This window comes from Strigops habroptila, chromosome 7 (genome assembly GCF_004027225.2).
Source record: "Strigops habroptila isolate Jane chromosome 7, bStrHab1.2.pri, whole genome shotgun sequence".
NCBI classification, from domain to species: domain Eukaryota; kingdom Metazoa; phylum Chordata; class Aves; order Psittaciformes; family Psittacidae; genus Strigops; species Strigops habroptila.
The window spans coordinates 15,674,160-15,934,001 of NC_044283.2; the positions used below are offsets into that span (position 1 = coordinate 15,674,160).

The 259,842-nt window shown below is 40.7% G+C and overlaps 6 protein-coding genes across 15 annotated transcripts; 4 read left to right on the forward strand and 2 right to left on the reverse strand.

Annotated features, from left to right (window-relative positions):
- Positions 1-6,571: 6,571 nt before the first annotated feature.
- On the forward strand, positions 6,572-57,311 carry C1QTNF7 (C1q and TNF related 7). Its single transcript, XM_030491944.1, has 4 exons — positions 6,572-6,801; positions 54,322-54,520; positions 55,461-55,706; positions 56,304-57,311. The coding sequence occupies exons 3-4, from the start codon at positions 55,469-55,471 to the stop codon at positions 56,933-56,935; spliced, it is 870 nt and encodes a 289-aa protein (XP_030347804.1). The 5' UTR covers positions 6,572-6,801; positions 54,322-54,520; positions 55,461-55,468; the 3' UTR covers positions 56,936-57,311.
- A 7,940-nt stretch (positions 57,312-65,251) lies between these two features.
- On the forward strand, positions 65,252-121,961 carry CC2D2A (coiled-coil and C2 domain containing 2A). 5 transcript variants are annotated; one of them, XM_030492074.1, is made up of 37 exons: positions 65,252-65,295; positions 66,925-66,985; positions 67,855-67,935; positions 68,186-68,270; positions 73,654-73,742; positions 74,151-74,252; positions 75,744-75,845; positions 76,667-76,843; positions 77,019-77,169; positions 78,540-78,676; positions 80,320-80,451; positions 82,244-82,453; positions 84,483-84,589; positions 87,513-87,653; positions 88,056-88,212; positions 89,104-89,339; positions 90,249-90,426; positions 91,661-91,817; positions 92,947-93,094; positions 95,394-95,532; positions 96,321-96,524; positions 99,750-99,842; positions 101,759-101,850; positions 103,570-103,737; positions 105,218-105,323; positions 106,694-106,803; positions 106,923-107,019; positions 108,259-108,357; positions 110,471-110,647; positions 114,191-114,394; positions 114,876-114,965; positions 115,755-115,868; positions 116,446-116,580; positions 118,744-118,866; positions 119,465-119,523; positions 119,965-120,142; positions 121,146-121,961. In XM_030492074.1, the coding sequence occupies exons 2-37, from the start codon at positions 66,947-66,949 to the stop codon at positions 121,332-121,334; spliced, it is 4,806 nt and encodes a 1,601-aa protein (XP_030347934.1). In that variant the 5' UTR covers positions 65,252-65,295; positions 66,925-66,946; the 3' UTR covers positions 121,335-121,961. The 5 variants fall into 5 exon arrangements, with proteins under 5 accessions (XP_030347934.1, XP_030347933.1, XP_030347935.1 ...); XM_030492073.1 differs by lacking the exon at positions 65,252-65,295 and having other exon boundaries at positions 66,844-66,985; XM_030492075.1 differs by lacking the exons at positions 65,252-65,295; positions 66,925-66,985; positions 67,855-67,935 and having other exon boundaries at positions 68,063-68,270; positions 74,134-74,252.
- A 1,509-nt stretch (positions 121,962-123,470) lies between these two features.
- Positions 123,471-156,388, reverse strand: FBXL5 (F-box and leucine rich repeat protein 5). 2 transcript variants are annotated; one of them, XM_030491776.1, is made up of 11 exons: positions 156,233-156,388; positions 143,314-143,529; positions 141,398-141,493; positions 140,476-140,659; positions 137,994-138,176; positions 136,990-137,115; positions 135,901-136,049; positions 135,619-135,701; positions 133,974-134,696; positions 131,800-131,948; positions 123,471-124,131 (listed from the first exon to the last, which is right to left on the reverse strand). In XM_030491776.1, exons 1-11 carry the CDS (start codon positions 156,356-156,358, stop codon positions 124,055-124,057), a joined length of 2,112 nt encoding a protein of 703 aa, XP_030347636.1. In that variant the 5' UTR covers positions 156,359-156,388; the 3' UTR covers positions 123,471-124,054. The 2 variants fall into 2 exon arrangements, with proteins under 2 accessions (XP_030347636.1, XP_030347635.1); XM_030491775.1 differs by having other exon boundaries at positions 136,990-137,118.
- Positions 156,389-160,844: 4,456 nt separating this feature from the next.
- BST1 (bone marrow stromal cell antigen 1) lies at positions 160,845-191,225 on the forward strand. 5 transcript variants are annotated; one of them, XM_030492514.1, is made up of 11 exons: positions 160,845-161,205; positions 164,959-165,088; positions 166,211-166,346; positions 166,819-166,901; positions 167,430-167,506; positions 171,733-171,825; positions 172,882-172,968; positions 173,602-173,661; positions 176,768-176,833; positions 189,760-189,887; positions 190,661-191,225. In XM_030492514.1, the coding sequence occupies exons 1-11, from the start codon at positions 161,036-161,038 to the stop codon at positions 190,687-190,689; spliced, it is 1,059 nt and encodes a 352-aa protein (XP_030348374.1). In that variant the 5' UTR covers positions 160,845-161,035; the 3' UTR covers positions 190,690-191,225. The 5 variants fall into 5 exon arrangements, with proteins under 5 accessions (XP_030348374.1, XP_030348375.1, XP_030348376.1 ...); XM_030492515.1 differs by having other exon boundaries at positions 190,944-191,223; XM_030492516.1 differs by lacking the exon at positions 176,768-176,833 and having other exon boundaries at positions 160,846-161,205.
- Positions 191,226-192,605: 1,380 nt separating this feature from the next.
- Positions 192,606-217,536, forward strand: CD38 (CD38 molecule). Its single transcript, XM_030492519.1, has 8 exons — positions 192,606-192,904; positions 207,958-208,087; positions 208,757-208,892; positions 209,699-209,781; positions 211,513-211,589; positions 212,768-212,860; positions 213,914-214,000; positions 215,885-217,536. The coding sequence occupies exons 1-8, from the start codon at positions 192,666-192,668 to the stop codon at positions 215,964-215,966; spliced, it is 927 nt and encodes a 308-aa protein (XP_030348379.1). The 5' UTR covers positions 192,606-192,665; the 3' UTR covers positions 215,967-217,536.
- Positions 217,537-237,278: 19,742 nt separating this feature from the next.
- FGFBP1 (fibroblast growth factor binding protein 1) lies at positions 237,279-242,433 on the reverse strand. Its single transcript, XM_030492463.1, has 3 exons — positions 242,346-242,433; positions 239,697-239,884; positions 237,279-238,379 (listed from the first exon to the last, which is right to left on the reverse strand). The coding sequence occupies exon 3, from the start codon at positions 238,352-238,354 to the stop codon at positions 237,638-237,640; it is 717 nt and encodes a 238-aa protein (XP_030348323.1). The 5' UTR covers positions 238,355-238,379; positions 239,697-239,884; positions 242,346-242,433; the 3' UTR covers positions 237,279-237,637.
- Between the last annotated feature and the right edge of the window lie 17,409 nt (positions 242,434-259,842).

Below are 259,842 nucleotides of genomic sequence, written 5' to 3' on the forward strand. Positions count from 1 at the left end.
CTTTGGTACATATTGCTAGCACTAGAATGTTAAAATGAAGCACTCACCCCTGTATTTGTTCAGGGGTTTGGGGCTCGGAATGAGGCATGCCATGAACATTCATGGGAATGAGCCTTTCATAAGAGGTAAGCAGAAGGACAATTGCTTGACATAACTAGTAAGAAGACAAATCTGAACATGTAAATGGGCACAGCAGAGTAGGAATACTCTGGAGAACCTTGCCTGAAAGCTGTGGTTAAACTTGTAACTCCGTATCAGCTCTGTCTTTTTTTTTCTCCTCTTCACATTCCTGGGCAAAAGTGAGGATAGAATAGTCAAGAGTGATAGGTTACAGGGGATTAGGCAAGGAAAATATGGAGTTTGTTTTTAGCTATCTTAAATTAAAGGAGTTGGCAAGGTAGTCAGAAACTGAATAGAACTACAGTAGAAGTTAGAATGCTACAAGATACAGGAATATTAACTTCTTTATACTGGGGTGATGGGATCACATAAGGGTATTATTTTTCCCAAAAAGATTTATCAAAATACTGTTATAGAGTCATAATTTGTCAGCAGTTGTGAAGTCAGGCACCTCAGGCAACTTTTCAAATTCTTCATAATCTTCAATGTCTATGGGAAATACAATGAAATATACCCTGTTCTTAATTGATTCCTTTTGCGCCACATTTTTCATGCAGGTTTGGCTGTTGGCCTTTCTTTGCTAAGTGAGGGTTTCAACAAGTGGAGAAGATGGATGGCCAAACCAGTCAACTACAGAATATGCAAAAGGTCAAAGCACTAAGCTAGCACATTGCGGTCTGCTTCCAGATAAACCAAGCATAATGAATCAGGTAACTTTCTCTTTGAGCAAACAAAATAAGGAAACTAGAAAGTAGTTCAAGCTGATAATGGGGTTTTATGACTTGAAGTGCTACATGCATAGCCCTGTGCAGTGCGAAACAGAATAAAGGTCCTTTCTTGCCCTATCCTGTTAAAATAGAAGAGAACAAAACCAAGCAGTTTGCATCTGTGATGCTGAACAGATTTGTGGCAAACTGTAATGTGAATTAAGACTTCTGTGTGCAAACAGAGAAATGTTGTTAACCTTTGTGTATGGCTACAGCTTTCTTCTTCATAAGGGTTTTGAATGAGGGGCTTATAAAAACATGACTTCTCTAACGTACCATTTAGTTCTGGGCAATGGACACAGCAAAGCTGAAGGAGTGCAAGAGTGCTTGTTGCTGCTGCTGCCGTGGTCTTTCTTCATGGTCTTCAGTGCCAACAGGTCTACATTGTAATAACTGAATTAAAGCCTAGGATTTAATGTTTTGGTGGATAGTGCTGGGGGATTCCTGCCCACAGCATGGCAGTAGCAGCAGGGCTGTGGGCACACCACAGTGTCAGCAGAGCACTGACAAGGGCATTATGTGCTGTGAGGCATCAATGCAGAGGTGCCCAACCGCAGGCACCCAGGGGCCAGCAGAGCTTGGCTTCTCACCAGTACAAACTCGGTGCACTGTTCAGAATGCTCAGAGGAAGTATATGTTTTCCCAATCATCCCCAATCAGCGTGTATGCTAATTTCAAATCACTCTCCATTACTTTCAGACTTATCTTTAGTTGCTGCTTGACTGCTCTTGGCAGAAGAGAAATAAATATAAGCTGTTATTATTACACTATCTTGAATACCAAGCATGTTTTCATTCCATCTAATACGAGTCAAAGATAAACTGGCAGCTTACTTCCTCTTTCTTTTCCAAAATAAAGGAGAATGATAAGCTGAGACCTCATGCAGAGGAAGCTGTGGTGCCTCTGGAAGGTACATCTGTATAGTCACCTATGAGATGAAGACAACCTTGCTCTGAAAGGGATGTGAACTGGCAGATGTGGATTTTATTTCCATTTCCTTCGCAGACCATTTGTGTGGATTTGGAAGAAATAAAATTCTGAGTATTTAGTGAAATGTCCCTAGAACCTATGAAGGGGCTTCACCCATCCCACTCAAGGTAATGCGGAGGTAGACCTTGTTTTGTTAACTTCTATTAACAGTGATATTAACCTGACACTTTCTGATAAATGTAAATGTCCAGCTTTTGGAGAAGAGATACTTTGGTTTGCATTTGATAAAACAGTCACTCTCTGCTTTGTTAAAATAGGCTAACCGAGTGAAAACAAGATAGATTTAGACAAAACATTGCTTTTTGCAGATATTGTCAGCTTACAACAGCCCCCACTCATTTCAGGAGCCCTATAATTCTCACTGGGTTCCCAGTGGTGGTCTGAAGCATCAAAACATCTTTGCAAGTCTGGGCTCTGGTGCCTAAGACTCCTGCTGAAAAAGTGCGCTGTTGCAGGAAAAGGAAGGAGGAAAAAATAACAGGAAAAAGTGCCCTCACAGTATGGAGGCATAGGCAGTGAAGTGAAACTCCAACTAAAATATTAACTGCAGGTGTATAGTAGAGCCAATGGAGCTGCAATATTCTGCCTGTTTAAAACTCCAAACCCTAACACATTGGTGTCTAAGACTGAATATAGGTGCAGAGCAGAGGTGGTTTTAGTTAGATAATCTCATTGGGTAAATGAGATTTGGTCTGTGTTTTCTAGTGAATTTGGTCTTAGAATAAATCATAGTAATTTGAAAAGTCACAGGCCCTGTTGAAATTGCACTTTGCATCTTATATAGATAAAAAGTGTATGTGAAGTTAATCCATTGGTACCCAGATGCCTCCCTGAGGTGTGTGCCCCAAGCACCTTCAGAGTCATCTGGACATGAGCTGTTCATCATCAATGTGTCCCCATCCTCAGCAGTTCACTTGCTGGGCATCTCCAGATGGGTGTACCATCTGGGAGTCATGAAAGCGGCACCCCTTAAAAGCAGACTGCCCATCATTCCCTCTTCTGTTTCCTTAATAGTGATACTTGAATTTACTGACATTTTCACACTGATCTGTTTTTTAGCTATTTCTGTGTTATTGCCCTGGGAATACCTTATGAGCTCTTCTACTGACCAAGCTGTAAATGCCAAGAGCTGGCAATTAAAAAAATACACACACAAAAAAACCAACCCACCAAAACAAAACAAAAAAACCCCGTAACACCCTAAGCAAAAACTTCCATGTGTTTTGACATCATATTTCCATGTAACAACTGATTTTTCTTCTAATTTAGGGCCACTGGACAATGACATAATTGTTCCTACCTGGATGAAGCCAGTCTTCATTCACACCACTTTGATGAGGGGAGAATTAGGCTTCTGGCTTAACCAGCTTTGTGACCTCCTAGTGCGATACAAACCTGCTCGTTCTCTCGGTATCGAAGCAAGATGAATTCTGAGCGGTTATGTTCACATCTTGGCAATTGAACTGCATAATACTTGGATGTAAATGCATTCAGCCATAACACAGGATCAAAGGATACTTTTCTTTATAATGCCACAGAGTCATAATTCCTTCCTGCCAGCAAATCGACTTCTGACTGGTTCACTGCAGATGAAGGATTTTGTTTGATTCCTGGTTCAGACACTTGTGTTGGAAATATCCTTGATATTTATTAGAACCTGCTGAATCTTAAAGTACTTTGGTCAGAGAAAGGACATAAAGATGTCACCCACCAGGAAAAAGCCTCAGCTGCTTACCACATGAGAGTATTAACAGTCACAGTTTGTCAAGAGTGTGACAACTGTATTCCTTAGAGCACATTGACTCTCATGCATCTATTACTTGGATTCATGTTTTTTGTCTTCAAGCTGCAACAATCAGTTATGCAACACATACAGGACCATATGAAGACTTGCACTTACAGGTGAAGCCTTGCTTTTCTCCTCCTTCGAAATTTCTCTGAGATGAATGTTTCCTGTTTTCCTAACCCCTGTGCTAGTTGCCGTCTTGTACCTGTGACAAAATGAATGCCAAATATCAGTTCCCAGTTCAGCTGCTGCAGCTCTATCCTACAGCAGCTGTGTCCAGACAAAACCAAAAGTAAGAAAATCAATGTTCTCGTGAAGTGCTAAAATGTGAAATAGTTGCCTAGAATTGTGACTTCAGAGGGATTAAGACTGAGCCTATCAGAGGCACCAGTGAGCAAGCCTATAAAAATATAATCTTTCTTCCAAAAAAAATTGAATCTGTGTTTTCTGCTGAGCACTTAAGCCTTCGAGGCTTGCAGAGCACATTGCAGTTTCTCCTCCAATTTTACTCTTGCCTCCTACCTCTCATCTGGAAAGCCCAGTAACCAAATGAAATGGGTTCAATTCTTTCCTTTTAAGACTCTTGTTAGGTTGAGCTCACATCCCTTTCCCTCTGACAAAACTTTAATGGCGTCTTCCTCCTTATGCCTCCTTCCCTCTAACATAAGAGCCAAACTGCCAAGATATTTTAACTTTGTGTTGTGGACCTCAGAAAACTATTCAGGTTGTTTCAGAGAGCATAAAACATTAGCAGATCAGAAAAAATACTTTAATTCTTAATGCTATAAAATCTTTGTGATGAATATTATTTGCTACTTCACCAATGGCAATTTAGTCCTTAGCCACATTCATGTGAGGCAGGTAAGTAAATGGAAGTGAAGAAGACTCAGTCCAGAGCTAGGTATGAATCAGTGGCAGACCTCAGGTTTGTAATTCCTGCCAGTCTTCTCCACAGACCATCAGAAAGTATGTTTTTTTCCCATGTGATGGGGCAATTCCCTTGCTTCCCCAAGAAAGAATCATCAAGAAGAGGAAGCACTCTTTCGTGCTTCCCTAAAAAGGAGCAGAAAGAGGTCAACTGAGAGAATTAGGGCAGCACTCACTGGATGATCTTTAAAAGTTCTACTTATTTCCACAAGCATGCAGATACAAGTTTTCAGGGGTGCCAGTACCTTAAAGAATATGCCTGATACCTGATCACAAAGTGAAAATTAAGATACAGAAATAATTTAGGTGCATTTAAGTGACATGATAGGATGGTGTTTGTACTTTGATTCTCACATGCAACTAACTTCACCTGCAGATCCATAGAGCAAAACAAAAATACTATGATAGCTGTACTTTGGGAAAAAAGTGGGACTTCTAAAATCATACAGTGAAGCTTCCACAGCACCATATGAATTTGTAACAGAGTGTTCTCTGTCCCATTTATTACCATTTAGTACTGGAATGAAACTTCATTAGTGAAAAAAAAAGATTTGGTTTTCCATAAAGCCTTTCTCCCACCATTGCAGCAGTATTTTATCTATACTTATTGAATGCACAGGACTCTTGTTTCATTCTCAATTTAAATAGTTAATATTTCAGCGTCATGTAAATTCAAACATTCCAATGAACAATATTTTTATAGCCACTTCTCAAGTGGCATTTTGACATTGACTTGTTCTGTCACAGAAGATTCATTTCCTATTTTAGGGGCATCAAACACCTTTGAAAATTTCAGTCTATTGATTCCATCTTCATTTATATTCTGCAAGAAAATACAGCTGACAAAACCAAAGTCTCTTAATAACAACTACAATAAACCTTACATTACCTTAGCATCAGCAAGTCAGTTGGATGCATTCCCAAAAGTGTGGAGTTATTTGGGACATAGTCTCAGATAGGCTTTTCAGGGCCCTCATTTTTAAACTAAAGTTTGTTGTGGTTCTCATGTGGAAGCTCAGAGACTGAAATTTCCCAAACCGCTATAATATTTTACAATTTGGCTTTTTGTTTTCTTGCTTTTAGCTACTCTGCAGAGAACACTCCTATTTGCAAAAGGGGATCTTTTCTGTCAATTCATAAATGCACATCACATGTGTCAAGCATAACCAGTTGAAATAAATTCCTTGCAAAAGAGGAGGAATTCAACTTGGGCATAGGCAACTCTCCAGTATGAGCAACATTTTGCATGCTCCGCTATCTTAATTTGAGCAAAGCAGAACACAGCCATCCCCAGTAAGCAGATGCCTTTGAAAACCATGCCTCTGTTATTTAAAGCTTGATGGTGTGCCAGAAGATAGGATCATTGTCATGGGTGACTTTTGAAACTATCCAAAATCACAAGTTTGAAACTCCAAAATTGAGAAGTTTGGGTTTTGTGCTCAGCCATCAGACAGCTTAGGTATCCCAAAAACCCCGTGAGAGGAGCACCCCACATTGCAGTAGCAGAGGAAGCCCAAGAGAAAGTCCCTGGACCTGTCCCCAAAGCTTCTAACCAAGGACTAGTGCCTCTAAAATCACTGTGAGTCTTTTGACTCTTTTGGCCAATTTGGGGACGAGGTTCCTTTGGGAGCTCTGTTTCATGTATTTGAGGCTGTTGCTTCTTCCTCCCCTTTGAGGCAGATGCTGCTCCTCCCAAATCCCACACTGAGTGGACTACATGCCAGAAGCAGCATGATTTTTTCCTCTTCTCTGTGTCTTTACTGAGAAGGAGACAACTTAGCCTATCGTGCTTTCCAAAGATGATATAACATTACCTCAGGGAGACTATGCCCCATGTCCTGTTAAGACTGTCATACCGCTTCAGTCTGGAGCACACACTTGCTCCTTGCTCCATAGTGTACGTTGAGCTCCCTCCAGCAGGAGTTTTACAGCAAGCTCACAGTTGCTTTAAATTAGAAAGGTTGGCAAGTGGCCGAGGAAAGGAGTGGGAGCTTATTTAGCTGAGACAGACAGTTACAAAACGCAACACAAGAGCATCAAGCTTCAAATAAGTTTTCAAAAAGTACATTATTTGTCATCACAGTGCTTAAATTTGTTTTAAGGGATTTTAAATCACCAACAATTACCTGTTGGCTTGAATTTACAACTCCTACCCAAACGGAGCATGTTGCTTTCCCTGAAAAATCCGATGTCATCTACTTGAGTGTGAAGGTAAGTAGTAACTGATCCTACTTTTCTATTCTGTCTTCTCTGAAATTCATTTGAAGAAGGGAATGCAATACAGAGACCTTTCAGAAAAATGCAGATTTTTGCTGATTCTAGTAGAAATTCACTTTAACAGGGCTTCAGTGAAATCTGTTCATGTATCTTGTCTTGTAAGAAAAGAGTAATGAACTTGGACATTTACGCACATAACATTCCTATCAAAAAGTTACCAGACAGATTTTTTTTCTAAATCAATTTCTGGCAAAAAAACTAGTTTTCAATGTCTACATTTTACAGGGTTCAGGGTGATTAAATTGATTAAAATATTTTGAAATATTTCTCTCTATTTAGCTTTAATCTTACATTCCATCAATCCAAAATACAGATTATTGTTGTATTTTTTTTTCCCTTGTGAATAATTCCAGTATCATTCCAAATCTTCACTTCAACCTTTGTTGCTATGGTTTCACAGAAACTTGTTTTGAAAAAAAAAACCCTAAAACCTGTAAATATAAAATAAATCATTTTGCTTCAGGGTTGTGCAAAGTTAAGGTCCTGCGTTTAACTTACTAAACTCTCACAAATATTTCAATTTTTTATTTTGTTGGGGTGTTTCTTCCTTTTGGTTGGGTGCTTTTCAAGGTGATTTAGCTTTTTGTGCTTCTACTGCTACCAGCAGTATGTGTCACGTCTATGTGCAGACTGTGAGAATGCGTGTTGTTAAATATAAATGAAATGCTGAGTGTAAATAAATGATTAAGCACAACCTTGGTCTGGGTAGGTGAGAGTGTAAATGGATTGGCAGTTTCTGGCTCCCTTTTTCCCCCTGGGTCTCTGGTTACCATCACCCAGGCGAGGCTGAGGCACGGCTTGCCTGCATGCCAGCTGCCCAAAACCTGATACTCACAATGGTGGCTCATTTCTCTAACCCACTCACTTTCAAGGACATGATGAAACTTTTCAGGCTGAAGTTTTAGGAAAATATGGGTGTGAACACAGCATTAACAGCCCTTGGAGCTGTGCAAGCTATGGAAATTCACCAACAGCAACCTGCTTCGGAAATCACACAACTATCGTGTTATATAGCATGCTGCATTAAAGAGGCAGAAAATCCCTTCTTCCTACAGTGCCTGCTCCCTGTTTTCTCTGGCTTGGGACAACTTCAGCTGTGCTACTGGAGCCGATTTTCCCTAGTGGGAATGCATTACTGTTGGTGCCCCTGATACTGTGTCCCCATGGGCCATGCTCTGCCTAAGAAATGCATTTAAAAGTAGAGAAGCGTTGAATAGAGAGAGCAGGGAAAGAGTATGTTAAAGCAAAACTGAAAGTGGAGGAGCTAATATGCCTGCCCATTGTCATGAAGGAAATCCTGGAAGCCTGGTTCCCTTTGAAGCTGCTCGTGGATTAAGTTTTGTGCCGGTGGGAAGCCCACCATCACCATCCACACTGAGCTATGGAGAGGCAGAGCTAGGAACAGTTCTACCAGGTGTCACCTGGGTGAGCACTATGTGGCGTGGGGATTGGGAAGCGTATTCTCCTTAGTCATTGCTTATTCCTTGTCCTTCCTCTACAATGACCCACCGATCTGACAGGCAGGTGAGAATGGTGGTGGTGACAGTTGGTCCCACACCATATTCCTTAATGACACAGGAGACAGGATGGTTTCTGATATGGAGTATCAGCCACAGGGACTGCTTCTGGTTCAGCAGCAATAACAGGGAATGATGCAAATAAAGAATACAGTGTTCAATTATTTCATCCCCTCTGTCATCTCCACACTTCACTGTTGCACTTATTTACAGTTCAGTCACAGTGGGAAGCTGAGAAGGTAAATGGAAGGTGCCATATGAGCAGTGTCCTGAGGGCTAGGTTTGTGTTTGTGCAGGATAAGATCCTCTGTCCCATTCACTATGATAAAGCTGACTTATATCCTTAATCCTCTGTGATGTGTCCATTCACAGGTCTGTCCCATGCATTGGTGAGCCTGATTTCCAGAGTCCTTAAACAGATGCTACAGCAACATTATGCATACCATCACTGCATGATCAAATAACATCCACGTTACCAAAAAGAGACACATTGCAGATGATAAAATGAAAGTTTAGATTGACCAGAAAAACTTAGCCTTACAGGAGAGTAAAAATCCTAAGACTGCAACCTTTTATACAAATAAGAGGCATAAAAAATACAGTGTTTCTGATTCCTGAAAATTGCTTGTCACAGACACAAACTCCATTTTATCTGCAGAAGTGGAATCTTTGTTAGTCAAAAGAACAGCAAAGCAATTATGTGATTGCCTTGGCAGAGAAATATAGAGGCTTTGCAGGCTCATTTTTATGATCGTACCTGGAAAATAAAGGCCACAAGTGAGATAATTACAGGCCAGATTTACATTTTAGTTACAGGCATTGGGCTGCAGCTGTCAGCAAAAGGTATTTTTTTCTGCTCACAGTCTCTCTGATGTAAGAGGTGCAGATCAGTAAGGTAGTTTCTCTGCTGGATTGTAAAAGAAATACAGATTACTCTGATTTCCCAATGCTGAAATAAATTGTTCAAGTTCTTCATAAATTAGGATCTATTCTTCATTTTGGAAAAGCAATGTGAGTCTGTTCCTGGTTGTCTAGTCTCAAGCCTCACCTAATATCAGATGCAGATGGGAAAGCTCAAAGCAATGAAGGCAGAACTGGAGAGGATCTGACTCAAGCCTCCAAAGATACTTTATGGTTTCACTAAACCTTGGGGTGTGGGGAGATAAACCTATGTGATCAAACAGTCTACACATTTCTGTGAGGCGTATACATTGGGAAGGGCAGAACTGTTTAGTACAAAACCAATCTTATCACAGAGTATAATGAGGACCATTTGAAAGGGGAAGAATAGGCTGTGCATAATAGACGAAAGATCCTGGCAGTGAGAGATAAACAGTTATAAAATAATCAGAGGGAAAGAGGGGAAAAGTCTCACTGGCTGGGATGTCTCACTTAGTCTGGGCCAACCTAGACCAATTCTGTGGGGAGCAATCTTCCCCAGGCTGAGAGATGTGAAAGTCCATATGCTGTTCTGGCTTAAATGTATTGGCTCATCTTCAGTCTATCTACCGGCTTTGTCTTCTTCATCTGTGTTAGTATTGTGTGTCTCAGACCCGAATGGGGTGCAGCCTACAGAAGTGGAGGCCAAATCTCAAACAAGACTTAATGGTGATAGTTGACTGTGTTTGGACACCATCAGGCCACCCATCCTATTTTCAATTTATGCTCTCCCCTTCTGCTTTGGAGAGACCCCAAACCCAAAATCAGACACCCTGCAACAAACAGAAACATCTGGCAAAAATCTGAGGTTAAAGCTGGGAAACGAAAGGATGTACTGTAATTCATGTGCTCTGTTTTATTTCTCTCCATTTTTGCCGCATTCTTTCGAGAAAGACATTTTTCCACGAGTGGAGAGCTTATTAATAACAGAGGTAGGACCTGAAGTGTATTTTAAAAAAGCGGAATAAAACCAGGGAGTGGCATGCTATGAAAACAAGCAGGGATCAAAGGGCAGATATAAAAAGGTGTGTGTCCAGCCTGCTCACCCCACCTCTTTCTGTTGGTCCAACGGGCCTCGTGGCTGAGTCCAGGCCAGCATAGGAGTCCCACCACTGTAGCACAGGGGTATCTGATCCATGAGCTGTGGAGAGGGACCTCCTTTTTTCTTTTTACTCTTTGGAAAGAAGAAGGCTGCCAAACTTTTTCTGGATTTGTGCAGGAAAAGTCTCCGCTTTCTTGGAGGGAGATGCTCCCCATGCTGGAACATGTGCCTGCTATCCTCACTAGCAGTTATGACCCAGGACCAAAAGTCTTTTCCCTTTTCAGCAGTCTATAAAAACTTGATGTTACGCCAGCCTTGCTAGCCCCACACTGATATTCCTGCACAGCACTTGTCTGCTGCTCTTCAATGCACCTGGGGATTGAGCCCACCTCCCCAGCACATCCAGACTGCTGCTTCCAGTTCTTTTTTACTAAACAGTGGAAATGGCTCCTTTGAGACTTAGCAGAGAAACACCTAGGTTACTCTTGCATCCATTGCTTATTCTAGACACGATGTTGTTGGGGTTTTTTATAGAGCAGTTGGCTTCTTTGATTCTTTACAAGCTCCAGCTTTGCACATATGTGCTCTGAAAGTTACCTTCCAGAGCCTGTACATTTTTGGTCCCCAAACCAGAGAACAGCCTTTGATCACAGCCCTTCTTTAGCAACCTTCCCAGTCCCACACATGTTTGTCTCCAACTTCTCTTCAGTCCCTGTACCATTTTCGTCCCGTAAATTACCAGTCTGGTATTCTCCCATAGGAATAGCCCTTCCATTTTCCATTTTCCTGCTGGCAGCTGTTCCTCCCCAAAGTGATGGTGGTCAATGGGTCACCCTGTAAATCCTGCTCAAATGATGTGGGAATGCGCTTTCCAGCTTCCTGAGAGCTGTCTTCCCAGTCAGCTGGAGGAAGACTAAGGCTGGTTTGGCCTCTCTTGAGTTCCTGTTTGTGTTATTCAGTGCAGGCATTCCTGCTAGAAAGTGGTGATACATGTCTGCAGATGACCTCTGAGCACCAGCTTTGAGGTGGGGCAGCAAGAAATTATTCAAGGGAGTGGTAGTGATTTTGTGGGTGGTAAGAGGATGGACGATGGTCCAGCAAAGCAGTTTGCATAAAGGTCTGGTGTCCAGGTCACAGCTCCCTCCTGCACCCTTGGAGCTGGCCTCCAAGTGTCAGAGGAGGTCTGCTGCACACCTGGGTCCATGGGTATGCAGTGGATATTTTCCGTTTTCTCTGGAGAAAGGGTTGCATCTCATTGCATCTTAAGCTTTACAGCTGGATTATGCTGCTTTACACTGGAACGGGAGCACTGGAGATTGCCCTCAGCTTGCAGCAATACCTAGGATGGCTCCCTGCATGCTGATGGACCATGCACCTCAGTCCTGATTTTGTAGCCTGCTTTGGGCAGAACTGTGATTCAGAATAGCTGTGCGTTGAATTTCTCAGACAGAAATACATGTATTTTGCACTGCATCACACCTGAACAGTGCCTCCTGCGCTACCAGGAGGTGTCCAGCTTGTAGGTCCTGTACTGTACAGACAGCCTGAGAGCATGGACTGAACCTGCCTGAGGTTTCTTGCTCTGACAGGTCTGACCAATTATTGGAAAATTGTGGTTAAATGCACATAATCCTCAAACTCACTGTGAGAAAATATCCAGGCAGAGAAAGAGGGCATCTTGGTAACAGGAGCTGTTAGAAACCACCCAGCATCTTGGCTTCTCCCTTTCTGCAGACATGCTCTGTCCATGAGGATCAGGGCTGCTGTCTGAGGGATTTGCTTGCCAAAGGCTGAAAAAACCCTATCTGACTGGTGTGTGCAAAACATGTTTCTGCTGCCCAGTAGGGCATGTATTAGAATCCTGCAGTGAGATCCAGGCCACGCTGAGGTCAAAACAATCCGCACAGTTCTCTTTGTGTTGTAAGAGAATGCACAGACGAGGTCTGTCATGGGTACAGATCCATTGATGCCCAGGGTGTATTTGGATTGCTGCATCTGGCAGGATTTAATCCCAGCTTTCCACTCCTCCAGATCATGGCTTGTAGCCAGGAGGGTTGTTTTCATACCTCCTCCATGAGGTGGAAGGCCGTGTGAAGTTCTTTGATGTGGTGTGTCTCTTGGCCATTTCCAACCTTCCTTGGCAATTGGGAAGTTGTATCACCTCTGTGGGGATACGCCAGGGCTGTAAAACATCTCTGTTCCCTCAGTTAGCACCATTTTCTTCATCAAAAGGGATGGCCGGGCTGCTTACTGCCACCGTTGCTCATGCTTCAGCAACCTCTGCACAAGGTTTGGATTCCTTGACATTCAGACTTGATGATCCCATAGCAGAAACACTTTTTCTTGCACGGAAGAACTGCCAAGACACCCTTAAAAGGAAGGCTGTGCTGAGGGCACACTGCTGGAGATCATCACCACTGCTCCCATGTTCCCAGAAGCCACCCTGAGCAAGCCCAGGAGCAGCCGAGCACCGCCCCTGCCCTCATGAGCCTATGTGTCCAGAAGAGGCGGCCTGATCCTTTTGGATCCCATAGGCAGAGGCTGGCAGGACTGTGCCTGGTACCGAATCCCCCCCAGCATAGGAGCAGTCCAGCTGGACACTTTGCTGTACGTGCCTCCCTTCCAGCGTGTCAGCGGAAGCAGATGTTTCTAATTTATCACTAAAAACAAACAACTTAATCCCCCAAATATGCAGCAGTGGGGGGTGAGAAGGGGCCCTGCCATTTAAAGCTGATTTATAAAATGGATAATTCAGGTTAATTTGTTCATGAATGAAGCAAATATGTGTCAGATGTCATAAACAGTACTTCCTCCCTCTCAGTTTTGCAAGCCTTAAACATCCAAACCTAAGGCAACAGGACATGTTCCTGTTCCACTGGCCAAAAGCAGCTGGCACTGCTTGCTTTCATCAATGACTCTAATACTTATCTATTTAGGCCTTCAGAGTATCATTTATATGTAATAGGCGTTGCAGCCCTCTGTTGCACGGGTGCCAAAGGCAGGCCTCGGCGGCAGCTCCAGCTCACCCCTTCTCACTTTTGAAGGCATTATTACACCCTGGCTGCCTGAGGGTGAAGGCTGGAGTGCAGGACAGCATGGTGCATGGAGAAGGCTGGGCTCAAACCCCAGGCAGGACTGCGCCAAGAGCTTTCATAGGAACCACATTCACTTTGCTCAATGAAATGGCTGAAGGTGTCCATGGGAAGGGACCTGAGTCCACACCCATTTCAGATAAGACTGAGAAAATTATTGGTTTTACCTGTGCTGTGTCAGTGCTGGAGGCCACAGCTAACCTCAGAGCATCTGTATTTCAGCACATGCACGTATAATGAGCCGTCCAAGCACTATACATACCCTACTTCTGCTGACACCTACTTCAGACCACCAGTTCCTACTGCTTACAGCTTGTGTTATTGTACATTAAGAAAGCTTTTCTCCAGGCAGCTTGGCACCCAGCCATCGCACGTCTGCCATGCACAAGCAGCACTGAAGTAACAGCAACACAGCAGCCTTAAAAAGATCTTAATAGCTCCTGCAGACACGGCATCAATGCCAGCCCTGTTCTGCAGAAGGGGAGAATGTGGGGGCTGCCACCAGAAGTCCCTGGGCCTTGGGTGTCTGTGAAAGGTGATGGCAAATGGCAGCCCCTGCCTGCAGTAGGATGGTTGAAATGCCTGGGCATCCACAAAACAGGAAGTATCTGGTGTAGGAATGGGTGAGGGTCCTTGTGCCCATGGGCCCCCACCTCAGGGTGCCAGGAGATGCCAGTGCTCACTGGGGCTGGTCCCAGATGCTGTGGGTCACTGCAGCCAGCAACAGGGTGCTCAGGAAGGCAGGGAAAGGGAGTCAGGGTTTGCCAATGTGGTGTTGCCTGAATCCCAGGGGTTTACAGGTTTATTTCCTAAGAGGTAAAACACAAAGAATACTGAGCTTGATCTGCAAATTGCTGTGCTAAACAGCAATGCCCTGTTACATAGGAAATAGACAGCTGTAGCAACTTCTTCAACTATGCCTTTAAAAATTGGATTTGATTAGTTGTCCTCTCCTGGTAGACACTGGAGTGCTCCTCATTCCTCATATGCCTGTGCCCCTGCTGCAGAAAGGGACCCAATGACACAGGTTGTCCCACCTGGGTCTCTCACAAACAAGAATAAGCCCCTGCAACTCCAGGCACATGGGTGCTCGTACTGCAGCCATGGCACAGCATGCTGCTTCTGGAAGTTTGGAATTTGGGGTTTAATTGCAGCAGCTGAGTGAGTTGTAAGAAAATGCAAAATAGCCTCTTACAGAGCTTTCTGCTGGGGTCACTGAAAAGGTGATAAGGCTGTGAGATGCTGTTGTGGTGACCAGGGCTCCTCTTCTCAGCAGTCTCTTCTGCTGAGAGCAACATCTCCTGGGGTTGGAGCAGCCAGGAAATCCTTCTCCTCTATCCTTTCTATGAAATGGTAGAATTAGACAGTGTACCAGGATTACAAGGAACTTCCCATCAAGCCCAAATGTCAGGTAGGCTAAAGGAAAGAGTGAAAAGGAGAACAGAAGAGCAGAAGAAAACCAAAAGAAAAGCAGGATTAAAGTCAACATGAACACTAAGAGCAGGAATCAGAGCTCTCAGTGCTCTGCTCCAGCTACTACACTCCCATCCCTCCCATCACGATATCCATAAAGCAATATCTGGGAAAACAGTGTGTTTGAGAAGAAAACTGAAGACAACTGGAACAACACTAAGCTTGAACAGAGCAGAAGCAATTCTATTTTGGGGCTAAACAAAAAAACCCACATTTTTTCACTCAGACAAGCCTGTATACCTTAAGCAGTTTTCAACTACGTGCAATGAGAGCACCAGCACCAGTTTATTCTGCAAAGCTGCAATCTGCTTTTCAGTTTTGAAGTCTTTTCCCAAATGAAGAAACCATATGCCATTAAATTAGTTTGTACCTGTGATGCAGCCCTTTACTTCTTGCAAACTGTGCTGTGCTTCAAGTGGTGATACACACTGCAAGTAGCTTCTTCTCTACCTTGTTAAAGAGGTGTCTTCCCTCATTCCATAACTGTGAGCAATGGTCAGAGATATCCTTTTGTCAGAAAGCCTCATACTTGAAGGAAGGAGACTGGTTGCAGCTCACTGCAAGAAAAGTACATTTTTCTTTGATGTTTCCAATAGCTTGGTCTGAAACAGCCTCAACCTAATTCCAGACCTGATGAAAAGACTGATGAATTTGAAGGAGGAAAGCTACCTCAAATTTCCAGGTATTCCATAATATTTTGGGGCACTGTATTTTGTTTCTGACTGATTTTTTCCAAAGTTGTAGAGAAGAAAGGACCACCGATTTGTCTCATGAGGGATTTTATCTGTTGCAAAAAGGACCATTTTCTTAAACTGTCAAAGGATTAAGCATAATGTTTTACCATCATGTTGAAGGCATAAGAGCAGCAGATATTTTATGGGAAAATGACACAAGCTATTGATAGCGTGCTTTCTAACTCCCAGGGAGTTTATTTTGCCTTTCTACCTCTGATGAAGTAGCAGTAGTTGAAATAAGATTTGCTTTTGCCTGAAGATTCACTCCACAATGGAAGAGAGAGAATGTCCTTGCCTTAAAGCACATCCAGGCTTCACTCATGTTGTTTGACCTCTACAAGGCAAGGCAGTTTATTAAAAACTCCTTTCTGACCCTCAAATGGAAAATCACACAGCTCCTCAAGAGCAGGTTCAGGACATTTCTACCTGAGCGTGAGATTTGCTTTTGAGGGGTTTTAATGGCATATGTTGTTGATGTTCCTAAATTATATAGTTCACTGAAGCATTCAAAAACAAATGTTCAGTCCCCATGGGGTATGGTAAAAGGCGTAAGGATAAGCTTTGATGTGGATGTAAAGCCATGGTAACTGTCAGGGCTTGAGTCATCTTCCAGTGGCACCCACATGACCAGAAAGGGAATATATATGTTTCTGCATATTTTTGAGCTGGAACTTCATCTGGTGTAAATGAATTATACTGCCTTTGCAATCAATGCAGCAGTACTGATTTATACCAGTGCAAAATACGGCTATTCAGATTTCAAGACTGAGAAGTTATACAGGCAAGATATTACACACTACAGGTTTAAAAGGGAGATTTGCTTTTTACATATTAATGAGACATTAAAATTAAAATAAATTGCACATTAAAAAGTCAGAATTCTTCATTTTTAATGTGCAATTTGAAGCATCCACAGGAAATTGCAGCTCCCAACTTCTTGCCCATTATTCACTAGTCCCTATACCAGCTGAGACCACGTGAGCAAGTGCTGTTAGCATCTCATCTTAAATGAGCTATTGTTGCAGTCCTAATTTGGCTGGCTTGGCAAGTCTGAGCAGTGCCCAGGATGATGGCTGGCAGTGTGGGACATCCACATATGGGTTGCAAAGAAGCTTAAGTGGATCACTCCAGGAAGCAGAACAAGTCTAGCATAGATCTGTGACCCATGCTATATTCTTTTTGTTTTTTCTCAGAAGTAATGTATCATCTCCTAGCCATGTGCCATTTACATATATATTGTTGGGAACATGCATAAAGCGGTATTACTCACCAAAAGCTAAATGTGAGATCATAGTGTGACGGCCATGCATACAAGACACTTGTTTAAATAGTTTCATTTTCATTCTTGTCTTTTGTGACAAGACAATCTTGTCTTTCATTCTTCCCAATCCTTCCTTAGTATGAATTGAATTTCAGACCAAAAATTGATTCCCGATGTCATAAGTATATTTTTCCAGGCCTGCAATTTAAACAAGTTAGAGCAACACTCACCTTCATATAGTTTTTGATCATTACAATATGAATTCTAATTGACACCAGTGGAGATCAAGGTTTCCAAACCCACCTTTTACCAATTTGGATTCCATTCTAGATTGTCAGAAGGGTTGTGTTTTAAGGACAATCATTCATTCGATGATCCCTAACACAGCTGCCTACCACATGTACAGCAGCAGTGTTAGCACTTCTCAATTTTCCCCTTCTTTCAACTTCAGCACTGAATTCATTACATAGCTGGCATCTGACAAGAGCTTTGTTACTTTGCCCCTTGCCTGAAAAAGTGATTTGTAATAGCAGGGTGGCTCTCAATAACTGATAGCTAACTAATAGCAGGAACGCACAGAAAGCTGACAGCAGGTAGGATGCCAGCCCTGAGAGATGACCACTCAGTTTCTTACTCTGCACAGACTGTGTTGTCTCTGGCAAATAATGTCATCCTTGTGCCCAATGAGATATTATTTTTTGGCTTCCACGCCAGAGAAGTATAATCAAATGATTGGGTGATCATTTGTGCAATAACCAAGATTTGTAATTACCTAGGATAAGGGATGCAAATTCCCTCTGCATCATAGTCATTAAGTCAGCTCCTTGTTCTTGGGGGTAATGAAGGTCAGGTGTGCTGTGGAATGGAAAACCATGAATAACAGAGTCATCATGGCATGTACTACAGAGACAGCTGCCAGCTGGTTGGACCAGCTGATTGGACCATTGAGCAGATGCTGGATGAGATGAACTCCAAAGGTCCCTCCCAAGCCAAATTGCTCCTGCAATTCTATTCTAATGCTATTCTCTGCAAATACATTCTCTTGGAGCACTGGAGACCATGGTGCACATAGCCAAAGTAGTGCTGCAGGAGGCAGCCTGCCTCCATCAGGGACAGACCAGCTAAGTCATGAGGGACTGAACTGGTTCAGGGCAGCTCAATGCCTCCACCAAAAGTACTTAAGGACTTGTGGCTCCAGGCTGATCTTAGAAAGAGTCTAATTGCCTTTAGGTAGCACTGTGACTCCATGGAGCTGGTCAATGGCATGGTTTACATCCAGGTGAATCTTCTAAAGGTAATGAAAGTTTACCGTTCTGGGAAATGTGGTCTCCAGTTCACATTTACCTGCCCTGTCATCTTACACTGCCCCTGAATCAGTGTTTCAGTCCTTCTGGCCCATCCTCTACATGAAATAGCAAAACTGAGCCTTGTGGGTCCTATTCACTCTGTGTATGTTGGATCTCTCATGAAGTAACTAAGTGTGGGCTTTGTAAAAGCCTCGTAAGCAGACATGGGAACTAATAGCTACTGGGAAGTATATCCCTGTGATGCCCAAATTTTTTAAAGCTGTGCATAACATCACACAATTTCAAAACAAAGTCAGATCAAGGTAGTTCAATGGACTGTCACATCAGACAGAGGGACCTGCTTTCTCAAGGTCTCAGAGATACCCTTGGTGTCATGCTAGCAGAGCAGCACTCCCAGCCTGCGGGCAGCAGAGCCCAGCCGATTTTCTTCGTGGTGTTTGAAAGATAAATGAGAAGCATAAGACTTAAATTTACATATAAGGGTCTATACTTCTACCAGGGGAATTAAAAACAAAAAGAAGAAAAAAGATTTTAAATTTTTTATGTGGTAGATCATGACACAGACTTCACCCAACAAGTCTCATACATTTCTATTTGTGTTACAGCTCCTGGGGTTAGAATCATAGAATCATAGAATCGTAAGGGTTGGAAAGGACCTTAAGATCATCTAGTTCCAACCCCCCTGCCATGGGCAGGGACACCTTGCCCTAAACCACGTGGCTCAAGGCCCTGTCCAACCTGGCCTTGAACACCGCCAGGGATGGAGCATCCACAACCTCCCTGGGCAACCCATTCCAGTGCTTCACCACCCTCACTGCAAAGAACTTCTTCCTTATATCTAATCTAAACTTCCTCTGTTTAAGTTTGAACCCATTACCCCTTGTCCTACCACTACAGTCCCTAATGAAGAGTCCCTCCCCAGCATCCTTGTAGACCCCCTTCAGATACTGGAAGGATGCTATGAGGTCACCACGCAGCCTTCTCTTCTGCAGGCTGAACAGCCCCAACTTTCTCAGCCTGTCTTCATATGGGAGGTGCTCCAACCCTCTTATCATGCTCGTGGCCCTCCTCTGGACTCGCTCCAACAGCTCCATGTCCTTCTTATGTTGAGGACACCAGAACTGTACACAGTACTCCAAGTAGGGTCTCACAAGAGCAGAGTAGAGGGGCAGGATCACCTTCTTCAACCTGCTGGTCATGCTTCTTTTGATGCAGCCCAGGATGCAGTTCTGGCGAAGCTTCCACTTTCACATTCACAACTGCAATTGTAAGTGTGACCCTTAGCTTGGGAACTGTTTTCTTAGCTCCTTCATAAACATCTGTGAACGCATATTCAATATTCAGTAAAGCAGATGACATTTTCAGAGACCAGCTGCCTCCAGTTGTGAGACACGACTGCACGTGGCCACTGTAAAACACAGACCCTCAAGGCTTGCAGGGCTTACACAGCTGTGTTGTGGCTGAAACGGGCTGGGGAACAAACAGTCCGCACATAGGGGCTGCAAGTGCACTGCCTGATGTGTTCTTGCTTTTTCAGGCAAAAGCCAGACCCCTGGGGCAGAAAGTCCTGGGGGATGATTAGCTGGTGCTCAAATTAGTGGTGTATTTAAGATGTCCATACTGAAAGCAAAGTTTGATTCTCAGAAGTCAGGTATTCTGTTTGCCTCAAAACACTTCACAAAGAACCAAGTAATAGCGCCCAAGCAGTTGCTGAAGTTTATCCTCCTGCAGTTATGGACAGAACGCTGGAAGGGACCTCAATACACTCCACTCATGGGGCTGCTGTCTGAAAACTGGGCACAAGAGAGCAGCCCTGTGTGCCAAGCCTTCCTCCTGCAAACCAGGTCACAAGGCCTCCTCATCTCTAAACAGTTGTAAAAGTAAAAAATCACAGCTACGCTATAAAAATAGAAAAGTTGAACTGGGAGAGAGGGAGAAAACATGTGCTTGCTGATGGCTTAGCAAAGAGGGAAGTGCATCTGAGCAGGAGCCAGCACGGGTAAGTTCTGCATGTAAATAAGCCTTAAGTACAAGACTGGAGCCCACTGCAGAGAAAAGGTGTTTTGGTATCTGAGAAACAATACTTGCACCCACACAAGTTTTAAGGCAACACCTTTCAAACATGAATTTTAATTAAAAGAAAATATATATAAATCAGTGCCAATACTTTGAAATTTAAGATGTACGTATATGGTTTGATAGTGCCTTGTATTTTGAAAACATTAGTGGACAAAGGGAAGGGGAAAAGAGTGGGAAGAGCTGAAAGAATTAAAATTAATTCATCGTAGACCTAGAGTTTTAGTAGTTGATGAAGGAAGCGGATATAAATGGAAATTAAATTGAAACCGAGACTTCTCTCATTCAACACAATATATCACTGCTACTCGTCAGCTACAACTGGGAGAGACGATTTAATTACCAATAAACAACTTTGAAGTTGTACATGTGTTTTAGTGTCTTAATAAAGTTGAAAAAAAGAAAAAAGAAACAATAACGAAAGCTGAACTCAAGTCTGAGGTTCAAGAAAAACCTTGATAACACACATATAAAATGTGTAGGGGATTTTTCAAGTCCATTGCAACACAAGGGGAATAGCACACTAGACAAAAAGAGATTATTTGATCATTCTTCATTAAAAACTATTATTTCCTTTAGCTAGAAATGCTTATTAAATGTTTTGAGGGTTTGGTTTTTTATCTTTATGTTTCATAAGGGTAGGAATATTGGATTTAGTTATTTTAAAGTTTGGTTTCAGACTCTAAATTTGTTTCCCTTTTTCCTTCTTTTGTAAATGAGTACAATGGAACAAATGAGGACTTTGATTTTCTTTCTTTCTTATCTCTTTGCTACTCCTTTTATTATGCTTAAAATATGTTGGGGTTTTTTCATCTTCTCCATGAAACTTCTGTCCTCATTGTCTGGGAATCGAATGACTATATTTAAAGTAATGACTTTATTCTTGTAAATACAATTTTACAATGGAGCAGGGAACTTCTTTTGCTGAAACCTATTTTAAGCTACATCATTATTTTGCTTTTCATATTGGTCTCTCTATTTGTTCTACTGAGGACTTGTTCCAAAAGCTATGCTTGGTTTTATGAAGTTTAAGTAGTTTAAGTAGACCAAAGGAAAAAGAGAGAAAGAAGAAGTAAACAGATCTTTTGTAGGAGAAAAAATTATAAATCTGAAAACCACTTATTTTGCTTGCAGGCGATTCATTGCATTTATGATGTCTGAAATGCTAAACTTTAGTCTGGGCTACATTTCCTGGCTGAGATACAGAGATTCTCAGAAAATCGAGGTTTGAAATAGAAAGTCAGCAGTCTTCATGTGGAACACAAGGAACCTCAGCAGAGGGGACAGAGCTGAGAGCGCTGCCACTTGGGAGCTGTGAACTGAAATAGAGAAGCCCATCATCTTTTTTTATTTTTAAAATACATGAACAAAATAAAAGCTGAAAACACGCATTGTGTTTTCATTTTGCTGTGCCTGTGCTAGGCGCATTGCTCGCATACCCTACTGGTACGGAGCATGGCGTGCCATAGTTTCTGCGCTCCGATCGCTCACTCTTATGTTACTGCTCAAGTATGCATTCAGAAAAGAGCCAGCAGATATCGTAGATTTATTCTAGTTGTCGAGGTCAAGGACTCCTTTTCTTTTTTTTTATTCAGCTGAGAGGGAACTCTTTCTGTCTCTCTTCCTTTCCTTCTAACACAGGCAGGCTTCCTGCTTCGCAGTGTGCACCACTGATAAAAAAGCATGTGGAGTACTTTTAACGGAAATTATTTACCAGTCTAAAGCACCGGTGAGTTATGTGCTGTCTCCAGTGCTTAAGTTACGGGGCTTTCAGCAAAGCACAATATCTGCATGCACTGCAATTCAGAGACTCCAGCTGCTGGAAGCTCTTGCAAGCCATGTAAGTAAAGGGCTTTTTTTTGCTGAAGCGAACTTCATATATTCTCTTGCCTCATAAAATCTCTGAGATAATCGAAACTTGAGATGAATTTCCTAATACTAGTAATGTTGTTATCTTGCTGTTGTTTTCAATAATGTGTGTATGTCGGCACGATAAATAACTAACCTTTCTAGAAGTGTTTTGCCTGTGAGTAGTGTAAGGAGCAGAATCTGTGCGTGGCTCGGGCAGGCTCTGCTTGCTTTTCCGATTGCTGACCATTTCTGTTCTCTGTGACTGGCACAGAGAACTCTCTGATTTCTTTGATACCTTGTTACTCTGATTGTAATGGGAAGGTGGCAGGAAAATGCAGAATCTGTGCAAAAGAAAAGAGCATAACAGTAGCTTAAAAAACATGGTCAGTGAACCAAAAGATGGTGTGTAACCCCCACATTGAACTTGTGGCATTTTATAGCTTTAAAGTGAGGTTTAAGAGGTCACAGATTATGTGACTAAGAGGAACATTAAATGACAAAAGAAATATTTTGATTCTTTATAAAATGTATCTTGATGTTCATGCTCATATTTAAGTTAATCAAGTTTCTGTATGGTTATTTGGAGTTTATTGCAGGGCATGGATCAACTTTCTCTGAGCTTCGTGATGTAATTTACAGTCATGAAATATTTCCTTGTTCTCTGTGCAGTTCATGTATGTATTGGCATCAATAGGCCTGGCAGACAGGTGTTGAAATCCCAGATTTCTCTCCTTGTCTGTGAGGTCCTCTCTGCCCTTTTGATGGTCGCCCATATGCAGATAGGGTTATAAACGAATGGAAACTGGCTGTTGTGCCAGGAAGCTCCCCTGACCATCTACAGGTGGTATTAACCCGAGACAGAAGTTTCATGCACTCAGTGTTCCCGGTATCTTCCTGTGTCAAGAGTCTCTGGCCCCTTGCATTCCTTGCAGCCTTTCCAAAAGCACCTAATCCCTCTGACTTCGCACCTTACATGTGGCTCACACTTTTTACCAGTTCCAAGTAACTTCCAGCAGGTCCTTCCCTCCAGACCCACATGTCTGAAAGGTGCAGACTCTGCCCTCCAACCCTCCCAGTGGAAATCTGGCACATACCCACAGGGCAATATCAACCTTACTTATTGCAGACACACCACCACAATCACCTCTTGCATCAGGTGCTCAGAGGAACACAGGCTCTGACCCCTCCCAGCCCTCCTGTTGACCTTCATTTCCATGGCAATGCAAGATCCACATGGGAAAGAGGCACTGTCCATTAAGGGAGATGCCCATGATTCATGAAAGATGATGGGAAGGTCTCCTTGCCAGACCTTGGTGCCAAACAGCAAAGAAATTAATAGACATGCAGGGCTGTGGAGCTGCAGAATGCTGCTGCCAGCGAAGCTGCCACATTTCCTGAATGAGAATGGGGAAAGGCTCTGTAGAAAGAAGCTTACAAGGTGACAACAATCACATTTTGTAGGTGCATTGGCAGGAGCAAGTCAGAGATGTAGGGGATCGGTGTGAAAGTCAGATTCCTCTGCTGATGGAGGAAGAAGATGCTGCTTTTTCAAGAGTGTTTGAAGAATGACAGAAAGTTTAATTTTCAGCACAGAGATGGGTAAGAGCTGAGGTATCTCTCGTACCTAGCTGGTGTTACTGCACTCCAGGGAGAAAACACAGTTTGTTACATTTTTTGAAGTTATGTATATTCATGTGTTCCATTAGTCTCTTGGCAAATGCATCTTTTGAGCTCTAAAGCTTTCTGAACCTCTCATATAGTCCTTTGCTTTGAAACAACAGATGTCTGCGATAAGCAGATGGTTATGGCTTTGAATTTGAACATCTTTAAATACTTTGTTGTGTATATTTTATGGGGAGGAATGCACTCTTTTACTATGCAGAACTGATGCATTAAACGAAAAGTATCCATGTCTGGATGCTTGATGTCACTTCCTAGCTTGCAAACTAATAAACCATATGTTTTTCAGGATTACTTGTTGTGAGATATTTTCACCCCACTACTCAACTTGTGTTTTCAAGGTACAAACCATTTCACCAACTGTGAAATGCACTAGTCTGATGTGAGCTGAGCTCAGTCAAAGCGAACAAGCAACAAAAAGAGTCAAAGGAGCTGCCCCACTTGTGAATTGCATTCTCACTCTAATGAACACTGTGAGCAGGCTGAAATCTTCCTCTTGCAGAAATTCCCAGAGGAAATAATGTGGTGCCTATGGAAATAACTGAGAAAAAAATCTTTTGATCTTTCTTATTCTAAAATTTCATTTTTCAGGAGGTACAGCTATGAAATTCGATGAGCACAGAATCTAAGAACATAAGATCTTAGACCAGGAATAAATTTGGGAACACAAATGGAAAGAATAAATATCAAATAAGAAGATAACTCTGATTTTCTTTCAAGGAAAATAAGCTAGATAAACATATTTCATCCAAATGTTTTGCTATTAGATATTCATTTACTGCTCTAAAAAATTTATTTTTTCCCTCTTCACCTGGCTTTCAGACATGAAGAGTTTGTTTTTTAAAGAAATCTCTTGAGACAGCCTGTGACATGTGTGAACTGTTTAAACTGAATTAGTTGATCTTAAGAATGGATTATGGCACAGATCGTCAAAGGCTTTGTTAATTATAATGACATAAGATATGTTATTGCATGGACTCAGTGCTTACACAAGGCACCAGCCTGACTTGACAGAAGAGAAATGTCTCATTTCAACCGAGCTTTCGAGTTTTTGCCTCCACCTTTGATACGGAACAGAGCTGTTGAAGGGTTTGTGGTGCTGGAGTGGTGTTAGAAGAGCTCAGTGGTGATGCAGGATATGATCTTTCCCTCCCTTTTTTCCTCTCTGTTCATTCCCTCTGGGAATCTTTCCTTTCTCAATTCTTCAGGATACAGTAATCCCTAATGCCAGGCTGTGCCAGCATACAGGTTTTCCTCTTCTTGCACCTCAAGTCAGCCTCTCTTCACTCCACAGCACTGTGGCTGGTGTTCAGCCTTGCTGGAGAAGAGAAGGCTTGGGATGGAGAAGGGCCTGTTGGGGATGGCATACTCAGCACAGACTTCAGTGGCTAATCCTCATCTCTGCAGGTAGAAGCAAAGTAGCCCACATGCAAGCAAAGAATGCAGGCTGCTGACCTTTGTAGTCTGTTGCCCAAGGATAGCAGCTTCTTTAATTACTGCCTTGACTAGCTAAGCATTTAGTTGAGGTTTCCTCACTCAGATGTCTTCTGGGACAGGTCACTACCCAAGACAAAAGTGGACTAACAGAACCATTAGTTTGATCAGAGGGCAGTTCCTTCAGTTCCACTTTAAAAGTTTTAATATCTGTACACAATATTGTAGTGTTTAAATGGAGTGTTTAAAGGAAGGAAAAAAAAAAGGAGGAAAAAAAGGAAATAAAAAAAAGGAAATTGTTGAAGGGTTCCACTTTATTGTCTGTTATTTGACAATATAAGGTTTAGAAATCTACATACAAATGAGAAGGAGTTATGAAAACTTCTGATTGATGGGCTGTCTTTCTTTCTGACAATTCTAATTGTTTAAAGGCTGAAAGTGTTCAAATACTTTGAAAACTACAGGCAGCACTCTGCTACCTGAGAGCAACAAAGCTCAGAGACAGGCTCTCCTAAATAAATCCTTGCAATGATAGGAAAGGATTACATGCTGATGCATGTGACAGACTTCCGCATCTGTCCCAAAATCTCTCTCTGTGGAGCCCTACTATCCATTACTGGTCTGTTACGGGCAACACCTCAGCACATATGGATTTATTTCTCTGAATACCACCTCTTGGGCTTACAGACATGAGGATTGAGGCAAGACTCAGTGACTGTTGAATTGAGATCGTACTAGAATTCTGAGAAGACACAGAAAACTAAAGGTAGTTTTCCTGAATTCTGGAAATATGTCTCCATCCATGGCAACCATAAACAAACAGGTTCTTCATAAAGAGGGAAAGAAAACAGCTTTTAATCCTTGCCACGCTGGTGTGTGCCTAAAGTCTTCCCATAGGGTCAGAAGCAGAAACAAACCCTCCAAACCTACCAGAAAGCTCTCAACCTAAATGTTGTACAAGACAATCAGCAAAACTGACTGCAAAGAACCATAAGTAGCAAAATATCCACAGGTGACCAGTATAGAGAGCCAAGACCAGTTACCATTAGTGTGGTACCTGTAATGGAAAAGCTCTTGGCTCGCAAGGATGCAATGCAGTGGCATACCCACTTGCAGATGGAAAGCTAGTCTGGAAGCTGCTCTAAGCAAGCTGCCGCAATGGAGGATTGCAACGAAATGGCCTTTCTGTCTGTAGTAAAATGAACCTGCTGAACAGGTATTGTCATCCTTAGTTGTCAATAGCTGCTGCTAATGCAGCCTATCTTTGAGCGATGGCCCATTTCTGAAGTTCAGTGAAGTAATATAATTGATATCTTACATGTAGTTGTATGGGAGAAATCTGCTTGTGTTTATATTCCAGAGGGAATTATTTCTATCATATTTTCAAGGTTTCCTCTGCAGCTTTTAAGACGCTTCCTGAAATCTGCAATCACATTCATGCAACATCTGCGTCCAGCTATTTCTAAGATAATGGTGAGGCAGAGTAGGTGGTAATTAAAATAATTTTTTCTCTGAACTTCATCTTCCTTTTGGTTTATCAGCTGATGCTTTACCAAGCAGTTTCTGCCTTGAGGAGTTGTTGGTACTCTGTCAGTATCTCAACTACATTGTTCCTGCAAGGTCCTTGATAACATTGAGAAAAAAATCAGCATTCACCGCAAATTGACTTTAGCAGTTATCAGTTATTAAGACCCTTGACACCACTGAAAGCCTTTGGTGGAGCATGTGGGAAAATGTGGCAGTGCAGGGAGCCAAAAGAAAGCATTGAGGCTGTTGTGGTTATTTTGTGGCAATGGGGAACCAGATTCAGCATAGCATGGATGCAACTGCAATGGCAGTTGCCAGCACACTCTGATCACTGCCTCAGTGCATTAACAACCTCCCACCTACCCGCACGGTGTCACTAGCATGTCCCCTGAATCTCCTCCCTCAAAGGAAAAAAATCCAGACTAGGGAATCCTGGAGGATTACAAAAATCTTCAAGGTTCAAGAGAGCAACAAGTGTCTGAGTTATCCCAAACGGGCAGAATAATTCACAGTAACAAAGCTGAAGATTTGGACACTATGACCATGTTGGGTTGACCATACCATGGCTGCTATATTCTGCTTCTAAAAGAAAATACTCTGTATTCATGGCCATTTCTTGTTCAGGAAAATGTTCAGATTCCCTAGCCAAACTGAGCACCAATGGTCACAGAACAAGAGAGCAAGAACCTATATAAACAGAAAATTAAAGTATTTTATCATTATCATTATTGACAGACACCAGATACTTCTAGATTTTCATAATCTACAAAAGGGGAGTCATCCTTCTTTTATCTATACCTGCTTTTGAACATTATTTAAATTCCTATAGCTCAGGTTAGAATCACAAAAACAACTTTTGGAGGTTCCTGCTCAAATGAAAGTAGTTAAGGCTTAGAAGAGAGACATAAATGAAGACAATATGTGGGATTTGACAGGTAGCTTAAATACACTGGGCTTTAAGAATAGGCACGGACTCAGCAGCTGAGGGAACGAGTCATCCTCATGTTCATGTTCCTGGTTGAAGTGAATGATACCTTCAGGCAGACAGTGCGTAGAAATGCTTGGATGAAAGTGTTGCCAAAGCCCATCCCAATAGTGCATCTATGCTGTGAATATCACACCTGAAATTAGCCAGCAATAGCTATGCCATCTTGATTTGCATGCTAATACAGATGATGCAATAAGGGTCTGGAGAGATGGATCCACAGCTGTCAATAAATTCTTTGGCTTGCATGAATCACTAAAACGTCAAAATTGTCAGGGGCGTATTTCTTTAACGTTGCACCTTGCTTCTTCAATGAAGAAACATCCCACATATATGTGGCCACATATATGACATTACCTCTTCAAGGAGAAAGGGATGTCACACTTATTATTTCTTTCTGAGAACAGCTGGTGCGGAAACAGAGTTTTGGACATTTTTCATACACAAGCTATGACAAAAGCTTGTTCATTATCAGCCTTCTTGTTGAGAATAAGCCTACGTTATGGTTGAGGACAAGCTATGTTTCAGGGGCCAAAGGACCCTGAAACAGAGCACTAGACCTTGTTCCGTGAAAAAACAGTTCAGGGAGAAATATGAAATGCCTCTTCGTGACATGAGTGCTGTTTCCAAGACAAGAAGGTCTTTGAGCTACATGGCCATTTCCAAAGTGTGAAAGGACCCTGGCTCTTTGCAGGCAAGGAAGAAACCTGAAGGTCCAGAGAGACACTTCTGCACATGGCATGGTGGTGATTGGTGATGTCCCTCCTTATGGCAGATAAAGTGGCACGTGGATCTTTCGTTGTCTTTGTCCCCCTCCATGTAGTCCTTTCTCTCTCTGATTTTGCTTGGTTTGGTTTTTTCCCCACAGAAGGAGTTAAAAACCCTCCTCACTGACAGGGAATTTTTCAGGGTAAGATTACATAAATCATATTTTGGTAACATTTGTGGAAGCTATGACCACACTTCTGTGGTCAGGGCTGTGGGTTTATTTGTTCATATTGATTTCACTGTAATGCTAGCTTGTTGCCCCTTCTTGTAATGATGTCTTAAGTTTTCCCTTGAGGTGGTATTTTCCAAATTGTGTGTATATTTCCCTAAACTGACAGAGTGTTACATGTTACAGTACCATATCTCTTTGCTATGTCTTTGAGGGCTCAGCTTTCATGCAGGTGCCTGATGCCGTTCTTGAAGTTCATGCTCTAATGCAGACAGGACGGTTGGCTAATTTCTGTTTCAGATGGCTTCTACCATCTTTTCTTCATTGCTGCCAGTGTTTTCTCTTGCTTCCCTGGGGACAACAGATGCATCTAATGAGTCAGTTCCAGCTTCCAAGCTGAAAGAGATCATGGACAGCAGCCATGTGTTGTTCAGATGCTTGCATGGGAGGGAGAGATCTTTTTCCTATTTCTCTGGCTGAACCAATTCACTCAACAAGAACTCAGTTTAGATCAAACTGGCATTGCTTTTAGCTAACTCCAGCTTTTTCTAACTTTCTCCTGAATTCCCAGCTTTTACTGTATGCTAAAAGAGGACAGTTGCCTTCAGAAAAAATTGGTGCCTGGAACAGTGTACCTTTCTCCCAGTTTAAATGATAGGACAAGAAAAGTGTTTAAAGTTGAAAGTCACAGGTTGTAGCTGGTAAAAAACAAGACAGCAGCCAGACGCATGCTTCTCCCCAATGTTGCATAGGTAGATATAATGTATAATGTACTGCAACATCACAGCAGGTCTCCCAAATTGAAAACAAGGAGGAATGAAAGAATGAAATGAAAAGAATGAGGAATGAAACTGTACCTTGGCTCTTAAATCCCTGAATGTGTTGCCTATGCTGATTAGTTACTTTGATTTGTGCTCCCCCGCACAGCTCATTTTTCCCTTTTATAAGAGCTCAGCTTGTAAATTGTCACTTGTATCTGCACCAAACAGTGTAATTACGCTGGAGTGATGGAATATATTATATTGTTTATTTTCCATTATGTTTATTCCAGATGTTTTTTGTCACTGACTCTTTTTCTGAGATGGGCTGTTAATAAACATAGGATACATCTAATGAATAAATTTGCTGTGCTCGGTATAGATCTGTGGTGGTGGCTGAGATGGGGTTGTGCCACTAAGTAATGGGCTGTCATTAGAACAACAGAAATGTTAATTCTCACTCAGAAGTGAGAGGGAAATGGAGCCCAGGAGTAGTGAAAGGTGGAAGATACTTATGTCAGTTTTTTCCCTTAAAAAGACATCAGTTTAAAATTTAAGCTGAGGTTATGATGATTTCACAGTTGTGGTGCTTTATTGCTTCTCTGGACAAGGAAAGAGTTTTGCAGTAAAGCTAAAGAGCAGGTACCCGAGTTCAAGCCTTTCATTGCTGGAAAGCTCCTCTATGCAAGCTGTTGCAGTATTTGTCCCAGTTCCTGAACATACACTTCTGCATTTTAACTGTCTTGTCTCTTCAAATAGAAGTTGTTCAAAGTCCCTGCCTAGGCTGGAGATGCAAAAATGATTTTAGAAAGAGAACTGGAATGTTTTGGAGGAAAGAATCCCACAGGGGATGAGATGCAATGTGGAAGTCTACACGGCACCAGGACTTGGCTTAATCTGCTCATTTGCCAAGGCAGCATTGACTGGAAAAAAATTAAAGTTGTGACAGCAGACCTTGGAAAAGTCGTATTATTTGAGGAGTTTTCCGATATTGGCCTCTTAGTTTTTCCATCAGAAAGGAACATAAGAAAACCCAGAATTAAAGACAACATGGTCTATCCTACTATCTTTCAAAAGTTTTAAATGCTGCATTGGAAGATGTGATTGTGGCTGCTCAGTAGTAGGACCTTAGAGCCTCAGTTAAACAGCACATTTTTCAGAAGATCAGCTAAAAGCAGATTCTAGCAAACAAATGTTGTTTCTACTAACGTTGCCCACTTTCTCTGAACTCTTCCAGGAAGCACAGAAGCCTGCAGCTGCCTGCAGTGCTGCCCCTTTGTCAGCATGAATAGCTTCTCGTGTTTCTGTTAACTGCTTAGCTCTGCTCTGAGCAACTAAAGCAGTGTCTCTGTCTCATTAAAATGATGCTTCCCCAAGTGAAAAACCAAGCTATGAACACAAGGGTGTTGATTTGCCAAGGCTCGGAAGAAGAAATTGCCCATCTGGGCTCACATGGACCCTCTAGCAGGAGGCTGGAGAGCCCAGTCAGTGCTGTGAGCTGGGTGGCAGCACGTCCCAGCACAGCGGATTTGAGCAGCTTGCCCTCTGCCAGCCTGGCTGCAATCCCCTCCTGCCCTCGCCTGTTGCAGTTGTGTCGCTGGTTTGGAGGGGAAAAGGGGACAGCATTTTCCCTTATGAAATGGCAGAGCATCTTCCTCTATGTGGTGTTTCCATACACACAGACACATCCTAGAACTGATAGTGAAGGATCTTCCTCTTCAGCCTGGTATTACTTTTAAACCAGGCAGCTGGGCTGACAAAGACAGCACAACAGCTGGTATTAGCCACACACTATATATTACCAGCTATACCATGCATCTCTGATGTGCCCCTTAGAGATATGCCAGCTAAGCTGCAGCTGGAGAAATTAGACTAAAGTTGGCTGGCATTTGTGAAGGTTTCTTAGAACAGGAGTGGACAAGGAAGACGGGGAAGAAGTAAGATGTGTGGGAGCAATAATTCGAGAATCCCCCAAACCAATGGTAAGCTGAGAAAGGCAGGGAGGGCATGGCTGTGTTGGTCACTCAGGTATAAGGAAAATGAGGATACAGCCTATACCCACAGCACCCGCTGCAAGATATGAAAGTGTTAACCCTTCTGGAATTGGTACAGGACATTCCACTTCTTGAATTCACACAGTAAAAATAAACCTTGTGCAAGGCGTGTTGCCTGTGGGGTTTATGCTCTGCTTTTTGATTCCATCATTTTGGAATGCAAAGCCCTTCTACCAGGTCTGGGCTTTAACAGCGCCTTCACTTTGCCATTGATGGATTGTCAGTCAAGGTGGAGTAGATCCTTGTGCTGAAGTTAGAAAGGTCCATGTCTGGCTGCAGCTGCTTAGGCATGCTATTTCTGTAGGGCCTGATTCACCACGGGACATTGCTGTAGCGTGGTTTTTTGAAGACTGAGGACAAAATGCTTTTCTTCCTGTGTGTCTTACCCACCATACTCTTTCTAGGCACCACGGCATGACTATTTAGATGGCAGGGCAATGGTGAGTCTGTCCCACAGCGGCTGAGTGTTTGCTGGGAAATAAGATAAATGAACAGCCTGTACACCAAATTCCTGCATGTCTAGTTGGTGGGGTAAAAGGAGAGTTTAGCCTTCCTCAGCCAGTTCACTCTGTGAGCACAGCAAGGTGCAAGCTGGACAACAGCATTCCCAGGCAGCCAGCCACTCTGAATTACCCCCTATTGGCCAGGATAGGACTTGATCTTTGTATTTTTAAACAATAGTTCCTGCTTCTACTACTGATACCTTTGTTTACCCCTGTTCTTCTGCCACTGAAATTTTTATTTACCCCTGTTCCTGGTACTCTGATGCCTTTGGTGGGAGTTTCCATTCATTTCATATCTTTTTGCATCACCCTTTTAACTTCCCAGCTGACCATGACCAGATAGTCTCATGTCACTTCCCTTGTCCCCAGATGTTCCTTTGGGTGGCAGGTGGCTCCTGATTCCACAGTTATGCTTCCTCTGCTGCCCAGACCCTCTAGCTTGATTTTTCTTAGAACACAGGATCCTTGAGGCTGGCAATAATTTGACATTCTTGTAATGAGATGTGGTCTACTAAGAAGGCACATGGGAAAAACACTCTGGCGTGATTTTTGCTCCTATTAACAAGTGGAGAACATGCAGTCAGATGATATCTCATTGATTCATTTATGAGTAGTTCCTATACAAGGGAATGGAAGAGACAGTCAAGGAACATTGGACCAATTTCCATTTGGTTACTCATCGGAAAACTGGAAATAACCACAATGCAGTCCAATGACTTGCACTGGATTTACATCAGTGCCAAAGAGAACATAATTTGGTCCACTGATTTTACATCACATCCCACTGGACATGGACAGTACATGCAGTGGGTTAAAACCTATCTGAATGTTTCTTAAGAGTCCAGTAATAATGGTATTTACTGAAGATTATTTAAAAATACATTTCTTTCTTCACTACTTCCACCACTCCTTTGGTCTGCTATTGTTGAAATAGTCACTGAGCACCTTGGCCATAAAAATGAACAGCAATTCAAAGTCTTTAGTGAACTCTGTAAAGTATTTGGGACTTCTCATTTAATTTTGTTGTCAGCTTAGATTTTCTTAGTCTTGTCTTTTTAACTCCAGAATGCACTACTATGTTTGGAGATATTTCATGTAGACTTTTGAAAGAAAAAGAATACATAACATCCAACAATTACATCATGAACCAAAATTTATTTTATCTCCTTTATAAAATGGTTATCTGCACATTTTTAGTCCGTTATAAGATGTGTTGATAACAATTATTGGATCTCTGCATTGACCTTGTTAATACTATTCAGGGTGGTATTTAACAACTGTCAGTGAAAACTGCTTTACTTAAAGACCAGTTGCATAGCAACTTTTGTAGCAAACTCAAATAGAAAAATGTTCTAGCTCTATTATTACGCTCTATCCAATTCTACTCATGCCATTAAAGATGCTTCAGAAAGTACTGCACACCTGATTCAGGTCAGCTTCTGTGCTTATAGCTTGCATAATCCTATAAAGCCACTGCACATGCCTGGCTTGACTCACATCACTACTCCCACAGAGTGATGCACTGCAACACATGCAACGTACTTGAAAGTTGACAACCCTTTCACCCAGCAATAAAAACAAAATGACGAGGGGAGGAAAACTGCCGGTGCACTCAGTCAGAGTACAAAGCAGAAGAATCACTTTAGAGCAAGAATCCCCCACGGAGCTGGAGGTCCTTGCACTGAAAATTTCTTGAGCCTTCTCCCTTTATTTTCACGGCATGCTAACAATGTGTTCGCTTTACAGCATGGCATGCTGCCAGAGCATCGCAACAATTACACTCAATGCCAGATGCTAAAAAAGCTTCTTGAAATATTACTAAATAAGGTATTGTGCATGTTCTACATGGGGAAAAATAAGTAAATTCCCTGAGCAGTAAGAATAAGGGAATCTCTTCAGTCTATTAGCTATTTGTCAAATGCTTATACTTCTTTATGGTGTTTTCCTTCCTTTTCATTTAATTCTCCAACTTTCAGTCTCAGCTTGATGATTTTTTTTTTTAACTAAAATAATCTCTAATTTGCCATCACTTTATTATGGTTTGAGATTTATGTTGGTCCATTTAGAGGAGTAACAACACACCAAGTTTCACTATTTAGAAAAAAACCAATATCAGAAGGCTAATTATTCGGAACAAAATGATGCTGAAGGCTAAAAGTTAGTACTGTTACTGGGCATGTTACTATATTTCCTACGAGAAGGGTTTGTTTTCAGGATCACAAAACACTTTATGCAGACTGACATGACGGATAACTGTCTCACTCACTCTCTGAGCACTGTACTTGCTTAGTGAAAGTGAGCAAGCCCTGGGTATGAGGGAGGACAAGTCCTGGGTCCCAAAGGATTATGATCGTAACACTAGCATCCAAAGCTGGAACCCAAGAGGCTTTTTTTCCATAGCAGCATATTCAGCACTAGCAATAAATAAACGGCAGCACACCCACATCAGTCTGGCTCGCAGCCTGCTCTTGAAAGGACCATGCAATAGCCCTGGAGACAACACCGGCCTTTTCTTGCTCATGGTCTTCCTCCCCTCCCATCTCCTCTATCACAGTATGCTCCTACAGAAGAACCATGGGCCTTCTCACCACTCACCCCACCTGAACGCAGCAGGGCTTGCCTTGCTTGGGTTTGAAGGCTTTACAGCACAGGCTGGGTCTGATCACTCTGCGTGTACACAGCAGGCACATCGCTATAGGGGCCTCTCCTCTACAGAGGGCAATGAACCGCATCCAGTGAGGCACAGGCACTGGGGTACCACAGCCATAGCAGAACAAGGAAACAAGCTAATAAAATACCGTCTGGTCCATGAGAAGGACTCCTGGATGCTCTTGAGGCTGTGTAGTGCTTGCTGTCACCTGGCCACAGTGTGGTTTGAGAGACAGGAGTTGAACCTGAACTCAACATTTGTATAAACTATTTTCTACACATCTATCTATCTACCGCATTAGCTCTCCCACAGGCTGCCACGATCACTTTATTTGCTGTTTAAAATCTTAAAAGGAAATTGAAAAGTCTCCAGCTTAATCACTAAATGTGCAGTGGGGACAAGCGGAAAAGCTAAATTTATCACTGGAAAAACAAAGCCAATATTCTTGTGAGTGGTTGGGAATCAGTTTGGCACTGCAGTTACAGCACTTCAGTGTCTTATTTTTGTTACAAAAATTGTTTTTCTCAGTTTTCTTCAAGACCAACCAGTAATAATTTGTTTTGTTGTGTGTGTTTTGGTCTGACAGTCTGCATGTCTCTCTCATTCAGTCTGATTCCTCAGTTTGCTAAGGGACAGCTGATAAAACTCAGTTTTAGATAAACCAAAAAATTATGTTTATGCCATAAATACCCTCTGTGATTATGAGAAGACATACAGTCAGTCCCTTTTCATTGGCAGTGAAATCAGTGTATAAAGCATGCTTGCCTATCATTGTTCATTGTTGCAGTATTGTTTTCTCAGGGACATGATGCCAAAGTCTCCTTTTCCAGTACTGTCCTTGTCTGAACCTTTAAACCCTTTCTTTCCAAATGATGAAAAGTAGTTCCCAGTACACCCTGTAAAATCCTCTGTCTCTCCTTAGGGTATTCATATCCACTACTCTCAATAAAAAGTAAAAAGAAATATGTGATCTCGTGACCACAGCAATCATACCAATTGCTGTGGCGAGATTTTCCAAGTCACTAATAATTTACAAAGGATTCCCTACCCTTTTCCCTTATCTCCTATCAGCATTCAGAAATGTCTTAGTTTATGGTTCGGCAATATCAGAAACCATTATAGTCAGGTCGCATATTTCATTGTCAAAATCAGCAAAGACCTTGATACTGAGGATGTACAAGAGACATTACCTCTCACAGCAGCTGCAAAGCACTCTAAGTAATCAGCACTTTTAATTACGAATAAGCAACCGAACCAGAGACTGCACCAATGCTTCAGATGTGAACTGAGAGTTGCCCTCAGCTGGAGGGAAACTGGACTGTGGTTGAAGGCCAGGCACACAAGCCACCACCCATCAGGCTGCTTCTTTAACTCAGAGGGGTTTTGGAGAGCAGCAGGCAGGCTGTTGTCGCTCACCATGAAATTTCAATAGCGAATTATACCGCAAATGGAACAGAAAAAATGTTAGTCCATTTCTTTCAACGGTTTTACTTTCTTTCAGTAGCATTCAGCAACATTCCTTTCAGTATGTTTTAAATTTATCCATACTCCATCATCTTATTATAACCATCACAGTGGCACAGCAAGAGCTGGATGGGGCAGGATGGACAGAGTAGGAGAGCTCTTCCTTAGAAGTAGCTTTTGGGAGTCATTAGTGTCTTTCTTCTCTCCATTTGTGCTTTTGAGTATTAACTAACTCCTCAGCACCAGTGCAAGGCAGGAAATGATTGCCCTTCATACAGAAATAGGGAAGGATCCAGTGATTTGCCCAAAGCTACAAAGAGAATTATTATTAGGATGAGAACTGACGATTTTTCTGAGCACCTGGTCCTGTAGTGCAACCTCCCTTCCCTCATCTTCTGCTATGTTATCCTCCACCCGAGAATGGCACTGATTGCAGCAGTGCTTGCTATTTGAAGTTGAATTTTGCTGCTAAGGTTAATTTCCATTCAATAAGATGACTCCTACCAATACATTTTGCAGCTAAGAGAAACATTCAAATATGCCTTTGATTAACAGTGATGTAAGACTCTCCTAAAGGGAGATGTTGCAGCATGACCTCAATACTTTGTCAGGAACAACCTGATCCCTACAACAGCATTTTTTATGCCATCTAGTGGCCATAGAAAATCGAATATCAAGCTCACACCCAGTGTGCCACCCAGCAAAGATGCCACAGCAAATCTTGCTGACGATCTGATGATCCTTGCCCCAATTAGGGCTGCTTCTGCCTCTTTTTCCTTTGCTGTTTCTGTTGCCAGCTTTTCCTTGGCTGCGAGCTGTGCTGCTAACACTCTGGAAAGCTGCAGTAAGAAGTAGCCTGAAAAATTCAAGTAAATGGATATTCTCAGTATTTTAAGTATTCTAAAGTAAAGCAGATGGATATTCTCAGGAGCATTCTCAACTTACATAAATGTCATGTTTCTGTGGAATAGAGAACATGGTTTCTTGGAGAGTGTGAAGGAAACTGTGGTCATTGATGAAACAACTGACAAATAATAGTAGCTTATAGACACAGAAGATGAGTCATTTGTTTCTTGAGGAAATCGACACAACCAGGCTGACCACTTGGTCCCTATGGGGAGGACAAGCAATGCATGGGCAGGACCTCGGGAATGGGTTTGGACTTGGGGTTATTTTCAGACACCTTTTTGATTAACTTCTCAAAGACACAGATAGGGACTGATTTATGCATGTAACCATGATCTTTAAAACTGCAATAAAAAGCAATACTGCTCTAGCAAGAGCAGTAAGGAAAGACTGCATTATGTATGCTTAATTAAAAACTGGCTTGGAGAGCTAAGGAAAGCCAGGCAGCACCATTAGCAATAGTGACATTTTTCCTGCTTTTCAGTGTAGCAGCACTACCTGCCTTCTTGAATAAAAAGCAACTGTTGAACAATAGGAAAAAAACATAAATTTAGCATGCTTGAAAATAGGTCAGCTCAATAACTAAGGTCATGACCTCATAGATGTTTTTGTAAGGCATTTAAGGTGCTTTTAAGTGAATACATTTTAACTAAGAACTGTCACGAGAACCAATATGATAGTTCTTAATGCAGGCATTATTTAAGACACAAAGAACATGTTAATTTGTCACAGTTGACTTTAGTGTTACATAGAAAGTTTAATACCATCTCCTAAGATAGTTTTGGCCAAGTGAAGCTAGTAGCTCACCAGACTTGGTCAACATTGTGTCATACTTTGTCTGTATACACATTAACACATACACATTAACACATTTCTAAAAACATAACAGCTTCAACAGAAAAGCTCCCTTGTTTGGCTTGGACTGCCTTTGACAATCCTTCATCAGCCCCTGTGGCCCTAGCTCAAGCCAGTGCCAAGACCTCGGCACGTGAGCAGCCCAAAGCAGTTGAGTGGCCTGCCACTCTTCTAAACTGCTCACCCACAGGCTTCGGCAGCAGGACAGGTTTCTGCTCCCACCCCAGTGCAGAAGGGCTGCAAACAGATGGCCTCCTCTAGATCCAGCTGTGCCAACACAAGCTTGTTCCCATTGTTCCCTGGTCAGTTAGGGCTCGTCGCTCCTTGCCAGACACAACGAGCCAGGGCAAACAGAGTTCTCTTATTCCCACTGTACAGGCCAACCTGGTTCATTTTGACTGAAAGAGGCCAGCTGGTGCACTTTGGAGCACTCAGCAGAGCTCATGCTCTGCCAAGGTGGCCAGCATGGGCGGGCAGGCAGTGACCTTTCCAGCCATCACCACCTGAGTCGCACGTCTGCACCCTCTTGAAGCTGAAGAGGATGTGGGACCACTATGCCAGCAGAGCTGCAAGGGCAATAACCTCCAGCGGTGTGGCTTGTAATCTTCATCTGGCACAGCTCTCTACAAAATGAACATCTGTCCACAGCCTAAAGATATGTTTCAGAACTGATTTAATTAGACCAGCGCAAGCACCCATCTGGACACTTTTTGTGCTTTGGCTCCTATTCACCTAGCAAACAACGGCAACGAATAGAAATTGTTTTCATCTGCCCCAGTTGCAAAGTGGCCAGGAGGAACACAGGATGCATCAGCCATGCTAGTACCTTAACTTTGACAAGTATGTCTGGTGAATCCCGATGAGTGCCTTATGAAGTTACCACTCGCTAAGACCTCCTGCCCAAGGTGGCCACAGCTGCAGAAAGGGCATGGGGAGGAACGCATGCCTGCTCCATTCCTCTCAGCTCTGCAAAGCCCAGTGTCTCAGCTGAAATGGCTGATTTCAGTGGGTACAACGAGTGCAAGAAAGGTTTACACTGCAGTATGCCCTGGTCAGCTATTTACTGCATGGAAACGCTTCCCTTACCCATCTGGCTCCTATGTTCTCTTACACAATGGTACAAAGCATGCAAATGCTGCCCGTATGATTTGATGCAGTGTCGAATGGGTTAAATGAGCTATGGAAGTGGCTAATCTACAAAGAAAGGGAGCCCCAGCAGACGCATTACATGTTAAATTGGTACACACATTTCCGCAGCAAGAGCATGACCGTATCCCTAGTTTATATAACTCCTTATTCCAGCTTAGGCCAAATAAAAATAAATTGCTTGATTAGAGATCAATGAAAGTGTCCACTGAGGATCTGGCATTTATTTAACTAAAGTATTTGAAGATAAACTAATGCAAGTTTGTGCATAAATGTTAGAAAAACATGTCATATATCTTAAAAGGAAAAATATCACCTACGACAACCATCATTTTTTCAGCACCATTTGGAGGTTGCAGATAACCCAGGTCTCTAATAGATTTTTTCTAAACTCTTAATAAACACCTACAATTTAGGTTGCTTTTAATATCCCTCATGCTTACCATCCATTGTTAATTTCCTTTTTAAGAAAAACAATTGGAATTTTACTAGTTACAGATGGCAGAGATAAAATTGGTCTTTACAAATATGTGTTTAAAATGGGCTTTTCAGGGAGAGTACTGTTTATGTTTGCTAATGTTATTCAGGCTGTCTATTTGTAAACAGGAGCCAAAGGTTTACAAGTTTTAGCCTGTGGTAAATCAGAAGAATGAGGGAAGACCATGAGCATTGAAAACCCCTGATAGACTAGAGCTGCTATCCTACATAGACAGACCACAGAAAAGAGCAAGCAATGAGCAGAAGGGAACAGACACTCATCACAAAATTCCTGTTGTTTTTATGCAGAGAATAGTATCAGTAACTCATCAAACAATCAGATTGGACTTTATGTTCCCTTGGCCTTTTCCTGGACTAGACCAGGATGGTAAACAGGAATGTACGCAGGCAGACAGGGAGATCCCAGGGTTCCTGAGCTGGCTGCCGTTCCTGGGAAGTGGTTCAACTTCATGGGCAAGAGGGACACTGAAGAAAGCCTCCATTTGGCCTCTCTCCACTGCGGGTTTTAGCTGCTGTTGCAGGTGAGAAGGCTGAGGAGCCTCAGCCACGTCCTGCTGCTCCTTGGACAGGCCTGTCCCCTGCCTGCTGTTGGAAAGCAGACGTTCCTCCAGGCAAGAGCACAAACTCCCCTTTTGCTTATCGCAAAGAGACTTGTGCAACCTCTTCCTTTGTTCTCTGGCTACATTCATTCTTCCCTGAGAGGTATCAAAGCAAAGCTGTACAAAACCCACAGTTACAGACCATTTCTCGCTTAGGAACGGAAGCAGCATCGTTTCCAGGGACTCGCTACATGCAGCAGGTCTCAAATGCCCATTTGCCCCCAGGTCTGTGTGCTTTTGGGCACCCAAAGAGTTACAGACAGCCTAGCTCTCCTCAGGCCTCACTGAAAGGTTTAAAAAATTATAGAGAAAAGAAAGCTCAGAGCTTACAGATGAAAATCCAAACCAGAACAACCTCCTCACTTAATGGGATCCTTGTTTTTTTCCAGAACCACTACGTTTGCTGACAGGCAGTGAGTCATTATTGCCCTTTTTCCACAGTGGAGGGCCTCTGGAGGGGAGGCTGGTTTCACTGTGATTACTTCTGCACAAGTGGTACCACCTGCACAGCATCTCTGGTTCCAGGGCTCGAAAGAGAGGACTAGCCTTCAAAAGCCCACAAACGATGGGAGGGCAACAGCAGCGCACGTGGGCTTGGGGTTATACCCTACACCCTGTGACCTTCCAACACATCCCTCTTCTGTACCTGCTGGCATACTGCATCTCTGTCATGGTTTGAAGGTAGACCTCAAGCAGGGAGAATTGACTATGACACCTGGGCTCATTACAGCTTGAGCATTCCCTGCAACAGTCTACTTTGGCCAGATTTCTGGCAGGAAAAACAAGTTCCACATCAGAGTTTTCCATTTAAGGACTTTTCCAGTCATCTTTCAACTTGGCCAGCTGTAGAATCATGCAGGGGGACAAGCCTTTGCACTGCCACCTCTCTGCCACCACGCTGCTCTCCAGACAGACGCCCCTTTCTCTCTGTCCTGTGTGGACATAGTGGCAATCTAAAGAGACGTACAGAGATGGCCCTGGATGCTCCTGGGCTTCTCATGCTGCTGCATCTCTCCTTCCCCTTCATCTCCAGCCTCAGTGTCTGACACTTAAAGAGAAAACCCAGAGGAAGCCACATCCCAATAGACAGGAAACAAAGGGAATTAGGGTCTTGTCCCCATATACCTGTTTGGAGCAGGACGGATTTTGACTTTTGGGCTCCTGATGCTGGAGGAGAGCTCAGTATTTTCAGGAGCCCAGCAAGGAGAGTGCTGGCAGTCACTGGATGAGGAGAAGGAGGCAGAGAAAATGGAGAAAGAGGAGGAAAGCCATCCTGACAGGGAATGGCAAATGTCTCATAATGTCCCTAGCCAGCATTGTGGCTGTGAGGACATGCAGTCATGAGTGATGCCGCTGCGTTCAGCTGGCTACTCGTGGAGAGCAAAGCAAGAGTCTGTAGGATCTGACATTCTGTGCTTAAAACAGATAAATAAACAGGCTTGATTTTGAATAATAATGAGACATATCTGTATGAAGAAACCATGATTGTTTTGTTAGAAGTGCAGCAACGAAAACAGTATTTTATGGCTTAGTTCTCTTAGTTTCTCTAAGACTGTCCTTTCAGCTGTCTGTAGCAAACAGAAGAGAGTTTGTGCAGCTTCGATGAGTTCAGAGGGGGTTTTCTTTCTGTAAGAGCCACCGATGTCTCCTGGAAAACATTATATTTACTTTTTACTACTTTTTTTTGAATTTTAAGTCTAGCAGAATGACAGTGGGGAGATCCTGCCCCATGCTGTATGCCTTTGGCAGAGGCCAGATAGCACAATCTCAGGCAGCTGCATTTTTTGCAGTTGTACTTCTGCATTTTTGTTAGAGATGATAGGTTTGTGCTGATCTGAGGACATAACATGAAAGCTGCTCTTGTGTGTCATTCAGAATTTTGCTTACTAATGTTAATACACTAGAGGAAAAGAGCAGATGGCTCTTATAATACAGTGGACCGTATAACCACTAGAATATTTGTTTGTAAATTAAGAATATCTAACAAAGAAATATTTGTGGCAGTCGTAAGGAGTCCAAAGATACTGCTTTTCTGAGAAAAATAACATACTAAGGAGCAGATCAATCACTGTCTCTTATAATGCAAGAAATAGATGGAATAAAATGAAATTACCAGTTAAAAATATTTTAAAGGGAGACAAAAAGGTTTAAGGGAGACAAATGCATTATGTGCATAACAAATCCAACAGATTTACCAGTGGGGAGTGCAGTGAAAAGCCAGAGTTTAAACTCTTTCCAAGTCTACGGATGAAGAGTCCAGCAAGGCTGGCAGAAAGCAAAGACTCAGAAAATATCTCCAGTTGAGACGACCTCAGCCCCAGAGCACTGGAAGCAGGAAGATAACCTCCTGGTGAGGATGCTTCCCACATCCTCGGGAGGAGTGCAAGAGCCTGCTACAGGACGCTACCAGAAGAGGGTACAGGGCTAGAAGGGCTTTTGATCATATTTACCAGTCATTCATATGTAACATTAATCCCAAAACAGAGACATGAAATGATTGTTATGGATGACTTCATAATTTTCCCCAGAGAACAAACCGGGACACCAATTAATGTTATGGAGAAGGAACAGCAGTGGCTTATGAACTTCTCCAGAGACCTAGTTTCATGCATTAATAAAATAAGCAGAATAGATAAAAACTATAAGAGAGTAGCTGTGCCAATAAAATTGTCTCCAAGTGAAGTGTTTTGATATTCTCTCCCATGAACTGATAAATTTATAAAACTTATTTTTAACTTTACAATGTGTGTACATATATATATACACATAAACACATTTAAACTTTCCCAAAGACAGGGGAAAAACAGAAGCCTCATAAGAAATCACAGCATCGCACAGAAAGAAAAGGAGAATTCTAAGCAGGAAAGAAATTACGCTTGAGCATAGGAGGGTTTTCAATTGCAATTATCGTGTTCAAGACATAATGTGCATTTTAAGCAATAAAGAAAAACACAAATATCAAAATAAAACTTTCTGCAGTGCCCAGTGAAGATACCTATCAGAAACATAAAACCAACAAAACAGCTTATTCCATGCCAGCTTACTGTTTATCAGCTAGAAACAAATCTAAGTGCATCGTTAATTCAGGTCATCAGAGAATAGACCTGTATTAAAGAAAATTAACTCCATTGGTCAAAGTCAAATAGAAAAAACCTCTTTAATAATATATTTGACATAAAATGCATCCACCATGCTCCAGGGCATTGAAAAAAAGCTAAGTGAGAACAAGACCCCTTTGGCTGGTAAGAGTACAGATGTATATGTTTATGCACACACACACACTTGCCTGTGATAAAATTATGCCCTGACTGAGGGATAAGGAACTGATCCGAGAGACTTTGAATTATAGGAATTTTTTATATCTTGATTTCATGCCATAAAACTTAAATAGTTTTATCACTGAAAGGAAAGGTCATTTTAACCAAGGCAAGAGAAAGCTTCTCCATGTTTTATGTATTTTCAACTTTATTTGCAAGTCAATACGTTCTGAATCTCCTTAGGTTTCCATTAAAGTGGAAATTGCAAAACCCTTTACCCTGGTGGAAACTTTAAGTTAATATGCTCTAAGCCTTGCACGACTCCTCTTTTTTTATATATTTTATTTGTATTCACAAGTATGTAAGGAAATTTCTGGGAAACAGATGATTAGAGGTGATTCTGGCATACTGTTTGTCTTAGACGAGCCAGAATTTCTTAAGAAATAAATTCAAATCAAGGTTGCTGTTTAAAATGCAAAAAGGCTCAGGGCAGGCAGCTGCCATGGAGCTGCAACTGTAAAATAACACTGAGTTTATTGTCATTATTGTAAATTTTGTCAGTAGATACTTGAATCTGGAGCAAAACTCCAGATACTTCAATAAGGCAAAGACATATTCGCTAATTATGGAATTGCAAAGAGGGCTATTTATAACCCATTTTATTTTTAAAAAATGTGTGTACTTGGGCATAACATACCACAAACCACTACCCTGGGCTGCATCTGCAATGCAGGCACACCCCAAGACTGTGTCATCTGTGGATATGACTGTGCTACCTATGTGTTCAAAGGAACCCCTCTTGTGCTGTGTCTGGGCAATGCATCTGGCACCCTTTGGACACAGTGCACCACACAACTCAGGGTCCACCCAAATGTACATTTACTGGCCATGTGGACTAACCTTAGCATGCTGCATTCAGGTCAGATGTCTCCATCTATGCTATTTGCTACACAGTGGCATCTTTATCAGTGTGGGGAGGACCAGCTGGGTTGGGGACCTCCTAGGGTGACTCTAACACCTCGTGATTCAAGCTTAGGTGGGACTTGTTGTCAGGCTGAGATCAAGGCAAATTCAAATGAAATTAAATTGGTTGCTAAGCACTCTGTGATCTTCAGATCATCCAGGAATGCACACCTATGTCCCATGAAGACCCTGCTGAGATCACCCTGAAGCATGACACACATGCAGAACAAACTCAAGTTAAAGCCTGTTCATTACCAGCCAAAAGTCAGACTTTCCTAATGAAGAATAGCAAGCTGACTGACAGCTTCTTCGTGCTATTTTCTAGAGGAACCCAAGGAAATAATCACTTCCCAGATAGGACAGGTTTAAAAAACCAGTCAAATTATTGTTGCAAGAACCTAAATGAGAAAACACCTTCAAGGCCAGATATAAATACAAGACACATGGTTTCAATAGAGCTATGCCAAACTACATGAGGCCCAAATTTTGTTCTTAATGATAAGCAGGATTATGGCTGATGATCTGTACAAAGACAGAAACGACCAGTTATCAGACACTAGACCTCATCTGCACCGTACTGAAAAAACTGAAGGAATTATGCTGACTTCATCTATTTTAATGTCCCATGAGAGAACTGATTTGAAATACGAAATGGCAATTCACAATTACTTAAGAAAAGCAGAATCTGAAAAGTGTTTTTGAAATAACATTCTTTTACATCAGCAGAACGATATTATCCCTGATATTATTGACGTTGTTGGTTTACTGATGAAAAAATAAAAGCATGTAAGATTAAACAATTGCCATGAAATAGACATTTCTAATCAAGAAATCAGATGTACTGAAAGAAAACTCTGTGCTCTGTTTTCTTTCTTCCTCTCTGTGAATCTGATCAAACACCATTAATAAGAGAGACATTTGCATTTCATTTCAGTACATACAGAATCAGGCCGACAAATTATTTTGTTTTAAATCGAAGTTATATCACAGGAAAAACTGTCATTCTTCTAAGTGAATTTGTGTCAGATAAATTTGTGTTAGACAAGTTTATGTCAAACAAAAGACAAAGCTCTCCTCTCTTTTCTCTCTTCTCTTTTTATCTCCTTTCCTTCCTCTCCTTTCCTCTATATCTTATGCTTGTTAGACTCTTTTTAAAGACTTGTTAGGATATATTGCAACTAGGATATATAGTAAGCTATACTAGTTAGCAAAACAGATTGATAGACTCTCCAGAGCTCTCTACAACAGCATGAGCTTTTCACTCTCAAGGACTGTAAAAATTAGAAAACAAGTAAATGAGACAATAATTCTTTCTTCATAAGCTTTTTTCTTGGAGATTTAAAGCTGCCTGCCTGAAATGTCCAATTCAGAAGTACAGAAGAAAAAAGATTAGTGTGTGTTACTTCAGTGAGAAAAAGCTCTTATCATGGATTTTAGATTTTTCAATGTGTTGTAAGAGCAATTTCTTCAAATAGGCAAACTTGACACTTACATCTTTACAATACATAACAGTTTATGTATTAAAATAACCCAAATAACTCAGACTGAGACCTTGCAAATCCAAACAGTCCACCATAGAAATGGTTCTCATCAGGAAACTGATGAAAGCAAGAGCAAACCCTGAACAACACAAGTTGGCTATGTGGCTCAGTGAATGCTGCAGTGGGGAGAGGGGTAAGGATCCATACAGAATTAAACAGACCTTTGAATGCCTTGTGCTGAAAATTGTTATTTCCATATGCTTAGAGTGGACTCATGCTGCCAGATTGGGATCGCAGTGCTTTTTTCCTCTTTGAGTAAGTACACACCGTCAGAGCCACGAGGGCACTGACATCCCTGACTGTTCCTGCAAGCATCTCCTGGGGCATCCCACCAAGCTGCCCATGGTCCAGGACCCCATTTCAGCCTGGCTGACCCCCACCCACAGTCCTGGTCTGGCCTTGGATGCTGAGGGCACCCCTGAGTGCCTCCAGGCTGCGCTGCTCCCTGCTGGTGTGATGGGCTGGCTCTGGCTGGTGAGACCCTGCCTTGCCACCCCTGTGGGGAGCTCCACTCCGATCAATCACTCCCAGCCCCAGGGAGCAGCCAGCCCTTGCCCGACACAAACACCTCCACAAGATGTGAAGCTGTAGAACATCAGGCCCATCAACTAGAAACACAGGTTCTATGTGAGTGCTTGCTGCGCACCAATGTGGTTGCCAGCGGGTGGGCTTGGGTGGAGCTGGTGTTCCTGTGAAGCCTGATGGGAGGCAGCATGTATTGTCTCTTCTGCTCTTCTATGGAAACATGTCTTTGTTTCAATAAGAAAATACCATACCATATAGAATTTAAATGAAATTTTATTTTACAACCTCAAACTGTTTAGAGCTGTCTTTCTAATGTGCATATCCTTCAGTCTTGCAAAGAGGTCAACCTCACTGAAAATCAAGTTGTTATTTAAAGGCTTGATTTAATCAGGAAGAAGCATACTTAAAAAGCGTGCTATTACCCAAAATCAGACATTACATAAATTTCATTCTATTTTTACATCTTCCTGGCTCCGATCTCCTGAATCTGACATTAACCATAACAATCACACATGTGACTAGGCCAGGCCAAATTCTCCTTTCTCTATTCCAGTATAAATATAGAAGTAATACTGTTGAAGTAATAGCTTTGAGGTAGACCCACTGCACGAGAACAGGATTTTTCTCAGAACAGCCACAGTCAGGAAAGCATGCTGATTTTGAGGCCAGATTTTTATCTCCTGTACTGACAAGTTAGAGCACCAGCATGAAAGAAAGAGACCACCAGGGTTGACATGAAAGCCTGGCAGTCCCAGAGGCTGTGGACATGCATTAATGTGGGTGGCATTTGAAAAGCACGTGAGGCTTCAAAGCTCTCGAGCCATTTTCAAAGTGCCTTAAGCTTTCAGAAGTTCAAGCCCCACTGATTTACAGTATGACTTAAACTTTTAAATGCATTTATCGTTTGTGCTAATGACACATGGCTTCCTAAGACCCACATCTCTGTGAGATTCAGCTTCACAGCCACAAACTCTCCCTTAAGTTTGACTCTTTGGTTTCATGCTGAGGCTCTCTCTTCAGTGCTCCTGAACATGCCAAAGGTGCACCACGGGTCAGAAGATGAAGACGTTGCAGCTAACTTTGTGAAGTGGATAGTGCAGTGCCCTGTGGATGTAGCCCTGTAAGAAAGCTATCAGTATTTGCATGGTTGCCTGGTCATTGTGCCATGTCAGGTGTGCATAGCCTGGGTCTCACATTGCTGTCCTGAATATCTGTGTATCTCAAGCAGGAACCTGGGAGCTAGTGAGATTTTTTCAGGACTGGTATTATCCGAGCTCTGTTGTGCAGTTCTGCCACTCCTGGGAACACTACTTGGCTAGCATGGAGCACTTCAGAAATTCCTGCTTTTATGCTGCAACACATAAACTCTCAATAATAAATTTCAGAATGGTTTAAGATAATTAAATTCATATTATAAGGCTTTTACAAGGCCTTCTATCTTCTAATTGTCACATAAATAAAAACTAATTAGTCCTCCACAGTGTTGTTAGACATGAATAGTTCCCTGAACTTTAAAGTTAGAAAATTTATACTTCATCCTACTTTTGCACTCCCCAGTATGTTAGGGGCTGTTTACAACATCACCTGGACCGAAGGGACCACACTGTTTAGCAAGCCATTTCTAGCTGGAGATTTACCCATGTAAATGTCCAGTTCCCTTTTCAGAAAAGCTAATGGCTTGCTGTGTTGCAACAGCAGTTGGAGAGACCTTTCGTACACTTAAAAACATTGCTAATTTAACTATGACTGCAGCTTGAAAAAATCTACTCGTGTCAAGCCCCAGACAGATGTCCTTTTCATGTGCAGCACAACAGGGACAAGAGGTTGCTACTCAGCTGACCATGGCTGCTCCCTGCCTCAGGTCACAGCCGCCACTGCTCCTCTTGCCGAGAAGTGTATGGGAGCATTCCCCAGCTTGATTCAGGGGAAATCAACCAGCTTAGTCCTGCCCAGGCATTTAAACTGCTCCTTTGGTCTTTGCCTAGTTTCAAGTAGAATGTAGTCCCTGGCTGGATGACTGCTTTTACACAGGGGTCCCAGAAAATCACAATGCCTGGATGATATCATTTGATGAACTTCCAGAAAAAAACAATGTGCTGGTGTACGAGTGTCCTTTTCATGGTCTGGAAGCTTTCTTCTCTGCATGATTATCTTTTTAGATGCTGAGCACTGTTCTTTGGTACAAATGCTGTCGCCAAAGGACCAACTGCATGAAAGAAAATCCATCTTCCAAGGTGTCTGTGATCTAATAAATGACATTTACTTTGAGAGGTGAGAATTAAGCCATGCACAAGGACTAGAACACACTCAGCAAAAATCCAGTGAATTTCCCAGGGCTGTTCTTGCTGTGTGTGTCCTGAGCAAGCTTTTCTGTCTGGTTCCTCATCATTCACCCTTGTGCAAAGTGATTGCTCTCATGATGGGAGCACTTTATGGTCTTTTGCTCACAAAGCCCAGGTCTGAACACAAGCGAGCACAAGGCACAAAGAAGTGGAAGTCTGTCGCCTATGAATCATGGTGAAATCTATGACTTCTGTTAGTTTGTCCTCATGTGCCTTGCAGTCTGACATTTTCTTTTTGCTCCCTCTCTTTTTCCCTCTTTCCTTGCCATCTGAAATGGTTTTCCCAGCCTGTTTTCCATTTCTCTTCTATCATTGCAAGGTTGATAAAGCAGAATGATCTAAGACAGGAGATGGAAATTCTCCTGGCAAGACCTGGGAAGGGACCAACAAGAGGAAGCCTGCCTGAACTCCATCGGAGATGGGCACACTGCTCTAGGCATCTATCCACACTTTTAGATGCCTACATACTTCCACATGCTTGCCTCCAGTTCAGATTCATAACTAACCCTGCAAATTGCAAGTCATCTATGATGACAGCTAGTGATTTATGGCTCCTGACTCTTTTTCTTTTTAATTTATTTATTTTAAGAAAATAGAGAATGCCTTTTAAGCGACCCTCTACCCGAGGTATAGGGACACCTGTGTCCTGAGTCTTCCAGTGTTAAACCCTGACCATTTTTACTATGTTTGCAAGCAAACATATTTTATCCATGTTAATTTCCAACTGTAAGCAACTGGCCCAGCTTCTCGGCTCTCTGTCAAGACAAATTCTGTCAGGTTTCATTTATTTGTGTGTTCTAGTACAGGTGGCAGTGAAACTGCTTTGTCTGCCAGCCCTCATGTTGAAATTCCCTGCAGCTGAATCAGACTATCTCAGTGATACATGCCTTGACCAGCTTCTAGGGCATCTTTCATAAAAACAACCTTCCAAATAATGGGAATAGATGGAACCAGGGAGACTATGTTTCATGTCAGGCACTAAGAAATAAAATCAAACACATTGAACTTCTGGTCTTGGTTATATGCACTCTATTTTTCATGAAGGCTTGAGATGTGGTTGAAGAATCCGAGTGCATTCAATGTAGTTATGAAGGAGGCTGTTCAAACAGTACCAGCTTATGTGAGTGAGACTGTTAAATGTCAGCATTGCTAATAAGGCCTTTAAGGACCATCTTATCAGAAATATTTAGCTGATGTTCCTTCCCACTGGCTGATTGATCCCTTTGGGCACCATCAACCATTCTGGGACTGGGAATCAAAAGTTCAGACTGCTCAAAAACTGTCAGGTCACTGTCCCCTTCTTACACAAGAGAAGTAAAGTCAATGTAAAGCCATGCGAAGACTGCTGGATTGTGTAGATAACCCAAGGACTGTGGTGGTGGCCAGCTGTGGTCTTGATTCCTTTGGGTAAGGCATGGTCTTACGAGTGGAGCTCTGGAAGCTCACTATAGTCCCCGTAACACAAAACAATCTGGGAGATGCATAAACCTGTGCCCAGCCGAAGGTGAATGATTTATGTAAAATACCTGTGATAAAAACCCATATAAGACTTGTGTTTTAAATAGCATAAAAATCGTACAGTCCAAAGAAACTGCAGAGTGTGGCATGCTAAACTGCAAGACTCTCTTTCTGAGGCTTTGTAGAAAGGTCAGTGATGGTGGCAAATTGACTGGCAGATTTAGACCGTTCAGGCATGCAGACACAACTGATTTTTGTGGATCATGTTTTGAGAGGGAAAACACAGGCATAGCTAGTGAGATTTCAGCCTAATTGTTGAGGGTGTCTCTCTCTGCTTCTCAACCTAACTTTATCTCCTTCTCCACCTTGTTTCTTGTGGATGGGAGAGCTGGGGAAGGTCTGCACATTCCACAGTGGGCATACGAGGTAGCGGATGTGAGGCAGTATGGGCCTTTGCTATTGGAGAGCCAGAGGATGTATAGGCTATGTTGTTCCACACCACTAAGCCATTACTAGCGCTGCAGACAGAAAAGTCCTAGGAGCATCACTACTTCTCGTCTACATTTTTTTGCACAAGGAAGTTAAAACACATCTTTTCCTCAAATAGTTGTATATATATATTGGAAATTAATTCAAAGCTAGCAAGGAAAGACAAATGTAAGAACATAGCCAGGATAACTTGCGACTAATAATTATTGGCTTTTGACCCAGCTTTTATTTATAACAGATTCATGGGAAATCTTGTATGATTGTTTCAAAACAATGCCAATTAGTAAATTTTAGAATTAAGACCTGCATAGCTGGACAAGGGAGGAAGATTAGATTGTGTACCAGGAAGTCTCAAAACTGGGACTTTGCTACAATTGGTTAATTCTTAAACTTAAACAAAATGTTAATGATAAAGTCTATTAGTAATTAAGTGAGATTTCCTAAAGGCTTGATGTTAAAGACCCTCTGCCCAGCACCTAGCTTCAATGGGAATGTAATGCACAGAGTATCTTCTCAAGATCATAGAATCATAGAATAGTTTGGGTTGGAAGGGACCTTTAAAAGTCATCCAAACCCCCCTGCAATGAGCAAGGACATCTTCAACTAGATCAGGTTTTTCAGAGTCCTGTCCAACCTGATCTTGGATGTTTCCAAGGATGGGGCATCTACCACCTCTCTGAGCAACCTGTTCCAGCATTTCACCACCCTCATTGTAAAAAATTTCTTCCTTATATCTAGTCTGAATCCACCCTCTTTTAGTTTAAAACAATTACCCCTTGTCCTATCACAACAGGCCTTGCTGAAAAGTGTGTTCCCATCTTTCTTATAAGCCCACTTTAAGTATCGAAAGGCTGCAATTAGGTCTCTTCAGAGCCTTCTCTTCTTCAGGCTGAACAATGCCAACTCTCCCAGCCTTTTTTCACAGGAGAGGTGTTCTATCCCCCTGATCACTTTTGTGGCCCTCCCCTGGACCTGCTATAACAGGTCCATGTCTTCCCTGCACTAAGGACTCCAGAGCTTCCAGGTAGGGTCTCACTAGAGCAAAGTAAAATGGCAAAATCACCTCTCTCGATCTCCTGGCTACGCTTCTCTTGATATTCCTTCTGATTCTTTAGGTCTGTCACCTTAACAGAGTGTGGCATGTATTACGTCCAGAATACGGTTTTAAATGTTTTTCCAGGGTTGAATTAATCAGACGATCATGTGGGTTTATGCACAAGGGCAGTGATTATGCTGCTCATGCAATTTGGTCAACGACGGAACAAATGAACCTACCACCCTCACTTGGAAAAGCTGTTCCAGAAATCACTGCACATTAGAACTTATCAGCACATTCATCATCTTCCAGTGAATGCTTTGGCGTGCACTCTTGCTCTACCTAGTGGAACCTGTTGAAATGCTATTTTCCAAACATGGAATAACATTCTTCTAATCCTGTATTTATATAATTCTCATTATTATTTTTGGTGATGGTTTTGTTGAAGACAATCATTATTGTTCTGAACAAGAATACCATGTGCTTGTTTTGGATTTCAATATTTGGGGAAAAGAATGAACTCCTCAAATGTTGGTTTTCCCTGAATGAAACTATTTGGCGTATACAAATGACATTGTTGCCTACCCCAGTTTATCGACAAAAGTTTGTATCTATCTTCGAAAAATATACAAACTATACAGAGTTTGTACCCTGAAACAACAGGACCAAGGTGTAATTTATGACTCACTTTCTGCCTACTAGTTAACTCTCTGCGATCAAGTATTTCACTGCAACATAGGTGGCTCCTGAGAAAGTGATCTCTAACTTTGTAAGCACAGGTGAACTGAAATCTCTGATTTTGGCCTCCTAATTCAGCCTGAAATTTCAAAAGCATGGACATACATTATCATTCACCTTTAACATTAAATTTACCTTTTAAAGCACTCACCAGGAAACAGGGGGATGGGCTCAACACTACATCCTTCCTTGGCCTGAGGAGATTCACACTTTCCAAACGATTTTTGCAATGACAAAGACAGGTACCTTCCACTCCTCCTTTTAAAATTGGACCATTACACAGGAAGAAATGCAAGAACCTGAAGTCAAAGGGCAAGCGAAGTCCTGATTCTGTGGTCTAATGCATGGTTTCCCAAATGTCATTTGTTGGCTGCCACCGTTGGAAGCCACCTCCCGTATTCACCTCAAGCCCAAATTCAGGACTGTAAACATTATCACTGAACATTATCACTATTTCCTCTAAATCCTTCTCTGTTCTCCTTCCTGCAGTCTCACCATTCTGCTTCACAGCCCCATCACCTCTTAAGATCCCCCAACCCATAGCTGAAAGCTCCACATATTCTCCATTATTCCTCCTCCTTCCCAAATTGATTCTCCAACCACAATGCCTCAACCATCTATGGCACATCGTTACTTCAACAACCCCTTTCCTCTCACTTTCCCCAAATGTCTTTTTTCCCATGGCCTTAGCAGAAGCACATGTCCCAGAGTAATTGATTTCCTGTAGGCACATGAGAAGAACAGCAGGGGAAGTCTGGGAGCTGGAGGCCACTTCACACATCAATAAGCTACTGGCCAGCCAGTGACAGCAGCAGCTGTCTGAAGGCTCCTACTCTGATTTGTAGAAGGTCCTGGACATAGGAAAAAACAGCAGTTGCTGAGATTGTTTTTGCTTGGCTTACATGCAACACAGTGTGGGAACATCTCGCCTACTGGTTCTGACTTTCATCTGGCAAAGGGCAGTTTTTGTTCCAGTCCTTGATCCTTAGGTCATGTCTGCTTTTTATCCATCAGCTTTGTGTAAAATGCATATGCAGTCTTAGACACGAACTCCCTCCAAGCTGCTCCCTCCTGGCTAAGTGCTTGAAGTTGTTCTCCTCTGCAGACAGCTTTGTTGTCCCTGATTTAAGTCCTATGAAAATCCATGAGCTTTGAGTACAGTACTGTGTACTACTGTACGTCAGAGCATCACTGTGAAATTTGTGCTTATAGCTGCCTTGGAATTATAATTTGCTGCTCTGCTGTAATGTTAAGCATTCATATGTTAATCCACTCTTGAAGGCTGTTGTGTCTGACTGTACTGTAAGGCTTTATTAAAAGACAGCAAAATTAATAGTTTGGTTTCTGCCTATTTGATACAAGATGTTTAATATGAAAAGCGGAGTATGCATCACTGAAGAGAATTCTGGAGCATTGCTTATTTCTCTCCAAGTGCAATATTTTCATCCTTTTTTCTGCATTGCCATTGATACCAAGACAGCTTCTAATTTCCTATTCTTTCAAACAGAAAAGATTTTTCATAAAGAAAAAAATCTGTATATGCTGGTCTTTTTCTATGCTGAATAGATTTGACCATGACATATACCAGTTGAAATATCATTAACTGCAAATAAATGTAATGGTTTGGAGTTTTAAATCAGTATCACAGAGAAGCGAATTAGAACAACGATTTCTAGATTAATTCACTTTGCAGCTTCTTTAACTCTGAGTTTGACAATGAATCTTGAGTTTCACTGTAAAAGAAAAAAAAAAGGTAGATGGCATTTCACAGATATTTTTCTGAATCCCCCACTCCATATCTTCTTTTTCTCTCACAGAAACCAGTAGACTCTGATTTCCTTGAATACTGTAAATTAACTCTGAAGGAATGGACTACTCCAACAAAAAACTCTGCACAAGTCTTCTGAGAAGCCAGCAAGGGAACTAGAAAAAACAACTTGACTCGCAAAATCTCACCTGACACATGACCGAATCTCTGCTAATGCAACACTAATTGAAGACACCTTTGTACATCAGGTATTGCAACTCCTTAGCATGTTACTGTTTGTACAGTGATTTTCTTTACTCTTCCAGTGTACAGTGGAATAGAGAAATCCAATTCACATTCAATGTTTATGAAAACACTCAAATGCTATATACAAAGCTTTAAAAAATTTTCTTGCAATATATTGCAACACGGTTCATGTCATATGACAGTCCAAACCAGGCTTAAAGCCCCTAACCTTTTAGCAGCCCCCTTCTTACTCCATCTATTCCTCACCAGGCAGCTACCTAACTCAACCTGACCGATTAGGGTGAAGCAGTTATTTGTGCTGTGGTCACCAGGGTTCCCAACCAGGCACTGAAACTGTAGCTCCTATTCATATTCTTCTGCAGGCTCAGCAAGTTTCTGCTGTGGTTATTCAGGTTGGAGACCCATTTGCAACCATAAAGGCAAATTTCAAAATGAAATTAAATGAAAGGAAATGAAATGAAAGGAAATGAAATTAAATGCTTCTGTAAGCTTTGTGCTCACTAGAAGAGACTGCTCTTATGGGCACATCTTCCTAACACAGATATAACTCCCTCCAGCAAGGCGGCTTTTCCCTGTAAAGCTTATACAGGTCTCAAAGACACACACACACAAAAAAAAACCCCAAAATTATGCAAGCAAAGGACTTTTCATTGAAAAACCCAGATTCTTTTTTTAATGTGTCAAACTTTGGTCCAAAAAAGCTGGTACTGTGCCAATTATACTATGTCAGTCACATACGGTAGCATATACGGCAACCAGAAAGAGGTCCTGACAGACTTTCCTCCTGGCCTCCTACATGGATTCTGGTAATGCAGAAATCCCAGGTTGATCTCTGCATGCGCACTTCTGTATAATGTCACACTTATTGGTATATTCAGAGCCATCTGCATGTGACTAGAGTGCCATAACATGCATAGTCTTCTTCGTATGTATTTTTTCCAGATCCAAGGATGATTGTGTTGCTTTACATTACAAGTTTTGTCATCTACACAAGCGAACAACCTCTTCAAAACCAGTTCAAAGGAGAAAATTACTACACCAGATACATCTGTAGCATCCCTGGTTTGCCAGGCCCTGTGGGTCCCCCCGGAGCTGGAGGATCCCCAGGGCCACATGGACGCATTGGTCTTCCAGGAAGAGATGGTAGAGATGGCAGGAAGGGAGAAAAAGGTGAAAAAGGGAGTGCAGGTATTGAATATTTGTGCAACCTAACACAGTAGTACAATGAAATAAGACCTTTCATCATCACTGTTATACGTATATTTTGTATGATGAATGTGTGTATGTGGCTGTGTGGGTTTAAGTGTGATGCATGTGTATGTAGTGAAAGAAAATGTGCAGATATATTTTAGATATGTCTAAATCTGTGCAAATAAATACAAATGCATAGCCTTCCTGCACACCAATGCTGAGAAAAAGTTTGAGAAAAATGAAACATGTGGTGTCAAATAAACAAGTCTCATTTTTGCCATTAGCCAGGAATAAAAGATTAGCAGGTACTTAGATACATACTAAAAATGCTTAAATAATAGAAGATATTTAGCACACAAGTATTGTTATAGCATCCATAGTTCAGTCAGTAATGGACTGATCAGGTATAAAATTCTCCAATGTGTAATCAACGTGTATGAAGAAAAGTAGGAATATAGAAACAAAGGACCCCGGGCTGTGGAGCCCAGTCCTCTGTTCCAACTTGCCAATACTTTGCTAATTTACTAGTAGCCCACACAATCATTTACTGAGACGATATGTGCAATGATTAACTAACTTAAAATGTTTTTGAAGGTTTAAGAGGAAAGACTGGGCCATCAGGACCAGCTGGAGAGAAAGGAGATCCAGGTCAGGCTGGTAAAAAAGGACCTGGAGGATTGACTGGTGCCAAAGGTGAAGTAGGTCCAGCTGGACCACCAGGACCTAAGGGAGATAAAGGAGATCGAGGAAAGCCAGGTGCGCCAGGGGTCTGTAAGTGTGGAAAGATAGTGCTGAAATCTGCCTTTTCTGTTGGCATCACCACAAGCTACCCAGAAGAAAGATTACCGATTGTGTTCAATAAAGTGCTCTTCAATGAGGGGGAGCATTATAATCCTTCCACAGGGAAGTTTATTTGTGCCATCCCAGGGATTTATTATTTTTCCTATGATATCACCTTAGCAAACAAGCATCTTGCAATTGGGCTGGTTCACAATGGAAAGTACCGGATAAAGACATTTGATGCAAACACAGGCAACCATGACGTAGCTTCTGGATCCACAGTGATCTACCTTCAGCCAGAAGATGAAGTATGGCTTGAGATCTTCTACGCTGACCAAAATGGTCTCTTTTCCGATCCAACGTGGGCAGACAGTTTGTTTTCTGGATTTCTCTTATACGTTGATACAGATTACCTTGATGCTTTATCGGATGAAGATGAGCTCTGAAACAGATCATGTCAAATGACATTCAAACTGGACACCCCAGCACAGGATTTTATCTAGCTGTGTAGGGGACACAAAGTTGAAAAAAAAAATGAACTGGGAGTTTATTTTTGTTCTGATAGGAACCAAATCTGAGTTTATAAGGACCTTTCTAGAATATGTAATATAAGCCGGATTTTTTACTGAACAGCAGGGATATCAAAAGGAACTGTAATTAACAAAAGACTGCATCACTCCAGAACTGACTTCTCCTGAAAGTTATGTTTATAATACTATTTAAACAAATTTAAGATACTGTACATTGGATTTTATATAAAATATATAAAGTTGCAATGTAGAATGGATATTTTGTACATGTCATTAAAGTAAAATTGAACAATTGACAGTAATATCATCTTTGGTTGTGTTAAGACAGGAAATAAACACATTAAAAACAGAGAAAACATTGATTTTTAAAAAGGAGAGGAATACAGTAGGAATGCCTGCTTCAGGATGCAGCTGAACTGGTCACAAGGACAGTCCCATCTGGTATTTACACCAAGTGTTATGCATAACTAACTAACCTCCTAATAAATACATACAGTACTAGCTGAGGACTGCCCAATGACAGCCATAAAAGACCAGAACAAAGGTATTAAACATATAAAATAATAAAAAACTGGGAGAGCTGAAAACCTGAAGATAGAAAATCAGTATTCAACATGGGTATTTTCAGTGTAACTCCAAGTGGGTTTGCTATTCTTCCAATGCTACTCAGTATCTTCATGAGAAATGTGGAAGAAAATATAAATTTTGTGCTGAAGAAAATTATGGATGCCAAAAATCTGATAGAACAGTAACCAGTAATGAGAATAAAGCATATGGAACAAACTGAGTCACACACAAGATGAAAAACTGCATTCAGGAAATCAGTGAACTTGGAAAAGGTACATGGGACCTCAAGGATAATCAGCTAAATATGAGCCATCAGAGCAGGCTATTGGTACATCCTTTTTAATGTATGACAAATGGAATTATAAGTAGGAGTAAAGAGTAGTTACTTATAAAGATGCTACTTCCGTTAATGTTTCAAGAACTTACTCAAGAATTGAATAAAAAAATGGTTGTAATTCTACCCATGTGGATTACACAAGAGATGTAACAAGGTCAACTTATTTTTCTTGCCAATGAGGACCAGAGGTGATTTGATCACAGTCTGCAGGTACCTGCCTGGAGACAAAATTTCTGGTAGTAGCTGACACTTCCTTCTATCAGATAGGAACACAGCAATATCCACAGATGAGAAACTGTACCAATTCCCTCTGGGAATAAGGAACCCATTTTAACCGTGGCAGCAGTCACTGTAAAAATACCTAGTAATATTATGAGTTCTCCAGCATTCAACACCTCTAAGTCAACACTGGCTATCTTTAATTGGGTGCTCTTGCTTGCCAAGAATTTACAATCTTATTTTATTCATTCCAGATTTACATAAACCTGCTATTTCTAACAGTTACTCAGTTTCAAACCCTAGTAGTCTGTGTTGCAGACTCTCGATCCCACTTTATTCATGACCAAGGTGCAGGGAAATTTCTGTTTTTTATTGTGTACTTGACTTAATTAAGAAAATCACATCCAAATAAAATTACACAAAAATACTGCTGAGATGAGCACTACAGTTATCTATGGAACATTAATTTATGCACCCTGTATCTGTGCCCTCATTTCTCCACGTTAACACATGTCTTTGAGTAAATGATTGCTGCTTTATGCAGTGAAGAGGTGCAAAGTCCTATCCACAAATCAAACTGGCAATGCCTGTACAACCCTTATTTTATTTGACAGTGAGAGATGGGTGGTAGAAGACAAAAGTGGATTATTTTTCTAACTAGACATCTAATTTATTAGTGTTGTTCAAGGGCTGCTTCCTGTGAAAAATATGGAAGAGAACACTTACAGATTCAGTTTGTCACTGAGCTGTACAATCATTTATACATCTGCAAATTAAGCACAATATGAGAGCAAAATGCACCCCAATTATCATTTATAACAATGACTGATGCCAATGCTTCACAGTCATCAGTGTCTATACAAGGCACAAAGACTATCAGCATTGCTCAGTGCTGTCTGCACTGGAATTCCATAGGACAGAACAGCCATCATACCAGGACCATGACTTCCAGAAAACATAATTCAGCAGATGCAGGATTGAATCTATAATATGTATTATGCAGCAAAAGCAACTGATGCAAGTATTTAAATATATGTTTATTTCAAAAAAATATGGAGATAGGTTTATGCCATTTTAATCAATAGAAAGTTTATGTTTGGAGTAATGAATTGATTTTTATTAGAATTAGAAAATGTCCTATAAAGCTAAACTTAAGAAAAGAGTATGACTGATTTACTTCAGACTCCAGAGAAACATATGTGGTAGTTACAATAAATCTGGAAAAATTTTAGACAAAACTAATTTTTCACAATTGAATAGAGAAAAATAGCGCTTTACAGTGAAATGTTGCTGGTTGCAATCCTAAGTAAGAGCAAACTGCTTCCATGTAATAATCTTATAAAAATGAATGAAATATAAAAGGGATATTTTAACCACACCTATATTGAAAATGACATCATGGGAATAAGTAAACCAAGAGTTATTGCTTCCCTTTACTTAATAATTTTAGATTTATGTTTGTGCAATCATACAATAGTCATTTTAGCTTCCCTAAGTTTTCCCATTTGGATTCTGTAGTTATTTGAACAGTTTAATATTTTGGCATGAACTGTTAAAAATAAGTAATTCCATTGAATTATGTCAATAGGCTTTGGCAAGAAGAATCTTTTTACTACATGTATGGATAGCATATGTGTACAAGTAGTATGTGTCCCTGCCCTCATTCAGGATCTCAAGACTTTATCTTAAAGTAAATCACTGCTATTGCTATTATTTTACTTGAAAATAGATCAACTTTGATGACATGAATTTTCATTAGGGGTATTCCTCTGTCTAAATTTGAATTTGTATAGAAAATTTCTTGGGATGAAGTCTTTCTACTATTTACACCAGCAGATGGGGAGGTCTGATTTGGTTTCGAGATGTTGTAGGATAACAAAGAACAGAATCTCTTTGGGATTAAATTTGAAATTCATCAGAGATTTCTACACAATATATATGTCATTATACACATGCCATAATGCCATATAAAATTAGGCATCTAGACCAAGGTAGACATTTAGATTTTGCCTATAGTCAGCAGAGAGAAAGTGTCACCATGAGAAACTCCCAGGAGGAAGCACGTCTTTGCTGCAGCACCAACTCTTGGGATATAGGTATGTAAATATACATAAGTAAAAACACAGTTATTTGAAACAACATAGCTGCCCACGATCTTTTACCCTTTCCAACTTCTTTTACACTTGGTAGAGTGACATCAAGGAAGAAGCCTGTCACATGTTCCACTGCTGAACATTTTTAACCTAGATAATTACTTAAACATTAAACTCCATCTTGATATGAGTATGTTACTTTGAATAAATACATTTACGTTTTTCACTACTGGTATTCATGTCCATATGGTTTAGGCCATTAAACAATTTTATCAGGAGCAACAAGTCCTAAGAATTTTTTTACAATGCTCAGGCAATATAGAGGAAATAGTGGATATCAGTACTGACAACATCATCTACATTCTTCAAATATTTTTAAATCTACCTAACACCATTTATGTACTTGTGGAATAGGCAAAACTATACAAAACTGACAAGCATCTTATTTCGTTCCCTACCAAGTATGTTTCATTAGTTGGTGCAGTTCCTATACTATTTTATTTACCTTCCACTAGGTTCAGTTCATATTCATTCACTATGACATTTACTAAATAATTTACTTTTCACTGATTGGTTTAATTTATCCATTGGCAGGTATTCATATACTGATGCTGTACTAGGCAATTTGGTCAGTAGGAACTTCAGTTTTCTGTGAAATGTATTACAGTTTATATGGAAATGTGGCTTACTTTATATATGTATTTCAGTAGGTGATGAATCCCATCCAGGAAATAATATATGAGAGTAAACAGGAGAAAAATAGAGTTGACAAAGCAATATACCACAATCTTTCTCAATGAGCAGTACACTGCTTTCAAGAAGCAATTTATTCCTTTCAGTATAAACCATTTAGACCTCAGCTCAGAGAGCATTTAGAATTTATATTCACTTTCCTGTAACTCCTTAAGTCACCACTCCCACCTGAGGTTATGTCAGTACTTCTGAATTTCAGAGGCATGATCCTTCCTCACGTCGGCAGGAAGAAATTTCTGAGTAGTCTCACAAAATTCTCAGTCTCTGATACTTGGTTTTGTCCTACCTGCATATTATCAGATCAGATCATGAAAGTTACTACCTAAAGCAAAAGAAAAATGAATTAGACATATTAAACATCTATTTTTAATAATAAATATAACCAAAGAAAAAGGTTCCTTGGATTATTTGGCATTTGGCTTATACCCCTCAATTCTGAGTATAGTTACTTTGGTACAACCAGGCAGCTACCTGCTGGAAGAGTTGTGAAGAGATATTTCCCCTATGCAGATTGTTCCTGCAGCAACTACTAATATAAAATTTATCTTACCTGACTTTAATCTCTAAAAGCTCAAAGATCATTGCTTAGGCTAAATTAGTTATCTCTCCTGTCATCTGTGCAAAGAAAGAGGTGGGGTAAATCTCTGGATGACACTGTATTAGACACCTACTTTAAGAAAGGAGGAATCAGGAGGTACCTGTCTCTTCCCATTACCTGTACCTATGAGTAACTTAGGTTACCCTTTAACTTTGAGATGGCAAAAGTTAAGTAAGATGTCTGCTCTTAAAGGACAATCCGCTAAGTGGAAAAATTGGTGTCATTTAACTGGGCAATTTATATGTCTCACAATTAGAGCGAAGATGTGGATTGATGAGAACATTGAAGTACCCTTATAATGATGGAAGTGACCTCTTGTCAGACCTTTCATAAAGTATTGCTCAAGTTCCCCCTGGGATAACTTCAACTGCAGTAACTTGGCTGAGAAAATTTTACAGCATATTAAGGTGGGCTAGACAATCCTCTCACACCTCCAAATTCAACACACTTAGGTATATATAAAATATTCAAGCTTTTAAGGATATTTAATTTTAGGTGTAGCAAACCTAAATGTATCCTTGAGTGTTTCTACTTATACCAAAAAAATATGAATTTGTTTCTTTTTGACTTTAAAGCACTTGTCAAAATCCTAAGCACGATACAAAACATAACTCAATATTTGCAAAATCATCTCTGTGGAAGAATAGCCTTGCTTATGTCATGTTAACAAAGGGACAAAAAATACTGAATTCTCGATAAACATAAATGAACTATGATTCTCAGCAGGCTCTAAAGCAAATTTTTAGCAAGAAGCAGATGGAATTTCTAGAAATGAATGGACTTGTATAAAGGAAATGTACCAGCAGTATCTTTTCTTTCTCTACTTTCAACCAAGTGTTATCTCTACTCTTGGAAGACAGTGGACAGGATTTAAAACCTTTGAGTTGAAGAACAATCTCTTTACTCATCTGAAACTTGGCTACCCACTGATGCCAATGTCCCTTCCATGCACCACCTGTGTTCACCCACACTGTCAGACGTTTTGGTACATGAACATGGACTTCTAAACTTTCTGTGACAAATTTCAGGAAATTTTGTGATTTCTGTCCTGTTGGAGTAAGGTGTGTTCAGTTTAAAATAATCAAGATGAGCAGAGCTTGTTATTTCTAGTTTGTAACCTCCCTGAGACTGGGATCACTGTAGAGTTGCACATGGCACTTGAAATTCCTATTCTAAGAACACAGAAGCACGTACTCTTATTCTGTAAATGTTGCACATGGCTTGTAGGATTTGCAGTTATGCTTCTGTTTTAATTTGCTTTTACAAGTTTTGGCTTTGGCAGTCATAGAGAGGTGTATATGGCAATCCAAACTTTGATTTATCCTCAAAGCCTCAGAATAAACACTATCATTCATTGTCCACTGTTCATTTAAAAACTGTTTTAATGCTGAACATGGGGTCTGTGATCCCTTAGCCTGCCTGTCCCTGGGGCAACCTGCAGCCTGGTCACTACAAGCTGCCTGTGCTAAAAAGCCATCCTTGACCATCATCGACAAAACAACAGTCTATGCCTAAGCGTGACAGTGGCACCTCTAGGAGCAGCTCACATCATCTTATTTGGAGCACTAAATCTGCTCTCCAGTGTAATCAATGACATTGGGCTTGCCTTTGTTTTTATAATGCTGACCAAGAGAAATGAGTTGTTCTCTGCTCCAGAAAACATATGTGGTTTGAATTCCATGTGTCTCCTGTGAGTAGAGTCATTGTACTGACATGTGTTTTTAAGCAGCTTTCCATTCTGCTAAGCAAAGGTCCTCCACTGCTCCTTTAGGATATTATAGTAATGTTCCTTACATAATGCTGTTCATATTTGCCCATTATTTAAACTGTTTGTACAACTGTTCCTGAAAGTGGAATAGATTGTTGGGACATAGACATATTAGCAAAACAAGATGCTGAACCTGAGTCCTTGCCAAAACTTTGTGCAAAGATTCACCCACTGGATCATTTCCACAGTCCGACATACGGTCAGACTTAGCAGTTAACGGAGATTGTATATGTGTATGTTACCCTAAGAAACCTGCTTTCTGATGACATTTCTTTCCCATTCTTGAAAGATGTTGTCATGTCAGGTGTCTTCTAGCTGTGATAGTTCCTCTTTTAGCAATTAAAAATGCATACTCTCAATCTTTTTATCTGCTATGACCGTTTGCTTCTTCCCATGATCTCCTTCTTGCAACAGTATTCAGAAATGGGAAACAATTTAGTCATCTGTTTTCATGTGATTCTAGCTACTAAAACTTTGCAGTAACAGACCTTCAGATGTTCCAGGTACTGTTCATATAAAAACAATTATAAATAGTTCTAATAACTCCATTTAGTATCAGCAATATTGTTTATTCTGGTCATACTAAAGATACTAATACACTAAAGATACTAATATGTTAACATAAGAATTTACTTTATTAACAATTCAGTGAAAAAGAAAAGACTCCTCTCTAGAATAGATAGGAAAACTATAAATTGCTTTGTACCTATAAAAAGTAGGAAAATTATATAACACAATCCACATTTCCACAAACTATGTGATAGCACTGACATTTCTAGTACCTACATAAGCTTGTTGTGAGCATTTAACAAGCAGATAACCCATCCCTCCTCTCCTTCTCTAACCAGGGCTTAAGGATTGTATTTCCCTTTGAGCAGGCTCTACAACCCTAATGAAGCCTTCATATCCTCTTTTTTCTGCTATGTAAGTATTAAGGTATATTGATAACTTTATAAAGTTATCATGATTTATCTTACTTCTTACTTTGGTTTTAGGATCCAGCTTTCCCAGACTCAGAACATTTACTGACACATTTTTTAACCCTGGTGTGGCGAAAAGCCCATGTTTGCAAATTACAGCTCCTGAGAGATTATACCTTTTCAAACTCTGGTATGTTTCCCATTTTTTTTCCCCAAAATGACATGCTAAGAAGTTTGGTGAGGCTTATGATGATTTGTAAAAGTCAACTGTGAAGAATAATGCATTATTGTCCCCTTGATACAGCTTCAGTTAATACTCCAAGTACTTTAATGCATTTGAAAACAGAGACAGCACTTGGAAAACAACTGGCTACTAACCATCCACTTCAAGGCTTTATCCCTACATGACTCATGTCGGAGATTTTTTTCAGAGCAAAATTAATCTAAAAAAAAATTTACTTGCTGGAATGTTGGCATACAGTCTGAATTAGCATCTCCCTTTAGCCAACAAAGAGAAACAGGCTCTTCCACAACTGATCAATATTCAGAATCACTGCCCTGAATTGTACGTGTCCTAAGGGGAGTCTGTGCCTCTCCTCTACTTACCAAAAAAAAAAAAAAAAGTACACAGAAATTAAGTCAGATAATTTAACAAAATTAGGTACCTCAAGTTAGGAGGAGTGACTATCTTTATTGCCTTTCAGTCTGAAATAACCATCCTGGATCCTGCAAAAATATACTATGAATATTTGTTTTTTCACATCACTGCAGTAACTGAAATGCGTTGCTGTCTCCAGGAGCTGCAATCACTTCATCCTCCCCATACGTTATTCATGACTTTCCCATCTACTGTAAAAGAAGTTGTTTACAAAAAAAGAAGTCTTCCAGAACTGTTTTAGTGGCTTAAGGAGGAGAAAGTTGCTCTTTCTCTTTAAAAAGCAAAGCTGAGGCTTTGTTGCTAGGGGGAGCGTTGTGCTTGGCTTGTGTTTTACTCGGAAAGCTGCTGTACAAGAAAAGCCAGGTAGGAAACAAAACATTTGCCTTTATATCCATTTCAGTGTCACTGTATTCTGCGTGTTTTCACAACTGAGACAGGTTTAAGAATCCAAAATCCTCAAAATTATTTACTAGGTACTTTTGATGTAGTTATTTTTTTAGAGAGCAGTGAGAGAATCTTCACTGCGTTTCTGTTCTTACTTTTAAGTGCTTTGGAAACTGCCTCTGAGCTAATGGAGAGCTTTATAGTTCCTGCATCCAGTTGTTTATTACATTTTAAAGTGCCTGCTATAGTACTTAAATTCAAGAAATGCTAGAAAATTGTTAAAGAAAGTGGCCATAAGGCCCTTCCGCTATGTTGCCAAGCATTCTCCATTTACATGTGCCTTTAGGAAAGACTGTTTAAACTTGATATATAAAGCTCAATACGAAAAAGAGGTTTATGTGCCAAGTAATAAAGTGCTGCCACTTCTTGCAGTGCTGTATTTTTTGTGCTATGAAGAGGGTACTTGATGAACCTTGCCTGCAGCAAGGAAATGTTGCCACTTTGGGGTACATCACCCTTAGCCCTCGTGCGGGATACTTACTGAGGGAATTGGTGCTGAGGCGAATGCACGAGTGGTTTGGGAGATAGTCACATTTGCCAAAGAAAACTACGTGTTTAGGGCAATTTCAGCTCCTTGTGCTAGTTGAGACATTTAGAAACCTGAAAATCCTTGGGGCTAGTAGCTGGTACGGGCTGAGCCTCAGGCAGGGGATAACCACATTGCTCCTCTGCTGCTTCTGTTTTTTTATTAGGCATCTCGTAAGAGATAAAGAGGGATATAAAGATTGCTCTTCATATTCTAGCCTGGGCTGGAAGCACTTTTTGAAGTGAGTATGCATGAGCCTGTGCATACCCAGTACAAAGAACCAAATGGGGAAAAGACAGGTGACCTGTGCAGCCCTCAGTTAGCCCTCTCACAAGAGGAGATTTAGCCTGGTGTGGAAAAAGGACCCACATTTCACTCCTGCAAGTTGTTTCATGGGGATTTTGAAATCCAGAATAAACCATTCTGTTGTGAGTTACTTCCTCCATTACCTCAGTACATTGCCACTCGGTTTTTGCACTGGTTGGTGCAAGCAGTAAAGGTAAAGCAGGACAGGAACCTGCAGTAACTACCAATAAGCTGAGTTTTACAGATATAAATTTTAAATTTTCCTAAATTATTGTAATCAAATACAGCAACTTTGCAGTGTAAACAAAGCTGAAGTGATGGGTATGTTCGAGGTTTGGTAAAGTTGAAGAGCCAACCAAGCCCAGTGCTGAAAGTGAGGGGGAAAAGGGGACTGAACATGTCTCTCTGATCTGAATCTTGCATCTGGCTTTACGGCCTCTAGGTGCATTGTTTATTAACAAGAGTGTTCAAACAGCATGTACAGGCCGACATTATTCACTGTTATATGGAATAATTATATTAATGGATACACATTTTTAAATCATTCCATTCTGAAAAAAAATCCAAAACATGTTTTTTAAGTACTAAGGCAGTATGTTTAATGGTAAGTCATTTGAGTGTTGAGGGTGCAAAAGTTATATGGAATGTATCTCATCATCGTTATGGACATATCAAAGCGTGTCTCTCACGAGGAATTCCTGTATTGCTTGTGACAGCCAGGTGTCAGCCACTGACCAGATGAGCCGCAGCGAAGAATCCCAGATGATCATCATGGAGGTGCGTGTCCAGTTAGTTGAGACAAAAATGGTGTACGATTGTTTTCACTAGTAGGAATCTTTTATGTATGTAACTGTGAAAAGTAAATAGTGTCGTGTAAGCTCTTCTTAACCTTCAGTCAGCCAGTACCATTCTAGCTAATGCTGGTTTGCGTAATTATTTGTTTCTGTGCAAAAACATTGAAACCATACACATGATATTCTGTGAAATAGGCACCATTAATGTGCATTTTTTTATTCTATTTTATACTGAGCCAGCACTTGGTTGATTAAATTATCTTCAAATTATTGGATAAATATATTTAGTCTTGAGTATGTTGCAAAAACAGAAAGTTATCACGTTTTCTCATCTGTAGAAATGCTTTTGAAGTGATCATGCTCAGACTGTGCCTGGTGCTATGCCAATAAAATGTCAGAAAGAGAAAAAACACACTAAACCCCCGCCAAAAAAAAAACCCCAAAACCCAAACCAAACACAAACCCACCAAAAAAAAAAAACCCCACAAAAACCCGAAAAAAGAAAACAACACACAGAAAAAACCCCACAAAACAAACAAACAAACAAAAACCAAAAACTCCCACCTCAGCATCGAAACCCCAAAACAAATCAACAACTTAGTGGTATGAGGTAAAGGCAGGATGCTTTAGAGCTGTCAGTATGCTTTAATCCTGTAACAGCAGTGTGTTCTACACCATGTCAGGCCTGCAACCTACCAATGGCATCAGTGGAACGTATATACATGCATATATGTATCTGTACATATATGGAAAATTTCTTAAATCGGGTGTTTTGACAGAGCACAGGTTATCTCCGTGGGTGAGGGGCCAAGGCCAGCCTGTGCCCACAGCAGAGCTCGGTCTCTCTGACAGGAGCTGCAGGACGAGGACGCTGCCCAGACGGAGAGGCTGCGGCGGGCGCTCACAGCCCGCAGGCACAGCAGAAGGCACACGGTGACCGCGCTCGCTCCCGCACCGGGACCCGCCGCCCGCGGGTCTCCCCTCCCCGTCCTGCCGGCGGCTGCCGGGGCTTTCCCGCATGCGCGCACGGCACCGGGCTTGGCAGCGTGCATGCGCGCTCGCTCCTTCTCCCTCGGCCCCGAGGGTTGGGGTCCCAGCGGCCGCAGGTCGCGGGCTTGTTTCTTGCCCTGTCCCGGCTCCCCTCACTCATGTGCCGTCCCTCGGCCTTTCTGCCCCGCTGCAGCTGCCGGAGGCTGTCGGTGCCCCCGAGCCGCGGGAGGAAGAAAGGAGCCGCGCCGGCATGGCGGCTGCCCCTGCGGCGCCGCGCGGTGAGTGACTCCAGCGGGAGGGGCGGGGCCGGGGCGGGGCGCGGGGCCGCCATGTTCCGTGGGGTCCGGGGCTGCCCGCCCGGCGGTGTTCCGGGGCGAGGGGCAGCTTTGCCCGCTGCAGGCGGTGTTAGCTGGGCCCAGGGCTCCCGCTTCGAGATCGCCTGCGGCTCTTGGGCGGGGAAGCTGCTGTGGGGTCCATGTGAGGGGGGAGCGTGGTTACTCTTGCCCCTGGAGAGCCTCCTTAAGGTCGCTTTTTCGCAGCATAGAGCAGGGCTGGAGATGTCTGTGTGTGTGTCTGTTATGTGCCAAGTTGGCTCCGAGCATCAGGTGTGCAGTCAGAGCGCTGCACTCGAAACATGCTCCTGTGGTATTTAAATATGAGATGATTATGGTATGTTCTTCAATAAAATACGCCTTTTTCAAAGGTTTTGGGGTAGGCATGTAATATTCACGTATTTCAATGTCATAGAATCAGCTAGGTTGGAAAAGACCTTTAAGATCATTAAGTCCAACCATTACCCCGGTATGCCAAGACTACCACTAAACAGGATCACTGAGGGCCTCATCTACATGGTTTTTGAACACTTCTAGGGATGGTGACTCCACCACTGCCCTAGTCAGCCTGTTCCAATGCCTGACCACCCTCTTGGTGAAGAAATTTTTCCTAATATCCAATCTAAACGTCCCCTGGCACAGCTTGAGGCTGTTACCTCTTGTCCTATCACTTGTTACTTCAGAGAAGAGACCAACCCCCACTTCGCTACAACCTCCCTCAAGTAGTTGTAGAAAGTGATAAAGTCCTCCCTGCACCTTCTCTTCTCCAGAGTAAACAACCCCAGTTCCCTCAGCCCTTCCTCAACCTCATATCTTGTGCCTGGAGTGTTAATCATGCTTATGATAGTGCACAGATTTATTGATGGCTATTTTAACTGTCACGTATGAAATACAGTATTTGCTCAGAAAGTAGGAGAGTGCAAGAGAGTGGTGATGTAAGGGGAAGCTGTTGGAAGTGAATGTCTAATTGCAGGCTTGGAAAGAATGAAGGTCGTTGGTACTTGAAAACTAATCTTCAATTTCTTTGGCAGAATCCCTGCAATATTCCTGTTAAATACTTCGGACTTTTAATGTTGTCGGTCTTACTGCATGGTTTTAGGGGTTTACCTAAATAGGATGCATGAAAGAGCTAGTTAAGAACAGAGTATTTAAAAGTCAATAACATGAAAATCCAGTGAAATATAAATATGTTTAGTTTTTTGTCAGTATCAAGGTTTACCAAAGTAAAATGTATTTATTGTCCTTAAAATCATTTTAGTCATTAGCAAAATATGGTATTTGATACAGACATCTACAATTTTGGGATGTTTCCAGTGCTTTCAAGGACTGTGTACTTTTCTTTAGAATGGTTTTGAGTCTTACTGTGCCAACTTGTGCTAGAAAGTGATGTGCTGTTGACAGATGGAATCCAAACAGTTTCCACAATGGAGTGCGTGAGGAAATCAAGAGACACCCTCTAGTGATGGTTATTTTCTTTTATAGAAGCTCATTTTCCAAGAATAAACAGAACAGCACAGCAGTACTCTTGAGAAGAAAAACAGCCATTATTTCCCTTATGTGATGTTTTATTTTCTTAAGAATTTTGTTTTGTTACTTGTTCTTGTTGCTGCTTCTGAAATCCCTGTAATTCTGCTGTTTGTATGACCGAGTGAAAAGTACTGCATGTGGTATTCTGAATAGACTATCATTGCTTTACGTAATTGTAGTATAATTTATCCGATTTTTTTTAATTACATCTTAAATTTTGGGAGAGACTGCACCTTGAGCGGATATATTTATGCATCTGTCCAAAACTTAAGTCTTTCTGATGAATATTTATCTAAATCTTGTTCTCTGTTTTGTCATTAATTCTTGACCTGTTCTTACCCTACTGCATTCCTTGTTAGAAAAGACAAAATAGGCTTTTTTATGTTTCATCTCTTAGTGTACTTGCTTATTCCTGTCTCTAGTATTCCTCTTGGTAAGGAATTGGCTGTAGGATGCTTGCTTTTCGGTTTGTCTCTCATGCTAGTGATAACCCCTTTGTGCCTTTTTTTTTTTCTTTTGAAAGTTTCCAAATACAGTGAATGCTTTTTTTTACAAATACAGGTAGTAAATTGTGTAATTTGAAAAGATTAGGATTCTCCCAAATCTTTTGATGATTCTAAGTGGAATTGGTGTTAGTGGGGTTTATCTTAATATATTTTACTTTTTCAAATGAGAGTAGACTAAGGTCATGCCAGAAATTAGATTGCACTCGGACTTTGGTATAGTAGGTAGCCTTTAAATGTTTAAGTTGTGTGTTCAACATACAGTATTTTCTGCTGCCAGTAAAGCTCTTGGAGTAATAGTGGATGAGCCATAATGTGATATATGTTGTGTGACATTACCACTCCTAAGCCCTTACCCTTTGCTGGTTTATCTCCTTTCATGAATTTAATGCCTTATATAAACCTGAAATCACCTTTTACTTAGACCTTGGCAAACAATGTTCTTTCGTATGGGCAAAAAACAAATCAGTGTTTGGCTCAAAGAACTGACAAGTAATACAATTCTGTAAGTGGAGATAACTGGAAAAACCTATTTCCCTACAGTCTTATGTGTAATTTATTATTATATATAATGAATATATATATTTATGGGTTGTTTTTTTTTTATTTAATGTGCCATGCACCACAAAGCATGTGTACAAAAAGAGCTACAGTTTTCTCCTGATAAAAGGACCAGTGTGTTTTGTGTAGAATGATGAAGCTTCTTCTGGAAATAAAAGCTAGTTATAAGATTTAAGAAGGAAAAAATAAGATCTGAGGATTTCATGTTGAAGAAGGCATGTAAAGCATTTCTCTTTAAAATGTTAATATTGCATGTATCAGTCAAAGTTAAAATTTCAGTAAGATCCTGAGAATTTCCAGGTGAACTCCAGGGCACCAGGTGAGACTGAAGAGGTCTGTGCAGATGGGAATGCAGTTATGTAGCTAGAATCAATTTTGTTAATGGAGAAACGAATTAGGCCTTTCAAAAAGAAAAACACTTAAGTGATGAGTTTCTAAGCTACTAGGTATATAAAACTGTTTTCAGCTAAAACCAGACTTTTATAAAGAGGATAACCTTGAGTCTTGTACAGTAGTAGTGCAGTCCAAGAGAGGGAGATGGGTACCTTGTCAAAATACCATGTATGACGACCATAATTGTGTTTAATACGTAAAACTGCTAGAAGCATTGCCATTTGCTTGACATACAATCATGTTTATATTGTACATTTAACATGTTTTTCATTTGAGTTCATATGAGAGGATGGGTTGTAGGTATCCACTTCTTTGTGTTTCTGACTCCAGAGCATAGTCCTCTGTAAACAACTGGATAATTCTTTTTATAGAAAAGTCTAATACTTACTGAGTCTACCTGAAGATATCATAGTCTAACAGGATATGATATGTGGAGGATAAGGGGGAAGAATGCCATCAGTCCTTCAAAGGAAAAGGAGGTCCTGATAAGTTTGGTTATCAGTGATGTGTTTGCATTCAGTTTTAGTTATGGAGGAAAAGCCTGGGCTTTTTGGGAGCAGCAATTCAAAGGGTGCAAGAAACAGTAATTCTCCTTTTCTGTAATCTCATGATTACCCAAGTCTGTGTCCAAATCTGGTATCTACTATCAAAAAAATGTAAATATGTGCCACTAATTTAAAGCTGGGAATTGTATGTTTCACAGGATCAGCAGAGAATACTCGATCCTAAAGCACGTAGAGTTGTGATGAGTTGTCGGGGTTGGAGCGTGGGTTGTGGGATTTTTTGTTAGTTTGTTTGAAATCAGCAGGGGTACAGCTCCAGTGATGGCCTCCAGACTCAACACTACTGATCGCAACCCTTTGAGCCCGAGAGTTCAGCCAGTTTTCACTCCATCTACTTACGTAGCCTGTATCTCATCAGTTTCTCTGTAAGGGTGTTATAGGAAACAGTGCTAAACAACATGCACTGCTTTCCCTTCATCCACTTACCCAATTATCAGAGAAAGTTGTCTCATTGGTCAGGTAAAGTTTTTCCCCTTCATAAATCAATGCTGATAACTCCCAGTTTTTGTCTTGTATTTAACATACTTGTCAGTGGTTTCTGGGATTATTTGCTCCATCGCCTTCTTGGGCTCATCAAGATGAGGCTGACCAGCCTATAGTTCCCCATATTCCCCTCCTTGAAGACAGGACTGATGTTTGCGCAGTTTCGGTACTCAGGAACCTCCCCTGATCATCACCAAAGATAATGGAGAGTGGTCTTGAGGTGACATTGATCAGCTGCCTCAGCTCTCATGGGAGCATCCCATTAAGACCCATAGATTTGCATATGCCCGGTTGGTTTAAACGTGTCTTTATTTGATCTTCTTTTATTGAGGGTAACTTTGCTGCCTCAGGCTTTGCCACTGGTCTCTGGGGCATGGTGTTCCTGATGGCAGTAAAAAAAAGATTTGGGTCTTTCCTGTGTCCCTTTCTCGGCCCCATTCAGCAGCCACTAACCATTTTCCTTACTCTTCCTTTTGGATCTAGTACACCTGTAATACCCTACCTTGTTGGCCATCACATCCATTGATAGATTCAAGCGCAGGTGGGCTCTGTCTTTCCTCAGCCCATCCCTGCATAGTCAGACAGTGAGATAGTATTCCTCCCAGGTCAGCTGTCCCTGTTTACATCTCTTACAAGTTTTGGTTTATGTGTGAGTTGAGTTAGTTCATCCATGTAGCCTCCTATGGGTCTTGCTTGACTTCCTGAGTTTGGGGACAAACTACTGTTGATCTTGGAGGAGGCGATCTGTTGATTCCAGAGCAGTGGCACAAGTAGAGTCGAGAGTAGCTTGTGTGTGAAATGGGAAGTTACATGATGATGCTGTCAGTCATACATGATACAGAGTAAAATGCATCTTACTCCCTTGATTGTACTAGAGCTATAGCACAAAAACACTGTATCTTTATCTGTGTCACATCTTTATCAGGATTTATGGCAAATCATCTTTCAAAATTAGATCTAGACAGCTCTGACAAACAGCTTATAAAATGCCAGGTAATTCTTTATGCAATTTTAATAGGAAAAAAAAAGTGTGTATATGCTTTACTTAAGGTGGTTCATGGTATATAATGAAAGGTAATCTTTACCATTGCAGTTAAAGGCATCTAAAGGGTAGTCTTTAAGGTCTGAATTCCAAAAAAGTGTTGCACTCCTTCACATTTTTTCATGTAAGCTCTTTTTGTTGGAACATGGGACTCTGTAAGATGTATATGGTTTTATTTTACATAGTTTTTTACATAGTTTGAAACTTCTTTCAGAAAATACCTGGTTTAAACATGTTACTGTGTTTCTCTGTTTCAGAATTGCCACCAGTTCCTTCTACATCGAGGGCAGGCTCTGCGGAATCTTCTGTTAGGGAGCGAATGAGAGAGAAACTAAAAGCAGCAAAGGTGAGAATCCTCCAGAAGCGCTGTTTGGTTGATTTTAGTCTTATAAATACCACCCACTTGATTTTGCTTGCTTAGGGCTATGTATTTTGTTTCCTAAAGTTTATACTGAATTGTTTGTAATCATATAAAAGTTATCACTGATATGTAATTCAAATGATAAAATCGTTAACGAGATGTTTTCATGTTTCTTACACTATTTTGAAAGTAACGGGTTTCCCTGTAAGTTTACTGCACAGCTTAATAGGGAGTATTAACAGCTAGGTGTGTAAAATCACTTAAGCTGATTATATAGTTAATAGAGTCTGTCCCTAACACAAACTTACATAAGTCTTTGAGTTCCTGGTAGTTACAGTAGCTTTGGTCTTGCTATATTTCTGTTATAACTAAACAGGTTTCCTGTTTGCTTAGTCAAAAGCAGAAATTACTTTATTGCAAGAAGATCCCACTCCACGACCAAGGCGTTTAAAAAGCATCAAGGAAAGAAAAACAGAAGTCAGATTGCATAAAGCGGTAAGAAGGTGCATTGTATCTTGCTGTTCTGGTAATAAGAAGGTGAATTTGAACATGAAATAAAGACCACAAATAGTCTCAAAGAGATGTTTAATCTATTTTAATGGGATCAAAATTATATTATTGTTCTAACTAGGTGACCAGGAAGGAACCTTTCTGATTATTGTCTTTAATGTTTAATTTTACCATTATTATTGCCTTTAACAATAATAATTTGCTTTTATTATATTATAGACATCATGTGAAACCTCTGTCATTTACAGATTTATGACTTCTGTTGCTTAAGATGCCTCAGAGTATTTAAGTTACTGTAACAGAAAGGACCACTGTATTATAGCTTTATATAAGTTTGCACAGTGAAATTGCTAAAGTCTGGATATTAACTGTCTGTCATTGTACTCTATTGTATTTCCTTGTTACTATTTTATATTCCTTTTTTTTAATTATTTTTTTAGTATAAGCATGTTCTTTATTACAACCCAGATATTCTTCAGAATTCACAGAGGGATTACTTGCCTATAGCATATGCATTCCAAAGAATGTGTATGCCCAAGAAATAACAGCATGTAGCAGTAACATTTTTATCTGGATTTCCAAACAATATGAATTAACCTGGCTAAATTGCTTGTCTAGGGGAGAATTACCTATTCATGTAGGTTGTGGGGAGGTTTTTGGCAGTGTTTTCTTATAAAAAGTAATTGTTACAGCTTTCAGCTAAGTAGTATTATTTTATTATGTTTGTATTAGGAAAATGTGGAAGTGATATGCTTATTAAAAGTTGTTTACTAATTTTATACAAAGTATATCTGAAAACTCCCCTGTGTTGCTTTTGTTTCCTGCACACACTTTCTTGAAAAGAGAGTATCACCCATGGAGTTTTAGAGTAGGCTGGCAATAATTGAGAGAGAACAAAACAAATAATGAAGTCTGTATTAAAGCACCCAAGCAATGGACACCACCTTTTTTGAATACCAAATAGGTTTTTCCTGATTACAGCAGGGACTAAATGAGGAGCTGGACTTAGCTCCTTGATTCCCTTCCCCGGTCAGCAGTGTGTGTCAGCAGCACCCGTGGCACTTGTGCTGTCAGCCTCTCTTCTGTAGATGGGAAAATGGTGCATTTCTCCCCCTTGCGGAGATTAGCATGTAGTTGCTTGTGTTTGCGAGTGCAGAAAAAATTATCTCAGCAGCAGCGAAAAAAGCTAACGTTTATGCAGTGAGCCATTTCTTGACACTTTACAGTCTGTTTCTTGACCCAGAGGAGAAAGGAGTTAAGTAATAATTAGAGGTACCCTTTTAAAATAAACCCTAAATGAGTATGATTGTTACCACAGGGATTGTGTTTCTTTTTTGCTTGGTTGGTTGTTTTGGTTTGTTTGGTTTTTTTTTTTTCCCCTGTGTAAATGCAATATCTAATCTCTGCATTCAGCTGTTTGTCTTTTTTATGGATTAGTAAATGTATGCTATAACTTACATATATATTTTTATGCAGTCTGATAATGATAAATTTAGGGAGATGCAAGAGGATGAATCCCACTTACCGTCAAAAATAAAGTTTCGTGATACTGTAAAAAAACTTAAGGAGAAGTCAACAGTAAGTACCAATTCCTTTATTTCAATAACTGATACTGATTTAATTTAAATTTTATATGGCTTCATGATGCTGTTTGAAGCAGGAAGCAGAATTCAGTCTTAAGCAGCGGAGAAGGATTTATTTAGTTTAAAAATTCACAAACAGTGTATGCCAGCAATTGAAGTATAAAAAGGGACCCTTCATAAAAGGTGAGAATGGCTTTGGGTCATTTGATTTAAAAAGAAAAAATCAAGTGAATCCATCTGGGCACAATTACTGGAGGTTGGAGGAAAAAATGTTTCTTCTGTTTAAATCCTTCTTATTGAATGCCACCAATTGACAGAGCAATTTACAGGTTAGTATATTCATATTTATTAGCCACAAAATGCTGTTATTAATTCTAATATTAGAGGATTCATCCTAACACTAAAGGGGCCTGGCTCCTTCAGAGGCAAAATACCATTAGAAATTTCTCTTCATATCATTCACCTGGATATCTGCAGTATGGCCAAAATTTAAACTTTGGCATTTTTGATTTGCGAATCATGTATGTTTAAAACAATAGACTGGTTAAAATTAAACCAGGTGACTTTCTGTAATAAAACATTGGAAGAAATATTTAATAAAACTCTAGTATAGCGCTAGAGAAAGTTTCATGTATCATTTAAAAATTTCAGTCAGCTTCAGCATTTGTGTGAGTTCTCTTTGAGATAAAACAATTATTATCCTGTGATAAGTGTTCAGACATGTTGTTGTTGCTATTATTAATTGAAGGATATCTTTACTTGCCCTAAATCTCTTACAAATGTCATATTAAAATATCTTTGTCTTTTTTTTCTTAGTACCAGAATGATCTTCCTTCTGCTGAAGAAGCATATAATTTCTTTACCTTCAATTTTGATGCTGAACCACAGAATATGAAAGCTGAAGCCAGGAAAAGGAATGAATTAAATGAAGAAGAGGAGGCAGAAGAAGAATGTGTAGAAACCCAAGAGGGCGAACAAGAAGAGGATGAAACGGTGTGAGTTACAGAATAAATGTTCATCTTTTTATTTAGACTTCTCGAATTAATTTTAGTAATCTAATACAAAATGGCAACTTTTGTTTCCTTAAAACTTCTGAAGGTACACTTTCTAAAGCTCTGCATTTTAAGAAATAGACAAGCTAACAGAGATGTTTGCACTTAAACTATAGGATGAAGACGCACGCCTAGCTAAAGATGATTTATTCATTATAGGGCAGACAGCTGAAGATTTTCTAGTAATGGAACCTGCTGATTGCGAAAACTACTCTGAGCAGCTGAAAAAGGAAAAAGAATTTCTCTTCATTCCCAGCATGCTAGCAGGTATGAAGATTGTGCTTATCTATTTTGCTCCTGGATTTTACATATCGTGGCACCTTTTGATCTGCTGAACAGTCTTATATCAGTCTGGCTCTGACAGTAGAGAGTGCAGTTCTCTTGACACTGGTCACCCAGTCAAGTCTGAAAAGGTATGACAAAATGGATTAACAAGGGACATGCACACCTCAGTGGGTCACGAGCTGGTACGCTAGCAAGTGAACTCGGTGCTTATCAGTTGATCTGGAGTAATTACCTTAGTGCTCTCTATAGTAATGGATGGCCCCTCATTCACTGGGCTTTAGCTGTTACATTATTTAACATGCAACAGGTTAGTGGGTACACTCATTTAGGCACGAAGGGTGGCTCTGTACATTATAACTATTCCCTTCGCCACATCTGCAGGTTTTTTCCATGTGACAAGTATGTCAAGAGTCATGTAAGTAACATGCGGATTTTTGTGATTCACGGGGCCCTTTTCCCAAAGTCTGATTTTGTAAATTGGAAATAGTTAACATTGGTCATGTCTCTGACCTTTTCACCTTATTCCCATAGAACTGTAAAGTCCTAAAAAATTACTTGAGAATGTCATTTGATATTTAACATTTGAACTAGAACAGTAATTAGTCTCGTGGTGGTCTGTACCAGAATGGAATCATCACAACTTGCAATGTGATGTCAGAATATTTACTGGGTGCCTTGTTTTTTTGTGTCTTGTAAGTTAGTTCTGACTGCTTCCAGTGTCGTCCACTGTGTTCTGATTTAGGGGATAGCTTTTATTGTAACCCTCAGTGTAATCCCTCCCTGTTTTGAGATTGCTTCTTGAAAAATACTGAGCCCATACACACCAGTGCAATAATGCTGCAGCTGATCTTTAAAGAGTTCCATCTGCTGTTCTTGGGCTAACATGACTTTTCATGCAAGTTCTGTAGTTTGTGTGATACTAGCTTAAGCAAACTCTTAATAGTATTTGAGATTGATCTTGGTTAAAGTTTCACTTTGTATGGGAAAGGCTTGGAAATACTTGTCGAGTCAGTTGTTGCTGCTATAAGGTTTTTACACTGTTACACAAGCAACCATTAAAACTAAACTCCACTATGTCATTTGAAGTTGGTTTTTTTTGTGAGGAAGTGTTTAATTATCTGCTTAGAAGACTTGTGATGGTTTTATGATAGATTTAAATTGAGACTCTGTCCTGATTAAGAAAAGGACTTGTTTTGGTTATATACTTCTTTTTTGCTAGTTAGGAAAATATTTCTGACAGCGTGCTTTATATGCAGTGCCATTCATTTCCAGAATGGCATAGGCTCTTAGAGAATTAATGAACTAGAACTACAGTTATATTTTACATGCTTTTCTTTCTAATTTCTCATTAGTGCCTGCTTCTGAGAAGATGCCTAGAGACATTCAGCCTAGGTACCTTGAGGATGAAGGTCTTTATGTAGGTGAAAGGCCCTTTGTATCACAGTCTAATCAAAATATTATAGAAAACAGAATACTCAGACAGGAGCAAGTAAGTCACATCTACCTTCTTAGTTGTCTTTTAAAAACTCTTTATTTATCAGTGTTTTATTTTGTTATAGTTAAATAGGTCATGGTAATGCAGGGCTTTCATCTTGATAATGTTTAGCAGTATCAAGACATCAGGAATTTTTGTTTTTAGAAGTTTTGGATTTTTGTAGGAGTGTGTTTTTAGTGTATCCCAATAGTCAGGGCATCAGACTGGTGTCTTCCTGTCTCTGCTCATAGCCTGCTGGGAAACAAGTCACTTCACTTGTCTGTGCCAGACTTTACTTGCCACTGCAATAGGGGTAATTGTAATTTAGTGTTTTTTATAAAATGCTGTAAGGGTTAGGGGTATATAGAAGGACTTACACAAGAGCTGGGTGCTGTTGTACTATTTACTAACAAAAGGAAGCAATATGGAATGGCTGGTTTTTGTGTCTACTGAAGATAATATAAAGGAATAGACTTGTAGGGTTTACTGATCAGACCTTAAGGGTAATTAAATATTAATCTGGAGAGGTTTTAGAATCCCTTTAGATTTTGAAGAATGGCTTATGGAAACATGAGGGAAGGTGGCTTGGATATATTTTATCCTGCCATATTATCCTCCTATACACAGTCAGGTTTGTGTAGATTTAAGCTACTCCTCAGGAGCTGTCCTTTATATTTTAGTATGATTTTATGAATTCTTCATGGCTTAGCAGAGGTACTTTTGCAAATCAGTTTGGGAATATTTGGATCTAAAATTTATAACTGGATGGCTTCAACCCTGTTAGTTTTCTAGTTTGCTTCACTGTGTCACCACAGAAGTGTTTGGTTTTAGGATCAGCTTAAACCAGGTGTGTGATTAAGAGGGCAGGCCAGCATCTTTCAGCAGCTGCACTGGTTTAGTCAGTTCTTGAATTCAGGTCATGAGAGCAGAGCGGTGAACTAGGACGATGTTTAATATGTGACCCAATGGATAACAATTGGTGTGCAAAATGCTTACCTCATCTGCTTTCATAGATGCTGTTTAATTAGTTCAGGTTGTGGACTAGAAGAGTTCAGAGATGCTTAGATATAAAGAAGTTCTTTACTGTGAGGGTGGTGAGGCACTGGAACAGGTTGCCCAGAGAAGTGGTAAATGCTCCATCCCTGGCAGTGTTCAAGGCCAGATTGGGCAGAGCCTTGGGCAACGTGTTCTAATATGAGGTGTCCCTGCCCATGACAGGGAGGTTGGAACTAGATGATCTTAAGGTCCTTTCCAACCCAAGCCATTCTATGATTCTATGATTTGAGCTGCCATTTAGCTCTTGTGTAAAACATGAAAATTCAATTTTTGTTATTTAAAAAAACAACATTTAAATAATTGATGCAAGTGTTGATTTTTTATTTTTTCCTTTTTCTCCCCTTTCAAATCTGTAACACTGTTGAAGGAGAAAAATCAGTATATTTGAAGTTTGAGCAAGCTCTTCATCTTCTGATTTCAAAACTTACCTATAGTACATTTGAAGATTTCATTTTGATGTCTTGGAAGGGTTTTGGTTAATTCAGTCACAAACAATTCATAGTCACCTTTTATTCTGTAATTGTTTTTCATAAGAATTATAATTTTGCAAGTTATGCCTGTATAAAGTAAGTAACAATATAAAATTGTGGTTTTATTTGTAGGGGAAAGAGTGGTTTGGTGATGATGGTAAAATCTTAGCGTTGCCTAATCCAATTAAACAGTCTTCTACAAGGCCTCCAATATTCTCATTGGAAGAAGGCATTGCACCAGAACTTGAAACAGTGTATGTAAAGGTAGGCATGTTTTGTATGTGTGGAGGCCCAATATCCCAGTTCTTCTGCACCAGCAACCCTGATGAACTGTAGGGTTTTGTGCCAAGAACCATGAATACTGACTGCTTTTTAGGGTTCCACAACTGGGCTTTAAGTGTTACCTACTTCTTCAGGTATATTCCCCCTGTATTTTTCTGTTAAAATGGAGGAAGAGTTTAGCTGGTAGAACTGGTTAAAACAGTAAAGTGACAGTCCATGACAAACTCCTTCAAGTCTATGAGTCATTAAGATCTCTGTGAGGCACCCTTGGATATTCTCGTGCCAAAGCAGGGTAGTTCCTATAGTAGTGTATCTATAAAGCTTCTGTTGGTAGGAGCTGGTAGATGGATCAGGACAGAGGTGCTCTCTGCAGCTTAAGAGAGAAATAATTGAAGTGCATGCACGTGGTAGTTATTTTAAAGTGATGAAGCTCCTCCATATAAGTCTTCATGTGCAGTTTGCGCATGTAGAAAGCAACCAATTTTGAGTTATGTTGCATCAATTCAGATTTTGTTTTGCTTTGCTTTCTTTGTTTTTCCCTCAATCACAGCATGCCTATCCTGGCAGACAGCAGATGCAGTGTGCAGTCAGTACAAATCAAAATAAGTTTCAATTAAAACCATTCACCAAGCTTTAAGCAAGCTTTAATTGTTCTGCTTGTTAGCACTCTTATTACCCCCTTGGAAAAACTGACTTTTTTAGACTTTAAATTAGATTACTGTTTTGGGATACACAAGTGTTTCTATCTGCTCTTGTTGATACAGATTTAATGTTGCCCTTTAATTGTTGCTGCTTACAAACACACGAGTCTCAGGATGCATCCATATCACAGATCTATGCATGGTGTTTCTCTATGCAGGAGGAGGGTGCTGCTTAGATCTTAGTAAAGATAGGCCAAGAGAGCTTATGTTTCAACCAGAACACAAGAACACCATGTTTACTTGAATAGTGACATGTAAATACCCAAATCACTGTTGCAAGTAAATGATTAAGCTTCTAAGTAAGTTAAGATTAAACCTGGGGGCCCCTTTATGGGCAGAAATATAGTTAAAGAGTAAGAATTTCAAAGCTGTCACTTTTATGACAGACTATGTCGTATTAAACATTTTGATCAGAAACTGAATGTGGAAGGATCTGGTAGACTTAGGCGTGTTTCGTGGACATTTATACCAGCCCTATAAAAGAGCTATGCAACAGCTGAATTCCCCTTTCAATAGCCCTTTTACCAGTTCTGATGAAGGGGCTGCAATGAACACTACAGAACTAACAACTTCATCTTTTACAGTAGCAGAATATCTCTGATGAATCTCTTCTGAAGAATTCTAAGAGCAGCAGCAGACAGACAGGAAGCACTGCTAATGCTTTCTGATTTCACTAACCTGAGTTCACTAACTGGGCTGTTTATTGTAGAGCTCAGTTGTAAGAGGAAATAAAGTGATACTAAACAAACAGGTAAAAAGAGAATTAGCAGGCTTTTCTTTTTACAGCTCAGTGTCATTGTCTTTAATTGTTCAGCAAAACCTGTAATACAGGTGGGTAACTTCTTATTTCAGCCTCATATGGGTTATCACAGTTCTGCTGTGTAGAACACCCGTGGTGGTTTTATACCACCCAGTTGTCAATACAGCAAAGAGGTTACCACAGAAGCATTTACAGTTAAAGACTCAGTAGTTAGATGCAGGAAGTGCTAAATGGGTCATTTTCTGTCATAGAATCTCTTTGTAAAATTGTTTTGTTGGGGCTTGTAAATACAATTTTTCTTTTTTTCTTTCAGGCAGTAAAAATGACAGCTGCCAATCAGTATCTTCTTGGACCTGGAGATTTGCAGGGCCCGTTTCAATTGGATATTGATATTTCTGGACTGATATTCACCCATCATCCCTGTTTTAGCCGTGAGCATGTGTTGGCAGCTAAATTGGCTCAGTTATACGATCAGTATTTAGCAAGAAAACAGAAGAATCTTACCAAACTTCTCACAGATAAGGTATTTCTGTTCCATTGTCATAACTGATTAAGATAATGATGGGACAGTTTAAGCTAAAAGCTGGATTTTTTTCTTTGGAGTGATGAAATCGTATGTAATGAATGGTGTTCTGTCAGAAGGTAAAAACCAAAGTATTTCGCCTAGGTTGCTGTGTGTTTAGTGCAGAACTGCTTTTTTTTAAGGTTATGGATTTCTTTGATCTTCTAGTTAAAATGAGCTCTATGCAGGTTCTGAGCTAAAGGGAATATAATCGTTAGAATACAATAACATGTAGTGTTCCTTAGAGTATCCAAAATGTTTTCCAGTGAATGACAGATAAGACTTTACATAATTCTTTAGAAATGTGAGGTAAATACTGTGATACAACATAGGTCTATGTAGTAGGGCTGATGTGTTAAAAATCACTTTGATTATGAAGTACATATAAATTCAGATTTCTGTAAACTCAAGGTGGTGATGATTTTCTACCTTAAAGGGCTGTTATAAGGGAGAAATAATCATTGTATGCAAGTTAGTTTTATATTAGTACAATGAGGGTCAGTAGGTGCTGTACAGATACTTCTGAATTTTGGTATAAGGCATTAGATTATAGTTCTAATACTGGACAAATATTTCATACAGTGTCTCAAAATAATTCTTTGGTATACTTTAGCCTGTCATTATTTCTGAAGGATTGGCTTTGGTTTAACATGAAGCAGTGAAATAGGACATTTGGCTTCTTCATGCCTGCATCACAGGAGCCTGTGTGTCGAAGGGACTTCCTGAGTGTTTCCACAATACATTGTCAGTATTGTGGGCAACTGCATAATATATTTTTCATAAAAGGATTTTAACAATAAGGTATTTTAGCTTCCATTCTGCTACTGACAGGCAGTTTTAAAACTTATCTGCTCTAACAGTCATTTTTTTAATGGCCAGACTGTTGCAGCCAAATAGTTCTTGAGCCCTTCTTCCCTTTTCCCTTTCTTCCCTACCATGTCCCAGTGGACTTCTCTTTATCCACTTCTGATTCTTGCTCTTTCTTTGTATCTTAAAATACATCACCTTTCAGTACTCATTTTGGCAGGCTAAAGAAACTTCACTTCCTGTCTCCTTTTATAAAACATGCTCTCTGTGCCCCAGATGGCACTAGCAGCTTTCCATGTACTCAGTTACTCTTTCTTTCAACATTTCTTGCAATCTTTTTCATACCAGTGAGTTTCATTTTGTAGTTGCCCATATATATTTTCAACTGTATGCTTCCTGCTCTCCAGTTACATTATCTCTCCAGTTTGATAGATTTGTTTCAAAAATCTTTGCTCCTTAATTTCCCACTGCTGTTCCTATTTTCTCTCTTCTCCCAGCCAGTCTTCTACATTCTCATTCTCCAGTCTCCACAGCCGTGTATATTTTTACATTCTCCTAAACTAGGTGTCCATCCTCCATGTAATCATCTGATGCCTATTTGCAAACCTTAGTTGAAGGGCTGGCCTCTTGTCTCAACAGTATGGCTTCAAAAGTCCATTTGAACTGTACCATTGTTCTCAGTTCTGTCTCATCCTTAGACCTTCTCTCCTTCCAGTTGTTACATGCAATATGTTATGCTTAAGTGCTTTGTTGCAAGGTACCCAGCTTCTTTGATGCAGTCATCAAATCCCAATCCACTCATTTTTGTTCATTGATTTTTCTAGGGTTACCTCTAGTGGCTCTTCTTTGTCCCCAGAAAATCTGTTATAGAAGGTGGATTTTTATGTTGGGTTTTTTTTTTTACCCCTTAGATTCCTAAGCTTTCAGAATAATCCCTGGATAGTCTTCTCCCATTGTTCAGATCTGTCACAGTGATGAAGTCAGTATCTCCCTCGTACATCCAGGGATCCTAATTATAATTTCATCTTGAAGAATCAGCACCTCACAGACATGGCAAAACCCTGTGAATACTGAATCAAGACAAGTTTTCTGTTACGTAATAACTAGCTCTTTCAAGTCAAGATCCATTACACTGAATGCCTCATAAATGTCAAACTATCTGTTAATTGTGTGTTTGTTTAAGCTGCATGTTTTGAGGAATGCCGTGCAATCTGGCATAGACAGTGGTGATGCTGGTGGTCCTAGACCTGTGGCACAACAGAGCATACCTGAATACAAAATTGAGATCAGGTAGGTATGGATTCATTAAATCACTGGGTTTTAAAACTGCATTCCTTTTTTCCTTTTCACTCTGGTACAGAATATGATTCATGTCAGACTTTCAAATTCTGCTGTAAATTGCTCTAGAAGAATTGTGAGGGCTTAAGAGTTCTTACTGCTAGGTTGAGTAAGAAAAATTATGAAGAAAATACAGTTGAGGCTGAAATCTTGATTCAAAAGGGGTCTAATCTGATTAACTTTTGTTAATTACTTAGTAACTATTTACTGGTGTGTTTTGCAGAATTAAAATTTAATTAAAGTAAGTTTTTAATAGACAATCAGCAGGGTGCATGAAGCTCTCACAACAATGCAAGTGATGTAATCTTCTGAACAGAGAAAAGCCTTAGGCTCTTTCTGTTGTCTTCCTCATTACAAAAGTGTTCTTGATTCACCTCCCATTCTTAGGTATTTTGGCTATATTTTTGCCAATGGGTTAATATACATAAAATGGTAGAATTTTGTTTTACAAGATTACAGTTATTTTTCTTGGACAGTGAATGTGTAGTAAGAATATATAGTTCTTGGATTGGAAGTGAAAGTATTATTTTTGGCAGATGGACAGTGGTGAACTGTAAGTATAAGCAGTGTGCTAAAAATTAAATTATTTTGGAGATCTGTGCTGAACAGCCTTTAAACTAGTAGATACTTAATAAAAATTTATCAGTTTTTCACAATCTGAAAGTAGGCAATAATATATTAAAGAAACAGAAGTTTAGATAATGTCATGGGTTACATGATAATACAATCTTTTAAAAAAATCTTTTTTTTAATAACAGTTCTACTTTCAGCCTTGAAATTTACATTTGCTTACACTTACTCATCCACTCATTACTCTTAGTTTGGGAATTGCTTCTTCAGATTTTCCTCCTTCAAGCACGCTGTCTTGTAATACATTGGTATCTGTATAGGACAGAGAATTTGTAACGTATGATTTTATACTGAAGGACAAAGTCTTCCTGCCATTGAAAAAGGAGTAGCTTTTACTGATATTTTCTTGACACATCTGCTAGAGGACTAGGAGCAGGAGGTGTGCAGTTACCACACGATACCTTGGAGACAGGATCTCTCACCAGAAAAAACATGAGAATAGTAATGAGAAGGTTCACTGTGGGAATGAGATTCTTGGATTTTGGCACCAGCTCTGGGGCTTGCTTGATGGTTGATCTTAATTAGATAAAATATTCCTTCTGAGTTTGTTAAGTGTTTTTCTAGGTCTGGAGTGATTTAGTTTAGTGTCACATTGTAATGAATCGGGAGAACCTCAGCTGAAATCAGTGAGATCAGAGTTGTGTAAGTAATGTGAGATGAGTTTGGCTGAGATTATTCTAGCGCTTTTCATATCTGTAATTCTTTCTGGCTCCAGCTCTGTTGCTGGAAGCTGTTACGCACATGAGGCTCAGATGAATTCAGGAATTTTTACTGTCATGGTGCTTAATACTAATTCGGACTGCATATGTTGGTAAAAACATCTGACCTGCCTTGTCTCTCTTTTAACACTGCATTTCCCTGATGGTCAGTGTAGTACACTCATGAGAAATTACAGATGTAAGAGAGTGTAGCATGGAAAATAATCTAATTGCTTCCCACCCTCCAGCAACATAACTGATATGTACTCTTTGCTGTCTGACAATCTGAGCGGTAGTTTTCCATTGGTTTGAGGAAGAAATGTCATCTGAATACAGAAGATTTTTGCAAATCAGCAGTTTCAGCCCTCCTGACCTTGTTTGTGGAGGAGGAAGCCAGCGTACACTGTGGATTGCAGGTTTCAGGCTCTTCTGGCTGATGTGTTTTAGCAGAGGTGATTCTCTACTGGAAGGTCCTGCTTCCAAACTGAATACATTAGATAAGTGTAATTACTGATCTGTATGTTCCTTGTGTCTTTAAGTTTCATCTTCTAGCTTCATCTGGCAGACAAAGAAGAAAAGGTTGTTAAGCTGCGTGGATAAGTAATACTCAAATTGCTAGCTGATGAAGTGGAGAAGTTACTCATATTCCTTTCTGAAAAGTCTATCTTTCTTCTTTATTTATTGTTTTTGCTAGATTTGTTTATGCTTTTAAATAATGTATGATGTATTTCTTCTTTCAGCTCTAACTCACCCTCCCTGTCTTCCACATTCTGTGAATATTACAAGTAACAATGTGTTAGCTTACATCTTCTATTGTTGTTTTGGGGGTTTTTTTAATCATATTCTTTTTACTAGACATGTTTAACTACCAAGATGGTACTGGAAACTGGTGCTGGAAAAAGTGTGTGCTTGTACTGCACGGGCATTTACATGGGAAGTGTGTTAGCATCGTTTAAAGTGCTAATGAATAGCTCTTCTACAAACAGATGAGAGGCTGAAAATGTGGAACACCAATTCTGAGGCAAAAAAAGCACCCTGTTAATTTTGTTTGTGTTAAGAATCTTGTAGGGCTGTCAGAAGACTTAAATTACTTCATAGTTTACTACATTACTTCATCTCTGCAAGCCCCTTCTACTGGAGCTAGAAGCATGTTAAGTTTAAAACATATTTTGTAATGTACAGTGTAATAAGAATTACTTCATAGCAGCAGTGCCGGTTTCCTGGGCTGTTGTTTACATGAATCGGCTTTAAAATGTTTTTAATGATGTACAGCTGCAATAAGCATTTCAGAAAACTTTGGGATCCCTAGAGAATGAGCTGTAATTGAAGTCAGATTGTCCAAAATGCAAAAGACTCGAGTACAGAAGGAAATCAAATCCTGCCATCTTCAAGTCTGGGTTTTATGCTCCTTGGATTTAAACCACTGCAGCCATCAGTCAAATTGAAACCCACATCACTTGGCTGTTGGTATTGCGCATTTTCACTCTGTTGTTCCACTGAGTTATAAAATTCTGATTGATTTTGTGCATATGTATGTATGTTTCTAGGCAAACCAGAAGACTTCGTGATGCTGAACAAGAAAAAGACAGAACGTTGCTTAAGACCATTGTAAAAGTTTGGAAACAAATGAAATCCCTCCGTGACTTTCAGAAGTTTACTAACACACCCATGAAACTGTACTTGAGGAAGTATGTTTTGATAACGCTTTTTATACTTCATTTGCCATCAGCAGAGTTTTAATAAGATTAGTTGATTTGGGAACTTAAAATTCTGATATGAAGGGTGCAGAAGTAAGAATTTGAGTAGTGTCTAGCACTGGTTGAGCCTGCCGCTATTCTTGAGTTTGGGGAGGAAGGAAGGTTAGAATAACAAGTAATTACTGTAGCAGAAAGGAATTTCTACAAGCTAATGATATGATATCCATTCTGGATAGTAACTATCAGCTTTTAGACTATCTATGCTGGTATTTTTAAATAGAACACACTTTTGATATAATGAAATTAATTCATGGAGAAGTAGACTTATGTATTACAGACTTGATTGTAGCCCTTATGTTAATTTATGCAACATGTTGATGACTTGTTTTGAAGGGAAGAGGTTGATCAGAGATTAGATGAAGAAGCATATGAAGCAGAAATTCAGGCTGAGATAAATGAATTACTAGAAGAATGCATGGAAGAATATGAAAAGAAAATGGAGGAGTATAAAACTGAGCTAAAAGAGTGGAAATTGTGGAAGAAAACACAGGTTTGTTTCAATCATTCAGTTTCATAAAAAAATTAAAACTTAATGCGTAGAAAATTTGTTCTTGTGTTGAAAATTTGTCCTTCTAATATAGAAAAATCAGTTTCAGGGTAGTTACGCATAATTTTTGTGATGTATTTGGACACATTCTGTCTACTTAGAATTTGTTAGTAAATTAATTGTGAATTCAAAAATTAAAACTAGTGGGTTTTTTGAGCATTGTCTTCCTGCTATTGATTTTCAGCACTTCAGCAGTTCTTTCTTTAAATTTGATAGTTTTGCAGCATTCATGTCCTTCTTGCAGACAAAAAACCTGGATGAATTTTGTGTGAGTGGTGAAGCAAAGTAATTATGGGGTGCTTCTAGTGAACAAGCAGTTGATGTCATCTCATGTAAATTTCAGTTTTGGAATGTCCCCAAACTGAAATACTTAATGCTAAGCTACAAAGCTTGCGCACCGGAGTTTGTGGCACATGTGCATTCACTTCATCAGGGTATATGCAGACAATGTATCTCGAAGAACTGTGTCTGCTGGTTGAATAACCCTCCTCCAATCCTGACAGAACTCATGTGGTAACTCAGGCTAAATGAGAAGTCTGCTGCTAGCCAGAATGTTCAAGAAACATGCTTATTTTGTAAGTTGGTTGAGAAGGTTAAATAAATGTTTTGTTTAAAGCACATTATGCGTTGAAACATATGAATGGAATGCAGTGCTGAATTCTGAATCTGAAGTAGTACTGTAGGGTAAGAGAAACGTCATTTTTGTGTGTGTGATTTTAACCTTACACAGTAATTTCTCATACATATTTATCACTTGTAAATCAAGAGAACAAGAGAAAAAAACTGTAGTGATTGAAACAAGTTCAGGAAGAACATTATTATTTTTATATGCAGAAGTCCAAAAAGAAAAAGAAGAAAAAAGACATTCATGAAGATGAAGAGTCAGTAGAAGATTGTGATCTTGGTGAGGAACGTGTAAAACCCATCCCACCTAAAATGGCCAATAGTCGGGACATCGAGCAGCAGGTTAGAGAAAAAGCTGACAACTGCAGAAGGAAACCTGGAGAGCCTGCTCTAATTCCTGAACTGGTCCTGTCAGGAAACATAACTCCAACCGAGTTGTGTCCTCGGTAAGATCAGTGGTGGTCTGCAGATTGCTTTCTTTGTGATTTTTCTGCTGTTATTTATGAATTGATGGATTGGACAGCTTCACAAGCATGTGCTCACTGCTCTGTTTAGCTTAGTGATAAAACTGCTTTCTGAAGCTGATACAACTTAACTCGTTTTCAAGTCACATGAAACCTTGTATATAGTGGGCTTGGAGAATGCATGTCTACACATTCCCTTTGAACCTTCTGATGTTTCTTGAGCATCTGCATGGAACAGTAGTGTGTATATAAGGAAGTTCTTTTCACTGTGAAGTCTGGGTCACTTTTGGCAGTACCACACTCACTAGCTAGTCCTTTACACCAGGTCTCTGCTGTAGTCAACAAAGGGAAAGTAGGGAAATAGTGTAGTAAACCAGAGATTTCACTGTAGATAAAATAGGTAAATTTATTTGTTTGTGTTACTTTCCACATTTATACACACAATTTAACATACACCTAGCATATTTTACTCTTTCCAAAAACTCTTTTGTTTTGGATTTATTCAGCAGATAGCCTAATCAGGGAATACTGCTTGGCTGTTCCATTCCCAACAACTGAAAACTTAAATCTTAATTTGGTATCATTGTTGTGTTTTGGAGGAAAGGAGTAGAAGGGAATTTTGTTTCCCTAAATAACTCCTTTTATATGGAGGTGGCTTTAGTGGATCTAAAATATGACATGTTAATTTTTAAATCATTTTATACTCATGAGAAGATGAAGCAACTATTAAATAATAATTTTAAAGTCTTTCCTGTGTAGTGACATTTTTAGAAGAGTACCATTTTAATGTAGGTGACTTCTGTTTACTCTTTGAGGAATCAGATTCTCGTTAACCAAAGAATAAAAATGTTATTAAAAATGATATGACAGCTTGTTTTGATATATTTACAGAGCAGAAGTTCTGCGACGGGAAGATGTGAAAAAACGCTCAGCTTTTATAAAAGTCCTTTTCAACTCCAAAGAAGTATCAAGGACCGTTACCCGACCAATAAGTTCAGATTTCAGAGTTCACTTTGGACAGATTTTCAATTTACAAATATTCAGTTGGCCAGAGAGTTTGAAACTACAGGTAGGTAATGATTTAGCCTAGAAAATTTTAAGAAGATAATATGAAATGTAGTTACTCTTGTAATGCTTGTATTTTGCTCTATGGTAGTGTTGTAAAGACTGAAAAACCTGTGAAAGACCCGTTGTAAATCATCAGTCTTATATCCCTTCCTTGCTTCTCCAGTCACAAACGTTTAACTTTCCTGCTACATTTTTGATGCTTGTGCTTTATATATACATATTTTTATATATGTGTGTGTGTGTGTTTATGTGTTTAATATATATATGTGTGTGTGTATGTTATATATAAAGTGACCACGGCAGCATGGGGAAAATGAAGTAAGTGGGACATGTGGTTAAATATGTTACTGGAGCAGCCTCTTAATTTTAGAAAAACTGATATATGTTGCAGATGAACTTGCCAAAATGGACTTCTTAAAACATTATTGTCCACACAGCAAAATCATCATAATGTTTGCTGGAGGGGTATAATAAAAAAAAATTCATTGTTACTAATGTCCATAACTGCACTTAACTTGATCAACAGTGCAGTTAAGTCAAACCACCACCCCCTCTATTCCAAGTAAGAACTAGTGAATGAGTCACATGAATAATTTTCAGAGCCAATACAGTGTATTCTTAGGAGAACTATGGTCAGGATTCTACTTCTGTTAAATGACTTCCTCTGTCATTAATGACTTACTGCTGGTAGTTTAGGAGAGTGTATACCCCTTGCCTGCTCAATTTATGTAACGCACAGATTGAAAGGGAAAAGAAATACCAGCTTCTTGGATTAAAAACATCTGAATGGAGAAATCATTCACATCACTCTGAGCCTCCAACTGGCCAGAGAAGAGGGAAGCATCCTGCAGTACTGCCAAAATAGGGACTGTGTACCTGCCTTTCATGGTAGGGGAGAATTAGTGAGGCAGAATCCCTTTGGCATCTTCACCTGATGCCAGTGACTGTCACAAGTTACGTATTGTACGGCACTCTTTAAAGCCTAGAGTTTGTTGTATTATTCTCTGCTGCATTAGAAAGGTGAGGAGAATATATTTCTAGGAAGAATTCAGATCAACAGCTGCTGGTAGCTGAAATGTCTGCTAATTGGGTAATTCAGAAAGTAAATTAATACAGTTGTCTTAATTATTTCATGCTTAAGTCATAGTAAAATCTTTTGTTCAGATACTCTGTGTTTTCAGCTTCTCATGAGTACATCTGTTTTTATTATGTCTGTCACCATGGTTTTTTTCTAGATATATGAAACAATGGGTATGAGCAGTACCACCTTGTTGGCTGAAGTGTTCATACCTGTTCCTGAGACTACAGTTCTGACAGGCAGTGCTCCTATGGAAGAGGTTGAGTTCAGCAGCAGTCAGCGTGTGATGTTGGACCATGAAGGAGTTGGGAGTGGTAGGGTCTCTCAGTCTTTCTCAGTTCAGTGTGTCTTATTTCACTGAAACCATGTAGCAGTAACAGGCTGGTATAAGTTTCAGAGTAAATTCTGCTAAGAGTGGGGGGTTTTTTTCGTTATTTAAATCATCAGGCCTCTGATACTGCAGAGCAAGCACATGATATGAATCAGTATAGCTCCGGTGACGTTAATGTTTTATACCACTGAAGAATTGGCTTTAGAAGTGTATATGCAGAGTAATTTTTTGTCTTCCTATTTGCTTTGTTGACATCCTGCAACACATTTTATCCCTGGGATGTTGGAAAGATAAAACAAGGGAGAGAAAGGAAAAAGGGAATCAGGAATAATAAATAGTAGCATGTGGAACTTTCTATGCAAGTTTGAACAGCAGTATGAGATGACTGACTCGCATAAATTTGCCATGTATGAAATGCAGATCAAGCTAGAGCAGAATAAATAAAGAACTGTGGAGGAAAGAAATGTGGTAAAAAAATCATTAAAAAAAATACGTGTGTAAGTGTCATTGACCGTGATGATTGTCCATGCAATCACAAAGCTTTAGGACTGACTTTTTAGTCATGCATTATTTTCTTGACTCTGAATTTCTGTTTCATTAATAACAGTATGCTGAATTGGAAAACTACCAGAAATATTAGTGTGTATCTGTGAAGGAAAAAAAAGCTCTTGGCATAGCTTTCAAGGAATAGCCTTTCCTTCCAACCCAAATGGAAAGCCTTTCTGGGGAAGACTTTGTGGAACAGAGTCTTTCACTCTTTTTGTAGAGCAGAGTCCTTCCTCACAGCATGCAGCAGAATCAAGTTGTTTGACATTTCCCCATTTGTATAAAGACAAAGGTTATTTCATAGAAGTGTTGAATACCAGGTTGGAAGGGACCTCAAATGTGATCTGGTCCAACCTTTCGTGGCCATGACCTAGAGTAGCTGGCTCCGTGCCCTGTCCAGCTAAATCTTAAAAGTGTCCAACACTGGGGAGTCCACCAGTTCTCTGGGGAGATTATTCCAGTTGTTCTCATTGACTACTTATTTTCAGGATGTGTTTTTGAAAATGTTCAGACATTGTGTTTGAATGCATAAATATACTACTTTGGGGTTTTTTCTCCCTTGATAGGTGTGTCCTTTTCATTTGAAGCTGATGGTAGCAACAGAATGACTTTGATGACCTCTGGGAAAGTATCCAATAGTGTCTCTTGGGCAGTTGGAGAAAAAGGAATCCCTTTAATTCCTCCAGTGTCTCAGCAAAACACAGGCATTTCAAGGTAATATGGTAGGAATTTTCAGTGATTCAGGGGAAGCTGATTATATTAGTATTTAAAAAAAACCCTGGGCTTTCATAATCAAGGATTTATCATCATCTTTTTTCCTTAAGTTTAGATATTTCACTTTGAGCTGTAACTCCCTGCAGATGTCTTAGGGTACGCAGTTTTGGTAAACCAGTTTTAGTTAGAAATTTAATCTTCTAGTATATTATTTATTGACAATATTAAAGTTAAACTCAAGCTGATTAACATACTTTTATGATTTTCTCATAGAAGATGTCTATACTGGGAAGAAACTTTCCTGTAATTTTGCTCAGAGCAGAAGCTCCAGCTCTTAAGCTGAAGTGTATTTGGGAGGCTATTGGGACACATGCTTTAAATGCCTTCTCTATAATTAATGATAAAGATTACGCTATGAAAGCAGTAGAAGTTAGTGTGGGGGCTTGACACTGTTAGTGAATTAATCAGTGCAAAATTCTCGTCTGTCGAATCATTCCAAGATAATACTTTTATGATTTTTCTCCATCAGAAGCCTGTTGACCTGCAGAAATGAGTATATTATTCTAGTCAAAACAATCTAATTTGCCCTGTGGCTGCAAATTGGATATTGTACATTATTTGTCCATCTTGTTGCTTTTATATAATTACAATAAAATCAAGGAGATGATACATAAAGTCTGCTTTTGTGATGTCCTCGGGTAACTTCACTGTAAAGCCTTAAGAGTTTTCCCGAACTTATTAACACTGAGCAAGTACCTCTTCCAGCTGATTAGATTCTGACAGGTTTTTATTTATTTAGAGGTTAGACGTTGGCATCCAAATCAATATGTTACTACTTTTGACCCAAGCTGCAGCTGTGCGAGTAATTTGCTCATCAGCATATGAGTAACCTGCTGACTTCAGTAAGATTAAAACATAAGGATGTATTCCCAAAGGCTAACTTTAAACTCAGGAAACTAATCACTGTAGTAAATGGAAAAATAGGGAATTTCAGAAGGAACTTAGCTGAAAAAGATGCTGCTTTGTTCCTCTCTAAAGAGTGATTCAGTCTTCTATGACTTTCCATTGTTTGCTGTGAAAGTCAGAGGCAAGATTTTCATGCCTAAAGTTAGTTTTTTCTGCCCATCAGCTTTTCGACACAATTGTGATTGAATGGCATTTGTTTAGGACTGATGCCTAAAGATAAAACCTTGATGTTACCACTTTATGTGCTGCTCCAGTAACTACTGGATATTTGACTGATTCTAACCAAGCCTGAGAAAGATCCATAAGCTCTTAAGACTTTCTTAAAAGCATTCAGATAAGCAGAGATCAAAGATTCAAATTACCACTCCTAGCGAGAAAGGGCAGCATCCACCTTCTGTGGTATTTGATTAGTAACATGTATGTTCTAGTGTATTGGGTTTTTGTGGCTTTGGTAGTGTTTTAAGGTTTTGGTAGTGGAGGGGCTTCAGGGGTGGCTTTTGTGAGAAGATGCCAGCAGCCTGGCCAGCAAGTCAATGTACAAATGGCCTTCATACTGCCTGCCATAATTCCTTGCCTACTGTGAATGTAAGAAAGTGAGCAGGAGCATCCAAAGGATAAGGAGTGGAACTAGGACTCGTAGTGTCAGGAAGGACCAAAAGCAGGGCTGCACCACAAGGGAGAAGGCTGGAGAAGGGTGCCCCAGCACAGTTGGTGTCCTTGCCAGCCAGCACGCAGTTTTGCAGGAGCTGAAGGTGACAGGCAGGGCAGGGTACTGGCAGCAGTCCCAGACATGGCAAGAGGAGAAATCAGGCCCCAGGATCTATCCAGAAACAGCAGGGAAGGGCCAAGACCACAATGCAGGTCTGAGCAAGCCATCCAGGGAACAGGTCAAAGACAGGATTTAAGACATAGGGCAAGCAAGGACTGTATCTGAGAAGTACATTTCAGTATGGATTGCCAAATATTTTATGTTAACTTTCATGCTTTCATTGCTTTTGTGAGGCAATTTATCATGTTGTTGATTACAAGGAAGCAACATGGAATACCGTAGGTATATTATAAATGTATCAGTAAGTACCTTACTAGCTTATATAGATGTTCTTTTCCACCAATTCCTTCATATTTCCCCTTTGCTTTCCTTTGCGATTCATAATTCCCTCAGTTGCAAAGCTGCAACTAAGAATTGTGTAGTGGAATTTACTAATCAGGTTGTGGGGAACTTTTGGTTTGGGTTTTTTTTTCCTGAGATTGTATTAAATACTTCTTTTTTTTTTTTAATATTGCTAAATCATATGCATTTTAGGTATAAGTCTGGTCAATTCTGTCTTTCTAGTGCTTTAAAAAACATTGATGCTATTGCATCCATTGGCACATCAGGCTTAACTGACATGAAGAAACTAGCTAAGTGGGCAGCAGAAGCAAAACTTGATCCAAATGACCCAAGCAATGCAGCTCTGATGCAGCTGATCATGGTAAGTGGCTTTTGCAGAGCAGTAGGGCTAATGGAGCTGTGAAACACCTAGTCACCAGTACCTTCCCAGGCCATCTGCGTGCATGCCAGGGGGGTAGTAGCATTTGAATTTGTGTTAGTGTAAGTGGTAAGAAGCAAAGAACACTCACTTATGTGATTCTTAAGCAAAATGTCTACTAAAATATGATTTATTAATCCATTTAGTAGTGGGTTAATTATTAATGAGTATGATTTATTAATCTATTCAGTAATGTTTTAATAGTGAAAAATAGCTATAAGGGAATACGTAAGCTGATTAATTTATAAATTTAAAAAAATACAGGTTTTGAGTTTGTTTCCTTAAGGGGCCGGGATATTCCCAGTGCATTTGTATGGTATTAAATAAGAAGTTGCTCACAGTGACAACTGCACAAAGAGATCTAGTGTGTTGTAGAAATTGCAGCTTTTCTAAGCATCAAATTGAGGAGCTATTTACATAGCTGAAATAGTGTAAATGAATCATCTTTATAGTACAGCTGCCTCGGTTACTCTACTGTGTTACACTTTTCCTACTCTTTATTGTTTTATGTTACAAGGAAATAGAATTTTATTGTATTCTTAAATGTGTCTACTTTGCTCAACAAAACCCCACTTTAAAACACTTGGTATTTCAGTCTCCGTTTGATCTGTCTCAATCGCGTTTGCTTAAAATGACCATCCTTGCCATATGCAAGTAAGACTTACAGGAGTTATTTTATAGACTTTTGTCACTTTGTATGGAAAGGTTAATATTTTTTTTTACTAATTTAGGCTGCTACGAGTGGAGAGGCCCAGGTTCCTGAGTTCTTCAGGTTGGAACAGTTGCAGCAAGAATTTAACTTTGTTTCTGATGAGGAATTTAATAGATCAAAGAGATTCCGGCTCTTGCAGCTCAGAAGTGAGGAGGTGTCAGAGTTCCGAAACTATAAGCAAGTCCCTTTACATGAACGAGAAATCAGTGAGAAAATCTTCCAGGTAGAATGTTACCTGAAATACTTCTTTTCTAGTTTCAATGCTAATAATATTTGACTTGCAATGAACTTGGTTGGCCCCTTAAAGAATGTACAGCTATGCCAATATGTAAGAAATTAGAATTTTATTCCTTCAGTCTTTTCTAGTCTTACTTTACTCTAAGGCAGCTTCCTTCCAAGGCAGTATTTCCACAACTATACTGTGGAAGGAGAAAAATAAATCACAGCAACTGCTGTAGACAAATTCTGAGATAGTTTTTGTTAAAGGTAAGAGGCCTTTCATTTTTTTTTAATTTCTTTTTAAGTGATTTCAAATATAGAAAGATAATATAAAGATAATTCAGGCTTAGGCTTACTAACTCTTGAGCCCTTTCTGTGGAGGCTGCTGGAAGCAATGACTAACAAAAATTAAAACCTTTTTATGTTTTGCTACAGCTTGTGTTGCAGTTATTCTGCAATGTTTTAGTACATTGTTCCAATTAGCCTACCCTGTCCTTGCCTGTCTGTTAATTACCTTACTGAAATGCAGTGTGTGCATTTTTTATTTGGGTCATACTTCAAGTATTTTTAATCTCAACTCCATTATTAGTGTTAAGTCACGCATGCTTTTGTGCTTTAGCAATTAATGTAGCTAAGGAGCGTTGTAGTGTGTTCATTTCCTTAGCAGATCAGAATCGTAGAATAGTTTGGGTTGGAAGGGAATTTCAAAGATCATCTAGTTCCAACCTCCCTGCAGTGAGCAGGGCATCTTCAACTAGATCAGGTTGTTCAGAACCACATGCAGCCTTCATCTCTGATTCTGGCAACTGCTGTTTCATCCCTACTTCTTCTTACATAAATTTCTTTGAAAAATTTCTTTCTTCCATTTCTTTTGGATTATCTCTTTTTTTTTTCAAAAAAAAAAAAAGGTATTTATTAATTCAGTCATGTCTGGCTCTTTGCAATAAATATTTTTCCTTTTTAAATTTTAGATTAGTTTTGTATCTTTTATTAAAGGAAGTGCCACATCTTCGATACACGTTTCTGATCCAGTTGATTTTACAGGCTTTGTTCATTTCATGGTGTCGTTCAAAATTGAAAACTATCATTTAAGAATTGGTTTATTTCATTATATTTCACCAGTGAGTCTCACCTCTGTGCCTGGCAAAATCTTGGAGCAGATTCTCCCCCATGGCAGAGGGATTGGAACTAGATGATCTTAAGGTCCTTTCCAACCCAAACCATTCTATGGTTCTATGATTCTATGATTTTTATTTTTTTTTTCATTAAACAGGATAAACCCATGATCACCCATTCTGAGTTAATTTTATATGACATGATCTTCAAAACTAAGTTTAAAGTGGAATAGTTCCTAGGTGGTTTACTAGCTATTTGGCAAAGAAGTCTGAAAATTCATAGAACTGTGGCAATATTGTTTGGAAAATACTATCTGGAGGTCAGCTAGCCCCACTTTACGCTGAAGTGGTGGGGCTGTTGCCAGCACTAAATGAGGTCAGCTGTGTATTTGTCTAGCCAAGTTTTGAAAACCTCGCAATGGGAGATTCCATAGCCTTTCTGGATAACCTGTCCCAGTGTTTTCCAGTGATTATAAAAAAAGAAATAAATCCTGTCCAACCTGAGCCATCCAAGATGCATTTAATGGTTGTTTTCTCTTGTTATATTGTCTGGAACTAGAGAGAGGAGTTTGGCAAGCTCTACCAATTTAAATAGTTGTGGGCAGGTACAGGATTGGTCTTTAATCTCTTCCTGACCAGACTGAGTTGAACACCTTGTCCAGTGCAAGAAAGATACTGAAATACCAAAGCAAGTCCAGCACAGAGCTACCAGAATATCTGCAGGGCTGGAGCACCTGATGTACAAGGAAAGGTTGAAAGGACTAAGATTTGCTTTGGCCTAAGCAGGCAAGGCTAAGTGGGGAATCTTACAGCTTCCTTCAGGTACCTAGTGAGACAGTGCAGAGTAAACAGTGAGACTCATCTTAGAGGCGAGATGAGGCAACCCATTCCAGTGAGGGTGGTGAAGCACTGGAATGGGTTGCCCAGGGAGGTTGTGGATGCTCCATCCCTGGCGGTGTTCAAGGCCAGGTTGGACAGAGCCTTGAGCCACGTGGTTTAGGGCAAGGTGTCCCTGCCCATGGCAGGGGGGTTGGAACTAGATGATCTTAAGGTCCTTTCCAACCCTTACGATTCTATGATTCTATGATTCTATGATTCTATGATGACAGGCACAGGTTACTCCAAGAGAAATTCCGGTTAGATATAATGAAAACACTTTTCACAAAGAATGTATTCAAATTCTAGAACATGTCCAGCAAGTTTGTAGAATTACCATCTCTAGAGATACTGAAAATTCAACTGGCAAAGGCCTTTGAGCATCCTGATTGGAGTTGTTCCTGCTGTGAGTGGGGTTTGGATCAGGTGACCACCAGAGGTCTCTTCCAACCTACGTTATCCTAAGATTCTCACCTGTTCTTGTAGGTCATGTTCTCTAGGCCTCTGACTTCTTACTAGTCCTTTAGTGAACCCCATCCAGTTTCTCCACATGCTTCTTGACCTGGCAGCCCCAAAATAATTTTACTGAGTAGCTTTTAAGTGATAAATAGCTGTGGTTCTAAAGCCAACCTGATTTGCAGGCTTCCATTAAGCTGCAGATCTGCAGAGACCCCCTGGACTTGTAGGCTCTGTGTTTTTCTTGGAAGCTGAATGTCAGCTCTATCCTTCTCTTAATTTATGAGACACCTTCCGAAACTTGTGAATAAAAGTTGCATCTGTCAGTACAGTTATGTCATTAGTTATATGTATTAAAACACAGTTCAGATTTTGGGTCATCTTCCATAAATACTGCATCACTTCTGTTATAAAAGGATTCTCCTTTATATTTGCAGCTATTGCAGCTGCAGTAAGAGAAGCCATTTCCAGTTCAAATGGAATTTCAGTTTACAGCAGCAGGTCAAAGTTCAGCTTTAAAAAGAGGGAAATCTTCAAGTTATTCATAATAATGTAAACCACATGAAGCTTGTAACTTAGTGGAATTCTTGTCTATATTCATGGTAGTTTAGCAGTGCTATTGCTGTATACATTAGCATTAAAAATCGCTTTATAAACCTCTGACATCTGTTTTGGTTTATAGTGATCCACACATTAATATTAATGAAACATTTGCCATTTTTCGTGTATGTGATAAAGCACTGAATATATATTGAATCACAAACTCTTGTAAATATCTTTAGGACTATGAGAAGAGACTACAAGAGAGGGATGTGGTTGACAGCAAGAATTACCTAGATGCCCACAGAGCAGTTGTTGCCAACTATCTACAGAAGGTAAGCTGCAAAAAATATGGTTCCACCATATTTCTCTAGGCCATATGTTGCTTCTATACTTGGAAGCTTCATTTCCATGAATACTAAAAACTGGTTCATCTCTAAACATGACTTAAAGAGATATTTAAAGTCTCAAGTTGGGCCTGAAACTGGTCTAGTCAAACAAGTGGAGGTTTATAAATGGCTCATTTAATGTTGCTGAAAAAGATGCAATATACAAGATGACCAGCCATGCTGTATTTTTCTAGCAGTTCTGTAAATTCTTTTTTGCTCCAGTGTCCTGGAGATTTGTACTGTTGTGTCCCAGGTATTCATCGTTTTCCCTTTATTCCCTATTTTCCTTCTTCTAAGCTGTGATGCTAAGAACTTAATTATCTCCATGAAAGTGGCCCTAACCGCTGCAAAAAATGTGATACACAGAGTGTCTTGTGCAGCCTGAGGCAGAGGGCATATCTTCCATCACATCACCTTCATTGTGGTATTAGAGTAACATCATCTCCCCCTTATCTTAATTTATTTTTCTGGCATGTTCATTCTGTTGGGATGACATTCTTTTAATCCTAGGGGTAAAAATTATAGGAAAACATTGGTCATATAACCAAGAAAAGTTTGCTATTTCAGAGTATTTTGGCAAAATAGCAAGTGCAAAACATGGCTACCAGTTTCTTACCAGTACTGGAGATCACCAAGAAGTGTATTAAAGCATAGCCAGCAAAACATACAGTATGATGATAACATTGATATGATGTAGGACAAAACGATTTGTCTGTTAGAAAGAATGGTTTGTAAAAGAATCCTAGACAGTGAAGAGTGTTTAAATCTTCCAGGCAAGTGCCAGAGCCCAGATTCAGTATGATAATATAAAAAACATTATTTTTAACAAAGCTGTCATGTCCGTGTCAGCCCCATGTGTTTTGTCTGATACTTGAGTGTGCACTCAAACATACGGTTTATGCAGCACACCAAATAATGCTATAGTAGTACAGGGTAATAAACATTATGGTACCTTTATTTGTCACTCTTGTAGATCAAATACAAGTAGCCTTTTTTAGAATAATATTTGGGTATTTTGCACTTTTATAAATTGTCAGGTGTGCTTGAAAATTAAACTTTTCACATCAGAACTGAAATTCAGTTCACCCTGAAATGTGATCTTTATGTGCCTGTGACTTCAAAACAAAGATATAATAGGAATAACTTGAATAAAATCTTTTATAAATAACAAAGGGGGAGATGTATTTCAGAAAGGCCTTTGGTATTGCTGTTCTGCAATAGCACAGTATATAAAGGCATTACTAGCATTCGTAGTAGGAAAAAAAGACAAAGGCACTATGTCAATCTGCTTCAATATTGTTGGTGGGAGAAAAGGGAAGACTTTTCTCTCTCTGCTTCAGTCTGTGACCTCAGCATAGAAATTAAAGGAATGGAGGATTTTAAACATTTATTTGAGATCATGGTGTTTGTAATACAGGCTTCATTGATTGTTCTGCAGTCCAAAGTGTTACTTTTATTCCCCATAACTAATACCATATAGATTTCTGTATAGCCTTTTCTTCAACTTCATTTAGACATGGAAGAGAGATGTGTGTTAGTGTCATTTATTGTTGTGAGTGCTTCTGATGATTAGCTGTAAGCAGGTAAGACTTAATTTTCTGATTGTGTGCTTTCATATGTTCTTGTATCAGGCTAGCCAGTATGTTTCTAGGAAATCGTGATATCTGTAAAATGAACTTACATTATGTTTTAAAGAAGGATCTGGTGGAAAGCAGATTTTCCTTGGACTGTGAGTCTTTTAAAAGTGGGGAAAAATAATTAATATTTGGAGATTTGTTTGTATTTAATAGACAGAATGCAAATATTTGCAGTTGGTTTGGATTAGAAATGTATTTTTGTCTCTTCTCTCTCTGCATTCACAGGTTCGAGAATCAGTAATAAACCGTTTCCTCATAGCAAAACACCATTTCATTCTCTCTGACCTTGTTAATGAAGAGGAGATTCCCAGCCTGGGGTAAGGGAGCTGTCTTCATTTGTTCTAAATAAAAAAAAAAATCTTGTAAAACTAACTGATCTTTTCTTGCAAAGCATTGATGTGCCTAAAAACTGATGCGATTTTGCATCAGTTATATATATATAAACTTCCAGTCACTATGTGCACCTCTGCCAGTACAGACAGGGTATCGATACACAGAGTGTGTAAAAACTTTTTTAAGAAAAAGTCTGGTTTTGGCAGAAGTTGTGTGGCAGCATGGAAATGAGATTTAGCAGGATATAATGCATCAGGCTGTGATCTGATTAGCTGACCATAGCCCTAGCTGGTGCCAGACTGAATGATTTCCAAATACCAGACAAGCACTGGAGCCAGTAACACTACTGCTGCTTCTATAGGTGATGCTCACTTAGAGGCAGAGCACGTGCCCTGCAAATAATGTGCAACAGATATTTTTTAACAGTCATTTTCTTTATTTTACTTCTCATGTATTTGTTTGCTGTTGCTGAATATTGTCATATGCTGTTCACTTTCAGGGTTTAGAAATTACTTCTTTTTTTCTGTTAAGATTTTTTTTTAATTACTTAAGCCTTTCTTTGAATGGTTGTTCCAGTTGCCATACTTGTTGATTTTGACATTTATAAGTCATCACAGCATAGATGACTCTTAAAGTTGCTCACTTAAAAGCTGTGTAAGCAAACAAGTTGTGGAATTTATTTTTTCTTCCATGTAGAAGTTGCTTGTGTTCACTATAAACATGACACCCTTTAAGTGCAGCCAGAGGTTTTTCAGTCAGCAATATAAATCTAAACAGTCCCATCTGCTGGAGATAGAGAGACTTGCTTTCTTACAAAAGAGTTCATCTTTTTAGCTCATGTTTTCACATCACAGAATAGAAGAAACCAAATGAGTCTATAACCAGCTTTTGGAGTTGTTTAAAATCAGATGCTTCACTGGTAGTTTCTTGTCATGAATATTAATTCATATTTGCTGATTTATATGGTTAGCTAACTTAAAATACACCATGATTTGTTTAAAACCTCTACTTGGTGAGATGTTTCAGTAACTCATGGTTTTGTGTTATTTTAACAGTAATTACTCTGAGGGGTTTAATTATGTATAAGGAAATAATGACATTGGCTATCAGTTTTCAAAGTAGATTTTGGAATGCCTGCAGTTAATATCAGTGACGTGTTAAAACATACATCTGCTTTTTATTCTTTTCCTGTTTTTGTTTTTTCTTTGGTTCTGCTTTGCCTTGGGTTGTAAGTTCTGAGGGTCCAGGGTATGTTGTGGCATATTCATTATGATTCCTTTCTATAGCCTATTGTTTGTTGTTCATAGCTGTGTAATTAGATTTTTTTTTTTTGCTTATTCCATACAGTGGTTGTTATCTGCTAGATACCTTGTTTATAGCACTGTAGTTTAGCTCTATCTTGAAGTTGTGTAATTGTCATACTTGTATCTTACCTAGTTTAGGGGAAAAAAAGAAACAAAACAAAACCCAAACATATACACTCCCCTCCCCCAAAAAAAGTTTTTTTGCTCATTTAAGTTAGAATTTCTGAACTAGAAGACAAAACTGGATCGTGTAGTACTAAACAATTAAAACATTTTGACATTTCCTAGTTTTGTGTGGCACTAACAGGAGCGTATATCTAATGTGCATGTGTGTCATGGGAACACTAGAATATTGGATTCTATGCAGAAATGACTAACTATCTGTTTCATGGTTACTAGTATTTTGGGACTCAGCCTCTTTAAACTGGCAGAGCCAAAACGACCATTAAGGCCAAGAAGAAAAGAAAGGAAGAAGGTCACGGCACAGAATTTATCAGATGGAGACGTCAAACTGTTAGTGAACATCGTTAGAGCTTATGATATTCCAGTGAGAAAGCCAGTGATGGGGTATGTTTAAACGCCTGTTTCCCGTACACATTCGTTTTCTGGTTTCTGCTGTTTTGAGGACAGCTGAAGCAACTAATGTTGAAATTCAGCCATCTGGGTTGTTTTGATCCTCATGATAAAAACAGACATACATTTATCTTTCTACTAATAGTGATAAAGAACCGCTGTTCAGTGAGTTTGTAGAATAATATGATCATTCATCGGTAACTACTAAATTCCAGAAATGTTTTACCAAAAACTCTCTTAATTTGGTTCAGGGGAAAAAACTGTCTGAAAGATAACTTACATCTTTAACAACCTTATGACTCTGGTAATATCAGGCGAATTATACCTTAAGCAAGTCTCCTAGTTTTACTAAGGTAATTAATTTTAATTCATAATATCTTAATATCAGACATAAGTGTTAAAAAAATCCAGTTCTTCATTGAGGGATATTATATTTGCCTCCTCAGTGAGCACGTTGTTCTTCTCCTTCATGAACTGTTTGTTTAAGTTAATGGGCTGAGCCTAATTTGGCTTTGACTAATTTCAAAGGTGACCATTACCTTCAGGCAAATTAAGGCAATGCCTGCACTGCGTGATGCTGTGTCATGCAGAGATGCTGGAGTTGTGAACAGTTATCTGGTTCAGTTCCAGAACTGATATATTAGTGCAGTGTTCTCTCTCTCCCCCAAAATGAATACACCTTGCATTTAACTCAGAGGTATTTTCAAGCTGACTGATTACTGTACATGCAGAATTTAGCATTTTCTGTTGTTTTATCTCTTTGCTATAATAAAGGTTCTCTTGGATTTCTGTAAATAGTTCATACTGGGAAAAGCAATTCATATTAGAAACATGTTGATAAGAAGGAACAGATGAAAATTTCAATTCATTATCAGTCTTACAAAAATAACTAAAGCCCCTCCCAGTCTTGCATTATATGATACCTTGTTTTGAGCTGCTTTCTCCATGAATAGTCTTTCTTTTACAATCTCTAGTGTGGCGTTATTACAAAAAAAGTTACATGGAAACACTATAAAAATAAGCCTATTAACATATACTTTATTTCACTCATGGGTTGCTGATTGTGTAATACTCATATGGGTTTAATTTTGTTGAAGAGGCCTTGACTGAATACCATGATGTGTACACTGTTTATGAATTCTGTGGGGATTCGTCTCCTTGAACTGAAAAACCTGTAGCTCAAAAAGATTATATGGAGAGGGAAAAAAAACAAAATCTGGCCTGATAAGCTCTTCAGAAAAGAAGGCCTCCAGGCACAAAGCACTCTTGCAATGAGGCATACAAGAGCTGTACACTCACTACCCCTTTCTGGCATTCTTTTTGTGTTACTTGATTGAATAAATATCTTTCCAAGGTTAAAGTCATGACATTAAAGTATCAGAAGTGTTTCCAGAATTCAGAATGGTTAATACAGAATGTGAAGGGTTTATATTTTGTAATGTGTTCTCTGCCTTATTGTTGTTTCCTCTCATAGCAAATTTCAGCAACCATCCAAATCTTCAAGGTCCTTTAATGAGATGTTTGCAGCCTCTGCGTCAGCTCAGAGCCCACCTGATAGCCCAGATTGGGCGTTCAGCCAGGTACGTTACCAAACAATGTGAGCATTCCTCTTTTCCACAGACAGTAACATTCACCATCAGAAAGATATCTTACTAGTGAGGCTGGTTTGCTTGCTCAATTACTCCAAAAAGATCGGAAAGCTGTAAAAGATTCAGAGAAGGATGGTAAGGATGTTAGAAGTACAGAATGACTAATGTGCAGTGAAAAATGGTAGGGCTTTTCAGCCAGCACAGCAGTAACTGCGAGTAGGGGAGGAGGAATATGGTAGAGAAGCACAAAATCATGACTAATATAGAGACTGTGGATAGGGATTGACTGTTTACTGGCTCTTTCAGTAGAGGAGTGAGGGATCATCAGATGAAACTGGTAGGAGTTAGGTTCAAAACAAACAGAAACTTGTGATTCTTCAGGCAGCACTTAATAGGTGCCCAGAGAAGTTGCTCATGTGTATTGTGGACTAAAGCGGTTTGCTTGCATTGGACAAGTATTTGGAAGAGTTATTAAGTATTGGGAGTTATTGAAAAGAAAAATTGTTACAGGCTTAGGATAGTCCTTCATCTGAAAACAGTTGAAGCCTGGAAAAGTAATAGGAGAAAATATCATATATTCCTGCTCTGTTCTTACTCTTCTGTGTCTGCTGATGGCCATTTTCACAGCCTGAATTTTGGGCCTGGTGTACTCTTAGTCTAAACCAGCACAGCCATTCTTATGGCTGATACTGAAACTACATTTGCTTTCTATTGAGAACTAAATTGAGCATCCTTCCAAATGAAGATGAAAGCTCTTTGGAGTGTTTTTTCCCTGTTTTTCTTATAATTTCCCTTCAAAATGACATCTTTTTGAAATGCAGAAAAGGTTATGCCATATGCGTTTGAATATTAATTAAATGGCCCATTAAGCCATTTTAAATCACATTAGGCTTTTGTTGTGTCTGGTAGAAGTTGCTTATCTGTAATAGGAGCCAGTTTCAGAGACATCCAGGCTTGTAGCAGTAGGCTGCTTGGATTACAGGTAAGAGGACACAAGTGCACTTTTTTCCACTGGTGTCTGGATCATGTGTTCTGTTTCAGTTACCTTCTTTGATTAGATAGCTTTCCCATTGTCCAGAGAAAATGTGGTTTTGCCAGTATATATGAATATGTCAAGTTTTCTGAATATACATAATCTTTTGGAAATGCTAACATGTCAAATATTCTTTTAAAGCTTCATAAATGCTTAGAAGTCTGAGAAGTGCAGTATTTAAAGTGTATTGAAGTTTTATCTGGTCTAGATCAGCCTGATCTCCACAAAGTGTATGTTTATTTTTCTAAATGCATGAAAATGTGTAATTCAGTGTGTTCTCATGAATTTTTATGAGGTCTGTTTTCTTTGTTTTGATGTCTGTTTGTAGGTTTTAGTCCGTCCTTTTGTAGAAGTTTCTTTCCAGCGAACAGTGTGCCGGACAACAACAGCAGAGGGTCCAAACCCCAACTGGAATGAGGAGCTTGAGCTTCCATTTAGGTACAGCAAAATGAAGCCAAGTTGTTTCCGAGTGATGATAATTTAATTTGAGCGTGCAAGTGTATTAAAATTTTCCAGTTCTGTTCAGATCACTTTTTTGGTGTATTTAACCTTTTCAGAGCTCCTAATGGTGACTACAGCACCCATAGTTTGCAGTCAGTGAAGGATGAAGTCTTCATTAACGTTTTTGATGAAGTACTTCATGATGCTGTAGAGGTGAGTTCATAATTGCAGGACAGTGTACATTAGAGAATATTATAAGCTTTTGAAGTTGACAGAAAAAATCTTTTCAGTGTAATAGATTTCATCCTCTTGTGCCTCTTTTATCTATTTTGTCATTCCTTATGATTTTATTTCTAGTCAATACTGCAAGATTGTTAGAGGGAGCAATCTGTATAGTGTTAACCTTTGTCTGTACAAATTAAGCTTGTACTACATAATCTGCTGCTAGAGTTGAACATACGTATGTAATGTGTGTTACTGATATTTAATGAAATTGGAGCTACTAAAATTGAGAGGCAACATGTGAACTGTGATCTGCATTCTGTTCTAAAGCTTAATCAGAATTTTTCACTAAATTCCAGATGAATGATCCCAGTTCCTGTATTTTTATTAACTGTTGTTTTATGCTCTGTCTCATCCTGGTTTACAAGCTGTTTGGGGGGGGAAGGGGAAGAACCAAAGCATCTTTTGGTTGTATATATTAATTTTTTGGAATGAGATAAAGTAAGCTCTCAGCGTTGGCATAACTCAGTCCCCTATTAAAACCAGTGCAAGCCTTCCCTGTCAGTTCAGTAAAATAGCAGTACTCAACACTCTTGGAAATACAGCCCCAAAATAAAAAATGCATGCGTTTCGCTGAGAACACAATTCTGTCCTCAGAACTGAAATGGTATTTGGTGAAGCAGAGGGAAGAACGATAGTCTTGACACTCAGATGACACTCTGGCCTTTAGAGATTTTTATTAATTTTTAATAATTTATAGGCTGATTATACTAGTTTCAGAAATCCCTGATAGGCAATACCCATGAAAACAGTGCTTCTGTTCCAGAGGGTTTAGTTAGATTTTCATACAGTTTTACCTTCAAAAAGCTTTCTTAAATGCTAGTAAAATACTTCATTAGAAGACCATTGCTTAATTTATTTTGTCTGAGAAGGCTCTTTTAGATGACTTCTCAGATTTTTGAGTTCTTCGTCACAGGTTATACAGGACTTGAACCCTGAAGCGCGAGCACATTGTATCATGGACCATGATGTCCTTGTAATTGTTCAATATCTGGCATGCTTGAAAGGCATGCAGAATAATCATTGCCATTCTAGTAATTGAACTTATATCTGCAGTAAATTATTAAAACAATACGGATTTTTTTATTAATGACTGGATTAAATTGTTGATTGGATTAAAGGAAATTAAGATTGTCTCACAAAGTGCTATGTTGGGCACCTTTTTAATAGGATGATCGTGAAAGAGGCAGTGGAATCCACACTCATGTTGAGAGACGCTGGCTGGGATGTGTTAAAATTCCATTTACTACCATATATTTTCAAGCAAGGGTAAGTAACTCAGAGTAAATCTCTTAAAATACAAAACTGGAGAATGAAACAGGGCTGGTAATGGAATGTCAGATTTAATCATGTTCTCTGTACTTGTTAGCTTATTCTTATGGAATTGTTTGAAAATGCCTTTGAAACCACGTTTTTTTTTGTCAAATTTGATGAGTATTTGTCAGTAAGTTTTAACATTTTGAAGAGAGAAGACGTAAGCAAACATATTTCTACACTGACAGTGATGTGGCCTGGCGTCCTTCAGTAATGAGATTAAAATTGCAAATCCTTTAGATGGTTTTGTCAGTGGCTGTTTGAGATCTCTGGTATCGCACAGCCTTGATACGTGAACTAGGAATAGGAATATCACCTAGACAGGTGATGGGAAACTTCACCTAACTTCTTCTTTCACATTTTTCATGAATCACCAGATTTTCACCTTTGCCTCTTCCAGTCCCTTCTTTCCTCTATTCATAGAACTTTTCAAGAGAAGCTTTCTTCAAAGAGATATCAACAGGTAGGCATGGGAATAATAGTAAAACATGCAGTTCTTCATAGGGGAAAGGCAGTTTTTTTGTCCTTCCACCCATCCTGGACTTAGGTTAAGGAAACTTAATTTTTCACATCAATAGTGCTATCATATTGTAACCTTGCTGTAGGACTTTTTTATGCAGGAGGGTTGCTTTCGTGCGTAGCTCAAGTCATCATACCGCAGAAGTCTCAGTTTCTTCATGAAGATTCTGGCATCAGCTGCATCCCTAATGACATATTAATTTGCTTTTCTCTGGCTATATGGGACACTTCTCAGAACCTTAAGGTCTATCTTCAACTTGGGAGTTTAATCGATGAATTTAAGTGTTTGGGGGTTGTGGTGCCCTATAGAATGAAGCTTTCATTGACTTCACAGAAGATGTAGGTAATAAAAAGGTCTAACCTTCTTTTCATGAGTCTGTGTCCATCCTGTGCAGACAAGTGTCACATATTGTAACCACTGTTGTTATAGTCAACAAAAATAAAGGAAAAAGAACCTCTTTTTAAGGAAATGTTCCATGTTGGGTTTAGGGAAATATTCTAATGCATGAAATTCACCTGAGAAGTGTGTCTGCTCACAGTCCTGAGAGACTTCATGGACAGACTGCTTACCAATATGTAGTGAAGGGCACAGCCTATAATCCATCTTTGAGGATTACCAGTGCTGATGTCAGCCTCTGTCCTTCATGCTGCTTCTTGGTGTATCAGTCAGTCTGTTGTAGAACCAGAGTAGCTCCAGGATTCCTGTCAGGTGCACTCCTGTCTCTCGTTGAGGAAGTGTTGCAGTTTGTGATTCCCTAAGCATAGTGTGCATGCCTGCATAGATCTTCCCAGCATTAAGAGATTCTTTTCATTGAACAGGATTTCTTACTGAATTTGAAAAAGCCTGATTAGTCCAACAGTTATATCAAGGTTCATCTAGCAATTAAATTTCAGTAGCAAATGAAGCATTTCTTCATCCTGTTCTACTACACTGCAGCAGAAATTCTGAGTGATTTGTATAGAGTATTCCTCTCATCAAACTTAATTTTGTTCTTAAATGTTTGATAAACCAGCCCAGTGAGTCATCTGTTCATCTTCCACATCCACTGAAGATATTCTTCCTGGTGGCAGTTATCTGAATTCTGCCCAAAACAGGAGGTTAATCTTCTTGCTTTGCTCTTAATGCTACGTACATCCACTGTTGAGACTTGCCCAAGCAAGTGTGGGGCATGCCGTCCCTTGTCTGACGCAGCCTTTTCTGAAAGACCTAATCTTCTGTTTGGGTGGCAAAGGGAGGTGCAAAGGGCTGGCTGGTGAATCTGTGAGAGCACTTCCATGGGGAAGCTGGCTGAACGGGCCCAGTTCCAGCTGCACCCAGGAACTCCGTATAACGTGCAAGACGGGCTGAAATCCAGTTGAAATGAATACATTTAATTAAATGTAATACATTTAAGAATGATATGCCTCATGTTTTCCCCGCAGTTAATCAGTATATATGTCATATTCTCTCATTTCATTGTTTTGTAATTCAGAGAAATCAAAGGAATAAAATACTTGAAGTTTGGCTTTTTTGCTTCTAACTGGAAGTATTTATCTGTATACGTTGTAGATTGATGGTACGTTTAAGGTGGATATTCCTCCAGTCCTCCTTGGCTACAGCAAAGACAAGACCCTGGGCATCGAGAGAGGTTATGATTCTGTGCAAAATCTGAGTGAGGGCTCATATATAACACTGTTCATTACCATTGAACCACAGCTCATTCCTGGAGAGTCAGTCAGAGAGAAGGTAACTAATCAGCAGTTCATCATATTCTTGCTTTTTGTTTCCAGGGGTGCAGTTCCTGAGATGGATATAAATAGGTATGCTTGGTGTACTGAAGGACACAAATACAAGTACAGAAAGACATTAATGCAAATTCTGAGTGTTCTAATTCAAATTCTTTTCAGTCAGTTCAATTTAATTGGATGCACCAGTAAGTTAGATGGACGCTTAATGCATAAGTTAATTCTCACTTTCACCAGGTATCTAGTTCTAGCGTTAATAGAAAGCAGATTTGTGTTCATTATCTGTGAGCATATAATTTTCCCATTTATTGCTGTAGACAATAAAGTATTCATGTGAGTATTTGTGACCAGTGGACAGAGAGGAGGTGGCAGGTGCAAATATAGTCTTTTCTTGTTTCTGTGTTTATACTATTCAGATAAAACATTTATTATTTATGGCTCCATGATGCCAGATCTCGAAGACAATTATTTCTAAACAGCAGCTGTTACATTTTCTAGTTATTTTACTAAACCAGAAGTGCCTTGCACCAACAGCAACAATATGTAGTTACAGTGCATACACCACTTGCTATTTTATGTAACATTATGCGATGATTTTGAGATCCATTCAGCAAGGATATATGTTCTTCATGCACAAACAGCAGCAGTTCATTCTTTTCCAGTGCTGCACTGGTCATTTATTAGAGACAAACAAATCTGGAGAGAAAGGTCTATCGTTAGGTAATTTCTTTTTCAGAATAAATATATAAAATTGTATGATGCATTTTTAAAAACCCTTCTTCCTGTTAAATTATAGTCTTGAAAACTATCCAGTCCTGTGTTTTCTTGCTCTGATGCAATACTGTGGGAATTGTTACCATTTAGTCCTGTTGGAAATAAAGAAAATTAGTAAAGTGCATTCATGGGTGACTTTTGAGGTGAATTAGTTTGAATGCTGAGATTATTACTATGACTTTGAACCATAAATATAATCTTAACAGCCTTGAAGCACGTTTAATAGATGAGACCTTATTTAAGAGTTCTGTAGTCAGAATCTTTGCACGCAGTAATTACTTGCTGGGAAGGAAATGCACTGAATTTGTACAGACACAGATCTCCAGTTGTAGAAAGACCTGTCTCCAGCACTGTTTCAAAACAAAACTCATAGAAATTCAAGTAAGGGACGAGATTATTGTAAAGTACTTTGGACTGTGTGTTACGAATCTTGACCTCTTCAAATAATGAGCAGATGTTCAGAACTTCTTGTGTAGATGCAATTTGATGCCTAGTTACCAAAAGGCTATGTATTGTACTAATGCTCAGTGAAATGCAGTTTGGTAGCTATATTTAAAATTGATTTGAACACTTCAGAGGGAAAAAACAGTGTATTTTATTCAAGTCAAAGGTCTTTCTGACAGAAGTTCTCTTTCATTTCAAATATGCCAGTAGGACCTAACTGCCCCTTGCCAAAACTCAGACACATAAAGAACTGGAAAGAGACTGAAGTATATTCCATTCTGAAGACTCAGCAAAGAATTGTAGCACAGTAAATCATAACACAGGAGTTGAGTGCTGTTCTGAGTAACAAGAAATACATGTGAAAGCTTCTCCTCACAAGGAGCCACACTGAGAAGACAAGGGGCAGTGGGTACAAGCTGCACCAGGAAAAGTTGTATCTCCATATAAGAAAAGAGTTTTTTACAGTGAGAACAGTTGTTCACTCGAACAGTCTCCCCAGGGATGTGTTAGAGTCCCCATCACTGGAGGATTTCCAGATATGATTGGGCAGGGTGCTGGATAATCTCATCTAGGCTCTTTTTCCCACAAAAGGTTTGACCAGATGGTCTTTTGAGGTCCCTTCCAACCTGGGCTCTTCCATCATTCCATGAAAGCTAAACTATCAAAAAGCATGCACTGTCACTGAAGTGCAATGAAAGTAAAACCAGGAATAAGGAAAGTGTTGCTGAGGTGAGAAAACTGTTGATACAGAAGATCTGTTCTCTAAAATTTGAAGAACAGTGGAAAAACCAGTTGTAATTAGTAAATCTGCAGTTTTGCCAGATTTTTGTTCACTCTTTGCATTAGAGATTTTTCTAAATCTTGTAAAAACCTTACAAGATTTACTTTACAGCGGATGATTTGTTGATGTAAGCCAAACCAGATGAGTTCTTTAGCAGACATTGTACAGGATTTTCAAGTAACCCTTTTTTTTTCAAAGCAATATAAATAGAAAACAGTAAAATATAATTTTATGTTGGAGGAAACTAGGTAAAGCTAGACTGAATTCATTAAGAGACTGTTCTGGTTTAGGTGGCATGTATCTAATGAAATCTGTACATTTCTACAGAAACACTACTAAAGTGGCATGTGTGTGTATTCTAACCATGACTGAAGAAGTTGCAATTCTGTGCTGCAACCCCGCTAATGTAACAGATATACTTACTATTGAAAGTGTTTGGCATAAAGTGACAAAAATTAACTAGATACTTTGCCATCCTTTGGTCCTATTGCTAGCCATTCCTGCTGAAGTTAAATCATTTGAAACACTTGTGTGCTGCTTTAGGATGCTAAGCTCAATTTTAGTTTGATTTTAAAGTACCTTTTTTCATTTCTTTACTTATTTTTCCTTCTTCTCCTGCTGTCCTTCCTGAATATATAGATGAATGAAATGCTTAAGAAGGTACAATATTAATTAGATCAGCTGCGAGATTCCTGTTGTTCCCTGTGTAACATTTAGCTTAGTTTTGTGCCATTCAGTAATCTTTTTGTGCTTTGAGTTACTTGGCTCTGACATAGTAGTTGTTTATTTGTCAGTGATATTTGCAGTGAATGACTACATTTGAGTTTACAAAGTGCCAGAGGCTATACGTTTTGGCTGTTAATATACAAGGGATTCTAAGTGGGTGAAAAAAACTATTTTGACTGATCCTGATACCTTTAAAGGATGACATCTTAGGTGACATATGAGTAAATAATTGTCACTGTTATATAGTTAATATGTGCTAGATTTGTTTCTGGAAAATCTCATCTAAAAGCATTGAAATTCTAGACAAGTCTGAATTACAAGGGTTGATCTAAAAATTACTTGGACCTTCTCTGCAAATATTTTGGCATTGCACAGGGTTGTCACAGTGTTATTTATACAAAAATTACTGGGATTTTGTGCATAACCTCAGTTGTGGTTTTAATGGATTGCTGTGTGAATAGCAGGTAGGATAGTACCTAATTGTTTAACTTCGAATTAATACATGGTGTTACGTATTCTTTCCTGCAGGTTTACTTGGCCATAACTTTTCAGTGCTTTAATAGAGCCTGCTTATAGGTACAGGTCATTATGTGCATTCATAAGTAAATGCAAATTGCCTGACTTTCCATTACTTTGACCTTTCTTATATGGCTGAGAGCCAAAGTATATACTGCAGGGAAAGTTCAAAATGCTGTTAGGAAAGAATTTTTCAGTGCATTTATGTTCCTGTAAGTGGTGAAATAAGGCCAAATATAGTAAAGGCTTAAGCCCAAACCAGAAATAAAACAATTTTTGTATAAATTCTACTGTCTTTTCAAGTTTGATACTCAAGAAGATGAGAAATTGCTCCAGGCAGCAGAGAAGTATGAAGCTGAATGTACATCAGCGTTTCCAAGCCGCCAGTGCCTAACAACTGTGATTGACCTCAGTGGGAAGACAGTTTTTATTACCAAATATATCAAACCTCTGAATCCACCAGAGGAGCTTCTTGATGCCGTCCCAGACAGTTCTCAATCAGCAGCAGTAAGTACTCGGGAAAGGCAGCGTAAGTTTCTGGGATACGGATTTCCAAGTGTGTGCATTCACATGTGCGCGCACACGTGCACATAGGCACGTACCAGTTCTATACATCAGTTGTACAGCTACACTTTTTGTAAAGGAAGGACCAGAGATAGGAAATAAAGTAGTAATGACTATGTGTGATACACAGGTTGTCTATCCATAATGATGCTGGAAAAGGATATCTGCCTTCTCTGGAAAAAAAATAGATATATTAATCAGTATTGTGCTTTTAAAGACAAAGAATTATGCCATATCTCAATGGGAGGAAATCCTGTCAGTCTTTGGTATGAGTTCTGAAATGAGCTATTTGCTGCTGCAGTGGGGTTAGTCAGTGTTTTGTCACTGATGTCTGTGGCAATAGCACTGTGCTTCACACCTGGTGTAATACTGCTGTAGTGGTGTGAACTGAAGGAGTGACTTGCTTTGTTATGTTTTCTTGCAGGAGTTGGTGGCTCGATATGTTTCTTTGATTCCTTTTTTGCCGGATAGTGTGTCATTTGCTGGGATTTGTGATTTATGGAGTACCTCAGATGTAAGAAATGCATTAAACAGTTCTTTATCCTCTTGAATGTGGTGTAATGTCCTAGCAGCCCCTGTTTCAGGGGGAGATTGTACTAGATGAGCTCTCGAAGTCCCTTCAGACTGAAATCATTCTTTGATTCTATTATTGTGAGCACTGTTTATTTCAAAGAATAAGGACCAAACCTTGAAAAAAGTTGTTCATCCTGATATAAGCCAGAATTCTTCTCTTCAATAGGTTGCAATTGATTGACCCTACAAAGGGTTAGGGCTTTAAGCTTTTCCTTAAAAAAGGGTGTTTTTCAGTTATAAACCAATCCAAAATAGCTAGTCACGTGCAAGTGAAGGGATACTGACTGATCAAGACTTTAAAACTAGGCTTAAAATTGATCACTGTAGTTCCAAGGAACTACAGAAAAAAAACATTGCATGTAACACCAGCAGAAAGGGGGTATTTAGCCTTCTCTGTCACATACAAACACATCCTGTCATCTACAGACGAACAGCAGACATTGTTAATCATAGATGATGGTTTCACCATCTCAAACTCATCTGCAAAATTCAGAATAACTCAAAGACAAAGACCCTGTGTCTTGTGGCACAATCTCCGTTCTGCATCATGGATTTTCACAGCATTCACATTTCATCCTGCGTGTTGATGCAGTGCCCAGTAAACAGTACAGGTCAGATCTGAGGGGAGTCTTCTCCTTCAGAACTGTTAAGAAACACTATTAAGAAGTGTTGAAAACACAGTTGATAACTTCATAAAAAGACTTTATTTTTTTCCTTGTACCTTAATTAGCAATTTCTGTACCTTCTGGCGGGAGATGAGGAAGAACACGCAGTGCTCTTGTGTAATTATTTCCTTGGTATGGGGAAAAAAGCCTGGCTTATCATTGGAAATGCTATTCCTGAGGTAAGAGGAGTTTTTCACTTGGTCTCAATATTAACTTGTGTTCTGGGCCATCTTTGGTTCCCACCAATGGATAGAATTGTTTTTCAGGGATTCCTGATAGATAATATAAAAAGGGAGCTGGGAAATTCCTTATGTGCCTGTATGAGGGAAGGCTGATGGGTGAGACACAGAATGTGCTGCCCCAGCGACAGTCCTTTCCCTTGGAAGTGGCCATGGATGAGGGTTGTGACAGCAGTCAAGCAGGACATGCTGGTACTGCAGTGGCATCCATTAAACATTCCTGGATGTGGAATTTCGCATCAGTTCATAGCTGAACCAAGATGACTTTCAGAATCTGTACTTTAAGAGTGGCTTGGGGCTCTGTCTGTCTAACGTTTCTCTGCCACATAAGAGACAAGAGACCACATTATGTGTTAGTTGGTTGAACTGTAATGAACCTGTACATTCTTCCAACCAGTGTGCCCCCAAAAGTGCTGTTAATCTCAACAATAAAAGCTAATATTCCAAACAACACAGAACATGCTGTCTTTGTAGCCAGTTTTCAAACACCTTTCTCACACTTTTTCTTTCTTCCTAGGGATCAACTGCATATGTATTAACTTTGGAACGAAGTCAGTATGTGATTTGGAACCCCAGTACTGGATGTTTTTATGGGCAGTATGATACTTTCTGCCCCTTACAAAACGTGTACTGTCTGATCAGCTGTGATAATGTAAGTAAGTGTTTTGTCACGTTTCTGTACACGTAAGAGTTGATGCCTTGGTATTTTCCTCGACCTTATTCATCATTTGTTCATCAATGTAACTGTATTTAGGCTGTCACTTTATTAGTGATTTTACTGAATATTAAGCAGGTTTTTCAGCGACTTTAAATAGAAAAGATGTTTTTAATCAGCAGTTACATGGATCACGACATCTGTTCATATAATTTTATAAATGAAGTGTACTGGAAGGAGTCACTTCAGTTGCGTATGCAATGGCTGGCGCAGACCTGTAGGGTTCAGTGTGCAAAACACAGAGCTGGCAGTACAAGGCACAGAAACTGTATTGATTTTCCACCTGGTGTCAAGTCCTCCTGTTTATTTGCTATAAAATACAAGGAATACTCATGTGTGGTCATAGTGACATTACTCACTGTGCGGCTGGAAACCCTCTGGGAGAGAGCAGTGAGGGAGAGTAGACATGGTAAGAGCTTTGCAGCTCAGGGCAGGTGAGCCAGAGGAGAGGGAATGGGGCTGAGCTGGGCCTGTGCCAGCAGGGGCAGAATCCCTGGGCAGGTTCCTGCCAGCAGCATTCCTGGGCATGGCTGGAAGCTCCTGGGGACACAAACCAGGACATGATGGCAAGGTAGAGAGGTGTGTGAGAGCCTGACACTGAGGAGACAGAAGGTCAGTTTAAAAACAGGAACCCTAGGTTTTCTTTGAAACCTGAAGTTCAGTTTGAAAAGTTTGCTCCTCCGTTTTTTAGGAACACTGTAAGGAAACAGTGAGTCAGGCTTCCATTGTGCACCAAATAACAGCAAACAGCTTTTATCTTCTGTATTGAAAACATACCTGGAGAAATCATCTGAAGTGTCATGCATTGTCAGTTTTGTTTTGCAATCATCTGGGGTTCTATTCTAAACACAAATCATGCCTTTGGCTGAGAATTTAATATTCTAAAGCATATTTATTTTAAAAGTGTCAGTTCTGTGTCATTGAAAGTGTTGTGGGGAGGGACTGAGTTGGTTTGGGGTTTTTTGAAGTAGTACTAAACCTGCAGTTAGCAGAATTGTAACTTAATTGGTGGAAGCAGCAGCTCAGGAGTTCAGCACTGACAACCTCATCAGCTAACCTTGAACTACAGAGCTCAACAACATCTTTCAGGGCATCCCATTCCAGTGTACCTGTGGCTGAGCAGGGGTGTGCCAGCAGGGCCAACCCGCTCCATAGCCAGCAGGGAGAAAGCACCTATGTTGTATCATACAGGCTGCACACAGAACCCTCACTTACAAAAGGTTAGGTGTTAACTAGTACATTTACATACTAATTGTTGGTACTTTTTGCAGCCTTGGCAGTTGTTTGTTATTTAAAGGTGGTTTTGAACAAGCAGCCTACAATGCTGGCATGCTTCAGACTAGGCTCAAACACAGACCAAATTGAATGTCTATAAAAAAGTGGGGTGCAAGACATGGTTTCCCCTTGATGACAGAATATACATAGGAGCTGTGTGCATCTGCACTATCTACTTCGATTCTGCATCACAAGCTCGAAATACCCGTGGTGCTGGGGTGCTGCAGGATACCAGGTGCCACAGCCACAGCTGCACTGTGCTGGGCCACTGAGAGAACAGCATCAGAATTCAGACAAGACATCTAGCAATTCAGAGGGGTGGAAATGCAGCTCAGCACAGCAGAGGAGGCTCTGAAGTATAGCGAAACCCAGCACCACGTGATGCTGAAGCGATGGTAAAGGCAGAAAGTTTCTGACAGCATAAAAACTGCCCCGGTGCACAGTAGGTGAGGTGTAGGAAACAACTACTGGAGGAAACAGAGACTCAGCAGGAAGAGGCTTACTGTTGGACTCTATCTTAAAGGTCCTTTCCAGCCTAAATGATGCTGTGATTCTCAGAGCTGCAGACAGTAGTTCTGTTCATACACTACTGTCAGTCCACATTCAGAAGCATGAGACATAACAGAGCAGCACCATCCCTTTTGATGCAAAATGCCAAAGCTGCACATGAGCCGTGACTACACCAGGGTGCCTTGTTCATATGAACTCATACAGGCAATTGCTCTGGCAGGTCAAGATGTGTGGTATGTTATTGGCACGTAGGTGGAATGTGTTCCTTAACTGTGGTTATATACCAAAAGTTAACACAAACTTGCTTTCTTGTAGATTTGGTTTAATGTGCAAGAACATGATGCTCCAGCAAGGATAAGTTTTGATGTCACCAAACCAAAACGCTGGAAGTCTTTCTTTTCCAGAAGCTTCCCTTACCCTGGCCTCAACAGCGTTCAGGTATCAATGGATTTAATAACAAACAGCTCGGTTTGAGGGGTTGAGAGGCCACAGACTGAATTCTTTGGACTTCTGTGGAGAAGTGTATTTATGTAGTAGGATTGGGTTTTAAACAGATTTTCCCAGACACTGCTTAAACAAAAAGGCAAGCAAAATATTGCAAAGTATTTGGGTTCATAGAGAATGGAGGCAGAGCTGTTATCCTCTAACTATCCATGTAAGAACACGGGACAACAGCGAAGTAAAAAGGAACAAATCTTTAACACAGACATATCTAAAGTAGTAGCTTGGTATTATAATGTCCACTCTTACCTTATGGCTAGGACATCCTTAGTAAACAACCAGGGATTTCTCCACAGTTTATCAAAGGTAGTTGAAGTTTACGGGGGGAGGGGGGGGGGACCAAACAAAAAACCAAACACTGTTACACACAGCATCTAGTTAATGTTTTTATCGTGTCTCTACTAAGTAATAGATTATTTTAGCATAACTGTGAACTCATGCAAGTACCAGCAGGGCAGTAACTCCTGATGTTACACTGTTGTATAGCCAGAAGAGATTGTGCATTTTCATATTTTACTGTCTTATTTCTCACTAGCCTGAAGAATTGGTTTACCAGTGCTCGGACAAGGCTGCTGCGGTGGAACTACAGGGCAGGTAATTGTACCTCCAGAACAACTGCCCTCAGTGCTGATCACCAGTGCTGAAAACCTGCTCTGAATGCTGGGAGCTGAGACTGGCCTAAAAAAGCCAGCAGCTGCAGTTCACAGGGCTGCTTTTCATGCTCCCTTGTTAATAGAGATTGCCAGATAGAAAAGAGCTGATCAGTCATGGCTGCACAGCTTCCTAATAATAAACAAGATGCTGTAGAGAGATGAGAGGCTGTAAACTAGAAAGGGCTGCAAGCTCCTGGCTTCCCCTTCTGTCAGGGAATATGCAGGAACAACATAGCTATGTTGGCATTGCTATTCTGTGCTTTTAAGTAGGAGTAAAATGAACTGAGGTCATTTGTGTTCCCCATAATCCATACTAAGCATGTCAAGGAGGACCAGTCCCGTGTCCACTCAGGATAAGAACTACCAGTCTGTTTTACTGCAGGATTGAAAAAATACTAAAAGAGAAGATTATGGAGTGGAGACCAAGGCACCTCACTCGCTGGAACAGATACTGTACCTCTACCCTACGGAGCTTTTTGCCACTGCTGGAACAAAACCAAGGCAAAGATGTAGAAGATGATCATCAGGCCGAGCTGCAGAAACAGCTAGGGGATTACAGGGTACTGCTGTGAACATGTTTGGCTTGTGCATAGGAGGAAGAATCTAAATCCCTAGGGTTTTGTATTGCTACTCTGTGATATGAAAGGGTGCTAGGATATTTATTTCCTTTGCTACCAAGTCATGAGGGCTTTTATACTCAAGATAAGATAAACAGATGCAGTATTTACAGAGTGAAGGAGTGATTTTCTATTTCACTTGTAGATGATGAAGATAAAACTTTCCTGTTGAATGTAAAGATCAGAATGTACACATAAACTAGCTGCACTCTTCTTGTATTATTGCTCTGCCACAGCATGGGTTGACTGGTGCATTAGCTCTCACATCTGGTCAGTAAGAACCTGGCACTGGTGCTGAGTAGTGTTACACACAGTCTACTTAGAGCTGCAGGAGCCCACATAACAACATGTTGAGAACAAGTATTTCTCTACTCCTTGCTCCAAAGATGGAAAAAAATTGTACTTCATTCACTGCAGCCACCAGTGTGCCTGGGCCTTCTTCCTCCGGGCTGTTGTAAAGGTTAGGTCCTCCTGCTCTTCATGTTCACACATGTGGTGACACCACCAGACACAAGGTGGCCATTTTCAAAGTGAGCTGTGGTTTCAGTTCCTGTTGGACCTGAAATGTATGATGGGCAGGAGACGGCTGCCACATCAAGTCCCCAGGCAGTGCAGGCAGGAGGACACAGTGAATTAACACCAGTTAGAAGGCAGAAAAGCTGCAGTTACACTGGATGTGTTCATTAATGTAACTTTATTTAACTGCATTTATAAACATCTTCACTTCAAACTTAACCCAAAGAGGAGAAATGTCAGCAGCTCGCCTGGAGTATAGGAAACAGAGAGGTGGTATTAAAATAGAAAATAGGCCTTTTGTTATTGCATCTCCTCAGGCCAGTATAAATTTGCATGTACAGTAGAACAGGTTTTTAAACCTATGTATTTATTCAGGTGCCTTTACCTTTCCTCATTACCTGATGTGTTTCTTCCTCGTTCTCTCTGCCAGGTCTCTGGATTTCCTATTCACAGGCCGTTCTCTGAAGTCAGACCTTTAATAGAAGCTGTACACAGCACCGGCGTTCACACCATTGACATTTCCAACGTTGAATTTGCTCTAGCTGTGTATGTTCACGCCTATCCCCAAAATGTTCTCTCTCTATGGATTTATGTGGCTTCACTTGTTCGAAATAAGTAGTACAGACCAGTGGGATTACCTCAAGAAACTTCCTTATGTAGGGGACAAATATAACAGATTTCTCACACTGCTGATTTGAGCTATCTCAAGTACTTTAAAAATCAAATGAGGTTTTTAGTAGCTGCAAAGACGAGTGTTACTCACTCTACAGCCACTGATGAGACTACTTACCACCGCCAAGGAAGAGACTGATAGCTTGGAACTCCAGTACTAATAGGTGATTCTTATGCCATGTTTATTGCTCCCAATGGGACACCACTCAAGAGCATTACAGATGCCCACATACGTTGACACTGCAGAGTAACACAGCAGTTCAGCCACCTCATTTCTAGGTATCAGAGGGTTTATTTTATCTACAGCCTTTCTTCCTCTTCAAAGTGGCAGATACAGTTACAGTTTACCAGTACTCCAGTTCCTGAATGAAGATCAGGAGTATTTACCCACAAGTACATTTCATGCACCGAAGAGCCATCACTGAAGACCATACTTCAGTTTTTAAGAGGCGGTTTCATCTGCTGCTCCACAGTTAGTGGCTGTATAATGGCAGCACCATTTAGAGGTGTAAGATGACATTTTCTTTAGAAGTTAAATGCTTCATCTTTAATAAATATTTATGACAAAACCTAAGTGGAAGCTCATTCATTTTATACAAGAATTTGATTAAATTACTTTGGAGTATGAAGTCCTCATCTGCAAGTTACCCTAATAAAAGACTATCAAAAGAATAGTTTACTAAAAACAAAATTTGCATATTAATATCATAGAATGGTTTAGGTTGGAAAGGACCTTAGAGATCACCTAGTTCCAACCCCTCTGCCACGGGCAGGGACACCTTCCACTAGACCAGGTTGCTCAAGGCCCTGTCCAGCCTGGCCTTGGACACTGCCAGCATATGCAAGTAGTGGTGGCAATAGTGCCAATACTGATACAAATATATATACTTTTCCTGCAGTTCCATTGCTAATCACCCTCTTCCAAGTGAAAATGACAGCCTTCAAAAACAGGCAGGATGGGCAGGGGACACCTGTCTGCCTTATACAAAGGTGGTGACTGATGTGGTTTAACCCACACAGCCGATCCCTCGCTTCCCCCCACCCAGTAGGGTGGGGAGGAGAATCAGAAGGTAAACCTCGTAGGTTGAGATAAGAACAGTTTAATAATTAAAGTACAATACTAATAGTACTAGCAATAATAATAATGAAAAGAGAAATAAAAAGATATTAAACACCACACACACCCCCCCCCAAAAAAAACCAAAACCCAACCCAACCAAACAAAAAAACACCCAACAAACACAAGTGATGCACAATACAATTGCTCACCACCCACTGACCGATACCAGCCCGACCCCAAGCAGCAACTGACTTCCCCCGGCCAACTCCCCCCAGTTTCTACACCGAGCATGTCGTGCTGTGGTATGGAATACCCCTTTGGCTAGTTTGGGTCAGGTGTCCTGTCTCTGCTTCCTCCTGGCTTCTTCTGCCCCTCGTCACTGGCAGAGCATGAGACTGAAAGTCCTTGATCAGGGTAAGCATTACTTAGCAACAGCCAAAACATCGGTGTGTTATCAGCACTGTTCTCAGGCTGAAGCCAAAACACAGCACGGCACCAGCTACTAGGAAGAAAATGAACTCTATGCCAGCCTAAACCAGGACACCACCCACCCCTCCTCTGCCTGAGGAAACCACCTTGCCAGTCATGAGCTGGTGGCCACTGAAGTTTGCACCTGAGCATGGGCTACAACACTCCCTCTTGCCATGGGCTCTTCCCCGCACCACCACGCACACACTCATGCACTACTCAAACATCACTCATCTCTTCCTAGCTCAGGTTTCACTCGGCCCGACAGTGGATTCTCTGCCTCCCTGCTAATCTCTGCTGTTCTCTGCAAATCAAATGGGGAAAAACATAACGTTGTCTTCCATGGATTTCATGTTAATAAAAACAGGCTTCCTTGGAAGCTGTATCAAAAATACATCTTAGCACTGTTAGGGGAATAAAAAACCCAAACCAAAGCACAACCCCACACACACTGCAGGTTCACAGCTCTTCAACACCCACCCCATCTCTGCAGCCCACTGGCATGGTACGCCTGCATACCACACCTCGAAAGCAAGTATAACTCAAGTGCTATGCCAGGGTTTTACTGGTGGGAATGTTTTATTTGAGTATGTCTTTCAAGCCCAAATACAAAACCAAATGCAAAAGGAAGGTGGGAATTTCCCTAATTTTGCAATATAAAGAACGACTTCAGGATGAGGGGAAAGGGGAAGAAACAAGGCTCCTAAAGAGATAGAACTGTTACCCAAATGCAAACAATACATTTCAAATTCTCTGCAGAGCTTTATATTGTACTTACGGATTCAAAACAGAAAAAAAAAGCCCATTCACTTAACACAAAATAATCCAGTAAAGTCTATTTAAGTGCCAAACTTGGAAGAAAGTGGCATAAAACAAAAAAGAAATCTGAATGTTTTCCCATCTTCCCCAAATTAAGTAAAACAAAACCCAACACCCTTCAAACCAACTGAGACTGTGAGATTGTTACAACACTGTACAGTACACTCATAATTAAGATTCTGAAGTTGTGGGCAGGGTCAGGCTAGTAGAACAAATCTCACTCCAAGGATTGTTAACACAAGATGCGAACTGTAAGTAAAGTGCATGAAAGGAAGCCTGCTCAGCTAAATGAAGTAGACTGAAAGGTCAGGAGTCAGCGGTCATTCGCCAGAGCGGCAGCAGGCCCGAAAACCACACTGCAAATTCTGGCATCCACTGGCGGTTTCAGCATGAGGACCTGCACAAAAACAGAACACATGTGAAAAGAAGAAAAGGCCATTTGTTCAGATCCAGAATCCTCAGAACCTGGTAATTCAGAAAGTATCTCCTTTTTATTCTTGCGTTCAACTTCATTCAGCACTGTGAGGTCTGAAACACTGCCAGCACTAGCACAGTGTAAGTGTGCTCAATTTGTGCTCTGGTAGCTTAGTCCCAGGAAGATAACACATTCAAAGTGACACAGATGTACGATGAGCACTACATAAGCAAGTTTCAGCAAGCTCTCACAGCACGCTTTCAGAATTGAGGTGTATTTTCACAATGCATATTTAACGCCCAGTTTTCCAACTCAGATGACAACCTCATGGCATTACCGAAGCAACCATAATCTCCAAAAGGATTTCTACCATAATGGAAACAGGTTTTTAGTCTGGAAGGTTTTTTCCACCATGAACACTTCCTGGTTGGCCAGACCTCACATAGTCTGACTGGAGAGTCAAAAACAAAAGAGAAAAATCACCTTTAGCATCACGGCAGTTACCAGAAGCCATAAGGCTAAAAACCAGCCATTCCGAAAGAGTTGTCAGCACAGACAGTACAAACCAACATGGTAATTCTACCCACCTCCACTTACCTTCGCTTACTGTTAGCCCTTTAACTTGACATGTTAAAGTGATCACGAGATAAGAAGCTATTACATTTATTAGTGCAGGATTTTATTTCCTGCAGCCTGCTTTAGAGACACAAACGTTTACATTCAGGTTGTCTGAGCTCTGGCACCTGACATAAATTGGAAGTGGGTTGCAGAGTTATTAAAGCTGGGAAAGACCTGACCAAAACAACCCAATTTTCTCCCCCTTTGTATTTGAGACAAATCAAAGAATATTTAAGGTGGGTTTAATGCATTTAGAAAAGACTAGCAAAATCATGTAATGAACTAAGGCACCACGCTCTGTCTGGCTTGTTTTTTTTCTCTTGAGCAGTAATTCAAAGTCACAATTCAATTAATTTCCAAGAACCTGGTGTCTGGAAACCAGCTTTCTGCTTCATGCCACACACTGCTGAGCACCATTCTACAAGGTAATTAAGTTAACACGCATGAGACTGAATAAAACAAACCTGAAGCTATAAGGAGGGACAATGGTTACAGGATGCAAAATAGTAAACTTCCATTTGTCAGTAAACTCATTTTCCTTTTCAAATCTTTATTCACCTGGACTAGACTTTGAGCCTCCAAGTCACTTACGAGCTAGAGTTTGAAAGCCTCTTCGTAAGTCCTTTAAAAAGCAGACTCGGTGCTTCTGAATAGCTGGTTTAGCAGAGCATGTTCTGGGCAGCAGCATTTTCCAAGTCGTAGCTGACCTTCCTCATCATTGCCACAGCTAAGCAGCACATGAGTAAATCTGAAGCAACTGTCACATTTCTAGTAAAATGCTTGTTAGAGAACCACAGTTCTACAGGTCACAGTTATGTACAGAACCACAACATCCCAAGGAAGGGAATACTCAGTATGTTTCAGTATCGGTTGCCATCCTTGTCTTGCTCATTTTAAGAATGTTCTTCCTCATGCTCATAACTGGAACATAAAACCTGTCCTTCCAGGTCTGACCAATGTCCATCTAACACTAACTTCATCACTGGCAACAGCAAGTGTTATCTAGGGAGACAATATACACTTATCGTGCACACCTTTTCCGTCTCCCCAGCATACCTAGCTGTTGTAGTAGAGACATTAAAGTCCAGCCCCTGTAGTATTTGTTTATGGCTCAGTCCTGCATGCACTTGTTTAACCTCTTCCTAACTGCTTCCACAACTCTGACAGGACCGAGTTCCAGAAGTCCACTACATTGTACATCTGCTTTAAATCACTTGCCTGCCCGCTTCGTCTACTGTCACTGGGCTCTGATACTGCAGAATTTGGAGAGTTACTGCTGCACATTCACCTCATCTACTGCTTTCCAGTTCTACAAGCAGCCATCCCCCTTTCAGCCTTCTCATTCCCAGACTGAAACATTCCAGCCTTTTAAGCGTCTCCTTGCAAGACAGCTGCTCAGTTCCCTTTTTTCAGCAGACCTGTATCTTCTGTAACTCCATTACATACACTCCTCAAGATGGGAAGACCAAAACCACATGCAGTACTCCAAACGTGAGTGCCCCAAGGCTTCCAGGACCATGCAGCAACACTCTCTATCTCGTTCTCAACACCCTGATGATGCACAACATTGGTGGCTTTTCTGGCTGCTGCTGCAAACAGGAAAGATCTCAGAATTAGCACCGACAGCTCTCCGAAATCATTGTCTGCATGCTGCAACTGCCAGCTCTGAATTCAGCTTCATGCAATCACAGTTTGATTATTCCCAACCACACACATATAACATACACACAGCTGTACTGAAGCTCCTAAGAGGTCCTTCTGGATATCTGCAGCAGCCCAGTACCACTCAAAAACTTGGAAATTACTGTGTGCATTTCTTACACCACAACAGCAATGGAAATGCTGAGTGAGATCGATCACAGCACAGAACTGCAGGGGAGCACGAGAGGAACAGGACACGACACAGGGGAAGACAGGGAGAGATGTCACCTTCCAGATCCCTATCCATCCTGAACAGTGACCATTAAGCCCTGCCCTTTCTTCCTATCATTTAATTAGCTTTCAGTTTTTAAACAGGCCTATAGCAACTTAAAATCTCAAAAACTTAGACATTTCAAAATAAACTGCACCATCTGAAAAGTTTATAGCTTCATTTTCTAATTTATTAGGCACTGAACGACAACTGACATTAACCATACCACAGTGAAAACTCACCCTTCTGCATTTCTTGTCCCATGTCTAATCCTCATACCGACACTAACTTTCCTTTATAGCTTCTGATAAAGAACTCTGATAAAATCAAATACTCAGGGTTCAAACCACATCTCCTGAGATCTGCCACCCTGTATTTTTTCTTAGCATACACAGCCAATTCCCATAATTTGCAGGGTATTTTACACTCTTACTACAATGTAGTAAGTGTCATTACTGGCAAATTTAAAAGTAAGGCTATTTGGTTATGACTCATTTCATTTATGTTTTGACATGTCAATTACCTCCTCCATCACAAGTCATTTATTTCCTCTATAAATGACCTAGCCCTCCTTAGCTTATTCTTTTTACATTTGATACAGATAACAAAATTCAAATGCCTTTGCTTTTGCTAGCCAGAGAGAATGTGGTTTTGTTTCCCTGGCTCTGATTACTCCAACTGACTCTGGCTACATCTCCTTGGCTTCCTAATCTCAGATTTCCCCAGTCTTTACTACTGACCTCATCTGGACTGGACTTTGTTTTCAAACTATCTGAGCTCAAACAAAGTCTTTAATCTTGCCAAAAAACATTCTTTCACGTTTCCTTTGGACTCTATAAACAAGGTCTCCATCTCGCTTCACTGATGCACTAGGTTAAGCAATATGGTAACTGTATACAGTTCCTCTCCTATTGCCCAGTGAATGAGATGGTAATTTCAGATCTTAGAATGGGGCTGAATCACTTTCAGAAGGGTCCCTTCTCTTTCTACGGACTGTGATGACTTAACAAGTGCTAGCAGTGCAGTGTGCTTTGGGCTGGTTCACCTGGGAAAGCAAAGTTAATTGGATCTCATCTAACCTGCTACAGTCTATGTTACTGGTTTAGTCACCTCTAAACTGGATTACTGTAATGCTCTTTATGTGCACATCTGATTACTCAGATGCTTCGGATGACCCAGAATAAAGGCCTGTTTACTCGTGATGAACAGCTGTGTTTTCAAATAAAGTACATATAAGCATGTCTTGCAATAGAAGAGGAGCACAGCTATTTCATTGCTCCATTTTGTTACACATACTAGTGAAACAAAAACTAGCTGAAGTTTTCTAGAAAGAAGTTAGGCATTTCACCAAGAATACATGAGAATCCAGACCACGACCGTGGTGAAAGGACCCCTCCAGCCAGGACAACCGCCTGCCACCACCACATCCCTTCAGCCACTTGTTCTAGCTCTCGCCTGTGGTGGCAGAAACATTCATGTGGTCTATAGCAAGATAGATCCCTGACCTGCCTAGAAAGAGAGAAGAGGACTTGGGGGGGGGAAGTTCTTGATTGAGTTTATCAAGTAACTGCACAAAGACTAATGCTGGCCACAGGAAAGCAGGAAGAATGAGCTGGGAAGAACACAAAGGAGGGAAGGAAAGACAATTCTTTTTCACAGCCACCACCAGCGAGAGGCTCCATCATCAATACTGCACACTGTATGTGATGGTAATGTAGCAAAAGTCATGCATTACAAGGGAATTGCTAAAAAAAAAAAAAAAAGCCAAATTAAGCTTTACCTTTGAAAAAATACATGACCGCAATACTAAATTGAAATGTGAGTTTACTAAGTGTTACTCTCTATCAGCCTTTGGCAAAGTTACACTTACAGACCTTTATGAGAGCACCTTGGTTATCTGTAGAACTTCAAGAGTTTGGTCTCTCTAACAACAATGCATTCCCATATGAATCTGCACACAGGAGTCCATATATCTTAAGAGAAATTGCAAAGTCCTGGCTCCATTGCGGGAAGACAGATCAAACTGTGACAAGAGAATTTCAAAATGCCAGAAGACTGAATCATCAGAATTACCACAGCTTTACTTCATTAATGCCCTATTTCTTTAATTACAGCACCTGAGGACTACACCATTAAAAAACTCTAGAAACTGAATCATATGTGAAAGCTTCAAAGAGTGACTGGTGCAGAAATTAGGGAGCCCCATTCTTCTAATCCTGAAGCTGAGAGCACTCCTTCAAAAGTGAGTATACAATAAGGAGATTGAACACAGCTGGATACAACAGCCCACGGGGAAATACAAACTTGATGTGGCAAGAGACAACTCAAACACTGGATTCTTCTTACTGACCAAATGTGTTTGAGACATGAAACAAAATCAGCAGTTAGAAAGGGTATATACTGACAGATTTGTTTTCAGCTGCAGCTGAGGATTATCTAACTCCAAGTCTCCAGTGTTGAGCAAAACAGAAGTAGAGATCCTAAACATTAGTATGCACACCAAGAACTGAAGTCATACTAACAGCAAACAAACAAAGCAGATTTGGAAGTGTGTGCAAATTCATGGCTTCTGCTCATAAAACCTGCATCAAATTACTGCTGTGCAGCAGCCGGCTGTGACTCAGATCCAACTGAGTCGATCTAACCACAGCTGCCCTACCTTTTTAGTTTTAGTCTATTAAAAATGTAGAGCAGCTATGGTTAGACCAGCACTTGAAATGCTGCAAACTGCAAGCAAACATGCCAACCAAGCAAGTCCAGCAAGCCCTTCACAAAGAAAATCCAGGGAAGCTCAAGGGCCCCCAGGCTCAGTGTTTATAGACAAAAACATCTGAAAACAGGCTGTAGGTGAAAGTAATGCCCTGATTTGTCACCAGATGACAAAGTGGTATCTTTATTATTCAGAGATGGCTGAATTCCATGCTGTTGGCTCCATTTTTTGCTCTGCAAGACTGATGGGTTTTCCCAAATGAACCCAGAACACATCTCCTTCCCCAAAAATAATCCCCGATAAACTGGTAGGTGAAGAAAATTATGAAATTATTCTCCACAAGCTTACAGCGCAGGAGTCTTTGTGCAGCAGTTAATATAATACAACCCATACATGTGCAAAGAAACAAAACAGATAGGGATTGATTTAAATGACACAGCTATCGCTTTCCCTACAGTTACTTCAGAAATACCAAGTGATACAGAAATAGCTCAAGCTGTTGCAGAAATCCTGCTGCCCACAGAGCAGAATAAGGAATTAGTTTTGCACTTAATAGTCCCATCACAATGAATTTGAGTGAAAATACAAAGAACAGTACCCAGATAAAGCTGCAGGGGATTCAGCTATAACAGGTTATTTCCCACTTTAAAATTTTGCTTAGGATACCACTCTAAGTTTTCATCGGCTTCCTTCTTATAGAAAACAGCCACAAACTTCAGAGATGCTACCATTTCTCAATAGATGTGAGAAGTCAGAGCATTACAGCCTCACTCTCCTCTTGATTCCTCTCTACAGCAGTAACTGTTCACCCAAAGGCATGCATTTATGGAACCAAATAGAGCTTATAAGGCTCACAGCTTCCAGCAGGCAGTGAATAAAAGGAAGGAAATAAACAGGAAGAGGATCAGGACAACTTTAAAGGGTAATTCCAAACAGTATTCTGTTCAAATATAAATAATTCCTTGAGGATACTAGGGAACAGCCAAGCTTTAAAGTGGTGGGCTCACACAAGGGATTCTGGCTTTGTAAACTAAATACTAACGCGACATAGTGTACTTTAGGGATGAGGAAAGAAACAGAAACATCTGAAGACAAACCAGAACATCAACTCTGGTATTACTGACAGAAATGAAAACGGGGGAAATATCAAGGAACTGGGTGTAAAAGGAAAAGGCTTTTAACTGGTCTTTGAAGACACCTTTAAACTCAGCACAATGCAGAAAGGAGAGTCAGTGAAGGATTTTAAAAAAGGAACCTTCAAGTTTTCAGGTTGAAATGCCAGAAGATTTTTAAAAGCTGCATTCTAGATGGAAGGGAAGGAAGGAACAAAAAGCAAGAGTCTCAAAAGAAGTGTCAAAGAAGTGCATAAAGTGCAAAAAAATTATGGAAGGAGAGTATTATTTAATACTTTCACCTCTAATAGTAGGATCCAATCCAAGTGCATCACCTTAAGTCAATTTCAATGAATTGAATACTCAAACGTCAGTACAGATTTACTTGTAGTACCAAAGCTCTGGCATCCTGCTGTGGCTGCAGCTCAATATAGATGCAAATTATTAAGCTGAACATCTTGAACTACCAGGGAATATAATTTTGTTTTACACACAATTAGCTCTTACAATGCTGTGAACTCAGTTGTTATCCTCCTTTTCCCTTCCCTTCTGTTGCACTTACCTGTTTTAAATTCACACATGGAATACAAGTCACACCATGGTTCCCATCTCTCATACTATGAATGCTTACTGGACCTAACATAACAGACTGAATCCCAGTGTGGTAAAGTGGTGAAAATACTTGCACCATAAACATATTTTATGCATTTATCCAGATCCTTCTCCAGCTTAGATCCATCTCTAAGTTGCTGAATCAAGCAAAACCAGAAAAACTAAATTACATTTTCCATAAGGACATGTGATGGTAGGATCAGAAGTATCCTATACCAAAACTACTGCAATATGGCAGGTTTGCACAGCAAAATATGAGTAATTCCTTCCCTAAAAATCACCACTTTGGAACAAATCTAGTGAAGCCTCTGTCTGAAGCTATGACCATAAAGAAAACATGCAACTACACAGTTTACAGGGAAGATATGGAAGGGGCTAGTGTGTGTCAGCTATATGGAGACTTACTTTCTAGCCCCTATTACTTATGCTAAAGTATGTAGACTAAAAATGCCTTTCTAGGTAATACAGAACTGTACCAGTGTCAAGGAAAACAAAACAAAAGAACAAATGAGGCAAATCTGATTTAACAGTTGTCATTTCATAATTAATGTGTGAAACTCAGTGCTACACAGCCAAGCAAAAAAAAAGTGGTGTTTTGGTTGTTCTTTTTGGGCTTTTTAAGTGTCCTTAAATCAAGCAAACACTGCTCCCCAGAAAAGCATCACACCTTCATAAAAAGACATTACCGTTAATGTTGTCACAGTAGTAAAAGTGTTCATCTTTTAGAGAAGGGCATGCAGAAACTAAATCCTGCAGGCCCGCACCAGTTACAGAGAGACAACCCGAGAGGTTAAGGTGTTCCAAATGCGGCAGTCCTCCTCCCAGCATCAACGCCCTGTTAACAGACACAAGAGAGGTGTTAGGAGCCCACACAGCCTAGAATGACAAGTACTCCACTAGTCACAAGGTCACCCACTTGATGGTTTCTCCTAACAAAAAACAAACCAACCAAACCAAAACAGACCTCTAATAAACAATGTAGTTTTAAGCCTCATGGGGGTATAACACCTGAGCAGTCACTCCCTGTCAGGCTGCTTCCTTGCCTGTGAACTCAGACTGCAGCCAGCCCAAATTCAATCACGAACAAGCTCACACACTTGAAAAAGACACCAGGCTTGAATCACCAACCTACAGATCCAAGCCATTCTCTTTCCTCAGGGATGCAAAACTATTCTGGTGAGTGCAAGAAGCATTTGTTGCAGCACACTCTCAGGTCTTAAATACTGTCTTTTATCTAAAAAGCACCAAAGGGAAACTGGTACCACAACTAAACACTTCCCATGACTCAATGAACAAATCTCCCTTTGGTCCTGGATTACTGAGTCATGAAACTGAGCAGTAACATGCAAACTACACACAGCATGACCTCATCAGCACCTCATGAAACTCAGCAGTACAACACTGGAAGAGCACCAGCTCTAACAGAAAGCACAGCTATCCGAAGCTTACTCTGAGCAAGACTAACATTAGTGAGTGAAGCGTCTCAGAACCACCACCATGGGGACACATGAGAACAGCTGGTACTTCTGAACTTCAAATGGGGATGAAGCTTCCCATAATGCTGCCTCACACTGTTTCTCAGTTGACTACAGCATACAGTACAGGCAGGCATACAGAAGTCTTCCCACTCCAAGAAGCTTTACTTAGTCCTAAGTGCTGCAGCACACCTGCAAATGTCTGCAAGTACTTCAGCCTCATCCCATTTTCACTATAAAGCAGTACTCCATTTTCCTGACACAATACAAAATATCAAGTATCACACATAGGAAATTTTTTAACTCCTGAAGCCATCTAAATGTTCAACTTTTGTTTTCCTCCTTTGTTACATGAAGTCATATTTAACACGCCACACATAAAAAATTATCATAGAATCATTTAAGTTTGAAAAGACCTTTAAGATCAAGTCCAACCATTAACCCAGCACTGCCAAGTCCACCACTAAACCAGGTATGCCACATGTACACATCCACCTCGCTACAACCTCCTTTCAGGTAGTTGTAGAGAGCGATAAGGTCCCCCCTGAGCCTTCTTTCCTCCAGACTAAATAACCCCAAGTCCCTCAGCCATTTCCCATCAGATTTGTGCTCCAGACCCTTCACCAGCTCCATTGCCCTTCTCTGGACCCGCTCCAGCACCTCAATGTCTCTCTTGCGGTGAGGGCCCCAGAACTGAACACAGGATTCCAGATGCAGCCTCACCAGTGCCCAGTACAGGGGGATGATCGCTGCCCTGGCCTTGCTGCCACACTACTGCTGATACAGGCCAGGATCCAGCTGCCTGGGCACAAGCTGCTCATGTTCAGCTCTGTCAATCAGCACCCCCAAGTCCTTTTCCATGAGCAGCTTTCCAGCCACTCTGCCCCAAGCCTGTAGTGTTGCATGGGGTTGTTGTGGCCCAAGTGCAGGACGCGGCACTTGGCCTTGTTGTCAAGTGTCCCATGCAACCGGCCTCAGCCCATTGATCCAGCCTGTTCACAAATTATGCCATTATCCAGACAGGTTAACTGAGATGCTTCTCCAGTTTTATGCATTTTCAAGTGTATTAACAGCCACAATGAAAAAAAAATAGTGACTCAACACAATTTCCTAACAAGAAATCACTAAAGTTCAGATCTAAAAGCATTAATACAGCCTACAACAACAAATTCACAAAAATACTTGACTTCAGAGGATATGTCTGAAATATTTTTATTTCTTTTTATTCCACAAAGGAAAAGTTTTCAAGTCTGGTACTATAAATCTTTTAAGATGTAAAGACTGCTTAAAACTTAGCAGATGTTCTTCAGTATAACTGTTTCTGCTGAAACTAGGCAGATTCACCCCAGAATGACTCAACAAACTAAATTACAATGTCTCCTCACCTGAGAGCACGGTCTGTGATCTGGTAACATCCAGACAGACTGAGAAACTGAAGAACTCGTGCAGTCTCTTCATCTGCTGTGTCACTCCCAGAGTATGCCAAGTCTTTTTGCTCTGACTGCTTAGTCCTTGTTGGTTTTTTACACAGTGCAGAGGACTCTGGAAGTGCTCGAATAGTTCTTAGTGCTGTGCCAGCACAACAAAATGAGTGACCGCAGTAAATCAAGTCAGTAGAAGCACAGTGCTGCTGCCACCCTCTAGTCCTTAATCCATAAATGTCTCTACTGTAGCATGATGCAGAACAAGTAAAATGGGATGTTGGTTCCATAAGACAAAATCCTTCAACGTTTCTGTGTCTCCACTCTGCAGCATCTTCAATGTCAGCTAAATCATCTGCATCTAGCATCCACACATAAGCAGAACCGAAGCTTTCTGAGTCGTCGGGTTTAGTCCAAGGCTGCTCACTGTCTCCTCCCTCAATGAGGTTTTCATTGCTGATTTCATGCAAACAATTATACTTCTTGTTGGACTGCAAAGCAATCTCTCTGTTCTTCCACAAAGTCTTAGCATTCCTGTTTCTGCAGCTTTTCAGAATACCTCTGGTGTGGTGAGTTGATATGATACCCAGGGCTCTGGAAATCCTCTCTATAGCCACATCTGTGATTTTTTCACATCCAGACAGATCAAGGTGGTGTAGATTTTGACAATAACCAACTGAAGACCAACTGAAATTAGGGGAAAAAAGTGGTTTGTTTAGTTGGTTTTTAGTTTTTGTTCAGAAATGGGTGTAAGGCTAAATATACAGAAGAACATTTCCTCAAGTAAAATACCTATATTAATTCACAGAATATTTAAAGACCCCAGACAAGGTAGATTTGATACTCCAAGCATTGTATATATGCCTGTATATACAAGTTTCACTAGAAATTGTCAAAAGCTGGATTTCTGAGCCATAGAAATTCCACAAAGCTTTTATTACAACTAAAACTCCTTGCATAAACTGCAGTGTTGTTACCAGCATCCATTCTGGTAAAATTATCTGTGTTGTTAACGCATATATTTGAGAGCTCTATATAATGCAAGTGTTGAACACTGAAATAGCCACTGAGTTTCGTACCACAGTAAGACCCATTAGTGCAGGCTCTGCACCCATGCACCATCCCACTGATATCAATGACATTTCTGCAGCCTTCAGTAAAACTCAGGAATCCACAGTTACTATACCTAAGCCTTAAAGTTTTGCCTACCATTTGTTCGGCATCTTGAACCCAGTATTCCAAACCCTACCAATATCAGATCAAGGGAACTACCATAACTGCATGACTCCACAAAATCTATGGACAATTTCAAGTTGTTAGTACTAGAACAAAACACAGTTATTGTTATGGATAGCTATACATTGATAGATAACACATATCCAACAGTGAAGACAGAGCATTCTGAATGGCCGTTACAAAGTTACATGCTTCACTTGCTGGTTTATTGATTTGCAGCTGTGGTCTAGTTCTTAGTTATGTGTGAATCCTGAATGTGATTTCTCTTAATTCTCTCTTTACTGGCAAAGGACTAAGTTTGAATGTTCCCTTGCCCCCCTCAGAAAGCTGATTTTTTTATATTATTATTTTAAGGAAACAACAATTATCTAACCTTTCAAATGCAGAGTCTGAAATATCAGTTTGAGTGAGATCCAAATACTCCAAGTTGGGGCAAAGCTCCAAGATCTGTCTAACCTGGAAAAGGAAAGGAAAATAATCAGTAAAGACACAAGCCAGTTAAGGCTCACATAGTGTTAGGAGCCAACATACAAATTAACATTCTCTTGAATTGCAACTGATTTTCACTACCCGAGTGTTTTAAACTGAAGCACATCAGTTATTAAATAGAGGCTGCATAGCCATGAGGATTAAATGCCAGTTTCAAATGACATACCATTTTGCTAGACGCTGCAGAGCTGTAGGCCAGTACAAATGTCTTCACTGAGGAGCCCACATGAGGGAGGACATTATGAATTAAACCATGAAGTAAACGTTTTTCCATTTGTGCTATATTAATGGCAAGTGAACCTTCAGCTGCTTCTTCTGCAAAATAAAACCAAATAGAGACTTTAAATGTTGGCTGAGTCGTTTGGAATTCACACTGTCATCTTACATCAAACAAGTTAGCAGAAAACAAAAAGAAAGCTTAACAAAGCATAAGTTTCAGCAAAAGGTTGTCGGAAGGTACTTTCTGAATTTGATGTACTGCTTAAGCCTCATCTTTAAAAAAAGATCTGCTTGTCTTTCTGACAGTCCTGAAGAGTTTAGCTCCAACAGCAAGTAAAAACACTATGAGTCTTAAAAGAAATTATGATTAAAGGACTTGGAGAAATAGGAGAAATATTTACTACAGATTACGTACTGCTCAGGGCTGTCTGGGGCAGCTGTTTCCACCGACTTGCTTTATACACTGAAATACAGGGCATTCACATCCTGCAATATAACAGCTTACAAATTTTAAATTAAGCCTACAATGCATTAGGATGCAAGATGATTCATCCAAACTTCCTGAAAAGATGAAGCCTAGCTTTTATCTCCTTCCTAACTCCAGACACATCCCCCTAACTCTTCTACCTGCGCTCATGTTTGCTCTCTCTTAGGTGAATTCATTCAGCTCATTAAAACCAGCTGCTTGCTTGTCCCTGCCCTCACCCCCAATCCCTTTGTTTCTTCACCCAGCCATGAGTCAGGATGAGATGAAGAAAAAAAGTTCTCCTTTCAGGAACCTTAAGTAGTTGCTAGACAAAGCTTCACAAGTTTGCTCTTACTGTATAAGTCTACTTTGCTTAGCAAGCATTTAATCTAGACAGAAAGTAAGTTTGCATTTGTCATTATTTTAATGTACTGGTACCAGCTATGACAGAATCTGTATTTTACACTGATTTTACAGAAAAGACTCCATTTTACACATTTATTTTTTATAGCTATATTATCTTCAAGGGAAAAAAAAAAAAAAAAAAAACCAAAATCAGAATTTACCTACCGGATTCATCTATGTCAGCATCTTCATCCCATTCCTGGAAAGCACGACATTCATCTTTTCTATTTTTCACCCATTCCTCATCAGGTTCCGTCTCAAGCTCTGCTGCAGGACCACTATACCAATCACCTGCTCACCCCCAAGTCCCCCAGAAAAGAAGGGGGGGAGAAAAAAAGTTAAGACAAACTTCTCACCAGTGCAGAAAACAGCAATATTCCATTGTTTAATACATAAATATGGGCTAATAGAAATATTTAAAGCTACAAATATACTCTGATAACTTGTAACTGGCCTCACTGGCATACAGATTATTTTGTCTGTTTGAACAGGTACTTTTGCAAAGGTTACACTTCTCAACAGGATATTTTAATTAACAGGAGAGTTTGAGGAACCAAAGCTATAAAACACCACTTAGTCCTTACTGCAGCAGAAGTTATTGAAGTAATGTATCTGAAGAAACAATATTAAAACTAATGTTCATGCAGTTTTCTTTGAAGTTTGAATATGCAAATTAAGAATTGATGGTAGGGAAGTGTTAGCTCCATTTGTTTTAAACTTCTATTCTGCAGCTATGTATTTTACTTCTACCTACTAGCTTAACGAAATAAAAATTTTACTGATATAGATGTAACAGCAGCATTTATAATTTAAAACCCCTCAGATTCTGAAATCATAATTAAGATGTTGAATTAGTGAATATATTTAGTATTCATACAAGCAAACAAACCTCAGTAAAACTAATCAATGGTTTGTATACAAAAGTTACTCATGAGTTATAACCAGCATAACTTTCAGTTTCTTAATTCTACAAGACGGAAGTATGTTTTGTGTATTTTTAACATTTAACCACGTTTCTGGGCACTATCATGCTTGACAGAAGGGTACACAGCCTTCCAGCATGCTCGGTTGTCATGTTCACTGTACACAACAGCCTATACTAAAACACTCTCTCATACACTCGGAAATTTGATAACTGACATGCTTTCAAACAATTAAATTTAACTTACCTCTGGCCCAGCGAACAGGGTAAAGATGTTTCCAGAGAGATCCAGTTTTAGCCAACTGTGACCATTCAGTGCTTACTTGACTACACTGACATAACTCTTGGGGGTTAAGGTAACTGAAAATGGTCAGCATTACTTCAGGAGGAAGATTAGTAATATTTGTGGTATGCCCTGTTACTTCGGTTTCTGAAATACAGAAAGCATGTGTTAAGTGAAGCACAGTCTCACAGCTTTAAACAATAGTAGTGGAACTCACATTTTGACAAGAGCAATGAAAAAAATAGTGTCTGAAAAAACGTCAAACTATTGTTTGGCGAAAGAGTTGAGAAAAAATAGGTATGGCTTTGGCTTTAAAAAGCTTTCACTGTAATAACACCTTAAACAAACAAAAAGATCAGCTCAGTTTTCTGTGCGCCATTTTCTCAACTGATTAGTTTCTTCCAACCCTGACCCCTCAAGGGTCCAAAAATACCCCTGGGCAAACGTCAACTGCTGCTACCCAATCACTGCAAGATGAAAGCAGGATCTGCTAAAAACAAAATGCTTAAAAAAACCCATGCCTTCTGTCACGGATGAAATCTATACCTGCTTTGCCACATTCCCAGGAAACAGCGCTAACACGCAGAATCTACCAGCTGGGACCACTCTCACCAAAAGCACGCAACCTCTTGACTGGGACACAGCAGGAAGTCTGTGCTTCACTCTTTGCAGCTGTCTCACACTTTATTTCTAACTAACTACTGGCATAGACAACTAATTTTAACTTCTGAATGGTGATGAGCCATTCAGGTTGTAAAGTAATACTAAATACTAGGTTAGAGACTAAAATGTGACCACTGTAATTAATACTTCAATGGACAGCAGTAGGAACTATCCCTAATAGCTCTCCCTTATGCAACAGTAGAGAGAGAGCTGCAAACTATATAAAATTACAAATTCAGTGCTTTGGTTAATGTGGGTTTTGCTGTTTGAAGAGGATTTTTAATGCTTTAAGGACAGCTTACTTGAGGAAAAAAAAATATTCCTAAAATAGTTTTCAGGAGTTCTTAGAGCAGGTTTCACAAATTAGTAGGGATTTGCTTTTCAATTTAGGACACAAAGTACACAGACTTCACAGTGAGACAAGCATCAGGTTTCTTTTTGCACAGAAGCTTCAAAAGTGAGCATAAGGTAAACTTTACCCTGTGATGGTCTTGCTACTTCAAAAAAATATAATGAAGACTTTCACCTGATGAATCAATATATTTATTCGTACACCTGGCAAGTTGCTGCAGGTAAACTACAGAGAAGTTCACACTAGAATGCAGTTAAAACTGCACTGGACTGTAAGCCATGGTATTTTTCTTCTATTTTTAAAAATGAATGCAGGACACATACTTCCCTCTCCCTAAAGACTAGAACACAACCATTGCAGAATTACTACTGTCCCAAACTGCTATTCCAGCTCGACTTAACAGCAAGTTATGCCATAAGGCTATTTCTGTCACTTCATCTGCTCAGACTCAATAGTGTTTCACACCATGGACCATGATCTTTTCTGAAGGCTTCACCTGGAGGGCAGAAAATGACCAGTTCAGTAGTTCAGAGAAGTCAAGTTTCATCAAAGAGAAAAAAAATCTCATTACAGAGTAGTTTTTCAAGTTTTTCTAATGAGAGCACCACATGTTACGACACCACAGTTTATGAGGGCTTGCTCTACTTATCAGTCTCACACCCCAGTATTACACTTTCAGTACATTAATTCCCCTTCTTTGAGGCATCAACTGTTCCTTGTTAGTTAAGTAAAAAAACTTAAACTGTAAACATAGACAACTTTGGCTGCTTCAACAGTCATAAAACAAGCCTGACAGTGCACTTCAGAAGTTATCTATTTATTCTAAGTTTCATCAGGAAAGGTAGTTACAGATGAACGCAAATTAAATATCCACTCTAAGAGCTCACGTTTCATCTGACCTACTAACACGCTGCACAGATTTATTTCTTTGCATTACTCCCCACACACAGTTTCTTCCCTTCCAGTTCCTGAGAGGCCCAGAGAAGTTAGGTAGTGGAGTTGGGGAAGGTGAGTCGCTTTTCATTTGAAATACTGTCAGTTGGTTAACTATTCTGTTATTAAGCCATCAACAGAAAAGCTTACAAAGCAGTCCTGAAAACCAAGAATGCAGAGTCTGCAAACAGAAAATACCATTTCAATGGAAATATGAAATTAGAATTATCATTTTTGCCTGTTTGTTATATCAAATATTACCATGGAAGGGAAGGAAGAATGTTGAAAACAGGTAAACAGTGAAGTACTATCTACATTACAACCTGCAAAGAAGCCTGTATTAAACAGGAAAGTTCCTGAAGTTTCAAAACTGGTTTGAAGAAACTCCCATTTTATAAAAACTATTTCATCTGCCTGTACGTAACTTTAGGTAGGTCACTGGTGTGGCTTTTGAGATAAAAACTGCAGTTTGAAAACTACTTTAATCAGATGCTTCACCTTGATCTGCCTTCTCGTCCACAGAATACTTAAAGACCTTCTGAAGCTCTTCTGCTTGATTCCACTTATTAAGACCTCTGAATTCTGCAGCCTCTTTCTGGGAGCAGTGCTGCGCAATTACTTTCTTCTTAATATCTTTCAATTCTTCGTAAGTAAAGTATTCCATCAACATTGGCTGAAAAACCTAAAGCAAAGGAAAAAAAGTCTGATGCTTACAGAGAAAGTCAATAATGCTACACAGACCTACCAACACAGAATTTCCTGTTTCAGATACTCTCCAAGTAAAACATGTCATACACTAAGTGAACCTAAGGACAAGATCAGCCCTCTGCTTGCCAGTGGATCACTGCATAGTCTCAGCCAAGTTGCTTAACTGTTCTCCCTAAGAGAAAAGGGAAGTGATTAAAATTGCTTAAACAATATACAAGGTACTCACATGGAAGGCAAAGTGGCAAGGAAGAAAAACATGAGAAAAGATTTCTCTTGGACAGACTTCGGAAGATGCTTCCCAGTTTTTGGATACCCATAAATCATCAGACTGGCAGTACTAGTCTATGTTTCAAATATAGGTCAGAGGCTGTTTGGGAGTGCCAGTTTGAGTCACGAAGCACTGGTTTACAGGACTTCTTCCTTTACGTTTTGCTAGACAGCCCCTTAAATAATTATCTGCTCAAACAAATCCCAGCCCCAGTGGACATCAATTTCTTAAAGGACTAGAATTTCATCATAAATTTTCAATATATTCATTGTTTGAGAACATGTCACTTTGCAGTCAGAGAACAGAACAGTGACACCACAGTCCTGAATGTTATGAACTGGCATAAATAAAAACACCACTGAACCTCTAAGCCCTTTGTCTCTATTCAGTCATTGCAGACCCTGAAGGAGATAAACATAATATTTGAGGAAAATTTACACCTACCTCTTCTTCCTCTTTCATATGAGGAAGGAAATCCCTGGTAAAGGCTTCCAACCTCTCCTTCAGCTGTTTCGCATAGTTCAGCTGTTCATACTCATTCTGAGAAGAAAGCAAAGATTTAACTGTTACCTGATCTTGTCCATTCATTCAAAGACTGAACTCTTAAATCAACCAGCATTTCAAAGTAAGGCCCATTATGTCTTCCCCATGCATGCAGCATGTTTGCTTTATTTCACAGTAAGAATGTGTACACTTACAAAGTTTCACCACAAGCTGACAGTCTGTACTGGCCTCTTACTACACAAAGTACTCCCTTCCTCCCTGGTTCCAATTTATTTTGTTAGCAGATATGAATTCACTTGTCTAATCGCACTTCTACTTTGGAGCAAAGACTGAAGTCTGCCGATCTAACAGTCTCACCCTAAGTTCAAAGTAATAACAGACTAATCTAAGTATCTGCATGTTTTGCAGAAGAATTACTCCATGATGCAGCAATTCCACTTCATCTTTTAGCTGCATACATTTACACTAGTTATTCTACACTTCTAGCTTCCAAATTATAATCAGAATTTGGAGTCAGACGTGCTCTATAGACATGTACTTTGGAAACTGAAAGAACTCTTAAATAAAGATGTAACTGACTTTTAAATGGTGAGGTTAGACCAACCTCTCTACCAATCTGTTAGCTTGTTCTGTGTGCCAGCAATAAGAAGCTGGTTCTTAAATCTGCCCAGTAATTGCAACACACAATTCCTCACAGCTCTTACAGTAAATGTTGTAAGTTTTTCTTGTCAAGCTTCTACGACATCAAGAAACCCTGACTATTACAGATTAAAAAAAAAAAGCTTAAGCCATCAGATTAAATTAAATGAACCACACTGTCAAAAAAAGTTAAACAGCATATCTAAAGAGAGCCAGAGAAATCTGGTTTTCCACACTTAAGTAACAGATTAATACTAGCATCCTATCAGAGAAGGTGTAACACAAAGCCAAGTGTTAGACTTCCCCTCTCCTTTACGTCCCTTCATTTTCCAACTCATTAATGAAAACAACTTTAGACAAATTTTAAGGTTTGATAATGCACAGGGGGGAAAAAAAAAAAAATATTTGCAGGATGCCCAGGTCAAAAGCAACCTGAGACAGTAAAATGGAGTCAATCAACTGCACACTTCATATTTTTCTTACTGAAATATGGACCACGTGTACCAGAAATATAATACGGGATGTCAAATTATTGTTGGAGACCATAGTTCTTAGAGTGCAGGAGTTGAGTTGGGTTGGGTTCCCCAGAGGAAAGACATAGCAGAATTCAAGTAGGACTCTACTGGAGAAGAATTTAACAACTTCAAGTTGTTAAAAAGCCAGCTGGAGAAATAACATTTAGAGTTTCTTGAGGACTGGAACATTAACAACATTACTGAGCAACAGATTACTGGAAGGAGTACATGACTCACTAACAGAATAAAACAATGCACTTTTTTTGCCCTTTTCATGTTTTTAACTGCGGTAATCATCTCCATTTGTGACATTACGATGCTTCGTGCCACAAAAATAGATTCTTAGGGTTTCCTAACAAATTAATTACAAACATTATAGTCAGAAACTGTTTTGATCAATTAGCAGTCTTTGTATTTGAGACTTCCATGTTGTCTCTCCAAAACACCTCCAACTACGCAGTGCCGGACTGCTGTCACAAAATACACCTCTGGAAAGAACTTTTACTAGAAATTTAGCAACTGAGTTGAAAGGCAAAAGAATTCGTGTTTCTGAGTGGAAAGTTTTCACTACTGTACCAAGAAACCACAAATGCTTCTTCTTCCTCTTTACCTTCAGAGACTATTAAGAAAAGTTGAGGAGAACTAAGAAATAATCACAGCATGTTCTCCTTAGGACACAAGTCCTTCTTATAGTCTACTTACCTTTACATTCTTTAACCCTTTCTCAAAGAGGCTAAGCATCTCTGAGAGTTTGTTGTCCGAGTGTACATTGTACACTGTCCGGCTACGTTGCTGAAGTAAACCAATGATACACTCATTTTCAATCTGCTCATGCATTTTAAATTCCTTGAATGTGGCATAAAGAGATTGCAGAAGAGCCCGAAAATCATTGTTGTTGGAGAAGTTGGTCTTGGAAAGCTAGAAGAAAGAAAAGCTCATAAAAAAATCAATGCAAATCACATCAAGTTAAATCCTTAGAACAGGTATTAGCTCCAGTTATCCACTTCTTCCAGAAGTAGGCTCAATTAATACCAGCATTTGAATGCTACAGATTAACATTTATAAAATATCTCTAGTAATATGACTTTTGAAACTATTCACAGAATATGTAATTATTTTAACCTTTATGACTGCCATTGATTTTTTATTTATTAACAGGAACTCACAAATTCTATATAAACCCCTCAAACTTGCTTTAAAACTTTTTGAAAGTCATTATGCCTGGTCATTTCATAGATACATTTCCTCTTACAGGTCAGTAAAACAGTAAGCCAGTCACGCTCCTATTCTGTTAACTCCCCAAAATAAGTTAACACAGCAGTTCTTCTACAACGTTGTGCTTTATGAATGAGGTTTAAGTAAATCAAGGGATTTAATTTCACAGTTCTCTCATTTCAAAGGCCAACTATGTAACTGCATTTCCAATCACAGGCTCTGAAGAAAAATATGAAGCTATAATTTTAGAAATATTACAAAGAACTAATGTGACTACAGAAGTTTAACAAAGCACAATATACACAATAACGCACATTGCAATGAAAAGTGTGTAACATTTAATCAGACAAATTCTAAAGGCAACTGTCTCATTCCACATGAGTGAACAGAGCTTAAGAAAACAGGAAAACAGTATGACAACTTCTTAAAGGAAGATCATCCTTGAGAGAACAATGCAGTCATAGCATTAGCTTTAAGAAGCCATTAAAATCAAGGTCGTATTTAATCAACACAGACCCATCTTGAAATAAACAAATGGAGAAAGATTTCCTGGCAGAAATCAATGCAATCTCCCCAGGCCAGTGGGTAACTGAAAGGCGTAGCTTAGCCACTCTCCCAGAGCTACGCTGCAGCCTGCACTAGGAACCTGTTACGATGGGCCCCTGTGCCTGTCTTTAGGGACCTATTATTCACAAAGAATGCCAAGTCCTACCAAGTGAATATAAACTATACTAACTGTTGGAACAGGTTTCCAATGGACTGAGAACCAACAAATCAAGACAGCACAAAGTTCTAGGTAACACAGTAGTGCCATTTTGACATACATACAGTCACCATTAGCAACAATACGTTTTAAAACTGCATTTTCCTCTGATGAATGTAGAAAGCCAGTATTTTTTCCATTCCTATATTTTATTCCACATGCAGCTTCAAAAATCGTAGCCTATGGCAGGATACAAGAGCAAGCATTCTAAAAATACAAATAACTTCATTCAGAAGACAAGCCACTGGAATATTCAGAAGTGGTTTAGTTTACAAAGACTCTGGAATCTAAAGGGATTTATTAGAAAGGGGAATCTGAGACATATATGTTCACGCATATTACTTGCATACATCAAAAACAACCGTAAATCGAGATATCTAAAACTTCTGTAATTTAAAAACAAACAACCCAACAAATGTACTTATTCATTCTTGCATTGCATTGCCACTTCCTGGCAGCCACTAGCAATGCAGCCAAAACACTCTGGACATCCGCCAAGCCCTTATGCAACCCCACGTCAGCTGTGCAGACTGTACATTACATGCTGTACATAGGAGCAAAATGACTGTCATCATGGGAAAACAAATTTACTTAGCCTCAGCGGAGGTAGAAAACAGGACAATGTTAAGCGTTGGGTTCTTTGGGTTTTCCCCCTTTAGACCAACCACTGACAGGTCAGGAAAAATTCCTACATTTGTGATGAACTGTGTTAGGATTTGAGGCATGCATTCTTAATGTACTGATCACAAATGGGAAAAGACCTTGGCCCTAAAGACCATTTCTATTCTATGCTAATCTCCAACCGCAATACACAGAGCAGTACTAGATGAAACTAAAGGCTAGACTTCCCACACTGAAAAGCAGAAGCCTGAACAAGCACAGGAGATGACTGTAGAATTGTCTCTTCAGTATAGCTCCTCACTTCCAGCTGCTTGCGGTTCAGGCCTCAAGTAATGATGAAGTTTGGTTTCTAATGTAGCATTTCTCTTGATCAAGGACCATCTCAAAATTGCTCATTCTACCCATAAGGATCCACAATACCTAGAGTCAGTCCTCAAAGGCCCTTTTCCCCAGGAATCCCACTTGGTCTCAAATGCTTGGCATTGATTGCCATAAAAACATAAACAAGGCTGCTGAAGTCTGTAGCAGGAAGATTACACATAACTATTTTATTTTGCTGTTGGGCTTAAAAAATACAAAAAATAAATAGACTGGTTCTTATACAATATAGCACCTTCTCACTCTCCCAACCTGAAGTCTTTTCAAGACTCAGAAACTTCTGTTGAACCTACCTATTATCATCCACAAATCTAGAACAAATATTCGTTTGTGCATGCAATTTAAGAATTCCTATTATAAATGTATTGTTATAGAAGCCACTCTGACATGCAACCCTTGCATATTCACCTCTGCTTCTGGGGCTTCCAGCCCCAGATATGCAGGAGATTAGAACTATGGAGAGGATATTGAAGTTTAATGACTGTACTTGAATCAGAAATAGGTGCATTAAAATGTCAGCCAAAGCTGAGAAAAAGTGGTTTTTCAGAGGACAAGTAGCCTAGCAACAAAGCCACTCAGTCACATCTGTAATTTCATTACCAGGACTGATGAAGCCTTATGATGGGGGACTAAGACTATTAACAGACAGCAGCTGCTCCACTCTGAGGTCTACTTTCACCAGCTCTTCACAAGGAAAACTAGTGCAGGAGTTTAGTAGTGCAAAAAGAAAACCACCATCCCTCAAACTCAGGCAGAGAATCCCAGGAGAGCAGCAAGGCAGAGGAAATGGATTGTATCAAGGATATTGGCTGACTGGTCAAGAATATAAAGCACAGTGGACGTGTGCTCCCTGAGCAGGCTTAAAACAAATTGCATTAAACCGATTATCTAATGGGTGCTAGAGATACCTGGAAGCTTTCTGGACTTTTGAAGGCTTCATATTTAAACAATTGTAAGCTATAGTGCAAATGGTTTTGTGTTTGGAATGCAAAGTCTACTTGAGGAGCAGTCCCACAAGTGGAACAGGCCTGGTGGCTCCAAAAGCCTCATGAAATTTAAGAATTATACATAATCCAAACTACCCGAGCAACAGGCCAAACAACAGTGAAATTCTATCAGAAACACTTCAGAGACCTTTGGCTGATGCAGGCATACTCCAGAAGTAGCTAGGAGCTGTTAAATTCAGTTTTATTTATTAAATCCTTATTATCAAAAAAAAAAACCAAACAAACCAAAAACCCCACAAAACCAAACAAGACCCCCACACATCAACTTTATTTCAAGTAAACCGGGGGGGGCACATCAATAATCCTGGGGCCACTGTGGTGCCAGCAGTGAAGTAAAGCACAACGTCACAGAGTGTACCAAATCTATTCCAATTAACAGCATGAGCAGATGATAGTCAGGCTAACTCCTCTCCTAAAGTTTTTCGTACTTAACTGGTCAATGCAGGGGGTTTGCAATATACAATACTTAAAACTCAAGACTGAAATAAAAATCAGAAATATTGATTCTTTTTCACTAGGGCTGAAAGCAATGTGTAAACTAGGATTAGGATTATTAAGAAGTAAATCTTAGAAGTTTTCTACTACGGATTCAATATCAGGTAATTTCATTCTTTCTTTGCAGGAAAAAACAGTAACTCTGAATGAAGAAATCACTTGATGTACATCTTTTTTTTTTAAATTTCAAATTATGCAATTAAAGAATAGCTATGCTTGAAAAATCTGTGTGGCTCTGGCAATTATAAACCAGCTCGAGGTGAGTGCCCAGCTCCACTGGACTACAATGGAGCCATTAACATGGTCAAGATGAAAGTACAGAGACGTGGCAAACAAACATCCTGCTTTACTGTAAGCTATTATTTCAGTTTTGTGCTTCAAGAGCAAAATGACAAGACTGGAAAGATTCACAAACAATGCTGTTCATACATTTGCCAACATAGAAAAATGTCTTCTAAGAAGAAAACAATTTTCCGGAAGTGTTAGTTTACAGTGAGTAAATTGAAACAGTTATTTCCTAATATCTATGCCAAAAATACATTTAATAAGTGGAAAAGGTTTGCTTCTTCCTTAAAAATATCCAAACATACCATTAGCTGGCAAGAAGAAAGTAGCAGACAGGGATAAAGAAAAAGTTCACTGCTCTTATCAGACTAGCCCAGCAGTAAGCAAACTCTATGCTGTGTACTAACTTTCCCAGCTACAAGTTATCTCTGCATTCCCAACTGCAAGCTGAAAAAAACCAAAAATGTAAGGAAAAAGAACAGGAAAGTGAAAATTTATTTTTCCACTCTGCCCAAAGATTTCACAAATGTAAACTGGAATACTTACAGAAGTTTAAAGTGGCTACAGATCCCCAAACTGCTTTATTTCAGCTGAAGGTTTTCCCCATAAGCACCTGTAACTTCTGAACAACCACTAACCCTAAAAATTAAGTCTGGAATCTAAAAAAACTTGAAGGCAACTTTTCTTTTTCATATATCACAAGTACAGGTCATACCCAGATCTTCTGCTTTCCATGGGTAACCACTGAGCTCATTAAGACCTATACAGACAGCCAACTGCCACTGGAGGTGCAATACAGTATTCCTAATGACCAATGCAGACCAGACTTCTACCACTAGTTAAAACAGCAGATTTTAAACTCATTAAAAAAATAGTAAAATCTTTTTCATTATGGAGCTGGCAGACCACTTTGATTAAAAAAAGAACAAACCCAAACCTAACATTTTTAGACTAGAATAGCACCAGGAAGAACTAAGAAAAAAGGCAGCATGGCATTACTAGTCAGCTACAACTTCTTCCTCTTACATTTTTAGGTATTATCACTTCACATATGCAATAGCACTGTAATTCAAAGGACAGGAACTTGGACTCTGCAGAGTTATTATGGCAGTTTTATGAGCAAGAAAACTGAGGGACAAAGACCGTACGGTGTGCCTGTGTCAACACCAAGAGCATGCAGTTTCACATTAATCTGCTGTAAATTAAGGGGTGGAGGAGGAAACAGCCAGAAGCAGCCGTCCTGCCGCTGCTTCCAGCTGTACATTCCTACCGCTTCCCTGCAATACCCTCTCACAATCATGCAGCTACATGATGAACCTGTTTAGTGAACTGATCGTGTAAGAAGTTGTGCCTTTTCAGTGGGTTCATTCCTCACCTGGTCAGCGCACCAGTCTGACAGCCAGCCCACAGTGACACCCACTTACATGCAGTGTCCTATTTAGTAATGCACAAGAATTTCAATGTATATGGTCCCCAAGAATAACCATAGTGCTGACACAGCCTGGCAAAAGGATGACTGTTCTCAGGATCACCTGTTCCTTCACTTACTCTTTATGTAGAGGTACATGAAGTGAACAGTAAGAGAATTAGCTAAATTACTTCACACTCCAGCTGTTTGGATGTATGAAGCCTTAAATCAGAGGAGTAATACAGGTTTTCTGCCCTGGGCGCTTTTCTTGGCTGTGGGTCAATCCAAAATAATAGTAATCGGTAAGGCAGGCAGGACAAGATCTGGCAGAACTCAACAAGAAATCCAAAACTTTCAAATGCCCATCTGTCTGTCCTCTCCTCTATATAATCCTGTCCTCTATGTAATCTCGTCGGCTGGTTGCAGCTTAACTAAAATCTTCACGTAGCCTTAAAAAGCACACACAAAAAACCCAAATAAACAACACTATTAGCTCAAAGATTAAGGCAAACAAAACTATTTTGTTTTTCAAAGAGCAACAGGGCAGGTAAAATCTTGTATTCTATATATTGAAAGGCTAAAGTCAAGCTGATAAATGCCAAGCATAAGAGCACAGTGGAGGTGGAAACAAACTTGTATTTTTATCGGACTCTTTCATATCACTCTCTTGCACTATATACACAGTCAATTTGTCTAATGAACACCTGTAGAACAGGTTTTGAATCATGAAAGGCTTTTCACAAAGAGATAAAAATACAGGACTGACTGCACCAAGATTTTCAGTGATGCAACTGTTACAGTGTTGGACCTTCCTGGGGACCGCAGCAGAAAGCGCAGTTCGGAAAGCACTGCTAAAATCAGCTAAGCCTCCTCCACCGTGAGGTTTCCACAAGCAGAAGTCTACCAGGGATGAAGGGACATAGGCTGCCACCAGGCCTGCAGAGATGAACCCAAAAATCATTAAAGAAAAATCTGGTAAGGATATGAAATACAAGGGCCTCAAATGAAAGCATAATGAACACTTGCAATGATGCTGTTACTTAGTTATCTGTATCACAGCATTTCTCATATGCATTCTAGATGCAGTAGAAGACTTCCTTCCTGTCTTGTATCCTCAAAGAGATAGATTCCTGCTAAGACCTCGCCTTTTGGCCTTCCATCAGGACATATCTAAAGTCCCAGTAGCAAAATAATAGCAGCCTCAAGGCTCCTCTCCATTTTCCCAGTGCAGTACCTCAAACTACAAACATAGCAAAATTCTTTGCCCTTCTGCACCAGCCACTGCAATTTTCTAACACAATAAAAGGTGGACACTTGAAAAAAATCATCATTCCACCTTAATCCATCTTGAGCACTAACTGCAAAAACAAATAAAAAGCTAAGTATCTCAAGAATTACAACTTACACTCTGTTTAATCAGCTACAGCACATGCTAGGATAGCTGCACAAAACCTGTACAAACTGATACACACCAACTACAGTCTCTGGCTTTTTTAGACGGCATCAGTTTCTCTGTTTTCTTTTGTGCCACAGAGTAGGAGAGAATACATTGCTGTTGCTCAAAGCAGAGAAGGGCAAAGGCACATTATTACTGCTTTCCAGAGCAGGCTGGAAGAGAGGACAAAAGATCAGAGCAACATGCAAAGAGTGAACAGAAAACCTTTTCTTCCTACAATCTGATGGCAAAAATAGGTGCTAAGGAATTACTTGGAAAAAAACTTCAGGCAGAAGAAAATATTCTCAGATTTTTCTTATGAAGGTAAAAAAACAGACACAAAAGGGCAAAGCATCTGAGAGGTAAGAAAAAAAATAGGTGTTTATTAGACAAAAAATAAATGCTTAGAAGGTTTGAGGTGACAAGAAGAACTAGATGTGTCTTTAAAATAAGGATTCAAACTGCTATGCAGGTCTGAAGAGCTTCACAGGAGCTTCACTTAAACTCCAAACATGTTTTATCACTGTTGGCCCACACTTCAGACCTCCTTTGGTACTTTACTTAAAATGCATTTGCTTTAAAAAGTAGATATTTAAAACACATTGTCACTTCCAGATTCACCTTCAACATATTCTTCTTCATGCAAAATGAACTCATAGCTGTCATTTCCCAATAGGTATAGCAAGAAGTTACTGAACTATTCAGCATTCAGAAGCTAAAATGGAAAGTTGACTGGTAGAGTCTCTGATGAAAGAGTCAGAGGAACAGACAGCAAATTGCTCACCTATCTCTGGATGTTAATGAGGAGGAAGGAATTCCCTTCCGTCTTCTGCCTGCAGTGATAGTGTAGCCCATCGTTTGCAGGCTTACTAACAGTTAAGTAGTGTTTATTCAGTCTAAACATAGGTGAAGGCAAGTGCTCAATGCTACGAAATGCTAATTGGTAATAACCAAATACTATGAATTTCTAACTCAACACACACATATTTGAAGCAGCAGTGGAATATGAATGGCAGTGTACCAGAATACTGAGAAGGGATTTCAGAAGTAAAACGAAAGCTTTACTAACATTTGTTGATTAGAAACAGACAGAGACCTATCTTCATGGAACAGTCTCTGTTCTCAACGACACCAAGTGAAAAATACTTGACTGGGAAATACAAAGTCAGAATGTTGATAATTTGTCTAGTTTTTCAGATTTCACTCCCCCTTGCTGCCAAAAAAAAAAAAAAAGTATAATCATAACGTCACCGTATAATTTTCTGCTCAGCTCAACTTAATTCAGGAGTATCTCTCAATCCTAAAATTTTTCATCTGCAATATCCTTATTCTAAGATCATCACAAATTTAACACATGAAAACAATTCACTCTCTTCAGCAGAGGCCAAAGCTTGCAAGGAAGAGAAACAACTGAAGGACAATACTGAAATAAACACAAAGGTTAAAGAGAAGTGCAAGTAATCAAAAGAAACCTCTGAGAGGCACTTTTTAGCTTTATAGAAGTTTTGAAAAGAATCCTACAAAAATAACCAAGAACTTCTCACTGCAGGCAAGTAGAACACAACAGCATTTAGATTTCAAAGGAGGACACAGAAAAACAGCAAAAAAGCCTATATATACTTAGGTAAGAGAAGAAAAGGGATACTTTGAGTCAACTATTTAACAGGAAAGGCAGAGATGACAACAGCAAAATTAAATGTCTTTGCTCAAATCTTCATGAGGAAATTAATTGGAAAAATATTTATGGCAATTTTTAACAAGGAGTCAGAAGTGTAGGCTAGAAAAGAAAAATACTCGTTAAATATTTATACAAGTTCAATGCATTTGAGTCAGCAGAACATGACAAAATTGATCTGAATTTCCTGGAATAACTAGCCAAAATGATTACTGAACCATGAAAAATAACTGCAGAGATCTTTTGTAGAAAGGCAAGATCATAGAAGACCAAAGTCAGGCAAATAGGAGGAGAATCTTAGTTGGTTTTGGTCAAACACCTGAAGGTTTCACAATAAAGGTGAGCTATTCAAGCTGCTGTTTATTTGGGCAACGGTTAGTCCTGTTCCCTCCTCCAATACTGTCAACCTGGTTCTGGAGCTTGTTTGACCTCTTACTGAGCCGGTTTTACTGAATCTCCTTTCGGTTCAGTGCACCCAATGAAGTAGCAGCTCATCAAGGGGCCAGACAAGCACAGAGGATATCATCAACAATTAACCCTTCCAGCAGCTGCCAGTCGATAGATCCACCCAGTCACAGTATGAAGTCTCTCACTAGTTTTGAGAAGCAGACAAAAAGACATGAGAACAAGCTATCAATCACCAATAACTGCATTACAGCATTTAAAGCACAATTATTTCTCCTATTCATTTTCTAACGCAGCCTAAATTTGCTGGGCAATCCCAGATTTGAAAATATATTCTTCAGGTGCAGTAACTCCACAAGACAGCAGGAAGTTTGAAATCCCATAGAGCAATACCAACTGTCTTGCCTCTGTGGCAGGCCCAGCCAAAATTTAATCACAGTGCAACGTCTACTACTTTAGCCCTGATCTCAAAGCTAATGAAGCAACAATCAGCCAGTACAGATTTGTTTAGAAGAAAGAATCTGATTTCCTTTTGATAACTGAACTACTTAAGAGGAAGATGATTTATGTTACAGATCATGCTTTCTCCAAGGTTTTTGATACTGTTTTGCCTTAGAGCAAACTAACACAGTCCACAGGAAATCACAAGGTGGCTCAAGCACTTGCAAATGGTGCTCTCAAGCCTTAGCTACCACTGTTTCCAGCCAAACCACAATGGCATTTTCCACACATGATCAGTCGAAATCTGTGCTGCCTCATGACAGATATGATACTTTTCAGCCACAGCTGGGAAAGCAGGAAAGTTGGTTATATACAAGCGGTACACGAGATCGTAATGCGACAACAGAAACAGTCTCTATTGGACATCGACATGCTGACTTGGAGAATTGCATGCTTCTACATACAGGATAGAAGTCTAGTGACAAATATGAAAGGAAATTTGCGTATCAGTCCTCAGAGAAGCATGGGATTATAAAGAAGCACAAGGAGAGCATTCTGCTGTTAAAAAAGATTGCAGAATAACACAAATAACGCATCCAAAACACATCTGCTCTACTCAACACCAGCAGTTTCCCATTTTGCACAACAGATTTCAGGAAAACATTGACATAATTAGACTAAGGTTTCACAGTAGCTTAAGCCAATCTATTTGCTGGCTGTCACGGTCCCACCCTCTGCCTCACATTGGCTTCAGTGCTCAACTGACCAGCGCTTTCTGGCAACACTACATCAGCAGAAAAACCACCATGCCTCGGGGAGGGGGGTGGGGGGGGGTGAGGGGGTGGAAATGGGTTTTGCCTGCTTAGAGCCTTTGTGAGTCACTTCAAGTGCTGATGGGAGCAAGAAAGGCACGCAGTCATAACAGCAGCGGTCAGATAGCTTAAACTGTTACAGAACGGCAGCTCTGTCCTGACAAAAGCAACAAGTACACTGAGGTACAGCAAGCATGACCTACGTGATGAAGCAGAATGAATCAGTTTGCTCAGGCCAGAAGACAGGTAACTAAGACTGAGGACACAGCTACAATCTGCCAATCGGCACAAGATCTGCCTGAAAACGAAGAGCAGTTCGCTAGAGATAGGAAAACAGAACCTGCTCTATTTGTAGCAAAGATGACATCAGGCATTAGGAAAAGCATTTCAACTATAAAGACTGCTGTAGCACCCCACTACCTACAGGGGGTATAATCTCTGAGGACTTAAAGAATCTACTTAAGAGTAGGTGACAGATTTGATAACATTGTGGGTTTCTTTCCTTACTAAACAGAATTTTAGTTACTATCCAAGTCCAGGGAACCATGTACAACACGGGCAAAAACACCATTTACGAATACAGCAAACATACAGTGAGATCTCTGCTAGCAACAGTTAAAAAAGTAGGGTAACTTTCCTAATGCACCAAACATCTTAAACGTCTGATTCACTGTTCTATCTCACAGCAAGTCCTGGAAGAACAAAATAAACAGTGTCTCTCTCTGTCCTAAAGGATTATTTAAGTACCCACACACTTAACCCATCAGTAACATTATAGCTGTTCCCCTGAAAAGCAAAGCATGGATGCACTCGTGCCACCCTCACTAATATTTGGTGAAATATACTAAATTCAGCCACTAACAGACAGCTATTTCAGTGTACAGGGATCATGAGGAACAGCAGATAACGCGTAATTCACAAAATTAAAGACCTCTCAAGGACGAGCTAAATTTATATAGAGAATGGCTTTAGAGATTATAATTGCTGTGTAAGCAGAACTACAGTCTTATCTAATTACAACATCTCAATCACACAAGAAGGAAAGTCAAACACAGTTCAGAGGTTTTTCTGATGCAAAGCTAGCATTACTCTAATACAAAGGTCACAGCACAAGCACAGTCTCCAAGTTCTGAAAGAGGGTTACAGGATGGAAGACTGGCACTTTTTCTAAAGTATTCATTCATTCCTGCTTGCACTTCTTCAAAAGAAGAAGGAAACAAGCAAACCCCTGTATAAAAATTCTGAGAAAATGAAGTATTATACTTATTGCAAACCACGTAGTTTTAATCAAACTTGCCAATATTTAGGAAAAACAATCATTCCTGCCCAAGCAGTTTTACTTTTATCAAGTCATGGTAAATTTGGTCAGAACTTCATGGGAGGCTCAAAAGCGACAGAAATGCCTCCCTAGGAACAAAATCAAAATGATTACGGTATCTGGAGGTTCAAACAAAACCTGTTCAGCTGCTGTCAGCAACATGCTAATACTGCTGCTGGGGGTCAGGAGGTAGAGAGTCCCAGGTGTTTGTTTCCCTTCACATAGAATCCACTCTGTTAAGATATCACAAGTTTTCATGCTACCATAGATTAAAAATAAACTGCGAAAGCACTCAGATAGAAGGTAAATAGAAATTACACAAGTTCTAACCTTCTCCCCTTCCAGCCCCTCTGCCCAGCCTGTTCAGTTACCTAACCCAGCAAAAAAACAACCCACATTTTCTTTACCCGATTAGCAAATTGAACAGGCTTATACGAAGGGAGCTGGTGAGCCCCAGAGCAGTACAAGGTGGCATGTAGAAAACAGGGGAAGGAAGCGTGAACTCCCCATCCTGCTGGCAGCAGTAAGCTATTATACTGTCTCTCATGTAACTTCACCCTCCTTTTAAATGTCTGTTAGCCAATCTGGATCTCCAAACAGCCATTTATGCCCAGAGATGGGAGGCACTACCGCTTTCAGTACGAGTACTGGCTCTGAAGTATTTGCCTGAAACCCTTCCATTACACTCAAAGCTGCTGCAGCAAAGTTTGCCTTTCAGGTGACACATCAGCCTTTATTACTACATACCCTGATGCAAGAATAAAAATTAACTTTTGTCCACGAGTAAAGTTACATGTATTTAAAATTAAAAAACCCTACCTAAGGTATCTTTAAGCTACTCGCCAATTAATCGCTGCGCAGATAAACGCGAGCACAGCGGCTTGCAGCCCGCTAGCGAGCACTACGCGCAGCACTGGTGGCTGGCACCGGTTAACCAACGAGAACCGGCGGGGCTCACCGCCTGCTCCCCCCCCCGCCCCCTTCACCACAGGGACGGCCGCTGCGCCGCGGCCGGCGCCTGGGCTGCAAGTCCCGGGGGGTGATGCCGGCCCCCCTGCCCCGCGGCCCGGCCAGAAGGCGTGGTCCCCGCCGAGCAGAACGGGACACCCCGCCGTGGCCGGCGCGCAGCCGCTGGGGCACGGGGGGCGACGGGAGCCGGGCTGCGAAGGGGCCGAGCGGGGCGCGGCGGGGAAAGCGGCACCGACAGCCCCGCTGCCCGCGGCGGGAAGGGCCAGGGCGCCCGGAGCCCCGCCGCAGCGCTGAGGAGAAGTTGCCGGCGGGGCCGGGGCGCTGACAGCTGCGCACTACCGAAATCCTCCCTCCCGACTCAGGGCCGCGGGGCGGAGGCCGCCCCCATCGCTACCTTGTCGCAGTAGAGCCCCACGAGCTGCTTCATCCGCCAGTGCGGAGCCGAGAAAACATCCACCTCCTCCGGGAAAGGAGCCATGTTCTCCCCATAGAGCCGCGGCGCTAACGGCGGCGCTAACATCCGCACCGCGCATGCGCCGCCCGGAGCGCCCCGCCGCACCGCGCATGCGCGGCTGGCACCGCCCCTTCCCGCGGCGGGCGGGCGGACAGGCGGTGGCGGGCGGGGGGCGGCCGCTGGGCGGCCGCTGGGCGGCCGCTGGGTGGCCGCTGGGTGGCGGAGCCGGGGCCGGGGCCGGGGCTGGGGCGGGGGCCGGGGCCGGGGCTGGGCTGGTTCGGGGCTCCGCGGGTGCTCCGCGGGCAGCATCGACCAGCCCCGGCCCTGTGAAGTGCGTGCGGTGGGGAGAGGGTGACCAGAGCCGCGGGAAGGGCTCCCGGGCTGCTGCCGCTTGGGGCCCACCGGGTAACCCGGCACCTCCGAAGCGCAGCAGGTTTTGTGCCTTGGGAAGAGATTAAACATTGTATTAGGCGTCACAGGAAGTAAAGACAGCTCGTTTCGTGTAAACTAGGGAGGTGAGAGCGCATGGGGAGTAACGAGGGGGTGTGTGTAGGAAGTGGGGAGAGAAATGCCTAAAGGGGGCTTAACAGACATCTGGAGAGGGACTTTTTACAGCGGCCTGTAGTGACAGGATGAAGGGTAATGGCTTTGGGATGAAATAGGGAAGTTCTTCACGGCGAGGGTGGTGAGGCACTGGAACAGGTCCCACAGTAAAGTTGTGGATCATAGAATCAGCTAGGTTGGAAAAGGCCTTTAAGATCATCAAGTCCAACCATTACCCCAGCACTGCCAAGACCACCACTAAACCATGTCACTGATGGTCTTGCCTACACCTTTTTTGAACGCTTCCAGGGACGGTGATTCCACCACTTCCCTAGGAAGCCAATACCTGATCACCCTGTTGGTGAAGAAATTTTTCCTAATCTAAACTTCCCCTGGTTCAGTTTGAGGCTCCATCCCTGGCAGTGTTCAAGGCCAGGTTGGACGAGACTTTGAGCAACCTGGTCTAGTGGAAGGTGTCCCTGCTTATGGAACTAGATGATCTTTATGGTCCTTTCCAACCCAAACCATCCTATGCAGACGTACATGGCCCAAACTGGCTGCAGCAGGGAATCTGTACCCAACTTTTTCTTCATTGGTGCCGAATAAGCAGAGTTTAATGCGTTTGTTTTAACGTCTTAAGATGAGCAGGAACACCAGCCTTTGATACTCATCTGCCCATGCAACATTTCTAAAAAAGCAGGAATACTTAGCAGAATTGAGATTACACCCAGTTTGAAAAAAAAGTGTAACTGTCAGCCAACAAGGCAAAGTGTAGTAAAGCTGTTGACCAGCATGGCAGTGTGTAGTAAGTGTCCCCAAAACATACAGTCAAGCATGTAATAAATGCAGCAGACTTTCTGACTGAAAGCTATTACTGTACAAAATCAACATTGCAGATACTAAATGCACTAAAAGCTCACCAATTTATAGATGTAAGCAATTAATTGTAAACAGATTGAAATATTTCGAGCAAAGGCACACATATGTTGCTAGTCAAGTATTCCTTGATGAACTAATGCTTGGGAATAAAATGTGAAATTGTTGCTGATAAAAGCAGTAGATAGTGAATTGAGAAAGAGAGACCGCACCATGAGGGTTATCTAGATCACACTGTGCACAATAATCTTTTTAGCTCTTTATCTAAGGAAATGAAGCTTAAGCAATTACAGTACTGGGTGTTTCCTTTTCCATTCATCCTTTCCACCTCAAAGGACTTTTGAACATGCTGGCCTACTTAGTCATATTTGCAAATATGTATGAATCTTGGAAGGTTAAATTTGTACAACTTTGGGGAAAAAAAGCGGTTACACATGAGAGAAGAAAAAGGCAAAGCAGAGGTGTTGCACAGCTGGCCAGCCAGTTCAGGGTTGTATTTACTGCCTGGCTAATAAGCGCAGCTCCAGCTTTGGGCTTGTGCGTTTCTTGCACAGAGTGTGTATCATAGCACACTAGGGAGCGACTGGGGCCTTGGGTTACTGCTGTAGGTAGAATTACACACCAAAGACACAAACCTGACAGAAATAATGTTTGATGAGGTTCGTTGCTTACAGAGGAGCTTGTCAATATGAGCAGTTCCAAGGTCTTATTTCTAGGCCAAAAGCATGAAGTCATGCAGAATTGGGGTTATTCTGCCAGCAATTCATGCCTGAGTAGTAATAGAGGATTAACATTCACACCTGTTGCACCTTCCTCTGCTGGAAGTTACCACTCCCATCTAGTAGAAATAACAAGAGAGAACATGTCTGTTCCTCAACTTCCAGGGGTGCAGAAGATAAACATATGCTGAATTTCATGGTTGTTTGAGTTAATATTCAGTTTGTGAACTAGAATATTTCCAGAGCAGATATGCTGCCAATTTTGCTGACTCTCCTTCATGGGCAATAACCTTTTCTAGGAGAGAGGGGTAGGGAGTGAGGGACAGTGATCTGCATCCAGCATGAATTGCCAGAGCTTGGGAGGCAAGATGGGACAGCCAGTCTGTATCAGTAAAGTACAATACTATAAGACAAATTGCCTGATAATGGGATTAAAATACTGACATTTTCATGGACAAGTTTAAGGGGAGACTTGGTCATTTTCTGCAAGAATTTACATGGTCAGAATATTTCTGAGGGTAGATGATTAATGTAACAGACAAAGATACCACAAGATCCAATGACTACAAGCTAAAGGTAGACAAGTTCAGGTCAGACCAAAGGTTTGATGCTCAAGGCTATCAAACCATTACACAATTTCCCTGGAGGTGTGTTAGTTTAGCCATCACATGAAGAATTTAAATCAAAACTAAGAACACATTAAAAATGGCTGTACTGAATCAAATCAGAGGCTCTTCTAGACTGATGCGGTGTTTCTAGAAGTGGCCACTGAGGAAAGGGAGCTCGATGGGGTGAGATGGAGATCCCAGCAGTTGTTGGACTCCTTTCCATTCCCCCTAGGATGTTATGTCAGGTCATCTCTTTTTTGGAGAACACCGCTGAGCAGCACCCACATCTTTCTGAAGCTGAAGAGTCCTCACCTGGTGTGTCCGTGGAGAAAAGCTAATACAAAACTTGGTATCCATCTTTATGTCTTTTCAATTTATACCATATAATTTAAGCATAAGTTTTAGTCTTGATGACAACTTGGTGACAATTTCTGCCCTGTTCTATACAGAAGATCCCATCAGTGATGCCTCTGGTTTCTTTTAGCCCAGAAATTACTGAACAAAATTTGGTTGCAGCAAAGTTGATAATAAAAACATTGACTTCTGTCGATTATTGCACTCTCTAATCCTGAATCCGAAGCAGTAACTTGAAACTGTTTGACTAACATGCTGGTGCCCTGCCAGCATGGCCATGTTTTAGAGAGGTTAGGAAAAGAAGTGGGGAGAAAAAGCATCAGAGAAGTAACCAAAGTACAGCATTTACCATGTCTCTCCACCATATCAAGCACAACATAGCACACCCTTTTCCGGGTAAATCTATCTTTCCTGAAGACTCCGCTGCAGTTAATAAACCTACTGGTTATCTTTGTATTACATTTATGGGAGAAACCCATCATCAGCAATTTACTCAGTGATGAGCAAGATTTTGCCTTCAGCAGAATCCATCAGCTGAGTACCAGTGCATCAATGTAAGCATGACACTGTATAAATAAGTACATGAATAATAAAGATGTATATATTCACAGAGGCACGGAGGCCGTTTAATAGAAAGACAAAAGGAACCAGCATGTTCCTCAGAAATGTGAGTCCATGGACAAATTAAGGTTGAAAAAATACATTTTATTTTTTTTTTTTTTAAAAAGGGAGAAAAGTAGTGTGGCTGTATTTGCAGCAGTGTATACCACAGGGTATTTACACTGAAAATTAGATTAACTGATGCCATTTGATGATTTAACAAGGCAGTTAGGAAAAAGAAGCTGGAGGGAGAATAACAGTAACCAGAAGTTGAAGAGATTTCTTCAGCGTACAGGAAGCATGGCAACCCTTTTAGTTCTCGTTATGGTTGATTCTGCCTGCAAGGTGGTTTTGTTCATGAAGAAGACCTTAAAACACATCACACCAAAATGTTGCTGTCAGTATACAGAGGAGAGGTGGAAAATGAGCTGACAAATGTTACCCCTATTGTATGATAGAAGATCACCTGAGAATTTGGGTATTTATGCAATCGTTGCTTTATCTGTGTCTTTTTTGTTGTTGTTCTTGATACATATTTCGGCATTTTTTCAACCATTAGAGAAATATATGCAAAATGTATAGCCCCTCTGAAATGAAAATAAACTGTTTTAAATCATGTTGCTCTCAAGCACTTATGATGTTTGAGAAAGGCGTAGCATGGCAATGAGTATTGAGCAAACCTAAGGTGTCGTAAGTACTGAAGTGGCAAGAGGATTTTTCTTCCTTTACTGAAATAAATGTAATTCTTCTCAGTTATCAGCAGGTGGCAATATCATGACCTTAAAAGTCTCGTTTTTCTAAGTGGGGAACAGTTAGACTTGAGGAAGTGATGTATCCCTGTGCTGCAATCGTTCCAGGAAACAGTTATATGACAGTCCCAGCAAGGTTCAGATTTCCATCTAGCTTCGTCTTTTGTGTAAAGAGCTATAGCCAGTATTGAAAATATTAAACGTTAAGCCTGCAGGTTTCCATGTAAATTGTATTATTTAACTCTCCTTTTTTTTTCTTTTTTTAAAAAAAAGAACTTCATTTCTCAAGAACTCATGATGAAGAGCCTTTTTTGGTCTCTCTTACTTGTCTCTGTTCTGTTTATGAACAGCTTCTCAGAAGTACAGAGAAGCAAATGGAAAGGTGAAGGTACAACACAAAACCTGGAAAGTATTGTCATTGGAAGATGCTATGACTATATTAGAATTGTGAATCCTGCTGTTGGGTAAGTTTTCCTTGTTTCTGTATTATTTTTTATGTTCTGGTTGTTAATCAGAAGCCTCATGTTTCACTCCTAGCCATGAACGTGATCCTCTTGAAGCCAACATGAATGTAACTATCTGGAAACAAAAAATGAACTTTGACAGATGCCATATTAATAGAAGTAGTGTAATTAAAGTAAGATTTTTAATCTTTCAATTTTTTATTTCACATTTCTTACCCCTCTACTGTCACAGTGTTCTGTAAGGAGAACACACAGAAACAATGAGGATCGTATTTCTTAAGTACCAAATCTGGCAGCACTCCTGGGAAGACCAGCTTTACTTTGCATGCCTTGTATGTCAGTCAGGTCATGTAAGAAGGAAGCACCACGCTTTATAGCTATCCTGCAGTACTGAAAGAGACTACTTAGCTCATCCACCTCAAAAATCATGCAGTAATCAACTGCTGAAATATGATTACACATGAGCTTTCATTGTCTGTGTTAATTACACAGAACTGGAGATAAGTGACACACTTTGCTAAAATGACCACTTTTTCTGTCTTTCCTTAACATTGTTTGGCCTTTGATAAAAAGGAGAATATTAATAAGGACAGTCTTCTGGAGTTCAGTTCTTTTTTCTGCTGCTTAATTTTATCCTGATAGTTTGAAGAGGTATTTGCAGAGGTGGCCTGGGTGGGTTCCTCCAGCATTCAAGCATGGTCTTAAACTGGATTAGATTATGTTGCTTAATATCAGCAAATATCACCTCCTTCCCCCAGTCTCCCATTTTCAGTTCCTGCTGCAAAAGAGGAAGATAAAGGACTGAAGGCAGGTTAATGGCTTTTAAAAAAGGCAAACCAGCATGTTTCTTCCTAATAACACTGTTATCAGAAGCATTTTGGTTCAGTTCCCCATGAAAGAATAAGTCATCCTAATGCAAATAACACGGTACTAAAATTTCAGTTGAAGAATTAGAGTTTGGCAATTTTATAAACACATTACAGTGAAAGGTGCCAGTAAACTTCAACTATAGAGTTCCACACACCTACAATATAATATATGATATAACCTATGAAAACGTAGATCAGTTAACAGTTGCATAAGTATATGAAGTCTGGTCTGCAGCAGGCTTTAGATAGGTGGAGTTCCTGTTGGAGTTAACAGATGTCACTTCATTTATATGTGAAGCAGGACATGACTAATAATACAAATACATTAAAGAAGCAACATAGGGATTGTTATTCTGGAAATGTTAAGTTTATCATTAACTGATTTTGGCTTTTAGAAATGTAAATACACTGTTCTTAAAAAGTATTTCTATATGTCTTATGTTTATGACTGTTTTATGGTCTAATTAATTCCTGTGACATTTTCACGGTATAACTTTAAAATTGAGAAGTCTGAACACATTCATCAAAATATTCTTTCTCAGAATAGCCTGAAGCCAGGCTGCACATTAGGACTGTTTTCCTGAAGTAAGACCCAAAATAGCATTATAAAAAGAAGAGCTGCACAATTAGTTTCATATGATGTGTTCTTTTCTCTTTCCCTTAGGTCTATAAGCAAATAGTGTGATCTAAACAAAATGGTAATTTCTTATTGCACAGGTGCAAAACAGATATTCTAATTATTTATAATCGTTTTTATTCATTGTTTGTTTCTTAATTACCCCCAGGCTAGCTGTTACAGAGGCATAGCCACCTGGGTAGGTTTTGCTTCTGAATTTATGGGCAAATAGAATAATTTTTTAAAAATCCTTTGCTAACAGAAGAGAAGCTAGCCTAGCATGCCTTTATGCTGCAGCATAATTAAAACATAAAGTTGTCTATAGAAGCTTAAGAAAAACTTTCCCTTATCTTAAAGCAGAACATGAAAAATGGCAATTAAGAGAGGCATTTTACAAAATGTTACAGTCATGTAGAAGTGAGGGATTTGAATGAAAATCTAATTTCTTATAGGAGTATGTTAAGTGACACAACTGTTCCTGTAGTGCACTTCCCCCATATTTCTTTATTTGCAGTAAATAATGGGAGTTCTGAAAACATTTTTTTTTTTGACTGACTAGTATGAAATAAATCTAATATGACTTATTAGTGTCTATTAAGATTGGAAGGTATTGTCCTGAACTACAGTCCTTCCCCACCCTGTAGTTTCAAAAAGTATTTTTGCCAGCTAAGAAATTTTGAGCAACAGAGCAGAATAATCCTTTTGGTGTACAAGCTGTTCAAACCTGGATGAGAAGACATGAAGAAAAAAAAATGCAATATGTGAATTAACCAGAAAATTACTGACAGATTCAATTGTCAGGAAAGATGTTAACAGTTCAGTTGATCATAATTGACAAGTACTGGCACGAATAGGGAGTGCTTACAGTAGACAGCTCTTTAGCAGAATGAGACATATACAATTATCAGAAGCTAAAGTTTAACAGCTTGAAATCAGAAATAGGGTGCAAATCCTTTTATCAAGCAAAGCTATTTAAACATTGGAACTACTGATCAAGGATCGTATTGCATCACTGAAGGTTTTCAGATCAAGAGCCCATATTTGCTTATGATGTTTTGGAGTTTTTTATATAGTTGTTGGAAGCATGACTAGGGATTACTGTAAGAGAATCTGTGGTCTGTTTCCTGCATGGGAGCTGCTTAGTTCATCACAAGGGGTCCTTTGAAGTATCTGTGACATTCAGCATCACAAAGCAGCTCCCTAAAGAATGTCACCAGGAGAAGCGCCAGCAGAAACCCTGCTGTCTATGGATGACATTAAATGAGCAAAACACTTAATGGCAAGGTTTGGTTTACTTACCAGGACTACTGTTCAAGCTAGAGCTTTGCAATTACGGCTGTTCATGTTAGGAATGCTGTATGCACTTAATATACATTATTCTGTTCTGCAGAGTGTTCCCAGCGTAGACATTGTCACAGCATATGTGGGGAAGCTACTATGGTAAAGTGGTGAAAGTAGCAATTCTCTTTAATTACTCCAGGCAGGCTCAGAGCTGTGTCACATGAGATCCAGCAAATCCAGAGAGATACGCTTCCTAGATGGCCTGGCCTGGCCTTCCGCAGATTATTGTCCCCAGGGCAGAGCTGGCAGAAGGGAATTGTCGAAGTGCACAGCCTAGCGTCTTATTTCAGGCCTCCCTTCACAATGTTGAATCCTAACAATATTCTTGTAGGTACTGCACAGTGACAGTACATGTCCCACAAGGTCACTGTACTCCTTCCAGCAAGGTAAAGCTGCATAATCTTAGGGCCTATATGCACAGAAAGCATCTCTCTGTCAAAAACATTATTCTACTATAAAAACTTTTCAGTAACTCCTCCTGCATTTGAATCTGACATTTTAAGAGTAATTTTACATTCCCATAGATTTGCACATTTAGCTACGCTTTAATTGAAATGGCATTTTCAATCTGGAAAATTTCAAAGAAAGCTGTTTTCTTTAGTATTTCTACAATGGTGGATAACAAGCTATTGTGCAGAGTGTACCTGCTAAGATTTTTGTTGAATTTCTATGTATATCTAATTCCACACTGTCAGTCCTAGTATTTTCATTGCTATTTCTTCATCATCTGCTGCTGTTAGGAGTCAGAATAAGATAAAATGTATATGCTCTTCCTGGATTGCAAGTTTTCTGCCACCCTGACTTCAATTTTCTGTCTTAAGCTTGTAGCGGTTTTAATTTGGGAATTTGAAGAATTTGGAAACAAATAACTTTCTTGCTCTGCTTTGAGAGAACAACTCTCCTATTTGTTTGTTTCGATGATTACAGGGAGAAAAATTGTTCAGAGATATGGGAAGCATTTAAAAATGCATTTGTTAACAAGGATCCTTGCAGCATTCTACCTGAGGACTATGAATTATTTATCAACCTGTCATTGCACACAATTCCACCTAACAAGGTAATGATTATTAATGTTATGTTAACAGTCCTGTGACATCCAGCAAATTTTCCACGACATGGTTCAAAATTGACCAAGAGTCGTTATGTGGCTGACTCATGATTCATTATTTTTGGCCTGTCTGTAGTTTACAAACAAGGCTCTGGCTTGATGGCATTTTTCAATGTGTTTGGCTACATTTATTTTATGCGGTAACTTCTCAGAAACTTCTCTATCTTTTTACAAAGATCCCCTATTTTTCCTGCTGTACTGGGAGCTCTGTCGTAGTTCCTGAACCTCCACTTCTACTTTTCCTCAAGTTAGGTGCTCTGCCTGCACCTGCTCTGCCTGCTGTTGGCCTTTGCTTCCACTCCCCACAGCCAAGTATCAGGGTAATGACATGTTAAACATTGACATGTTAAACAAACATAAGCAGAAACAGGATGAGACGCCGTTATATGCTAAGAAACAATAAGGGTTTGATGTGCTGGCAATTGCAGAGAACTGTGAAAGTGCAAAAACCACAGCTCTTCACACCGTCAGAATGTGTGCTTTGGCCTTCTCTAAAGTTGTGCTTTAAAGCAGTTTTTCCTCTGGCACAGTTATTCCTTATGTCTAAATGATACAAGCGAAACCAACAAATACTGCTGTCAACATAGCTTAATTCATGAAAGAGTTCTACAAACACAGAAATAACAGCTAGATGCATGATTTTGTTCACACCATAAGCCAACATAGCAGTGTGAGAGTGTTCTGGTAAAATATATCTGGCTTATAAATATCCAACTTCCCTTTTTTCTCCCTTTTCCTAAATCTGTCTGCAGAGGAAGGCAAAGCTAGGCCTAGCTATACATAATATAAGTCTATATCCATTCGTATCATGGTGTAAATGCTCCTCAAGCCTCTAGTGATCAGAATTTACATCACTGTAAAAAAAACCAAACTAAACCAAAAAAGAACCAAACAACTTTGTTCCACTGAAGATATAGCTAACATTTTCAGGTTATTAGCTTGATTTTGAACGAAGTATCAAAACATGTTTAAAACTGTTTTTAGCACCCCGTCATCTCAGTGTGTCCATGCCCAAGTGATGTTCATTTGTTCATTTCTTCTTTTTTTTTCTCCCCCCATTTTTTTATACAGTCTCTCTTCTGGGAAAATAATCATCTGCTAGTCAACAGCTTTGCTGGCAGGGGCCGTCGCTACATGTCTCTGGCTGATACTCTGTTTGGCTTCTGTGGAGATTTTCTAAACTGGTGTGGGCAGGCAAACAGCATTGGTAAGACAATGTGTACTATATTAAACATCTGTGTTTAAAACCATATTGGAGAACAACTGCTGTGTTCTGGAGGACCTAGTTTTGCTCTTACCCCGTGAAAAATCAGAGGTAGCTTCACTGTCTCATTCTCTTCTGTTTTGTGTGAATATGCAAGTGGTCAGTGAAATCTAAACAGTGCGGCACAGGAGATAAACCTCCTCCTCAATCCTATGAATGCAGAGCTCTCTGCATCCCAGTTACAGAGTTATAGCTGTTTCAGCCAAATTATTGAATCCACAGAATGTCACTGTTTATGTAAAGTGCACAGGTTGGAAAATGATAGAAAAAAGTACAACTGTCAGCTTTCAGTGTTGTGTCAGACCATCTTGTATGTTCAGTAAGTAATGCACAAATATATTTCATTGCTTTCTAATGTCACTTTTTACAGTCCTAATCATCTCTCTAATAGCACAAATCACATGCCTTCTTACAGAACTGGACTATGAATCCTGCCCTACCACGGAGGAATGTGAAAACAACGCAGTGGAATCTTTCTGGAGGATGGCCTCAATCACTGTAAATAATTCATTCGTGCTGACTTCATACATTACTGAGTGTGTCCTGGGTGGTTCAGGGAAACATCACTGGATCAAACCAGGTTTAAGTTTGTAACTGTGTTAGATTAGTTCCTCTGACACAAATACACTGGTTTACACAGGGTGCAGTGTTTTACCAAGAGGAACCTAACTTTCACCTTAGCTAGATAATGTGTTAAAATTCTGTTAGCTTCGTTAGTATATATTAAGCATAATTCACAGATCAAACCCAACACAGAGTGCCAAAAAGCTTTCTTCCTATGCTGAAGAAACTATTTATAGGTGTGAGAAAACAGTTTTAGAAGATGTATTGATTTAATGCACTGGCTATTTAGTTCTTATCCTCTCTACTGCAATGACCTGCTAGGGTGCTAGTTTAGTATTATTTTCACAATTCTGATATGTCTTCCTGGTAAAACTCTTTCTTTGGTCATTGTTGCTTGCAATACAATACCAAGTCATGTAACAAATCTGTAAGTTCTAAAAAAAACCCTGTTATCTATTGCAGTATGCACAGCACAGTTCTGGGGTGATACATGTCTTGTTGAATGGTTCTGCAGTTGGAGGAGCTTATCCAGAACCAGGGTAAGAAAACTGACTGATTTATGTGTAAATGGTCTGATGCCTGCAAAAGAAGGGTCAATCAGTTGTTTGGATTTTCTGCTGCATGGGAAGGTAGCTAAAAGAACCTGTTGCATCAAAGTCTGCTGAGTTGTGGGGACAACTGTTAATTGTCTCCATATGTAGGAATTAATGTGAAATGGATAGAAACAATCCTTTGGACTCCTGCATTTTACAAACTGCTGTGACAAGCAGGATAAATGCTCTTTGAAAGCAGCCTTTAAGTAAGCCCACATACTGTGGCAAAATGTGTATGTTTTCAAAAAGATGAGCATTACAAAATTTCTATTCAGGGACATCTCCAAGGAGAGGACATCATTACAAGGAGTGTAGCCTCTGACAGGCCTAAGAACAAACTTGGTAAGTTCTATAAGGAAAATGCTTTTTCCTGCTATTTCTTCAAGACCAAAAGAGGAGGTAGAAGAAAGATTTGGTTTAAGAAAGCAAAAAAGCTTATTGAGAAGAATAATAGCAAGGATTAGTTTCCTATTCTCCTTATTCCCTATATATTAAGGACAGATGTTTTTCCCTGATTTACAAGTGTAGCACTATGCGCGAGTTCATCTAAGCTTATATTTAAAACTTACTGTAAAAGTACACCCTTGAGAACTTTTACTGAATATGTGGCTATAATGACTTCCCAGCTTTGATGAAAAATACATCTTTCCTTACCTTGAGTCCTGTCCAAGGCAGACCAAAAAAACATATTTTAAAGACCCATAGAACAGATCCTCCTCCTGTGTGTCACCGTGGACTAAAAGTGATCATTGAAAAGTTAATTTTATCTCCATATAGGAGAGAAGCAAGAACCATCTGTTCCAAGACACCTACTACCTACTTACCTCCATCCCCCAAAGGTCCATCTCTGTACACAGCTTTCAACTAATCAGGAAGACATATGATCCTCTTGGGTTGGTCAGGTTGTCAGCTGGGATCGAGTCTTCTGCAGATGATAATAGCTGGCAGCAAATCAGGGCCAAGAGTCCGGTATAGCTTCCTTATTTCAGAAACAGACTCACTTTTTTCTGTTAATTTACAGATTCTTTATTTAAGAACATACATAAATTAATTCCACCAGTTCCCTGAGTTGCCTGTCTGGAGGTACTGTGACCAGTGAAATCACCACTGGAACACAGCCTGCCAAGAAAAAGACAAGCCAGTTACTCCATCTGTTTTCTTTGCTGTGTATCTTCTGGTCTATTCATGATTGAACTTCTTTGAGAGATCTTATTTGAAAGAGGCTTGGAGTTGAATAATTAATATCAGAAGGTAATCTGAAAGATTTGTCTTCCTAAACATCTCTTGGATGTTTTCAAGCATTTCAAAGCCACTCCCGAAGTTTAGCCTGTATTAGTTTGTGCACTTAAATCATCATTAAGTCACCTCTTACCATTTCAGTTAAGATTTATTTCTCGCTTCACTGCAAAATAACTTTGCTCATGTAGTTGGCAGACTTCTTTAATTTTATTAGCCATTTCAAAAATAGGTGTTCTGAAGTCAGTTGTACATTGTTCCTCCACAGTTTCTGACTCTAGATAAAGATTCATTTATACTTTGGAGGAAGCTGCATTTTTGCTGGCAATATCATACGCGTGAATGAGCAAGTGAGTTAAAATAATTGAAATCTTTATCTCTGGTTATATTTTCACTATGTGTTTAAGACAGGCTTGGGCACCCTGAACAGACAGGCAAATCTGCTGTTGCTGCTACTGGTCTCTAGTTAGCCATACTTGTCCAGAGAGGGCAACTATTGGTATCTGCCTCCTCACGTTCCGCTTCTCCAGAAGGTTAAACTTTCTAACTCTATGAACAGGTCTCAGCTAGCTGTCATCAGATACTGACAACCACCACATGTCTTGTGCTTCCATGCCAGAGCACCAGTAGTTTGCCTGCAGGCACCAGGAGGGTAAAGCTGTGATCACATTGCCACTGCTGGTCTAATCCAGGAGGTGAAAACTAACAGTCCCTTCTAGTCTGGGGGGTATTAGGGCATGAAAGTGGCTAAGAGACACTGCAGCCCAGATGTAGACATTTAAGAAGACCCATAATGGGCAAATGAGAGCACACACCTAGGCTCAGACTTGGACCAAGCATTCAGTGCAGACACAGACCTTATAAGCTTTCTGATGAATAATAAACAATAAAAAAAAAAAAAGAGCAATTAAAAGGTTGGAAATCATTACAGTACATCTTGCTGGAAGGGCTAGAAATCTGTGGCTTTGAAATGCCTGCATCTCACAAAAAGTTCAGTTTACAGATACTAAAATAATCCTTTAGATTTGGCATCTTTAGTTACCAGGAAGAAGTTCTTTACTGTGGGAGCGCTGAGACACTGGCACAGGTTGCCCAGAGAAGCTGCGGCTGCCCCATCCACGGAAGTGTTCAAGGTCAGGTTGGATGGGGCTTGGAGCAGCCTGGTCTAGTGGAAGGTGTCCCTGCCTGTGGCAGGGGTTTGGAACTAGATGAGCTTTAAGGTCCCTTCCAACCCAAACCATTCTATGATTCTATGATTTAGTTGCCACTTTATTATCTTGTTTTAATTGTTACTTAAATACCTACACAAAGCAATAAAGTGGAAGATTCCCTAAGCTAGGGATAGACATGTCTAGAAGTTTCTCCTTTATGGTCTTATGTATCCTAGACAAATATACTTCATGTTAGTGTTGCTGTGATTTTGTATCTTGAAATTTATTTCTCTTGTAGCAAAAATTGTGTCTTCTACTGGGTTCAGCAGTAGCACTCATTTTTCTTCTTCTTAGTAGCTGGTGCAGTGCTACGTTTTCGGCTTTAGTCTGAGAACAACGCTGATAACACACCAATGTTCTTAGTTGTTGCTAAGTAATGCTTACTCTGATCAAGGACTTTTCAGTCTCTTGCTGTGCCAGTGAGGAGGGGCACGGGAAGCTGGAAGGAAGCAGAGACAGGACACCTGACCCAAACTAGCCAAAGGGGTATTCCATACCACAGCACGTCATGCCCAGTATATAAACCGGGGGGAGTTACCCGAAAGGCCCAGATCACTGCTCAGGTCAGGCTGGGTATTGGTTGGCTGGTGGTAAGCAATTGTATTGTGCATCACTTGTGTTTATTGTTTTGTTTTCCTTTTCCCCTTTTAGTTTTATTTTCTCTTCGCTTGTTATTTCCCTTATTATTACTATTATTGGTGGTAGCAGTAGTGGTTTGTATTATACCTTAGTTACTGGACTGTTTTTATCTCAACCCATGGGATTCCCACTGTCGTGGTTTAAGCCCAGCTGGTGACTCAGAACCACACAGCCACTCAATCACTGCCCTCCGTCTTCTCCCCTCTCCCGGAGGGATGTGGAGGAGAATCAAAAGAATGTAACTCCCACGGGCTGAGATAAGAGCAGTCCAGTGACTAAGGTATAATACAAAACCACTACTGCTACCACCAATCATAGTAAAAATAAGGGAAATAACAAGGGGAGAGGATACAATTGCTCACCACCCGCCGGTCGATATCCAGCCTGACCCGAGCAGTGATCTGGGCCTTCTGGGTAACTCCCCCCAGTTTATATACTGGGCATGTTGTGCTGTGGCACGGAATACCCCTTTGGCTAGTTTGGGTCAGGTGTCCTGTCCTGCTTCCTCCCAGCTTTCCATGCCCCTCCTCACTGGCAGAGCATGAGACTGAAAAGTCCTTGATCAGGGTAAACATTACTTAGCAACAACTAAAACATCAGTGTGTTATCAGCGTTGTGCCCAGACTAAAGTCGAAAACGTAGCACTGCAGCAGCTACTAAGAAGGAGAAAAATGACTGCTACAGCTGAACCCAGGACATGTCTAAAAGCAATAACTACAAGAGTGACCTTTGTATTTTTTTACTAATTATCAAATGTTCTTTGTTTTGTTTTGTTTTTGCATTTTTAAAAGTTCCCTTCATTCTGGTTCACCTCTTAAATTGTAACTTTTTTTCAGCTGAGCCCTTCTAAGATGAAGAATGTGAAAACAAATCTTCTGATTAAATGCCTTTGACCTTTGAGGGCATTGAGAATGTGAATCAGATTTTTTCTACTCTGTGTTGAGTCTGATTGTAATCATAAGATGTAAATGTAATTGAGCAAGCCCATGTCCTACAGCAGGATCAAAGGCTTCATTAATGCAAAGGGGAAAAGGTTATTTATTTTTCTTGTTCTTTATAGTTCTAAAAATTTGTTTCTTGAATTAGTTTTTTTGCAGATTATGAAATACCTAATCTACAGAAAGACAAAATCTCACAAATTGCCATCTGGGTTGTGGATGATATTGAAGGACCAGATACGTAAGTTACATCACGTGTAAAAATTAATTTCTCCTTTTTGGACCTGTATTTAAAAATTCACCTTAGCTTTCTGTTTAGTTATATTTGCATAGCAGTTGCAAAAGGATGGGGGGTAATGGTTTTAACCTAAAAGAGGAGAGATTCAGGCTGGATGTGAGGAAAAAATTCTTTACAATAAAGGTGGTAAAATAATGGAACAGGTTGCCCAGAGAGGCGGTGGATGCGCCATCCCTGGAGACATTCAAGGCCAGGCTGGATGTGGTTCTGGGCAACCTGATCTGGTTGAAGATATCCCTACTCATTGCCTGGGTTGGACTGGATGAATTTTGAAGGTCCCTTGTAGCCCAAACTGTTCTACAATTCTGTGATTCTATTGTTATTTTGTTGGTCCCTATATGATTTCCTTAGTCATGAGTATTTACAGACCATTGGGTAAGTAGCCTTAATACTTCATGTTGGTGCAAATTTTAGAAATCTCAGTAGGTTCTGTATTATGCTAAACTTTCTTTCGGTAATGGACCACAAATTAAAAAAATCATTGCTAGACACAGAAGCTGCATTTAGGATTGTTTCTGGGTTGTTTTTTTTTTCTTTCTCCTTGTTTTTTTCTGTTCTGTATGCAAGAAAGAGAGCAATCACCTAACAACAAGAATAATTCTAATTTATTATAAGCAGCTTATTCTGTAAAGACAGCTGGCATCGACTTCAGCATCACCTAAATAGCTGCCAAAGAATATTACAAATGAAACACTCATTATTATTTTACAAAAGTAACTAGCTCTTTTTCTGTTTGTCTAGTGAAATATTAGATGTGGGAATATTGATTAATAGAATCTGCAAGTGCTACACTGGCTGAAGCCAATCTTCCAGTATCTGCAAACTGAGTATTAAATATTAAATGACTGTAAGCAAATGAAGCGTTATAAATAGCATTGTACACCAGTTTTCTGTAGGTGTTAAGGAATACAGAAGAGCCAAAATAATGGGGATTTACTTTACTAATTGCATCAGGTTCAGTGAAAGGAAATACAATAATATTAAAATCCTTTCTCACAGAGATTCCTGTGGAACTCATACTGTAGAGAAACTAGAAAACAGATTGAGAACCCTTGGTTATGATGTCACCTGCACTGACAATTACAAGTAAGTGAAATTCCTTCATTACTATGGTGTATTTGCAGAAGCATCTCATCTATTCTAAATGGTTTCTTACCTTTTTAAATGCAATTAATCTTGTGTCTTCAGTAAGAGACTGATACATTGGAGGGGTGATGTCACATTTTTCAGACTTGGCATTTTTCAGCCGTGAATTGAGCAAAACACTACACCATATTGTATAATAGTATAATTACTTACCCAATGTCAGACACAGAAGATGGCCTCATGTATTCCACTTCATTATAAAGTCTGTATTTGGATTGAAAATCTAAACAGTTAAAAACACTATTGAATGTCTGCAGGAGCCTTGGGCGACATGGTTTAGTGCGAGGTGTCCCTGCCCATGGCAGGGCGGTTGGAACTAGATGATCTTAAGGTCCTTTCCAACCCTTACTATTCTATGATTCTGTGATTCTATGGTTACTAGTTATTCACAGTAGTATTCACAGTAGTATTCACAGCTCTAGTTATTCACAGTAGATTGTAAAATAAATATAATGGAAGGGAAGCTTTATACATGATAATACTGTTGATTTTGTTTCAGGGTGGGTTTTTTTTTTCATTTGTTTTCCTCTGTTTTCTGCCTGAAAGATGCTAAATAAAATCATATATTCACAGGTCTGTAATGTTCTTACTCTGTGTGGATTATCCTGATGATTCTAAGTGTACCCTTTCATCGTAAGTAAAAGAAGTTCAATACATCCTCAGTGTCATTACAACCAAATAATGCAGAAGCCAACAGTTCAACAGATTCCACCTCTACCATCTATTATATATCACCTATATGCAATGTGCAGTATTCTTGAATTTATTACTTACTGTGTGTTGAGTGAGCAGTTTCTATCTACAAATCGTGCACAATTGTGAGCACCTGCTATTCAAAACTGGGTGTAAATCAGTTCTCATCGATTGCACAGTCACACTGTGTATCACTGGTGGTATGAATGAAGTTTGTACATACCAGTGTTTAGATGCAAAATCTATTACAAATTTGAAATTGCTTTCATTGATATTCTTCCATGAATAATGAAATTGTAGGTCAAATGGCAACAGATCTAAAGGACATTTCTCCGGCTACTAGAACTTGCAATTCTAAATTTTGAGGAAGTTTTTTTAATCTTCCATTTTTTGTGCAAACCCAGTTTTTGTATTTTAAGGTCTTTACCTTGGGCCAGTAGGTTATCTGCAAAGAATGCAGATTACATCCAAGATATACCTTTCTCAGTTAGCAAGCATCACTCCCAAACTAAGTTTTATAGTTTCCCTTTCTATCTGTATTTTGCTTTATTATAAAAAGAGGATTAAATTGATTTATTATGTATTTCAGTAAATTCACCGTAGATGACTGTTTTCAGTTGTAACTAAGTTTCTTAATCTATATGCTGCTGCATGTGTAGGTATACGTAAGGTACTTGAACACCTGAATATGAAAACTTCCTCACAGTTTGGAAAGTAGCAGGATATGTGGATGCATAAAAGTTGTTCTTGAGTTGCATTATTTTTATGCATAATCCACACATTTCGCCATATCCTATCTCCTACTGTCCTTTCTGCCCTAATTCAAGCACCTGCAAATCTTTTGTATATTAATACCTATGTAACACTGCAGTGATAACTTCTGCTATGAAAAACCTAGTTTGCTGTCCCTGGTTATGGCAGCAGAGAGGTGCAACTCCTGTTTGCCTGGCTGTGGGTGTGTGGCAGTAGTGCTTCATGCAGTACAGAAATGGAGTTGCACATCACTTTCTGTAGCATATGTTCCATTTTGAATACACCCTTACAAAGCGTACACCTTACACCCCCTGTTCCTGCTGGTCACTGAAAGGTTTTACTCACCTTGTCATGCAACATTTATTCTTACATCCAGATTATATCCCAGCCCCAACCTATAAATGTGTGATGAAAATGGTGGCATTTTACATATCAGATAGCTCTGGACTCCTAGGTAGTAGATCATAGAACAGGCTTCCAGTCCTGTTTGGCATTTGTTTGCTACTAGATAACTGCTTGCATGCTAGATTAAAATAGGGTTTCCTTGTTCTGCCACTGAATGGTAAGGCTTTTGTTCATGTGTCAAAGGAAAATACAGTTGTCCCATGCAAAATTGCAGCTCTGAACGTGGTGACAATATTAACAAATTGAAGGAAAAAGCACTTTACAGGACTTTAAAAAATATAAACTTGTGAACTCTTTAACAGAATTTTTTCTCTTCTCCCAGGTTTTAAACCATTTCCCGCAAAGTTTTGTGAGGAAACCTGGATGAGAAGGCTTTTGGAAACCATTAATGTCTTTTTCCTTTCACCTAAGGGATGAGAATACCAGTTCTCCAGTATTACCACATAGCACTTGCAGTATGTAAGCTGGGGAGCAGCCACCCCTTCCTTTCCATTCACATCGGTCCTTAAATTAACATAATCACTAGCGTATTCTAAGCACCAGTTTCATACTCTCCTGGGGTACCTACTAAGCAGCTCAGCTGTTATCATCCTCCTTAGGAAGTTTCTTTGCTTCTTTCCTTCCTGAGCCTTCTATTCCCTCCTGTATAGATGGCAATGTAAGAGGCTTGATTCTCTTCATATCTATGCTGTCCCTAATCAGAGCTTCCCAGTCCTAATGCTATCATTGCCTTTCCCTGAAATTTACATAGCTAAAATACTTCAAGCCAGTGAATACTTACACTCTTCCCCACATCACTTACTTCTCTTTAATAAATAACATCTCCATTGAAATTAGTTGCCCTTAAGCAGATGTATATATGTTATTTGATTATTATCTTCTAGATGTGTTTTCTCTGTGGATGGATCTCTGCTCTCTGATGGTCCATTAACTGACATGCGAACAGTTTGGTCAATAGGGATGTCACTATTAAGAACATGTTATCTGTCAGGAAAGGTTTACCTTGCAGTGTGTGTGTGCTCAGTGTATACTCAGTGTTCACACTTCTACAATAAATAGTGAGACTAGGTATGCAGGTTCTGTTGCATCCCTTTTCACAAAGGCTGTTTGCTGTTACAGTACTAATAGCTGCCTTCTCAGCCTTTGGAGAATAATGTCCCAAGCCACAAAACAAAGTTGTCCAAGTGACTTTTTTTTTTCGTTCCTGTTACATTGGGATATCAAAGGAGAAGGCTGTGTCAGGGCAGCAGAGGGATGCTTTAATATCTTTGGGTGCTATAAGATATTTGGGGCTTTTTGGGTAGCAATAGTGGCCTTTAACTCCTCTACAAACTTGAACTGTGTTCCTGTTGAGTCAAAATTTGGATTTGGGCTTGTTAAATTGACACCCTGATGTTTGAAGAAAACATGTAAGTAAAATCTACCCACTAGATGGCATAGATGGCTTACAAACATAAGTAGAAAGGAAGCCAGATGCAACCTATTAGTAGAGGTATTTATTACTTGCATTATTGCAATGTCAGGGGGACTTAGAAATGGATCTGGATACTGTTGAATCGACTGCCATAAAAATAGACCTCTAGGACACTGCTGTCTAGAATTGCCCTATACAATCTCAAGCATAAGGCCAGAGACAGTAAATGGATGTGGAAAAACAAGGAGGCTCTAGTATTAAGGTAGAAAGGAGTGTTCCCAGTGTTTTTTGCACAGATATCCTGTTTATAAAATCATGACAGCCAAAGGGAATCTGGTGACGAGCTCTTACAAAGAAACTTCTACCTTAGCACTTGGACTACAAACTTCATCCTTGGCAACAACCGCCTGATATTTAAAAGAATCCTAACTCAGCTCTGTGCTGTGAACATCCTGTTTGTTTTCTTTTCTTCAGATCTGCACCAGCAGCACAAAGAGGACCTATATCTTCAGACAGAGGAGGCAGCTGGAACAAGCTCATGTTTGTTTCTTTTGTAGGCTTTTTGTTCAGATTTGGTTTAGTGTACTAAGTTAATCGACTGAATCCATATCTTCTGTTTGCCTTAGCTGGCTATACATTTGGCTTCCACTAATTTCTAAATGCAATTTCACCCTACTTCTTGGACTAGCAAACCCGCATATTTAAACCATGCATACTTCTATCTAGATACCAACTACATTTAGTATCAAAAATTATTATTCTGCTTCTAGAAAGCCTCACCCTTGATTTCCTCTTCTTGAATCTATTGCTCTTTCCTTTTATTCTTATTCTCCAGAATTAAACTGAGAATAATACTTCCCATTACCATATTTCAGAAAGAAAAGTGAAACTATGCCTGTCATACATCTCCCACACAGCTAACTTGTTCATAAAAACAATCCTAGCATTTGGCCTTGGAAACTAAGTGTCTGATTATTGTGTTTAGGGAAGGGGAAATATGAATTCAAATGGAAGAGAGCTTAGATCGTTCAGTAAGTAGTCCAGAACTTGGGCCAAAGTTACCTGAAACTGTTGTACAGCAAGATTCTGGCTTGCATATTTGCATACAGTATTTTCCCTCTTAATATCCATTGTTTCATCATTCACACAGCTGTTCCACATCTGGCTGTTTTCTGGTCACGGGATAGCCTATAGTCAGGAATACCAGCTCTAGAAAGTTCCACGGTTTTTCCATGATGACGCGATGGTTAATCACCGTGAATGTGATTTATGGCATATCAAATTCAGACAAGAACCTGCCAAGTCAGGCATCTGCCTGTTTGCAGTGAACTCGGTTAGCATGCTTCAGAATACATTGAGGAGACAGCAGATGCCACCTTGAAGGTCCCTTGAATTACTTTTGTGAATTATCTAAGTGTTCCAACTAGTTATTCCTCTAAACCACCGAGAAATGCGGCTGCCAAGATGACACATACATCTTTGGAAAAAATTATTGTTCTTCTAGAAAATAACTTTAAGTAGAATTTTGTTAGGTTCTGTATTATTTATTTATGTTGTCAGAAAATGGGATAAGGTGTTCCTGTTATCTCAGCGCATCTGATTTAGGGCTCCATAGTAGATTTGCATCCTTTCAGTCCCTGGTGCAACAATATGATGTTGTGTATTTGAAAGATAAACTACCTACAATATGTTGTTGTTGCTTATTTGTCTGGCTTCCATTCCTGTAATAACCTTTAATTTGGTTTTAATGCAAATCCCTTTATATTACACACATAGTTGCATTTGCTTGTGTCACAGCTGGGTTTAGGCTCCGGCTTGAAGGATTTTTGTGTCTGCTTCAGACATTTGCAGAAGTACTGAAATCAGAAGTTCAGACTTTTCAAAATCTGGGCTGTATTACACCTTTAAATTGTTCCCTACGTATGCTGAAACATTAGTCTTTTGATTGGTCCCTTCGATATCCTCCTCATTTTTATTGCTTGTGTGATGCTGTCCTTAGCAGCAGCTGCCACAATAATGAGAGGTATCTGTTTGTAACACAGGCACCTCTCAGATAACTGAACCCAAGCAATTTTGATTAGTCTTTGATTTGTCCACAGCAGATCACATCATGGCAAATCTAGGACTACAGGCTGTAGAGATAGTACATAGAGATAGTGCTCAGAGATAGGTGTCCAAGCCATCATTTGGTCTAGTGTTGTCCTACCCACTGACCTGTATATTGTAGTGTGTGCGGGATTCAGAGAATAGCTTAATACCACTAACAAGCCATGTGCCTCTTAGGCAACTTCCACCCACAAGCCAAGCATCCCAGCTGGCCAACTTTTGCCTTCCAGCCTTGAGATGTAATCCACTCCAGCAGCACAGTTGGTGCTGGCCAATACATATGATACCAAGCGCATTGTACGAAGTGCTAAATAATTCTGTTTGGAAAAAAAAGTAAAATACGAAATAGGATAGACACAATTCAAATTTGAGGATATTTATTGCATAACCTTATATCAAGAGCAACACAATCAGAAACCTCTTGCAGTGTTTTCTTATTTATAATGTTCTTGCCTCTTTTCCTGTTACTTCAACTCGGTAGCAAAGACAGCAATTTTTTTTTTCCAATATCTTTTGAATAAAATGTCTCAAACTTACTGGAAAAGCTTGGGAATATCTGTAAAGATTTTTAGCTAACCAACTAATATAGCTGGGGAAAAAAATGCAGCAAAGTTTTAGATACATAGGCTTCCTGAGATCTAAAAGACAGCAAATTTCAAGCTGAGTATGGATCGTTTGTTCTAAGTTTAATATAACGGTTTTAATCTGTACTAAAGAACAGTGTGACTGGCATCTCAGAAGCAGAGGGGCAGATGTGTCAGCAAAGTGAGAAACAATAAGATCAGTTGTTACTCCCAGAGGAAGCAAGAGACATGAACAAAAAGTTGTGAGCAAGAGAATCCCTTATCTCTATTTCTATGTTTACAAAGTATATGAATGGTGCTATTTACATATATTACATATATTTACATATATTTATAAATACATATTTATTTACATTTATTTTACACTTATGTGGTGAGAATCGAGTAGGTATGCCTGTGCTCTGTCTTGAGCTCAGTAAGTGCTCTGATTAGCAATGTCTCATGTAACAGCCATGCCAAATTTGGAGAAATCATAATGTCCAAAAGGCATCTGCCCTTCTGCAGAATGCTCAGCAGGGTGCTTCAAATATATATTCAAAATGTTTCAATCATTCCTACTTGTACTAGCAATACTGCAAAAACAGCCATCTCCAGGCCTGAATTCAAGGGGGGAAGTGTTTCATTGAAAACATTAAGTACATCATTTTGAATCCAGTTGGATGCCACAATCCTATATAGGTCTGTTAATATCCAACTGCTTAAGGCAAATGAAAGCAGCATGTACAGGAGCATTACAAGGTGTTCTGCATTTCTGTGGACAGACCTGTGGAAGCTCCTGCTACTAAGGTAGTATTTCCTATCTTTTAGCATTTTGTGGGCCACTTAAGAACTTGGTTATGTCATGCTTTTCATTCCTATATAGAAATAAATATAATCTCCCCTTCTGCTAGCCTACTTTTTTTTTCCCTGCTGCATGTGTTCCAGTCGTTGTATCTGACAAAAGCCAAACTCTAATTCAGAGTAATAACTTGTGTGTGCATGCACACATATTCATCTGCTCATAGCTGCTCTGTCTACTGTTAAATGCAAACTTTCAAGTGCTCTGGAGTAAGAAGTTATGAGAATAAAGAAAGGACAACTTCTTCACCTCTCTGCCCTTTTTATACTGCTGGTGTTTATTTTTGTCATATTGGCCCTGATGTGATACTCAGCTGCTGTGACTGTTTCCAACCAGCAATCTTAAATGTAGTGAAACTTGACCTGAAACCTCAAGAAGCTGCATAACACTGGTTGTTCAAAGAAAGCTAACTCTTTTGATAGTTTTCTTTTCAATTGGATTAGCTAGAAATAATTCTGATATATTCTACTTCAGCAATAGAGTGTAAGGTGGAAATAGGGTGCTTTAAGCAGAGCCAAGGAGTTTGGTTTAAAATAGCTCAGTATGGGGAGGCACAGTATCTTAATTTAGCCAAATGTTAGGGTGGCTCAAGCACTTTACAAGTGTTTTTCAGATTTTCAGGTTTTTCCTAATTCCAGCTTCTGCCAAGTCTAAATTTACTTGTCATTTTACTTAAAAGGTGGAGAATATAATCTGCCAGATTTTGTTTATAGTCTGCAAGCATCTGATTTCCTAGTTTCCTGCAAATTATTAAGGCAAGGTTGGAGGAGACCCCTGTTCCCTTACTGCAGCAGTGCAGTTCAAGTGCAGGCTGGCAGAGAGAGGGGCACAGGAAACTGGAGCCTGGGAGCATGGCACATATGTACCCTCACACCATGCCAGAGTATCCACCCTGCCAAGGCAGCTCCTCTTTGCCTACCTTCTCCTCTCTTTCCTGCAGCCACAGCAGAGGTGAACCTGATCCCAGTTCAGATGAGTTACTTCGTATTTTTAGCAGAATATACGAGCAGAAAATTGTGATGTTCTAAGTTGTATAGAAGGAAAATGAAGGAGGAATTTATAATACACATTTCCTTTCAGTAGCAGGGAGCAAAGCAAAGTAATTAGTGTTTTACTTGTGACTATCTGACTAGCAATACATCTGTGCTATGTAAGCAATGAGTGTGGTAAGTTCCTGAAGTGCAGAGGGGATCCTCCAGAACTGTGTGTCTGCAGTAACTTGAGTTATACCATTAGTTACAATAATTAACAAAAAAAATGTTATTTTTTAATCCAGTAAATGTGTTTGCCTGGGTATCTCTTAGTGATTATACCTGAGATGGTCTGGTATCAGGTGCTAATGAGTGCTTCGATAAATAATTAACAAGGAATGTGAAGTATTGTAGGCAGAAGCCAGAATTATAGGTCAAGAATTTGGCAATTGCTGGACCGCCAAACTGCAGGAAGACTTTTTTTTTCCATTTATAACAGGTAAAGTCAAGAGAGCAGTGCTAAGAAAATGATAGGTATTCGATATGCTACACTGAATCAGGGTTCAAGTGTGGAAAAGCTCCTAGGCTGCAGTGTGCCATTTCAAAGAGCAGCAAGCAAAGAAGCAAGTGAGCAGAAATAATTATCCCATGTAAATTTTAGTCTTGCAGTATCAAATCCCAACTGTAGGACATGCTGGCCTGTGTCATGCTTCATTCTTACTTTTCCCTCTGTTTTAATGAGAGGTGCCAAAAAATCCAGAGCTGGTATTCCCACAAAGCAGAATGAATACTCTGGGCTTCCATCCTGAACTTCCTATCGCCACTGCCCATTAGCATGGGGTTAAATAAAAAAAAAAACAGCTGCTGAAATAGTGTGAAAAAGGAGTGATGACAAGCGATGTATATGGCATATATAATGTGAAGAGAAGTTAAGGACAGTAAGCATAACCAACAAACTTGCAAGTCACAGCATCAAATCCTAGACAAATATTTATACACATGTATACAAAAGCATATTTTACATAGTTGGCAACCACGAAATATCTTGGTTTTCAAGTTTCTGGGTTTTTGATCTTTGAACCATCACATGGATCCTTTCCAAGTGGCATATTTACCCCATGTAGTTCTTTTAGGAGAAATTTTGCTGTTTATGCACTCCTGAACTGGCAGAGAATACTTCTGTATCAACTTTGTTTCCTGGGCTGCCTCAGTGGGGTGGGAGCCTGCTGGTAATTTCTCTTCAGAATGTGTGAGCAGCATAGTAATGAGCACTGGCCAGAAAACAAGCACACAGTTTCATGGAAGTCAGTGAGGTTACTGCGTGTGCTTTTCCTCTGCACTGAAACTAAACCTTGAAAAAATGTTTTGCACAACAAAAGTACAGAAATCAAGGTAAGAGCCCTCACTGCTAGGTTATAGCTTTGGTATAGCTCTTACTTGCAAACTGTTCTATTGCAGCTATTCCATTTTGTGTAAGTGAAACATGAAACAAGTAAAAATATTTTCTTCATAGCCTGGTTCATGTTGAATGTATGATTCATTAAACATGGGTCTCCCATGCTGCAAATAAGTGGTTTAATCACTATAACCTTGAATGTGTTCTTTTTAAATTTGCCTAGGACATCATTGTCTAACATGTTTAAATAGAAAGGCATAACAAAAAGTAGTGGTGATACAGAAGAATGAAGCAACATGTTTCCTCAACCTGTTTTGGAGCTATTCCACACCTTGTGTCCCCACTCCACCTCCTTCCGCACCAGCAGTGTGTTTGTATGTAGGGGATCTCTTGGCATGATGCCTTGTTCCATGAGAAATTCAACACACGAACCCCAGCTATGACTTTGTTATGTTACAAACCCACCACTTTGGCTGAGGAAAAAAAGTTAGGAACTGCAAAATGCAAAGAGCAGCACTGGTGACATCAGGAAGTTAATTTCAGGCAGCAGCAAGGCTTAGGAAGCACCTGTATGAGTGCCAGGCTCTCCAAATGAGAGGGAAGGAGCAGATGGCCTGAGACACAAGAGAGACAGCAAGGGAAACAAGCACAGAAATGGGAGGAGGAAAGTTGGTCCAAAGCAGGAGGACATTTGGGACCCTTGGGATCTCTGTTTGCAATAAACAAAGAAGAAAATCAGTCATGGGTGTCTGTTACCCTGTCTCACACTGAACAGCACAGGCAGTGCTGTCACGGGTCCAGCTGTCTACAAGCGAGCTCGCACAGCAGCAAGTAGAGAAGCAAGTGCTGATCAGACAGACAAGGAAGGGGAAGGGAACTAGATTGTGCATGCCTGGATGGAGAATGATGAACAAATCCCAGTTACCCCTTCCCTGGACATGAGCTTTAAGTGCACGTCCTATCATAATGTTATTAATTTGTAAGGCAGTCAAAACTGCAGTACAATTTGAAACATTTGAGCTGAAGGACAGATGTCACGACTTCTGAAGTCACGACTTCAGGGTACATCTATATTCTTGTCAGTATATCTCACTGGATACTTGATCCTACTGAAATAATCTGACAGTTCATAAATCATGTTTTAGAAATGAGCAGATTAAAATATAATTGTTCCAGTGCCATTTCAGCAGAGCACAACACCAATGGAAAAAGCAGGCTTCTAATTTAGGGACCTTAACTCCTTTGTGGATCCTGAAAAGCTCTCATCCCTTATGCTGTCTCCATGGCCTGCTTTAAGCAATAACATGTAAAAGATTAGAGCTAATTTCTTATGCAGTGTTTGATAGGAATTCCCTGATCAGAAGGGCATTTAGAAAAATTAACTAAATAAAGCTTTTCAATATACCACTGAATCATTACTTAGGCAAACAAGAATTATCCATACAAAGACAAACAAGCCTTACATATCCAGGCAATCAGAAAGGTTTGGAAAACTGATTTAGTTCTCAGAAAATTTACCACTTACTGATAAGATTTCTCCTCCATACTGAAGCACAATATTTCATGAGAGGAAAAGACACTTTGTTTCCTTTATTTCTCTAGTTGTGATTCCCATTTGAAAGTAAGGTTATTTGCAAGGACAGAATAGGGTGAGACAGATTGTATTGTAGGATTCAAGGGAACTGAAGAGTCCACAACTGTTTCTGCTTTACCAAATCCGTAATGGAAACCATGGTGGGTGGTGGTGGTGGTGGTGGTGATAGAAATCCTGGCACAGCCATGCTGTAACTCTTTACCACAGCTTCCCTTAGTCTCATCTATTTCTCAAAAAAATATTAATCTAAGAGGAAGCATTTCTTAAAATCTTTTCGAAATAACTGGTGGAAGGTATCAGAAACTTGTTGTAAAAGCCTGAACATCACAACCCTCCATGAAACACTTCAGTATGCTGTAACATCAAATCTTCCAAAAGAAGATCCAGAAAGTTAGCCAGAAAGGATAGTTTCTTCTGCTATCTAGAGGGCATTGTAGAGAAGGTGGAGCCATGCTCTTTTTCTGGGATGCACAGTGGAAAGACATGGGGCAATGGTCAAAAAGTGCAGTAAGTGAAATTCTGATTACGCATTAAAAAACAACACTGTGAGAGTGGCTGCCCAGAGAGGTTCTGGATTCTCCATCTGTGAAGATTTTCAAAACTACACTGGAGAACACCCTGAGCAACTTAATGCAACCTCGAGGTTAGCCATGATTTGAGCAAGTGGTGGGACCAGATAACCTGCAGAGGTCCCTTGCAACCTACATTGTTCAGTGATACTGTGTGTTTTCAAGAATGGCAATTACTGAATGTTTTCTTTCTGGAAAGGCCTGTCATACATAGTACTGTCCCCTTTCTTATTTCATAATGCTAATGCATAACTGGAAAGACAGCTCTATTTTTATAACATCTTTAGCTGTCCATAGAATTCTAGCAGTCAGTCATACTGGGTGTGTTTATTTTAAAACCTGATGGCTAACATGTTTTATCAAGGACATTTAAAATTCTAATTTAGGCATCAGAAATTATATTCCACAGCATGTTGCATACACAGTCAATCTTAGGCTACCTGGAGATTTGCTCTTATACGCAATTGATTTCAGCTATTGTCTTCAAGGAAAGATTACCTAAATTTCCATTTGTCTTCAATTCCCTAAATCCCAATATCTTTGGAGACCTGTCTGATAAAGTTCCTTAGTTCCACTAGTTATTCATTAAAAAGCATGTCTGCATTCTGCAAATCTTTATCACAAAATTGTAGCTTCAGAGAATCATACAGGTTGGAGGGGACCTCTCAAAGACAAGAGTAGCTTTGCAGTGATGTAAGCCAGCTTGTCCTTGCTACCCTCAGATGCATTTCATCTGGACACAGGAACTTGTATTCAACAAAAGTGCTTAAATGGTCCATAAGTCAATCTTTACTATGGGTAGTAATTTTCACCCCAAAACTTGTACCTGTGCACTGTAGGCACAAAGACCCTAGGAGGCCTGAGAACAGAACTTGCCAGTGAAAAGTAAGTCAAGGCTTTGAGCCACCTCTGCTTTTTCAGTATCCTTTCAGACTAGGTCACCTACCCCATTGAGATGCAGCTCCATCTTTTCCTTGGTGCTCATCCTGCTGCAGATGTGCCAGTAGAAGCCATTCTTGGTGCCCTTCCACACCTCGCCAGTTTGAACTTTAGTTCAGGTTTGGCTTTCTTAATTCCTTCCCTGTATGTCTGTCAAACAGAGAGCTGGCCAGGACTGCCCTAGTCCCATAGCTGATCCCCAGCCCATGCTCTTGACTTTAGAGACATCCAGGTGCTCTCAAGCCAGAGCTGGCCCTTAAAGACCAAGTCATGTCACCTGCTCACCAGCTCATCCAGCTTGATCTCCACTGGTGAGATCAGTCACTCACACACCTTCACACTCCAGCCGCTGACACCAGGGACACATGAGCCCTCCAACCCATGGTCTGACCTGTTGCTGCACTCGCACACGTGTGGAGTGCACACAGTGTACTGTGCACTGAATGGAGAGCCATTACCCAGGGAAGAACTGGAAAGCTGTTGCAGAAGACAAGAGGGCAGACTGCTCTGGTCAGGAACAGGGCATATCCAGCCGAGCAAACTGACCACCAAGTATTGATGTGCAGTTGCCCTTTTTATTCCCTTACCCCTCTATTTAATCACTCTTTTCTCTCCCTAATTACCTAAACCCCTCTCTTTTCCCACTTTTGTTTTCCCTCCTAAACATCCTATAATAAATTCTGTGTGATCATGAACTGTTTTTCCCTTACATCCCACAATACACCCCACCCCTAGGCAGCAAGCCTCTTAGTGCAGAAGATGATCCAGAATGCTGCTCCCAGTGCTCATGGTGATGGGTGTCCGTCTGGATGTTGGGGCTAAGGCACTGCTGGGACAGCCCTGGAGGGACATGGACAAGGTGGTTATTCCTCAGGAGTCCTTAATTTGGGTTTTTGCCTGCCTTTGTGCCCCCGAGCGCCTCTGGGCTTGTGCAGATGAGTCTTTGATGGGCAGATGGCCCCTGTGATAGGCCTGGGAGGAGCCAGGCTGGATATCATTTGGTTTCCCCATCCTGCTATTGTCTCTCTGAGCCCCTCCTCTGTGGATGCACAGTTGAGCTTTATCACATAAATTGACAGCCTGGGCAATGCTTCTACATTCCTCCCAGATAGCCCATCCCTGCTTCTGCTCTCCCCCTACACTTTCTTCCAACATTTAAGTTCAGTCAGTAATCCCTGATTTGGCCAAGCTGGCCTCCTGCCACAGCTTTGACTTCCTGACAATCGGGGTAAGCCACTCTTCTGCTTTGAGATTGTCCTTGAATCAACTTGATTTCTTCTTGGGCTCCGTTGAAGTTCAGTGTCCCCTGGGGTCACACCTACCAGGTCTCTGGAAAGGCCACAGTCATTCAGTCACAAGTGTTTCTGTCACACTGAACTGAGTGCATCTGTTCTGAGTTCTGTATCTGTTTTCCTTCAGAAGGCCATTCTTCAACATTTCCTAAGCAGTAATTTCTGACTAATTTTCTGTTCTGATGGTAAAATTCCCCATCCTTCTGATTAACATCTAGAAATGGGTCGCCGACTCCATGGGTTTTGAGAAAACTATTCCTAGATCAATTCACCCCCAGCAAAACACAGTGAAGCAGCACACCTCTACTGCACCAGGTCACTGAAAGACAACCCAGCGAGTGCAGGTGCCCAGCACCAGAGCACTGGACTGATCTGCCTGGGATGTCGATTTTGCATGGACAAAGACAAACTGTACAGCAGCTGGGCATGTGGAGAGGGAATCTCCCTGTGCAACCCCAGCAGGTCTACTGTGCATTGTCCCATGCCTGTCTAAGCTTATTCCCCATTGCAGATCTGACAGGTGATAGATGGACCAGAGAATCTAGTGACTCACACAGGAATGAAATAGCTTTGTGCTGGTGGTCCTAAGGCATACTCCGCCCTGCCCTTCAGCAGTGCACAAGTATTGTATTTGAGAAACAGGAGGCAAAAAGGAAGAAGGAGAGAGAATGGCATAAGCCTGTGCAAATACAGGAAGGTTTTGTTTTGAATGAAGACTTCTCATTTTAGATGTCGCTTTGTCATGTGCTGCTGTGCTGGCTCTTTCTCCCTCCACAGTTAAAAACTGGTGTGTCAGCCTCGGGATGCAGTCCAGCATTAAGCCCTTCATACACATGCTTCTCCACATTATTCACACAGAAAGCAGAAACACTATCATATTTGTTAGATTTTATCCATATTGTTTTTTCCTTCTTTCCTTATACCCTCAAATTCCTGCACAAATCTTGAGACGAGATGCAGCCACACAACATCTAACCAGGAGTGTGTGCAGGCTAATAAAAAGGTCACCAGCAAAGCTACAAGGCACAGTGGTGACATTTGGTCCTCCCACACTCCCTTCTTATGTGAGAATGCATAGGAAAAAAATAGTACATTCTGGTTGAGAGAGCAGACTGCATTATTGAGAGGAAACAGGCATCATGCTTGTCAGCATGGGCTGATCCAGCACTCTTGTTTCTCCACCAAAACTCTTCAGCAGTACGTGAAACAAAATGAGTAATTTCCACATGGAAAAACAGGCTGCTTACAAGTGATAGAGATGAGAGAGATGGAAATCCCCAGCACCCTGTAATGGGCAAACTGCAAATAGTGACTCTTGGGTGCCATTTTCTAGGATAATTTCCTGCGCGCCAGGTCCGGCAGTTTAAGCCTGTTGCCCTGTGTTTGGGTGGGCCTGCCCTGGCCTGCAGCATGCAGATGAGGACCTGTGCTTGAAGCCCAGGTGATTGCAGTTTCAAACCTATATGTTGTGAGGGGGGGTAACCCTGAAACATGCCATCAGCATCAGCAGCTAGATGCAGTGATAATAGTGATGAGATATGGTGCGTCTCCTACCCACTGATGTTCTTGCTATCTCTGTGAATGAAAGCCATGCTTTCCTGTTCTGAGAAGATTAACCTCCCCTAACATCTGATACTCAGACTTGAACATATAATGAAGCGTTTTGTCATTAGAAGTAATCTTAAAGATGTTACAGGAGAAGAACAAGAAATCAGAATAGGAATCTTTGTCAAGTAACAACAAAGCGATCAAGACAATACCACCATGCTGAAGATGAAAACTGGGTAACAGCACCCAGCTGAGAGGAACAGATTCGGGCTTGGGAAGGGAATGCTGGTGCTCAGACATTCTCCAGGCAGCTCACCTGGTAAATAGTCTGTGTTCCTAGCAGTAGATATGGCTTTGCAAAAGACACAAATGGGACATTTCTCATGTTCCTTAGATGGCCACCAGTGCAGGCTCAGAGTTGAGGCACCATTGTCTGTTGGTCTCTTTGCCTGCTACCCTAGGGTAGGTGCAGTGGGGACTGCCACCAGGAAAACACAGAACGACTTACAGGTTAAATAACTATCCTATACCCTGCAAGTGCTCATGCACTTGGCCAGAGCACAGCCCTCCAGGAAGGCTCCTGTTGCTGCAGGCAGAGGAGTTGAAAGAAAGGAGAGCTGCACAGGATGCCCAGACACAGAGTTACAAATGCATTTTCACAGAAGCTGATGTGTGCGGCTGGATGATACACAGCTCTCCATAGCTGTCACTTTGTACTAGCTGATTTCCTTATCCCAGCCCCTTTATCATTATATTTTCAGTGTTCATCTCAAACCTCTAAATGTTATGACAGCATTTACCATGAGAAACTGGAAAGCAGTAAGAAGATGAGAGTCACTGCTCTTCCAACAGTGCAGGAAGGACACAATTTATTTAATTATTACAAGAGCTTCTGCTCTTTTCAGTTCAAATTTTCTCATTCATGAGTTCTGCTCAGAAGTGACAGCCAATAATTACAGGTGTCCACAGGACTGGGAGTGATTAGTGGCACTGTAAATACTGTGGTATCGTTGAAACCTAGACATGACCTTAAATGAGTCTTCATGACTCCTAAACTGTGTAGTGTTTGGAGCAGCCTTCTTATCTATCATACGGGCAAATTCACTGCTAATATAACTGACCAACAAGATCTTGTGCTTGGCCTTGTTGAACTTGATGAGGTTTGTGCTGGCCCAGCTCTCCAGGTCCCTTTGGATGGCATCCCTTCCCTCCAGCGTGTTGACCACACCTCACATCTTGATGTCATCAGCTGAGGGCACGCTCAATCCCACTGTCCATGCCACCGGCACCTGTTAAACAGGATCAGTCCTGATACTGACCCCTGAGGGACACCACTCATCACTGGTCTCTGCTTGGACATTGAGCCATTGGCTGAAGCTCTGAGTGTGACCATCCATCCAATTCCTTATCCACTGAGTGGTCCATCCATCAAATCCATGCCTCTACAGTTTAGACAAGGATGCTGTGCAGGGCAGTGTCAAATGTTTTGCACAAGTCCAGGCAGATTTGTGCAAAGGTCAGTTGCTCTTCCCTTATCCACCAAAGCTGTAACCCTGTCGTAGAAGGTCACGAAATTCCTAGAAGCACTGAAAAGATTCATAACGTGTATTTTCTTACCTATGTTTGCAGGTCACTGCTGTTTTGGACAGGTTCAATCCTACCTGCTGCATACCATTTTTTACCCGGAATTTCTGATATGAAGGATTCTTTGTGTCATCAGCCATGTTTTGGGTGCCAGAACTGTCTACGTTTGACGGGTAATAAAAAAGGAAAAGATAAATCAAACTCTTGAGTGATCAGGCCTTGGGAATGGCTTGGGGGAGGTCTCTTATCCTTTGCTGCCTCAAAACTACCATCTGTAGAATTTGCAGGCAGCAGTGGGAGCTGGCTGCTTGTCTCTTACAATAATCCCGGCAGTAGTCTGTAGGCTGATAAATTATACATAATAGAGGTCCTTTCTTATAGAAGTCCCCTGCTGCAATACATGGTATCATCAAAGCAGAGGCTGGCAGTTATGTGCTTGAAGTATTTCTATCTTCCAATCTTTTACACCCACTTTCTAATCACCCCGCCCAGTGAGTTAGTGTGACGGCTGGCAGAAGAGTGAACACACCTTGATAAGACCAGGATTAGTTAGGTTTACTGTCTTAGAAATGCACGTAGCTCAGAGGGCTCCAAAAATTGGCTATCAGGTTACGAGACACAGTGCTTTTAAAACTGTAATTTTCCTTATGGAAGGCAAACATAACCACTAGCAAACCAGCTCAAGAAGGATACAGATCCTTGGGCACTTCACTGCAATCTCAGGGGAAATCTTAAGTTTGTATTTCCTGTTGAGGGTACTGAATTCTTGTGGAATAGTCAGTCAGCTTAATTAAGGTCGTCTGCTTGGAAAAACTGCTTAGGAAAGAAATGAAATCCAGGTCACTCCATAGACTTAAGGGGATGCAAAACCCTTGTGAAACACACTGGTTTTCACCTCCCTTCGTCCTTCCTCATTTCACTCTCTTCTGTGCTCCCTTCTGTTCAGGGCATGCTGTTTCATCCCTTCCTTGCTAAGGCACCATTATCATCTTACTTACACCTCTTGTGGAAATACTCTTGGGCCAGAACATTTGCAAGGCGTGAGTTCATGCTCACATTTGTACTGAGAAAGAAACTACCAGATTCTGAACCACTGGGAGTATGTGTTTTTACTGGCATTTCTGCTGCCCCCTCAACTCTACTTGTCCTATTTATTCATCCTGATTAGGCTGCCAAGGCTTGCTGAAAGGAGGCTTGACATTTGCTTGTCTTTGATGTTCCTTATGTAGTTTGAGGTGTTACAAAATTGGCAGCAAGGCCACCTTCCAGAGCTGCTGAATCTGCGTTCATTTATTTGTTCTTGATGAATCAGTGTCATATCTGAACAGAAGAAAATTTTTTTCACACATCAGGTTCCTGGAAAATAATGGGTTTTAAAAGTTTTGAACATGTAAACAAACATTAAGGGGAAAATAAACCAAATTCAATAATCTGTTGTGTCTAATGAAAGATCAGAAAGTTCAGCTGCAAATACCTCACATTCATGATGAAAACAAGGAACAAATAAAGAACAATCATTCGAGCAGGCCAAGGCAAAACCCTGATGCTTACTTAAAGGATTATGGGGAAAGACTTCCTTTATGAGCGAATTCTTATGAATTGTCTCCTACAGAGCTTCCTGAGCTTTCTGCAGAACCTGCAGTGGGGACCACTGGGGGAACAGAAGCAGTGTCATGAAGAGAAAACAGAGCTCTCTCTCTTATGAAGACATGGCACGGTTAGGGAGAGATATAGAATAGAATAGTTCAGTTGGAAGGGACCTACAACGATCATCCAGTCTGACTGCTTGACCACTTCAGGGCTGAGAGCCAGATATGCCACTGCAAAACTGAGGCTTCAGTTCTGAGTGAAACCCTCCCAACATTTGCATCATTTCTCAGAAAACAGGATCAGAAAAATTCAGATTATGTGCTTAACACGGTGCTCACCAGTGCAGGCTTTGGTCGGAGCACAGCATTTCAGAACTGCCTGGCCTAACTGAGATGTGCCGCAGGTGCCCTTTCTCACAGTCAGCCTGTTAAAGACAGAGGATCGGTAAGCAATTATTAATAATTTATTAATAATTTATAGTTAACATTATTCTGACACTGCATAGCTTCTTCTGTTTAGCTTGTGAGATTTGAGTCTTATTTTGTGTTGGCTTTTGACTAAGGAAGAAAATCGCCCTATTTAGAGAGGAGGGGAAGGGTCTAACTTCCCTCTTGCAGAGAACACTGAATCTTTCGTGAAAGGATTTCACACGGCCTCAAAAACCCACAAGTCACACACTAGTCTTAGAAATTCATGTGACAACTAACCAAGACTGCAAGGGACAGAGAAATACCTCTTTGTGTGTCAATGAACTATATTTTTGTGACCACTGCGAAGTTGATAATTGCCTTTGGTAAAGATGAATTCAACACCTATCATTTAAAACCAGATTAATTTAGAGGAAACAGGCTGGGTTGTTTGATTTCAGCTTTTACTCACACATTAGCTCGAGCATGTCTCTGCGATGGGGTCTTTGTTTGAGCAAAGGCTTCGGGAGTTTTAGGGGTAATTTCCTGAGATTCACTTTTGTGAGTTGCCGCTAATAACTTTGCAAAGTTTAACTCGGGGAGGTCACAGCAAGATGAGGAGCAGAAGGAAAACAACAGCGAGGCTCTCGCCCTCCAGTGTCGAGCCCCGAAAAGCCATTGTTCGGTTTTAAAAAGTGTCCTGAGCCCGCTGAGAACAGGGCGGTGGCAAGTGGGCTCCTGCTCGGGGCTAGCGGCACCCTCCGCCTCGCCCTCCCGGCTCTGCCGGCCGCGGCTCGGAGTGGCCGGTGGAGGCGGGGGTCAGCCCGGCCTCCTGCCAGCGCCGGCACTGAGCCCGCTCCGGGGCGGGGGGGACGCGCGGTGACACGCTAGAAAGCTGTGTTCCCTTTGCGCTGGGGGAGCAGTTGCTGCTGCTCCTCAGGCAGCCCTCGCAGGATGCCGTTCCGGCAGGGCTCTGCCCGCACCCGGCAGCGCACCGTCCTGCTGGTGGGGATCGTGGTGCTGCTGGCCGCCCTCGTCCTCGCCGTCGTGCTGGCCTCCATCCTGACTCACGGGAAGCCAGAGGGCAGTCCTGAAATGCTGAAGTGGAAGGACAGAGGGACCACTAAGAATCTGCAAGAAGTCATCCTGGGAAGATGCTACAACTACGTCATGGCGCGGCACTCTGAGCTGGGGTGAGTAGTGGTCTCAGTTGTGCATCGGGTGTGTACAGTGAACAGAAGAGAGCTGTCTCCCACCTCCACCTGTCCGCGTCCACTAGGTTTGCCGTGGCGGAGGAAAATCAGGGGAGTAAGACCCCCGTTTGCAGCAAAATGGACAAACTCAGATAGCAACTGTCAGTGCCCGAGTGGTGGCTTTTTAAGGAAACTACCTGCAGAGCCAATGTAATACTAACCCTAGGTCAAAACGTAATCAGAAATGCATTTTGCAAATTCCTTAGAGTCATAAAATCAAATAAATAAAAATAGAAATAAATAAAATAAAATAAAAGCTGCATCCTAACAGGTTTGAGTACATGGAAGTGAATCAATTTGCTGTAAAGTTAATCTGCCAAAAATCCTACAATGTGTGACCCCACATTCACATAACCAAAACTACAAGGGAGAGAGGAAAAGGAGAAGATTCAGCACAGATTTATAGGATAGACAGAGATATTAGAAGGGCATTGGGAAATATCTTGGGGTTATCCAAACCAGATGTTTTTAGTATGTGGGCAGGACCTCACAATGAGCACAGACAGCATGCGCAGGGAATGCAGACTGATCACAGTGCCAGCGCTGCAGTCCCAGGCGAAACCTTCACCCAGGGGTCGTCCCTCCTCAGCCCATCACAGCAGGCAGAGTAACAACCCAAGCAGCCCACCGCTCCTCTGCTGCAGAAGGGGATTGCCTGGGCCCAGGTCTGCAGTAGAGTGTGAAGGCTAAGAACTGATTTATTGATCCTCTTCACTGTAGGGAAAGGCGGAGTATGAAATATGGCGTGCTCCGGGCCCCCTGCAGGTACTGGGGACACCCAGACTCTCCAGACGGGATCCAGAGCAGCCAGGCTCTCTCAACAGAGACCCATCCATCTCTTCTGTGACACCAGCCACCCTATTTGTGCCCACAGTAAGCCTCCAGCAGACATTTCCACCAGTTTGGGCTGAGCACCATGGGGCTGCCCCACACCTTGCTCAGGTGACAGAACCCCCCGGTCCTTGTCTTAATAAAGGCAATTGTCCCTCTATTGTCTTCATGACTTTGAACTGATGGGAACAAAGCTGTACGTAGTTTGCTTTCTGGTGCTGTACGGAAAAGCAGCATTTGAAGGGAAATGGACACATGGAAAATCATGGCCCGAGCATGCAGAGACTTAGGTTCACACTTTACATTAGACACCTAAGTGGGTTTAGTGAAGTAAAGGAGGATTCTTTTACAAGTAAAGTAAAAAAGTTCCTGAAGCTTTTGCAAAATCATGTACATGCTCCTAAAATCAAGCATTAATTTATTAGAGAAGTGTACACTCGATATCTAAATCTGAAATTATTTTGAAGCCTAATAGCCTTTATTACTTATGCTTGTTTCATTCAAATTGGGGTGCCTAGGATGTAAAAACCACTTTTGTGTGAATATGTTTTCAGCCAATGTCGCATACGTTTTCATTCATAACGCAGTCTGAATCTGAACCACAAATATCGCTGGGAGTAATTTGTTTAGGCCATTATTTCAAGGACGCTATTTAAAAAAATCACAAACCCATGATCATGAGTTTTCTAAAAAGGTTGTTTTTACAAGGCATGACCTTTTGTGCTATTCATAATCCAACGGTGTTTAGTAGCTTCGTGGCTGTGAGCTCACTTTCTTAAATGACTTCTGTATAGTAGCACCCTTTTATCTTCTTTCAGAGAAAAATGTGCTTGTTTACATGCACTTCAAATGTTCAGGAGGTTCCTGAACAGAGAACTAAGCGTAGGTGCTTTTCTGGGAATCCAACTTGAGATTCCTCCTTTCTGCTCCTGCTGAGCTCTGTGCAGTTTGTCATGTAACCCACTGCTTCTGTCACTGGCGCTTTCTGATAATGAAGTGGGTGCCTTTAGGACACATCAGAGAGCCACGTATCTTTTATCCTATGCTCTTTCATCATTAATGTAGGCCTTGGATCTTGCTTCGTGTGAGATCTTTGATACACTTAATCAAAGATAAGGAGTAGGAACAGGGAACTGCAGAAACTCAGGCAGGCTTATGAGCTGAGGAAGGTGTGTCCTGTGCTCGGTTAGGATTTTCCTTGCCATTACTCCAGCCATGGGAACCTCACTGCCTTGTTTAGAAATCTTCTGATCTCCTCATAAGTTTGTCCAGCCTCTTCTTGCCCTTTTAATCTTAAACAAACGTGCAGTTGTTTAAAAAGCCCTGGGGTTAGTGAACTCATGGACATTTCCTCATATTTTTACATTTTATATCAGAGCCACTTTTATATCAGAGCCACTATCTTTGACAATACTGTCTTTTTTTAATAGCAATTTAATCACAGCAGTAGTTAGTGAGTGTGACTATTTACTACATTTTGGAGTGCCATATTTCAAATTGGAATAGATAGCAGTTTTTGGAAAAAATGGGGACTGTTGACATATGAATATGGACTTTCTAGATATCACAGCTGGAGATAACAGAGGCTGTGAGTCTACAGCCCCCATTTAGCTCTACTTTTGCAACTGTGTACTGTAACTCATGTGAGAAAGCCATGGACATGCTAATGTACACCTTCACCATCACGGCTGCTTCAGTCCTAGCAGATACCTCCTTGTGCTTTCCCTCATCTTACTGGAGCCCCAGACACTATACACAGTGGGCATGCTCTGGTCATGCTCTTCTCTTTTCCAGTATGATCTGTGGGCTGAACCCAAGCCCAGTGAGGCCACTGAAACGATTGCTGCTGTCTGCAGTTGAGTTTTGTGGGCACCTCATGCAATCAGATTTTATCCTGTTGATTTGCTTATTCTCCATAGTCATCAAAACATTCTGGTTCTGTATTGAACTCCCTCACTAAAGAGCAGTTCTCAGGTGCTGTTTACAGCCTCCGCTGATGATAATTCTGTTTAACTGCCTGTGTGCAATACAATCCTTGGTTTTGTTTCTGCTGCTGGCTGGATGACTCTTATCATTTGTACACATACAGTTTCCTCAGTTAGCCTTCCTGCTTAGATCTGTCATTGCGCCAAAGTTCAGGAGGAAGAGGCAGGGAATACCAAATGTTTATGTAATGCGTTTTCAGTATTAGTCCCATTTTCTAGGAAAAAATGTGGATGGTATAGCGGCAGGCTTGGGTGATTTGTTACCTGCACACATTGTTGCACATCGAGATACTGACATTAAAAAGCAGTTTTTCTTTTTGCCTTCCCTGGAAAACACTGGCTGCTGCCAGAAGACAGAGCTAAAGCAATAGTTTCTCACAGCTGTGTAGTCTTATCTTTTTTCAACATTAACAAAATCTGCAAGTTCTGCTTTCACGAGTCTTGCCAAAACCCCTACTCATCAGCCATGGCCATTGGTATGTATTGTAGTTTTGTCCGGATAAAAACGAAAGGCAGTCTGGTCTAAACGAAGGATTTGACCTCACTGTACTTTGTGTCCTCTATCTCAGTAGTACGGACTCCCTCTTGTGGCTGTCGCAATTCTCATACTCTGGGTCTCATGCAATGCAAATCCGAGTTTATAAGAATTTATCCCCGGTATAGTCAGAGGAGGGAAGGGCGATGAGGTGCGCAGAGCTGCACGATCACCAGCACCGGGCTTGTGCAGGGCCAGCTCAGCACCAGTCATTCAGCACATCAGTGCTGGTCCAGACCAGTTATGGCCGCCTGAAAACTTACCCATCGCTCCAAGGATGCTGTTTAAGATGGTTTTGCACCTTGATGCCTGTTGAGGGAGAAGAGGTAGTAACAGACATAGTGTGAAACCTGTTGATACGAAGTTAACTGGTTTAGTTTTCCTCTTCAGCAAGTTTTAATTGGCAGGATGAGGTCAAATATGGTCAGCACTTTGTGACCTGGGGAAGGAAGGGAGAAGACATGTTAGCTAAAAGGTCATAGTCACTGATCTCCAAAACACAAACAATGCTCTGATCCACCCAAGCTAGGCCAAGCTTGCAAGGATCTATTTAAAACTGGCTGAACCTCTAGCAGTGAGAGAGCATCAAGGATGCAGACAGGGAGCCACTTCAGTAACGTGTGTGACTCTCCAGGCCCAGCAATCCTACTGTGCCTGACTAAGCAGTGCAAACACCCAGTGATAAAGATGCAAAGTGTAGAACTTCAGTACATTTTCCATGCAGTGCTGTGTGGACACACAAGATGTATTTCCCCCTTAAATACAATTGGATCAACAAATGTTGTTTTTATAGTTAGTGGCAAATTCTTGTTATAACAAATTATAACAATGTGTAATTCCATTAAATTTAGTAAAAGTTGGTGCATGTCCAGGAGAGATTTGCCTTCTGACTGCATGTTCATGAATGAATTTTGCATTTCCATTCCTTTGCAGCCTGTGGAGATGGAGGTACATTTTGTCAAAAAGAACATACGGAACATAATTTTGCGTGAGATACTATTGCACTTGCAGAATAATTTCTTCCAGAAAGAAATCTGGGTTTTGTTGTATGCTTACTTTTGCATTTTGCCTTCATGCTTTGCTAGGCATTTTTATTCTGATTTCCTTGTACTTGTTCACTGCTTGTTAGCACTTTCACATTAAGCATGGCTCTAAACAACAGCCATGATTCCATTCAGTATCACAAAAAACTTTGCTTTATTTTATATAACCAGACATTGTACTGAAACTTGCCTGAGATTTGTCTTTTCATTGAGAAAATATGCCTCACATAAGAGAAACCTTTACTGAATCTTCTGAAAAGATGTACTGAGAAGTACAGTGTTACAACCTAATAGTAACACATTAGCACCCTAGTAGAGTGCACTGCAGACTTCTAAAGCTTCTCAATTTAATATACATCAAAGTGCAAAGGATTTAGCTTTTCTTCACTTAAACAAACACACTTTCTTAAAAAAAATTGAATTGTTACTGTTATGCCATCTCTTTTGATTCCAGAGCAAAAAAATGGCTTCATTTACACTATCTGTGGAAAAGGATGTGGGTTTCTGGTGGCCAAGCTGAACATGAGCCACCAATGTGCCCTTGTGGCAAAGGTGAATGGTGTCTTGGGCTGCAGAAGGAGGAGTGCTGGCAGTGGGAGGAGAGAGCCGATCCTTTACCTCTGCTCACAATACACACCTGCAGTGTTGGGTCCAGTTCTGGGCTCCCTGGTACAAGGGAGTCAAGGGCATACTTGGAGCATGTCCAGTGAAGGACCATGAAGATGATTGAAGTGTCTGACATACAGGGAGAGGCTGAGATAGCTGAGACTGTTCAGCCTGGAGACGAGAAGGCTCAGGGGGATCTTATCAGTGTGTATAAATACCTGACGGGGGGAGTAAAGAAGAGAGAGAAAGGCTTTTCTCAGTGGTATCCAGTTGCGGGACAAGAGGCAATGGAAATAAAATTTGGAGTGCAATTAAAATACAGGAAATTCCATTTAAACATAAGATAAAAAAACTTCGTTGTTTTTTTTTTTTTTTTCTCCTTACTGTGGGGGTGATCCAAGTGTGGAACAGGATGCCTGGAGAGTTTGTGGAGGCTCCATCCTTGGAGATACTCAAAACCAGACTGGACATGGCCCTGGCCAACCTTCTCTGAACCAGGGGTTGGACTCTGTGGTCTCCGGAGGTGCCTTCCTATTATTCTATTTCTTAGAAAATGCTTTCAGACTTGCAAGAGGTCCACTGGATAACTTGGACAACCAGTGGTGCAAAAGCGTTTTGGCTCATCTGTAGTGGCAATGGTGTGGATATCTGTTGCTGCTTTTGGTTTGACTCTCAGTATTAATATGGACACTGCATCATCATAAGAACACACTGCTCATTAAATGCCCAAGTCAGAACATATGTTACAATGCTTCAGTGTGCTCTCTTAATAGTCCCTTCCCTACTTAATGTGCCAATGTGTTGACTTTAGAACCTTTTCTGTGTTAATCTTGTTATACGAAATGTGCGTAGCTCTATTCTTCATTTCCTTTGTCCTTCAGTATTTATAACAAGGTCTTCATTTACAATTGTTTTCCCCTGATTTGTGTATGAGTGACTTTGACTGCTCTTGTGATTTCTTGGTAATTACGATATAATCATTATCCTGCCCATGGCAGGTGGGCTGGAACTAGATGATCTTTAAGGTCCCTTCCAACCCAAGCCATTCTATGATTCTATGATTGTAAATATTAACAAATGTTTGAATCTTACTTAAAGGTACATTCCCATACTGTGAAAAGTCATCCAATTCTGTGCAAAGCTCATACTCAGTTTTGCACAGAACACCCTCCCAGCCTGTAACTCCACTGACAACAGCAACCCAAAGTCAGAAAGTCCTGCAAATTTAACAGGGAGATGCCAAAAGATGTATTGTCTTTTCTCCATTTCCTGCATCAATGCACTTCTGAAGAACAGAAATGCTGCTGAGATCAGAATTTATCTCTTGCTTTGGCAGCCATATGTCAACTCATATGTCTGTTGTCTATATTAAGTTATAATAATATGTAAATTGTTATTAAACGACTATGTATTTCTCATATACTCAAACTTCTTACATTTAGTTAACAGTGGTTAGATATTTAATGGTTCTTGTTGCAAGATTGTGTAGGATTTCAAATATTTTTTCACATTTGGGTTAGCCTACACATACTGCATCATGATTACCCCATCATCATACATTAAAATCTCCTAGCAGCGAATATCTTCTTTGGTTTTAATCCCAGATACCAGAGAGAATATCATTCTGTCTGTATTGGCCTTTTACACATTAATCAGAAGTATTTGTTGATGCAATACTGTTCAACTTAGTTTTCTACTGCAACTCTATGCAGCTATTCAGCCATGCACTGTCAGTTAGCTACTTGGTCTTTGCCTTCCCTCTCGTTTATTGATTTTACAGGATTGGCTGTACAGAGCAATGGCTGGTGGCTGTCTATATTATGGAAATTCTTAAATGTTTGGATGAGCCAATCTAAGAGCTTGTTGCTGAAAGAGGGAATCCTATTCCCTCTCACCTCTCCTTGCTTCAGTTGTCCTGTAACATCTGTAGAGATATCAGTGAAAACAGCCGTGTTCAGAGGTGATACTGTTCAGCTGTCATTGCTAAGGTATAGTCAAAACTCAGGAACTGTTTAATGTCTCAGAGCACCGTGGGGAAATATAACTTTGCTTATGCATAGGGATAGGAGGAATAGATCCATTTTGCCTCTAAGATCAAATGAAAATCTACCTCAAGTGTCCAAGGGTAGAAACAGATGCTAAAGATGCAGTTTATCTTCCCAGGAGATGACACCAAAATAAGGGATTAGCAAGGAGCTCACTCACACTTGTACTAAATCTCTGATCTGCTCCCTTGTCCTTGTCTCACTGACACATGCCACCCTTGAAGCAGGGACTTCTGACTTACTGCGCTTATGGCACATCCCAGCAGTTTTAGTTCTATAAAAACCCCCAATGTACTGCAAATTCATGTTAGGGGGAAAAAAACTAAAAAAGCATCTGCAGCTGCATTAAGCCATTGAGTGTTTCCTAACTGTAACATTCTTTTATTTAGATCATTCTTATAGATGTGGTTTTCCGAGTTCAATATTAAAGATAAAACAATACTAATAATACATGTTCCAATCAAGGGATAAGATGCCAGCTTAAATTTGTTCCCTTTATTATCTGTTGATGACATGGCCCTCACTTGGAAGCTTAAACTGTAGAGCAGTTATGGCTCTCTGTCAAAATGCAGTCCAGGTGAGACTTCTGCCCTTCTAGAGGCTATGTCCCACTTACAGAGCATTGCTGAAAACACCATCTGCTCAAGCAGCTTGGTTTTTCACCCAGGAAAGCTGAAATCAAGCCAGAAAAATAATCTGCATATGTAGATGAACTCTTCACTAGTTTATAGCTGCCACCTCTTGGCTCAACCCTTCCCGGAAGGGTGGTAAGGCTTAGTGTTGCCCTGGAACACTGATTCCCAACTCACATAAAATACTCTAGCAGCTATAAATCAAAGCCACCAGTACACCTGCCCTTAAAACCTTCTCATTCCTGCCAAAGGTTAAGGACTGGTGTGACGAGGAGCTATAGATTTTTTCCAGGTCATTCCTTTGACACAAACATACACAGTCCTGAGGTGCACCCAGTGGAAATCTCACCTTGTACTTCTTTTGCCAGACTTCCAGACACCCCCTGTCTGCCATGGGGATTTTAATTGCTCTGCCTTTAGGTAGCCTTCCCAGAAGTCATCTTCCTCTGAGGCAGAGTTTTGGATCTCTGTCTCTATCCCCAGTCAGTTCCTCCGATACTTTCTTTACTGGCTTATGAACTATTTAATTAGCAGAGAGCAATACTTACAAAATCAAGCTGCCAAAAAAATCAACTATGTCATTCTCATATTGGAAAAAAGTCAGTTACCATAAATGTTATGGTGGCAGACACTTTGCAATAATTAAACTAAGTGGGTAGTGAGAGGCTAGTACTCATTGACGACACTGGAATTGACAGCTCTTCCATACTTTTTTTCCTTCATCCTTTCCCTTGGTAGTTTTTGCCCTCTCCATTATACTAATGCTAAAACCAGCAGACAGTAGTCTGTCTCCTCAAATCCTCAGTGATGGCAGCATATTGGCTGACCTCTCTTCATGCACATCTGCCTGATTTTTAGCACAAAGGTACCCGATGGGAGATTTTAGGTGCTAGAATAGGAAGGAAGCTTATCTGTTGCATGCAGGTACCCATTTTCTGACTCAGTGGTCTGGAGGTGGGTCACCCGGCATAAAGAGCTGCAAACCTTTGGTGCTGACCTCAGCTGCTTCTCCTGAGAAGTCCCTTCTCCCGCATGATGGCAGTGTTCGCCTTGCGTTTAGCTCCTCGCACAGGATGCTCCTGTTGACTGCAGAGTCCAACCACAGCTGCCGCGGCTGGGCTTGGCAGCAGCTCCACAACAGCTACTCCAGAGCAGCAGTGAGGCATGGCGAGGCTGGAAGAGGGAAGGGACAGCAGAAGGGAAAACAGAAATGTTTAGTGCATAAAAGGCAGCAAAAGGATTTTAGATTAGAGAGGGCTTCTCAACATAGTCATAAGGGCTATTGTTCATTGCGTGATTTTTGACAACATAGAGGCATAGCTACTTGTAAGCTCACATGAAAGAAACAAACTGAATATGGATGTATAAATTGCACTGCTGTCTATAGCCATCACAGTTTACCTAAAAAAGGCAGATAAAGTGGCACACAGCAAAGATGTACTGTTAGATGCAGAAATATTGCTACACCATTTAGATGCTTTGACATGCATCCTCCTTCTGAAACGTCTGGGCTTTCACAAGTGAAGACGATGGCTTGGACTCCCAGCAGACTGTGAATTGGTCTTATGCCTTTGAGGAGCTTGCTTATAACCACAAACTTCTCACTGGCTTTTTAAAGAGCCATATTTCTGAGTGCTTAGGTGCATATCTGCATTACTGTTTTGGCTCACAGTGGTAGCAAATGAGAAGGATTTTCTTACACAAATTGCAGCTGCTGGTGAGGTTTGATCTCTGAGAAGCTACTTGAACGGCTCAGGGCACTGTGGCCAGCTTGAACTTCAGAGCCACAATTAAAATCTCAGTGTGGCCTGAAGACATTGCCATGTTTTAGAAGGAAAACACAGGACCTTGGGAAAGCTCCTATTGATGGCAGGGGAAACCATGTCTCATGGGGAAAGTGTCTCTGCCTGGTAAAGTAATTTGAACAATATGGGCAGGACTGATTGAGTTCTCCAGAACAAAGCCTGGAAGTAATTTTTCACTTGTAAATTTAAAATGCTTTCCATGCTTAAGTCTCTCTCCCAATTTCTGAGTAAAAAACTGGAGGCAACATAGCCCAAGGAAACACTGCCCTTCTTAAGATGTTTTTAGCATCCAATATCAGTCCAGTGCTGAACTGAAAGCAAGACATTGCTCATGGTGTAACTGAAATCAGCAGGATGAAACTTATCCTTGGTATTATACCAATTAGGTCGATTTCAATTGGGGATGAATTTGCTCCATCATGTCCAGTGAGAGGAAAAAAAAATAATTACAAAGTAAATAAAAAAAAAATACATATTAATAGTGATTTCCAACATAGCTCAATACCATCCCATTCCTTTAAGTGAAAGGATACTCTTCCAAGGTTAGCCAGACCAGTATACTGATATGCAAGAAATAATGATGCAGAAGATGTCTATTTTTCTAATATGCACATTAAAGTTTGGCTCTGAGGGTAGCTGCTAATGGAAATATTCTTGGCCCCAGCTTCCACTGAATAGATTAATGTGATATTCCTATAAAAGGTCAATGTATAGAAATACTCAAATTCACTGGAAAAAGCAACTTCTACTGAAATGTAAAGACAAATAGAGGATATGCTTTGCAGCATATATAACATTTGGATTTAATAAGGAAATGTAATTTTAATGGTTATTTGCATCCCAGACCTTATTTGATGCTATACTGAGTGCAGGATATAATCTCTGTCTCTAAAAGGTCATAAAGCAAGTTCTGCACACCCCACTAGTTGCAGGTTCAATTCTTGAGTTTACAACAGGTTTCAGTGTTCCTTCTAGTCAGTTAGTTATTATTTCACATTTACCAGCATTTCCCAAACTCTATTCATTAAAAAAAAATTTGGAAAAAATTAAACATAAAATTAGAATATATTTATTTTGCATATTATTGAATTTGGATTAAATATTTCAGATTCTGTAGTAGAATAAAAGACCTTAAATATTTCAGCGTAAACAAAGTTAGCCTCAAAGGAAGAAATCCATTATGCATAAAGATATGATATTTGCAGATACAATGCAGAATTAATATGCAACCCAGAACACAAAAAAATCAGGGAAGGAGAGCACATGGGCCCTGCAGCAGAGTGGTAAGTAAGTGTATTCATCATGGACTCCCGTATCCAAATTAGATTAATTTAATTAACTGGTAGACTGGTGATCTCTTTTGGATCCTTCCTTTCTTTTGTAAACCAAGAAAGAAAACTTCTGTGGCTGAGAACTTCCCAATAAGGAGTTGGGAGCAGCCTTAAGAAGACAATTTGTTTCTCAGGCATTTTTTAGGCAAGGCAGATATGCCTGTTTCAACCTGAAACTGCTCTTGCTGGAATTCTTAGCATTCCATGTGCCAGCAAACTTCTCATATTGTGTTTAGGAGGCCCAGAGCTACAGCAGATCTCTGCCCTTAGTTCTGCTCAGTGTCAGTTAAATGCTGCACTTCGGACAAATATTTTCTTGCTGTGCTGGAAAAAGGCACAGGTGAAACCTAATTAATAGTGTCTGCCTCGAGAGTGAGGTTGGACAGAGTGGCATATTTTCCTGGAGCTGAGATTAAGAAGTCCTAAAGTGTTCTCACTGCTTATTTTTTTCATAGATCTATCAAAATTACAGTTCTATGTGGCTGGTAATCTCTTTGAAATATGAGGCAAAACCTGTATTTCATATCAGACAAATAGCTTTCCAATGGGAAATCAATGAATTACTATATCAATTGTAAAATTATACACTTTGATAGGTGATGAGAGTGAAAAAGAAATATTGATTAGCTTTTTTTATGTGTTTTTTTACATTGAAGATCTGTATTTTGATTTCTAAAACAATGCTGAAATTGCCTAGTTTCTATAAAAGCCTGTCTTCATGCCTAACCATTCTTCTGTGTGGTACAACTAAAAGCACCACATCGATTACTGGCTGTAGAAGAGCTTCCCCATTTGAAGGCTAAGCACTTCTATGACATTAAACACACAGTTTTCCTCAGCTCTGCCAGGGCTGTGGATAAAGCCTCTTCTCTCATATCTGAGTGACATTCATGCACATCATCAAGTGCTGATCTTGGTGTCTTGAAGTGCTAGAAACCTGATGCTCTGTACTTGTGATTCAGTAAGCTGTCTCGGCAGGATTGTGAATCACCTGGATGGTTGTTGCCTTGTGCTTCTTATGGACATGACTTGAGACCAGCAGGAGAAATGCTTTGTATGGTGTTGTTCACTCACTACTCTGCTTTGGAAATTAAAAAACCCAGGTTTTTCTTAGGATTCCTTGAAAAATATTTTGTTTTCTGAGACCAAGCTTAAAACTTTGTAATATGAAATAGCAGGTAACCAGCTGTCACCTGTGGCTCTTACATTGTTATGTATAACACATTTCTGGAGTAGCTTAAAAACAGAAGTCCTGCCAGGAGGACAAATCATTTGACAGAAATCATGAACCATATAAATGTCTGTGAGATGCAACAGTGCTTACAGCCAAGCCCTGCAATTTCTCTTTACAATACCATTGACTGTGCAAAGTAAAGGGGACAGCTGCCTATTCGTTAATGCCACCTCTAAATCAGCAGGATCCATCTCTTTTGGCTGATTCACTGTGGTCATGTTGCAATTCTATGTGTCAGGCAAAGGTATTTAAAACTTCCCAACGAAGTACCACAGTTGGGAGGATGGCCTCTGTGGGCTACTTACAGGGTTTACAGGCAGAGACAGGCTCCTCCAGGAGAAAATTTAATACACCCAAGTTAAATTCTGCTAAGTAAAACATGTGAATACTCCCTGACATGGCTGTGCAACAGCAAAGCAATGACTGTGCTCTCTAGAGAATCTGCAGCTTGGCTTATTTCTACAGTGACTGTAACTGAAAGTGCATTTAGGCTCCTGAATAAAAGACAATAGCCCAGTAAAAAATCATTATTGTTATTAGTCATTACTTACCTGGAGGTAAATTTGGTTCATATAAACAGGAGGCATGGTCTCTCACTCAGCTGGGGCTACCCCTGTAACAGACTGGCATGGTAAGAAATGAAATTCAGCATGTGGCCAGAGCTGCCCTGCTTTGTCATACAGCCAGAGAGCTGCCTTTTCCCTGTCCCCAGGCTCTGTCCACATTTCAGACAGCACTGTACAGTGGCAATACCCAAGCTTGTTTCAAATCAGCAAGGTCAGGCTGCAGGATATCTGCAGCCCAGATAGAGTTCTGCAGCATAATGTGCTTGGCTGCCCCAAGAGGGAGAGATGAGGACATATCCACCATAGACCCTTCACAGGCGAGGACAGGAAGAAGCTGGGGCAGGGAAACCTGCTGTAGTAACCACTTTAGTGGTATGACCTCCCAATAGCCAATATCATGTATAATGCTAGGTTAGATTTGTTACTGCATAAATAAAGGCAGAGCGGAAGGAAGGCCAGGGACATCTTGCTGTGGATTGCCTGGTCCTTGCCAGTATGATACTGACCCAAGCCCCAAGATAGAGGCATTCCCTTTGGTATGTAGTGCTGTCAGGTGCTGTCACTTTCTTCTGGACACAGAGAGAGTCTGGCCTCCTCTTTGTGTGATGTTTCTTTTGCATAAGGCTTAGGAAGGGAAGGAAGACCATTCATGTTCAGACAGCAAGGGAACAGCCAAGAGCTGACAAGTGGCTCTGGGTCCCGCAGTTTGGAAGTGGCCCACGTAATATAGCTCAATTCTTTGTGTTCCAGTTTGCTCATCTGATGCTCAGATGGGCACCCAGTAGAAATTGTGATCAAGTTCAGTAGTAGGAATGAGATCACAGGCCTGTAGGGAAGATTAACTTAAAAATGTTTGGAAATCTTCAATGAATTACTGCTACATTTCTTAATCCCTTTAGGACTATTTTCAAGACTAATCAAATTCCACATCCTACATGTTACCCGCCTACCAACTGGTAACAAAGCCTGCAGCTGCATGTCTGTCACATACTAATTGATCAGTACTATTTTTATAGTGCTCTGAAGGCATTAGTCTCTTCACACAAGACAAAGTCCATTCTTCAAAAGGCTTTTAGTGGGAACACACTGGGAGAAGATTGCAAACAGTGAAGAAAGAGTGGATGAGTCAAGGACAGTCAGAAGAGCTCCATTCAGACAAGTAGACAGTAGGATAATGCAATCAGTGTTTTAAATTTACATAAAAATAGGAAGAGAGGGATGCAGAATCACTGCGATACTGTCACTGCTGTAGTGAGATGGGCAGGCTTTCCACTGGGCCTGAAACTATGGGAGCATGAAAAGGAAGTATGCCCATGGAGGACACAGCCTGGCAAATAAATACTACACAAATAATAACTATGAATTATCTTAATGCAAAGTTTTCATTCATTATCTCAAGTACAAGAAAGCAGATGTTCTGAGCCATCCCAAACATTGTATGTGGCAGCTTCAGGAAGGGAGAATGGCACTACTTCAATACAGAGATACAATTGCTTGCCCGCACTGCAATGGATTTCCTCTTGGTAGCACGAAAGAACTCTTGCTTCTGTCAGAAAAGGTGCTTTGTTTCCTAGGCTGTTGAAGTAGCATCTTAAGCAAATGTAGGCTGAGGTGATAGAGTGTGTCATGGCATGAAGCAGTTCCCCTCAAGTCGTTTTAGTGGAATTCTTCTGACTCATGCCAGTGAAAGCAAAAGGACCAGAACTTGTAATGCAGTGGAGGATCAGCATGAGACTGGAAAAAACTACTGGAAACCAAGCACCTGATCTGGATCTTGGTTATACGTGTATGAATCAGTTGTGGCTCCACCAAAGTCAATACCTGCAAATTAGTGCATAAATGAAAATAGTATCAGGTCCAAAACAGCCAGAGCCCTGCTTTTGTTTTAGATAAAATTATAGATATTATTTCTGTAGAGTTGAATGCTCCGTAGGGAGACACATGAGCATATTTTTGGCTCACTGTATCTGAGGAGGTAGTATTCTTCAGCCATACTTTTAAAATGTAGAAGCTATAGTCTGCCACATGTGCTTCTCATGATTTGATATGAATAATCAAGAAATGTGATCTTCTGGTTATGTGATATCAGCATGGGTATTTTTAGGGGACAAAACCATAGAGGACATTCAGATACTGCAACAGTCAGTAATTTAAAATGCAGGAGAGAGAGAAAGATATTTTAGAAGTGCTCATTCCTCAGTTTATACTTAATTTGCTGAAGATACGCTGCTTTTGTAACAGATAATATATTTTTGTGCCTGAGCATAATTAGAACGCCTTTAAAATCTGATCCATAGTATTTGACCATAACAGAAAGAGATTCTTTCATAGCCATAAATACTCATAAATTCTAATTAACTATGTTCTAATCTTTTGACAGAGATAAGGATTGCCTAAAAATATGGGAATCATTAAAAGAGGCATTCATTTACAAGAATCCCTGTAATATTACATCAGAAGATTACCAGCCTTTAATGGAGTTAGCAAGTCATCCTATACCCTGTAACAAGGTAACATTACAATGCATGGTGGGTTGCTTAAGTAGGATTGTTGAGGGATGGCATGTCTGTGCAGTGGTCTGAGTGATGGGATATTGTCCGTAATGATTGTCAGGGTCTGTAGGCCCACGAGGATGTTATTTTGCTCTTGTGCTTGCTGCAATAGTCCTGCAGTTATCACCTTTGGACCCAAATAACCCTGTTAATTCTCCAGCACTGGAAATCATCACTATGTAAGGCTTGAACCAAACCTCAGTACTGGTGTGATCCTGGTGAAGTGGTGGAAATGTCCCTGTTCCGTGAGCGTACAGCTCTCTGTAAGGAGCATGTGGTCATGCTGCTAGAGGGACACTGCTTCCGAAATGCTGCTCTTCCATGTGCAGTTCAAAAGCACACTACAAATTAGGTGTTTATCCTATGAGAACTAGTCAAAATCTTTCTTTAAAAACACTTTACAGGCTGAACACTTCCATTTCCACAAAAAATAACCACCCAAAAATATTTTGGAAATGGGAACGTGGGCTGGAGAAATAAGAACTTACCCACTAAGGTGAACATGCAGCATTTCAGTAAAAACTAAAACTCCTTCATTATCATGAAAACTTTTTTTTTCTCCAGGAGAATTTCCTGAGCAGCTCTAGTATAAGTATCACTTACTAAACATTGTACCTTATTTCACAGTCACTGTTTTGGAGCAAGACAAATGACCTCGCACATCGTTACACAAAATCCAATCAAAATTTCTTTACCTTGGAGGACACCTTGTTGGGTTATATGGCTGATAGGGTTTCATGGTGTGGAGACCCCTCTGCCCCAGGTAATAAGTCCTATTTTTCACAAAACAAATACGAACATTTGAATTCCAGATTATTCTTTCCTTTTTTATAGCTAGACCTAAACACAATCCTTTTCATGTATCCTTTTTCTTGTAATTCAGTTGAAAACCTTAATTGTATTTTCTGTCCCATGTTATGGAAGCCTGAAGATAATACTTAGCTCTCAGGTTAATTTAGAAAACACAACTTTGGCTGTTATTAAAACACCAAGTTGCTGCTTAGACTAATGGTCACATCTAACCCTCTTTATCTAGTTTACTTGCTTCCTTCCTTTGACTTCTATGGGACAGATTGCAGAACAAGATTGCCATTCAAAAAGGTTCTGGCTGTAGGCCAGTCAAAGTGGCAGGGGTGTATGCAGGTACCCTGGGGTAACTGCTGCCTGCATGACTCCTGGGTTGATGTTTAAGGTAGCAACCTCTAAACTGGGCTGGAATTACTGAAAATGTTGAGCAAAGTTTAATTTTGCAAGGCAATCAATCAGACAGTATTTGTCAAGAGCCAACCTATTTCTCACATTTATGACTACATGTCTTCCCGTGTCAGTTTTCTGGGAATTATTTGCATATGGGGCCTGTAGCTGCCTCCCTGAAATGTGTGTGAGCATACAGGAAGACCTTTGAATGCATGCAAATTCCTTTTCTTCTTAAAACCCTTGCCTTATGTAGCCTTCTTGCTTTTGTAGGGGCAAATCTTTTGCCACCATTAATCAGTTCTCAAAGCCATATGAACATTGCAACAATATTTGCTCTAACCTTAGCTATTTTATGAATGTATTTCTTCTCAGGAATCAACTATGAATCTTGTCCAAAACGAAGTGAATGTGAAAGCAACCCTGTCTCTGTGTTCTGGAAATTGGCATCCAAGATGGTAAGATCTAGAATAAATCTCCCCAAATCCAAGAACATTGAAATGGACTAAGTTCCTGACACTGCCAAAAATGCGAGTTTGCAGACTGGACTTAGAGAACATGGAATAGTAAAAGTTCACATGAACTTTGGCTTCGCATGCTAAAAATCATGGCATTGGAAATTTATATTTCAAAGGTCCCATATTGTATGTACAATATTGAATGTCACTGTAGTTGAGGTATTCTTATTTGTGGACTGTGTGCTACTGTCTAGAACAACACTTGGCAGACAGCTGGAGCTTTGCAAATAATGCTTACCATGATAATAATCACCACCTTCACTAAATCACAGGATGGAAACTGCTAAAATAAAATATATTTCAGCATGTTAATGTTGAGAGCAGTGCCCAAATTGGCACAGGAACATTCAAAGCAGCAAAACCCTTGCACCTTCCTGAATAAACCAGAAGAGTATGTCTTCCCACAGCAGTATCTGGCAAGGTTCCTACGATATTCCCACCCGTATACACATGCCAACTGCCATCACATGAATGAGACCCTGCTAGTCCAAGTTAAGCAGTTAGCCTGACATTGTTCAATCAGCACTTTGCATGAAAAAAGTGCCAGGAAAGAACCCGCTCTCCTGTATCAGTTTAATTTTACACGTCTCTCAAGACCTCGCCCTTGATATGACTATTAGTAGCTGACTGCCCAGGTGGAAAGCAAACATTCTTGTATGCTTCAGCTCTCATGTACATAAGAAAATCTACTCATTGTAAAACAAAAATTGTTTTGTGGGTAAACTAGTGTACATAATTTTTCCAAGGTCAAAATAGTTTCTATGTTCTTATTAATCACCTCAGTTCCAGCATCCAAGAGGGATAAACCACTACACAGAGCCAGGCTTGCTCACCTGCAGGCTTTCTAGTCCAAATTTAAAATCTACTAAAACTCATGATTATTACATTGGAAAGTTACACATAATGAAACTTTCCTGCAGCTTCACAGCTCCCGAGATCTGCATTTGAGCCACATTATTTAGATGTATGACTTGGAAGATTTGATAAGTACAGTCCCCTGTGTTAAGCTTTTTAAAAATTCTTTGTCTTACTAATGGATTGCATATCTAGTGAGTACTTTATGTTGTAAACTTAGTAGTCTTTAAACATTCAGACGTGAGTTTTAAAGAATAAAAGAACAGTGATTACACGATCCAGTAATTTAAAAATCAAATCAAACAAAACTCAGCAATGAGTTTGACTAAAACCACTGGGGAGAAAATTCCCAAGCCACAGAAGAACACAGCATGAGTCACAAGGTAATGAATACATGATGGTTTGAGCATCCTTAAACTAGTGGTACCTCTGTTCTGGCTCGACCTCACCTCCGGAGTTAAAGCAGGGTTATTCCACGTTACTACAGCTTCATCAGGCAGCTGAAGTTGCTGGGGCTCTGGAAAGCCCTATAAAACCTGAAACCAGCAGTGACAGCAAAGTTCCTATACTGATTGCTGCAGTCTCAGACTGCCACTTCATATCTGGCTAATGCAGCTTTATCACAGTTTTGCCATAGCTTTTAGAGGCTTTTCTTTTTTTTGCACTGACATGTTCTGCAAAAATATTGGCCACATCCTGTACTCACATAAGTCAGTTCTGATGACACCAAAAAAGTTACAGTAATTTCTACGAGCCCTGAGCCTGGTGTGGCTCTGCTTGTAGTACCAGAATATAATGTCCATTTGCTTTGTTCAGTTTGCAGAAGCAGCATGTGGTGTGGTTCAGGTGATGCTCAATGGATCAATAGAAGCTGGAGCTTTCAAAAGCAGCAGGTATTTACTCAGCATGCTACCATCCATGTTTCTGTGGGGCCTGTGTACTGGTGAACATGTCTTTGCCAGTGAGTCCCAGTGCAGAATAGAATCATAGAATCACAGAATAGTCAGGGTTGGAAAGGACCTTAAGATCATCCAGTTCCAACCCCCCTGCCATGGGCAGGGACACCTCACACTAAACCATGTCGCCCAAGGCTCTGTCCAACCTGGCCTTGAACACTGCGAGGGATGGAGCATTTACCACTTCCTCAGGCAACCCATTCCAGTGCCTCATCACCCTCACAGTAAAGAACTTCTTCCTTATGTTTAATCTAAACTTCCCCTGTTTAAGTTTGAACCCATTACCCCTTGTCCTACCACTACAGTCCCTAATGAAGAGTCCCTCTCCAGCATCGTTATAGGCCCCCTTCAGACACTGGAAGGCTGCTATGAGGTCTCCACACAGCTTCTCTTCTCCAGGCTGAACAGCCCCAACTCTCTCAGCCTGTCTTCATACGGGAGGTGCTCCAGCCCTCTTATCATCCTCGTGGCCCTCCTCTGGACTTGCTCCAACAGCTCCATGTCATTTTTATGTTGAGGAGATTTTGGTAAACTCATATAGGGCTCTAATGCATTGGTTGTTGTAGAGCTGATTCACTTAACTCCTTCTGTACAGTGACTGTAATTGAAATCTGTCAGAGGGTATGCGGGTGGGGTAACCAGTATGCTCTTACTGCACAAAGTAACTTACTTACTACAGTGTATTTATTCATTGCGAATGAGACATTTCTAACTGTTTATGGAGTTGAATGGATTTTACCCCTCCAGACTGTGCAGTCTTGAATAATATTGAAAGATATTGAAGAATATGCTGGCTGGGGGAACAGCCATGTTCATTTCCCTTGCTCCAAACCAAATCAATAGCAAGTAAATCATATAAGAGAAAAGGCACTAAAGATGGAAAAACTTCAGCTTGTTTCAGTCTGCAGACGGTTTCAAAGGTTCTCCTGATAGTGAAATAAGAATGGGGAGAAAATATTTTACCATAAGGCAATGAAATAGTCTATGAAAATCTGCTAGCAAGATAATGTTCTTTCACTGAGAATAATAGCAGCACAAGTATTTGGGTAACATACTCTGTACATCTTTCTCATATAACTAAGAATGTTTTGCTTTTTCATGTCTCATTCTTACAGCATCTTTGGAAGTATTGAGATCTTTAACCTAAATCCAGATAAAGTCTCTGCAGTACACGTTTGGCTTATGCATGACATCGGTGGACCTCAGAGGTAAGTCACATGAAACAGCGAGCAGTGTGCGGAAGGCAGATGGCACAACTCAGTTCTGACAAGTGGCTGTCTAACAGTAACACTGTCTTAAAACCTGCTCTACATTCGCTCTCTTAGCTGCTTACTTTATTGTGAAGAATAACATTTGTACTGTTGTTTTCTTTAGTATTTTTCATAGGTACTTCTGAACTGTTACACAATGACATTTCCCTTGCTTTCAAGAGGTCTTGTAACCTTTACATTCCTTCTAACCTCACTGAGCTCTACAGACCTTTAATGTGGGTGCAACACAGAAGCCACAGAGCAGGCTACATTTGCAAGGCTGAACAGTGGAAAATATGTTTGTCCACAGGAATAGTACAATTATGCTGAGCAGAACCATTTTTGATAAAATAATTTCAAATGCTGGCACAGGTTTCCCAGAGAGTTTGTAGAGTCTCCATCTGTGGACCCCAAGTGGGTCCTGGGCAAGCTACTCTAACTAATTTTGCTTGGACTAGGTGATCTCAAGCCATCACTCAGTCCCTTATCAAAACAGAGTAGAAGCAGTCACAGGCTGAGTCAAATGGGTAGGAGGTGATCATATCCTGCTTCCACCCCTGTTTTCTATATGCTTCATCCTAGCTTATGTCCTACGTGGGACTTAGCTGTAGGTTTTCATGATTTGCCCTTTCTCATCATACAGAGGACTTGATCCCTTTGTCCTTCCAGAAATTGAATGAGCTTTATGTTGTACTCCTGTGGATGGAGACCACCAGCAGCTCTGGAGCAGTTCTAGAGCACATGGAACTGTGAATGGAACTGAGTTATTTCCCACAGATATCTTCCTGCACAAATTTCTTGCGCAAGACGCACAGCAGGATATTGCATAGTTTCTACCAGCAAAGGCCCAATGGTATCCAAAACTCCACACACCAACAGACTTTACAGCACATTAGCAAACAAGCTTTTAAAGAATCTTATCTGAAATAAAGCAAAGTGATATAGTGTGGAATGTAACTGAGCTTCTTGTACACACAAGGAACACAAGTAATGAAAGACTTCTCTCTTCAGTGAGTCTTGCTCAGGTTATTCCATAAAGAGGTTAAGAAGCATCTTAGAAGAACGAAACTTTCAGATCACCTGTGAAGACAATTACAGGTAATTACTTGCTCTCATTGGTGATGACTTGTTAACATAAAACTAATGTTGCATCTCCCTCTTGACTCAATATAGGTTTACAGCAAGCTAGAGCAGACTCCCCGCTTACTGCCATCACATCTTTTTGAAGTGGCTGTGTGATCCTCAGGAATTTCCACTCTGGCTGCTGACCAACACATGTTGGCTGGGTCTAGGGCTTGCTCTCTGCCCTGCACTTGCCATTGAGCAAATTCAGTTGGAATCCAGCCTCCTTCAACAGATTCTCATCTGACCAGACTTTTGCCCACAGTAATCAGAACCAAATAGGCAGCTTTCCTCCTGTTGCATGCAGATAATGTATTATGTCAAGGATGGTCCTTACTTGCTTCACTGTAATTTTAGCTTACTTTCTATCCAGATGCTTTGTCAGAGAGTGAGGAATGAAACATGATAAGCATAGTAATTACTATAATTCACCAGTGTCAGGAGAGAAAAACAGGAGCCCGGGAAAGAGCAGCTCAAGTTCTGACTTGTCTGAAATCTCTATCTGCCTGCTGAGGAGGTGGAAAAGCCTGAGATCCTTTATCCCTCTGTGTGGTTTCAGAGACCTTCACAAGTGTTCTTTCGTGACATTAGAAAAGCAGCAAAGGTTCAATATTACTCATATCTTACCTGTCAGGAACAACTTCTCAGAGTGAAGAATTCATACGTGGGCAAGAACATTTCCAAAGTAAACAAATATTTCTATAAACCACTGAACTCATTACATTAGTTTTAAATAAAGAAAAGTTGGTCTGCAAAGGAGACAAATGCCTCATCTGGTGATAGAACTTTAATCCTGATGGCAGAGCAATATATTCCTGTTCAGGTATTGCTGAACTTGGTTACTGGGTGCTCTGAACATTATGAGAATATTAACACTGTTGTGGTGCATAAATCTGCCAAACTGTGTACTCACTTGCTCTTTGGGCATATGCAGTCTTTAACCTGTAAGTAAGCACAGATTATTTCAGCCTATGATGAAATAAGCTAGAGGACCAGAGAGGAGGGGGAAATATGAAGTAGCTTAGATCCGTTGTGGCTTAGAGCAAGGAGAAACCTCATGAAGAGTTGTTGACATAATTATTGCTGTGGATCACAACTCGCTTATCAAGATAGTATAACAAATAGGGCTTTTTGTCAGAGATCAACTAACACATACATAGACAACTGTGTAGAGTGACATGGATAATTAATTTTACTATTCTTTATAGAGATCAGTAATAAACTAAGCAATTTGTGTGTGCAGTAAAATTCTTTGGGATAGACCATATAAGTTAGCTTCTCTCCCCTGAAGTCATTTCAAACAGAACCATGTGGCTCCACATCAGCTGAGCATCTGGTTTTTCATGCCATGTATCAATTGATGCTGATCATTTTCTCTTGCTTTTGTCCAAGTCAGCAGTGCCTTCCAGAAGTAATTTAAAAAATAGATTTACTGATGTACTTCTAGTAAAAAACCTAATCCTATCTGATATTGTTAGCAACAGCTTTACATTACAGCAGTAGGGATTACCACTGGGTAAGCAAGATGGTGAACTTCCAGCATGGCAGCAACTCTGTAGTCTGTACAAGAGACCTTACCTTTTTTCATAATTATTTTGTTACCACATCATAGCTGACATGCTGTGAGTTCACACCCTACTTTGTTTTGTACTCACCTGCTCTAGTCCTTAGCCCCTATAAACATCAAAGTTATCTTTCCACAGCAAGATCTAAAAAAAGTACATCCTAAGGCATCCACTTGATAAGCACAGATGTAACATGCACTTTGACTTTCATGTTGCATGTAGTAACTGTGGAGCTATTCTGTTGTACTTGCAAAGTGGTTACTTAATTTTTGTTTGCCTTTGTGTCTTATCACAGGCCAGTTCAGCTCCTTCAGTGTGTGCATAACCCTGAGCACACAGACTGCAGACTTTGCACCAACTCCACGGCAGCTCCATGAAACGGAGTCCTCTGCACTACTGAAGTTAACTGTGTGTACAGCTGGAAAAGATATGGCTACATAGCTTAGGGTGATAAATAGTAGTGTGGAGTGTACAGAGTCCATAACCAGAAATCCTTGCTGTGATACTAACAGCCAAATAACAGCAGATGATACTTTAGGTGTGATGACTGTACACACACGCCCACAACGCACTATTTCAGAGAGGCCAGGGGAATGTTCAGTGGTTGAGGGCAGAGGCTTTGCCCTGGTTTGCTCTCTCCTGTACAACTCCACTTGTGCCTAGGGGCTCAGAGTGGGGATTCCCTGGGGTGTGCACGGAGAAGAAAAAGAATTTCCAGAGGCAGAACTTGCTGGCATCAGCACCCAGCTTCCTCCTTGCTGGAAAGCTGGGTGGAAAATGACCAAAGCATGCTACATTCTCCCTGCATCCCAGTGCAACATTCCCCAGAGGGGAACATTGCCCCATGGCACATGGTGTAAATCATGTTTCGCCCAGAGACTGTGATACCTCTGAGCAGCTAAAGCAAGCAAGAGGAGAGGCAGAGCGGTTCTTACCTTTTAATGGGTATCACAGTAAGTGGCTGGTGAGGAAACGGCTGAGCTGAGCCAAGAAAAGACCAGAAACCACTCAGAGGGTTGCCAACAGCTGTAAGGACATGTCAAGTATGTAGCTAGGGAGAGAAAATAGCCAGACTGACTCAGATAGCCCCACTAAAATCCTACTGGAAACACCACTGCAGTTCACATTACATTTCATTCTTAATATAGCAGCAAGTGTAAGCCTCCCAGCTTTCAGAAAAGGTCCCTCAGGCCACAGCTTGGCCAGCCACTGGAATAGATACAAACATCAAATGGTTGCCACAATAAGGAGTCTCTCTTGACCTCAGTTTCTGAGGTGAAAGGTGATGCCTTGCAGTGTATAATTCACATGCATGGACATGCCATAGTACGTCGAATCAGCAGGTTTCATTGATTTTCTTTGATTTCTATTCTACTGCTCTCACATGCATAATCAAGTGCAGGTTTATAACAAAACAAAGATCTGAGGCCAGCTTGTGCCTTTGTGCAGTGACATCAACACAAAGAGAACTGAGCAGGTGTTGCTACAGATATACTCCCAGGTGTTGCAGTGACAGTGTAACTAGCAATTGTCAGTTCATTAGGCAGACCTAGGTTTCCATGATCCCACAGGCAGAAGGTTATAATGCTCTGTTTTAGTGACTACCCAGAGTGTGAAGCATCTTTATGGAACTACACAAGTTGGTGTAATTTCAAGTACCTCTAGAGGAACCTTTTCTCTGTAATACACAAGCCTGCACTGAACATAGCTGGACCAGACCCAAGGCCTCACCCATAATGTTTACATTAAGTGAAACATATTTTTATTTGCGTTCTGTTGTGCAACTACTTGGATGTATCAACATGGACACATACCAGTGCTTTCAGATACGTTATTTCTGACTATAGGTCAAGAGTTTGTCTTCATGCTCACTTTTGTACCTCTTCTGTTGTAATATAAAATGTTGACTGTAAAATCGAGATCTGTAATAAAATTGCTGATGGCAAACATTGTTAATTCAGTTTCACATTCTGCTCAACCTCAGACTGAACATGAAAGTAACTCACTTCCTAAAATTAACTGAGAAATTCTTTCCACATATGAAACTCTTTATATACCCACCCAGGGAAGCAGAGAAAGGGCACAGTGCGCAATCTTCCTCAGACTGTACTCTCCCTACCTCACTCTCCATCCTATACAGAGAAGTCATCGTCTTTATAGGTGTCTGGAAGTGAAACATCCTGTGTCTTTATCTTGAAAACAGACATCCAGATATATATGTTGTTCTCAGACATATTAATTAACAAACATGACTGTTCTTATCAGTGGCTAGTAGCAAAATGCTATGGAGCAAATCTGTGTTATTGAAAGCTGAGGTGAACACTTAATATAGGCAACTGTGCTGGAGTAAATGACAACTTTGTAACACAGGTCCCAGCAAAAAGTCTTTCTTTCACAGGTATGTAAAATGACACATCTTTACAGGGAAACTTGGCAATAAACACAGCATTAGGGAAATAACTGAACTTGCAATAGCCTGGTTTCACTCTGGCTTGTTACTCTGCTGCAAAGAGGGGCTGCAGGTTTTGTGGATTTGCATTGAGTGTGCTGAGAAGAGGATGCAGGACACTAATGGTTCATTTGCTTTTCCTCTCGTTATCACTTGCAAGGGGAGACGAGTCAGCCCAAGCACAGTGGCTACCACATGCTCTTGATATGCCTCAGTTCCTTTCCCCAGCTCCACTCCCAAGGCCCATACCTACCGTACCCTGCTGCTTGTCCTTAAGGAGGGAGCATTAGTGTTAGCCCTCTTCATTAGTACAGGTGCACCATAGATGTACATCTGCCCCACAAACACACACTCAAGCCTCTGCTGCTCACATCACATACATCGTAGCAGAACATGAGTGAGCTCATTTCCAACAAGCTTTTTTATTACCTGTGATCACACATGTGAAATGGCATGCTGACATGCCCTACCAGACATGTATAATTCAAATCCTATTGCTCTGCTGAAAATTTATAAACCAAAAAAACTTTCAAACCAATACAAAGTGTCCCAAATTCACAGAAAACTAAATAAAAGAAGAATAATCTGTGATTTTCCCTACTATGTGGAAGAACTATTTCGTAATATAGTTTGAAATGTTGGGTTTTGAAAATATGCTTTCAAACTGATGAAGGTAATCTCTGTCTAAATTTGTTCAAGATAAATGGGCTAGCTCGTGCCCCAAGCCCATAGCAAACATTGCCAAAGAGCGCTGCCCAGAAACCCAAGAGGAGCACTGCCCAGAAACCTGAGAGGAATCTGAGTTATTGTGCGATAAGGTGATATCAGCATTATGTACTCCCAGAAAGACACAGCCCTAGGAAAGCTACTTCTATGACTTTATTAGCACAGCATTGCAGCTACCCCAGTCTTTGATGTACTTACCCTGACAAGAGCCTGCAATTATTAAACTTATTTTTGAAATTAGGAAACAAATGAAATACAGAAATATTTGTTCTCCTTGCTAGCCATCACTTGGCCTTGGGCTTGATTTGAAACATGTCAGCCTCCCCTAGGGTCAGGCCATATGCAAACAGCCTGAATTCCACTCAGCCCCATATGCCTTGTGTATCTTGTTGCCTGACCCCAGGTAGCTGCCCCTACACATCACTTCAGCCTCCTGAATCTCCCTGCATTCACCTGTGAGGAACCACTAGCTCTTTCCACTGCTTATGTGTGTGGATGTGGATGAAATTAATGACTCTGATTATAGGCTTTCATTTAAAGTAACAAGCCTTATTCATCTAGAGAAAAAATCAAAAACTGGAAATAAATGTTTAAACACGTGAAGGTCAATAAATTTTACCCACAGCACCTTTTTTTTTTTTTTTAACCTTCTTTTTTGTGCCACTTTTTTTCGGAGTCCAAAATTCTTAGTACAGTTCTGTAACATAATCTAAGGGGAAAAGTCTTTGAAGAAGGGGGTTTGATTTTGTTTATATGTGTATTGGCAGTGTATAGTGCAGTGGATCTGAGTTTCCCTAGAGACTGGCAGTAAGGGAGTGGTTTTATATGGGACCCAACATAGCTAAAGTACTGCAGGGTCTATCAGTCAGAGGCAGAAGTTTCCCCTTGCTAAATTTGGGCTACCTTTATGCATGTATCTGTGAAGACTTCCTCATAATCGAAACAGTGATCCTCAGACACTGTCTTACACAAAAGAGCTCTGTAGGAAGAGTAGAAAAAGGAGCCTTCAGGTAGGACGTCCAGAAAACAGGCTGCATCTCAGAAACTCTTAATGGCAGTATTATTTAGAGTCTTAAGACAACAATTAAATGTGCTATGAGCCTGATCCTTCCTATTAAATAGTTTGAAAGGAGTAATGCACTGGCTAATCCAAAAAGAAAACCAAAACATTTTGCACTTAAAACATGAAGGCTGGTGAAAAGATAAAAATCAAATACTATGGCTGAATGACAGAATCAAACCCACAGTAAATACAACACAAGCCACAGTAGTGGAAGAAAATGATACAGAAAAGGTCTAGATAGGTAGTTGGATCCTAATGACCATATTGTCTACCTATAACCTTGGGATGTACACCTACCTGTCCTCAAACCTGAAGGGCTGTATTCAGCACTTGACTAAGCCACAGAGAGCTGTGCTGGCTTAAGCAGCCTTTCCAGTTCACTCCTTATCTTGCAGAAGCATCCCTCTGTTCTGCCAGCACAAATGCTTCATGAAACTCCTGATGAACCAGGACAGCCAAATACTTTTTTCAGGTAATACTTTTTTCCCTGCTTAGCAAAAAAATGAGCTTATATCTAGCTGAAAAAAATGGGAATCAATGGGACTTTTTTGTTTCAAAGTGTATGTTTAGTTTCATCAGTGCATTGTGGAGTGGGAGAGGGCAGCTGCCTGCTCACTGTTCCTCCTGTGTGACACTGCTTGCTCAGATCAGAAGAGCCTAAGCAGCACATACAAGAGCATCTACTCCACACCAGCACATTTCACAGCAATACTGCTAACTTCACCATGATTCATTTCACTACTGTGTGAAATGAATGTGTGTGCATTGAGGGATTGTAGAGTGAAAGGGGTTAAAATCCACACTAAATACGTTAGATAGGATTGGTATTATTCAAGATTAATCACCTCACTGTACAGACTTCCTCTATAGTCAAAGGGACAGACCAGGTACCTCCTGAAAGCAGTTATCCTGCTCTGCACTGGTGGGGTAAGAGACTAGGAACAATGTGTGCTCCAACATAAGCTTCTTACCTCTCTCCACTGGCTATGAAAGTTGCCTAGATTATTAGCTCAAATTATAAAATCAGCTTCCAGGTGGCTAAGGTTGCATAAAACAAATCTCAGACATAGAATGTTTCCCAGTGAGAAATATTCCTAAACAGAAAAGGACATCTAAGCATGCTCTCACAGAGAGAGATGAAAGGGTTTGCAAAATATTTAAGAATTGTAATTTCACAATCCATTTTCTGAGTATGTAAAGCCATAGTTCTAAAATCTGCTGACGTTGCAGGAACTGGCTGTGTGATAATGAAATCTTTCAAGCATACCAAATGCAGTTAGAAAATCTGGTATTGTGCTAGAGAAAAAAACCCCCATGCTGTTATTAATCTGCTGCCTGTATTTCATATATTGTTTTCTGTTGACTACCTCCATTTTCAAGACTGAGATCACATTTGCTTGCTTTAGGATTTTTGTGCACATGCCATACTTCCTTAGATCTATTTTTGCCAATTTAGGCACAGAAGAAATTGCCTGATGCCACTATGGCAAAAAACTTGCAATTTCTTTCCTATTGCCTAATGGAGTAAAAATGCATCAAGTGTTATTTATGAATTATATTTACACCTTAAATAGCGTAAAGGGTAGCTTAAATGTTTTTTTCTCTTATTGAAATTGAAAATCCAGAAATCAGTCAGTATAGGAGGGTTACACTAATGGCTTGCACAGGACTAGGACAAACTCCAGGAAGAATATTTTCCCATTCCTAGTCTTCTTGAAATGTTAGTCAAATCAATAGCACTGCATTGCAATTAGACCTGGGACTTCTGCAGCTGAGGTCTGAACATTAGGAGCTCGAGCAAAAGGTCTCCTATCTGCGAACATTAGCAAATTACATTCCCTGTGGGTCAGACACAGAGGATGTATAATTTGATAAACAGTCAGTTGGAGCTGCATTGGGATAGATGATAAACTTCTTGACGACAAGGCCCTGTGCAGAACCATATTTTTGTGTTACATATGCTACATACAACGTTAGGTGACCAGAAGGAGCCAGCTTTGCTTCTCCTGAAGTCAGACTTTCAACAACATTGGCATGTTTGGTTTCTAGCAGGAAAACATTAAAAAAGACTAAGAAGTGGTCTAGACATAAGTAAACAATAGAAATAAACATAATAGTAATATGGATAATAGCCCATTCCTTATTTCTACAGATTTTGTTTCAGAGATTTTTATCAGAGGCTCATAGCTTCTATGAGCAATATCAGACACATCTGATACGTGATCTGTGGGACTATTTCACAATGTAGTAAAATAATAATCTATGGCTTGCTAAGTTTAAACAAGTCCTGTGATGCTTGAATCTTTTTTTCATTAATCAATCAACTACACTTTTCTTTGCACTGTAGCTGTATTGAATGCACTCTATTATAGACAGTGATTCATTCCTAGGGCTACTTGGGACTTGCTATGTAACAGTGGGAAAACAAATCTCCAGATCTGAGATTTCCTGCCTGAATGGGAGGAACAATAAGCTGATATTTTAACATTTTAAGATCACCAGGGTTATCATAATATCTAAGATGATCTTATGAATACTACGGCTTTTTAGTTTATCCTATATCATGCCTCTACTCTGTCCTTAAATTGTGCTTTAGGCTAATGCAACCTTTGCAGAAAGGCACTAGCCTCATGCTCCCTGATAACATGAGGCGATGAAGCATCCACTCTTCCCATCTTAGGTTGTGCCGGTAAATACTCAGCACCATTCTTGGAAATTAATTTATACTTTGCCTACATTCAGGTTGCAGAAACTTCTTGTATCCCATGCTAAAGATCTTTTCTTTTGTGGGGAAGGGTAGCTTCTCCTGAAAGTAATTCTTAATACAGACACTTCTTACTCTCTTTTGTTGGTGAATTAAAGAGATCAGCCGTTGTAAACACTTGAGGATTATTCATTTGGTAGAGTCTGTGAGTTTTTACTTCACCCTCTCCTATTCTTTGTTATTCTTGTAGTGCAAATAGACATCTTATATCCCCTGCAGCATGCTATTGGGTTAGACTGACAGAGCTAGACTGAAATTCAATCCCTGCTTTTATTGTATTTATCCCCTGTGGGTCATAATTAAATGATTATAGAAAGTAGTCACAAGTGTGTTGGTGTAAAGTCAAGAGGCAGATTCTCTGCTACTGAAAACCAAATCAGTTGTTACTCTAACCAGCAGAATTCAGTGGATATTGTGGTCAAAATACTCAGATGCAGGGAAGTTTCAGGGAACCTCTTTTTCAAATACAAATTATACGTATCAAGCTTTACTTATTAGCTTTCCTGAAAGCCAAAAATCTCTCACCAGCATCAACATATCACAATACCAATTTACCAAGAGAAAACAACAATCCTGACAACTTAACGACCTCTTTACAAAGGTCTGAGTTCTTTCTGAATCTAAATACTAAATTGAAGCACAAAATGTCATGGAAACATAGCTGTAGACCTGCTGATGTCCTACAGTCCTCTTTAACTCCCCACCCCTGCTCTAGTGATACACATGTTCTATCTGACCATACTTCTAATATTTTTTTCTGTTTATGACTAGTTTCTACTCAGTTCTCCATGAAAACAGAGATGCCTGTAAGTAAAATGGGTGGAAGTTACAAGCACGTGAGCTGTGGAATATAACTGAACATTGAAACCAAAAAAAGATGATAGATATTTCAAAGAAGAGGAGCAAAATCACGTAATATTCTCTGTCCTTTTGGTTTGGATTGCGTGTGTTCACAGTCTCACAATATTACCTTAAAGTAAGTGTCACAGAGATAATTTACTGGGAGAAGACTTTGATCTGGGGATGTACAGCATGACAAATTGCATCAGTGCAGAAATAATTGCTTTTTAATTACAATGTCAAAAATGATACAGTCCCACAGCAGAAATATACCAGTCTGTGTTCCTAAAATTGCCACTCTTTTCACTGACATTGTGTTCAATTAGCTCAGCAAAGGTTACTTTGGCCAAGACTTAACATGATAAAACTTGATGTAGTAAATTAAAAATGGATAGGAAATTATTCATATATCTCCTCCTGCACTATTTTCAGCAGTGGGTGAGTTGTACTAAATATTAATGACAGCAAAATTAGAAAGTGCCTGGGCTGCCCCATGAGCTGAGAAGCACCTACTGGTCAATAAACCTATGGTAGAGACTATTGCAAAATGTCCCTAGCCAGAGATAAAAATATCATTACCTGAATTCAGTTAAAACTCTGCTTAGTATTGTCAAGGATATTCCAGGTAATGATTACAGAGAGAGAACCCAGCTTTTTGTACTGCTTTGTTCCCAGTTCAGAGTCCACCCAGGAAAGAGTCCAGCCACACCTGTATGGATGGAGCAGCATCCCTAATGCAGTGACTGTGCTACAGCATCCTGGTTCATGGCATACCAGAATCCACGATGGGCAACATTTCGACGAGCAGAGCAGGAGGAGAGCATCAGCCATGCCCTGGGCCTGCTTGGGCATCTCAGACCTGAGGAAGGGAAAACAGGAGCCAATGCAGGAAGAAAACTCCCCAGGGGCTGGTTAGGAGCAATGTCACTAGAGACCCAACGTTTCCCAGAAAGAAAAGGCTGAAAGAGGAGTGAAGAAATATGATGCATCCTTGCCAGTGATGAGTTTTAATTCCTGGTGTGATTGTCAGGATTTTTGGTTACCCCAAAGAATACATAAGTGTTAAAAAAGGTCAGTGCTTGGAAAAAAGTATGTAATCTCTGGAAGGCTTCACCACACACACTGCAGCTGAAACTGCAGTCAGAGGAGAGTGGGATTAACCAGCTTCTCTGACTGCATTCCCATTTAGCACCCAGCAAGGCCCTCCAAACACCCACATTTTTGTGATGCTCAGCAGATGCAGGGTATTTAAATCTGAATTCAATGCTTGAATGAAATAATACAGATTTATTGGTAGTATGCATGTATTGGTAATTATGATGGTGGATTAGCATAATAAAGATATAAAGAACTTCTATTATTGTAATTATAATTTTCCCTGTCATAGATGTAGTACCTCAAGACAGGCCTCAACAAAACTACAGTTCTTGTTATCAACTGAAACAGAACAAACTGTTCCCTTTAGAAAACATTGTTTCTTGAGATGTTCCTGCTTGTAAAATTCACATAATAGCCTCAGGTAAAGACTCTTTCCTGGCAGGTTTCTGTCAATAGTAACTAAGTAACTAAGGAAGTGAAGCCTGAGTAACTTTGGATTTTGACCCATCAGTTTCAGCTTTAACTTTTTAATTTTCTGCAGTCAGGATCAACAACAGCAGGTTCTGTGGACAATATGCAGTTTTTAAGCCATAGGTTATTTTATGTGTTTTGGTAAGTCTTTGTAGAAATAGCACAGGAATAACAGGAACTCAATCTGTGACCCATAGGACCTTGGACAATAGCACACATTGAAAGCATGTGTTTAAATTGCAAGAAGCACTGATAACATTAGCACTGGTGTCACAGACTCCTAAAGCTGCTGCAGGCTTTTTACTGCTCTCTCTGTCTAATAAAACTACTGTACTTGAGTCTGGTTGCAGACAGAATGTGGAATGACAGCAGTATGTCCAGAATTTATTTTACATACTATGCATGTATTGTTTTCCTTCACCTCTGTTTAAACTACTAGATGTCCTGAATCCCAGGTAAATGCCTGAAATCCTGGACAACATTTCTTGATGAAAAAAGAGATGAGGTTCAAGCAAGACCACACACGTTGCTCTTACAGTTTATTTCCCAAAGGAAAATCAAGCTGTAACACATTTCTCTTTCCCCCTGTCTTCATAGTATTTATTATAACAAGTTTCTGCTCTATTACTAGCGAACAAGGTATTCACCATCATCATATAGCCCTTGTGGTTGAGAATGACTGTGCAGAGTTGCTGGTGAGCTAAACCCATGCTGTCAGCAACACTGCTCAGCATGACCATTACAGTTGCTCTGCTGCTGGTCATGATTTTCCACCTTATTCCTGTCCCAGGTCCAGCCACTGCAGATCCAAAATGCCAACAGCTTTCCTCATCAGGATACGCTGTACTGCTGCCTGTAACTAAGCACTTCAAAGATTTGGTTAGTACATTACATGCAGTTGAACACGTCCCTCATATATCCTAAGGCACTTAATCTTTCTTCATTACGAGATGATACATAATGAATGAGTAAGGAATTATTGTAGGCTTTTGACTAAACTGAAGTCTTAGGCATGACTGTTTGAATATTTCATTCCACGTTTGACCCATGTCTTCTTATGAGTGGCCATTGAACAAAATGTTTAGCAGCAGGTACAATTACTTGACCTTACTGTTTCATTATTATTGTTCGATTCTTCCAAAATTTTGGGCAAAGGCTGATTTTTTTACATGTACACCCTTGTGATAACTGTGGGGTATTCTGACAGCATTTAACCTGGATTCATGTCTTGCTTACAGTGGCAAGCACAAGTAAAGTTCAGCCACAAGGCATATGAAAGGGCCTCATGTCCATCTACGGCAGCTTCCTTGGAGCACGGTGTTTTGTCCCTAAGGCAGGATGGATGCTGCAGACCTGCTCAGCTGTCAGCATAGTCTAGAAATCTAAAGCAACGGTAGGGCCAAGGAATTTATTTCTTCAGTGCAATGTACATATTTGAGTACTTTAAATGTGGATGTAAAAGACATGAAACTTTCTGAATTGTACAGAAAATTGAAGCCACTGCATGTGCGTTTTAAAAGCCTGCATGTAATGGGGCCAGGATTGCCAGCTTGTTTCATTTGCTGCACCAATTGCTCTTAGATTTTGTGATGCCGACCACAAAAGAGGCACATGAATTTCCTTGTGGGTGAAAAAGAATATTTTTAAAACTCTTTTTCCAAGCTGAATCTTACCTGGCAGCTCAGCAGTAATGATGCCTTCATCAGACAGACTTCACTGCGCACTAGCATCTCAGTGCAAGGTCTCTTCAAATATCAGTGAAGCAAGCTAGTTTCTGGAAAGAACAAAGAAAGCATTGTTCATATGTGCTGCTTGTTGCCAGACAGATGCCTCTACCCTGAGGCCTCTGAATGGTCTACACTGTCATGCGCTGCTCAGACCTTGCCCATTATTTGTTGTTTCCTGTGAACCAGCAGTATGTGTGTTTTGTGATTTAGTACTGTATCATGAAATGGCACACAGTAAAAAGAGCACTACACATCCTCCATGAGAGCTCTGAAGCATAATTCAGCTACCTCTAACTTATCAGCTGATGAGTTAGAGCTGATCAAATCCAAGGACTCCCAGATTTCATGAAAATATATTTCCTCATGCCATTCCAAGTGCAGAGGTCAAGTTTTAGACCCTATTGATTGACTTATGAGGACGAGAGGCATTTGGAAATACTTATCACTCCAAATAAGGGAGACAAAATAGGACCATAAGATAGTCTAGTCTCAGAAATGTTTCTAGCAAACAACAGATATGTTGTAGTCTCTTGTTCTCCTGCAACTGGTAGATGAAATCTGAGGTGACTGAGATGAGCAGTAACTCATCAGAGCTGGTTGCAGTAATGAGAACATTTAAACTAGTGGGAACACGCCTAAAGAAAACAAATATTTCAAGTGTTACTACAAACAGTGAAATCAGTTTCTTTCTGTACTTAAATTAAGAATGATATTGTGACATAACAGCAGCCACCGGATGAGACTATTGCTCACTACCAATGATCAATGTGAGCTCTGGGCTGCAGGGGAATGGCACCCTTAAGAACTTTTCATCATCAATAAAAATCAGGAGCCAGCCCAAGACTGGAGTAACACTCCATGGTAACTGGATGTCCCGGTCACAAAACCAGCCAAAAAGAATATACTTCAATCTTTTTAGGCACTTTACATAATGTATATGGTTTATGTAAGCATATAATTTTAAGTTGCCTTTTTCCATGCATTTCTGTTCATGTGTCTGGTTGTGTAATCTAGCAAAAATGTTTTTAAGATGCCCAGAATTTTAAGTTGATTTATGTTGCTTATAAATTAAACTATTCATTTGATTTAGTAATAGATTGTCCACTAGACTGATAGTTTTAACAGTGGAGTTGGATTAAGTTTATAGACTGGCTTTGCATTACATGTAAATTCTTCCAGAATCTAGAAAATGGTTGGATTCCCACTTCATGATTGTTCATATTCCTTATATTCAGTCATACACCCACATAAACACTGAGAGAAGCCAATGGAAGTGTTGACATTTTGAGCTCTTGGAGAATGGAAGTCATCAAGGATTTATGTGTGACATTCAGACAGACTAATCAGAAGTTACGATAAAATTGCTAGCTCCTGGTGCTTGACATCATGGTGTTCCCAAGTGCCATTCTGTGGTGACCCAAAGAAACGAACACTAAATCAGAAAATTCTGAAGCCAAAGTAATACTTAATGTAAGCCCTCAATCAGGTTGCTCATTCTGAAGGTCTTATGACTCACTGAGCTGGGCCTTCTCTTGTTTCCTGCACAAAGGTGGATTTCTCTCCATACGAATGAAAGTCTTTGGTGTTCTATTATTTCTTTTGCTTCCTTCTGACTTTGATTAATGGTAGTAATGCAGAAGAAAGATTTATTATAGCACCTGGCTAGTATTCTGCAGATGTATGAAATGTGGCTAGGTTTTGTTTAGCATGTTCTAAGAAAGCAAATCTTCCTGTGATATATACAGCAGAACCTATTTCAGCTGTACGGAAATCACAAAAGGCAATTATCCTTAGAACTGCCAAAGACAGATACATGATGGCTTCATCCACCTTCCAGGGTTTTGGTCTCTCTGTTGCTTAGATCACACTCAGAAGAGCTTTCAACTTTTTCAAAAACTGTAGCTCAGCGATCAGAAAACATAAAAAAGAGAAAATTGGTCAGTTCTATTGAGTCTGCATTCTGGTCCCCCATAGACCCCAAACTGCTCCCATTGTCCAAACTTGAGCAATAGAGAAGTTTCTATCATTCCTGCAGCAATGCCTGTTTTCTCATCTTGCTATTTGAATTCTTAAAAACAGATACTCTACCTTTCTCTAAAATTTCCTTGCACATATATTGCCAGGAAAAGTAACAATGTGCTATTTATCTGGGCAGAACAAAGCTGGTGACTCTACAAATACCATTCTCAATTAATTCTACAGACTGTCTGGATGACGAGTTGGTAGCAACTCTTCGTGTCACACAATTATCTAACAAGACAACATTAGGAAGTCAATATTACATTCTGCATGGATTGGCAATTCTCTCAAACCAGGCATTTCAGGCAAATATAAGGGAGAAAGGTATGTTCAAAACCAATCATCATTTGATACCCCATTATCAAAGTAGAAGATATATTACTTAGAAGCACTGTTCAGTATGCTGGCAGCCACCATGAACAGGCTTGAGCTACATATTCCTGGAAACTGAAGAACTTCCATATCCATCAGGTCAGATACATATCCATTAGCTACCAGTGAGATCATGTTGACTGGAGTGTTTGCTGAACTCATGCAGCAGTTGTGTCTTGTATTCATGAAGAAGCCTCAAAGGCATGGCCTAAAAGAGTGTAGAAAGAAAGAGCTGCTGGTAGACGTTATTTGTGCCACTTTCTCCTTTGGGACTGCTTTCAGTTGTTCAATTAATTCTATTTGCAAGCAGTTCATTTCTTGGCCACCTCTGATTTACTGGTCGATAGTAAATTACTGAAGCTATTTCAAAGAATAAAATTAATCCTAACTAGAGGCCAAATTTACTTCTGAGTAGTATTTTTGTAAGTCCAGAGGAGCTCCATTAGTACTGAATAGACATGTCCCTGAAAACAGTGTTCTTGTGTAAACAGGAGGACCTCAGGACGAAAACACAGGACCTCTCAAGGAATAGAAATATAGGTTTCAAATGCCGAATTCAACATTCATTTGGCAAGAGACCGAAGGGTGATATGAAGACTGGTGCTCGGTAGCAAGTTGAGTTAGTTTTCATCTCTAAGTAAATCTTGCCTTGCTTCTGACGACTGAAGCCAATATACTAACAGAAAAATTATCTATAGACAGAAACATCTACAGGAGCAAGCAGAGGGCACATTCACATAAGCCATTCAGGCATTACCCAATATCATCAGTTCCAAAGAGAAGCCTAATTTCAAGCATTTAGTCTTGCGATACTTGGTATAAAAGAAAGAATAAAAAACCCCCCAAAAACCAACCAAAACCAAACCCAAAAAAACCCAAACCTACAGTTTTTGAGGGAAACGGCTCAAAAAGTCAACAGCACCTGCCAGTTCATAAGTTTGTAATGACTCACCAAACACCACTAAACCCACTCTAATACAATTCTGGTTTTGGGGGGTTTTTTATTTCATTTTGGTTTAGGTTTTTTTGGTTTGTTTTTTTTTTTTTTCCATATGCCCCTGACTCATACTTCATCTGTTCTCACAGAGGCAGGAGACATAGACCTGTGTGATGTGCTTCTGGAGTGAGCCTGGTTTACATCCATCTTCTGTTCTTTCATTGCCACAAAGGCCTGTAAAACAAGTTGGTACTTGAATATCCACCTGAAGATAAGGTGTAGGCTCACAATGTCACAAAAGAAATATATAAGATAGTAGAGACATCCAGCTAAACATTAGCAGCTTTTGAAAAGGGAAACTCCAGTGGGACTTCGCTTGGAAATATACTACAGCTGGGTAAAGAGAAACTGCATACTCAGGTTCTGAGAAGTCTTTTTAATACTACGACAGGTCTTTGTTTTACTTTTGGTAATAAAATTACTGTGTTCATCTATTTTTTTTTCCCCTTTTTCTGCATAACCACAGAATCATAGAATGGTTTGGGTTGGAAGGGACTTTAAAGATCATCTAGTTCCATCCCTTCTTCCATGGGCAGGGAGACCTTCCACTAGACCATGTTGCTCCAAGTCCCGTCCAACCTGGCCGTGAACACTTCCAGGGTTGGGGCAGCCGCAGCTTCTCTGGGCAACCTGCACCAGTGTTTCACCACCGTCATAGCAAAGAATTTCTTCCTAGTATCTAATCTAAATCAACCCTCTTTCAGTTTAAAGCCATTCTCCCTTCTCCTGTCACTACACACCCTTGTAAAAAGTCCCTCTCCAGATTTCCTGTAGACCCCTTTAGGTACTGGAAGCTGCTCTAAGGTCTCCCTGGAGCCTTCTCTTCTCCAGGTTGAACAACCTCAGCTCTTTCAGCCTCTCTTCATAGCAGAGGTGCTCCAGCCCTCTGAGCATCTTCATGGCCTCCTCTGGAGTCACTCGAGCAGGTCCACACCCCTCTTTTGTTGGGGGTCCCAAAGCTGGATGCAGTACTGCAGGTGGGGTCTCATGAGAGCAGAATAGAGGGGAAGAATCATCTTCCATGACCTGCTGGCTATACTCCTTTTGATGCAGCCCAGCATCTGGTTGGCTGCAAAAAAAGTGTGATTACCTGGCTGGACATTGGCCAGGACATCATCAATTAACATCCTCACTCTTACAGTGACAGTGACCTGGAAGTTCTAATGACCCTGTACAGCCAGCAACCTGATTGTTATCCCAGTTAGAATGTTGTTAACCCAAACACCCCATCTGCAGCAGCACATGCAACCCCTAATGCTTTGCATGAGGATTTTTTCAGAGATAAAATTTCCTCTGAAATCACAGGCAAAGCAGCATCCGTGATGTCCCAATTTTTCTCTGTCCACAAACTGAACTCTTCAGCCAACTTCTATGTCATCAGCACATATAAGTAAAGAATATGAAGTCTCTGAGATCAACAGTCAATTGGAGTTCTCTCTATAGGACAGTATAGACTATAGGCTGCCATACATATAGAGCAAAGACTATGTTCATGCCTGCAGGAAAAAGAGTCAAGATACACAATTCCCTGGAAGCTTGCACTGCAGGGAAGAATCACAGAATCAACTAGGTTGGAAAAGACCTTTCAGATCATCAAGTCCAACCTTTACCACTAAACCATGTAACTAAGGGCCTCATGCACATGTTTTTTGAACACTTCCACTGCAGCCATCCTTTGGAAAACCCTTTTAATGAGGAAGAGGGCTGCCATGGCATATACATCTGTAGGGATCTGGCTGCTGTGCAGGAGCCCGAAAGCAGTCCCAGCTATTCAGGGAATCACACCACCTCTAGAGTGACTCCAGAAACCACATCTCCTTCGGGCAACAGATGTAAAGGTAACTCACATGATTTAAATAATATTCTATTATCTAAGCACACTCCTTACATATAATTAGCACACATATTATGGATGTATAGAATACATTCCTGTTACAGATAATATTGTAATTCCTGGATTTTAAGATTCATCTTAACATCAAACGTTCTGGCTGACTGGAACAACCCTCCTCGTCCTTGGCACACACAAAGCACCACAGAGTGCTTGTATGTGTGCACTCACAGACGGTTTTGAACATGTTGCAGGCTTTCATTATAGAACAAAGTCCCTTTGATGTGTCTGTCTTGCTTGGAAATCAGTGTGAGACTTCCATGGTCCACTGGGAGCTTCAGGTTAATTAAGTCTATCATTTCTACACAGGGCCTGGTATGATCAGTGGCTGAGGCAGCAACTGATGGGAAGCAGCAACTTGATGGGAAGCCTTCACAGGTCTTCCACTTAGTCATTATCACTTATTTGTCTTAAAACAGCTGTTTCTAGTGGGATCAATAAGCAACTTTGAAAGAAGTTCTAGTAGCTGAATACAACACGTACTTTACATGGATAGGAACATGTTTCTGGAGAAATCTGTTCTATGAATCCTTGTAAAAGAGATAAGGATTCTAATGCATCCTTTTCTGCTAGTAGTAGCTTTACGAACAGATAAAAAGCCTTGTGACATGGCCAGTCCCCTCTCTTTATGTGTGACCCTGTATTGTCTCACTGTGGTAATGGCAATGGAAGAAGCAAGCAAGGCACCTGGATATCGCTTCAAAACCTCTAGGTGTTCAGTACCTGGTAACTCTAACCTTACCAGGATTCATGCACTTTGCCTTCTCCTCTCTGGCTCTTTGAAGAGAGGTGATGATTGCAGCTGGGGTTCAAAGTTCCACTGCTCTTTGAAGGGAGGGACCAGAAAGAAGCTCAAAGGTGTTGGAACATGGGTACCTACAGCAGTCTTGAGACCCATAGGCTTTGTTATACCATTTGTGGTGCTAACAGGCAGGAGCCATGCATGCTGCAGCCAGCGATAAGATTGCAAGGAACCTCTGCAGGCTGGAACCTGCTGAATTTCCTATCCTTGAAGCTGTTTTTTCCATTTGATTGATTCCCAGTGCGGTATCACTCTTGGAAATAGCCTAGAGGAACAAACAATATAATACATTGAAATAGATTGAAAACCAGGCAAAGGCATGGGTGAGGTGCAGCAGCTACCAGCAAGTACTGAGCTGCCTTACTTAGGGCAGCATCTGAAAAAAATAAGGTAAAGGTGGAAAGGGGAGTGGAATTTATTATCTGGGTTCAGCTATGTCTAGGTGGATTGAGCACGGCAATATAAAACGTGTTGTCAGAACACTCATCCTCAGCTATGGTTGGTCAAATTCAGGTGAGGTGATATCAGGCGGTAGGTACTCATTGGTCCCCTCGGGGTAGAGAAGGAAGGTGGGGCACTCCTGAAACTTCCTGGAAGTTGGAAGGTTGAGTCACTCAGCTCTATTCTACCACAAGTAGTCATGCAATGTATGAGATTAGATATGTAATCTGTACGGTTGCTGAAGTGATAGATGAATAAAGGAGGTCGCAAAAGGAACAGAAACTTACTCAAATGAAATTGTGTCTGAAAGTAAGTAGAAAATACACTGCAGAAAATAACAAAATAATAAAAACTTTAAAGTTAAAGGAACTGAAATGTTACAGACTTCAACTAGTACTGCATTGCCAGAGCTGTTTGCTGGGCATTAAAAATGTCTCCCCATTTCCTAGTGAATAGAAAGATACATCTAACATTTTCTAGAGAAGACTGTCATATATTAGGAGAGAACTTTGGAAAAGCTCTGAACTTCCAAATTTTTTTCTCCACTTTTTAAAAAAAAATCCTTTTTTTTTTTTTTTTTGACTCCCCAAATTTTGGTGAGAGTTTGAGAATTTGTGGAAGTTTGTGGGTTTTGAGTCCACCTAAAAAGATCATCTATATTCTAAAGCAGATACCAAAAATACAAATATTTCATACTACAAGAGCAGGAAAACTCCCTGAAACTTCCTTATCTCTGAAGCTAGGACAAGTTTCCTATTTTCAAAAGCCCTATTCTTCTTTCCAAATAAATATTCAAATTACAATACCCACGGTTGTCTGAAGAAACAAACTATATTCCCTAGAAAGTAAGCTACTTTTTTCCAGAGATATTCCTAATAATTTTAAAATACCTACAAGTTAGCTGGATATTTTCAAGAAAAAAATACATGTACTTCTTGTACAGAATGATCTAATCAAGAGGCGTAAGAAGGGGACTGCTGGAACTCTGAAGGCTTCTATTTGATTCCTGATTCAGCCACCTATTTTCTCATTTCCCCAGATGTAAAATGGGGCTGATTTTTCCACAACTCAGGTTGACACTAAGTAAGCTGAGATCCTTATTTTTCCAGTATGATAGGACAGAGGACTTGTGCTGCACAGACATAATTTAAGACCATTCATTGTCGTCCTTCACTGTGTTCCTGCTTGCTCTGCTATAGAAGGTGTTAGAAAAGTCACTACCACCTTTATTCCAAGTTATTCAAACATGAAGTACTGATACAATGACAACTGGTGCACCTGGGGAAAAGAGGCACAGAATAGAGCTCAGCTTTTTCATAACGACCACAGATCCTAAAATGAAGAATGCCAGGAAATGTTTTATCTATCCTAACCAGCTTGACTCCAGAAGCATCAAAGTTATGCTGACCTAACTGGCTCTGTAACTGCCCTGAAGAAAGCAATTCATACGTAACTTCTGTCCAGTGATTGCTCTGTAGATATAGGACTGAAACACAACGAGAACTTAGATGCACTTAGCCATAGACTTGTGGTCTGTGCAATTATAGAAAAGGCTGTTCATGAAATTAGACTCCAGATATATTTGCCTCAAACCCTGCTATTCTGAAATGTGTCTTTCTGAAGAACAGCCAAAACTATACACCCATGGAAATTAAAAATTCCACCCTTTGGCTGAGACAGTTTTGAGATCTGCACTCTCACATTAGCCCACCTTCCAAGGAAAAAGGCTGCACAGAGATATCCTTTTTCTCCTGATGCTCCACACTGTCCTGTAGGATACTGGCACAACTGCATGCACACAGGTGAAAGGCACCCAGGAACTGTATCGATGAAGCATGTTTCCCTGCTGCAAAGACCCACACGTGAAGATAAAAGTTAGTCTTGAAAGAAAACAAGACGATGATGCAGCAGAAATATAATTCAACCCTGGAGAGGAGCATGCAGCTCCAACACATGAGTCCAGGTGCTGACAGTCCTGCACTCAGAGATGTAACTCACAGCTCTGGAATCCCGGGCTGGAATTTGCTCTGGGATATGTCACTGGCTCGCTGTGCCTGGCTGGCCAGCAGCCACAGGAAAAGCAGTGCCTCCTGGCAACTCAGAGCGGCCGGATAAGCTTCAGGAAACAAAGTACTCAGAATTGGACATTTTCCAAAACATCTGGAGCAACTGGGCCTCTTATGCCAGGCCTGGCTGTGGTCTGGGACTGTTATACTGGTGTCTGTATATTCAAAACTAATTGCTGCAGTATATGATTGCTTGAGACAAATGCGTGCTCCTAATCCTTCTTCTGCATCTTTCTACTTTCTTATCTCAATGATCTCCTAATGTGAAGTGGTGTAGGCCTACACACAAGGTGTCTGGCTGCTGGAACTCACCTGCACTTTTCGTATTCATATATGTACCTTATTATTAAAAAGCTGGTAGGTGGTTTTCCACCCTGTTGTGTCTTCCAGCCTCCACAGAAGTTAGTATTGATGCCCCTTTTTACTGGAAGTTTGCTTTGCTGTGGGCATCAGTCCAGCAGAATTTATTCTGCACAGCCCAGTGTTTCCACAGGGTGTGCAGGGGCTGGAACTTCAGCAAGAAGAACCTGATTCATTTTTGCCATTCAGACTCGGTAAAATAAAGCTGAATCCTTCTCAGACACAGCTTGCCTGACTAATAGCAACATCCCACACTCAGGATATTACATAGCAAGTAGCAAAAAAATGTGAATGAATATGCTATGAAATACTTTTAAGAGCCTTCTGAATACTGTCCACTTTAAAACACTGTGGTTAATGCCTGAGCTGATGCTATGCCTTCTTCTTGACTCTGCTAAAATAATTTCAACCCTGTGCAAGAAGGCTCGACCTCTATGAAAAAGCAAAAAATAAAAGAGAAAAATTGTGTGTCATTTTCCTCTCTTATTGAGGAATTCCATCTAAATTTAAGCATTTTTGGTAAGTTAATTATTCATTGTGAAGAAAATACTACATGATATTAAATAATGGCAAGGGCCTTTATTGCTGTAGCAACAAGACACAGTAACTTTAAAATGCCCTTCCCAGACATGCTCATTTGAATAAAAAGTGAGTATATGTGACAGTGAAAGAAAAGAGAGAAGTGGCAGGAGGGGAGTTACTCATAATTAGCCATCTTAAAAATACACTCTCAAATATTCCAGCAATGAGATAATTACAGAAGGGAACAGGCTATATTTTCTCCTGAAATAGAAACAGAAATACTATTCTAATTTGCTAGAAATGCCTGGGGAAATTATACTTCATGAAAGTTCAAGTTTCTCCAAGTGGACCACTGTGGCAGAAGACCATCCTTCCTAGCCCAGAGCTACTGGAAAAGTGCATCTTGTGTATTACATTTCCTCCAGCTTGAGTTTCAAAAATTAGCAAAGGTCACTTGTCATTATTTAGTTTTACTTTTTCTAAAATCTCTATTCTTGTAGAGTTTGGATTTCTCCTTTTTAAAAATACAGATTAAGTTGAATGAATAGAAAAGTATTTATTAGTGTTGTCCACACATAAAGATATGTATGAGTCCTATGCTTCCAAAGAACATAGGGGCAATGTTGAGCACAAATGCTTTAGCTGCTTGAGCAAGCGTTCCAGTCCTGGGCCTATATATGAACTTGTATAAGTGATTTTATCTCCGCAGCTCTTTTCACCTGCCAGAAAATGAATAGCATGTGCTTCATGCTATAGGAGACAAGAGAGCACTGGGGTTTGCAAAGTTTTCTGACATCCTTTGATGATATTGGAAAGCTGAAACTTTGTAAAATTATGGAAAAATCTGGAAATCTTGTTGTCCTTCATTATCATAATCATGAAAAACTAATGGTAATGTAGTTCCCTATCAAAGTGTTGCTTGCACTGCCTGAGAAAGCAGAAGTCCACAAAGCTGCAGAAGTCTTTTTAAAACTGCTTTATAAGCAACACTTTGCCTAGATCCTGTGGAAGATCAATCTTTGACGAAAGCTTTCTTAGCACTTACAGAGAAATCTAGTTAAACAGAAAGAGAGAGAGAATATTTTTAATATATTTTGAAGTTTATTTTTGTTAACAATTTTTAGGTCAAATGTATGGTACATAACCAAGGAGTGCATAGCACTGAATTCATCACTTTGGCTAGCACAGCTCAAAGAGGGGCAAGGAGATTACTTATATACTTGTGGGTAGAGTATGTAACATCTATTGGTAACACCTGTGTAGCAATCTATGTGCAAATAATATCTATAACATCTTCAACTATGTGTACATATAATATCAGAAAAATATATTCATTTTTTCCTTATATACACTATATAACATGAGAACAAAATCTGGAGCAGTTTGCAGTAACTTAGATGAGATTGGGCTTCCATGACACAGAGCTTTAGAAATATTTCCTCAGCACTTTTTGTCTTGGATCATTGTGATAAAAAAGTTGCAGAAAGAAAGAAAGCCTTCTGGACAGTATTCCTCAGCCACCTTTTTCTGATCAATATAATCTATGTCTTCTACACAGTCTTCAGGGCTGTGTTCTAGCCTTTTTTCAGTCACAGAGACAGATGGTGGATTCTGAACAACTTCTTCTGTGTGATGCATTGTGTTCCCATTTGCAGGACCCACTGATGTTAGTAGGCTTGAGCGGGTCAGCTTGAGATGAGCACTTCGTGGGCCTTTCCTACATACTTTAGATTTTAGGACAGTTTTGGGGTCTTGGCAGATCTGCTTCTGCTTCCTTAGGGATCGGGAGACTTGTTTCCAATAGGATTTCTGGTTTGCTGCATACTGTGCACAGGTGGAAGGGTCTCCAGAGAATTCGCACCAGAACTCACTGTCACCATGCTTGCATTCTACATGCACTGTACGAGCATTCATGTCAGTCACTGCCCAGGTGCACTCAGCATTTTCTTTGGTTTTAAACTTGCCTTTAGGAGATGATTTCCCTCCTCTTGGCTTCTGCCCTTTTTCATTTTCTTGGTTAGATTCAGTTCGTTTTTTTCCACTGTCTTCTATGCCTTGTCTTCTCTTTTTTCTTTCCTTCTCTCTTTCACAGTTGGTTACTAGCATCTGGGAGACCAGTATCAGCACACAAAGAAGTCCAAAGCTTTTGATCCTCATGGTCTCTGTTTTGCTTGTTATCTGCCTTCAAAATGAACAAACAAACTCACTTAATGCTGAACTCCATTTGACAGTTGCATTTCAGACATGGTATTACACTGCTCTTTGATACCCATTAAAAGGATGTCACCAGCAAAATCCGCTGTCCTTTGTGTGGATAATACCTGGTTTCTACAACCATTATATATTATCCTGGAGAACTGTAGATGGCTATGGAGTAAGTCCTTCTGTCCCAATTACTTAATTATCTATGCAATGTGGAACAGAAGAGAGTCATTCCCAGGACATGCTACCACACAGTGACTAAGGTACCTTGATTAAAATCTCTTCTGCAATCAGAGAAGGAATTTGAACCTGGGCTTTGTCAGCCATCTCGGATGGATATCTTAAGTTACAGCATACAAAGCAGTTGTGGTTCCCATGATCTCCGGTTTTGTAAATGGCACATAAGCAATTTTGACTCCAACCTCTGGTTATTTTTCAAAAATATGCCAGACAGAAAGGAAACCATTTGGTTCAAGTTAAGCAAAATTATTTCTTAGTCATCTTGAAAATTGTTTTAATTTCCTGGTTATGTCAGTATTTCAATTTTCTGTTGAAAAAAAAAAAAAATTGTGGTCTTTATAGTAGTCTTTCCAAATGTCAAAAAGTAACTATTGATGCATTTTTCGCCACCTTGACTGCTAAACAAACAGAGTTACCTTTTGCTTTTGAAGGACCTGCGGTGTACTGAACTGTGTCTAAATCTGCCAAATTCAAGGGATAAATATGAAATATCAGTTTTGAAAGGTAGCTGGTTAGCAAACTATTATCAAGCTGATCCCTGTGTCTGCACAAAGCACATGTATTTCTGTAGGCGTTTCTCTTTGCAAAGCAGCTTTCAGGATCAGAGCATAGCATAACAGTGCAGGGGGGGTAAATCTGGCATTAGTTGGGTAAATCTGCAAATGTATTTTTCAGATGTTTCTATCATAGCCATCTCTGTGGCCAAGATTCCCTGTCAGAAAGCAGAAAATCATGTGTAGGCATGCTAATAAGGAACCTATTTCAGCATTCCACTATCTGCAAATATCTTTAGTTACAGAAATTTAGAATCTTGGATACACAGGTAGGAGCAGGTGTGAGCAGGTCCTACTCTTGCATTGCTCTTACTTGACTTGCTTCATGCCTTCTACTACACAGAGATTTTCTCTCCGTTAAAATCCTCTCTAGAGAACATCAGGTAGTATTTATGGTTCTGTTGCAATTACAGCAATTAATATCATTAAAATAAATAACGATGTAACAGTAGCCTTCTGTTGCAAGCGGAACAGTGTAGAAGTAAGATAACTAAAAGACATACCTTGCACAGGGCTTGGAGATACCCAAATGCAACTCCTGATGCAACTGGTCTTCAAAAGTCTCAAGAGCTAGTTGTAAAAGCAGCGTGGTATTTATAAAGGCAGAGGCACACCTTCAGGTCTCCAGCAAGTCTATTACAACACAGTAGGATACTCCAGTGCCACGTTAATTTACCTCTGACACACCTGCCTGGGAAAGTGCCAGTTCTTAGCACAAAAAAGGCAGCAAAACCAGAAGAGCTCCGGTGGAGTACAAGGTATGTTTGCATAATTTGGATGTTGCTTTAGCCAAGTCCTTCCCTCTTCATGAGCAACGATAAGAACTTTATTAGATCATAAACTTCTCTACAGGAGCTTCTCCCAGCCATTGCTGAATGTATCCTGCAACACCCTCAACAAGTTGCACCATCATTGTGTTTAGCAGAATTTGGGTAGTAGTGATCCAGTAATTCTTTGCGAAATTCCACAACACATTTCAAAACTACCTGTTGAGCATTTTGTTACCTCCTGTCACAAAAACCTATTGGAGAACATTTAAAAATCAATATAACTATTAAGTAGTCTGCATTAAAGACAGCATTCATTATGGTGAGATGGTTATGAGTGGAAAACTCAGAAACAAATTCAAGCTACCTCAGAATTAGTGACTCTCTGGGGTCTAAGAGCTGGGATCAACTGCACAACACTGATTGATCTATGCTCCTCTCTCTCTCTGCTAGCTTTTGCATACAGAAACAAGCGGGTTACCTCATGAGATTTCATTATGGGACCATGTCTAATGCATATTAACCTGAAAAAGATGGTGACAGTGAAAGAACAAGCATTAGACAAGTTTGGAATAGGTGTCCCTTAAAAAATTGATAAAGCAGCTACTGCCTTTGTAGCTCAGTTGCTTAAGGTGGTTTTACTGGAGAAAAGTAAGTGGGACATTTGTTACATATGCTTGGGAAATACAAGAATAAAAGGTGGGATGCAATTATCGATAAAAGTAGAAATTGGTGTAAGATACAGGCAGGTCTTCCTCTTTGACTCTCTCCCATCAGATAGAAATGGAATGAGACAAAGGGACAAAGCTGTAGGCAAGGCATTGTCTGGACCGGTTTGGTGATGAGGAGACTGTTAACTTTCTATAAAATAAACAGAAGACAAAAAAGGAAGAAAAAGTGTAATTCTGCAATGAGTGCAGGACAGGAATGTGCGGTCTGATCTGTATGCTGGGATTATCTCCTTATCTATGTATGACCAGCTACCTTTGATGCTTTCAAATTGAGTTCAGCCATCAGATCTGCCTTGTTCACCTTTAATTGGCCTGAGTTAGTATGAAACTATTCACAACAGTCCCCTAAATGTGAAAGATTTGTGGTTAGCACTGGCAAGGGCTAATGAATAAGGGTAAAATGATTCAAGGATGAGAAAATATTTAACTGTGTGTCAGGTTGGATGGGAATCAGAGAATAAGGACAATGCAAGACATAAGTAAGGGAGGGACTATCTTGCTCAGGAATCCTAAACTAACACGACATAGTATTCAGTGTATCATCTGAAGTACTAGTATTTAGCAGGGATCCTCAAAACTGTGCAGCTGCATGAATGTGGCTATGTGCCCTAGCTAATCAGGGCTAATTACTTTGGGGACAGCATTAAGCCAAAGTGATGGCTACCTACCTCAGGATCTTGCTCTAATTCAGGTATGGCTTTATTATGCCCTATTGCCTTGTGTAAGCATATGAAAATTGATTTTTGTGTGACAGATTAGGGGGGTAGTTCAAGAGTATCACAAAAGAGCCCCAAACAACCAACGCTAAACCACGAGCACACACCTACCTCCCTACTGTGGCTGAACAATGTCTACAAGTAGGGAAGGGAGGACAGCTACAACGTAGGAAATCATGGGCAACAGGTTTACAATAAGGAATTATGCATTCCTGCCCCAGCTCTGCCACAGACTTTTTCAAACATTCACTAGGAGATGCCAGATGTTCTTTACCTATAAAGGGAATATTCTTGTAGACAACATTGCAATGATTTTTTTGTTGTTGTTTACAAAATACCATTTACTGGTGAAACTAATCACAATGTATGGAAAATATTTAAGTCCTCCAGGATTCATCACTTCCAAAATTACCTGTTTTGACAGCCTCGTGAAGCAAAATGGGTTTCAATGTCAGTCTCAGTTCAGCTGCTGATGCTCAGTTCAGCATTATTGATGGGACATGTCAGCCTAGCCTTCCTACCTCATAAAAATGGGGGAGGACAGGGAGAGAAAAGGCTGCACAAGAGAAGATTTGCCTTTCTGCTGCTTTGATATTCCCTCCCTGAGGCCATGGCAGGCTGGACAAACACTAACTCTTCCCGTCTTTAACATGCAGAAACTTCTATAGAGAATTCTGCAGTCAAGTGATTATTTATGTGGGTGATTACACCTTTGAGATGATCCATCTTGACCCAACTGGAATTCTTGCCTAATCTGCTTAGATGGTTTCAAAATCCCAGTAAACCAAGATTTACTTATTTAGGTGAATAAAATATAGTCTCAGAGGAGGGAGGCTGGCCTGGATACCCTGCAGGTCTTTCTGCTAGGTCCCCAGAATATCTTTCTGTTTTGTTCTAGTTAGACATGAACAGATGTTTTATGGATGTCCTTTACCTACCTGGGCATATGTGTATATTCGTACTGTACCCCAATAATCCTGCTGGGAGTTGCCTCATTAGATGATCAGGACATTTGTTTTCTTCAACTTTCATCTTGAAAAGAAAGTACACATAGTTAAAGTAGGACCTCCATTTCGTAGGTGCTTAATTAGCACCTAATCATCACTAAATAATTGCTGCAAAAACTTGTTTATAACATGATTTCCAATAAAGTCTTTTCTTTGTCAGGCACATTTTAAAATATACCTTAGTCTTGTCCTTTGCTGAGCTGAAACAGTTCACCTGTAAACTATAGGCACAGTCTTGCTGCAGAACAAACAGTGTGGACTAGTAATCAAAAGACAATTTGATTCATGCAACATATTGCAAACCTGAATAGCTAATTTGGTGAGATCAGATTTATGGGGAGCTGTTTAGTTATTAAAATAGAAAGGCACAAAATCATTTGGCAACATTAGCAAATAAAAGTAATCACTGAGAATTACAAATATGGATGCCCAAATCCTAGTGTGAGTTTTGTCCTGAAAATCTTAATCCAGATATATTACTGCTTCCTTTTCACTGAAATTTGAGACAGTTACTCAGCATTTTAAAATATTCATTAAACAACTGTTATAATTATATCTAGCTGGTGTTTTTCTGCTGCTCAAGCAGAGAGAAAGAGGTTTTATCTTTATTCCTAACTATGATTCACTGACATGGAAGAAGTACAATATTTTCTAAGTTAGTCCCTATTGCTGCTTATATATTATCCACAAATAGATATATATATTTTATATAGGAAATTATTATAATTTAAAATATTAGTTGCATTGGTGCATTATTTGCAAACTAGTTTGCTTATGGTGTCATCTATGTGACATCATGAGGCTCCTGTTCATTTATAGGTATTTTTTTTCCCATAGAATAAAAAGTTCATTTTATATGCAATAGTAAAAAGCTAATTTAGATATAGTAGATGATTAATTAATTCCCTTGATCACCTACAAATACAGCTCCATATAAGAATATCAGCTATTTGTCAGCTGTATGTATAGACACCAGGACATTATTCTCTGTACAAATGTTCAGGCAGAGTGAAAGAGAACATATCCAGCATCAGTGGACAACTGCTTAGATTTCAAATTCATGTCTTGAGTACCATTCTGCAGCATTCAAGCAATCCTGATGATGGAGAGTGACTCACTGCATCAGGTAATGTTCCAAGGATATAAAAGGAGGACTACTAGCCTGAATAAATGATGTTTAACTGCAGTTATTTTTAGGGGCAGAGGGATGTGGGGGTTTTCTGTTTGTTTTTAATGTGACTACCATTCCAGGTGTTCCCTGCAAGTAAATGAATACCATCGATGTATGCAAATCAGACATTTTCAGTATATAGGTACATACATTATTAATATGCAATTCTTACTATAATTAAAACAGACCAGCCTGCTCATGTACTGTTTACTAATAAAATATAATCATGTCCAGGCTGTAGGTGTACACCATTTTGCTGAAAATACCTGCTGAAAGACTAAGTACACTAACAAGTGTGGCAGTCATACCCCGACATCCAAGTGCAATATCCTTTCTACTGTGGCTGTGGGTTGTTCTGGGGCACTTCACTTCCACCCCTAGGAAAGCAAGCTTCAGGCAAGGAACTCATAACTTTATTTCCTTTTTGATTTTGTGAATCTAGTCCCTACAAAATACAATAAGCTGACAGCCCTAAACACTGTAGTCCTTTTACATAGCAACAAAAAAGTTGTCACATGGCAGTATCAGCAATGCCAGCTTTTCTGTATCTCACTGCCTGTGCCCAACACTTCAGAAGAATATTCCATAGCCTACAGGCATTTCTCTGGAAGAGGCTAGTTAATTTAAAATGTGGTGGTGATTTCAGTGCACGGAGATCAGTTTGCATGGATATTTCACATGGAGGCATAATTATCTGAGTCTTCAACAGCATCAAACTATTTGGCAAACTGGCCCAAACTGACAACTGAATTTGGCGGAGCAGCATCCAAGTGAAAACTGATATCATGAAACTCAGATAAGAAAGAAACAGAAACTAGCTAATTCAAACCAGTGTTAACTTCAAGTTAAATCACAGAATAAAGGGAACTGTATAACTGCTGTGTATTAATTATAAGCTAATAAAAACACCTTACAAGACTAAATGGCAAGGTTATTTTATAGCAAACTCCAGTTTTTGCTGAAGTTCCCCTTTGCAGATACTTAGACTCTATTTCCATTAAGCACTGAATTCCTGGAACACTAGTAAATCAAATGAACACTTCTCCTTCATACAGTGGTTATGTATGAGTGAAACTAACAGCTTAATCATTTTATTCATTTGTAGCCCTAGTTTTACTGATTACCTTCCTCATCTATGAATTCAGCAGTTTTTACTTGCAGTGTTATTCTTAGTTTACTTGCTGCATTATGTTGGCAACATTTTGATTAAAATAACCTGAAATTCATTACTGTCAATGTGTAGTTTATCTTCACCAGAGATCAAACCCTCTTGACTCCCAGCTCATACCTGGCAGTCAGCAGCTGTTAACCTGTTACCCAGTTACTTATTGAACACACTCTCACAAGCAGTCAGAAAAGGGAGAGTTTGTTTTCAGGCCTGCAGAGTATTGTTTTATCTTGATAAGCAAGGACAGGCGTATTTTCAGTAAGTGGTTTTAATTAACCCAAGGAGATCCAAGCCAGTGGTGGAGCACAAGCATTAGGAATGTGTTTCTGAAATGATGAGGAAATCCCTCTCGTTTCATTAGATAATACAGAGGAAAATTCTTTGGCGCACATGTATACAGGAGACAGAAATCTTTGATGCCAAATGGAGTTTACAGAATGTTTTGCCTTGGCAGGAGGAGACCTCGTGAATTCAAACAGGGATAGGAGAATTTGAGATGCCTCCTGTATCTCAATTTAATTGTGAAAGTTGGTTGAACCAAACTTAAAGGAAGTTTGCCTTGATTTTGAAATAATTCAAAGACATGATCACCCTCTTCTATACAGGATGTTAAATGCTGATACCAGGATAACGATAGTTGTTACTATACAAGAGTTGTGGAAAACATATGCCAATCTAAGCAGAACCTAAGATTTTGCTCCCTGCCCATTTGCATCTGATAATGCCACAGGGTCACTAAAGAAGAGATAGACTTAATAGATTTTAAAAAAAAAAAACAACCCAAAACCCAAAAAACCAACCCAAAACCAAAAAAACAACTGTTTTTTCTTCTTTAGGATTTAGCTTTGACAGAATACAAAGCTAAATTTTATTTATTTTATGAAGAAAAAAAATGTTGGAAGAAAAATCATGTAAAACAGAGGGACGTTATACAGAAGTGTGTGTTTCATACTGATTTTTCCAATATCAGGAGGTACTTAACCTCAAAATCAGAGTTTTATATATTTTCATTTAATTTTGGCTCTAATGGAAGTTATCGCTTGTCTGCCTCAGTAACAGCTACAGATTGTCCAAGCACAATCATTTCCTTGTCCTGTGGTTTTATTTGAGCAGGCTGGCTGCTTGATTTATTAGCGTAGATATTCCCAATATTCAGGACATATCAAATTGTTTTGGCAGCCAGGGGAAACAACTATTGACTAATTGCCATCTTAGCCTGCTAAAACTTTCATAGCTTAGAGCAATGCAAGAGCCTGTCTGTCTGACCAGAAAAGCTTCAGAAACACAATTGGACAAAGGATTGCTCTCTTACAGAAAAATAAATTGAGTAAGATAATAAAAAGATGCTATTGTACATTACTGCCTGCCATTGGACTAGAGCCTATTCAGGGCAATGGCAAGTCATGCATATCTATGAGAAGAAAGAATTTGACACATGACATGAAATCATCAGACACGTATTGCTAGAACACAAGGGACTCTTTTATGGGCAGTGCTGTTTACCAAAAAATTCTTTCAGCTGTCATGAATGCCTGATCTCTCATGCAAGCATTGCAGTAAAAAATTCCCCATATGCTTATTCAGATGAGTAGCTGAAGAAAGTCTTTGCATTAAGGCAATACTGGTAGAGTTACTACAGGCAAACAGAGGTAAAAAATGAGATTCAGCCCTCTTCTAGTTCTACTCTACCTTTTCACAAAGGTAAGATATTTTTTCTTTGTGGGAATTTTAAAAGACTGAGGCACTTGTTCTAGGGTTTTTTTCTGATGTATACACAGTGGTCTCCACTGAATTACTTCCTTTACAGGCAACAAAAATACTAATTGATCCTGTAGAGGTGAAGGGAACCAAGATCCTATATATAGTGTGGTTATAGTGCAGTTTGGAACATCTAAAATATGGACTAGATCAGAGATGAAATTCTACTGCACCTTGGTGTGGTTGCAGACTGATACAGGATGAACATGAATGGAGTTGAAGACAGAGTGTGTACAGGCCAAGACGTGGTATATTAGAAAGACAATTTTCCTAGCTGCTGACCACATTTCTGAGGTTGTGTCTGGGCTTCTGTAAATCACATCTGATCTGAACTGATATAATCAACAGTATTTTTTTCCAAGAAAGATGCAGCAATTATCTTTTCACCTTTTACTTTAAGAAATCAAAACAACTTAGATTTCATTTCTAGTTTTTCTCCAATGTATCCCCTGGTCAGAATAGATGGACTTTCAAAAGTCTGGTTTTGATATCAGTGATAGCTCTGGTCTTTGTCTGTTCTCATAAAGTTTAAAGCTGCTCTATAAATAAATAAAGCTGTACCAGTAAATATACATGTGCATATGTAAACAGATGTATACAAAATAGAATAAGCATTTAATAGTTTTCTCCCTTCCATCATAGTTGGATGGATCTGCCCTAAGAAAGTATATTGCATAAAGTCTTACAAGTTTACCAATGCCTGGTAATTTTGTGGGGTTTAACACTGATTCCAAGCACAGCAAGATGCTTCTAACACTTGCTGTGAAATAAACATTCATTTCACGTACACCTTTTAAACATAGTGGGAAAGTGGAAACACAAACCAAGAAATTGTTCCAGGAAAAGGAAACCGGGAACCAGGAACGGAAAACCACGGACTTTATGGTGTAGGAGACTGTGCTGGGTCTGGCTGGGATGGAATTCATTTTTTATATCAGCCCATATGGTTCTGTGTTTTACATTTTTGACTAGGCTGATAACACACTGACGTTTTAGCTACTGCTAAACAGCATCAAGACCTTCTCTGCTTCTCACTCTGCCCCCTCTCCAGAGAGTAGGCTGGGGGTGGGCAAGAGACTGGAAGGGGGCACATCCAGGACAGCTGACCCCAGCTGACCAAAGGGACCTAAGGGATATTCCTTACCGCATGATGCTGCCTGCAGCAACAAAACTGGGGGCAGTCTTTCCAGAATAGCCATTACTCGGAGACTGGCTGGGCATCAGCCTGCTTGTGAGAGGTATAGAGTGGATGTCTTGGCATCACTTAGTGATTTTTTTTCCCCCTTTTCCCTTCACTTATTAAACTGTCTTTATCTTGACCCACATTTTGTTCTCTTTTTTGCTCTTCTGATTCTCTCCTGCATCCCACTGAAGAGGGGGTTGAGTGGCTGTCAGGTGCTCCATTGCTGTCTTGGGTCAATCACCCCAGAGACTTCAATTCTGCAAATAACTAACAGAAATCTTTATTTTAGTGGATTCCAGTTGAAAAAAATACAACAGAGAGTTCAGTCCATGTGTAAAACTTCCCCTTTGCTAGAAATACTGATGGCCAAGCTACTGGGGTAATGCCTTGCTCCATGCCTCTAAACCACAACAGTTTTCACAGCAAGGACAAGAAGAAGGCACAGTCACAGTTGCGACAACTCCTTTGTTGATTTAGATTACTATCTTTAGAAGAAACTATTTCAGCTACATGGAAAAGGTAATCTTGGGCTAACACAAGCTATTATTCTGAAAGCCATGCCAGCCACCATGGCCTGACCTATGCACTGACGTGATTAGCCATAATGTCTATCCTCCATAATTTCATGGGTTATCCTTGAAACGCAGTATTAGCATCATTTAAATGCTCTTGGGCTGTAAGGCTCAAGAGCTCACATCTGGAAGAGGCTCTGAAAAGTCCTGCTGAAAGCTCAGCAAGTCAGCAGAATGACTATATAGGTCTGCATTTCACAGCTACACTGTGGACTGGTGGCTCTCAGCGTTTTCACATCTGACATAGGTCTCTGAAGGCACAGAGAAAGGGCAAAGGGAATGGACAAATCTCATCTACCATTTTCATTTTACTGAGATCAGCATGTTTGGATATATAGCGAATAGAAGACATTAACAAAGAAAAAGGTTTCTTGACCTGTCTTTCCAGGTTCTAGTGCAACTTGTTATGGTTACCAAAAGCTGAAAGGACATACATCCTTCAGCATTTATGATAGACTTGGGGTTTCCCTAGTTAACCAAGAGAAGATATGATGTCTCTGACGACATGGCTCTTTCAAAGCTTGGTGTTTTTCTTGGATCATTTCTAACTCTACAGCTCCTCCATGTGGAGATCGGTAACAAATAAGAAATTAGTGATCCTAAACACTAGGTATTAATACTTCTTTTTTTTTTCTTTTTTTTAATAGGTTTGCAGAAGACTAGCAGTATTCTAATTATTTAGTACATATTTTAGAGGCATTCAACTCTGTTTAGCCAGAAACCCATTTTCTGTAGCGAGGTGAAAAGCAGTGCAGTAATTCTGTATATCATGATGCTACTGCTCATGCTGCGGTGTTACAATTCCAATTCTGGTGTAAGTTATCCTTTTTCCTCTGCTACCACATAAATTATGCAGACTAGCTTTTTACTCATGTTTAATTCCATTTGTTCCTGTGTGCCTGTATAGGAATCTCAGGTCTATGTCCTGCTTCATGCTATTGGGGAATTTGGGGATTTTCTCCCGTACTTTGGAAAGAGGACCTAAATCCTGGTTAACTAACCTGCTGGTTGGGAACAGGGCTGAAGGCTGTATCTAGTAAAGAACAGCCTTCCCATATCCCTTCCCATACTGTCCGTCCACAGCCTTCAGAAACTGAGTCAGTCCTATATTATTTGATGCAATATTTTAAACAACTATTCAATACCTCATAGTATCTGCATATTGATGATCACACAGTCCAAAGGACTTCATTAAACACTAATAAGCACTAGGCTTGGGGCAAACTGGAAAAATAAGAGAAATACCTGGTACTCTGTTTGGAGAGTGGGTGCTGATGCTCACCATCCCCTCGCACCCCTCCAGGAGGAATAACGGTGGTATGAAGAGAGACTGTATCTCCCCTGCCCGTTCTCACAGCTGAACTGGAAATGTCCGGTGCTCTCCAAGGTTGCTCAGATAGCTTTCAGCCACCACAAGGATATTCCCTGCTATGGCAGGCAGTGAGATGGGGCGCACTGGTTTGGGGAAGACAATGATAGGCAATGGTTCAAGAAAAGATTTAGCAGTCCTGTGGGAGTTTACCAGGGAGGTTCAGTCCTGTTGATGATAGAGCATGGACTCCATCGCCAGGCTTTCATGACAGACATCCCGCTGGGCACATGTGACCCAGCTTCATGGACACAGCAGCCCTGACTCCCAGTGCACAGCCAGGGTTTCCCTGTAGTGACCCTGTAGTGACAGAACTGTGCCAGTGTGAGCTGGTTGTTGTCAGCAGCCTTCCCTGTTCTGGGGAAACAGGAGTCTGAGCCCTCATGCTGGTAGGGGAAGTGTGTCTGGAGTCCCCATTCCTGCTGGTTTTACTGCAACATTTGCACAGTGTTTTCCTAGGGGAAAACAGCTGGTTGGGGCCATCTTTTGAGACTTCATCTGGAGCTGCAAAGAGTGGGTGATTCTGGCTTACAGAGTCCTTCTGAGGGAGCAGAGGGAGCTTTTGCCTTCATTTACTCCACAGAAGGACATGGGCTCTTGTTAGCCAGCACCTGGTGAACTGTGCTGCCGGGGATCAAGGGCAGCAGCATTGCCTGGATATCCAGCAGCAGTGCTGCTGGTGATCCCCCACCCCTGTCCTGCAGACCACAGATAGCCTGCTTCCTTAGCCCCATACATTTCACTTAAGAAAATAAGACTTAAGAATACACTTTACTTAAGAAGGAAAAAAAAGAAAAGAAAAAATAAAGTCAGGATGGCGAAAAACCAAAACCAGACTTCTCCACCACCTGCACTCATGTCCTGGCTTCAGCTAGGATAGAGTTCATTTTCTTCCTAATAACTGGTGCAGTGCTGTGTTTTGGCTTTAGTGTGAGAATAATGTTGACAACATACCAATGTCTTATTTTTTGTCAGTGGTGTTGCATTAAGCGTATAGAAATTCGGCAGAAAATCAGGCCTTGTGCTCCAGCCAGTGCTCCGAGATCAGAGGGGCTGAGGGTGGCTCGGCTGCATTTCTGGTTGTCGCCAATTGGACATGATACGTCTGGTCGCGATCAATAAGGATTCATGAATAGTGCGGTTTATTGAAGCAACAGAAACACAGATTCGAGTTGCCATTGATACATTCACCAACTGCATTAGCGCTAAAATCCAAAGCTCGCCAGCGATTAATTGAGCTCGTCTGGATAAAGAAAACAATTGGTAATTCATTAAAGTTAGTTCCCACCTAGTGGGAGGTGCAAATTTTGCCAAAGAGGCACCCCTGCTTTGGGGAGGAGAGAGGAGAGAGCCCAGAGCTCATCGGCTTGTCTGCAAAGTGGGGCCCTATTCTCATCCTCTGCCTTGGAGGAGTACAAATGCCTAATTTATACTTCTGAGAGAAGTGGAGATAAGACTGCAGTCAAATTACCTATTGCTGCCATCCTAACTGCGAAGGTAAGGAGAAGGGCAGGGGAGGGAGGCAGCCATTGATTGACTTCGGTGTATTTATTATCTGTAAATGAGAAATAAGAAGAGTTTCAATTACCTTCAGTCAGGCTGCTCCAGGGCTGAGGGTCTTAGGCAAGGGCAGAATAGAACCATGAAACATTCACATCACTCCCTCTTCCACCCCACTGAGCAGCCCATCTCCCCCATCAGCAGCCCATCATCCCCATCAGGGGGTTGCAACTGACACACCTCGTTAATCCCTTCACCACATATCTCATGGCCTCAGGTCTCATTCTTACAAGCAGTGCTCACCCTAACCAAGGACTTTTCTGTCTCTCATGCTCTGCCAGTGAGGAAGGGCACAAGGAGCCAAGAGAGAGCAGAAACAGGACACCTGACCTGAACTAGCCAAAGGCATAGTCAGTGCCACAGCACATCATGCCCAGCGTATAAACCAGGGGGAGTTACCCAGAAGGGACCAATTGCTGCTCAGGGGCAGGCTAGTCATCAGTCAGCAGGTGGTGAGCAATTGTATTGTGCATCACTGCTGTTTATTGTTGGGTTTTTTTCTTCTTCCCTTTTAGTTTTATATATATATCTCTTTGTTATTTCCCTTTTTATTAGTAGTAGTATTATATTATACTTAATTCTAATTATTAAACTGTTCTTACCTCAACCTGTGGGTTTTACATTCTTCTGATTCTCCCCCACATCCTGCCCAGGGGGGCAAAAAGGGGTGAGCAGCTGGCCAAGGAGCTGGCGAGAGGAGCCTGGAGCAGCTTTGTGTGAAGTACACCATGGCCTTGGGCTTGTGGTTCAGGCTTTAATCCGAAAGAACCATTTTCTGGAACAGAGCTTCGCTTCTGCCTGGCTTGTCAGGGACAGCAGCACAGCGCCCACAGGCTCCATCGCCGTCTCTTGACAAAAGCCGCAGGGCTGCAACAGAAGGAAAGAGAACAGAGCTGCAGAGACCCCCAGGCATCCCCTCCGGACCATGCCAGCCCCAGCCATCCCTTTGCCTGGCCAGGAGGTGCAGGCGGGACAAATGGATCACCTGGGAGCTGCTGCTCAAGAATGCCTCAAATGCCCCCGAGTTGTTTCCTGGAGCAGGACAGGGCATGGGAGCACGCTGCCCAGGCTCTGTCCGTGACCCCACCAGCGCCGGCACACACAGCACTGCCCCTACTCACCGGTGTAGGCCTCGAGCAGCTGCTTCTCGCCGCTGTCCGTCAGGTTCCGCACAACCAGCCCTGTGCAGAGCGCTCCGTCGGACCCGCTGCGAGGACAGGGGTGGAGGTGGAGGCACAGAGCCCCTGGCTGCCCAGGCAGCTGGGGCTCTGGCAGGCACAGGGCTGCTCCTCGCTGCCAGTGCAGCGGCTGGGGCGGGGGCCAGGCTTCCAAAAGAGGGACCCTAGGGGCTGTGGCTCACTGATGAACCTCACAGCTGCCTCTCGCACGGTGACCTGAGCGTTCTGCAGGTACGGCAGGCTCTGAGACAGGTACTTTTCAGCTCTGCTCCTGTCCCGGTTCAGCTGGAGAGAGCACAAGGGCACGGGGCTGGCACAGACCCTCCCCAGTTGCCCGGACCGGTCCTTCCTCCCGCACCCCGTACCCACCTTGCTCCTCAGGCCATTTCCATCTCCTAGCCAGGAGCTCTGTAGGGCTGAGGTTCGGGGACAGCCACAGGCAGAGCAGGGTCTGGAGGTCCTGAGAGCCCTCTGTCCCACTGCTAGGGCCCGGATGGGTCTCCTTCAACATCGTGAGGGTGGGGAGGTGGGAGGGGCCTGGAGAAGAGCACCTGGGAGCTCTGTGCCTGAGGGCAGGGGAGCAGGATGCAGCTCCAGACTGCCGGCTCTGGGCTGGAGAAGGGGCAGGCGAGGCACCGCTGCACCGGGGGCACCCCATGTCCAGCGTGGGGCTTGGGGTTGGGGGTTGTCCTCACCAAGCGCTCCCCACATCTGCACATCTCGTGAGTCTCACATGGCTCAAGGATGAGGTCCTTGAGCCATTTCCAGTTCAGCAGCAAAAAGGAGGGTGTCCTGAGAGGTCTGCAGAGGGGGACAAGCATGGAGGCACAAAGCTCTGGGCCCCAGCACCTACAGGGACAGCTGGGAAGCCTCTGGGGACTCTGGTGTTCAGACCTTGGTGGCCATGGGCTGGAGCTGAGCCCTGCTGGACCACTTAGGGCAGGCATGGGAAGCGTCCCTGCCAGCATCTCCAGCCCTCCCTGATGCCCAGGCCACCCCTGCCACTGATGCCAAACAGGAGAACAGTTTCTCCATTTCCCAGTTTATGTTATCTTCCTGCTCTGAACCTGTTCCCGCCTTATCTGGAAACCTGTGACACAGCTGTACAGCAAAGTAGAAGCATTTGTCAGCTCCCAAGAAAGCCACTGGGAAAGCACATGGCTTCAAAAGCTCCAGAGCTTTATTTAAACAAAGAGAGAATGGGAAAAGCTTTAGAACTGTGGTTTTCATTGTATCATACCAACTGGGAGACATGGGAGTCATTCGCTGCAGTGGACTCTTTTCCCTGCACTACAGCTCCGTTTCTAGAGAGGCTGAATACATGAATAGGTGTAAAAAATGATCACCAGTTTCGTGGTTTGATTCAATGCTTAACTGCGTGAGGAATGTCTGTGAGGACAGAGCCTGCAAGAGTTCATTAGTGTTCATAATACACAACTATCAGTCTCCTTTTGACCATCATATGCCGCCATATTACAACTACTGAGATGCTTCAGCACAGTTTCATGGTCAGGACAAAGTGTCCTGCATCAGGCAATGGGACGCAGCAGTGACTGTGCAAAGCCAGAGCTTGAGCAAGGCAGTTTCTGCTTTCTGAAACTTGGAAGATCAAAGGGTGAAAACTTGCAAGTAGAAGCAGAGTCTGAACCTTTCTTTGAGGAAGAATAAGGTCTGTCTCTTGACAGACCTTGTGGGTTTCTATATTGCATAATACTGAGAAGTGCCATTTATTACAAGGGAAGAGCTGTCAGTTCTCTGCTGAACTCAAGACTTTTCTATGAACACATCCTGTTCTTTCTACGAGGCAAGATTGTTTCATGTGTAACTATAACAAGAACTGTAGATGAAAATATGTGTTCACTGCCAATGACACAAGGTTAGGTAAGAAAAAGGGTCAGCAAAAAACCCCCCACCAAGTCTGAGGAATACTGTGGGAATTCTGGCCAGTGCAACAAAAGTCTGATTCCTGCCAGGCTGAAAGAACCAGTTGGGTGATACAGTCTCCCCTGGGGTCTTCTCCAGACCTTTCTGTCTGGGCTCTGGAGCTCTCCAGACCACATCTTTTGCCCTACTTAACCCCTTCAGACCTTTCTTTCAAGCTCTGGTCCCCTCTAAGCTCCTCCATTAGGGTATCATTGCTCTCTAGGTCCCTCTGCTCCCCCTCTGGCAGCGCCTCTGGGACCTCATGTGCCCTTCCATTGGGGTCTGGACAACTCCATCCTTTCCATAAGCACTGTGGAGCACTGTGAATCCCTCCTTTTGGGCTCTGGTCATGTACAGGTCTATGTGCTTTGGTCTGGTCCCTCCAGGCCCCTCCATTTGCCATCCAAAGGACGTTAGAACCTTTACCCTGAAATGAAACCTCGCCTCAACAGATCTTTTTGGATACCAAATGCACAGTACTTCATCCTCAAGAGGAGTGAGGAGAAATGGCTCATTCCAGACCACAGACCTCATCTGCACTAACTGCTCATCAGCATGTTAGTGGCTTTCCAGCTGTGAAGGCTCTCCACTGTTGTGCCATACCCTAACCTGAACCCCACAGGCATAGAGATCCAGGGAACCATAGAATCATAGTTGGAAAGGACCTTAGAGATCATGCAGTTCCATCTCCTTCCCCTCCCACTTTCCCCCCATTCTGAACTTGAACATGGCACCTAGAAGAGGGGACAGGAAACCTGGATAACTGAAAGGGATTAATTTAAGCTTAACTTTTCTCCTGAGTCACTCCATAATTATCCAAAGACAGTATCCCCCCCACTCACCCCCTTCTTTAGCTCTGACACATTTGCTGGCCTTGCTCTACTCAATATCTCACGTGTCCAGGGTTGGAGCTGGTCTGAGCATCTGTTTTCAAACACATCAATGCATCCAAGCAGTGGGTACGCACGCCTGGGCACCCATCCATGCCTGTGGAACTGTGCCAAGGCTGCCTCAGCATCAGGACTCTGCTCTGCCCTGGCCAGTGGAGGAGGGAAACCAAGCCCCCCAGCAAGGTAAAGGCCAGAGAGGGTGGTGGTGCAGATAGACCTTCCTCGGGGCTGGGACCTGAGCACAGAAGAGCAGTTCCTACATGGGGAGGTTTCCATCCGAACTGCTCCCTGCAGATAAGTCCCTGTGGGAGAGGTGTGAGGTGCCAGTGACATAGCGAAGCACATGTACAGCTTTCGGTCATAACTCTAGGAACACAGACAAAGGGCTTTGGAAATGTCAGGATGGGTTCCCAGAACCAGCTCCCACACCAAACCAGGGATAGGCTTCTAAGACCATCCTCCATACAGGATATTTGTGCTCCAAAGAGAGGCCAAGGTCACTACCAGACCTCACTCAGCAAAGATTTCCTCTCGACAGTCATCTTTTCTTCCTTTCTCCAAATCCCCTCTTCCACAATCTGAAAGGCAGGCAGCAACCTGCTGAAAACCACACAAGTCTGCAACATCAGCCTGACAGCTGTAGGACAAAACGCTGCCTGCTCTGTGTGCCAGACTGCCTCCGTTAGCCAAATCTGGACCTATTTTCACAGAGGCAAATACTGGGGGGAGAGGGGAGTGGAGGAGGCTGGGATGTTCCCAGTCCGGGAAAGGAGGTTGGGGATGCTCATTTCAGGATGAATTTCCTGTTGGGATCAAGGAGACAAGATGGGACATAGACCTCCCACCATGTCTGTCCCCCATGGCACCAGCACTGATGCTGTGACTGGTGCCTGGTTCCCTTTCCTAGCACTGCTGGGATGCTGATCTCTGTATCACTTTAGCTCTGTGCAGGGTCTGTTTGAGGGCCCTCACTGGATGTTCAAGGTCCAACAGTGGGGCATGTGAGCGTTAGACTTTGTTCCCGTGTGTGTACTCGTCTAGTAGAATTACAAAAATGTGTGTTAAATTATTGTTTTTGCTAAATATACACCTAGTACTGTTTAACAGACCCGCTTCTGTCAAAACATCTGTCAGGGATCCCCTCACACACTCTTTCCTAACCTTTTAAAGGTGCATCATGACAGTCTATGTCAGAGAGATGCAAGAAAGTTACCTTTATATTTCTTCTTTTGTAAAGATCTGAAATGTACAAATAGAAGGCAATATGGAAATAAAACATATTACAATTTTAAACAACTTCTACAACTGAGAAACTAACTTCTAGCTGAGTTGGGTATTCTGTTGTATTCAGTATTCCTTTCCAGCTTTACAAGCTGACAAGTGTGATGCACTTACACAAAGCTGTTGTAGAAAGCACACTAGCAATTACACTGTCATATGTCTCTTTAAATAGCAAGGATTATTTTGGGTTACATTAACTTTTAGATTATCACAGGAAAAAACAAAAACACGATGATGTGCAAATTAATTACCTGAGGATTTCCTTTTCAGATGGATTTCTTACTCTTTCTCAGACATTTACAACGTGCCTTTCTTCTCACAGATGCTGAAAGCAGTTTTGTACACTGCTTTCTAGTCCTTGACAATGTATTTTCTTTGCTCATGTAAATGTTGCTGAATCTGTAAAGGAATCATATAATGCTCTTTGCTACTTGAGTTCAACAAACATGTAGATGTTTAAAAAGGGGCATGATGTACCCAATAGAATAATTTGTCTGGTGGTAAGGATTTAAGGTAATATTTAATTTTGGATACTGGGTTCTTTCCAAGTAAGAAACACTTATAACACAATCCTCCCCATGAAATAGAAAGATTAATAGTGAGGAAGAAAAAAAAAGGTTGCCTGTTCCATCAAATCACTGTGATTGATCTATTGTACTTCATTTGAAGTATGTTCCTGCTGAAGGACACTGCTGCTGCTGACATGAAATATTTAGTGTTCAATAAAAAGTTTAATAGCTCCCTAAGCTGTAGGAAAAGTGTTTCTGATTTCTTCCAGTTGTTGCCTCACCGTGAGCCAAGAGGATGTCCAGACACCATGCGATCAGTATGAAGCAAAACCAAAGGTTATTGAATTGGTTCCAACTCTGCAAAAGACTTCAGGCCCAAGAAGGCAAGAGGGAGCAGATGGCTGCAGATGATGTTCCTTGGTGCTACTCAATGGCTTTTACCTCTTCTGGTCTGGCATATTGTGAAAAATATCTCCTGTCATCCTGGTGTAGCTTACCTTCGGGGCAGACAAAATGCGGATTTCTATGAACAGATTTTAACAACAGATCTTGGAACATCTTTCTGATAAAGTGGAGCAGGATGGATCATGGGGGACAGCAGTATTTGAGGCAGGTGTTAGGGTGTCCTGGGTTCAGCTGTACCAGTTATTTTTCTCCTTCCTAGTAGCTGGTGCAGTGCTGTGTTTTTGACTTCAGTCTGGGAACAACGCTGATAACACACCGATGTTCTTAGTTGTTGCTAAGTAATGCTTACTCTGATCAAGGACTTTTTCAGTCTCATGCTGTGCCAGTGAGGAGGGGCACAGGAAGCTGGGAGGAAGCAAAGACAGGACACCTGACCCAAACTGGCCAAAGGGGTATTCCATACCACAGCATGTCATGCCCAGTATAAAAACCCGGGGGAGTTACCCGGAAGGCCCAGATCACTGCTCAGGTCAGGCTGGGTATCAGTCAGCAGGTGGTGAGCAATTGTATTGTGCACCACTTGTGTTTATGGTTTTGTTTTCCTTTTCCCCTTCTAGTTTTATATTCTCTCCCCTTGTTATTTCCCTTATTATTGTCGGTGGTAGCAGTAGTTGTTTTGTATTATACCTTAGTTACTGGACTGTTCTTATCTCAACCTACGGGAGTTATATTCTTTCAATTCTCCTCCCCATCCCTCCAGGAGCAGGGGGAGGAAGAAACGGGGTAGTGAGCGAGCGGCTGCGTGGTCCTGAATTATCGGCTGGGCTTAAACCACGACATGGGGCAAGTTGGATGTGTTCTCTGATGAACCATGTCTCCAGAGCCTGATCCCACCACCTTGGGGCAAATCCACCACCCCAGGGCCCGAGTTCACCAACACGACTTGAAAGACACTGGTGTCTGCCCCACCCCGGCCTGCAGCGCCTGCCAGCTACGCCTCCCTGAACACTGCTGCTCCCAGCTGGACCCTGCAGAGCAGCCAAAATACCTGGATCTGCCCACAAACCACCATCCTCAGCATCGCCCAGAGCCCCAGAGCCCCAGCCCTATATGGCAACACGGCCCCACCACATGGGAGCACGCAGTCACCCAGCGCCTGCACCGCCTGCTCACACTGGGGCCGTGGGCACCTCACTCAGGAGATGACCCTCACAGGGGCCATGCAACTTTTCCCCATGCGAAACCAGGCACTGCTCAAAACCAGCCTCCAGCTTCAGTTGTGCCATCTGAGGCATCAAAGAACCATCATGGTCTCAGGCAATGTTTTCAGCACACAGATGAGGAAACCCTTCTCCATGCTTCCCTCCTGTCACCTTCCCTCACAGACCAGTCTCCTACATTATTGCGAGGGCACCAGATAACCTTACCCAGCTGCACACATAAATTTGCGGATTCCTGTGTTAGAATCATAGAATGGTTTGAATTGGAAAGGACCGTAAGATCATCTAGTTCCAACTCCTCCACCATGGGCAGGGACGCCTCACTCTAGACCATGCTGCCCAAGGCTCTGTCCAACCTGACCTTGAACACTGCCAGGGATGGAGCATTCACCACATCTTTGGGCAACCTGTTGCAGTGCCTCACCACCCTCACAGTGAAGAACTTCTTCCTTATATCTAACCCGAACTTCTCCTGTTTAAGGGTGAACCCGTTACCCCTTGTCCTATCACCACAGTCCCTAAGGAAGTATCCCTCTCCAGCATCCTTATAGGCCCCCTTAAGATACTGGCAGGCTGCTCTGAGGTCTCCACACAGCTTCTCTTCTCCAGGCTGAATAGCCCTGACATCCTCAGCCTGTCTTCATACATGAGGTGCTCCAGCTCCCTTATCATGTTCCCCTTCTCCGAACTTGCTCCAACAGCTCCATGTCCTTAAGTTACAGTGTTAACTTTCTGGAGTATAGAAGACAGGATCATCTCAGTGCCTTGGTGACAGCACCCATACAGCTGTGCCTGCCTTGAAGCGGGGTGAGAGGGGAGAACGGTGAGCAGCATTCCTGACTGTGAGACAGGCTGCAGATAAGGATTTTGGCAGAGGAAGTGGTAAGGCCCCTCTGGCAGAGTTCAGAGCTGGAATTTTGCTCACCATTTCCTTTGGCGGGAAGTCTCTATCCCGCTTAAGTTCTTAGGCAAGTTCTTCATTTTATTCTAGCCGCATTTGTGGGGAGGGCCCCCTCACACACCATATTACGTCAGTAAGACAAATACAGCGGCAACCTATTTCACCATTTGCACATTAATTTTTATGGATGGCAGCAGTAGCGACAGAGTCATGCAGTTTTCTACATCTGCAGCCAGCAGACCTGAAAGCACACCTCTGTTTCCCCTCATGACTATGCGCATTGTAAGGCTGGAGTTAGCAGCATACCACAGGACAGATGCCTATAGCGAGCTGCTGGTTA

Bases quoted from the DNA above. Each gene is read 5' to 3' on its own strand.
- C1QTNF7 (XM_030491944.1), top strand. From the start codon at position 55,469: ATGATTGTGTTGCTTTACATTACAAGTTTTGTCATCTACACAAGCGAA. The intron at 55,707-56,303 runs GTATTGAATATT...ATGTTTTTGAAG, and splicing joins AGGTGAAAAAGGGAGTGCAG to GTTTAAGAGGAAAGACTGGG.
- CC2D2A (XM_030492073.1), top strand. From the start codon at position 66,848: ATGGAATGTATCTCATCATCGTTATGGACATATCAAAGCGTGTCTCTC. The intron at 78,677-80,319 runs GTAAGTCACATC...TTTTATTTGTAG, and splicing joins GAATACTCAGACAGGAGCAA to GGGAAAGAGTGGTTTGGTGA. The intron at 93,095-95,393 runs GTAATATGGTAG...CTGTCTTTCTAG, and splicing joins CAAAACACAGGCATTTCAAG to TGCTTTAAAAAACATTGATG.
- FBXL5 (XM_030491775.1), bottom strand. From the start codon at position 156,358: ATGTTAGCGCCGCCGTTAGCGCCGCGGCTCTATGGGGAGAACATGGCT. The intron at 137,119-137,993 runs GTAAGTTAAATT...CTTGGGGGTGAG, and splicing joins CCCTGTTCGCTGGGCCAGAG to CAGGTGATTGGTATAGTGGT. The intron at 136,050-136,989 runs GTAGGTAAATTC...TTTATTTTGCAG, and splicing joins TGCTGACATAGATGAATCCG to AAGAAGCAGCTGAAGGTTCA.
- BST1 (XM_030492514.1), top strand. From the start codon at position 161,036: ATGATGAAGAGCCTTTTTTGGTCTCTCTTACTTGTCTCTGTTCTGTTT. The intron at 165,089-166,210 runs GTAATGATTATT...TTTTTTATACAG, and splicing joins ACACAATTCCACCTAACAAG to TCTCTCTTCTGGGAAAATAA. The intron at 176,834-189,759 runs GTTTGTTTCTTT...CTATGTTTGCAG, and splicing joins GGCAGCTGGAACAAGCTCAT to GTCACTGCTGTTTTGGACAG.
- CD38 (XM_030492519.1), top strand. From the start codon at position 192,666: ATGCCGTTCCGGCAGGGCTCTGCCCGCACCCGGCAGCGCACCGTCCTG. The intron at 192,905-207,957 runs GTGAGTAGTGGT...ATCTTTTGACAG, and splicing joins GCGCGGCACTCTGAGCTGGG to AGATAAGGATTGCCTAAAAA. The intron at 212,861-213,913 runs GTAAGTCACATG...TTCTCTCTTCAG, and splicing joins GACATCGGTGGACCTCAGAG to TGAGTCTTGCTCAGGTTATT.
- FGFBP1 (XM_030492463.1), bottom strand. From the start codon at position 238,354: ATGAGGATCAAAAGCTTTGGACTTCTTTGTGTGCTGATACTGGTCTCC.